The sequence below is a fragment of the Pleurodeles waltl genome, chromosome 1_2 (assembly GCF_031143425.1).
Source record: "Pleurodeles waltl isolate 20211129_DDA chromosome 1_2, aPleWal1.hap1.20221129, whole genome shotgun sequence".
NCBI classification, from domain to species: Eukaryota; Metazoa; Chordata; class Amphibia; order Caudata; family Salamandridae; genus Pleurodeles; species Pleurodeles waltl.
Window position 1 is genome coordinate 888,628,313 of NC_090437.1, and position 288,358 is coordinate 888,916,670.

General features: G+C 46.2%; 1 protein-coding gene, 1 long non-coding RNA gene and 1 pseudogene across 5 annotated transcripts; 2 read left to right on the forward strand and 1 right to left on the reverse strand.

The window, feature by feature from the left end:
- Positions 1 to 10,004: 10,004 nt before the first annotated feature.
- Positions 10,005 to 232,574, reverse strand: LRP2BP (LRP2 binding protein). Of its 2 annotated transcripts, none has more exons than XM_069199666.1 (9): positions 232,439 to 232,574; positions 207,399 to 207,616; positions 177,995 to 178,107; positions 163,247 to 163,357; positions 134,416 to 134,558; positions 108,501 to 108,606; positions 94,969 to 95,192; positions 41,280 to 41,445; positions 10,005 to 10,488 (listed from the first exon to the last, which is right to left on the reverse strand). In XM_069199666.1, the coding sequence occupies exons 2-9, from the start codon at positions 207,565 to 207,567 to the stop codon at positions 10,423 to 10,425; spliced, it is 1,098 nt and encodes a 365-aa protein (XP_069055767.1). In that variant the 5' UTR covers positions 207,568 to 207,616; positions 232,439 to 232,574; the 3' UTR covers positions 10,005 to 10,422. The 2 variants fall into 2 exon arrangements, with proteins under 2 accessions (XP_069055767.1, XP_069055758.1); XM_069199657.1 differs by having other exon boundaries at positions 177,995 to 178,110.
- On the forward strand, positions 145,938 to 206,977 carry LOC138245779 (uncharacterized). Of its 3 annotated transcripts, none has more exons than XR_011194170.1 (3): positions 145,938 to 146,048; positions 155,483 to 155,642; positions 205,034 to 206,977. It is a non-coding gene; the product is annotated as an uncharacterized lncRNA (long non-coding RNA). The 3 variants fall into 3 exon arrangements; XR_011194167.1 differs by lacking the exon at positions 205,034 to 206,977 and adding an exon at positions 157,500 to 157,630; XR_011194168.1 differs by lacking the exon at positions 205,034 to 206,977 and adding an exon at positions 157,512 to 157,571.
- Positions 230,043 to 241,620, forward strand: LOC138255716 (WD repeat-containing protein 18 pseudogene; annotated as a pseudogene).
- The last annotated feature ends 46,738 nt before the right edge of the window (positions 241,621 to 288,358 follow it).

The window sequence follows — 288,358 nt, forward strand, 5'->3', positions numbered from 1 at the left end:
CTTCAGTGTGTGTAGTGGCAATCCTGTTTCCAAACAGCAAATATATACACGTCGGCACCACAATAATGTTGAAGTGAGAGATGTAGTGGGACACTCCAGCAGGTGTGTAAGTACATCCAAATTGTAATGATATCCAGTGCCAATGATGGCAACAGACAATACAGTAATCAGCTTGCAGACAGAGAAGTGACCTGAAGAGGGAAAATGGAATCAGGCACAATGTTGTAAGGCATGTGAACCACAGTCATGCATCCACAGCACTTGAACATATACAAAGGATGACTTGCCCAACAGCTATGACACCACATATGTAAGGGCCTGCCTAGGCACTCACATGTGTGAGACAGGAAAGATGTAATATAGGTAACATCCTCTATTGTTTACCTACCTAAGTAGTCAGGAACAGGTACTTGCCACACAGCAGCTGACAATCCAGCACGGCATGCCTATGCAGCAGGACAAAACTGATAAGTCCCCCTTACATTTACCCAAACAGGCAGACTAAGAACTCTAAACCTTTGGTAGAACTATAAGGCTGTACTGCAATGGCACCAGCATTCCACACGTCCTTACCAGCAGTGCATTTCCACTACCCCTCATGGTAAGTCAGCTACCTTTCAGGGTTGGAAACCAAGATGGAATGCTGTAATCCCCACACACACCTTGATGCATGCAAATACTGGCTACAGACTGGCTTCAACAATACTCTTCCATGTGCAGATGACATACAAATCACACATACCTGTACATCATTGAAAGTAATGATGAATCAGGTCAGTCCTGTTGTCATGTGCCTCATCCTTGGCTGCCTCCCCCTCGGCATCACAATCGCTGGCCCCAAAGACTGCTCCAGCATCAATGTCCCCCTCCTTCAACAGTGCGATGTGCCTTCTGCGGGCCAGATTATGAAGCATGCAACAGTGATCTTAGAGACTTTCCCTGGTGGGTACTGTAGGGCACCACCGGACACATGGAGGCAACGAAATCTCGTTTTCAAGAGACTGAAAGTCCGCTCAATCACTCACCTTGTTCGGCCATGTGCCTCATTGTACCTGTACTCCCCTCCTGTAGCTGGATGTCACAAAGGTGTCAGGAGCCAGGGCAGGGTGGGGTATCCGGAGTCACCTGTGTGGAAAAGCAAACATGACTATAGGTAACAATGCTAAGCAGAGTGCTGACTGTGTTTGGATGGGTACAATCGTCTGACATGGAGAGCAGTACACATACCTATAAGCCAGTCCCTTTCTCCCTGTAGCTGTGACATCTTTTCAGGGACACTGCTGTTCCTCAGGACGTAGGAATCATGTGCTGATCCTGGGAATTTTGCATTTACATGTGTTATGTACTCGTCTGCAAGACACACCACTTGTACATTGAGCTAATATGTACTCTTCCGATTTATGTAGACCTGGTCATTGGTCCTCGCAGGTCCTAAGGTGATATGAGTCTCATCAATTGGCCCAATTACATATGGGTCATTTGATATGTTGTAGAAGGCTGCTTTTACAGTGGGCAATTCAGGACGTTGTGGGAACCTATTGTACATGTGCACATGCTTGGGTAGAGCATCCAGCACATCCTGCAACACCTTACTAAATTGGGCTGTGCCACCCCTGCAGCCAGTCCCACTGTAACCTGAAAAGAGCCACTCGCCAGAAAATACAGGACTGACAACACCTGGACTGTTGGAGGAATGGCATGGGGATTTCTCAAACCCAGCAGGAGGTCTGGCTTCAACTAGGCAACCAGTTCCCTGATATTGGTTCAGTGGATAGGTCAGGATGATGTGGCGCTCTTCCATGGTATCAAGATCCATGAGTGGCCGGTAAACTGGTGCATTCCTCATCACTCCATTGTGGCGATATCTGGGCGGGGACACAAACAAAAATCTCGGAACCACACACAATGTAGTGCACCAAGTATGACATACAACAGTCACGAAGTTTAGTTCACGCAAGTTGGCTGTCATGTGGTGGGAAGACATATTACTCCACACTCCATTCCTAACCAGACAATGGCACATAATCCCTGTGACAATGGATGTATACAGGACATTTAAACATAAACCTTCCATGTGTTCCACTATATGGATCATATATACTGACAACTGTAGTGACAAGTGTGGTGATGTCACCAGACACTCACTACATATGTAATTATCCACAATGAGTGACCTAATGTATCAATTTGTGACGACATGCAGGTAATTAAGCAGTGTGAACCAAGGACAGTCATGTTATAGAGTAATATGGCATCTGCCTGTCCAGTATGCATTGGACAGCTGGAAATGACTTTGTTCCGCCGGTGGAAGTCGTTATGGCGAAAGGCTGTCTGAACCGCCGTGCAACTCCTCATTGGTTAACATTGACATCTATGGGAGACTGGGACCAATGACGATCACTGCCGGTGGTGACGGTCATGACCGCTACGGTCGAAACCGGTATTTTGTATGGGACAGCTCACTTGACTCCTGGCATTCAGGCAAGACAGACCTCCACTTCATGCGCTGCTGTGTCCTGTATCTTGGAGCAACTATGGCATGCATTGCAGGGGATAGGGCCCCAACCTTCACTACAGAGGAACTGGAGAAACTGATGGTAGGGGTCCTACCCTGGTATGGGCGGTTGTACAGTGGTCCAGGGCAACAGGTCAGTACAACGTCCTTTGTCCCACATGTTGGGTGGTGTTTGACAATGTATGTGTGGGCACATTGTTATGTCATAACTGATCAGGTGTTTTGCATGCCCATGATATGTGTGGTATATTGGCAGTGTGCATGGTCCATGTTTGTTGTCTATTGCCAAAGGTTTCAGCAGAATTGGTATTAATTATATCATGTTCCCCATTTTCGGAATGTTTTGCATCCAAGTAAGTGCCCACCAGAAAAAAGGGTTATGGAGAGCCATCGCCAAGGAAGTGCGGACCTTAGGGGTCCAAAGCCAGTAGAGCAACCACTGCAGGGAGCGGTGGGAAGATCTGAGAAGCTGGGCCTTGGAGACCGCAGAGGCCCAGCTGGGGACAGCCTCCCAACGTGGGAGGGGTACCTGTCGGACCCTGACCCCCCTAATGGACCACATACTGGCTGTGGCCTACCCAGAGTTGGATGGGCACTTGAGGGCAGCACGGCAGCCACACAGGGATAAGTGTTGACTGTTAGGGTACTTCTGCATGGTTGTGTACTGTGACCCTCACTGAACGTGGGATTTAAGTGGTCAGATGAGATTTAGGGAATGTACAGTCCTGGTTGTCACACCAATCATGTAGCAGTGTGACACGTTAGCTATGTTGAGCCATGCAGGAAAAGAAGTGGTGGTACTGTGACACATGTTCACCTGTACGTACGGGTCGCTAAAGTATGTTATCATGTCACTGGCTGCATCCTCCATCTCTGCGTGTACTGTAGTAGTACAAAGTGATCATATTTGGTAATGACAGGCATGTTTCGTGAACATTGCAATTGCTTCACTCGCTAAATCAATGGACCTCTGTACCACATGTACTCTACACATTCCTGTCAGTTAGTTTGTGTGCTCAGTTCCTCTGAGCTCAGATTTGCCTCAACCCGTAATGCATGACTTGTGGTTAGGTATGTTCCTGGGCTGGATTGTTGGATTAGTCATTTAGCCAGTTGATAGGCATGTAGTGGTCTTCATTCAGGTGTATAGGCTGCAGGGTTGAGGTGATCGCTGATGAGTTTGGGTATCGCTTGCATGACTTAATTGTAATTGATTGCAAAATGGACTCTTGTTTACCCGGCAGCGGCTGAATTATGTATTGTTTGTATGTGAAGTAGATGTGTGTGTTATCACCATTTCCTCCTTTTCTGTTTCTCCCACCCTCCTTCTCTCTCCACCTCTGTCTATGTGGGCAATAGCAGCTCATGGGACCCAGGAGGCTGGCCCCAGCGAGGCCGAGGGGACCAGTGGGACAGAGGGTGAGGAGAGCACCACAGGGAGACTGGAGCAACCACCACATCTGATACAGATTCCTCCTCTGATGGCGGCTCCCTGGTGGTGGCGGAACCATTTGGGACCACCCCAGCACCATCCTTGTCCACCACCCCCCTTACCAGCACCAACCAGGAGGGTGGGCATCTCCTTCGCTGCAGGCACCTCTGCGCCTGCCCCAGTCAGCCCTGCTGCCCTCAATGAGGAGGCTATTGACCTCCTGAGGTCCATCTCTGTGGGGCAGACAACCATCGTGAATGCCATTCAGGGACAGGCATCCCAGATGCAGCAGTCCAATGCGTTCCTGGAAGGCATTCACAGTGCCTTGTCTGGACTACAGAGATCGTTTCAGGCTCTGGCCTTCTCGTTGACGACAGCCAGTGTCCCTTCATCTTCCATCCCCCCTCCAACTACCTGTTCACAATACACAACCCCTCTCCCTACATCTGTCCAGCATACACCCACTACAGCAGACAAGGTGTGCAAAGACAGACATTTGCATCACAAACATTCCCACAGGCATGCACACACACAACACACATCTGCAGACACTTCCCCCTCCACCTCCTCCCTTACAGTCACCTCTCCACTCACACCTGCCAGCACTGCATCATCACATACTGGTCCTGGTATCATTCCTGTCATACCCTCATCACCACAACAGCAGACTCACAGACACACACCACATCCGCACTCACCACGACTACCGTCTCTGCCACCTGCAGCACATCCACTTCACTTGCACACACCACCGCAACATCTCCCATTCCCTCCCCCAGCATCTCTACCCCTCCTCCCAATGAATGCACACGCACCCACTCACCCACCCAACATTCACCCACCACACACAACATTCACCCACCACACACATCAGCATCCACGTACAGCACACCAACACGTCAGATGAGTACTCCCTCTACCTCCACTCCCAACCCTCAATCATGTGACCGCACCGTGTACCTAAGAAAGTTTTCCTTGCCGCACTTGACCTTGTCCCTACTCCTCTCCCACCCTGTGTTCCCCGTAAACGTTGTGTCCTCCTGCCCCTCCCAGGCCCTTCCACCTCCCATTCATTTTGGCACATATTGTATTTAGTTTATTTTTATATTTTGTTGTACAATACAACTGCTCACATCGCTGTGGTTGGCAAGTTGAGATGCTTGTCATGGTTTCCTTCTACATGGTGGTGTGACATCTGTGTGCAATGGTGTGTGTGATCTATGTATGGGTTGTGTCTGTGTTGATGCATGCGCTGGGCATGTTATAATGTATCTGACTGCTTGCCTGTGGGATTGTATGGGGTGTAGCATGTGTCCGTGTGTCCATGTGTGGATATCCTTGTATGTTGGTTGTACGGGATGTCACGTTTCATTGTTTAGATGGGTTCACTGTTATTTTGTCATTGCTACATACAGTTCATGGTATGTGTGATGTTGTTGCAACATGCCTATCTATGCCTGCGTTGAGGTATGTGTGGTCTAGTTGTCGTGTGGTTATGGGGTATGTTGGTGGTTTTGGTGTGCGTTGTGCTGCATGTTTGGCACGTATCTGCTTGGCTTTGTGTGTGTATTGGGTACTTGGCATTGACGTATTGTGTGTGTGGCCTTCGCTGTCTGTGTGAGGAATGTCTTATCTGTGGGAGTGTATCACTGCCATTTTCTCCACTCTGTACTAGGCGTACTTACAGTTGTTGTCTTCGTCGTTGTCGGTGGCCCTGAAGGTGTATGGCGAGATACAACCCTGGGAAGACTAGCAGTTCGTCTGCCATTGCAGCTGTGTCTCTGTGCCTGGCGGGGAGTGTCTCCTTGTGTACTTTTTGTGTCCGCCAGGTTTTTCGTCGCAGCCAGCCCGCCCTGGATATCGTGGTGGTGTGATGACTCGGAATATGGTGGGCGGGACAATGGCTTCTGCCAACCTGAAGTTGGCTTCCGCCACCGGATGCTGCTCGTTGGTGGTGGCAGTGAGTTGTCTGTGTTGCGTTGGGTTCACCGCCGTACTCATTATATGGTGGTGTGGCAGTCAGGTTACCGCCAAACTCAGAGTGCCTCAGTCTGTGATGTAAAATCCCAGTTTTTCCATCAAACACGGTTGACAATGCCTTAAATGAATGGACAAGCATATGTCCTGGACCCAGACACACAACTAGAATATCAATCCTGAAAACCTTATGCTGAAGCCTCGGTCACTGAGTTGTTGCCAATCCTCACTTCACACTAGTTCACACCAGAGTAGTTTGAAGTGCATTCTAACAAATGTGCTCAAAATCACAGGGCACAAGTCTACGCTTGTTGTCACTATTAAAACTGTAACCTGACTAAGGATCATGTTTGGTCCAGGAGCTGAAGAAAATGAGAGATGTTTTTGTATTTGAATTTTAATTCTATATTTGTTAATTTGAGGTCTACAAATAAAATGTTCCCATTATCAAAACCCATTGCATTCATGCAAAGATTGCATCTCCAAATAATTCTTGAATTCTAAAACCTCCATAACCGTCAACATCGGATGGCGGGCATGGATAAAATCTATAGCAGCCTTAGTCAACACATTTTATTTACAAAATATAGGGCCAAATATACAAGGCCCTAGCGCCACCGGAGTATCACTTTTTGTGACGCTCTGGTGGCGCTGTGCAGTGCACCACATTTACAATGCACCCGTTAAGCCAAGTTTTGTGGCTTAACCCCACCTTGTAAACACAGGCCACTCTGATGCAGTTTTCTTCATCAGAGGGGCATGCAATGGGTGATCAGCATGCCCACAACAGTGCTTTGCGTCCCCATGGGTGACAAGCCTTGCTCTACAAGTGACTGATGGGTGTTGCTGTGGCCGTTCCACAGTAACACCCATAGCTTTTGATGCTGCCCCAGATTTACAAGAAGGCATAAATCTCTGGCAGCACCAAAAACTAACACCACACCAGGGGTGGTGTTAGCATGGCACAAAAAAGATGAATACTTTTATTTCCTCCTCTGCAGCACACATATAAAGAGCAAAAGGCCATTAATTAATATTTATGTGCAGGAAGGTGTCCCTTCCTGCACATAAACAATCATTAAAAATTATGATTTGATACTTCTATGTGTGCTGCATTCTGCAGCACACATAGAAGTGCCAAATCGCCATTGTAGATTACGTGCAGGAAGGGACACCATCTTGCACATAAACAATCAATCGCCTCAACGCAGACACCCTTGCACTATAGTGCAAGGATGCCTGCATTGGCACTGGCAGCTAGATTTAGTGCCAACGCAGGGGGAAACACAGGAGTGCGGTGTATTTTAGTAAATACGGCACATCCCTTAGTTTCTAAGGTGACACAGCGCAGCGCTGCAAATTTTGTCGCGCCACCGCGCTGCGCCACTCTTTAGTAAATCTGGCCCTTAGTTCTTAGGAATCTCCTAGGTGTGATTGCCAACGCTAGGCAGAACAATAGCACGTGAAGATCTCGAATGCCACCACTATATAACAGGCATTGCATTCATCTTTACAAAACCCTTCCTGTTTTCCATTTGAGTTACCACTCCTTGAGTATAGACAAAATATCTGCAGCCTGTGTCCAATACGATGTTCAAAATGAGGTTGTATTTTATCACGTTACTATGCTGCAATTGTCATTAAAATGTGATTAATGCAGGCATTAAGGCCCATATTTATATTTTTTTAGCACCGCATTTGCATCATTTTCTGATGCAAAAGCAGTGCAAACTTACAAAATACAATAGTATTTTGCGTTAAAAAGCGGCACAAATGTGGCGCTAAAAAAGTATAACTATGGGCCTAAGTTTTATTCAACATGGAATTTAAAAAATGCCCAGTAGAGGGAATGTTATAGAACGAGACCCCCCCAAATAACTCATAGTAGGCAGGGGTGATGGCATCTGGCCCAATGCCCACAGCTACGTAGAAAACTGAAAGAGTGAAGCTCAGGGTTGTGAATTATGGTAGTCTTGGCCATGTGCTCACATGGATAAGCCTTTCTAACCAGGGATGGGAAAATGCCCCGTTTTCCCATCTGCAGTAAGCAGATGCAAAACTGCAGTCAATTTTGCGGGTTTATGCATCAGCCTGTAGCAGATTAGACAAGCATTGGCAAAGCCAATAGGTCTCTGACACCAATTCACTTTCCCAATTGCTTGTCGCCGTACTGCACAGCATCCATGATGTGGGTTCTCGTCTTCTGGTATATTGCCAATGTCTCTAAGTGAGGGTGCTGAAACCTCCAGTAATACAAAGTGCCTGATGCCAGGTCTTAGCAAGGCACGGCTGTTGTGTTGGATGCCTGCAGAGTGTTGTCAGTAACAATCCATAGGAGACACCACAAGTAATAGTAGGCAGAGCAGCAGGGAAAGTCCTGCCATCTGCTTCCTATCAATGCAACGTAGCATCAGCAGATCAGGGCATGATCCAGAGACTAGGGAGCACACAATGGAGCGATGGATGATGTAGAAGGACGCAAAGAGGTTTAAAAGCATCAGGTCCCCCTACTCTGTGCCACTGCACTCTGTACACCATGGCAAACCAGACCACTGCACTCTACTCTGTACTACTCTGCTCCACTCTATGCCTGTGCAACTTTACTGCATTCAGTGCCACTATATTCTGCAACTCTCAACGCCAGTGGTTCCCAACCTTTTGACTTCTGTGGACCCCCACTTTATCAATACTGGAACCTGCAGACCCCCAATTAATCATTATTGGAATCTGGGGACCCCCAACTGAGTCATTACTGAAAGCTGGGGACCTAATCTGTTAATATTATTGAATTTTCTAAGCAGTCGTGGACCCCCTGAGGAGACTTCATGGACTCCCAGGGGTCCCTGGATCACAGGTTGGGAACCACTGCTCTGCTCAAATTCCCTCTACGGCACTATGCTCTGCACCACTCTATGCTGCTCCACTCTGCACCACTCTACGCCACTTCACTCTATTCTACTCTGCACTACTCTACTCTGTGCCCCTCTACTCTCTTCTGCTCTGTGCCACACTACTCTCTTCTACTCTGTGCCACTCTACTCTCTCCTACTCTGTGCCACACTTGCTCTATGCCACATTTGCTCTCCGCCACACTTGTTCTGCGCCACTTTGCTCTATGCCACTAAGCTCTACTATGCACCACTCTAATCTATGCCACTGCTTTCTACACCGCTGTATTCAATGCCACTGCACTCAGTGCAACTATACTCTGAAACATTCTATGCCAATGCACTCTACAGCAGTCCACTCTACTGCCATGCCAGTGTATGCCACTCTATGCAACTCCACACTGCCACTCCAATACACAACACTCTGCCACTCTTTGCCATTCCACTTTGCAACACTCCATGCCATTCTCCTCTACGCCACTAACTTTCAGTCATGCCGACATCAGCCACATGGGTGTACAACATGGCGAAAACACATTGGCGCAGTCAATAGCTCTTGCATAGGCGAGACCTACTGGCTTTGCCAATGCTTGTTATAACTTGAAATAGTGGAGCAGGCTAGCCAGTCACAAGCAAGCCCAACAGACAATTCTGGAAACTGTAATGCGTAAGCTAGAACCCTTTCTTCATAAGACATTTAGATAACAGCAATGGTCATTTGCGAAGAAACAAATTCAAAACATAGTGCATATAAGGAAATGTTTTTGCAGCAGGAATGTTCTAATTTTACTGAAGCCTAAAATGCGAAAATCAACCAACAGATATTTTATGGTAGTCTTCTTGGCCTAGCGTTTCGCCAATAAGGTCACTGATTGGTTCCTAGTGTGTTCTGCAAGTTTTACATTTCAAACGGCACAACCGTGTCCCAAGAAAGCCACAAGTTTACAGTCATTGCTTTGAAGGAATACACGGTGAGTTATATCCCTCGATGGCATTTTTTCAAAATAAAAAACGTTTCACTCCAGTATTTGCTGCGAAGGATCCCACAAGGCCCTCTCTAGCCTCTTCAATCTTTCCTTACGGCATAGACAGAACTCGTAGAATTTCGGTGTTTTATAATAGTGTCTGAATGTGTACCTGCAGCGATTTAAAAGTCAAAACAGGATTTTCATTAAAGATGATTGATACAAAGTACGAATTGATGTTTTTATTCTCACAAAGGGATATTTTGAGATACACAGGCATGTTTGCAAAACAAAATCCCTATATGTATTGCAAATAAATAACCTAACAAGAAGGTGCAGTAGTTAATCCACGTTGTCCTGCAATTACTGAGAGGGCTCTCATGTATAAAGCTTTACATGATATTCGTTGGGAATCTGGGTAAGACTCGTTGACTTTGGCTGAACAAACATCACCAAAAGCAATCCGAAATAAAAGAGCCTGGAGAATAATAACGAAACATTTTGATATTAACGCCAAATCCCATGGTTTATGAAGACATGATTAACATTGAAAAGGTGATCGGTGAAACGATCAAAAGCATCCAAAGCGACGTCACTGTGGAATGTTCACTACACGAGATGGAAAGTCGAGGCGGCTCCTACATCCTAAATTGTTCCATAGATGACTTCAAAGTGTAGATCCGCTGCTACATCTGCATCTAGGTGATAGGCCTTAAAACAAACACAGTGAGGTTAGGTCTTAGATGAAGACATGGTTTTAAAAGGTATCTTAATACACTCCGTGGGTACTTGTGATGGAGGAGATTAACTGGCAAAGGCACGTTTTCTCAAAACAAATACTCAATCTCAAACTTCCTCAAAAAAAAGACTAACTTAGAAAGGAAATACAAAGCTTAAGATTCAATGTAAGTACATATTTGCAGTAATACCATTAGTGCGTTGTAATCATATCCTGCTTGTTTTTTCCCGAACTGTAGCAATAGACGGCAGTGAATATGGTGGTATCCACATATTTTGTATCCTAACAAAGGAGGCCAACAATGTGTTTCTCTAACAGACAGCAGAGGATACATTTGTGTCTTCAACCAATACCTCCTGCGGTACGTACTTCTTCCCACAAACAGTTGTGGACTTTTCACTGTCTGGAAGGGTTGCCACCACAAGTTCCCCTGTATATTTCTAGAAAACCTCAATACATTTAAACAGTCGGCTGGATGACACCTCTGAAGAAAAGAAAGCCAAAATCCCGAACCTCGTATTTATGCTATACCCTAGTGAAAACTGTTGATCTGATCTAACAGCCAATAAACAATGGGGCTAGATGCTCTTTTGGCCTTTAGCCTATACAAGGTTTCAAATGTTGCTTAGAAAGCTCGAATGAAATTCGGAGCTCCTTTGCAATGTAATCATATGATCAGCACGTGAGAGGGATTCATCAGACATTAGGCCAGTCTTTATTACCCTGATCACTCTCACCACCATTGCACCAGGGTCAAAAAGGGGCCAGCATGATGAATCCAGTCACCTATAGAAGGAAACCGGCAAAGGCACCAAAGACTGAGCTTGGTGAACTAAAATCTGGTGCATAGGACACACATTACTGAGTTACTCTGATCCATGAAATCCTGTGGTGCTGAGAATGGAAACAGGAGCGTTGACATAAAAAAAGACCACTGAGACACAACAAGCACCCTTCTGAGAAGCATTGGACCACATGGACTTCCAGAGAATGAGGCAGGGTCTTTCCTTGGCACCTTCCAGTGGAGAAGCCCTCATGCACTTTTGTTTGCAGTTCTGGAAAACCTGAAGTTGGATAAAGGGCTAGAAGAATCACCGTTCTGGGCTAGCAGAGCTGTTTCGCCATGACAGCAGTGAATCTCACCCTCAAACAAAGCCTGTAACTTGAAAGATACTATTCAGGAGAAATAAAGTACAAGCATCTACATTGCCCATCTAGACTGTCATTTTGCCATCAGACTAACTGCAACATTTGAAAGTCATGTTGCTTAACGAAGGACAAAAACAAATCGTAACAATATAAAAAAAAGTCAACATAAATTCAGATAGCTGTGGAGTCTTTCCTATAATAATAGTTTCTATATTGCAGGTAGATGCTGGTCAGTGTTCAGGCACTAGGCACATTGTTCAAGCAGTACCCTTACCAACTGCTAGTAAGTGTCCATGAACAACATGCATACCTTCTTTTCCTAGGAAACGGGCCTTTTTAATCAGGGGTTTGGCTAAAACAGCAATAAGTAACGTGGGCACATGGTCTCAAACTCTTCACAACAACATTTCTATTCCTATTTTTACTAATTTCTTTCTTTCTTCCCCTATTTGAACCTTTTCTATTTTTCACACTTTATATATCATCCTTGTCCTACCCCCTTTCTCACTCTACTCCTGCAACCTTCTCTCTATTGTCTTTTTGCTTTTGCTCCTCATACTGTTAATCTACGTCATTTTACTGTTCCTTAATACTGTTTCTACATCCTCCTTTCAACACCTTTTCCTTATGTCGAATTCTCCCTTCTCAAACCTTTCTTTTCACATTTCTACTCCTTTTTTTTACTAATTTCTATCGTTCTTCCTGTTATATATGATATACTTAGTGGTCTTAACCCAGATCTTTGGCCTTTCACGTCCTATTTTGTTGTTATATCTTGTTGTTTTCCTTACGACGCTGAGCACTTTACCACCGTTAACCAGTGCTAAAGTGAATGTGCTTCTCCACTAAGCATGGTAACATTGGTGTATCCACAGCTGGCATGTTTAATTTACATGCAAGTCCTTTGTAAAGTGGTATACCATATAACCAGGCCAGGGCGTGTAAATTAAACACTACTAGTGGGCCTGCAGCACTGACTGAGCCACCCCCTTAAGTAGCCCTGTAAACATGTCTCAGGCCTGCCACTGCAGAGCCTGTGTGTGCAGTTTCACTGCCACTTCGACTTGGCATTCAAAACCTCTTTCCAAGACTTAAATTCCCTTTTCTTACATATATGTAACCTCTAAGGTAGGCCCTAGGTAGCCCATAGGGCAGGGCATCGTATAAGTAAAAGGCAGAACATGTACTTTTAATATTTACAAGTCCTACTAATAAAAAAACTCCCAAAGACGTTTTTCATTACTGTGAAGCCTGCCCCCCCTCATAAGCTGCAGTATGTTTGGTATCTTTGGAATGGTAAGGATAAATCCTCTTTACTGGTAAAGTCAGATTTATTATTGTGAGCATTTATTTGCTCTCACTGCCCTGTGTGCCCACAGCCTGTCCCCAATACACACCTGGCCTGGGCTAGGTGACAGTTACCTTGTGCATTCCCTTCAGACACCAATAACAAAGGATACTCAACTGCATCTGCAATCATCTGCATACTAATAGGTCTTCCTGGGGAGGAGGCTGGGAAGGGCTCAAACTTACACTTCAAAGGGTAATGGTCTGAGCCCACACAAAGGGGCAGATTACCTCCCACCGATAGTCTGGAGTGGGGGCTGGGCTGAAAGGGGGACCTTGGCAATTCAGAGAAACATTTTGAAGTCATCCCCCACATCAAAGGCACTTTTTGGTATACGTATTAGGTCTCTGACCCCCTAAAATCAGTACACTTCTGGACTTAAACAGAACCCTGCTGGAGTCAAGGTTGCTGTGCTGCAGGATTGCCACTTTGCTGTGCCTGACTTTTTCAAGGAACTGCTGTCCTGCTTTGCTAAGCTACCCTCTTGACCTCTGCCCTGCAACACGGAACCGAGAACTAGCCCCAGAGTGACTCCAATGGCTTGCTGACTTGCCTTCATTCTGCTAGGGATCGCCAGGACTTCAAAGACCTTGTCACCCAGTAAGTCAGCATCTGGGCTTCACACCGCTAAGACACTGTGCTCAATGCTCCCACTGTAATACCTGTAAGTGTGAGCCTGACTTGGGGCCGTGTGTTGGGCTTAAGTGTTCCAGTTTCACATAGACCAGAAAGAGGTGTCTATCCCCGGGGCAGGCATGCTGCACCAACGCTGTGAGGGTCGCTTCCGATTGCCTAAATAGGGCTGAGCACACACTTGCCGGGTTCTTTCCCTGGAACTGAGGGACTGCCTGATTAGCCTAATATGGGAGCACATTTCTTTACCTCTAAACAGCGTGGGACTCCGCAAAAAAGCTTTTCCATGTGCTGGTGGCGGTAACTTGGATCTTAGGGGATTAATCGCTGCTCTGCTATCTTGAGAAGTTTACAGAGATGAACTCAGTCTAATACTGCTTTTGAACTAATTTCTTAACAATTGCATAACTCTTTATTGATTTCCTTTTTTGTGGTTTTGGTCTTGTTTTACTTAGTAAATATTCTCTATTTTTCTAACCTGGTGTGAAGTCTTTTTGTGGTGTCTTTCACTGTGGTACAGTAATTAAGTATTGCACAAATACTTTACACATTGCCTCTTAAGTTAAGCCTGACTGCTTTGTGCCAAGCTACCAGAGGGTGAGCACAGATTAATTTAGGGAGTGTAACTGACTTACCCTGACTAGGATTGTATACACCTGCCGACTACAGGCCCAATTTCTACCACTTTCTCACTTTGCACCTTCTCTCTATTCTTCACACGTTCTCTATAGATCATCCTTGTTTTCCTCCCCCTTTCTCACTCCACTTTCGCACCTTCTCTCTACTGTCTTTCTCCTTTTCCTCCTCATGCTGTTATTCTCCCTGTCATTTTACTCTCCCTTAATACTGTTTTTACATCCTCCTTCCAACACCTGTTCCTCATATGTCAAACTCTCGCTTTTCAAATCTTTCTTTTGACATCTGATTTTATTCTTCATTCTGCTCACTCATCCTTTCTCCCAGTTCTTCTCCTCCTTGCTCCTCCTTTTTCTACTCCCATGTTCTCACTAGAATTTCCCCTCTCATTCTCACTTCCACCTTTTACTTTACCTCTCCTCTCTTTCTTCCCTCCCCAGCTAATCGCCTCAGGTTGTTCACTTAATTTTACACGTTTTTTACCCTCTAATATACCCTTCTATCTCTTACTTCTTTCTCTTCTTTTTTCTTCCTGTTATTGGCACAAGCAAATGGAAATTAGAAACTGTATTTCTGTGCAGAAGGATGAAGCTGGAGACCATATAGAGTTTTAGGATAATGAAAACACTAAAAAGGGTACATTCAATGGCCCACATGACTCGGGTAAAAATAGTACCTGGAAAAAGGCAACGTTATGGCTGAAAATGAACAATTGTAGCAAACAGCGGGGCTGGATGGGGCGTGCAGTCCACATCTGCTACTATGTTTCTATTGACTGATTCCTGACCCTTTGTTATATGCTGATTATGTAGAAAGAGCTATGTAGTGTCTATGCTATATTGTGATTTGGACAATGGTTTAATGACTGTCAATCATATGCCTGAATACGGGAAACAGCATTTTCAATGGAGGCTAAACCCTGCATGGCTTTACTACGCAGGCTTAACCACGCATGCACGCTTTTCTTTACAATGAATATGCCTTTACCATGCATACCATTACAAAAAATTTCGTTGTATAGGAATAGATGGTAAAGGCATATTCATTGTAAAGGTTTTACAAGTGAGTATTAAGTATTTTAGGTAGTTATAGTTAGGACTATGTTTCCATAGAAAAAACGTTTTTGACTTGCCTATATCTTTGGCAAAGGTAGACAAATCTTCAAGTAATTTTCCCAAAAAGTGCCCCGGTAAATAAAGTTGCGCACAGAAAGTTGTGGGGTGGGGGGGGGGGGTGGAGGTCCATCAAACGGGAACTGAGAAAAAGTGGGGGTGGTGGGCAAAAGAATTGTGTTTCCCATGCTAATTCCCATAGGACTTTTGAACATGACTACAGCCCGAAACAGTGGACGGAATTACAACAAATTTGGCAGAAAGTTAGCTTTCAGTACACAGATTGTAAATACGGTCAGTAGCTATGCGATATTAAAAGGAACATAAATCTGTATATCTCTAGCTGCAACAACTTCATTAAAAAAAGCGAGCTCATGCAGGGAAATGCAGAGCTCTGCAACACTTAAAACCAGAAAGTGTTGGCAGCCATCTTGGGACTCGGCTTCAGCTGAGTCACACAAAAGAATATAAAAATAAACAAAAAAACACAACGGGCCAGGGTAGAGTAACCCTGACCCCTTAGCCCTGGAGGACCCCCACCCCCCTTTTCGCCGCAATTCGCAGCAGATTCGGTGAATTAAAAAAAAAAAACGAAGAGCAGGCTTCCAAGCTTCGTCATTCTCAAGCCCCCTGGTAGGCCAAGTCCCGGGAGCATTGCTAATTTAATTGAGGTAATAATACCTATAACAGGTGAATTTCTATGGTTTTGTACATTTAAAATGTGAGCCTATCTATAATGTCCCTGTAATATTTGTTTTTTTCAGTGAATCTATATATACACACACACACACACACACACACACACACATAAACACATATATACACACATACACACACACATTGGGAAAAGGTTTTTTTAGGGTAATTTTAGAGTTTAGGGTGAGTAAGGGATTTTGTGTGGTAAGGGTATATGGGTAAGTATAGGGCTTTGGGTGGTACGTGTTTTATTAGGGTTTAGGTGGGTATGGGTTTATCGCTGGTAAGTGTTTTTTTAGGGTTCAGGGTGGGTATGGGTTTGTGGGTGATAAGGGTGTTTTTAGGTTTTAGGGTAGGTATGGGTTTTTGGGTGGTAAGGGTATTTTTAGGTTTTAGGGTGGGTATGGGTTTTGGAGTGGTAAGTTTGTTTTAGGGTGGGTGTGGGTTTTTGGGTGGCAATGGTATTTTTACGGTTTAGGGTGGGTATGGGTTTTTGGGTGGCATGGGTATTATGGTATTTTTTAGAGTTTAGGGTGAGTGTGGGTTTTTGGGTGCCAAGGGTATTTTTAGGGTTTAGAGTGGGTATGGGTTTTTGGGTGGCAAGGGTATTTTTAGGGTTTAGAATGGGTGTGGATTTTTTGGTGGCAAGGGTATTTTTAGGGTTTAGGCTGGGTGTGAATTTTTTGGTGGCAAGGGTATTTTTATGATGGGTATGGGTTTTTGGATGGTAAGACGTTTTTAGGGTAGGTTTGGTTTTTGGGTGGTAAGTGTTTTTTTAGGTTTTAGGGTGGGTATGGGTTTTAGGATGGTAAGGGTTTTTAGGGTTTAGGGTGGGTATGTGTTTTTGTGTGGGAAGTGTTTTTTGGGGTTTAGGTTGATATATGAATAATATATATGTATATATAAAAATACATTTTATTCATGTATCTGTGTAGAAATATATATATATATGTATACACGTGTGTACACTGTCCTTGCGCTAAAAGTTTTACCACACATACACCTTTACCAAAGGGCGTGGCTTGACACAAATGAGGTAGCACGTGAATCACAACTCTCCCGGCGGACCGACACAGTTTTCTGTAAATCCTGCCTTCCTTTTTTTTTTGTAAACTTATTTTATTATTGAAAAGCTGTAATGACAAATACATACAGCAGCCAGCAGATTAGACCATCATTTCTCACTTCGCATCTCAATAGTATCAACAACAGTGATTTTCTACTTTACATAGCAATAAACATAGTTGGCAACATTACCCTTGTTCAAGGGTCATAACTACCATCTACCTCAGGAGATTACATTAGGCTTAGTATCTCTACAGCCGGTGTAATAGTCAGGCTGGCGATGCACTTGCCTGATGTGTAAATGTACGTGTACTAGCGAGGTCGAGATGTGTTTGATAATTGAGACTGTGCTTACCTATTGAAAGTGTATATTGCTCAACCTATATGAAACTTATCCCCTCCCTCCCCTCTCAGCTTGTGCCCTGTGGTGTCTACATATCCTGTCTGGTCGTGCCTGGTCCTGCCCGGCCGTGTTAGCTACGCGGAGTGTCCTGATTGCCTAGCTCATGGAACCGCTCTGTTTGTGTTTAGTGCTGTGCAATAGACCTTAGTAAGGGTATCAATCTACAGGTGTGTCAGCCTGTGTGGGGGCATCCCCACCCGGGTCCGAGTGCTCCCTCTGCACTGCCATGACAATCTGATCCCAAGCCTCCTTCATCTCAGGGGATCCCAGACCCCTTCTTAGCTCTGTGTATAGCGCTGTTCCCTCACTTTCTGTCCATTTTCTTAGCTCTCTTTGCCAGACTTGGAGCTGCGGACCCCCCAAGGTCTTCCAGTTCCTCGTCAGCTCTCTCTTGGCTAATATGAACGCAAGGTCTTGAAATCTACTAGTGGCCTTCTTGGGTGTATGAGTGAACCAATGAAGTATGCATCTAGCAGGCGTGCCGGCCATCTCCATCTCGGTGATGTTAGCCACCTCCGCAACCACTGTGTCCCAGTAAGATTCTAGTCGGGGACAGGACCACAGCATGTGGAGGAAATCCGCCGCCCTCATATTGCAGCGGGGGCATTTCGCATCTTTTATTCCAAGGTGATCTCGTAATCTAAGTGGGGTGAGGTAAGCTCTGTGGAGTACATAAAACTGTATGAGCTGGAACCTAGCATTTCTGGACACCTTGAGCATTCTTTCTAGGATGCGTTCCCAGTCTGTGTCTGGTATCTGCATCCCCAGATCTTGCTCCCATTTCTGCTTCAGTCCTAACAGGGGAATCCCCTCCTCTCCCCCAATCACCCTGTAGAGTCTGGTGATTGCTTTATGTGTGCACCCTGTAGTCAGCAAATAATTGCGGAGGGTATGTTGAGGAGGTTCGGTAGCCCCCATCCCCCAATGTCGCCCAACTGACTGGGTGAGAGCCTAGTGTAGGAGGAAATGGCCCTGCGGGAGGTCATGTTCTTGCCGAAAGTCCTCGAAGGGTAGTAAATTGCCCCCCGTATAACTCCCCTATCCTTGTGACCCCTGCCTCAATCCATGTAAGCAGGCCCCTTCTCTCTCCCACCCCAGGCAGCCAGCGAAGCCAAGACCATGGCACATCAGTAGAATATGGCATGTTCAGTCCCGCTTTGCGAAGGCATCGCTTCCAGGACTTACAGATAACGGCGGGTTCAATAGGCATCGTCGGTCCTCTCCCTGTGGCATTAAAGAGTATTCCGGCCAGCTCAGCAGCAGGGGGAACCACCAGGCCCTCTACATTCTCTCCAGCACCGCCGTCCCCCATCCACCTCGCCAACCATTGCAACTGTGCAGCAAGGTAGTAAGCTTTGAAATCGGGCACTGCCAGGCCACCCCCGCACGGGGTTTCTTCAGTGTCTCCAATGCCACTCTGCGTCTACGACCTCTCCAGATAAACGCGGTGATCACCGTGTCCAGCTCTCTGAACAAGGTGCGCAGCACCCAGAGAGGCAACGCTGCAAAACCATACAGCAGCCGGGGTTAGCACCACCATCTTGAGGAGGGAAACCTGTCAGGCCACCGATACAGGGAGCGAACCCCAAAGACAGAAGTTCGACCTAAGGGCCCCCACCGCCCTTCTGATGTTGCCATCTAGAATGTCTGATTGGGAGTGAAATATCCTCACCCCTAGGTACGTGATGCAATGCGAGTTCCATGTCACTCCACCCAGCTCCGTTGGTGGCACAGCGCCCGCCGCCATTGGGGATAAAACCGATTTTTGCCAGTTAACTTGCAATCCCGACAACTGTCCGAAGTGTGCCAGTAGAGCCTGTGCTCACTCCTTTTCCGGGCCAGTATTTTGTAGGAATAATAGGAGGTCGTCCACATACAGCGCGATCACTTGTCACCAACGCGCCTGACCAATCCTTGGTACCAGGCAGCTGTCCTGGCGTGAGCAGCCCCATCGCCGGAGCGAACAGCAGTGGGGACAACGGACACCCCTGTCTGGTGCCCCTGCCAACTGAGTACTGCGCCCAAATGAATGTGCCCGTTCTAACCCTTGCCTTGGGGTCTGCGTCGGGCAGCCTTGTCCAACTAATAAAGCCTTCCCGAGGCCCATGTGAACGAGGACCTTGTATAAGTAATCCCACTCCAGGCTGTCAAATGCCTTCTCTATGTCTATGGCAAGGACCGCAGATCCCAGATCAGCAGAGGACGCCGGCTCCATAAGGGATAGTAGCCAGCATACATTCTGGGCAGTGCCCCTGGTTGAGATGCATCCCGCTTGGTCCAGGTGAACCAGCTGCGTCATGTACAGCAGTAATCTCGCTGCTAGTACCCGACTCAATATTTTATAGTCCGAGTTAAGCAAGGGGAGGGGCCTATATGCTCCCCCATCATCAGGAGGTTTGCCTGGCTTGAGCAATGGAACAATTAAGGCCTCACCCATCGAAGCCGGGAGACAGCCGGACGCTCGTGCCTCATTGTACAGCTTCGCCAGCTTGGGGGTGAGTGTCAGTGCATACGTTTGATAGAACTCAATGGGCAGTCCATCCGTGGCAGGGGTCTTTCCATGAGCCAGGCCCGCTATAGCAGACCCGACCTCCGATATCCCTGCCCAGGGTTTCACGCTCCTCCTCTGTCAGAGCCCGGGGCGGCAGCACCGACAGATAGTCTTGCAGCTCCTCTCCCGTCCCATGGGACGAGCTAGTGTAAAGGGCAGGGTAATAGTCGTAAATATACAAGTTTATATCGGCTTAGTGATAAAGATTTTCACCCAGTGGGGTGGTGATCTCCATTATAGGGGTCCCTCTTTTGGCGGGGTTAGCCAGCCATGCCAGCAGCGCCCCCGCTTTATCCCTTTCAGAGTGGACCCTTGCGGTGTACTGCTTATAGTCAAAACATCTTAGCGTCTCAGTGTTCTCCGCCACTTTTTCCCTGGCCTCGCGCTTTCCTCCCCACCTCTCCAGATGATCAGGTGAAAGTTTTTCCAGTGACCTAAGGTCTTTCTCTGCGTTCATGATATCTCACAATAAGGACCCTCTAATCCCGATGAAAGCCACCATGCAACAACCGTGCACCACTACCTTAAATGCCTCCCAGAGTGTCTGTGGTGAAGGAGCGGTTGGCTCGTTGTCCTCAAGGTAGTGGGTTATATGGCCCCTGATCTGCTCTCGGAAAGCTGGGTTCGTCAGCGATTCGGGCTTAAGCCTCCAGGAAGGTATGCACGTGGCAGCTCGCACCCATGATAAGTGCAATAGGAGCGGGTTATGATCAGAAATGGTTTTCCCCAGAGATTCTACCCCTCGCGCCTGTGTGCACCTCTGGTGTGCTCAGTAAAGCGTCAAGCCGCATGTGAAGATCATGGGCAGCAGAGTAATGGGAATATTCCCTAGCCACAGGGTTAAGAGTTCTCCATATGTCTACCAGATGCCACTCTGCCTGCCAATCTGTGAACCTCCTAGCGAGCGTATTGATTGGGGATTCCCGTGGCGGTGGGTGGGATCAGTCTAAGCTACGGTTAGCCACGCAATTAAAGTCCCCCCCCAATCAGTACAGAGTGCAGCATGTGAGGTGCTAGTATGGTTGATAATTTGTTGAGAAATGCTCCCTGGTCAATGTTAGGAGAATACACATTAATCAGTGTTATATCTTGTCCGCCCAGGCGGCCAGTGACCAATACATATCATCCACTAGGGTCCATTAATGTGTTAGTGACCTGGAACGGGACCCCTGCCCTGATCCATTTCAAGGTACCCCTTGCATATGCTGAGTAAGTAGTGTATAATAGTTGGCCCCTCCACCTCCTTTGCAGTGCTGTGCCCTCAGCGGCCATCAGATGAGTCTCCTGCAACATTGATATGTGTGCCCCTCTTCTGCGTAAATAGGAATATACCTTGCACCGCTTGGTCATATTGTGAATCCCTCTTATGTTCCAGGAGGTTACCTTATATCCCTGCAGGTCACTTATTGCAGAAGCCCTCTGACCACCTCCCTCCGCGCAACCGCCACGCGACCAGGTGACCTAGACCAGTGCTTTTTGTAGGTGCTGCCACATCACAGGTAAAGCTGAAAACATTTCCCTCTATAAACAACCAGAACACCCTTAACTCCCCTTCCCCAGGACAGGAGGCGGAACAGTTCCCCATCCAAACTGTGTCAAACATGAATTGATTCTAGGTGGGCACGTAGGTAAGATCTCTCGAGCCCTCCGAGGAATCAAGCCCGTGGCCCGGTGCTAGTTTAAATGTTTTGCTGCCAGCCTCGCGAGTCGCGGGAGCCGCGGGTCTGATGACCGACGAAAGTTCAGATATCAAATGCCAATTGTCAGGATAAGCCATCATATGATGCAGTCCGAGGTGCCTGGTGTCACTGCGGGTAGTTCCAAGCTTGTCGCAGCCGATCCTGCCAACTCCGCCTCAGAGTACGAACCTTCGGTTCCCCTTGTCGTGTCAGACGAGCATGGGCTGCCACTCCCCCAGCTAAACGAGGCCACCGCCACTGTGGCTCGGTGTAGGAAGTTGGTTCTGTATATACTATTTCGAAGTAAGAAATAGTGTGCACAGAGTCTAAGGGTTCCCCTTAGAGGTAAGATAGTGGCGAAAAGAGATAATTCTAATGCTCTATTTTGTGGTAGTGTGGTCGAGCAGTAGGCTTATCAGAGGGTAGTGTTAAGCATTTGTTGTACACACACAGGCAATAAATGAGGAACACACTCAAAGACTTACTCCAGGCCAATAGGTTTTTATATAGAAAAATATATTTTCTTAGTTTATTTTAAGAACCACAGGTTCAAGATTTACAATTAATACTTCAAATGAAAGGTATTTCACTCAGGTATCTTAGGAACTTTGAATAATCACAATAGCATGTACAGTTTTGGCAAAATGTCAATAAGCTATTTTAAAAGTGGACACAGTGCAAAAATCAACAGTTCCTGGGGGAGGTAAGTAATTGTTAAGTTCACAGGTAAGTAAAACACTTACAGGGTTCAAAGTTGGGTCCAAAGTAGCCCACTGTTGGGGGTTCAAGGCAACCCCAAAGGTACCACACCAGCAGCTCAGGGCCGGTCAGGTGCAGAGGTCAAAGAGGTGCCCAAAAGACATAGGCTTCAATGGAGAACATGGGTGCCCTGGTTCCAGTCTGCCAGCAGGTAAGCACCTGTGTCCTCGGGGGGCAGACCAGGGTGGTTTTGTAGGGCCCCGGGGGGGACACAAGCAGGCACAGAAAGTACACCCTCAGCGACACAGAGGCGGCTGGGTGCAGAGTGCAAACAGGCGTCAGGTTTTGTATTGAAAGCAATGGGGAGACCCGGGGGTCTCTTCAATGATGCAGGCAGGCACAGGGGGGGCTCCTCGGGGTAGCCACCACCTGGGCAAGGCAGAGGCTCGCCTGGGGGTCGCTCCTGCACTGGAGTTCGGTTCCTTCCAGTCCTGGGAGCTGCGGGTGCAGTGTTGGTTCCAGGCGTCGGGTACCTGGTTCCAGGCAGTCGCGCTCAGGGGGAGCCTCTGGATTTCCTCGGCAGGCGTCGCTGTGGGAGCTCAGGGGGGTCGTCTGTGGCTACTCACGGGCTCGCAGTCACCGGTGAGTCCTCCCTGTAGTGTTGGTTTTCTGCAGGTCGAGCCAGGGGTGTTGGGGGCAGAGTGGAAAGTCTCACGCTTCCGGTGGGAAACGTGAAGTCCATAGAGTTGCTTCTTTGTTGCAAGAAAGTTGCAGATTGTTGAACAGGGCCGCTGTTCACAGGAGTTTCTTGGCCCTTGGTTGCAGGGCAGTCCTCTGAGGCTTCAGAGGTCGCTGGTCCCTGTTGGATGCGTTGCTGTTGCAGTTTTCTTCGAAGTTGGGAGACAGGCCGGTAGGGCTGGGGCCAAAGCAGTTGTCGTCTCCGTCTTCACTGCAGGTCTTCAGGTCAGCAGTCCTTCTTCTTGTTAAGGTTGCAGGAATCTAGTTTCCTAGGTTCTGGGGGCCCCTAAATACTGAATTTAGGGGTGTGTTTAGGTCTGGGAGGGCAGTACCCAATGGCTACTGTCCTTGAGGGTGGCTACACCCTCTTTGTGCCTCCTCCCTGTGGAGAGGGGGGCACATCCCTAATCCTACTGGGGGAATCGTCCTTCTACAAGATGGAGGATTTCTAAAAGTAAGGGTCACCTCAGCTCAGGACACCTTAGGGGCTGTCCTGACTGGTGGGTGACTCCTCCTTGTTTTTCTCATTATCTCCTCCAGCCTTGCCGCCAAAAGTGGGGGCAGTGGCCAGAGGGGCGGGCATCTCCACTAGCTGGGATGCCCTGTCATCTCCACTAGCTGGGATGCCCTGTCATCTCCACTAGCTGGGATGCCCTGTGGCACTGTAACAAAGGGGGTGAGCTTTTGATATTTAGATGCCTTGATAGAGAGGCCTTCTGCTTGCAGGGCCTGCAAAACCTTCTTCAGGTGGACCAGGTGATCCTGCCAGTTGGAGCTTAAGACAGCAATATCATCAAGATAAGCTGCACTAAAGGACTCCAAGCCAGCAAGGACTTGATTCACCAACCTTTGGAAGGGGGCAGGGGCATTCTTTAAGCCAAAGTGCATCACAGTAAACTGGTAGTGCCCATCAGGTGTAAAGAATGCTATTTTCTCTTTTGCTCCTGGTGCCATTCTGATTTGCCAGTACCCTGCTGTCAAGTCAAAGGTACTTACGTATTTGGCAGCACCCAATTTGTCTATTAAGTCATCTGCCCTTGGGATGGGCATCTGTCTTGGTGACAGAATTAAGTCCTCTGTAGTCCACACAGAACCTCATCTCTCTCTTGCCATCTTTTGTGTGAGGTTTGGGGACTAAGACCACTGGGCTAGCCCAGGGGCTGTCAGAGTGCTCAATCACTCCCAATTCCAGCATCTTGTGGACTTCCACTTTGATGCTTTCCTTAACTTGATCAGACTGTCTAAAAATTGTGTTTTTGACAGGCATGCTGTCTCCTGTGTCCACATCATGGGTACACAGGTGTGTCTGACCAGGGGTTAGGGAAAAGAGCTCAGCAAACTGCTCGAGGACTTGCCTGCAGTCAGCTTACTGATGGCCAGAGAGGGTGTCTGGGTAGATCACTCCATCTACTGTGCCATCTTTAGGGTCAGTGGAGAGGAGATCAGGGAGAGGTTCACTCTCTGCTTCCTGGTCCTCATATGTAACCATCAACAGGTTCACATCTGCCCTGCAATGGAAGAGTTTCAGGCAATTAACATGGATCACCCTCTTGGGGGTCCTCCTAGTGCCTAGGTCCACCAGGTAGGTGACCTCACTCTTCCTCTCTAGTACTGGGTAAGGGCCACTCCATCTGTCCTGAAGGACCCTGGGAGCCACAGGCTCCAGAACCCAGACTTTCTGCCCTGGCTGAAATTCAACCATAGCAGCCTTTTAGTCATACCACATCTTCTGGAGCTGTTGACTGGCCTCAAGGTTTTTGCTTACCTTTTCGATGTACTCTGCCATCCTGGAACATAAGCCTAGTACATAGTCCACTATATCTTGCTTAGGCTCACGAAGAGGTCTCTCCCAGCCTTCCTTCACAAGAGCTAGTGGTCCGCTTACAGGATGGCCAAACAGAAGTTCAAAGGGGGAAAACCCTACTCCCTTCTGAGGCACCTCTCTGTAGGCGAAAAGCAGACATGGCAAGAGGACATCCCATCTCCTTTTGAGCTTTCCAGGGACCCCATGATCATGCCCTTCAATGTCTTGTTGAATCTTTCCACAAGACCATCGGTTTGTGGATGGTATGGTGTGGTGAATTTGTAAGTCACCCCACAATCATTCCACATATGTTTCAGGTAAGCTGACATGAAGTTGGTACCTCTGTCAGAAACCACCTCCTTAGGAAATCCCACTCTGGTAAAGATACCAATGAGTGCTTTGGCTACTGCAGGGGCAGTAGTGGACCTAAGGGGAATTGCTTCAGGGTACCTAGTAGCATGATCCACTACTACTAGGATATACTGATTCCCTGAGGCTTTGGGAGGTTCAAGTGGACCCACTATATCCACTCCCACTCTTTCAAAGGGGACCCCACCACTGGAAGTGGAATGAGGGGGGCCTTTGGGTGGGCACCTGTGTTACCACTGGCTTTACAGGTGGCACAGGAGGCACAAAACTCCTTTACTTTCTGGGACATGTTGGGCCAATAGAAATGGTTGACTAACCTCTCCCAAGTCTTGGTTTGTCCCAAATGCCCAGCAAGCGGAATGTCATGGGCTAAGGTCAGAATGAACTCCCTAAACTCAGTGTAAAGGAGTCCATCTTCCCAATAGACCCTTTGGGTTCCACAGACATTTCCTTTTGTTTCCTCAGCAGCTTGCTGCCCAAGGCCTTCAAGAGAGAGACATGTTTCTTGCCCCTTGCACAGTTGTTCCCTTGTGGGTCCCCCTGGGCCCAAGAGGTCAACCTGATAAAGTTCAAACTCTATAGGCTCAGTTCCCTCAGGGGAGAGAACTTCTTCCTGAGAAGAGAGGTTTTTTTTCTTTTGGGCTGAAGCTGGTTCCCCAGTCTTCTTTCCTTTTCTCTTGGAGGGTTGGGCCATTATTCCAGATTCCAACACTTCTTTTTCACCCTGAACCTTGCACTGTGCTCTTGTCTTGACACACACCCGTTCAGGGATACCCAGCATGGCTGCATGGGTTTTGAATTCTACCTCAGCCCATGCTGAGGACTCCAGATCATTTCCAAGCAGACATTCAACTGGTACAGCAGAAGAGATTACCACCTGTTTCAGGCCAGTGACCCCTCCCCATTCTAAAGTTACAATAGCCATGGGATGTACTTTAGTCTGATTGTCAGCGTTGGTGACTGGATAAGTTTGTCCAGTCAGGTATTGTCCTGGGGAAACCAGTTTGTCTGTCACCATTGTGACACTGACACCTGTATCCCTCAGGGATTCTACACTAGTCCCATTAATAAAGAGCTGCTGCCTGTATTTTTTCATGTTAGGAGGCCAGGCAGCTAGTGTGGCTAGGTCCACCCCACCCTCAGAGACTAATGTAGCTTCAGTGTGGACTCTGATTTGCTCTGGGCACACTGTTGATCCCACCTGGAGACTGGCTATTCCAGTGCTAACTGGAGTAGTAGTAGAAGTGGAACCTTTCTTGGGACAGGCCTTGTCTCCAGTTTGGTGTCCCTGCTGATTACAGCTACGACACCATGCCGTTTTTACCCTTGTACCCAAATGAGGATTGTGAAGAGGCTTTGGACCCTCCCTCCTGAGCAGGTTTTTGGGGCCCTGTAGAAGACTCTTTACTTTTTCCCTTGGATGTCTCAACACTCTTCCCTTGGGGAGTCTTTGTGACCCCTTTCTTTTGGTCACCCCCTGTGGAAGTCTTGGTCACCCTAGTCTTGACCCAATCGTCTGCCTTCTTTCCCAATTCTTGGGGAGAAATTGGACCTAGGTCTACTAGATGCTGATGCAGTTTATCATTGAAACAATTACTTTAAAAGTGTTCCTTCATAAACAAATTATACAGCCCTTCATAATCATTTACACCACTGCCATTAATCCAGCCATCCAGTGTTTTGACTCAGAAGTCAACAAAATCAACCCAGGTCTGGCTTGAGGATTTTTGAGCCCCCCTGATCCTAATCCTGTACTCCTCAGTTGAGAATCCAAAGCCCTCAATCAGGGTAGCCTTCATGAGGTCATAGGATTCTGCATCTTTTCCAGAGAGTGTGAGGGGTCTAGCCCTATACTTTCCAGTGAACATTTCCCAAAGGAGAGCACCCCAGTGAGATGTGTTTACTTTTCTGGTTGCACAAGCCCTCTCAAAAGCTGTGAACCACTTGGTGATATCATCACCATCTTCATATTTTCTTACAATCCCTTTGGGGATTTTTAGCATGTCAGTAGTTTCTCTGACCCTATTTAAGTTGCTGCCACCATTGATGGGAGCTAAGCCCATCTCTTGTCTTTCCCTTTCTATGGCTAGGAGCTGTTTCTCCAAAGCCAATCTTTTGGCCATCCTAGCTAGCAGGAGGTCATCTTCATTGAGGCTGCCCTCAATGCTTACAGAGCTGTTGGACTCCCCTGTGGGAGAAGCAGCATCTCTGACTATCACTTGTGGAGTCAGAGTTTGAGAAACCCTGGTCTCCCTAACTAGGACAGGAGGGGGGAAATGATCCTCCTGGTCACTAGCTTCCCCCTCTGTAAGGTTGTCTTCAGAGGGGTTGTCTCTAGCAAACTCTGCCAAAAGCTCCTGGAGCTGTACTTTGGTAGGGTTTGAGCCAGTTTGTATCTTTTTAATTTTACAGAGAGTCTTTAACTCTGACATCCTAAAATGCAGGTAAGGGGTGAGGTTGAGCTCCACCACCATCTCTTCTGTATTAGACATTATTTCTCTAAAAGTTGGGATGCTTTTTAAGAATCTAAAACTATCTCTAGAACTTTATCCAAACTTTTTCAAAACTTTTAAACTCTAAAAGAAATGCTAACAGGGACTAACACAAGGCCGTAGCAGGACTTTTAAAAATTTAGAAAAATTGCTCAAATTTAAAAAATCAGTTTCTAATGACAATTTATGGAATTTAGTCGTGTGATCAGGTATTGGCTGAGTAGTCCAGCAAATGCAAAGTCTTGTACCCCACCGCTAATCCACCAATGTAGGAAGTTGGCTCTGTATGTACTATTTCAAAGTAAGAGATAGTGTGCACAGAGTCCAAGAGTTCCCCTTAGAGGTAAGATATTGGCAAAAAGAGATCATTCTAATGCTCTATTTTGTGGTAGTGTGGTCGGGCAGTAGGCTTATCAGAGGGTAGTGTTAAGCATTTGTTGTACACGCACAGGCAATAAATGAGGAACACAAATTCAAAGACTTACTCCAGGCCAATAGGTTTTTATAGAGAAAAATATATTTTCCTAGTTTATTTTAAGAACCACAGGTTCAAGATTTACAAGTAATACTTCAAATGAAAGGTATTTCACTCAGGTATCTTAGGAACTTGGAATAATCATAATAGCATGTACAGTTTTGGCACAAATGGCAATAAGCTATTTTAAAAGTGGACACTGCAAAAATCAACAGTTCCTGGGGGAGGTAAGTAATTAAGTTCACAGGTAAGTAAAACACTTACAGGGTTCAAAGTTGGGTCCAAGGTAGCCCACCGTTGGGGGTTCAAGGCAACCCCAAAGTTACCACACCAGCAGCTCAGGGCCGGTCAGATGCAGAGGTCAAAGAGGTGCCCAAAACACATAGGCTTCAATGGTGAACAGGGGTGCCACGGTTCCAGTCTGCCAGCAAGTAAGTATCCGCGTCCTCGGGGGTGGACCAGGGGGGTTCTGTAGGGCACCAGGCGGGACACAAGCAGGCACAGAAAGTACACCCTCAGCGGCACAGGGGCGGCCGGGTGTAGAGTGCAAACAGGCGTCGGGTTTTGTATTGAAAGCAATGGGGAGACCCGGGGGTCTCTTCAACGATGCAGGGAGGCACAGTGGGGGCTCCTCGGGGTAGCCACTACCTGGGCTAGGCAGAGGGTGGCCTGGGGGTCGCTCCTGCACTGGAGTTCGGTTGCTTCTGGTCCTGGGGGCTGCGGGTGCAGTGTTGGTTCCAGGTGTCGGGTCCCTTGTTACAGGCAGTCGTGGTCAGGGGGAGCCTCTGGAGTTCCTCTGCAGGCGTCGCTGTGGGGGCTCAGAGGGGTCGTCTCTGGCTATTCACGGGCTCGCAGTCACCGGGGAGTCCTCCCTGTAGCGTTGGTTTTCCGCAGGTCGAGCTGGGGGCGTTGGGTGCAGAGTGGAAAGCCTCACGCTTCCGGCGGGAAACGTGAAGTCCTTAGAGTTGCTTCTTTGTTGCAAGAAAGTTGCAGATTGTTGAACAGGGCCACTGTTCACGGGAGTTTCTCGGTCCTTGGTTGCAGGGCAGTCCTCTGAGGTTTCAGAGGTCGCTGGTCCCTGTTGGATGCGTCGCTGTTGCAGTTTTCTTCGAAGTTGGGAGACAGGCCGGTAGGGCTGGGGCCAAAGCAGTTGTCGTCTTCGTCTTCACTGCAGGGCTTCAGGTCAGCAGTCTTTCTTCTTGTTAAGGTTGCAGGAATCTAGTTCCCTAGGTTCTGGGGGGCCCTAAATACTGAATTTAGGGGTGTGTTTAGGTCTGGGTCGGCAGTAGCCAATGGCTACTGTCCTTGAGGGTGGCTACACCCTCTTTGTGCCTCCTCACTGTGGGGAGGGGGGCACATCCCTAATTCTATTGGGGGAATCCTCCTTCTACAAGATGGAGGATTTCTAAAAGTAAGGGTCACCTCAGCTCAGGACACCTTAGGGGCTGTCCTGACTGGTGGGTGATTCCTTCTTTGTTTTTCTCATTATCTCCTCCAGCCTTGCCGCCAAAAGTGGGGGCAGTGGCCGGAGGGGCGGGCATCTCCACTAGCTGGGATGCCCTGTGGCGCTGTAACAAAGGGGGTGAGCCTTTGAGGCTCACCGCCAGGTGTTACAGTTCCTGCAGGGGGAGGTGAGAAGCAGTACAGGCTTTGTTCCTGGCCACAGAGTGACAAAGGCACTCTCCCCATGTGGCCAGCAACATGTCTGGTGTGTGGCAGGCTGGCAGAAACTAGTCAGCCCACACTGGAAGTCAGGTATGTTTTCAGGGGGCATCTCTAAGATGCCCTCTGCGTGTATTTTACAATAAATTGCACACTGGCATCAGTGTGCATTTATTGTGCTGAGAAGTTTGATACCAAACTTCCCAGTTTTCAGTGTAGCCATTATGGAACTGTGGAGTTCGTGTTTGACACACTCCAAGACCATATACTCTTATGGCTACCCTGCACTTACAATGTCTAAGGTTTTGCTTAGTCACTGTAGGGGCATAGTGCTCATGCACATATTCTCTCACGTGTGGTATAGTGCTGTAAGGCCTGCTAGAGGGGTGACTTACCTATGCCACAGGCAGTGTGAGGTTGGCATGGCACTCTGAGGGGAGTGCCATGTCGACTTAGTCATTTTCTCCCCTCCAGCACACACAAGCTGTGAAGCAGTGTGCATGTGCTGAGTGAGGGGTCCGCAGGGTGGCATAAGACATGCTGCAGCCCTTAGAGACCTTCCCTGGCATCAGGGCCCTTGGTACCAGGGGTACCAGTTACAAGGGACTTACCTGAGTGCCAGGGTTGTGCCAATTGTGGAGACAAAGGTACAGTTTAAGGAAAGACCAGTGGTGCTGGGGCCTGGTTACCAGGGACCCAGCACACTTTCAAATCATAACTTAGCATCAGCAAAGGCAAAAAGTCAGGGGGTAACCATGCCAAGGAGGCATTTCCTTACACTCGGCTTCTCTCCGCTTTTGCTTCCTCCTGCGTGGGGGCTACGGTTCTCCGCATATGTCCTTTCGCATCTCGGTGTCTGCTGCGGGGTCTGGGCTCTCGGGTGCCCCTCCTACGTTGGGTCACCCTGCTCCTCCAGCCAGTCTCTCACCTCTTGTGGTGTGCAAAAGAATCACGCCCCCCTGCCATCTGCCACCCTCAGCGTAGCTGGGAACAACATTGCATAGGAGATGTTCAGTTGCTGGAGGCGCTTCTTAATTTCCGAGTACGTTGCTCTTTGCCTCTGCACCTCTCTGGAAAAGTCAGGAAAGATACAGACCAGGCAATTTTCAAACTTTATTTCTCCAGCCTTTCTGGCCTGGGTCAGAATGTGATCCCGGTCCCTGTAGTGCAGTAGGCGAGCTATCACCTGTTGAGGCGCAGTCCCCTGGAAGAGGGGCCCTCGCAGGGACCCTGTGCGCCCTCTCAAGGGCGAAAAAGTGCAAAAGGCCCTCTGGCGCGACAGCCTCAGTGAGCCATCGCTCCAAGAACTCAGGGAGGTTACGCTGACCGATTTGTTCAGGGAGGCCTATTATGCGGATGTTATTTCTTCTGGACCTGAATCCCGCATCTTCTGCTCCGGCCATGAGAACTTCTGTTTGCTTCTCCAGCTTAGTGATTCGGACCCCCGCCTCCATCAGCCCGGGACTTATGGCGCCCAGCGTCTGCTCCGTCGCTGTTACTCTCTCCGCAAGGCGACGTTGGTCCTCCCTGAGCAGGCCTAGGTCAACCGCCAGTGAGTCGATCTTTGTTTCAAGGCTCTCCCTGGTAAATGTGATGGCTTGTATAATATCACTTAGCGAGAGGCCCCCCAGATAGGTCCTCGTCCGCGCCAGTCCGCGGTGTCTCAGCAGGGAAGGACGGGGCACAGGCCCGTTGTACATTTGCCTTGCCCGCCGCTTCCCTGTCTTGCCCATCCTGTGTGAGAGAGGGGGCCGCTATGTTTAAGTTTGTGTCGCAGGCCTCCCAATCTAGTGTTGTCTGGCTTGACTGCGCTGCTCACCTCTCTGCGCCACTTTCGGGTGAAGCAATTCAGGCCGCTCAGCCCGGTCAGATGTCCGCTCCGGCCCCGTCCCTCCCAGGGCCGCAGATAGGCATCCAAATTCCTCCAGCCCGCACAGCTCTCCTCCCGATGATTATGGGGAGAGGACGTTTCTCCCAAGGGCCCCACAATCCCCAGGCTGTTCACCCTTCGCTCCCCCACAGCCAAAGCGACTCCCAGGACCCTCTGGGGTCGCAGTAGACAGTCAGCGCCAGCCCACTGGTCCTGATATGCGCTGCATGATCGAAATCGGCCCCAGCCGCTCCTCGCCGAATAAACCAGGCCTCTCACCTAGCTGTTGGTGCTCGGCGTGGCCGCCATTTTAGGGACAGGTGGACTTCAGCCTTCAGCGCCTCCGTTCCTCTGCAGCGCTTCTCCTTGCTCGGGAGCCGCCCCGGCCTCGGCGGTTTTAATAACAGCTTCTCCGTTCACCGGGCATCCGTGTGACGCGGGACTGTCCAGGGGGGCAGAGTTCTTTTTGTAAGAGCGCGGCCACCATTTAGGGGTCAGGCAGTGTGCTTTCGGCTCGATCGACGATCTCCGGTTCCCATTCTTTCACCCCCAGAGCTGGAACCCTCTTGGTACTCAGGCCCCGGTCCTACAAGCCTCTCCTGGCGGGAATTGCTGCTGGTGCTTCAGGCAGCGCAGTCAGGATGGGTTTTTAGCGGAGGTCCCGGGCCGGAGCTCTTCCTCGTGCGCCAAGCCTGTAAATCCTGCCTTCCTGCCCGGCAACGAAGATACCTGCGGGCTGGAGAAGTGTAGCCTGGGGAGTTGACAAAGTTGCAGCGCGGATCCGGCCCCAGATAGCAAGTACCCCAGGCTTAAAAGTGCGGTGCAGCCAGAGGCCTCTGACATAAAATGGTGCACCCGACTTTGGGCCCCCCCCCAGCAGACCGCTGGTCGGCGGGGAGCCAATAGCGAGAAAAGTGAGTAGTCCGCGAGAGCTGCAATATGGAAACTGAGGTGGGGGAGAATGTAGTATGTGCACAGTGGCAGACAGGCAACCCGGAGCTGGTGATTGGGGGCGGGCCTGGCGCCTAGAATTTGCCTCCTCAGAGCTCCATCCTGGCACTGTTTGGAGGGAGCATTGGGGTCTGCAGAAGTAGCAGGCTGCCAGGGGGAGGCCAAGGAGAGCCTGGGGAAACCCCCTGACTACAGCAGTGTAAACAGGAGGTGAGCCGGACCTGAAATCAGAGGGGGAGGTGCAGGGTCCAACTGATTTGATGATCCGCAGCGGGGGATGAAGGCAGAAGACATGGACCTTGCTGTGGCCCTGCGAGGTGGTTTGGCTCTGTAGGGGGAGCAGATGGACCCCAACTGAAGGACGAATCGTGCACAGGTTGCAGGGCATCAGTGGGTTCTGCGCCTTGAAGGCCCTGGGGGCTGCGCCTCCCCAAACCTAAACTGGGAGCAGGACGGAAAGCGACCCTAGTGGAGTAGTGCCAGCTGGGAAGTGTTAAGTGCGTAACAACATTGAAATATGACATAACTGCTGCACGGCGGCCCCATTTAACGCTGCTCAAGAAGATTACTTCAAATCTGTTACTGCTGCCATACTGATTGACATTGGGGAGACCCACCGTTCTGAGCTGGAGTTGGGGGTGGGTGCCGCAGAGAGTTGTCGTGTAGGCTCTCATTATCCTAATGAGACTACTGGATTTTTGGGCGGCAAGATCGTTCGCAGTGTGGGGGACTAAGCCTGACCCACGGTGATGGACCCTTGTCACCCCAAATCCGGGTTATACTCCAGCTAACTAGCAGTGCCTTATCTCTCCCGAAGGGAAGAGACAATTGGGCAGCCGAGCGCATGACATCTTAGTACTTCCCAGGGAAGTCGTGGTCACTCAGGTCACAACCGTTGCTCTCATACACAGTACGGTCTCATATAAAAATTACAAAGGCAGTTTAAGTTTTAAAGATTGGTTTAATAAAATGACTGCATTTTATTTAGTAAGGCGTGAGCTGCAATAACCAGAACGAAACAACACAGTAGGATTAAAATAGTAACGATGAGAGTGAAGCACAAGAATAAGGCTATCATAGAGCAACTATATTAAGTTCTCTCTAAGTTATATTATGAGCACAGCATGGGAAGCTCTAAGCCTGCCTTTCAGGGTCCCCCGGGAGGACATCAACCCTCATGCCTGAGCAAAGGGCTGTAAGCTGCATCAGCATCTGCAACGGGGCAGTCAGCATCTAGTTGTAGGTTCCTGGTCGGAATCTCCCTCTGACCTGTAATAGGACTAGAAAGTGATTTTATAACTAACATGTAGATGTTCTAAGAAAATGTCCCTACGTAAGGATGTGTATCGTCTACGAACACTAGAGACTTAGGGCCATATTTATACTTTTTGACGCAAAACTGCGCTAACGCCATTCTGAAGCACCATGCAGGTGCCGTATTTATTCAATGACGTTAGTCGGCGTTAGCCGCCGGCGCTGCCTGGTGTGCGTGAAAAAAATGACGTACACCAGGCAGCGCCGGCGTAGGGGAATATGGAGCTTGGGCGCCAAAAAATGGGGCAAGTCAGGCTGAGGCAAATTTTTCACCTCAACCCGATTTGCAACATTTTTTTCGACTCCCAACCCCCATTGAAATGACTCCTGTCTTAGCAAAGACAGGAGTCATGCCCTCTTGCCATAGGCCATGCCCAGGGGACTTCTGTCCCCTGGGCATGGTCATTGGGCATAGTGGCATGTAGGGGGGCACAAATCAGGCCCCCCTATGCCACAAAAAAAAATATACTTACCTGAACTTACCTCAACTTCCCTGGGATGGGTCCCTCCATCCTTGGGTGTCCTCCTGGGGTGGGCAAGGGTGGCAGGGGGTGTCCCTGGGGGCATGGGAGGACACCTCTGGGCTCCTTCATAGCCCACAGGTCCCTTAACGCCTGCCTTGTCCAGGCGCTAAAAAACGGCGCAAAAGCGGCTGGACGTCATTTTTTTTGACCCGCCCACTCCCGGGCGTGAATTTTGCCCGGGAGTGTAAATACGACGCACATGCCTCAGAGTCACTTTTTTAGACGGGAACGCCTACCTTGCATATCATTAACGCAAAGTAGGTGTCCACGCTAAAAAATGACGCAAACTCCATGGATTTTGGCGCTAGACGCGTCTAACGCCAAAGTATAAATATGGAGTTAGTTTTGTGTCGGAATTGCGTCAAAAAAAAACAACGCAATTCCGGCTCAAACAGAGTAGAAATATGCCCCTAAACTTCTACCACGTGTACCGGCAATGTATCAGACTGTAGCCTTGACTGAAGCACAGGGTGAGAAAGAATGCAGTGTTTGCGAACACAGTGCTGAACTAAGCTAAACAGTGTGATAGAAAGAATAAAACAAGACCGTAAAACTGGTTATTGTAAAATAACAGTGCGAGGCGAAATAAAACGTGTCTAGGGCAAAGTGCACAGAGGCCTAATATGTGAACCTAACGTGCATAAAGCTATACTAAAAATGGCTACGCTACAGAGTGAATGAGCTCAGGATATGAGATATAGAATTCTATAGCACCTATTGAAGATTGCTAACCTGCCGTACCTAATTCAGAGGAGCGCTGCAACACCGTACCACTCCTCCATAATGGGCAAAGCGTTGAAGAAAAAGAAGGCACAGAGCAGGGGGGTTCAAAAGGACTGTGCTCGCCGGGCTCTACAGATGCAGTACCCACCTCGTACGCTTACCCTGGTCAGCTGCCAGAAACGACTTTGGACACGATTTTGCAGGCCATGGCAGCCTCCAGGGAGGCATTGGAACATAAAATTGATATGATAGCAACGGATTTGAGGATTTTAAAGGATGATCACAGAAAACTATCGGACAGAGTCTCCTCCACAGATCGCACCCTGGAAAACATACCGTTGGACGTCCACCAACTTAGGGAACGCATGAGCACATTGGAGGGCAAAGTGAAATCGCTGGAAGCCCGAGCAGAAGACTCAGAAAACAGATCTAGGAGAAGTAATATTAGAATAATAGGCCTAACTGAAAGAATTGAGGGGTCGAGAACAGATATGACAGACTTTTTGGAGCAGTGGCTCTGCGACAATGTTACCCCAGAGGGTTTTTCCCCCTACTACACACTCCAGCATGCCCACAGAGTACCACCCGACCGCACTTACCCAGCCGGTCATAGCCAAACTCTTGTACTTTAAGGGCCAAGACTATATTTTATCCCAAGCACAACAGAAAACTGAAATCCTGGTGGAAAATAACCATGTAATGATATTTCCAGACTTTACCAAGGAAGTCCAGAAACGGAGAGCTTTCTACACAGAGACAAAAAATAGGCTGAGGTCATTGGGAATCTCATATGCTTTATTTCCAGCAAAAATTTGAGTTACGCATAATGGCAAGACACTATTTTGTACACTGCCTCACAACTCTGGCAATGGCTGGACTCAACTCCCATGAGAGCCTACCTAGAACCAGATAAACCAGACCGAAAGCACAAAAAGAAAGCATGGAGAGCTGCAAGAGAAAAGAGTAATGTGGCTCCAACACAGAGCCAAGTCTTGCCAGAGGATGAGCAATGCATCAGACAACGATTCAGATTTGGAAAGCACCTTGATCTTCTCTAATGACTCTGAGGACCAGCTGCTGGTGTTGACCCCCAGAACGTCAGACAAACTTGTTTAAGGAGCTGGTGCTCCACTGTCAATGTAATTAATTGGGAGACACAGACAAGTGAAAATATAAACTGTAAATATGGTACTCTAAAATACTAACTTTCCACTTGCCACCGGTGTACAGATTGCACCCTCCTCTGAATAACTCCCCAGTAACACAAGCAGTCAAATCATTCAGAGACTGGCAAAATAATTGGGGCTTGGTGGACTCTTGGAGACAAATGCACCCTGGGGAGAGGGATTGCTCCTTTTACTCAGGGCTACATGACCTTCATGTTAGGCTTGATACATTCCTGACTTCACCTGCTGTCAACAGTACTGCACAGTCATCGAAGTATTTATGCAGGACACTGTCTGATCACAACCCTCTACTGTTATCATTAACATGGCACAGAAAGCGCCCTCGTATACCAACCTGGTGACAAAGAGTAGAAAACCTAGATGATATAGTGTTTGGCCACACTATCGGAGAGGCCATAAGGGGATGCCTTTCGGAGAACGCAGCGTCCAACTGCACCCAGACAACAGAATAGGAAGCCTTTAAAACAGTAATCAAAGGCAGGTGCATAGCAGAAGTGGTGTGGGTTAGGCGTACTCCGGTAAAGGAAATTGAGAACAAGGAAAAGACACTTCATACGTCGGAATGTTAGAGGCCAGCAGACCCTGCACTGGTGCTGCGATTGTTAGAAGCAAAAGAGGAGGTCACAGCTTCAATAGAGAAGCTGCAATGTTTTGATTATAAATCTTACAGGACAGGATCGCACGCTGAAACTGACAAGGCTGGAACTCTATTAGCAAGGTTGGGGAACCCGGCCGCCATAACTCCCTAATATTAGAACTAGACGCCGCAAATGGCAAACGGTTGTGTCATCAAACTGATATTAATAATAGATTTGCCAAGTATTACACCTCCCCATATGCAGGACCTTGGGCAGACCTTCCTCCCACCTGCAGCTCCTAGAGATAGGAAACCTTCCACGCGTCCAAGAGTAAGACGTGCAGGACCTAAGGGGGCTGATAACCATCACCGAGGTCAGAGCAGCTGTTGAAACTATGGCTAGAGGTAAGGTGCCTGGTGCAGATGGCCTCCCAGTGGAGTTCTATGCCATATATTATACTGAATTAGCTCCTTAATTGGTAGAGCTTTATATTGAGGCACTGGAGAGAGGTTATCTACTCCCTACGATGAGGGAGGCCTTGGTAGTACCAACAATGAAACCGGGCAAACCAGCTACAGAGGTGCAGTCATATCGCCCCCTATCCATGCTAAACATGGATTACAAAATCCTAAGAAGGATCCTGGCTACATGCCTTCTCCCACACATGCATAAAGGGATCCACCCGGATCAGATTGGCTTCATCCCAAACCGTAATACAGCCACCAACATTCAACGCCTTGCCTCCCTCCTGAGCCCTTTGCATCCAGAGACAGAAGAGGCCGTGCTAATAGCAATTGACATAGAAAAGGCGTTTGATAGCCCGAGATGGGACTATTTATATAGGGCTGTGGAGAGGATGGTATTGGGACAGGGATTAGTCAGATGGACCAAACTACAGCACACTCAGCCCACAGCCCGTGTTAGGATGAGTAGAACAATTTCAGAATCATATATAGTGGGTCCGGGTACGCGACAGGGTTGCCTCCTCTCCCCCCCTTCTATTTGCACTAGCGGTGGAACCGTTAGCACGTGCAGCCAAATTGGGAAATCAGTATGATAGGTTAATAGTACATGGGCAACCGCATAAAATAGTGCTATATGCGTATGATATGATCCTTTTCCTCTGTAATGCAGACTTGGACCTGCGGGTGCTAGCTCGCTACTCAAATGCTTTGAGATATTATCAGGCCTCAGCATAAACTGTCAAAAGTCTCATCTTCCAATTGCACTATCACACACCCCCACCACGCGACTTACAGGGTTTAAAATGGGAGGAGTACACATTTTGTTATCTTGACATGCAAATTTATCATGACCCAGGTGACTTGCAGGAGGGAAATGTGGGCGCCACGATCAGGAAACTTCGAGGAAATTTGACATTCTGGAAGACACTCCCACTGTCAGTGGCAGCCCGCATTGCAGTAGCTAAAATGGTAGCTTTACTAAGGCTGGTTTATTTCTTTACTGCACTACCAATTTTTCTTCCACAATCCCTCTTCTGGGAATTAAACAAAATGCTATTTGAACACATTTGGGGGAAGAGTAGACGCAGGGTAGCTTTGAGCAAGTTGCAGCGCCCTATAGAAGAAGGGGGGGAGCTGCCCCGGACATGGAACTGTATTACCTGGCGGGTCAACTCCAATGGTTTGCACAATGGCTCAATGCGTGGCAGCAGATGGATGGAGTAGTACCCCACAATGCCCCTCTCTATCTCGCACTACTTTGCATCCTGATAGCATCCAAACTACCTCGCCCCAGCGACACAGCAGAATTACAAGTAATAAGGCGCTGCGAGATATGCAGTGTACTCGGACAACATCTCCTTACGCACCTGACCTCCTGCTGAGCTGCTTGGTAACCCTGCCGTGTGGACAAAATCTGAGGGGGGTGTTGAGATGGGAGGAACACGGTATCTCCATCCCAGGAGACCTTTAGAGAGATGGACAGCTTATGCCCTTTGATGTCCTGACAGACAATTATGGATTACCGCAAGGACAATTCCTACTACATAGAATACTAGCCACTAAAATTAGGCGGCATTGGGGAAAGGGGCCTTTAGAAACCAAACTTCATTTTTGCTGCCAGACATTGTGTACAATAAGTGGCAGGGTTAAAGCAGTCACGCAACTGCACAATGCATTACGGGCGGACACACTACTCCCATTAGATGCTCTGCGCCTTAAATGGGAAGGTGGTATTGGCATCTCAAAAGATGAAATGCTATGGTCCTCCATCTTATCACACACAGACACAATATCTAGGAATGCCCATTTTAAATTAATAATGTCTTTATACTGCATCGAGCTTATCTCACTCCTGGTACAATAGCACGAGTGTTACTTACAGAAGATACTTGTTGCCCTCGCTGCTCAGAACCAAAAGCTGATTTTGTTCATGTGATGTGGTCTTGCCTGCAGATTGAGAGCTTTTGGGAGGGAGTATTTCACTGTATAGCTGAGGTAACGGAGAAACCGATTACGGCCACACCTATGAATGGCCTACTGGGGGTTTTCCCACACCCACACTCCCTAACACTGGGTACAAAATGTATAGACTTTGTTCTCGTTCTAGCTAAAGGATACATAACAATGCATTGGAAGGCTACCAGAGGTCTGTGTATAGATCGATGGCAAAAAGTCTTGTTGATATGGGCGGAAATAGAAGGGCGAGTATTATATATAGAAGCGGCGAGAGGACATTATACTCCTGAAAAAGCCAGAGACTGGGATCATATAGTTGACTGTTTAAGGGCTCCGGATTTGTCCACCCCTGACACTTCCATGTCCCCTGCACAACATGAGGATGATAAAGAAGAAGGGACCACATGAGTAATATTACATTACTATAAACCATCTCATTGAATGGGACACGTAGCTAGGGTGGTTTCATTCGTTTTAGGGGCAGAAGATGTAACATGGTGTGCAAGCTGAAAATGTTAGATTGTTTCACCTGGGGGATTGCTAATATCACCTAAAGTACACTATTTTACGCTGATAATGATTACTGTATAACATATGTATTCAACCTACTATGAAGTGTGTTTTATGTGAAATGACAATAAAATTCTGTTAAAAAAAAACATACAACAAAATTTTTGCTGTAGAGGCATGCATGGTAAAGGCATATTTGTGGTCAAAATTATCGTTGTTAAGGAATGCGTGGTAGTGTCCTGGTCGTTGTAATGACCGCGGAGTAAGTGCATGCGTAGTAATAGCATGTGTCGATTGGTCACACAACCCCTGAGTATCATTTGTACTTTTTTCCCCACTATTACTTTTTTGTGTTTTATTATTATTAAAGACCATTTTTTGATACAAGTTGATTGGGCTTGTTATATGGGCATGATGACATTCCCATATTATTGTTTAGATTATCGTTGTTGAGAGACTGTTCTTCCTTGTAATTATTATGTTTCAGTTGTTCACAAAGAAATATTTCTATATCTTAGCCTAGCTCTCACACCTCTTAGTGATGTTCTTGGAATCAACACCACACCATCCAAATAACCTCTTGTGTGTTCATTCCTTGTTATCTGATCATCATGTTAAAGGTCTTGTGATGTAACTTAATGTGATGTTATCGTTATTCAAATTAAAGATGTTAGAAATGTGAAAAATGTTGCCAAATATACTTTAGCCTCATAGTGGGCTGCATCATGGTGCCACGTGGTGTGCTACATGGGAATCAAGGTCAGATCAAGAAAAGGAGGTATCTTGAAGGGTACGGGGGAGACAGTGCTGAGATAAAAAAAAGTGCCTATCATTTGTAGTCTTTCTTTTACCATTTCTAAAATTTTAATGTAAAATACAATGGGCGTGAATTGCCTGAAAATGGATCAGAAACTTAAAGTTGTTGGAAACAGGGCCCCCAAATTATGTTTGCCCCGGGCCTTGAAAATTCTTAAGATGTCTTTGCTCAACAGACTGCCACTTTTTTCCACATTAACCGTTTGCTCACATACTTATTTGACCTTTGTAGTTAATTTATCTTCATGGCTGACAGAGGCTTAGTAAATCTACATATAACATATGTGCTTTTCCATGCGCTTCTCGGGACGTGATCCCTGCAGTACCTTAGATAACATACAGTGCACCATAAGGCTTACCTTGGAGTAATACTTGCGGGCGGCTATTCTATCTTCTCGTACACCCAGGCCTAGCTGAAGACATCTTGCCAAGTAAAAGGTTGCTATGGCAACTCCTTTTGCTGTGTACAAAGGAAGGCAATCTGTCATCTTCGCTAACATTTCAATATTATCGAAATCTGCAATCCTGTAATAAAATATGCAAAATTAAGTTCCACAACATTAAAAGGGTTAAAACAATAAACAACAATTTTTACTAAGTTAAATTAAAAAGTAGTGTTAATAAATAAAACTGCCTAGAGTCTAGACGGTACTGCTAGATTTCGGCTCTCCATTAGTTGGAATTTCATGGAAATCTGGGACCACCCTCCTCGATCAGGAACTACTTCTTCCCAAACGTAGGTATCTCTCAGCACATACTGATGTCTACAAAAAAAAAAAAACAGTGCAAGTTGTTGCTTTGCGTCAAGGGGGCATACCAGTGCTACCACCCATGGGTTCTGATGCAAACCCTATCTACTAACAAAAGGAGACATGGGTTTGCCCCAAAAATTAACACCACTGTAAAGAAAGCATTTAAAAGAGAATCACTTTAATTTCTCTTTTCTTTTCCGACGTTGCATGTGAGTTGCACTGTACAGCACACATACAAAGTAGGGAAAGTTGTAAAGTGAGTCTAAGCATGGTATTTTGTATGGGTACCCGTCCAGTAGAAATCCTATGCCCGACACACGCAGACGCCTTTACACTATGGGGCACAGGTGTGTGCGTGGTGCCTGGCTGCATAACTCTGCGCCAGGGCTAGGCAGAGAAGAGGACAGTGCCATATCTCTGTAGATACAACGCTGCCGTTCACTCTCTCTTTAATGCAACACAGCGCACCAAATTTGGGTGCTGCACTACGTTTCCTCAGAGTTTGGTAAAGCTGGGCCCACAAGTTGTCTTGTGCAGGAAATTTTCGGGACGGGCTTGATGAACTATTCAAATGCTAAGCTCCGATATCTATGAAAATCTTGTATTTTTGTATGCATGCCTAAAGTGACTGTTATTATTTTGACAGGAAATCCAACAATTAACTGATGAGGTCAAGGTTGAAATGCAAACTGTTTTTCAAAGTGGGGAAATCCCTTCTATATCCACGAAAACTTGAAGGTAATAGGGAGTTCACAACTCAATTTGCCCACCAGCTCCACCATTTTTGCCAGTAGGGCCATCAATACAGTTACTTGTGTTCTCTGATGATACTATTAAGTACAGTTACCGGGCCCACTGGGATGACGATAACTGCAGCAGCATGGCTAACCTGCAAACTTTCACCCCGGCACACTGGATAACTAAAGCAGTAATCTCTGTGTGAAAATTGGGACAGGAATGAGGAATAACCAGGGCAACTGAATGTGTTTAATCCGATTCCCTCCTTTATTACCCATTCCTAAGTGGAAACAGATAGTCCTGCTTGGATTTAGCCAGTATTTCCAGCAACTGGGGCTACCATCCAGGCGTAACATATCATTGGGGACGAGAATCACATGACCCATTTACGGCAACTTGTAATGAGGCTCTACATCAGATGTACAAACTTAGGCCCATATTTATGAAACGTTAGCGTCATTATTTGTGCATACTTATATTTTGACACTAGACACCAGTCTAGCCTTAGTGCTATAATTAGCTCCCTACGCTAAAACAGCGCGCACCTAGGAAGCAGACCTAATAAATAACGCCGAGGCCAATTAGCGTCAAATTTTAATGCCTGGTCAGATCAGGCGTTAAAGTGATGTTAAACACATTTCCCAAGGGAAACACCATGTAGTCCACCATGGTGTCACTATTTTTGGGGTCCTAGATGCCCACCCCAACCATCACCACCACCCACACCACAGGGACACTACAGGAGAGGGAAGCCCATCCCAGGTAAGTTGACGTGCTTAACTGTTGTGTGCCACTAGGGTCCCCTTACATGGGGCCCTCTGGCTGGCACTGGTTCTGCTGCTGTTGTTAAGGGAACACTGGTCCCCTGGCGTGGACATTGTGTTTGTAGTAATGTCTCCTGTCCCTACTCGGACAGGCATAATTTTTTGGCTCCTTGTACAACCAAAAAATGACACTAGGTTGACTAGTGCCAGATTTTATGCCACTAATCAGTCTGGCGTAATTTTGGCCCACTAGCACTATCCTTCCTAACGCCTCCCAGCAGCGGCCAGCATCTGCCATGACGCTAACCATTTCTTAGTGCCATTGTGCGTCATTTTGTGAATATGGCGCACAGATGGCGATAGGGAATGGCGTTAGCTAGCGGTAATTTTTCTGACGCACAACTGTGCTAGCACGGTTGTGCGTCATTTTCCATAAATATGGGCCTTGGTGTGAGAAACTAATTGGAATATTGGTGGAACCCAAAATGCTATGACTTGGTGGATCTTCACCACTCCGGTTTCCAAATGACCACTCCGTTCGCATCCCAAGGGAACACCTATGAGAAAACTCATAACTCTAAACTTAGAACTGCCCAAAATCATGCCTACCTGCAGACTTTCCATTGCCATAAGTTCCTTCTGTGGGTATATTGTAAGTATCTGCCATTTGCCCTTGCCGACATTTTGATGCATGTGTATATGAAACTCAGGTGTGCCAGGGTGTTTTAATCTGGCCCTATAAAGCCACCAGATGTACATCCAGTTGTTTAATTACCCTAGCTCTTAAGAAGAAAATCCTAGAGAGTTCCAAGGAGGAGTAAGAATTGGAGCATCGGCTAAAGATTCCAACGACTAGTGAAAATCTGGCAGCAGAATTCTTAATTTATGCCAGCTTGTACTGCAAAAAATACCCAGAGAACAGCACTGCCCTATTTAAGTATACAGATGTTAAAAGGTATACTATTTGGGGGACTTACCTAGGTACCATACAACCAAGAACTCAGAGCCAAGCTGTGGGAAGAGGTGTAGGGGTGGTTTCAACAGGGAGAAGTCAGGAATTTGTGTCAGGAGTGCACTGGGGGATATAACAGAGGTTTCTGTAATAGGGAGCACTGTGGCTTTAGACACCAGAGTTCAAAATGCGCACTTAAGCATCCCAGGGCTTACAGTGGAGTTTCTGCAAATTTTCCGCAAGGAAGGTGGGGAGGTCAAGGACAGGCATAGCCTCCCAGGGGAGGATCAGCTGGCTAACGAGGAGTGCTCTCAGGCCACTGGGAAAAGGCACATATTTCTATTAAGTTGGGGCATTTGTTAATTTGCTTGAAATGGTATGGAGGCAGACTGGATGCTGACATGTTGTGGGATGGCTTTTCATTTGCTTTTAAGTTGTGGAATGGAGATCCGCAGGTGTGGAGTTGGGCAGAGAATCTTCAGTCAGAAAAAGTGCTGCCAGAGGTGGCGTGGGAAATATTGATGAAAGAGGTAAGAGACGGGAGGATGAAAGGAATGTTAGCAGATTAGTCTTTGGAGAATTTGATTAAATTTCCCATTGATGTGGTAACCAAAAAAGCATTTACCTTGGCCAGAAGGTATCTCAGTATACGACTTCATTTAAGAGGAAGTAATATCAGTATTGTATGCTTCAGCTGATGTGGCTTTTTAATATTTGAGAAAGGCAGGTGGGGGAGGGGGTCTACATGGCAAAGTGTGACATTGAGTCTGCTTACGTGCTACTGACTGTGCACCCAATGGATTATAAACTACCAAGAATGTGTTTAGCGGTTGGTATTTCATGGTCAAATGCCTGCCAAGGAGTTGTTCAGTCTTGTGTGCATTGTTAGAGAAGTCCAGGACTTTTTTACAGTGGGATTTTGAGTTGCAATCTGGAGCTCATACAGTCACTTATTACTTGTACGACTTTCTGTTGGTAGGGTTGGCGTACCCCACAGAATATGCAGTAATATTGGATGTTTTCCAGGAAGTGATGCAAGACACTGGAGTTTCTGTGGTGCCGGAGAAAAAGTGGGACCAGATAGAGTGCTGTTGTACTTGGAAAGAGAAATTGATCCTGAGAAAATGAAGGCCTGGTTGCCGGAGGAGTAGTGAGTGGTTTTGTTGCTAATACTGCATGAAATGTTCCAGTGGGAGAAGGCAGTGTTGCAAGGGATTCAGATCCTGTTGCAGCACTTCAATTTTGGGCAGCGAAGGCAGGGTAAAGCTTTGCAGAAGATCGGGTTGGCCATGGTGGGACACGCTATGCCACACAATAAGGTTTGTCTCGCTGCAAGGGTGAAAGTGGTTTGAGGGCATGGAAAGTGTTTTTGGAAAGATTTATGGCATACCTTCGAAGGAGCTAGGGCGGAAGCCGAATGGTCCATACACATCTTTCCAGATGCTGTAGGACGTGGCGGCTGGGGGTTGTTATGGCAGGGGAAATGGTATGTGGAGATGAATGGACATAGTTGGACATAGCCTTGGTGCTGTGGGGAAGCAATTTCAGGAATAAGAAGGTATTTTAATGTTGACAATATGATAATTTTGAACATTGTAAACAGACGGCACAAGATTTGATAGTACTACAACTGCTGCAAATGGATGCTTGGACAAAATATCGAGTTCAAAATATCTGACTGAAAAATTATCAGGAAAAAATATTGTAACACCAAAGAATCATACCATAGAATAGTGTTGTCAACAATATTGATTATTTGGTAGTAATGTTGTTTTTAAGTATATTGCTCTTCTAAATATTTTTTTCAGTAATACAGTTACAATGATATTGGTGTTTTGACCACTGACTCCATGTTACACTTAGCCTAGCAGCACACCATCACATTGGTGGCCACCAGCTTCATTTTGCCTATTGACTTTATTTTAGCATTAGCCACTGCCACCTTAGAGGTGCAGATGTTAGAAGTGCAGAAGCTGCAAGTATTTTTCCGTGCCCATGTTATGCAATATGTTTTCACTCATGTTTTTATTCTATGTGTCTGTGTTCTTTCTCACCAAGGGCTTAGAGAGATAAGTATGTGCTAGGATGATGTTTATGGTACAGCAGGGAACAGTTTGGTTTTGAGAGAGCACCTTGGGATCCTGGCCAGTTCCAACATCTGGAGAGAAGGAGGAGGATGTTGTCCACATATAGGAGGGCCCTCACTTCGAGGGGACCTACGGTGATCCCCTTCATCTCATTGGATATGTGCACGGCAGCTGAGAGGAGTTCCATTGTGAGGAAGAACAGTAGTGGGAAGAGAGGGCAACCGTGGCGTGTACCTCTGTAGATCGAAAAGGGTCAAGACACAAAGACCCTACATTGAACTTCTGCGCCCGAGGTGTCGTAGAGGAGCCAGGCTTTCGAGATGAAGTTGTCTCTAAGACCCATCCTTGCCATTATTCTGAAGAGATATGGCCATTCCACCCAGTCAAACGCCTTTTCAGCATCAAAGGAAAGTGCTATTATCTCATCCAAATCAGCTTTTACATGTTATAGGACATGTGTGAGGGTTTGGAGATGTTCACACAATGTACATCCAGGGACAAAACCAACCTCAGAGGGGTGAATCAGCTGTTGAATCACATTCCATAGCCCACTGGCCAGAATTGTGGTGCGAATCTTGGGATTAACATTAATAAGGGAAATGGGGCAGTAGCTGCCACTCTATTGTTGATCTTTACAAATGATGGTGGCTGTGTTGGAGATATGGCCCAAGGAGCATACATCAGCGGCTTCTTTATAGGCACAAGCCTGAAGTGGCATCTGAAGCGATTTACCTATTTTGTAAAACCCGCTGGGGAACCCATCTTCCCCTGGTAATTTGCAAGTGGAGAGAAGCAAGATGGCCTCCTCTACTACTTCTTCTGTGATGTCCCCATCTAAGAGGACACTGCCCTCATCTGTAAGGGAGGGTAAGTGTAGAGGCTGTAGGAAGGCATCTATTTCTTCAGTAGAGGGAGAACCTCGGAGTGGTATAGTCTAGAATAAAAGTTGTTACACCTCTCTAACATTTCTCGAGGGCGTGTCAGAAGTGCTCCGGCACCATATCAGAGAACTGGAACAATAAGCTTAGTCTCCTGCTAGCACAACTGGGATGCGAGGAGGCACCCGGCCTTCTCACTTTGATCATATTTTCACTATTGGAGTTTCACCAATGCCTTTTGCGCTAAGACTGTGAAAAGTGCATTAAGACAAGTGTTGGCAAGTTTGAGGGCTCTACAGTGAGTGGCATTAGGGGACTCAGTACGCTGTTAGGGTAGCTACATCCCTCCCCATGTATTGCAGGGTGTCTCAGGCCCTAAGTTAGCTTTAGCTGAGTCCCTCATCATAGCGCCTATCAGTGCGGCCTTCCCAGTGGCCCACACCACTTGATTCAAGGCTACAGATCCCTTGATGTCTTGGATATAGGTGCAGATGTGTGTTCAGAGAGCACCCGCATGAGAAGGGGGCAGGTGAGCCCCAGATCTAGGTCCAAGCAGACCATACTATGGTCTGTGACTGCTGCCTCGAGGATGGTGCAGCATATGATGTAGGGGAGGAGCGGGCTTTGAAGGAGGAAATATTCTATGGAGAACTGTGTGCGTGTGGGCAGGAGATAAACATGTATTCCCTGTCTAAAGCATGCAGAAGACACCATTTATCGGGCACCCGGTCATCCTGTCCGGCCTAGGAGTCTCAGGTCAGATTCCAGTCGCAGCCCAATAGTAAAAGAGTCTGACCAAAGGCAAGGAGTCTGCGAGAAAGATCAGCTAGGAAGCGGGTCTTGTCTGTGTTGGGCGCATAAATTGAGCCCAAAAAATGCCTCTGTTCAGGGAATCGCAACTTGGGGAATGCCCACTTGCCATCATCAGTCCAGGACTTGAGGAGCTTGCAGGGGAGATTCCGCCTGATCAGGAAGGCTACTCTGCCTTTCTTGGGTTATGTGCGGGAAGAGGGGGAGGAAGTTGTCTGTTGTAAGGGTGGGGCTGCTGCTGCTGATGATAGTGCCCACCCGGTCTTGTTTGTGCTTTAGGGATTTAGTGGGTTCAGGTGAGTTTCTTGAAGGAGGGCCACCCATTTTGTGTGTAGATAGTGGGGATCTTTCTTCTGTTTAATGAAGTGGGAGAGGCCAATGGTATTCAATGAGGAAATCGTAAGGGACGGGGACATCCACCTGGAGGAGCGGGGTTGGAACTCGGGGGATAAGGATGCAGTAAGCAGGGTTGGGGAGGCGGGACCTTCAAGAGTACAAGGAAGAGAAGGGGGTGTCTAGGGGTGGTGGTGACAATGAGGAAGAGCATACAAGATGATGGGGGGGAGAACATTCTGTAGTGTCTGGAGCCTAAACCTGCTGTGCTCCCCTGGGACCTTGGTGCATTCACTGTAGGTGTGGGGGTTGGATACTGTGGAGGAGGGAAAGGGACAGAATAAGTGTCAACAGCAGCAGTCACCCATGGAGGCAGGTGGGATAGCGTTCCATGGTGTGATGTATGGGTTGCAGGGAACATGGAAAGAAGAGAGCCCTGGGGGTAAGATGGGTAAAGCATGTGGAGTGGAGAGGGGCATCACTTTCTGGGGTGAGGCTCCACAGGGAAGGCTGCCCGGGCTGTTGGTTGAGGTTGGAGAAGTGGTGGGGAGGTGGCTGCATGAGATGGATGTGTGCTTGAAGGGGGGCAAGCTGGGGAGATCTGCCCACTGGCCAGAGCAAGGGGACAAACAGGACAAGGAGGGAATCAGACTATTCATAGAAACCAATAAGGGCAAGTCTGTTCAGGTGACAGAATATTATCTGATTCCCAGCGTCAAGGGGCTGGAGGATATGGTGCCTCTGGCACTCGAGGAGATGACACCAGCAGTCATCGGGCAGCGGGGTTCCTGCTGGGGCATCTTGCTGCATTCTTGTGTCCATGGAGACGTCCTCAAAGAGTCCAGAAAGGTGTCCAGCTCTCCAGGGTCATGGAATGTCCAGATATTTCCATCTCAGGTGACTTTCATTTATGCCATGTCCAGGAGGCTGTATTTGAGGGCCCAGTGGCAGAGCCAGGGCTGAAACACAAGAAATTTCTTGCAATTGATATTGGTGACCTGTGAGGAGTCTGTGGCAAAGGAGATGCAGTGTCCCTGAACAAGCAGCAGTGTCATAATTTGCTTGTCTGCCCAGATGATGGTCCCTGCATGCTGGTGGCACAGAAGGTAGGCTATTATCAGGTGGAGAGGTTTATCACATGCATAGAGCGAGAAAAGACCCTATGCGCTTTTTGAAACTCTAGAAGTTCAGAAAAGCATACATCAGTAGCTTGGATATAAAGTCCCCCAGGAAGGTCAGAATGTGGTCTCCCTCCCTCTGCTCTCTCCAGGACCCCAAAGATGCAGATATTGTCTCTGCAGAAGCTGTCCTCCATATCCGTGACTTTCTGGAAGAGAAAGTCAATGTCCCTTCCCCAGTCTGGTAGGGCACTGTACTGAGTGTCCACCTGGTCCACCCATGCATCCAGGGTGTCTAGGTGGGTGTGAAAGGCAGATATCTCAGTCCAGAGGTGTTTAACTTCTGTGGAAAGGTCCGTTATTTTGTTGTTCAAGGTAGAGAGAGTGGGTCCGATGGTGGAGATCTCTTTGAGCAGGGCGTCCATCTCCTCAGGTGTTTTTTTTCGGAGGTGTGACAATGGTGGCTTGGGATATGGAGCGCGCTACTACATCTGTGAAAAGCAGTTGATGGACTGCCAGTTTGAGGTGCTGCATGGACTCTGGAAGGGGTAGCGCGGCCATGTGCCAGGAGCAGGTGTCAGCTGGGTTGCGTGTATTGGGGACACCAACTGTGACCTACAGTGGATCCAGAGGCCCGGTTCCAGCACCCAGAAGAGCTGACAAATGTCCAAGCACCTCCTCCTTTGGCAGGGGTGGCTGTAGGCAATAAGCACAGGCCAGGCCGTGTTGTGTGTTCACGTTACAGGCCTGTGGTTTCATGCAATGCAGTGCACACTTCTGTGCCCCCTTATCATCTGTAGCAGATGGAAAACTGGGCAGACACTGGCCGGAGGTGGTCACTAGTCAAGGATCGGCGCTATGTGTGGGCTTAGCCGGATTGCTACCAGCCACAGCAGATCAGAGTCTAGGCACTCACCGCAGGTCTCTTCAAGAGACTATCTGCACTTGAGCCTTGAAAGGGGGTGTCATCCTAGATTCGTACCAGACCTAATGTGGTAAGTGAGCACTCATGGTCTCTGGGCCGGAGTGGGGTCCTCTGCCGCTACTGGGAGGTAGACAGCAGGAGTATCCATGGGGGTTGGATGTGCTAAATAGGTTGATGTGGCTGAAGTACAGCAGCAGATGCGGATTGCAATGCGAGCGGCAGCTTGAGGGTGCAGCGAGTAGGAGCAAGACTCCCGATGTAAGCTGGCACGCCCAGGATGGAACCTAGCTGGGCCCCAGAGGAGGGCGGGGTCAGTCCGCTACCAGTTTGTGGTGGGTAGTAGGCTGTTAAACCTCAGTTCAGGTCCACTCACTGATTGCGCTAGGGAAGCTGCAGACCCCTGTCGATGCATGGCTGGGCCAGTGCCATGATGCTTGTGGTAGCAAAGTAGTGGTGGTCCTGTGGTCGTGAGCTGGGATCAATGTGACAGCTGCAGTAGTCGGGGGAGTCAGCTGGGCGGGGTGCAACCTTAGCCACTGATTCTGAAGATGGAGTGGCCCTGAGATGAAAGAGCTGAGGGCCTTGGGGTACAGCACCAGGCTGGAGTTCAGCAGGGTGTGGCCATCTTGGTTGGCACTAAGCTTTGTCTCCAGAAATATTGTTTTGAAATTATGTTAACAAAGTTTAGTTATTATATTAATTTTAGTTGTTAGCATTGTGGCAACAAATGTTGTTATATTTTTTTAAAAACTACTTTGTAATTGTAAGTGATTTTTCTTTATATTTATAATGTTATCAGTGATTTATAGTGTCACAGCAGGTTGTTAGGTTTGTAGGGGGACAGGTTGGAAAGGTATTTAAATCATAAATATGTTTAATTTACTGTTGATTTATTTTCAGTGATAATTACTTTTTAATGTTACTTTTAATATTATTAGTTATAATAAGTTATGTTTTAGTAGTGGGTTGCTGTGATTGTAAGGGTATAGCATTGAAGTAACCAAGTTCTAAAAAATGAAAATGTATTGATAATTCGTTATTATTTGCTAATTAAATATATAATTTATTGTCATTTATGTGACTTATTTATTACCTACTTATTTAAGTTAAACAGTAGTGGGTTTTGGGTTTGTTGGGTATACCGTGGGAATTGTATTAATTTTTAAAAAATTAGAAATTATGTACCAGCCTTCTTTATCAATGGTAGTTCTTGAAACAGGACACCAGGATGGACTGGACCCATATCATGGCTCCTCTGGAGTACGCAGAGTGTGTTGTGGCGTAGATTATTTTGGCATAGATTATTTTTAGTTATTTAATTGATTGTTACCTATGTAAATAGTTCAATACAGATTTATTTAAGTTATATTTTAGTTGTGGGTTGCTAGGTTTGTAGAAGAATATGGTGAGCAGTTACATTTTATTTTAATTTAACGTTATTTTTGAAACAAAATGTTTTTATTTGATTATTACTTAACTATATTTAATATTATTGTGTATCTGTTGTAATACTTTATTTATTTAAATACGTATGTTTTATTTGTTTATTAAACATGTATTTTGTAATACTGTGTTATTTTATCGGATAAGTAGGTAAGAAAATAAAAATATACACATTTTTATATAAATTATACATGTATGTAATTTATTATCTGAAAATTATTTATGTATTATGTTTTTATATGTATTATTAAAAAAAACATTTATTTAATGGTGCCTGTTAGAATGAGTTTCTGAGATGGTATTTGTTATTTAAAATTCGTTATTTATTATTTTAAATTAAAAAGATAAATTATGATTTTTTTTTTATAGTTAGAGAAGTTTATATTATTATGTGCAATTTATTTTAAGCTATATGTTATAAAAATGTATAAATATATTTATTTGGTGCAATCTAATTTAATAATGCTTTGTGGTAAGTGTTACATTTCTTTTACTAATTTAAAAGGATTTGTATTCATGTATGCAATACTTTTTATGTCAAACACGTTCCCTGCTATTATTTAGATGGGAGTCCAACTCCTATGCCATTGTTGCGCTGACTGGAGTAGGAATAGTAAACCTCTAACCCCTTTGAAGTCTAATACTTTCCCTACTGTTGCTCAGACTGGAGGGGGAATAATGTTTAGAGTATTTATTTAGTAAATGTGTTTTGGTATTGACTTGTTTTATGGTTGTTTTTGTGTATGTATGTATGTTTGTGTGTGTGTGTATATATATATATTATTATTAAATATATATATAGTCACAGAAAAAAAAACAAAGGTTAAAAAAATATACTTAGGTGAATTTGTCACTGACAACGTTTTGAACTGAAAAACACTCATAAAAATTCACCAGTTATAGTTAGCGCTAAGTATGACTTGGACCCCCACCATGCACAGATTATCACCTAACATGACATCACCGATGATGTGTTCTATGACATCATCTATGAGATCATTGATGACACCTCTGATGACATCATCCAATGCGTTTGCTTTATAGTTTACATAGTGGTGGATGACTACGATATTACTTTTCTACGTAATTTTGGAAAGCTAGGGTCCAGCTAATGGGTATGTTTACATTACGCATGTGCACCTAAAGCACCATAGGTGTGTATAGGTATTGAACATGTTATAAATGTTCGCATTCAAGAGTAACCCTGTGTGCAACTGACAGTTGACTTGTATTCATTATGTTCCATGCAACTTTTTGGTTCTGCAAAATAAGTTTCCAACAAGAGAAAACTTCTACATAGTAGATACCAACGTTTGAAAGCAGCCTTGAGTTATTAGAGAGAATTGTGTCTGCATGATAAATTATACTTAACAAAGAAGAGTGTGTGCCCCAGCTACTAAACTATGTATGAGTGCTTATTTAATGCTTCAAGATGATGGGCTGTCTGTAAAGTTATTACTATAGTATCAATGATGCAGGTATCAAGACCTTTTGTTTTTTGGTTAAAATATTTTTATTAAACTTTTCATCTGCAATTACAGACAAGCAAAGTGAAGGCACATAGGAAGCTATTAACGTAGCTCCAGGACCCAGATGAACTTCAGTATGAGTTCCATGCACACCAGATGGGGAGCACAGAGGTTTCTAGTATGATCACACAAGTTCCTTATAATATCTAAAGTTAAATGATGGTATTGAATTCCTTAGAGAGCAACAACAAACTAAGTAGGGAAAGTTGAAGTTAAACTCGGAATGAGTAGGTGTTAAGGGAGTGTGGGGGAAGCCATAGTCAGCAGGGTAGGAGGGGGATGCAGCTTGTTTGGTGAACAGTTAGTATAGGAATCGAGTAGGTTCGTGGTAACGAGTCGTGGGGTCCCAGTTAAGACGCAAGTGGGGCAGACTGGGCCGCTGAGGTTACTCCTGAGAAAAGCAGGGTGTAGTAGCGTGAGCAGTCACCTGAGAGAAGTGTGCAAGCAGAATGGCCCATTGGAGTGAAATTGGGCATTTGGGAAGATGGTGTACCTCCTCATATCAGAGGGCATCCTCCTCCGCCGTCACCCATTTGCGTACAGCGCCATACCAAGCTGATATCGGAGGGGTAGTGGGTGAGCGCAGGTGCATCATTAGGGTGTGCTTTGCAAAGAGGAGCGCTAATGATACAAATTGGGTCTGCACTTGTTGTTTAGAGTGTTGGAATATACCTAGGGAGCAGGCTTCCCATGTATGGAGGTCTGTAAGCAGTGACCTAGATGCCAGTAGCTTTGGAGGGATGGGAAGAACCAGAACATGAGGAGGAATCTGTCCTTTTGGGCCAGGCAGCTTCAATGGTACATTTGCAAACAGCAGTGTATGCACGCTGGGGCAAGATATGCCCAGTGCAGTATAAAGAGCTGTATGCTTTTGACGCATACATGAGATAATGAGAGTTACATGAGATAATCTTGGAGTACTGCAGCGCTGTTGACCATTCTTTATCTTGGAGTGCACTTCCAAAGTCGTGCTCCCATTGTTGTCGGAGCGCGGTCAGAGTTGTGTGCATAAGTTCACTAGTAGCTCTGTGGATTCATATGATTAGGTGACAACCTTCCCCCATCAACATGATGTAGCGTAGTACCGGGATAGGTCCCAGTGTGATTGACATGCGCGGACCAGTCTAGTATGGAGCAGAAATTGTCCTGCTGGAAGGCCATTCTCCTCCGCCAACTGTGTAAACGGGAGGAGATGACCTCCTTGGAAAAGACTGCCTACCCTACGGATCGATTTGTCTGACCAGTTGCTTTTTTACTTTGAGAAAAGAGGTGCTTTGGTGCTGCCCCACACATGTATAATCAGGGAAAAGCATAATGGTTGCGCTATCGACTCGCGGGGGTGCCCGTCTAGGCATCCGTAGGATGGCGGCCCCCGTCCTTGAAGTGCAGTACTTTGGGTACTATGGGGTGGGGGGGTGACCCAGGTGGTGGGCATCAGGCCGGCACTCTGTGTGCCCGCTCCAGGTAGTAAAAGGGTGAGACTTCTCTGGCTGGGGTGAATGATTTGAACCAGGTTTCTAAGTATTCGAGAGGGGCTGTGCCCTCTCACCCCTTCTGGAGTCAAAGGATGCATGTGTTACTCCTGCTGGACCTACATTCTATGTTGTCAGTTCTATCCTCCAGTTATGCTACTCTGCCCTTTAGGTCGCGGATTGCGGCCTGGTGACCTGGTCAGGGGCTGTAAAGTGGCAAGTGTCTTTTCGCTGGTCATTACTTTGTCTATTAGTTTGCGGTGGTGGCCTCTCAAAAAGCCCAACTCCATCATCAGTGAGGCAAATATGGCTTCCATAGAGGCGTGGAATTGTTCAATGGCCTCTAGCACCTTGTCTAGTTTGTCGAAGGTGGAGAGGGGAAAGGCACTGTTAGTGGAAGGAATGCTACTTGGACCTTTGAACATCTGTCCTGTCGTTGATGGGAGTTGCGATGTGGAGTTAGACCGTAACCTTACCATCATTGACTGATCCTGCACTGACCGGTCAGGAAGGGATTGGCGAGTAGGAGATGAGCAGAATATCTGGGGGTCCCATGGTGGCAACAACTGGCGGATAAAGTTGGGGGCCTTGCAAGATTGAGTGCCCCAAGTGGTGCAGATCAGGACAGTTCTCCGTGGGTTTCCCTCTGACCAATGCTTTGAAGCTAGGAATGGTAGAGAGCAGAGTGGTTGCTTGGTGGAGGGAGGGGGCGTTGCGCTCCAATGGTCCAAGGGTGACACGTAAGATGAAGCTGCATCAGTCACCGCATCATGCCTCGATTGTGGTGCTGATGTGGGGCTCTCTCTCAGCCGGCATTGTAAGCCAGCACCCACAAGCACCCCACTGGGTACGTTCTGGGGCCTGGGCCGATGACTGGTCCAGCAAGGAGGACCAAAGGGAGAGCTGGGACCCCAATGGGGTGGAGAAGGTGCTCGCCGGGGGCAGTGGCTATCACATGGCGATCACTGAGAGGGGGGCCTAGGCACCAGTGTTCCATAGGGCCCTAGTTTTTCATTCCAACACTGTTGCTAGTGGCCTGTGAGCCCAGTTAGGCCTCTCGTTCCTCTGTGTGCTCAACCTGCACCTGATCTGAGTGCAGAGGAGGACCTGGGTACTTTCCACTGAGGAGATGCCCGGGAGGAGGAGAAGGCCCCGGATGCCATCACCGATCTCAGGAATTGGACAGGACAATCTGTGGAGTTGGTCTCAATGGGGCCTCCAGTAGTCTTATTAGAACTATTCCGGGTGCATTCAGAGTGATCACGTTGAGTACGGGCCACTTGCGGTGTGTGCGCACCAGCAGGGGGCGTCCGATCCACGTCGTCTGGGTCTCCAGCACATCAGCCCAGCGGTACCTACCACATCAAGGTCATCCAGGCAAGGTTTTGGTGATCCACGTCCCCCGCTTGCGCTGATGTGAGTGTCGAAATAGGGGGATGCTATGAGGGTAATAAACGGCGGTCGGCTGCTGGGTGATCAATAAAGCATCTACCGCCACCAGTGGCCAGAGACGTAAGCGGGGTTATGTGGTGCCGGGGGCAGCGGCACCCGGCATCCAGCAAAAAGGAGCAAGGGTGCGAGTAGTCTGACCCTCTGAAAGTGATAAGGGGCCTACAGGCCCAATAATCAGCTGCATGCTTGAATACGGCTCCCAGGGGTGAAAACAGCTCACCAGCAACGATAAGGCATTGTAGTTGTGAGGCAAAGGCGTTAGTTTACTGGCCCCGAAGGCTTGAGGCCTTGCTGAGTGACAGTGGGCGGCCAGGGAGATGGAGCGTGTCTGTATTCTTAGCCGTCTTGGCCATGCCCCCTAGTTATTATGACCTTTATCACCTTCAGATCTTGTTTATTTTTGGCAAAGTGTCTTTTTTGACAACTTTTGCATAGAATGTACACTGTTATTAGTAGATTATTTTGAATACTCAGCGGTGTATTTCTCACGAGTTTCACTGTTTGCAAACAGTGTGGTATAGAATGAACTCTCTCCATAGAGTAAACAGTGTTTACAGTACTTAGTTCTCTACAGAGTAGGGCATTTGTTGTCAAATTGGCATTCACTTTTTTGGCTTTCTCTGAACATTTGTACACAGATTAAATACCATACTTAATGAGGGTTTCCCATATATCAGTGGTTGATTAGGTGAACTATGCTACCTTTAAAGTGTATGCTATAAGGTCAATGTTTCACATAATGCTTGTGTTTAACACCAATGGGAGTTGTTTCTGTATTGGTAGTAATGAAGCCTGAGCTGCTAGTTCAAAACTTTAATGTGGTCACAGACAAATTCACCTAACTATAACATTACTTTAACATTTGCCTTGTTCTGTGAATTTCTAAGATTTAAAAAATATATATATATAATCCTTTTATCACACCTAACTGTAACGGTCCTTTAACCTCTGTTTAATTTCAGTAAATTTCTATGTTTTTTTTGCCTAAAGCAATATTTTATTATCATACGAAATTGCAACCCCCCATACAGCCAACCCCACACTGCACACAACCTTTGGCTATAAGGCCCGATCCTGGGGACCCCATCCCTCAGGGTGTTTTTTATTTATTTATTATTTAAGAGGGATGGGGGCAGCCCACCCCTATCAGCTTTGGGGACCCCATCCCCCAAGGCCACTTATTTAAATAAAGGGGAGGGGGCCTATGAGCCCCTTTCTCAAGCCTCACAGGAACCCATTCCCATGGCCATTCATTTAAATAAAGTGGAGGGGACATGTGTGCCCCCTCCCCAGGCAAATTTCGGCCCAAGGACCCCATCCCATTGGGCCCTGCATAATGTTTATGGGGAGAGGGCACGAGGCCCCCCCTTCCGGGCCAATTTTGGCCTCAGGGACCCCATTCCCCAGGGCCCGCTGAAATTTTTATGGGGAGGGGGGCATGTGGCTCCCCTCCTCTGGCTGAATTTGGACCTAAGGACCCAACCCCCGGGGCTCTGAGGTATTTGTAGGGGGAGTGAGGTCCACATGCCCCATTCTCTGGGGCCTGCTGCAATTTTTATGGGGAGAGGGGCATGTGCCTACCCTCCCTGGGACGATTTTGGCACTCAGACCCCATCCCCTGAGGCCCGGCACCATTTTCAAGTGGGAGGGGGCACATGGACCACACCCAGGCCAATTTCGGCCCCAGGGGCCTGTCCCCAGCACATCAAAAAGTGTGTACCCTGTTACCCACCCAGTGCACCCACCATAGTATCATTGGGGGCTGGTGGGGGGAGCCCCAAGGCCCCTGCAGCCCCAGCCCGCTCCCCGCATCCAGTGGGAGCCAGCATTGCTCCTGTCTGCAGAGAGCAGCATCATTAGCTTATTTATATCCGTTGCCCTGCCTGCATCACTGTGGGCAGAGAAAAACACCTAAAGTCTGCTCCTAGTGGGCAGGATCCTTTTTTGAAGCTCCAGCCAACTGAGAATGTACTTGATGTTTGCTTCCAATTGGTGGGAGATTTAAAAATACTCCAGCTACTTGGGCAAAGACAGGTTTCTCTGGCCACACTGATGCAGGCAGGGAGACCGCTATGTCCTGGGGATGGGCTCTTCGGGACATAGCTTGCGAGCCGGCCCTGGGGTATGGGGTCTCTGGGGCAATTAATGGCTCAGGGTTGGGGGACAGTGTGCTTCCCCCCCCCCATAAAGCAATCGGGGTGGGCTTCCAGAGGCATTTTCAGGCTCAGGGAGGGGAGCCGTGCGGCCCCTCCTCCTCATTTAATGAAGTTTTGGCCCCAGGGGGGCTCTGAGGTTCCAAGGGGCCTTTTGAGGCTTGAGCGGGGGGCACAGCCCCCTCACATTTATAAACGCAGCCCCAGGAGTTGGCTCCCCTGGGCATAATATAATTAAATGCGGACCAGCTACCTTTTTTCTTTTTCGAAACCGAGAGTCTTGCGGGATCGTGGCATTTTTTGCAGGTTCTTTTTTTTGGGGGGGGGGGCTGGGGATATCCCTATCCTGCCCCTTATACTATTTATTTTAATGTCTTCAGGACAGTGGATTAAGGGCCAGATGTAGCAAACGTTTTGCGACTCGCACACGGCAACATTTGCCGTTTGCGAGTCGCAAAACGCGTATCCCAATGCAGAAATGCATTTTGCGAGTCGTTACTGACTCGCAAAATGCATTTCAGACTCGCAAATAGGAAGGGGTGTTCCCTTCCTATTTGCGAGTCGCATTGGGATGCAATACCATTTGCGACCGCATATGCGGTCGCAAATGGCATCGCAGTTACCATCCACTTCAAGTGGATGGTAACCCAATCGCAGGCCTCCATGTTAGCGAGTGCCTATACTCGCAATGGGGCCGCAATTTGCGACCCACCTCATGAATATTCATGAGGTGGGTCATTGCGACCCCATTGCGAGTTGCAGTCGGTGTCTGAGACACCGTACTGCATAGCAATTTGCGACTTGCAAATTGCGAGTCGCAGGGACTCGCAATTTGCAAGTCGCAAATTGCTTTTTTCCTACATCTGGCCCTAAGTCCCTGAGCCCTGTAATGGCTGCCAGCAAATTTTTTCTCATGTTACTGACAGCTAATCAGAGCGGACTCCCATGGCAGCGAGATGGCCCAAGCTTCCTGAGCCAATCAGAGCGCTCTGTTTTGTAAACTGGCGCTCCTGTGAGAATCACTGAGACCACCTGCCAAAATATACAATTATTTTTGACTAATAATATCTCAAAATCGAATGAACCGATTTACACCAAATCACAAAAAGCACAATCAGCGGACCAAGATCTAGACTACTGCCGAATTTGATGTTGAAGTTTTTACCGCAGTCCGTCTTAAAGAAGTCTAAGGAAAAGGCATGGAGACAGATGGATCACCACAAAACTTGACGTGCACAAACTAGTCAAAAGTAGCATATTTTTGTAAAGTTTCATGGAGATTCGTCAAACAGTGCAAAAGGTATTAACAATAGAAAAAATACTCTTCCTATGAAAATGCAGACCTAACTATAAATACTTAGTGGTGACCACTTCTAGATAATATACACGGTTTTATAGTAACAATGTAAAATGTTAAAAAGTATAATGTAAAATAAATATTTGTATTTCATATATATAAATATATGTATCTCCTCAGTCCTTGCATGCCCAGATTCGTCCATCATTAAGGGTTGGTGCAAGCAGCGGTTGCAAGAATACATTGCTTTTTGGACTAGATACAATGACGATCCTTTTGTTATCTGGGATGGTCCACGTGATCTGTTGCAAGAGGTTTTGAGACATTTCTAGAAGTGATTGTAATTTGTCTTTCACATATAAGATTCATGACACTGAAATGGAGTTTCTAGGTATTCTTATTCATATTAAGGATGGCTCTGTACAACCTTCCCTTTTTCATAGAAACTGCAGGGAATAGTATTTTACACGGCCGCAGCCAGGATCCAAGAAATCTGAAATGGAACATCCCATTTGGGGGATTTTTGAGAGCTAAGCGTAATGGCAGTACACTGCTTTTTTATCAACAGGAGGAAAAAAAGATGGTTAACAGATTCAGAACAAGGGGGTACCCTGCTCCGGTTCTTAAAGCAGCCAGTGAGAAGGCAAGATCTAGGGATAGTTTACTAGTGACAGGCCCTAGGACAAATAAGGAGTCTGGTAGCGTATGCCTCATTACAACAGATAATTCAGAGTCTACTAAGATCAAACACATTTTTTTTAAAAAAACTGCCATTTAGTCAAAGCACACCCTGTAATAGGTCAGATGGTCCCACTCCATCCCTTAGTTACATATTGAAAACCCAGATCTGCGAAAGACATTCTTGTACACAGTTATTCGAAAATACAAGGTGAGAAGGCAGGTTATTTGAGGGAACAACAAGGTTTCTATAAATGTGGGAATGTAAAGCCTACAAGAACAGTAAGCACAAGAAAATGTACACTCTACCTACTGGGAGAATGCGCCGGATAAACAAATGTATCACATGTACAAGTGATTATTGTGTTTATGTTTTGGTTTCCCCGTGTGGGATTCGATATGTGGGCAGCACTATCTTCCCAGTGAAGAAAAGGCCTTTAGACCATATCAGGGCAATGAAACATTGTGACTCTGGCTACCCAGTTGCTAGATATTGGTCCAAGAAGCATAATCAGGTTTCTGAGAGCCTTGATAGGGTGATTTTGACATCACGAGGAGGCGACAGAGAAACAAAGATTGAGAATTTTGGAATCTGAATATATAATTCAACTCAACAGCAAGGCCCCTTTTGGACTTAACCAGGATGAAGAACACTTTGTTCATAAGTGCTTGGGGAGGAGTTGGTTTCAGGTGGGTGGGAACCAGCTGAGAGGACCCTTGTCTCACTAGGGGACAGTGAGATGGTCCAGAGAACCCTGGTGCCTGAAAACACTAAGAAGTACAGGCAGTGAGTGACCATTAATGGACAGAGGGTGGAGGCTCTGAGAGACACAGGAGCCAGTGTGACTACAGTGATGAGTCAGCTGGTGTCTGAAGAGCAGATAGATCCCTGGATACTTCACCAAGTAGTTTCAGTGGACAACTCAGAGCGGATGTGCAGAGTGTCGCAGGTTCCCTTTAAATGGGGGGAGGCAGGGGGGTCTCAGGTTCCTTGAAGGTAGCTGTGAGTCCAACCATGCCTGTTGATTGTTTGCTAGGCAATGACCTGGAGGATTCCCCTTGGAAGGAGGTGGAACACAGGTCTCACTTGGAAATGTTGGGTCTGCCTGGGTGGGTTTGCGTATTCACCCGGTCAATGGCAGCCCGCCAGGGTAATCAAGAGCCCCTGGAGCCTGAAACAATGGCCCAGAGGACCGCCAAGAATAGGAAGGGCAGGGGGCGTGGGAAACCGGCCCCAGAAGTTCCCACGGTCTGGGAGGAGGCGGAGCCTGAGTGTGACGCCCCAGAACCTACAGGGGAACAATAGGGGGCTGAACTGGGGGAGGTCCCTGAGCTGTTGCAGTGGCAGCAGGAAGGGGGGCCCACCAGGGAAGCATTCTGTGCATCACAGAAGTCATGCCCTAATTTGGAGAGTTTGCGTCAGCAGGCTGCAGACCAGGTGGCTGGCAAGGAGCCAGGATCACACCTGATTTATTGGGAGGATGACCTCCTGTATAGCGAACCTAAGGTTCCTGAGCCTGGGTCAGCCCGTGTGCTGGTGGTACCCCAGTGCTTCAGGGCCTTCCTACTGGGGTTGACTCATGATGTGCCTTTAGCTGGACATTTGAGGCAGGACAAGACCTTTGAGAGGCTTGTCACTCTCTTTTACCGGCCCCTAAAGCGCAGGCACTCAGATGCACATTGCAGGTCTTGTCAGACTTGTCAGGCAAGTGGCAAGAGTGGGAGGAAATGTAAGGCTCCCCTCCAGCCTTTGCCTGTTGTCAGTACTCCCTTTGAGAGGGTAGGCATTGACATTGTGGGGCCTCTGGATCCCAAGACGAAGCCATGGGCAACAGGTTCATCCTGGTCTTGGTGGACCATGCAACACGGTACCGGGAAGCCATTCCTCTGAGGTCAGTCACTTCCCCTGTGGTGGGTCGTGCTTTGATGGGGGTTTTTACCTGCATGGAGTTCCCCTAGGAAGTGGTATCTGATAGGGGTACCAACTTCATATCCACGTATATGAAGTCTCTGTGGAAGGAGTGTGGGGTAACCTACAAGTTCACCACCCCTTACCACCCCCAAAGTAATGGTTTGGTTGAGAGATTCAACTGCACCTTGAAAGGCATGATCATGGGCCTGTCAGAGCCCTTGAGGCAGAAGTGGGACGTCCTCTTGCCATGCCTTCTGTTCGCTTACAGGGAGGTGCCTCAAAAGGGACTTGGGTTTAGTCCCTTTGAGCTGATCTATGGCCACCCTGTGAGGGACCTTTGAGCCTGGTTAAGGAAGCTTTGGAGAAAGCTCCTAGTACCCCCCAGGATGTATTCAGTTACATGCTGGCTTTGAGAAGCTAGGCTGCCAGCTTCAGGAGTCTCGCTCAGGAGAACCTGGAAGCAAGCCAGGAGGACATGAAATGCTGGTATAACCAGAATGCCACTCAGGTCGAGTTTCAACCTGGACAAAAAGTGTGGGTGATGGCACAAGTGGAGCCTAGGGCGCTCCAGGATAAGTGGACTGGGTCATTTGAGGTGGTAAGGCGCAAGAGTGAAATCACCTACCTGGTGGACTTGCGGTCTCCAAGGAACCCTTTAAGGGTCATGCATGTCAACCGCCTCAAGCCTCACTTTGAGCGGACTGAACTGTCAATGCTCCTTGCAACAGATGATGGGTTAGAGGAGGAGAGCGAGCCTCTTCCTGACCTCCTATCTGCAGAAGAAAAAGATGGATCAGTGGAGGGAGTGATCCTCTCCCCCTCCCTGACTGAGGAGCAGCAAGGTGACTGTTGCCACGTGTTGGGACAGTTTTCCTCCCTGTTTTCCCTGATCCCAGGAGTCACACACGTGTGCACACATGGTGTGGACACTGGGATCAGTACACCGATTCAACAGAAGGTTTGCAGGGTGACTGACAGGGTCATGGCATGCATTAAGGATTAGGTATCCAAAATGCTTGCCCTAAGGGTCATTGAGCACTCCAGCAGTCCTTGGGCCAGCCCAGTGGTATTGGTCCCAAAGGCTGCTGCACCAGGTGTCACTCCAGAACTCCGGTTCTGTTTGGACTACCGGGGACTCAATGCGGTCAGCAAGACTGATGCACACCCCATCCCCCGAGCTGATGAGCTCATCGACTGGTTGGGAGCTGCCAAGTACCTCAGTACGTTTGATTTAACATCTGGGTACTGGCAGATTGTCTTAACTGAGGGGGCCAAGGAGAGATCAGCATTCTCTACCCCAGATGGGCACTTTCAATTTGAAGTGATGCCATTTGGGATGAAGAATGCCCCTGCCACCTTTCAGAGGTTGGTCAACCAGGTGTTGGCTGGGCTGGATAAGTTCAGTGCCGCCTACCTGGATGACATAGCTGTGTTTAGGTCCACATGGGAGTAACACCTGCAACACCTCTGAAGAGTGTTAGAGGCCCTGCAGCAGGCAGGCCTCACTATTAAGGCGAGCAAGTGCCAAATAGGGTAGGGTTCTGTGGTGTACTTAGGACACCAGGTGGGGAGTGGCCAGGTGGCACCCCTACAGCCTAAGATTTACACAATTCTGGCTTGGGAGCCCCCCAAGACCCAGACTGAAGTGAGAGCCTTTTTTGGTCTCACAGGATATTACAGGAGGTTTGTTAAGGGATATGTTACCATTGTTACCCCCTTAAGTGAGTTGACTTCTAAGAAGCAACCCAGGAAAGTGATCTGGACAGAGGCTTGCCAGAACGCTTTTGATGCCCTGAAGGCTGCCATGTGCACAACACCTGTGCTGAAGGCACCTGACTACTCCAAGGAGTTTGTGGTGCAGACAGACGCCTCAGAGCATGGTATTGGAACAGTACTCACAGCTTAATGAAGAGGGCCTAGATCAACCCGTAGCCTTCATTAGCAGGAGGTTACTACCCAGGGAATGTAGGTGGAGGGCCATAGAACGCGAAGCATTTGCTGTGGTCTGGGCACTGAAGAAGCTAAGACCCTGCTTGTTTGGGACTCACTTCCGAGTTCAGACCGACCACAGGCCCCTCAGATGGTTAATGCAGATGAGGGGTGAGAATCCAAAACTGTTGAGGTGGCCCATTTCCCTATAGGGGATGGACTTTATGGTGGAACACCGTCCTGGCACAGAACACGCCAGTGCTGATGGTCTGTCCAGGCTCTTCCGCCTTAGTGATGAGAACTCCCATGAGGTTGGGTAGCTGCTCCCCAGTTTCAGCTGGGGGTGACACGTGTTGGACTTTTCATCCTTGGTGTGGTCTCCCTTAACTTTTTGCCTCTGTTCCCCAGGTTGTTGATGTGTGCTGGACTCTGATTTTGCTGTTTTTGTTAATCTGGGCACTTTACCACTGCTAACCAGTACTAAAGTGCAAGTGCTCCTTTACAAAATGTGTATGTAATTGGCCTATCCATGATTGGCATATTTGGTTTACTAGTAAGTCCCTAGTAAATTGTACTAGAGGTGCCAGGGCCTGTAAATCAAATGCTACTAGTGGGCCTGCAGCACTGGTTGTGCCACCCACATAAGTAGCTCTATAATCATTTCTCAGACCTGCCATTGCAGTGTCTGTGTGTGCAATTTTAACTATAAATTCGACTTGGCAAGTATACCCACTTGCCAAGCCTAAACCTTCCCTTTTCTTACATGTCAGACACCCCTAAGGTAGGCCCTAGGTAGCCGCAAGGGCAGGGTGCAGTGTATGGTTAAGGTAGGACATATAGTAATGTGGTTTATATGTCCTGACAGTGAAATATTGCTAAATTAGTTTTTCACTGTGGCAAAGTATGTCCCTCTCATAGGTTAACCTGGGGGCTACCTTTAAATCTGATTAAAGTGTAGATTCCTTTTGGGAGCGTATGGACATGTGGAGTATGGGGTCTCTGAGCTCACAATTTAAAAATACATCTTTTAGTAAAGTTGATTTTAAGATTGTGTGTTTGAAAATGCCACTTTTAGAAAGTGAGCATTTTCTTGCTTATACCATTTCTGTGACTCTGCCTGTTTGTGGATTCCCTGTCTGGGTCAGTTTGACAGTTGGGCTGGTTGCACCTCACACTAGACAGTGACACAAAGGGAGCAGGGGTGTAGCCTGCATATCCTGACGAGCCATCTGTGCTAGGAGGGAGGGGAGGAGTGGTCACTTACACCTGAAAGGGCTGTGCCTGCCCTCACACAATGCAGTCTCCAACCCCCTGGTGAGTGTCTGGGGCCTGGCCAGGGCAAGGCAGGATTTCACATTCAAAAGAGACTTTACTTTGAAGTAGGCCTACTTCAAAGGAGAAATTGAGTATAAGAAGGGCACCCAAAACCACAGACTTAAGAAACACTTCTGGAAACAAGAGGAACCTTTGCCTGGAGAAGAGCTGAAGAGCTGAGGAAGAAGAGCTGTCCTGCCTGTGACTGAGCTCTCCTGCAGTTGCTGCTTCTGCCAGAGTAAGAGGGCAAAGACTGGACTTTGTGTGCCTTCCATCTTGAGAAGAAATCTCCAAGGGCTTGATTTAGAGCTTGCCTCTTGTTGTTTGAAGTGTCAGGGACAGCAAAGACTTCTCTCTGCCAGTACCTGGAGTCTCTGGAGAGACTCCTACTCTGCCCTGTGGTGCCCATCCAGTTCCTGGGACCCTGGAAGGAGAAGTTGGCAGCCTAAAGACAAGGAAATCCACGCACAGAGCACTGTGCGGGGAAAAGACTGATGCAACTCCGATCTGCGGCTGAAGAAATGACACATTGACGGAGGCTGGGAGATCACAATCCACGCTGCGGGTTTTCGGATCATCGTGCGGCTGGATTTCTGACTCAAGTACCGCTGGGTGTGGAAAAACAACGCAACGCCTGCCCGGACCCGAGAGTGCCGACCGGATCGACGCATCGCTCTCCTGCGGAGAGAAGAAACGACGCGCCCCAACCCTGCGAAATGAGAAATGACGCAAGGTCCCGCTCGTGAGTGGAATCAACGCATCGCAAGCCCTTTTTGACACGCATTCACCCGTATGGGGTTATTTTTGACGCACCGAGATACTTTTTCACGCTAACAGCGTTAGTATGTGTTTAAAACTACTTAAAGACTCTTTTTGCATTTTTATTGATAACTTGACTTGTGTACTGTGGATTTTTGTTGTTTTGGTCTTGTTTTGTTTAGATAAATATTCCCTATTTTTCTAAACCTGTGTTGTGTCATTTTGTAGTGTTTTCATTAAGTTACTGTGCGTGTTGGTACAAATACTTTACACCTAGCACTCCGAAGTCAAGTCTACTGTTCTGCCAAGCTACCAAGGGGGTAAAAGCAGGGGTTAGCTGAGGGTGATTCATTTTCACCCTGACTAGAGTGAGGGTCCTTGCTTGAACAGGGGGTAACCTGACTGTCCTCGTCACTAGGTAGTTATAATTAGGCCCTAGTTTCTATAGAAGAAGTGATTATTGTACTTGCCTTTATCTTTGGCGGCAGTTGACGAATCGCCACAAAATCTTCCAAAGAAATACGCTGCTCACATCAGCTGCTGTCTGGAAATTTCGGGGTGATCTGTCACGCTGAGGCCCAGAAAAAAGGGGTCCCAAAATGTGTTTTCTCCATGTTAATTTCCATAGGATTTTGAACAGGAATAGAAGCCAAATCACTGGATGGAATTACACCAAATTTGGCAGAAAGCTAGTTCTTGGTCCAGAAAGAGTCCTTTTTCTTATTAAAGGGTTTAAATCCGTTCAGTAGCTTTTTAAATATTTTTAAGAAAAAACTAATTTGTATATATAGGGTTGCGAAGGCTCTGTGAAAGCTCCCAATCTCGTGCTGAGATCTGACTGGCTGCCAACACTTAAACAAAGAAGTGTTGGCAGCCATTTTGGGACTCTGCTTCAGAGGGACTCCGCAGTGCAAAAAAGAGTACTTTAACAACAAAAACAAAATCACAGCGAATTCACGACAGTCACAAATTAACAGTAATTTTTTTTTTTTTTAAAGTGAAGTCTCCTCTGCTTGTTTAAAGAAAGCCCCCGGGTGGGCCAGGTCCTGGGGGCATGTAAAAAATAAAGGAGGAATCATATGGGGCCCCCCTCCTGGGTTTATTTATGCCCCGGGACTGCCACCTCCCCGGGGCTATTCATGTATATTAAAGGGGGTGCACGGTCCCCTGCAGTCCTGGGGATAACCACCTCCCCGGGGCTATTAATATAAATTAAGAGGGGGGCTGTACGACCCACCCGCAGCCCTGGGGACTGCCATCTCCCCAAGGCTGAATTTAAGGAATAAAGGGGTCCGTAGCAGACCCCTGGCCCTGGGGACTACCACCTCCCCAGGGCAAATACAACATTGGAGGGCTCCCGCATGGCCATCCTTGAGGAGCCATAGATGGCCCTGGGATTGCCATTTCAACCTGGCAAAGTAAACCTTTTTCCACGCTCAAACCTTCCTTTTTAATACATATAACTCACTCTAAGGTAGGCCCTAGGCAGCCGCAGTGGCTGGGTGCAGTGTATTTAAAAAGTGGTCATGTACTTTTAGGTTTACATATCCTGGTGATGAAAAACTCTTAAATTCGTTTTTCACCACTGCAAGGCCTATTTCTCCCATAGGTTAACATTGTGATTACTTTATTACATCTTATAAGTGTAATTCACAATCTGGAAGAGACAAACTTTGCGAGTTTGGTGTCCCTGAAATTACAATTTAAAATCCTAATGTATGACAAAGTCGGTTTTTAAATTGCAATTCTGAAAATACCACTTTTAGAAAGCTGGCATCTTCTTACTTTAGCCATTTAGTGCCTACGGCCTGTCCTTGATCACGTCTGGGGTGGGGAGAGAGCTAGGCTTTGTGTATTCCTCCTAGAAAGCTACACACAATGGGAGGGAGCTGCTCAGCACACTTGAATAGGCTGTGTCCTATCCACACACAAAAGGCTGCATAACCCCCTTCAGTGAATCCAGAGCCAAGACAGGAAGAGCAGATACTCTGTGCACTTCAAAGGAATGTCTGTGAAGTCTCACTTCAAAGACCCATCAGGGTATAAGTGCTGGTCCTTTGACACCACCACTTTAGTACACTTCTGGACCTGTGGATACTCTGCCAGGAAGAAGGGCTGCTGTGCTGCTGAACTGGTGGACTGGTGTTTGCTGGACTACTGCTTTGATCTGCTGACCTGTGCCTGCTGCCCTCTTGTATGGGAGTGAGAAGGACTGGACCTGAATCCCTCCAATCCAGAGTGACTCAGAGGGCTAGTAAGCTGGCCTACTGATCTGAAGTTTCAGGGAGATAACAGACTACCAACCACTCGGCACTTGGACTCTGCCATCTGTGAGTGTGTCCTGCCAAGTGGTGCCACCCCAGTCCTAGACCCTTGGAAGTGATCCTAAGGTGCTTGCTCCAGCGGAACCAACACATCCTCTGCTGCAAGAGCAGAATCGATGCATCGCTGCTGATGCATGAAGAAAATCAACTCATCCCCTCTCCTGCATGGGTTAGAACAGACGAAACCAGACTCACATCGCCGTTGTACCTTGCATCTTGAAACCAGCATATCGCTTTCAGAACAAACACTGCAGTATTTTTGTCAGCGCAAGGGCCTTGCATCCCCGTCGATGGCATCCTCGACAACAACACTGAAACTCCACATCGCAGCTTCTGTGCTCATCATAACCAACTCATCTCCTCCACTGCCCAATGCATCTCCGCTGCTGCATGGAGAAAAGCGACCCAGCCCCTGTACTGCATGGTTTGGAACCGTCCCATCCTCTGCAACACAGATTTAAGGTATATTGATTCCGCAGGCTAAACTGGGTCCGACAGCCAGCTCGCACTTCAGCGGGGTCGACGTGAACTTCTGTCTTTGTTCTGGTCCGGCGCGACCAGATTTCCCTGGTCAGTACTTTTGGTTTTTAATGCTATTTTACAGTTTATTATTTAAAAATGTATAGCTAAAGTTCTACATATTGGATTTTTATTGTTTTGGTTTTGTTTTATTTATTAAATTATGTTCTATGTTTCTAACCTGATGTGGGATTATTTCTGTGTGGTGTTTTCAGTGTATTACTGTTTGAAGTGTAGCACAAATACTTTACACATTGCCTTAATGTTAAGCCTGACTGCTTATAAAGATATTTAAAAAAAGCCTGACTGCTCTGCGCCAAGCTACCAGAGGGTGAGCACAGGTTAATACGGGGCTTGCTTGTGCTTTACCTGATTGTCATTGTTGCTGCTTGACCAGAGCTCACACCTTAATCAACAAAGCAATTTCTCACAGTGAACTTATTGGGAAATGTGTTGCAGGTTCTGGATAGTGTGTGTCGGAGATGAGATTGATTTGTTTTCACTGACAATGGTGTGGTTGTTCCTTTTCAGCTTTTGCATTTCAGAACTGCTGGAGGGAAGTGTAGGGGTTGAAGTGCGTTGAGACGAAGTATGGGTGCATGACAATGGAATAGACATATGGGTCAAGAAAGGTAAAACGGATGAGAGAGGACAGGGTAAGAAGGTAGTATTGAGGAGGTTAGTGGTGGGGGTTTGTCCAGTTGCATCGTGGCAAAAGTGCGAAGGCACTTGGATGGAGCACGTGGATGGAGCAAAACTGTGGGGTTGCCAAATGAGGAAGACATTAGGGTGGTCATTCTGACCTCGGCGGTAAAAGGCGCCTACCGCCGGTCAGAAATCCTCCATAATCCCGCCGCGGTCGCGGAAACCCGCCACGGTCATTCTGACCCGCAGAAGGCAAACCTCCGAAAATCCGACCGCCACAACAGACCGCCAGACCAGCGGTCGGCGGAAAGGTGGAGGTGACCAAACCTCCACCGCCACGCCAACAGAAATACGCCCATCCCATTACGACCCACGAATCCACGCGGCGGTCATTCAAACGCGGTATTCCATTGGCGGGACACACCGCCGCGGTCAGAATACACACAAACGAACAAAACTCAGCCACATTGGACGATTTGAATCCCACACACCTGATACACATACACACACCACTCCCACACACACAATACAATATAAAACACACACCCACATCACCCACAAACCCCTACGCTAAAAAATTCGTAAAGAAGGCAAGAGCGAGACACCAGCATCCAAAAAATAACAGCCACAGCCACTCAACACCATCACCCACACACTATCCACACACAAAACAACACACACCACCACACTCAACTCACTTAAATACACATACTCCACCCCACACATCATACACACCACCCCATGGCACCCCAAAGACAACCCCGCTTCACAGACGAAGAACTCAGGGTCATGGTGGAGGAAATCGTTCGGGTAGAGCCCCAGCTGTTCGGCACACAGATACAATACACCAGCATTGCCCGGAGGACGGAGCTATGGCAGAGGATTGTCGACAGGGTCAACGCAGTGGGACAGCACCCCAGAAATCGGGAAGACATCAGGAAGCGATGGAACGACCTACGGGGGAAGGTGCGTTCCATGGTATCCAGGCACAACATCGCCGTGCAGAAGACTGGCGGAGGACCCCCACCTCAACCCCCACAATTCACATCATGGGAGGAGGAAGTCTTGAACATCCTGCATCCTGACGGCCTCGCAGGAGTCGGCGGAGGAATGGATACTGGTAAGTTGAAGCTTCAATACTGCTTCCCCCCCACCTGCATGCCAAATCAGACCCCAACCCTCACCCCCATCGTCGAACCCCACCCCCATCGTCGAACCCCACCCTCACCCCCACCCCCATCCTCACCCCCACCCTCACCCCCACCACCATCCTCACCCCCACCAACATCCTCACCCCCACCACCATCCTCACCCCCACCCCCAGCACACCTATTCCCCGCCAATGTCTCACCATCACAACCCACACATCCCAAAACCTAGGCCTGCATGCGTCCACTAAGCATGGACACCCATCACCAAAGCATGCCCAATGCATATACACATCCCCCCCACAAGCCACCCTCACCAAAGCCCCCACACACGAATGCCAGCACTTGGGGACACGAGAACCCACAGATACACCCATATGCCACACATTGAAACTATAACCATACCTCTATACCCCTGCAGGACCCGACCGTCAACACACCGCGGCGGAGGGGCCAGAATTCTCCACACCCCCCACCCAAGAGGCCGTCAGCGATGACAGCAGCTCTGTCGACCTGGACACCGATGACCAGCCCGGACCATCGGGGACCTCTGGACAGTCGGTTCCCCTCACACAGGCCCAGGCCACTACAGACCCAAACCCCTCTGGGAACACCAGCACAGCTCCCACCCAGCGGGCCCATGCCTCTGTCTCCAGGGCGCGTCAATCTGCGGTGTGTCTACCACTACAGGGCACCCAGGATAACCCACCACCCCAACAACAACAGGGACCTGGGGGCAGTGGTAGTGGGCACACCGGCCAGGGGGCAGAGGCCCAGGGAAACAGGGGAACTCGGAGGGCAGCTGTGCGACAGGGGGGGGAGGAGAGGCCCAGGGAACCCACTCTCCACGAGGTCCTCACCACCATCATGGGAGCATACAACCGCTCCCAGGAGACGATGGCGACGGTACTGGCCCGGTTCCAGGAGATCCAGGTACTGCAGGAGGAACACTATCGGGGGTACAGGGAGGACATCAGAGCCATCAACACCACCCTGGTTACCATGGTAGGGCTGCTGCAGGACCTCGTCAACAACAGGGCGGACACTCAACAACACCCAAGGGCCCCTGCCACTAGCCTGGACCAAGAACAGCCAACCACCTCCGCCGGCGCTAGTGGACAGGAGGCCCCCGCACAGCAGCAGCCCACCAGACCCCCACCTCCTGCAGGAGAAGAACCACCCCGCAAGAGGGCCCTGAGATCTCGCAAGAAGACAGAGTAGGATGTCAAGACCCCCGCCAGCAATGGATACCACCTGATGTCATCCCACTGTCCCACATTGTCACCCTGTCCATCCTTGAACTGCCCATGCTCCATCTCTCCACAGGCCTCTGGACAATGCACCTGTGTGACTGTGACTCTGGACTCTGCCATGGACATTCCTTCACCATAGCCCCCACCCACTTGAAACCACCCATCCCATTTTGAGCACTTCAATAAACACCTATTTTGCACCAAAATATCTGGAGTCTGGCTGTGATTTCAATATATTGTAATTGACATGACAGTGCAAATATGTCCTTGTACATGGTGAAGTCAACAAACAGCTGCCACAAAGCTGTAGTCCATGGGGAAACGAAGCACAGGACTCGTAGTGGGGACCCCAGATCTGAAATAGGGAGGGAAAAGCCAAAACTCAGTCATCATACACTGGGGCAAATAGACAGGCAGCAGAGATGCTGGAGAGTAGTTAACATTTACTAAATTATCTTTGAAATGTTACCTGTGTCCTATTGGAAGTACTGTTCAATGATTCTGTCCCTGTTGTCTGTTTCAGCCCCGTCGTCTTCCTCCTCGTCACTCTCCTCAGGTTCCACCGCTGCCACAACACCACCGTCTCGACCATCCTCCTGCAGGAAAGGCACCTGGCGGCGCAAAGCCAGGTTGTGAAGCATGCAGCAGGCCACGATGATGTGACACACCTTCTTAGGTGAGTACATTAGGGATCCACCTGTCATATGCAGGCACCGAAACCTGGCCTTTAGGAGGCCAAAGGTGCGTTCGATCACCCTCCTAGTACGCCCATGGGCCTCATTGTACCGTTCCTCTGCCCTGGTCCGGGGATTCCTTACTGGGGTCAGTAGCCACGACAGGTTGGGGTACCCAGAGTCCCCCACTAGCCATACACGGTGTCTCTGTAGCTGTTCCATCACGTAAGGGATGCTGCTATTCCTGAGGATGTAGGCGTCATGCACTGACCCTGGGAATTTGGCATTTACATGCGAGATGTACTGGTCAGCCAAACACACCACCTGGATGTTCATTGAATGGTAATTTTTTCTGTTCCTGTACACCTGCTCCCTGTCTCTTGGGGGAACCAAAGCCACATGGGTCCCATCAATGGCACCAATTACGTTGGGAATATGTCCAAGGGCGTAGAAATCACCCTTCACTGTAGCCAATTCGCCCACCTCAGGGAAAATGATGTAGTTCCTCACGGATTTCATCAGGGCAGACAACACTCTGGATAACACCTTCGAAAACATGGGCTGAGACATCCCAGAAGCAATTCCCACGGTTGTCTGAAATGACCCACTTGCCAAGAAATGGAGTACTGACATGACCTGCACCAGAGGGGGAATCCCTGTGGGTTGGCGGATGGGGGACATCAGGTCGGGCTCCAGCTGGGCACACAGTTCATGGATAGTGGCACGGTTAAGACGGTAGGTCAGGATAATGTGGCGTTCTTCCATTGTCGACAGGTCCACCAGCGGTCGGTACACGGGAGGATTCATCCGTCTCCTCGCCCAACCCAGCGGACGGTGCCTAGGAAGGACAACATGGAGCACACAGTCAAGCAACCCACAGGTACGTACTCACAGCTAGCACAGTATACGATTCTCTATGCAGTGAATGGCGTGTCTGAGTGGCTATGCAAGGCCTAGGCCTGTGTGACGCAGTTGAAATTGAGCCATGTGGGCCCTGGAAATGGCGGCTGCCTGACCTGTGAAGTGTGACAATGGGATGTGAGGTCAATGCGCTGGCGTGGCACACCGCGGCGGGCGGCGGGCGGCGGGCGAAGACCGCGGCGCGAAGCCGCATTGGTTAACATTGAAGCCTATGGGTTTCAGGAGCCAATGGCGAAGGGCGCCGGCGGTGGCGGGACGCACCGCCGCGGTACGCACCGCCGCGGACGTGACCGCCATTTTCTATCTACTTATCCACTTGCGACTTGAACTTTCACAGGAGAGGACCTATACTGCAAGTGTTGCTGTGACCTCGGTCTGGAAGGGACAATGGCTGCTGCGCCTGGGGAAAGGGCCCCTGCCTTCACTGGAGAGGAGTTGGAGAAACTTGTGGATGGGGTCCTCCCCCAGTATGCGCTACTCTACGGTCCTCCAGACCAACAAGTGAGTTTAATTCAATATGGATTTGGGGCCACTGGCTGGCTTGGGGGCCTGGTGGGGGGCCTGGCGGGGATGGGGGGCATGTTGGGCCTGGCGGGGGGCCTGGCGGGGATGGGGGGCATGTTGGGCCTGGCGGGGGGCCTGGCGGGGGGCCTGGCGGGGATGGGGGGCATGTTGGGCCTGGCGGGGGGCATGGCGGGGGGCCTGGCGGGGATGGGGGGCATGTTGGGCCTGGCGGGGGGCATGGCGGGGGGCCTGGCGGGGATGGGGGGCATGTTGGGCCTGGCGGGGGGCCTGGCGGGGATGGGGGGCATGTTGGGCCTGGCGGGGGCCTGGCGGGGATGGGGGGCATGTTGGGCCTGGCGGGGGGCATGGCGGGGGGCCTGGCGGGGATGGGGGGCATGTTGGGCCTGGCGGGGGGCCTGGCGGGGGGCCTGGCATGTTGGGCCTGGCGGGGGGCATGGCGGGGGGCCTGGCGGGGATGGGAGGCATTGGGCCACTGGAAAGGAAAATGCTGAGAAACTTGAACGTGGTATTTCTCCCTCCCTGTACGTGTCACATAGGTCCGCGCCCATGAGAAGATCGGGAATTGGCGTGCCATCGCCAAGGAAGTCCGGGCCCTGGGGGTCCACCATCGACGGGGCACCCACTGCCGCAAGAGGTGGGAGGACATCCGCCGCGGGACCAAGAAGACCGCCGAGTCTCTGCTGGGGATGGCCTCCCAACGTAGGCGGGGTGCCTGCCGTCAACTGAGCCCCCTGATGTTCCGGATCCTGGCGGTGGCCTACCCTGAATTGGATGGGCGCGTGAGGGCAGCACAGCAGACACAAGGGGGTGAGTACAAGCATTATCTACTCTGTTGTCGCGCAGTGGAGGTGTCTGGGTGGGGGAGGAGGGCTGGGGGTCCCCCTAGGCCAGGGCGATATCTGTAGGCTGGGCACCCCCGTAAGCCCCTGTGTCCCCAGCCACCACCCTCAGTAGTTTGTCAGTACAGCCATCCCTGGGCCGTGTCATCCATGGGTGCAGTTGTCAACTCTAGGCGTGTAGGGCATGTTCCACGGAATGCGTAGCGTACCCCAAGTGCGCAACTTAGTGCAGGGGGCATCTGTGTCTGTCATGTCCGCTAACTGTACCGGAGATCCATGTACTCAATATCCCTTTATTTCTCTCTCCCCCCCCCTTTTTGTTTGTCTTTCTGTGCTTGTGTGCATCAGCATCATCAGGCGGAGGAGAAGTGGCATCGGGGCAGGAGGGAGCTGCATCTCACATGGCCCAGGAGGGCCATGCCACAGAGTCAGACTGGACCAGTGAGACGGAGGGCGAGGGGAGCTCCACGACGGGGACGACTGGACCCTGCAGCGACACGGACACGTCCTCGGAAGGGGGCTCCCTTGCGGGGGTGGCACCATCCGTGCCCCCCGCCATTACAGGTACAGCCGCCACCCAGCGCACCATCTCCGCCCTCCCAGCAGCCCCTCAGCGTTCGCCCCGTGCCCGCTCTGCCAGGAAGCCGGGCATCTCCTTCGCCCCAGGCACCTCAGGCCCTGCCCCTGTTACCCCCGCTGCCCTCAGTGAGGAGGTCATTGACCTCCTCCGAACGCTCATTGTTGGGCAGACTACCCTTTTGAATGCCATCCAGGGGGTGGAGAGGGAGGTTCATCGCAGCAATGCGTACCTGGAGGGCATTCATTCGGGTCAGGCTGCCCATCAGCGATCGTTCCAGGCTCTGGCCTCAGCACTGACGGCAGCCATTGTCCCTGTCTCCTGCCTGCCTCTACTAACTCCCTCCTCCCAGTCTCCTGTTCCTCTGCCTGTCCCACCCACACCATCAGACCAGCCTGCACACACCTCAACACCCAAGAGAAGCTCATCCAAACATAAGCACCACAGATCACGCAGACATTCACACACGCAACATTCCGATGCAGACATGCCAACAGTCACTACCACCTCTGTGACCCCCACCTCCTCGTCTCCCTCCTCCCTCCCTGTGACGTCTACACTCACACCTCCATTCACCTCACCATCAGCCAGTGTTTCCATCACCAGCACACCCTCCACTCCAGTCCGCACACGTGCAGTCACCACCCCCACTGCCATTTACACGTCCCCTGTGTCCTCTCCCACTGTGTCTGTCACCCCCTCTTCCACACCACACAAACGCAGCCACCCACCCACCCATCCACCTCACGACAGCCTATCCCTCCTGCACCTGCACCCAAAGACAGCAAACGTGACTCACCTACAACCACATCCTCTCCCTCCACTCCCATTCCCACTGTACCTACCACTCTCCATTGTCCCAAGAAGCTCTTCCTCGCCACTACTAACTTCTTTCCTGACCCTGAGCCCCCCCCTCCTTCTCGTCGGGGTAAGAAGAGCACCTCAGCCACCACCAGCCCTGCAGCCCCCTTGAAAAGGGTGCAGGGGTATTGGAGCCCGCCAGCCCGCATGTCTGGATCTTCGCCCAGCAGCAAGGGGACAGCCAGCCCACCCCCTGGGAAGAGGAGCAGAAGGCGGAAGGGTCGCCGCAGGAGCCCGCCTTCTACATCCCCCCCGGACACCACCCAGAGACAGTCACCAGCCACAGCTCCAAAGGGAGGAAAGGGCCACAGGCCCACGACTAAGGAGGGCAAGGGCAGCAAGTCGGAGAGGTCAGGCAGCAGGCCTGCTGCCCAGGAGGAGCCCACAACCCCCATAGCCGCTGCCCCGGGAGGAACCGGCACAGCTGCCCCGGGAGAGCCCACCACCCCCATAGCCGCTGCCCAGGGAGGACCCAGCCCAGCTGGCCAGGAGGGCCCCACCACCCACAGCCCAGGTGGGCAGTGAAGGAGCACCATCCCCGCTGCCCAGGAGGGCACCACCAGGCAATTAGCAGTTGGCCATAGACCAGCCGCCGTCTCAAGAACCGCTGAACTGGGCCCTTCAGGGCAAGGACCGCTGAACTGGGCCCCGCCGTCTCAAGAACCGCTGAACTGGGCCCCGCCGTCTCAAGAACCGCTGAACTGGGCCCTTCAGGGCAAGGACCGCTGAACTGGGCCCCGCCGTCTCAAGAACCGCTGAACTGGGCCCCGCCGTCTCAAGAACCGCTGAACTGGGCCCCGCCGTCTCAAGAACCGCTGAACTGGGCCCTTCAGGGCAAGGACCGCTGAACTGGGCCCTGCCGTCTCAAGAACCGCTGAACTGGGCCCCGCCGTCTCAAGAACCGCTGAACTGGGCCCCGCCGTCTCAAGAACCGCTGAACTGGGCCCCGCCGTCTCAAGAACCGCTGAACTGGGCCCTTCAGGGCAAGGACCGCTGAACTGGGCCCCGCCGTCTCAAGAACTGCTGAACTGGGCCCCGCCGTCTCAAGAACCGCTGAACTGGGCCCTTCAGGGCAAGGACCGCTGAACTGGGCCCCGCCGTCTCAAGAACCGCTGAACTGGGCCCCGCCGTCTCAAGAACCGCTGAACTGGGCCCTTCAGGGCAAGGACCGCTGAACTGGGCCCCGCCGTCTCAAGAACCGCTGAACTGGGCCCCGCCGTCTCAAGAACCGCTGAACTGGGCCCCGCCGTCTCAAGAACCGCTGAACTGGGCCCTTCAGGGCAAGGACCGCTGAACTGGGCCCTGCCGTCTCAAGAACCGCTGAACTGGGCCCCGCCGTCTCAAGAACCGCTGAACTGGGCCCCGCCGTCTCAAGAACCGCTGAACTGGGCCCCGCCGTCTCAAGAACCGCTGAACTGGGCCCTTCAGGGCAAGGACCGCTGAACTGGGCCCCGCCGTCTCAAGAACTGCTGAACTGGGCCCCGCCGTCTCAAGAACCGCTGAACTGGGCCCTTCAGGGCAAGGACCGCTGAACTGGGCCCCGCCGTCTCAAGAACCGCTGAACTGGGCCCCGCCGTCTCAAGCACCGCTGAACTGGGCCCTTCAGGGCAAGGACCGCTGAACTGGGCCCCGCAGTCTCAAGCACCGCTCCGCTGGGCCCCGCCGTCTCAAGAACCGCTCCGCTGGGCCCCGCCGTCTCAAGAACCGCTGAACTGGGCCCTTCAGGGCAAGGACCGCTGAACTGGGCCCCGCCGTCTCAAGAACCGCTGAACTGGGCCCTTCAGGGCAAGGACCGCTGAACTGGGCCCCGCAGTCTCAAGCACCGCTCCGCTGGGCCCCGCCGTCTCAAGAACCGCTGAACTGGGCCCTTCAGGGCAAGGACCGCTGAACTGGGCCCCGCCGTCTCAAGAACCGCTGAACTGGGCCCTTCAGGGCAAGGACCGCTGAACTGGGCCCCGCAGTCTCAAGCACCGCTCCGCTGGGCCCCGCCGTCTCAAGCACCGCTCCGCTGGGCCCCGCCGTCTCAAGAACCGCTGAACTGGGCCCTTCAAGGCAAGAACCGCTGGCCCTTTGGCAGACGTGGCAGGGCAGGATCTATCTCGGGCAGGGCTGCAGGATGTCCTCTGGCCAACTTGCCTCCTCCAGTGGCAGTGGGGTCTGTTATGGACTGTATGGACTGTGGCTTTGCTCTCCCCAGGATGGCCCAGAGGGCAGGCCACCCACTGTATGGACTGTATGGACTGTGGCTTTGCTCTCCCCAGGATGGCCCAGTGGGCAGGCCACCCACTGTATGGACTGTATGGACTGTGGCTTTGCTCTCCCCAGGATGGCCCAGTGGGCAGGCCACCCACTGTATGGACTGTATGGACTGTGGCTTTGCTCTCCCCAGGATGGCCCAGTGGGCAGGCCACCCACTGTATGGACTGAATGGACTGTGGCTTTGCTCTCCCCAGGATGGCCCAGTGGGCAGGCCACCCACTGTATGGACTGTTTGGACTGTGGCTTTGCTCTCCCCAGGATGGCCCAGTGGGCAGGCCACCCACTGTATGGACTGTTTGGACTGTGGCTTTGCTCTCCCCAGGATGGCCCAGTGGGCAGGCCACCCACTGTATGGACTGTATGGACTGTGGCTTTGCTCTCCCCAGGATGGCCCAGTGGGCAGGCCACCCACTGTATGGACTGTTTGGACTGTGGCTTTGCTCTCCCCAGGATGGGCCAGTGGTCATGGAGTCCCCTCGTGGATCTGGCGTCGTGTACTCAAGTGGCTGAGGTGCCCCCCCTTCCCTTCCCCCTGAGGTGCCTGTCCTATTTTCTTTCTGATGCCCCTGCAGTGTTCTCTCCGTGGAGTTCTTGTCGTGGGACTGGGCCTTGCCCCTTTGCACAGGACCCCTGTGATCCACGGACAGTGGTTGGACTACATTTAGTAGCTGTATATATTTTGTACATAGTTTATTTATTTATTGGGATTACTGGTGTACATATTTCAATATATCTGCCCGTTTATGATCTCTTCTTTTGGTCTTTGCATTATTTCGGAGGGGGGTGGTTTGTGGGTTGTGACAGTGATCTGTGGGAATGCATTGATGTGTGTGTTGTAGTGGGTGTGGGTGGGTGAGTGTGTGCCGGTAATCTTTTCCCTCCCCTGTGTCGTAGGTGCAGTACTCACCGATGTCTTCCGTGCCGCCGGGCGTGCTCCTGGTATATGAGCAGGAATAGGAGTGCGGGGATGACCTGCAACTCTGGTTCCATACTGCCGGAATCTCGCGTGGAGTGCGTAGAGGTGAGCGTTTTCCCGTTCGTAGTCTGTTTCCGCCGTGTTCTTATCGGCGGTGCTCCCGCCCCGGAAAAGGTGGCAGATTGGTGGGTCGTAATAGGGTGGGCGGTACATTGTCTGCTGCCTGGCTGTTGGCGGGAACCGCCGCGCTGTTTGTTTGTACCGCCGTGGCGGTCGGAGTGTTAAGTTGGCGGGCTGTGTTGGCGGTTCCCGCCAGGGTCAGAATTGCATATTTTAGACCGCCGGCCTGTTGGCGGCTTGGCCGCCGCTTTATCACCGACCGCCAGGGTCAGAATGAGGGCCTAGGTCTTTTGGGCTGAGTGGCTGAGTTTGGGATGCATTGTTTTAGAGTTGGGGGACTACAAAGGCAGACAGGAGACAATGCTGGGAAGGGCTGATTAGAAATTTGGGGGGTGGAGGTTGAACTGTTTGAGGAGATACATGTGCTCCCACTCTGTGGTGCAAATGGGTTTCTCTTTGGTAACTATTCTGCTGGTTGCTTTCAAGATGCGTGGGTGGGCCACAGCGGGTTTCATTTCAGTTTGGATATGAGGGCATTCCTTTGTGGAATGGGAGGCAATGCCAGGCAATGAGAGGCTCTTTTGGCGCCAGCTGGACTTTGATTACTTTGAAAACTGAAGTTGTTTGGCAAAGGGTGAAATGTGATGGGGTGGACTATTGTCAACATTGTCCAACCAGCAAAAATGTCAGGGGTGTATGAATATGCTGATGGCGCATTTAGGGGGGGATTGGTCTCAGGAAAGTGAAAGGTTTGGCATTACTGAAAGAAATAAAGAAGTATTTAAAGGAGATGAGATACTTCTGGTAGGAAATATCCATAGTTTGGACAGAGCTGATGCCCAGGAGAAAGTAGCATGGAGTCAAGAAGACTGAGGCCTTACAGCTTGCATGAAGGTCAACAGGGGTGTGTGACATTTGTGCAGAGAAGGGAGGATCCAAAGAATTGTTCATGAGGACATACAGTATGGGGACAATCAATTTCTTAGAAACAATGGTTTCCGTTTGTCTGTATTAGGGATTAAATTATATTTGTTGCAGACAAGAGAGTACATGGTATGGTTGTTGGGGGAAAAGGTGTGGGATGTGGTGGGGAGGGGAATTCTTTAAAGATAATCTGGATGGCAGGTAAGGACAAAAAGAAGCTTGGTTAAGCTGCTGTGTGGGCAGATCAGGGGGGTGACTGGTGCTTATAGAATTCAGAGCTGTTTGCAGGTAAAGTGGGGCAAAAGATGTTGGTTCCAGAAAGGAAAAAGGTTTGGTTAGGGAGTATAGGTGACAAAATCAAAGAGGATTGTGTTTAAAGGAGTAGGGGGTGACAGGCTGACGATCAGTTAAAAACAATGTATTAGTGAGACTTTGAATTATAGGTTGTATGGCGCTTACCAAGGTTTTATGTGATGTGGTGCACACCTGTCTCCTTAATGCAGCTATTTCACACAGTCATGTTTTAGTAGTTTTTGGTGTGCACCATCTAGCCTGATATCCAAATGTGGAGACGCAAAGAATGTGTGGTGTCCATTTTGGAGTATAATCTGATGTACCATATAGTCTGAAAAGGCCCATGGAAGTACCTTGACAACCTAAAAAACACAAGGAGACAGTCCTACGTTAAGGAGCAAGAGACCCCAGTAAAGCTGAGGGAATTCAATAATATTTATGCCACCATGCAAGGGGGCGGAAAGTGTCAGAGAGTTAGATGCTTAGTCCTGAAACCTGGCACTACCTTGTGATACAGACTTTATACAATGGAGCAGGAGAACCTAAGAGACTGACGGACATTCTGACTTCTGAGAGGTTCAACCAACAGCTACACTTAAGATGGTAAAGTTCTTTATGAAAGTAGTGATGGATGCATGAGGATACAGTGGTTACAAATCACTAGTAGGGTAAAATATTTTAATGTATACAGCAGCAGCTGTATGGGAGGGTTGAACTTGAAGAAGCGGTGCAAAACACAATAGGATTTTGAAGAGGTGGGCAGTTCAGGAAGGGAAAAGGGGTTACTTGAGGTTTATGTCCATTTCAGGGCCACAAACAGTGCCCGAGTAATTCAGTCTGAAGGGGTCCTATCTCATGTATGCAGCTACAGGTTTCAATAAAAAGAAAGAACATATGCTAGGGAATGTCAAAAAACATCAAAAGTGCCAACACAACATAGAAGAGGTGTGCAAAGTTAAGATACCCCTTGTTCTTGGGATCCCAAACCAGTAATCATACTGAGATGCTCAGGTCTCACCTCCTAAATTACGACTACCATAATATTATGTAGTCAAAACATAAATTTAGTGACAATGTCATATTTTCAGAAACAGTGGGCTAAGAAATTACCCACTGACTATTACCAGGCACCATGTTCGCTTCATTAAAATATGCAAAGCCAGACTGGATCCGCTTTTCAAAATAGCAGTTTTCCAAACATAGTTGTATACTGTCTGTTTAAATCTGATAAGAGTAGAAGCCCACAAGCTCATTCACCAACAGTGACATTTCCGATAGTACGGTAAGCTTCTTTGCAAATTTTATAGTAATGACTGAAACAAATGATGACAATTTAATCAGAGGTTACAAGCTCTCAAATTTGTAAAACACACAAATGTTATGAACATCTTATTCTGGGAATCACTACAGTTGCCCTCACAAATGCCTCAGTATAACTTCAACGTCTTCATAAAATGCCCAGTCTCCTTCCCGTTGCCCATCTACCCTTCCCACCTGATGCTGACTACAGACAAAAAGAAAGGGGCCCTTATCTGTCACTCCAAAAGTCAACAACACATCTGCTGGATCAAATGTCCGCTCTCAACGCCTTGTCCAGGACTGGTAGTTCAGTGGACAAAAGCATCCACTCCAGGGACCTGTGTTTGACCTAACGTTGACAATTTAAAATTCCCACAAGTTTACTCAGCCTTTCATCCTTCTGAAGCCCAAAAATGTATTCTATCTTTTATTCATAGCCAAGATGCCCCAGGGGATGGACATATACTTTACAAATACACGTTCTGTTAGCAGAAAGCCCTAACCTACCCATATTGGCGGTGGACCATAAAAGGGCCACCTCTGCAACACAGACTTCTAACCAATCCACACAAATTATGACCAGAACCATATCCCACCAGCATCATGGGCCTCCGAATACCACAGTACTGCATTTCCACCCATACACACATACAATTCCATAACCACAGCAGGTAGCTGTGTATCCTAATCAGTGGTCTGGTCATAAGTTCAAACAACCTACCATCTGTTAACCTAGGAACTGAAAAATGACCTGGTCCTTTCTCAAATGCACACTCTGCTGGCCCAACAGATAACCCCTGTCGAATTGATTTTCACACTGAGAGAGTACACAGCCTTGAAAGTGTGAGATAGTCAAAGACTGGTACTTCACATTCTACTATCAATTATCTTATGACTCCAGAATAAACAGGGCAAACATGGAACCAACCTTGGTCTGTACACCATCACAAAATCACTACCAAAGTCAATTAATCCTTGACATAGTCGCCAATAAACCATACTCTCCAGTCAAGAAGACGAACCCCTACCTAAAATACAGCCAACGCGGGATGGCACAAGAGGTCGAACATAAAGGGAAGAATGTGAAATTTGAAGGGACCACTTGCCTTCTACAATCAATCTGATACCTAATCACTCCTGAATTCAACACAGATTAACCAAAACGTCTAGTGAGTACACCATTCCAGCAACATGGTCGAAATCACTCTCCTCTACTAAAATACAGCACAGCACCAAAAGTGAGCTAGCTGTTTCACAAATGCATGTCTAGAAATGAAAGCTGCAGCACTTTGCTAACAGGCCAACCCAAGTACAGAGTGGCCCGGTTAAAAACTGCACAAGGTGTGATTACATTTCTCCAAAGCGGTTTAACCTTTGCTGCCTTACATTTGGAAAAAAAACAAAAAAGTAATGGATGAAATGCTTTTCTTAACCTCAGCTAATCAGAGCTGAATTTGAGTTCATTGTTTTTTTGGCTCACTGCTCCACTACAGATGAGGACCAACTAAATGTAAATCAGTTATGGCCCTGCCCCAAGAGAGACAATCCAGCCTGAATCACTATGCTACATCTCTGCAAGGTAACATAACAAATACAGTGGCTAACACAAAGTAATTGGGCCCCCTGGATAATGTGAAGAGGGGCCTATGAGTCTCCCATATCTCACAGATATTCGTTAGCCATGGGCTCATTGGGTGTAGGGGAGACCTGTGTTACGCACCTGAGCAAACACGGACATACATCGGCGCTGCTGAGCCTAATCAATGTGTTGCAACTCACTGATTAAACCCCACTAGTGAGCTATGGGATCCACGTCTGAACATATTCATCACACCTACAGCGTCTCATTGAGAAAGACGAAAAGGAAATGTTTGTAGCAGGCATTTACAGTTATTCTGGGCCTCATTCCTATCCATATTTTATTGCTAACTGTGCTACTACAGAAACGGACCAACTATATGTAAATCAGCCGTGACAGACCCAAAAAGCGGACAGTCCAACCCGAACTGCTATGCCGCCACGTCACCTCCGAGACGAAGCAGCCTGTTTCAGCTTGAATCCTATGGCTTAGGGGCCTATTGGGAGCCATGTCTGGACATACACGTTGCACTAGGTGCATCTTTATTAATAGAAAAAAAAATCAGGATACAGTTCAAGACCTCCATTATTGATAAAAGGGTCTCCTCTCAAAACAATGATCTCATTTAGCCGAAGAACAATGCATAGTAAAAGCCACAACCTTATATACTTAACCAAAACCTAACTGGGACCCTTGAGATTATTACACTATTTAGTAAGACATTGCAGGACAAGCAAAAATGCCATCTCTGCTGGGTTGTGGGGACCAATATAACATGATTGTATAAAGCTTTAGAATAAAAATAAATATTTAATGATGTGATCTTAAAAGCAAAATGCAGCAGTGAACTAATTGGTCGCCAATTCTAAAAATATAATAATTAGGGTGCAAGCACAACTAAAATATTACAGAAAAGATATACAAGGTAAGGTAGCACTTTCAGAGAATGTAAACAAGGGCCAAATCCCTGCTGCTTGCCCAGCCCCAACAGATTCACCAGCTGCAAAGTGATATACATATGGTCTCAGCCTGTAGAACAAGTCAATTAAGGAACAGGTATTTAATACTGCTAGAAGGACACAGGCAATGTATGTGGGGCCTGTCTCAGTTGTGGAACAGCAGAAGGGGCAGTGTGTGGCTCCATAGCCTGTGCTGCAATGGGATATGGGCCTTCAGATGAGTTGGTGGAGGCTAATGTACTATGTTCTAAATATGTTGGGTTGGGTGTACCAGTCAAATACTGTTGTTTTTCTCTTTTTTCACCATTACCTGCACCTTAGTGGCTTAACACATGGGGATTTCCACTTAGTTTGTTTTTCAACACAGCTAGGAGGCGAGGTAGTTCCCCAAACCTCAGCCAGGGGGTTGGAAAGTTCCACAGTCAGAAATACAAAGGACAGACACACACGTCCAGGTCAGAATAATGGAATGTTCAGGATGGCAGCGGTGTGGATCATGAAGGATCGACAGACTTTTGTATTTCTCTAATTCCACTTTCATGTTAATGCTACATTTGCAGGGGGGCGTGCTTATGCCCAATGGGAATGGACACCTAGAGCTGGAGTGCCGAGCTCAAGCGGCTTTTGACCATGGCATACGTTTGCCTACTTCAACGTGCCAGAACGAAGGACAGCTTGGTGTCCTAGATGCGGTAATCGGCACGCGTGTGGAGGCGATCGGCAGCCCTGTCTCCCTGACTGCTGGATCAGATGCAGAGGCCGGATACAAAACTAAGATGGCGCACCTATGACCTGCGGAGGTCCACTCTGTTTGATGTCGCCCGGAAGATTCTGCTATAAATAATGCTGTATGTAACATGTGCGGCCTGCATGCTGTGTGTTTTGCTCCCCCCGCCAGCCAGGCCTCACTGTATTGAGGCATTTATGAATACGGACCTGGTCAGAAGATCACAGTTTTGTCCAACTTAAGTGCTACTTGCTTGCTTTTGGAAGTCTCATTACACGTGAGGAATAGCTCCATACCACATGGGCTGTTGTAGAAAACAATGGGCAGGTCTCAGAAGTCTCTCTCCTGCTGCCTTAAATAGTATTATAAACTACTCACTTAAGTGACACTACAGGACGCCTTTTGTACCTTTTTTTCAGTCACATAAACAGATATTTTAGGATTTAAAAGGACAGCTCTATGAGATATTCGGTGGGGGGGGTGTTGTTTGCAGGAGACCCCCGGCTTCGCTACCCATTATCCAGGCAGCAAACAGAATCAGGGTAGGCTACTCTCAACCTTATCAGGGTCGTGCAATAATCAGGTGTCAAAGAGATATGGATAGTGCACCACTGCGCAAAGTCAGTAAAGTCCAGTAACACAACGTTGTCTTTTAAAAATCTTCATTTTTTATTATTGCTTTTTCTTGAACAAACGAGCAATCAGCCAACGCGTTTCGTCCTACACAAAAGGACTTCTTCAGGGCTTATATTTGCATGGTCTTTAAATTGATTGTCTTTCCATATTATTGGAATTAAATGTCCAACCTATTATTACTAAAAAGAATGACAACACTATGTAATATCCCACGGATTGAGAAACGAGTAACAACCAAAATTATCGACTACCCACACATAAATTTAATATTTTCAAAATGTTCAAAAGATGGAGAATTTAAAGAGAGGTCAACAAACTCCATAAACAAATAGCCCTACATAAATGGCCAAAAATGCCACAAAGAAAGACTACCAAAAGAGCCCATAATATAATTTGAAAAAAAACACAAGAAATTGCACTCTAAAGATAATAACCAAAGGCTTTAAGAATAGATATATAAATATAGCTATTTCTATTTTACAAAAAACCACAGCTCATAAACCAAAGCCCCACAAACCTAGAAGTGCTTAGACAAAAACATATATTTATAAATTCTAACACGACACATGTACTAATATGCCATCAATTTGTGTTATTACTACAAAACAATCCCAGTGGGAGAGGAAATTAATAGGCATACTACAAAACAGTGTAGGCATTTGCGGTATATTTACATTTAGATGCCTAGTCATCGATAATACTGCCTGAAAGGTCCGTGAAGCACGTGAAATTGCAATCAATTAGTAACCGCTAACCCCATAACATAAGGGATCAGCCATGTCCGTCCCGGTCGGCAAAGAAAGTAAACTGAGCCCAGCTTGACATCCGCTTTTAAACCCTGGGCAATCTAGATAACGAGATTATTTGACACAGGTGGCATACTCATTGCTTTGGGAACCGTTCTGGAATAAGAATAGTCGCCATCTTAGGTAAACATTTTTTAATGGTGTCATCCATTCTATAAACAGATGTATAGGATCCATCTAGCATTATACGGGCTTAAAAGGAGTTTTGATAAAGCCCTAAAAAGTAAAAAGAAACTGATACTCTATACGAAACAGGACCCAAGATGCATATAAATTGCTATAGCGACTATTATACGATAAAATTACTCTTCATATTGCATAAATACGTCGGCCATTTTGAACTGGTGTCAACTATACTGAGAACCAATGGAGCCTAAGACATTCTTATAATAAAGCCCTAAAGTATAAAGCTTACAGACTATGCCATGTTATATTAACATGACATAGGAAGAGCCACGAAAACCTGATCATTTTAAAATGGGGAGTCAGCCATCTTAGAAGGATGTAATCAATAACGTAGATGGTGGCAAAACAAGGAGGAATATTGATAAGACATTGTTGGGGCTTGAAAACGATTTTAATAAAGCCCTACAAGATAAGAAGAGAAAGGTAATCTGTGATGAATAACACACAGGAAACATACCCGTTGCTATTGCAACCATAGTACCATTGAAATATTCGCCATAATGGATTAAGGCGTCGGCCATTTTGAACTGGTGTCAATTATACTAAATGTATCTAGATTATATGACAATTATGGCCCATCATCTATTGGGGGTGAGTATCCAATTCAGAAAACCCTAAAAATTATTAAATTCGAAAAAGAAATTAGCCAACACCCCACCGGGGAAGCATCAGTTTCCGTTATTGTGCAGAACTAGGCAATATCAGTCCTCCTCACTCTCCCCGTGTGGAGCATATAACCCTCCCCTCACTTCCCCCACACCCGCTGTTTCCCGGCCCATAGCTGGGTCAGATCATTTTTTCCGCTGTTCTGGGTGTGATTTGCGGGAGGGAAGTGTCTGTTGCCTCTGATAGATTGGACGCCACATCCTAGTCGGAGTCTACCATGTCATCAGTTCCTTTTTCCAATGGGGTGGGTGATCTCGACCCGCTGATGGCTGCCACTTCCATCACCACTCACTGGTGCTCCGCACAGCCGGGAGGGGACCACTCTTGTCTGGTTTTGTCTTTGTTTTCCGCCATTTACGGGAACGGTGCTGTGAGTTCAAGGGGAGGCCCCCCCCACCACTTGGGGAGGGAGCTGCTTGATCCACTTCCAGACCTGGGGAGGGGAAGTGAAGAAGTGAGACAAATCGTTGTGGGTGACTGTTAGGCGGGCAGGGATCAACATTGCATAGGGAAGGCCTAGTTTTCTAAGTTGGGCCTTGGCTTCTGTAAATTAAGCTCTTTGCTGCTGCACTACCTTAGTAAAGTCGGAAAAGAGGATGACTTTATTATTGTCTACGATGATGTCTTCTTTCAGACAGGCTTGTGCCAAAATATAGTCTCTGTCTTTGATGTCTAGGGCCCATTCCAGGTGGCGGGTGCCTAGAAGGAACTCTATGGGCTCTTTCGAGTGCGAAAAACTGTGACAGGCCTTCAGGTGCTATTTAGTATGGAGCCAGTTCTCTAAGAATTTAGTCTTGTCGGCTCCAGTGCCCTCCACTGGTTCAGGCAGTCTAATAATTATTCCTTCTGGCTCTGTTCTAGGCATCTTCTACTTTTAACTACAGGATTTTTACTCTGTTTTCCATGCCCGTTAGCCGGGTGGTCAGTGAAGTCACCTCTGGGTGTATGGCCTCCAGCACTCGTTCCGACATTGTGACCCTCTCTGTTAGTCGTTTATGGTAATCCATGAGGAGTCCCAGATCCGTGACCATGGTATCAATTTTAGGTTTTAGGGCTTCACGGGATGCTGCTATGGCCGGAAGGATAGTATTCAATGTGGCACCATGTCTTTCCTCTTTGTCCGAACTCTGTTTCCTCCATGGTCTCAGACGTGTTGGTCAGGGCACCCCATTCCACTTCAGAATCTCTGTTGTCTTGATTTTTTTAACACTTTCCCATCCTCGAGAAGTCACAAAGTGGTACTATAGTGAGGAATGTTCTACTCCCCATGGGTCATCCCCACGGTGTCACCCTGGGTCCGTCCCGGCCTGGGATTCGTAGGGTGCACAGTGACCAGTGGCATAAGGAAGCTGTGGTAGGAAGGGCAGCATCAAGTTGGGTCCAGTTTGAGGGCACAGGTATAGTGTGGGTGTCTCGGGTGGGGTTGGGGGGGCCCAAGGTGACGCCTGTTAGGCCAAATTCTCTTCTGTAGTAGATATGAACCCTTTTGACTTGGGGGGGTTACTTGGGCGACAGTGGAGTGTAAGGACACATTTTCTGCTATAGTGTGCCCCTTCCCAATGGCTAAAGAGGGTTTTCGGGTTCACCCAATTTTAGGCAGTCTCCCTCCATTCCCTCCACCCGAATTCCCCCCCCATCAGAATTTAATGAAAGTCTTACAAGACTCAGCTCTGTCATCTAGGGCCCCAGACAACAGCCCGCCCGATGGTAATCGTGCTCCACGCATGCAGGAGGTTGCAGAAAAATGTGGATTTCCCTAGCCACTAACTGGGCAATTGCCAATGAGTCAGAGGATGTGGGGATTATCAAGCTAGCAACTGCTCGCACTTCTCTTCAGCGTCACCGCCTGCAGCTCAGAAGGGTTGCATGTCTCATGCTGTTGGCAACTGGGAGGAGGCTCAATCGCTCCTAGCGGTGCTCCAGGGCCAGGTACCCTCACTGCGTCTGTTCAAGCCTCCGGGGCAAGATGGAAGGCTGTGTGTGTGAGGGCTAGAGGCCGCCACATCTGCAGTCGTCATCCGGGGGAATCACACTTGCCCGGACGGCTCCGGATCCTGGCCAAATCTCTGCCCCCAACAGGTGCCAGTTTCTGGTGAGCAGGAAGGAAGAGCTGGCTGATAAAGTACCACCGGCCGCCAGCCCCAAACACCTGAGCAAGCAAGGGCCAGACAGGCAGCTCCCGAGCCTCCACCATCCACGCAAGGCCCCCGGAGTTCATTTCTTCTGGGCTGCTCCCCTCTGAGCGCCAGGTCAAAGGTGGGGGAATTCAATCCTCCCAAGCTAAGGCTAGTAGTCAGCTCTGCTCGCAAGGACCATCCACACCTTCCGACTCAATCGCGGGGTCAGCACCTCCGCAGGCCGAGCCATTGACGGGCGCCATCTTGTTACTTGTGGTCTGCCCTCAAACTTTCTGCTGCGGTTCTGCTATATATGATGGTGGTGACTGCGTGCAGTGGGGGAGAGAGTTCGAAAGTGCCTTCATGGAATGCTAAAAATCGAGACCAGCCGCAGTCTTGACTAATGGGCCTGGATCGAGGAGTTTAGCCAGGAGCTCGGCGGGTTTGCTTCCTATTGCATTGGCACCAAGCTGCACCCCCAAGCATTGGATAACACTTGATGCAGAGGCTAGTAAACACAAGCTGGAGATATGCAAACAACACAGTTTTTAGCCTCCCACCACTATGAGGGTAGAGCCTTGGGTGCCACTCCCAGTCCAACAAGACCACAATCTGTGAGACAGGCCTATGTGATGGAGCACACATGTGTTTCATGTTCACCCATGACAAACAAACATTGCCAAAGCCTGAAGGTCTCAACTATCCAATAGCTGTTGGCTTTGGCAATGTGCTTTACCCATGTTGTGCACCAGTGTGGATGCTGTTCACCATGGCTAAAAGTCAGTGTTGTAGAGTGGCATGGCATGGAGTGCAGTAAATTAGAGTGGAGTGAATTAGAGTGGATTGGAGTGTATTAGATTAGAGTAGAGTGGATTAAAGTGGAGCAGGTTACAGTGGAGTGAATTACAATGGAGTGCTTGGGTTGGATTACCTTAGAGTGAATTGTAGTGGATTAAATTAAAGTGGAGTGGACTGGAATGGGTAACAGTGGATTGGAGTGGATTAAAGTTGATTGGAGTGGGTTACAGTGAACTGGACTGCAGTGGATTACAGTATATTACAGTGGAGTGCATTGGCACGGATTACAGTGGAGTGGACTGGATTACAGTGGTGTGGACTGGATTACACTGGAGTAGAGTGGAGCAGATTACAGTGGCATGGATTACAGTGGAGTGGATTCAAGCAGAGTGTGTTACAGTGGATTGGAGAGAGTTACAGTGGATTACTGCGGAGAGTGATTGGAGTCCATTACAGAGGAGTAGATTACAGTGGATTGAAGTGGATTACAGTACAGTGCACTGGAGCAGATTACAGTGGTCTGGATTGGATTACAGTAGATTACATTGAAGTGGATTACAGTGGGATGGGTTACAATGAATTATATTGGAGTGGGTTAAAGAGGAGTGATTACAGTGGATTACAATGGAGTGGATTATAGTGGATTGAAGTGGATTGCAGTTGACTGGAACAGACTGGTGTGGATTAAAGTAGATTGGAGGATATTGGATTGGAGTGGATTACAGTGGATTGGATTACAGTGGATTAGAGTAGAATGCGTTACAGTGGAATGGAGTGGATTACAGTGGAGTGAAATTCACAGTGGATTAGAGTCTGTATCACTGCATGGAATAAAATCACTCTCCAACTATATATGTTATCCTTTGTAATTGTGTGAAATGAATAACAACATCCCGTTCATTCTACTATACAACGTACAATAAAGAACACCCAAGACATGTCTGCCATTGCGTGGAGTAAATGATATCTCTTGTTCTAACAATATGTCATAAAGAACACCCAAAACGCACTTTCTTATCTCGCTTTATTTCTGCTTGCAGTAAAAAGCTCAACTTATCTGTTTTAGGTTACAGCACCACTGTATGCGATCACTCTGACTACATACAATAAAAAAGAATACCCTAACCGTGCAAACCCTGCTAGTTCAGGTAATCTGCATGGAATAAGTGGCAGAGGGTGTGGCTAATGGTCGGAGCCACCGACTTTGGAACTGGGGAATCTAGTTTGAGTCTAAGCGTCGGCTCAACATCCAGCGATTGTGGGCAAATCATCTAATCTCCCTGCACCTTTAAAAATAAAAAAAGAGCCCTTTTTTGTGTTGCAATGAGTGTGTTCGTACAAAAACAATATAAATCTAAACTTTTATAAACACTTCAGTACTGATTTAGAGATGACTAATGCAATCCCAGCCTTTTCCTTCAGCGAAAGCAGGCTAACTTTCATCTAAAAAAATCCTGAAAAGAGACTGCCCAAGCCGCGGGCTCCTACTGTAAAACAGTCCGTCTTGGTACTCAAGCCACCTACACTGCCTTTATTTCTAGTTTAGAAAAAAGCAAAATACAAACATGATCGGGGTGCAGTAGAAAACACCAAATAAAAGTAAACAATTAAAATGCAGGGTGATAAGAAAAGAAACCCATCACACGCTGCCTGCATAAAGGAATGTAGCCAAGCTGCACTCAGTAACAGTTGCAGAAACAAAAGAAAAAAAGTAGCTCCCTCAAACAAAGCTGTGGAAGGGCACAGTAATCGGGCTTTGCTCCCAGAGTTCAAAAGACGAAAAGGAGGGCAATCTAGCATGCACTGACCACCGTAGAGCAAACATTCAAAAGTAACATCGAACACAACAAATGAAAAGCTATGAGAGTGCTGTAAGCTCACAGGCTGTAAATGAAATGTATCGAAAAGACAGCGCATGCGCTGTCTAGGCGACGTAAAAATCGCCATTAGGGATCCAGACAACAGTACAGCTGGGCAGTCAGGGCAGGGGTACACGTCTTTAATCATGCAGAGTACTTTTCCGTCACAATGTCTGTATTTATGTTTTTCACCATATCTTCAACCAAATGATTCATGTAGCTGCCCTGGCCTATTTTACTACAATAATTTCAGGCCTTTCATTTTAGGAGGAAAAACATGGCTCTGGAAGGTAAGACTGCCAAAGCTTGGCATGTCAATATTTTGGTGTAGGAACTTATGTAGATCAGAAACTTTTTTTTTTTAATCTAAGCCTTTCTCTTGAAGTTTCTAACATTATATCCACATCTCCACAGTGATCAATTATATGCTCAATTGGTTCCCCTGGATTCAACTTTACACATGATAAATCTGTTGAATATCAAATTGAAATTAATCTTGGATTACCCCAAACTTGAGATAAGAATTTTTCACAACAAATGACTATCTGATCATCTTCCCAACCGTCTCTTATTTCACAGTAGAAGACAGAAATTCTCCTTGGGCACAAACTAAGATCATCAGCTCTATCCATAAGCTTCAATAATCTTAGTAGTTGACAAGTGAACGGACATGTCTCAAGCATAATTATGGAACTGTCTGTATTGTTGTGCATTGACATAGCTCCACCTTCTACTCTGAACACCATCCCCTGCTGATTGACAGGTTTATCTCATTTATCACAAAAATGTCATTGGTCTGGACTTCCTAGGGAAGTTTTTCTTAACCTTTGGTTTTCTGTCACTTAATTAATGGAATTCGAGGATCCCCACTGAATCATTATTGGAATTCAAGGACCCCCACTGAGTCTTTACTAGTAGCTGGGGACACTGACTTAAGCAATTTCAATTATTAGAACCACAAAGCAATACAAGTACCGAAACACGTATCCGTCAAATAAACACACAAATGGAGAAACCTTTTATTTAATTCTCAAACAAATATATTAAAAAACAAAAAAGGGAAGGTTGGAACTTTTCTAAATTCAATTGAGGCCACCTATATTGTATTCTGTTTCATGCACTGGCCCTGCTACTACAAATCTGAGAATACCAACATGCTTTTTAGCTAAATTCGTTCATGTTTACAAACATTTTAAAAAAATCAGTTTTACATTTTACCTATTTATTTATATACACTTTATAATTCTGTTAATATTATTTATTTTTCTAAGCTGTCACAAATCCTCTTATTAGGCATCGCGGAACTCGCAGGAGTCTCGGTTCACAGGATAAGAACGCTGACCTAACACATAATTTGTAAAGCATCAGTGTAACGAATTCCAGAGCCTTCCTAATTCAGTATACCACGTTAGCTTTTAAACTACTGTAAATTCTTAAACTATAATATTCCTTATTCCCTCTGGCATTAGAAGGAGCACCACACCTCTAAGACGATCAACACATAGTCTGGTTATCCTTACCCCTCTCATAAAGGCTGCTTTTCAGGCAAAGTAATAGGAGATGGGCACCAGCGTCTACCATCTGCTCTCAAAAGTGATGAGTTCTAGCCCTGCACATATACTGGAATGGAGAATGCTCCAGATAGATGCACTGGGAGTTCACAAAGCAAAAGAGCACACGATAGTGAATGTGGAGGAGCCCAAAAGCTCCACTGCATACACAAAACAAGGGAGCACACGAATGTGAATGTGGAGGCAGTCCAAAAGCACCACTGCACACACAAAACAAGGGAGCACACGAATGTGAATGTGGAGGCAGTCCAAAAGCACCACTGCACACAGAAAACAAAGGAGCACCCGAAAGTGAATGTGGAGGCAGTCCAAAAGCACCACTGCACACAGAAAACAAAGGAGCACCCGAAAGTGAATGTGGAGGCAGTCCAAAAGCACCACTGCACACAGAAAACAAAGGAGCACCCGAAAGTGAATGTGGAGGCAGTCCAAAAGCACCACTGCACACAGAAAACAAAGGAGCACCCGAAAGTGAATGTGGAGGCAGTCCAAAAGCATAATTGCATTCGGGATCGCTGAGCATGCAAGAACAGGAGTTCAGGATGCTTTGTGCACCCAGCACAAGATACATAAAAGGGTCATTTCACTTTAACCCTATGAAACTGTTAACACCAGCACCGGTGGTAACTTTCCATAATGCTCGAATTACACAATTGAAAACATTTCCGTTGGGATTGCTAACTTTCTTCAAAATAAAAAAGCATGATGCACATCACACGACGTAAAACGAAAGACAAAGGCATCTACTCACAGTTTGGCAAGTTCGGCAGCTTTTCGGTACATCTTTTTACTGTAGTAAAATTTCACAAGGTATCCCTGAGCGTAAACATTTCCTCGCTCTGCTGCTTCTTTTAGGCACTCAATGGCAGATGTTAAATCCTTCTTGATACCTTGCCCGTGTAGGTACATGACGCCAAGCGCTGCCTGGGACTCTAGGTTTCCATTGCCACATGCTTCGGAATGCCAAAAGAAGGCCTGCAGGAGAGAGCAGGCTCTTTAGCATCACGTGACCACATTAACCTGTACAATAATGCATAGAGAACTTTCCCCCCGCTGCGAGCTCACAGATTGTTTAATGCATTGTCTTCAATTAATATCGCTCCCATTTGATAACTACACAAATGCACATCTGGAAAGCGAATCACATCATTAAGAGGCCGCTGATGCGCTCACCAGCAAGAGGTGGGCTGGGCCACAACGCGCTTCCGGAGGCTGGAATTAAGAGGCACGACTTGCGGAAAAATATTTTTCTTATAGCGCTCCATCCACCTCTTTCAAACGTTGAAACACCGAGAAAAACACTTATCTGACATAAAGAGTACAATCGTTGTTACACATACGTAACACTCACACCAGGAAAATATATAGACACGTGTTAACCAAAAGACGCTGCACTTTGTGTACACCTAACAATCATTTCGCACAAGGTGTAAACATCTCTAATTTCTGAAATATGTTAGTAGTTAAAGGTTTTAGTTGTTTCACTGTTCACATTATTTTCAGATGGAATATATTTGCTTGACGGTGAGGACATTGCACAATGAAACAAACTAGGCCGCTATTTTATTGTCAGGTGGTTCTGCTATTTGGTTTTAATGAAGGTATAGGAGAGCGCTGTGAGTTTTTGTTTTTGCACTATTGTGGAGTTATCAACTGATGACAAGGAGGGTTATCATAGTATTACTGACTGTCACAGAGGGCTGTACACACACCTACACTTATCCGAGGCTGGGCTCGGTGAGTGACCCTTGATAAGTCAATGACATCTGAGGTGAGTGTTGACATCTTGTTGCAGAGGAGCCGAGGCCCTGCCGCTGCCACGGCTGCAGTGCGATGGTGGGAGGCAACAGCACCATTTCGGTGCTCTATGGGGATTGTAGGTGGTGTCTCAGGGGGTGATGATGGGCCTGGAGCGATGTGGCAGAAGGCGCAGCTTGGGGGGTGGTTTGGGGTGTTTCACCCCCTCCCCCAAAAAGTATATTTTCTAGTAAATAGTTGGGTGGATGTGCTTTCCGTCGCGTATGGTGAGATGTCTGTTCGATTTCACCAATAATTTTTACATGCACACAGACAAAAACGCATATACACCGTCTTCTGCTCTGTTTCGAAAGTCTTCAGAAATGTTGGTTATTATGCAAATTATTGTATTTTCTCTCATTACTCCTACCAATCCGCATCGTCTCCCTTTCCACTGCCTCTTAAGCCCTTCTTGTGCACCCTGCTTGTTGTATAATGTATTTTAACATTACATGCCAGCGTGATTGTTGGGAAATCTGAAGCTTAACACCCCCTCTCCCCCAAACCCCGACTCTTACTGACCAAGCTACGCCCCTGGTAAATGGGGCATCGCATCACACACCCTCAGAGCACATAATACCTTCCATTCCCACTATACTCTTCAACGGAGCAGAGGAAGTGTTATAAAACCTAGCTGAGCGAGGTAAGGCTTCAAGATGGAGAGCTCTTCATCCAGGAGCTGAACCGGAGGTCAGCATCGCTAGTAATAATAAATAACACAACAGAGAGCAATTGAGCTGAGTGTAGAATAAATAGGGGTGTCAGATCGTGGATGAAATCGCAGGCAGCAGTAAGTTGCTGGCATATTTCACTACTAGGCAGGTTGGTAACACTGTACTCACATGTTTTTATGCCTCCCTTTGTTACAGCCTGACAAAATAAACATGCACCCTAATAGCTCAGTTTCTATAAAACAGGCTTCTCCAATGAGTAGCTGCCAGCTCCCAGTAGTTCTTCACCTACCTGTAAGTAGTTCTCTGGTGTGCAGTCCAGTCTGCTAAATTAGAAGCTTTGGCTTGGCTGAATTAATATATGCATACCAAAATCGAGTGTGTGTGTTTTGGATGAAAATGTGTGTATTTTCAGACCTCATAACCTGATGTTTTGAGAGAAATGGCTCAATTTCCAAAGTATATTTAAAGCTGATATTTGAGTAATACATCATGTGGTATTAGGGAGACATATTGCTAATATCATAACCGTGGTGCTAGGGTCATTGCACCTATCAGTATTATTTATTAACCAGAAAGAGGGAATTGAAATTGATAAAGCCTGTTTTCACTGCTGGCAACTCTGCCTGATGCCCTCAAGTGGTCACTGCTAGCAGATTGCATGGCGTAGCCTCTAATGTAATCTTGTCTGATGTGGTCACCACTACAACTCTAACAATAGTAGCAGCTCAGAATGAGTTTCATTTCACCTAAGTACCCCTTATTACAGAAAAGGTTGGAGATGCCTGGTAAACAACCATGACGCTGTCTCAGCTACAATAGTGTGCAGGAGTCTGCAGGATCTTCCTTGTGTGGTAAAAATCCCTGGGAATCAGCTCTGCTGCCCTTTTCTGGGGTCGAACTGGGGTAGAAAATAGTTTGGGGCACCAAATTAAATGCAACCTCATAAGCAAATCAGAGAGTGAAAAAAGTGACCCACAAGTGAAAATATGGCAATTCTGAACTTGTAAAACATGTTGTATCAGTGTTCTGCAAATTATGGGACACTGCACGTATTTATGCTTGCTACAAGCAATGTTTGTGGTAATAACAGGGAAATCAACAGTAAAAAACACCCACCAGACAATAAAAGAGGCTCACAAACTTCCAAAAAAATGTCCCACACACTGACCTGGTTGCCCTACAGGCCAGTCTGGCCCTGCCCTATTTAGGTTGCAGCCTACCAGACAGCACAGCTGTCTGGTTAGCGAGAGACATCTTGTTGAGTTTCAGAAAGTTGACCTGGGGATGCATTCTGCCCGTCGCTTGTCATTGGCTCTGTAGTTTGTAACTCACGTTTTCTTGCTTCCCAGTTGCTGGCTTTATTTGCTTTGGGCTGTCCAGGTTCAGCTCTTCTCACCCGATGAGAAAGGTGTGTTCACTGAATACTTCCACAAACTTTTCTGTCGACAGGCCTTTAAATCTTGTTATTATCTGTCATGTTTGTTGGGCATTCAAGCACCAAGGTCAAATGTCAAGCTGTGTTTTCATGGGTGCCTGGTTATTTTGTTTTGCTTACTGCTGACTTCAAAGTGACAGCTTTTATAGGATAGAGGAATGCAGCCTTGATCCATGATGCCTGCTTGTGTCCTTAAATTTTTTATTTTAGACATAGCCATCTCAAAAGATATCTTGTTCGTCATCTGCACAAAACATTTACAAGATTTTTGCAAAATTCTTCATCCTTGAGTCCATTTAATTTGTGAAACTGACTTTTTAGAAACAAAGTACAAAACCACATTGCAGATTCTGCGCCCCCCTAACATTTAGTGATCTTGGGGAATTTACACTGTTTGTGGTCCATTCACTGTCAAGCAGAGGATAAGATCTTTTCACAGAAAAGAGCCGGAACATTGTAACAATTTAACAAAGCTTGTTTTTCACTTGGATGTGTAAAGTATATAATTTATTTATGATATCTGTGGCAACTCATTTTGGTGAGTTGGATAAGTTTAAAGGCACTTTTTATGAAAGCTTTTGTTATTGTTTACCTACAAAATAATTATGTATTCCATCTGCAACTGTGCCTTTTTCGGGACACATACAATACTGGATATAAACAATTTCTTCATGTTACCTTGCAGGAACTAGGGTCATGATTTGGATGGCACAGCAGGGGCAGCGGCACAGGGGCCAGAAGCTCTAGGAAAACTTTAGAACACAGATTATTGTTATTTGTTGCCACTAAGCAAGCGGTCACAAGCGCAGTTACCTTGCAGGCACTAGGGTCATGATTTGTATGGTGCAGCAGGTGCAGTTACACAGGGGCCAAAACCTCTAGGAAACTCACTGAGCACCGATTACTGCTATATTTTACCATAGGGCAAGCAGTGACAAGCGCAGTTACTTTGCAGGCACTAGAGCCATGATTTGGATAGTGCCGCAGGTGCAGTGGCACAGGGACCAAAAGCTCTAGAACACCCACGAGCACTGATTATTGCTACATGTTACCAAAAGACAAGCAGTCACAAGCGCAGTTATCTTGCAGGCACTATGATGTTGCAGCAGGTAAAGTGGCACAGGGGCCAAAAGCTCTAGGAAACCCACGGAAAACATATTATTGCTATATATTACCACTGAACAAGTCATAGACGCATTTAGCTTGCAGGCACTAGGGCCATGATTTGGATGGTGCAGCAGGCACAATTGCATAGGGGCCAAAAGCTCTAAGAAACCTACTGAAAACCCATAATTGCTATAAATTGCCACGGAACAAGTCACAAGCACAGTTACCTTGCATGTACTAAGGCCATGATTTGGATAGTGCAGCAGGCGCAGTGACAAAGGGGCCAAAAGCTCTAGGAAACCCACAGAACACCGATTGTTGCTATATGTTGCCACTGAACAAGCAGTCATAAGCGCTGTTACCTTGCAGGCACTAGGACCATGATTTGGATGGTACAGCAAGCATGGTGGCACAGGCATCAAAAGCTCTAGAATACCTAACGAGCATCCATTTTGATATATGTTACCACAAGCCAAGTGGTCACAAGTGCAGTTACTTTGCAAGCACTAGGGCCATTTGGATGGTGCAGCAGGTGCAGTGGCACAGGGGCCCAAAAAAACTAGGAAAACCACTGAGCACTGATTATTGCTACATTTTGCCAGTAAACGAGCATTCACAACCACAGTTACCTTGCAGGTACTATAGCCTTGATTTGGATGGTGCAGTGGCACAGGGACCAAAAGCTCTAGGAAACCCACAGAGCACCGATTATTGCTATATGTTACCACTGAACAAGTGGTCACAAGCACAGTTACTTTTCATGTACTAGTGCCATGATCTGGATGTTGCAGCAGGTGCAGTGACACAGGTGCCAAAAAGCTCAAGGATCCCTTAGAGCACTGATTTTTGCTATATGTTACCACTGAACAAGAAGTCGCAAGCGCAGTTAGCTTGCAGGCACTAGGGCCATGATTTGGATGGTGCAGCAGGTGCAGTGGCACAGGGGCCAAAAGCTCAAAGAAACCCACTGAAAACCCATTATTGTTATATATTGCCACTGAACAGGTCACAAGCACAGTTACCTTGCATGTACTAAGGCCATGATTTGGATGGTGCAGCAGGCGCAGAGACACAGGGGTCAAAAGCTCTAGGAAACCCACAGAACACCGATTGTTGCTATATGTTGCCACTGAACAAGCAGTCATAAGCGCTGTTACCTTGCAGGCACTAGGACCATGATTTGGATGGTACAGCAAGCATGGTGGCACAGGCGCCAAAAGCTCTGGAATACCTAACAAGCATCAATTTGGATATATGTTACCACAAGCCAAGTGGTCACAAGTGCAGTTACCTTGCAAGCACCAGGGCCAAGATTTGGATGGTGCAGCAGGTGCAGTGGCACAGGGGCCAAAAAAAAACAAGGAAAACCACTGAGCACTGATTATTGCTACATGTTGCCAGTAAACAAGCGGTCACAACCACAGTTACCTTGCAGGTACTGAGCCTTGATTTGGATGGTTAAGTGGCACAGGGACCAAAAGCTCTAGGAAACCCACAGAGCACTGATTATTGCTATATGTTGCCAGTAAACAAGCGGTCACAAGTGCAGTTACCTTTCAGGTTCTAGTGCCATGATCTGGATGGTGCAGCAGGTGCAGTGGCACAGGGGCCAAAAGTTCTAGGAAACCCACTGAGCACAGACTATTGCTATATGTTACCACTGAACAAGTGGTCGCAAGCACAGTTACCTTGCAGGCACTAGGGCCATGAATTGGATGGTGCAGCAGGTGCAGTGGCACAGGGGCCAAAAGCTCTAGGAAACCCACAAAGCATTGATTATTGCTATATTTTACTACTGAACAAGCAGTCACAAGCGCACTTACCTTTTAGGGAATAGTGCTAGATTTGGATGGTGCAGCAGGTGCAGCAGGTGCAGCGGCACAGGGGCCAAAAATTCTAGGAAACCCACTGAGCACGGATTATTGCTATATGTTATCACTAAATAAGCAGTCACAAGTGCACTTACTTTGCAGGCTCTAGGGCCATGATTTGAATGGTGCAGCAGGTGCAGTGGCAAAGGGGCCAAAAGCTCTAAGAAACCCACAGAACACTGAGTATTGCTATATTTTACTACTGAATAAGCAGTCACAAACGCAGTTTAATTGCAGGGACTAGCGCCACAATCTGAATGGTGCAGCAAGTGCAGTGGCACAGGGGCCAAAAGCTCTAGTTAATCCACTGAACACTGATTATTGCTATATTTTACTACGAAACAAGCAGTCAGGGGTCGTTTGTAACCACTGCACCCAAAGTAACACATAGCCTGAAGCATCACTGTAAGAGAAGCTGTAATCTATTGGACGTTTATGTCTAACTACAATTTATGTTACACTCAGCTCATTTATATGGCCCAGTTTCACAGTTTTGTATGGTCCTAAAATACTTCTCAATCTGGACACAGTACCACCTTGGCAGAGTTTTTCGCCGTTTTATAACATTAGCCCTTCAGCCGTTGTAAACAGGATATAAATACTTAGAACTTATGGTATGGCATTCCACACCAAGCATTGGCAAAGCCAGTAGGTCTCGGCTATGCGAGATCTCTTGGCTTTGTCAAATTTGTTTAGCCATATTATACAGCAGCATTAGCTTAATTGCAGCATAACTGAAAATAAAAAAGCGGTATAAAGCAGACAACACTGGCTGTGTTATACAGCTTTTTTACATTACTTTTTTACATTTCAACATACCTACAAACATTAGGAAAACCAATAAGCAAGACTTACTGACTTCACTAATGGCTGTCTTATCTCAGTGCCAACCTTCTCTCTCCTCCTGTCACATCCGCCTCATCCATGGCTGCAGGCCAGTAAGTGCTTCAGAAGAATGTCTTATTTGGAAAGGTGCCCTGATTCCTCGGCTTGTCCTCGAAGCAACATTGTGGAGACAGATTTAATTTGGTGACACGTAGGGCTAGTGGTATGAAGTCCTTGACGATGCAGTTTGATTCTGCTTTCTCTGACATCACTTTATTTTATCACAGAGCTCCTAATAAACGTGTGTTTAAAGTGTCTGGTCGTGTTTAACTGCTGATCTTAGATGCTGGATGCAAATAAACATGAGTGCGCTGGAATCCTGATTTAGAACTGTGAACAAGCTTTCCAAGATTTTTCTGTCCTCTGTTGTTTCTATCTTTGTACCTCTGTGAGATTGGTAGTTTTCCTTTGATCCAGTTTTTCTGTATCAAACAACAAGAAATGCAGAAAGGGCTGACAAATATCCTTTAACTGTCACAACTGCACTACTTTGTTGCATCAGGGAAAGCACAAAATATCAGACAAATGGGCTTTTAAAGGGTTGATTTAATTCTCTTCACACCACTTAACAAACCTAGCCCATCTACCAGCATAAGCTGACTTGGCGGAGTGTTGTCTGGCCGATAAAATAACATCCACCATGTCAGGGGTAGGTGCAGACTCTGGCGGTAAGGGTGTAGAACTGGCCCCTGCAACAGAGAGGCAGTATTTGCTGTGAGTAAGATGGAAAGGAGAGCACAGTGAGAGGTGAAGAAGGTCTGTGTACCACACCCTTTAAGTCCAATCCGGCTTAATGTGACTTGGACCCGATCTTGGCAAATCTTCCTCAGAACTTGAGGGATCAAGGGCATGGGGAGGAGGAGGGAGCAGCTGGGAGCCTCAGTTCAATTGAAACACGTCCCCCAATGCCCACTGCATCCGATACTGGAGGCTGCAGAATGATGGGCAGTGTGCGTTCTCGTGAGCGGCAAACAAGTATATTTGAGGGTTCACCCATAACAAGAAGATGTGAAGCACCACCTTCGGATGGAGATGATCACTGAAAAATGCCAGCTGGGACTGTTCGCATCTACGTTCAGAACACCGGCCAAGTGATTTGCTATGACGCTAATTCGATGGTCCAGAGCCCAGGACCAGAGTCGTAGAGCCTCTCTGCAGAGAAAATATAACCCTACACCAGGCAAGGCTCCTCCGCTAGAGCGGAGGAACGTCGTCCCTCTTCCCCCCCCCACCAGCAGCAGCAGCTGCAAAACATTTGCTACAAAACAATAATAATAAACTGTGTTTATCGTTTTGTGGTAAAAGGGGCGGGACCACAGGCTGCGACTAGCATTGAGGTGAGCGCACTGTGCACTCTCCTCAATGTGCATGTATGTTTGGCCGGCCAGCCAGCTCAGCACTGTGTTGCTGGGCTGGAGAGAGCAGGCACAGGCTCTGGGTCTGTCTCAGAGTACCCTGGCAGGGCACTTCCAGCCAATCCTAATGTTGCTGTCAGGATTGGCCACACGGCAGGCTTGGAGCCTGTGCCTGCAGGAGAGGATCCAGAGGAGTGGCTCAGTGGCAGCGGCAATCCAGGTAAGTGTTTTAAAAAAAATAATTTTCCCTCTCCTCCCTCCCCTAGAAAGAACCGCAAGCCGCTCCTGCCCTACACCTCCGTGTTTGTTGACATACCACATTGTGGCAGTATTGTTGTCAAGACCTGCACTGACTGACTGCAAATAGAGGGGAGGGATGCCTTGAGAGCCAGATGTATCACCTGCAACTCCAACAGCTTGATATGCAACAACTGTTTCTCTGGAGACCAATCTCCTTTGATCTCCAGATCCCCCAGATGTGCTCCCCATCCTAGAGTGGTGGCATCTGTGAATTCTGTGGCCACTGAAAGTGGAGGACAAAACGGCTTCCATTGAGACTGACTGCCGTTTACACTTCACCATCGAAGATCCACTGCAGTGTCTCTAGAGATTTTGACCGACTCTGAGATCTCTGTTGTCTGGAAACCACTGCCATGGAGGCTTCACTCCTGTGAAGGTGCCTCATGTGTCAGTGTGCATAGGTGACCAACAGAATGCAGGAGGTTATCAGACCGAATGTCACGAATCCTCTGAAGAGGAGAGTAGACACAACTCATTGTAGTGTCCAGTGCGACCCCTGTCAACAGGGTGTGCTGAGAGGGCTCCAGGTGAGACTTGGGCACGTTTATGGAAAAGTCCAGGTTGTACAACTGAATTGTCAACCGCAAATGATGCAACACCAACTCTAGAGACTTGGCTTTGAGCCCTCAATCGTGAGGTAAGTAAATACCAGTACTCCCCCCTCCTGAGATCTGCTGCAAGCACTGCCATCATCTTCATGAAGAATCGAGGCACAGAAGTAAATCCAAATGGAAGGACCACAAACTGATAGTGCTAAGACCCCACACTTCCTGTGCGACTGCAGAAGGGGAATATGAAAATACTCATCCTGCAAATCAATCGAACCCACCCCAGGATCAGCATTTTTTATTTTTCCTGTTTGAGGAACCAATTCAAAATCCTGAGGTCTAGGATTGTACTGATGTCAGAAAATACTGAGAATATCATCCCTGACCCCATTCCTACACTGGAACCAACTCTACTCCGTCCTTTAGGAGTAGGGATTGGACCTCCTGTTAAAGCAGCCAAAGATGTTCTTTGGAACAAAAACTGTGTTGGGGAAAGAAAAGTGGGAGAAACTCCCAGAAGGGTAAGGCATATTCCTTTTCTACAATACCCGGCACCCACACGTCTGATGTGATTGACCTCTAATGAGGTGGAAAATGGAACAATCTTCCTTCCACTTATAAAGCATGCTCCAATGATGGTGAAACTAGGGCTGATTTCCAGAAATGCTGGCTGGAGAAGAAGAGGAGGAAGAAGATTGATGGGTGACTCCATGCTGCTTTCCACAGCCTCCCCTGTAACCACTGTGGACAGGAATAGACAATTGGTGCTGTTGCTGATGTTGCTGTCGTCCTCTGAAGGAAAAAAAACTCCTTCCAAAATCTCTGAACCTTCTAAACTGTCTATAATCCTTGGGTTATGTTTGAAGTCCCAGAGATCTTGCTGTTGTTAAGTCCCCTTAAACCTTTTCAAGGCAGAGTCAGCCTTAGCATAAAAAATGAAGCCCTATCAAATGGTAGATCTAATAAGGTTGTCTGTACATCAGGAGAAAAAACAGATCCCCTTAAACAAGCATGTCTCCTGGATGCAACTGATGTTACCATTGCTCATGTCACAGAGTCTACTGTATCCAACCTTGACTGGATGACTTGACGTGCAGCAGCTTGCCTATCATTTAGAAGTTCAGAAAAATGGCATGGAACATCTTCCAGCAATTCTAGTACAACAGTTTTAGCAGAGTCCATCAGAGCATGAATGTAACATCCTAATAAACATGTTGCATTAGTAGATTTTGAGGCCATGCTACATATAGAGAACACCTTCTTTGCTGACTGTTCCATTTGTTTTGCCTCTCTATCTGCTGGGGGATTAGGGATCGACCCAGGAGTAAATTTAGAACATGAGGTCTTCACAACTAAACTTTCAGGTGTAGGTTGGTATGCCAGAAACTAAGGGTCTCCTGGAGCTGGCTTGTACCTCCTTGCTACTGGGTGAGACACTGCAGCAGAAGTCATGGCCTTCTGCCAGATCTCCAACATTGGCTCCCCCAAAGCGTCATTGATGGGTAGCTATGGCTCAGTAGACTATGAAGAATGTAAAACTTCTGCCAACAAATTTGACTTAAGTTCAGTTGTCGGCACGGGCTGATCTAACATCTCAGCAGCCTTACTTATCACAGAGTGATACAACATGACCTCAGGGGGAGGGATACCCTTTGGAAATAACAGCTCCCATTCTGAAGAAGTGTCCAGTCCACTTGCCCCATCTAACCCCTCAAAATCAGAGTTAAATTGAATTATTTTCCCTTCTTCAACACCGCATTTTTCCAAGGTATACTTCTCTTCTTCCAGAAACCTCTGAGCATCTTTTCTAGACCTCTGCCTTGACTTCATCATCAGCGTCTGTAACATTGATGATGGCGCTGCTAATTCTGGCAGCAGCGTCAACAAATTTGTCAACAGAGCCAGAGACTTTGAAACTTGGGCTGAAGGAGCAGAAGGTGCGGGAGTCGAATGACGTGATGTAACAACAGATACAGCTGACACCTGACAAGGCATAACCGGTGCTGATGTCTCTTGTTCATCTGGGGAAGTCATCCTCAGTGCTGGATGAGGCCTGGAAACCTGCGGCATGGGCACAAATGGTAATAATGGGCCTTGTTGATATGTTGTCGGGAATCCCACTAGCGAATACGACAGTGGAGCCTTGGGGCCCACAGATGCAACAGATAGAGTCAACACCCTTGCACAACTGACATACGTAGCATTTAAGAAATTAGAGTGATCGTCCCAGGAGCCAGAGAAGCCAGATGACTTTGCTCCTGGCTCGGAGGAGTAGGTTGCAAAGAAAGCTCAGGTTGTACTTCAGGCTCCGAATCAGGACAAGGGTGAAGTTAGAGGTGGAGCAGGGCTCGAGGCAACATTGGAGTGGCCATCGGAGATGGAGTTGGAGACACCTCATCTCTAACTTCTCTTCTTCACTTCGGAGACCCTAACTTTAGAGAGGCATCCCTTGAAGAATGATGTTGATAGCTGTGACGTCGCTTCTTTTTGTGTTTTCTCTTCGATGATTTTAACAAATGGCATGTTAGCAACTTCAACCGAGATCGAGATTTCCAAAGACCTCTTTTTTCTTGTTTGGTCTTGGCCATAACCAGCTTCGCTTCCCTCTCTCTCAACACCTTGGAGTTCATTTTTTGACATGACGTGCAGGTCTCCACATCATATTCCGACCTCAAACACCGTTTCTCCCAGCAAAGAATTTGCAAACCGGGAATAAAAATATCAAAGGAAATCTAAAATGTAACCAAGAGCTAGAAACAAAACGTTACACGTCGAAGTTGTAGAAAAAAGGGACCTGGCAGCATGCCGACGAGGGCTTTTTATGGCTCCAATGACATCAGACGGAGTAGCGTGCGGAGCTGTGGCATTTTGAAGTCCATGTCGACGTGGAGGGCTGTGGAGAAAGGTTTCTGTGGAATGCTGGAATTTTGGGGATATTCAAAAGATGAGGAATCTACAGGTAGATATATCCATCAGAATCATCCCCTGTAGAGAAGGTTTTAGCCATTGTATTTATTTTGAAGACACTTCTTTCTGTCTTCATTGTCAGTCTCTGAGGGTTTGGCAAACTGTGAATTGTGCAGTATGTATGTATTTGGTCATGGCAAAGGCAATAAATGCATTTCCTATGAGGGTCAACTGAGAACACCCTAATTTTCCCTCAAGAGTAACATGTTTTAACAAGGCTCTTTGCAGACGATTTTTCCATTGTAAACTTCAGTACTTCAGTAACATTACCTAATACAAAGGCAGTAGTAAAATATCTCAATACACATCACTAACGTTTTACTGTTCTGATTTCTTGTAGGCAACCAGTGTTTTATACTGCTATTGAAAAGGTATTGCAAGATTCCCACTTGGACGATGGAGAATTATTCAAGTATATGACTCTACGAAAGATCCAACGCTGGAGAAATATTTTTTTATGTTATATTCAAAGGTCTGATACATATACCATGCAGTATGGAGAAGTGGAAGTAAAGTTGTTCAGTAATAAATGGAGGGTTCTATTACCCATGATGGGCTTCATCCATTGGGCTATTTCTGAATTAAGTTCAGACGTCTACTGTTCTGTTGAGATCTGGGAAGAGGAGCATGATATCCATGCATGTAGGATAGCAGTCTGGAGATAGAATTTTTACACCTGACTAGAACCAGTGAACCGAGTCAACTTTGACAATGCACACAGTAATGGTCATTGCTTGCATTTCCATACTCTTTTCTGGTGCTGGTCAGTGATGATTCTCTCCAGTTCTGATCTCATAATGTATGTGTGCCACAAGTTGCATTACCCACGAAAGCAGGCAGGTGTGAATGGATAAAGTCCCCAAAAAAAGAGTACATGTTACATGAAGTTCTGTACAGAACGCACAATGTCAGCCTTGAAGACAACATTGCAAAGCCTTTGGTTTGAGGACTACTCAAAGAAAGTTTTAGATTAGGAACGGTAGAAAATATACTTGCAATCAGCAGCAAAGAAAGCCCTATGAGTCAGGGAAGCATGTGCTGGAAGATATTAAAATTTAGTCTGAGGTAGTCTTTCATGCATCAGTTTGCCTGATCTCAAATAAGAGGGCAGAGCGCCTGAGGATCTAATACATCATTCCTAACTCACAGGGTAGGGAAGTTCTCAAATCTGTGACATTCTAATGGAGGAGAAAAGCGACAGAAAATTACAAAATGTATTTTTTTGTGCTAGATCTATTATTTCATATGAGAGAATTACTAAAAAGCACCACAAACACAAGAGAGGCCCAATTCATATGTTGCAGGAATTCCAATTTTAATTCTGCTAGATAAAACCAAACTGACCTTTCTCAAATTCTTGGTAGTAGGCCTAGAATACAACATTCCTAGAGCACACTGTGCCTTCACACTCGCCCTAGGATTCCCATCATCTGCAGCAACAGTCCACCACCTAGAAACAAACAAACAAAAAAATAATCTGCATGAGTGGCAGACAATCATGGCGACTAAAGTTATAGATTTCAAGTAACAGATTTCAACGTGCATAAATTGTCACAGAGTTGGAACAGGAATATTGAGAGATGTTGATGGTCATTTAATGTTATGGGTTTCTATTGTGTTTATTTATGTATTTCCCAGTATCAAGAAACAAAAAACATTTGTCAAAAATGCAAGTCATATGAGCAGAGAAGCTGAATATCAAATTCCCTCACATATCACAGTGTAGCTTAACTGTGGGAATCCCCATTTGAAAATCACTTGTGACTATAGTAAAACCAAACTACCTTTCCTTGGTCTATCACTGTACCCACCTTGGAAGGAAGTAAGAGTAGCAATACAGCTATACAGGAAACACACAGACCATAGTTCTTTATTATCCCATGAACGCGTTCACCCAAAGGCACTAAGAGATAATGTCCCAATAGGCCAATTTAAATTTGACAAAATTGCTCCAAAATATCTGACTATAAAACTAATGCAAATTAAGGGGCATATTCTAGAGTCCCTAACGCATTCCAACACCACATTAGCATCATTTTCTTTAACGCTAATTTGGCATTAGAAGGCCAAAAACGCTGCACAATATTTACAAAGTGACGCAATGCATGCATTGCGCAACTTTGTAACCCTTTGCGCTTATCATGCCTGCACCAGGCATAATGTATGCAAAGGGAGCGTTCTTCCATTTGGAGGGCTGAAAAAAAATGGCCCAAGAAAATCTAAGCGATTTCCTTGAGCCATTTTTTCTGGCACTTTTAACGCCTGCTCAGAGAAGGCGTTAAAAGGAGGATTTCATTGCTTAAAATGGGCCTCTGGATGCTTTGCAGGATTAGCGCCGGACTAGAGTAAAAAATTCTGACGCTGGTCCACCAACTACCACCATGGTGCGCTGTATTTTAAATACAGCGCACACATGGTGGCATTAGGGGGGGTGCTGAAGGACGCATTAAAAGTGAGCCTGCTCTGTGTGCAGTGCCACTTTTCTTAAATATGCCCCTAAATGAGCAACCAATTGACACAAAGACACTTCCTCTGACTCTGGTACGGAAGGCACCTAAATGAGCCAGAAATTAACAACCATGCAGCCTTACTAGAAACATATCCATGTCCCATTACAGGGAAATTGGTATGTGTCAGCACTTTTTGCAACTTGTCAACAATCATCAAGAAGGTGATAAGTAAAAACTGCCGTATCCTGAATACTCACAACCTAAACTTACAAAAACATGTGTTTGCCTTCAGGCATAGAAACAACTTGACGGATATTCTGGTTCACACTAGACCTAAATGATCCACCCCTACTCAAGATACTCTTTGGGCACTACCCAAAATAAAGGGACATTTTCGAGGCGGTGTGTGCCTTCTGACATCCCTAATAGCAACAGTTTTAAATATTGTGCCTTTTTGTGCACACAATTGCGAAGCCTTGCGATTTTGTGCATAATCCCGGCTGAAGATGATACCTAGTAAGCCGCAGAGATGCATACTTTAAAATAAATCTCTTCCCTTAAAGCATCTTAATATACGGACCACTGCCATTACCCAAACTGAAAGGATAACAGAAGCATGATTCTTTTACTGCTGTACAAGCAGTATTATTTGTAAACTACAAAACATTGAATTTTCGAGTACAAACCCTCCTGCCCACATTTTTCATAAAATCCTTTCTAAAAAAAAGTTTCTTTGGTGGTTTTAAACGTATGTGGTAACACTGAAACACGACAACATGTCAGTCATTCATGTTTTCAGGTTGGGACAACTATACTTGTGGGAGACATACAACGATGTCTTTATCATCAACAACCAGGGAGACATCTGAAATTGTGTATGTTTTGTTTTCACAACACCTCAGATAACAATAGGACATATACATCTATATACTGTTATACTAACAACTAATTTTTTTTGGGAGGGGAGGGCTGCTTAATTGTATCAGATATATATTCTGAGGGATATTTAGTTAACCTACTGGAGGCGCAGGCGATGTTCAATCTAGGCGCAGGTCAGTGTCCACGTTATGCTAAAGTGGCAGCCACAGCATGGCAACTATGACCCTCATTCCCGGATTCACCCAAACCCACACTAATAATGATGCTGGTGATTCCAGGGGGACATCAGCATATAACTCACATGTATTGAGTGTTGGGCTGAGACTGACCACTAAAGCCACTGCGCATGGAGGACACATGGAAACAACTTGACGACGACCTCATTGCCCCGTGTGACTGGGCTAAGATACACGCAGGGGTCTGGGGGTGTCAGTGAGCCCTAGGTTTAAGCAGATACAATACAACATAATTCACATGACATACCTCTCCCCAAAGCGACTACACTCCATATACCCCACTGGGGAGCAACAATGCCCTAAGTGTCGAGCCGAGATGGCGGATTACATGCATATGGTCTGTTACTGTCCAGGGGTGGGTGCCTATTACCTCGAAATTTTGGCACAGCTTAAGAAGACAACGGGGTACGATGTCCCACATATGATGTGGAAATGCTAATTAGTGCTCTCCCCGGAGAACCCGAAAAGGAAGCTTAGTAGGCGCTATGCAATATTAGGCTTCACAGTAGCTAAACAGTGCACAGCAATTCAGTGGTTGAGCCCACGTCCCCCAACGAGAGAAGCTTGGGAGAAGGATTTGGTGGGATGGGCGGGGGTAAAGGAGGCACATTTGAGGAGAACGAGGAAGGATGAGAAAGCACAGGATGTCCTGATGGCATGGACTGCAATGACACAGGCACTAATGAAACATACAGATCAAACCCAGTGGGCACAGAACTGGAGCAAGAAGAAGGGGAGTGCATGATATAAAGGCTGGGAGTATTCATATATCAATACATGGAGCATGGGTATCAAGGACTTCTATGATCCTGAATGAATCAGCTAACGAGAACATATCCGGAGTGGTGCACTGAACAATCCATGTACGCTATGTGGGTGGGAGAGGTAGGGAAGAGGGTGTGTTAAGACTCGTTTTGTTTGTGACATATATAGGACACATGGAAGTGTATAATTCACTAATGTACTTGATTGGGATTGAAAGCGAATTGTTAGACTGATGCCCGTCGATGTTAAATCACATGTCAATAAACAAATATATAAAAACAAAAACTCTAAATGATCTCTTAGTCGCAGCTCTGTTCATCCTTGCCCGACAGCCTCAAGTTGAGGCCCATTCCAAATTTTTTGAGGGAAAGTGCATGTATTATTTTACACTTGCACATACTTTTCACCATTGTTTACAGTGATCACATAAGGGCATGACATTGCACGGGCTACATGAATTGCTGGTTACGGATCAGTATTATATTATTCTGTCTCTAGATGACTGTCCTTACCTTTTCAGGTTTAGAGAAAGGTGGATCCGTCCTCCAGTTACGGACCATTAGTTGTATTACACTTCCCTTTTTCAGAAACTGTTTCCATGATTTGCAGAGTGACTTTGCAACGGGTCTTGATGGAAGGCTAGCCACCTATTTAAGGTAAGCTAAGAAGCTGAAACATGTTGGCCTATCGAGCCCACTTGAGTTGAAGATTTTCCCCATTTCTGTTTTAACTCTATCCCTTGGGGACATAATAAAGTTGGTTGTAGTTCCTTCAAGAGGTAGTTTCAATTTGCACTACCTTGTTCTTGCACTCTGCACCACCACCTAGAAAGATTGTCCATATAGGGAGTACCCATTCAAAGAGTTCCTCTCCTGTGGGGGAGTAGTAGCCCTCATTATAGATTTTGTCCATTATGTGAGGAGGAACCTTATTAAGAAACATGTGACTCAGGGTGCATGAGGGATTTCACCCTTGCCAAAATTGCTTTCAGTTTGGCAAAGACAGTCACACTATAAAAGTTAGTACAATGGTGCCACTTGGTTTTTAGACCTAGAACCTTTATTTGTTTTGTTTAATGGTAGCATTCGTAATAAGTACTCATGGGTCTTTAAAAGCTCCCTGACCTCATTCTGTGTTGTAGTTGGATCTATATCCATTGTTGTTTTGGGATAAATGGAATTCTTCCCATATTGTCCAAAGGATTTAAACTTTGCTTGTTGCTGGTCTAAAGTAGAAGACCCAACCTTTGCCACTTGTTTTACTGTATTGGTCCGCCCCCCAGTGCAGATATTAGCATTGTCTCAAATGCGCGCTGAAGTGCATAATCTGGCACTGGCTTGCAGAAGTTTATGTTCGTGCATCCAGTTCCATACCAGGGCATGCACCATGCGGTTCAATGTCCGTGCAGGAGGGGCTTTATGTTTGTTCTGTATTCAAGGGCAAGGCTCACTGTGTGCGAGACTACATTCAGTAAGGACCCACGGAGGGGAGATGATTACCACCTCTTAGAGCTGAACAAATATTCCCATTCAATCCAGTTGATTGTCTTCTCTGCCTCGAGGGACAAGGTGAAGGCATCACTTCAGGAGTCTTGGACAGCCAACGTAGGTGAGTCAGAGTCCTCAAATAGTTGTGTGAGGCTCTTTAGACAGAAAGCCTACCTCCTTAGGATGAATTAGTGTTCAGACAGGCTCGTATCTCGGCCAGAATTTTAATGTCTACATTGAGGAGGGGTATCGGGGGGGGGGGGGGGGATGCACTACAATTGCTCTTTTCTGGGTTGCAGGATTGCGATCAGAGCTCTATTGGAAAAGGGGGAATACTGTACCAGATTGCTCTGTCTTCTTAAAGGCATCATAAAGTAAATAAAGACCATCTCTACTTTTGACCATCAAAAGAATTCCCCTGGGTAGCTGTCTTCCCCGGGGTCCTGTTATTTGTGAGATCAGAGGTAGTCTGTGTAATTTCTTCTTTGGTAATCTCTCCTTCTAGGAGTGCCCTGCCTTCAGTATTGAGGCCAGGGAATGTAAGATTCTCGAACAATCTGTCCACCTGATCCCCATCCTATGTCAGCTCTGAGCTATGGAGTTTCCTATGATAATGTGCAAATGTCACTGTGATCTCTGTGGACCCCGGAACATGCCATCCGTGTCAGCTCATATTGCAGAAATTGCCATCACTGCCTTCCTTTGAACCAGTTGTGCCGCCAGTATGCGACCCTTCTTTTCTCTGTTTGTAATGATGGGCTTTAAGTCTATACAATATTTATTCAGCTTTAGCAGTAAACAGGTCGTTCAAATCTATTTTTGTTTTTTCCAATTTGTGGCGCTGTCGGGATCCGGGTGTACTCTCAGCTAAGGGACTTAATGTCACTTTCGAGGGCCGTTTGTTATTCCATCTGTCTCTTGTTGGTTAATGTGGAGCCACACATAATTTGTCCCCAAGAAGTGGTTTTGGCTGCCGCCAATTGGACGTGGAATGACGTGACCAGCCCTTTATTGTCTTTTCACTATTCAGTTAAGTGTGATGTTAGCATTTTGTTGCCTGGTATATTAAGGCACCGCCGTTTTCTCACTGTACACTCAGATTCCAGTCTATAGTCAATTTGATAGGTGCATGGACTGAAAGGGAACGTTCTAAAATGGTACGTCCAGAATTAGTGGGGTGGTTGACTGCAATATCAGGAAGAAGTCCAGCCTTGATTGAGAGCCATGTGCAGCTGAGAAGAAAGAGTACTCCTTTTCTAAAGGGTGCAAAAAATGCCATATGTTAATGAGGACTGGGTCCTCCATCACGTCTCTTATGAGTGCCCTGTCCTTGTTGTTAGCTGTATCTGAAAGTTCTGTTCGGTTCAGTATTGCATCTGGAGTCAAGTGTCAGCCTCCCACAAGAATTGTGTGTTGCTGAGTTTGGCTATGGTGCTGCTTAGGCGAAGGAAATAGGACGTCTTGACTCGGTTTGGATCAGATATGGAATGTAAGCTGGCTACTCTTGTACCCACTCTGTTTGATTAATGCATTCCTCTCTTCTTCATCTGCCCATGTTTGTGCACTGTACATGGAAAGGATTTCCTTATCAAGATTGCTATTCCGCACTTCTTCCAGCCTGTTTGGGATAAATGGGTGTTGGGGTCCGAGTGTATGGCTTTTTAGCTAAAAATGACCTTCCCTACCCAGTCCCACTCATATTTCTCTATTTCAAATCTGGTGCAGTGTGTCTCCTGCACGACAGCAATGTCAGTGTGTTTAGAGGTTCGGCATGTCAGTATTGTCTTTCTTTTTACATAGTAATTTGGCTGTTCACATTTAAGGACACGATATTCAATGGTAACGTCATCATGATTACTCCTGAATAGGAAGAAGGGAATTCCCTGGGGTCTAGTGTGTGCTGTGTCTGTAGGGTGCGGGTTTTGTGCACTCATGGAATTGAGTTATGTTGTATGTGGCCAAGAAGGGGGATGAGGAAGGTGGGGTGGTGATGAGGTGGATTGTGTAAAAATGGTGTGGGTGGATAGTCTAGGGAAACTGTGAATGTGGTGCATTGAAGACATCAACCAAGCAACGAGCGGTATACAAACTTGTTCTCTAACAACTTTCAACTGAGGTTCCTACTTCTCAATGCCTGCCAATGGCCCATCAGAGAACCACCCCAGCTTCTGTGAAGGTCATTGGTGGCGTTTAACAACAATCACTCAGTATGTTAAGACTAGTGTAATGTCACAAGTAGCAGCAATGAAGGAATAGTTTCTTACATGTAACTTCAGTTCTCTCATAGGGGAATTTTCATTATAGTCATAAGCACTGAATAGTCCTGCCCACGTGGAGGGACCCCGGAGCACTTCTTCATAATATATCTTCTTAAGAGGAGATGTTCGCCTTTCTTCAGGAAGGCCTGCAGAGTCACTTAAGAGAAAAACATATTATGCAACCTATAGGGATAGGCTACAATGGCCTCAAATCTTCATCTTAAATTAAAAAAAGGGGCTAAGAGATTACATCTATATATCATTTTATGTTGTTTTAGTAAAAACAGCATAAATGTCTTTCACAAACCCTTCTTGTTTTTTGGAGTAACAGATACATTAAGCAACCTAGGACAGTGTAACCCCCCCCCCCCCCCAGGCTGCCATTATAAGGGTGAAAATAGAGCCTGTGTCTTTAAGAAGCTAGAGACCACCAGTATCTCAACATGCTGAGCAGGTGACAGTTGCTTCAGTTCTTTTTTATGGTGATATGTGTGTGATGACTCTTTTAGAGTAATGATGAACTTTGTCCAATCCACTGGGAAGGAGGGAGGGTTGCTTATGACTATAATGGAAATTCCCCTCTGAGAGAACTGGAGTTACAGGTAAGAAACTATTCCTTCTCTCATAGGGGATTTCCATTTATAGTCATAAGCACTGAATTGAGTAGCAAGCCCATCCCTGCCTGAGGCGGTGGAGAGGACAAGAAAAATGCTCTTTCGTGCAAACAGTTTCCTAAGGGAGGCATGTCCTAATTGAGCAACTGCTTTGGCATCTGAATCCAAGCAGCAGTGCTTGGTGAATGTGTGGGCAGATCACCAGGCGGCTGCTTTGCAAATCTCCAGAATAGGGGTATTTTTTAATAAGGCAGTTGAAGCTGCTTTACCTGGAGTAGAGTGTGTTTTAGGCTTAGCTGATAGTGTTTTATTGGCCTTTAGATAACATAGGAGGATGCAAGGAACAATCCAACGGGAGATGGACTTTGTAGAAGAGGTCAAACCTGTACGAACTGGACCATAGTTGTTAAACAGCTGGTTTGATCTACAAATGTATTGTGTCTTGTCTAGGTAGAATTCTTACATCCAGGGAATGGAGAGATTGTTCCGCTGGAGTAGATGGGATTCTGGAAAATAGTTGAAAAAGATATGGTCTGATTAATGTGAAAATCTGAAACAGCCTTGGGAACACATTTTGGATGAGTTCTCATAACCACTTTTTTGGAGTGGATGAATGTACATGGTTTGTGAGAACAGAGAGCCTGGATTTTGCTGATCCTGCGATCCGATGTTATTGCTACAAGGAAAGCTGTTTTCCAGGAGAGGTGTTGCAGGGATGCTTTGTGAATAGATTCAAAAGGATGATACACGAGACGAGAGTACAATTTTAAGATCCCAGAGAGGTAAAGGACACCTAATGGGAGGAAAAACCTTTTTCAAACCTTATAGAAAATTCTTGACGACTGGGATTTTGAAAAAAGAGGTTTGTGAAGGACATTTTCTGCAGGTAGTAAGGGCTGCCAGGTGAACCTTTACAGAGGAAAAGTGCAAGCCAGATTTTTCCAGATGAAGCAAATATGGCAGTATGACATCCTCCTGGCAAGGTGTGAGGTCCACGTTCTTGGAGGAATACCAAATGCAGAATCTCTTCCACTTGAAGGCATATGCAGAATAGGTAGATGGCCGCTTAGCCTCTTTGAGGATGTCCATGCATTCCTTCGTCAATTCAGGTGTCCATACTGTAATATCTCAGGAGCCATGCCCCCAAATTCAAGGAGGAGAGACTGGGGTGTAGTATCTGTCCTTGAACCTTTGCCAGGAGGTCTGTCCTGCAATGGCAGCCTGAGATGTGGACAGATGGACCTATGAAGGAGGTCCTTGAACCACCATTGATGTGGCCACTCTGGAGCTATTAGGATAATTTTGGCTCTTGAGTAGAACAGCTTTATGAGAACTGCTGGTATTAGGGGAATCAGTGGAAAAGCATGAAGAAATTTGCTGGACCCGTCGAACCATAGGGCATCCTCCAGTGTCCCCGGTTGCTAATACCTCGAGGCGAAGCTACGGTATTTTTTGTTTTCCGAGGTGGTGAATAGGTCGATGGGAGGTGTGCCCCACAGATTAAATGGGTCGTGAATGACGGTGTTGTGCATAACCCACTTGTGATTTTCTTGCAGAATCCTGCTGAGAGAGTCTGCCTGAGCATTCTGCATACCTGGAAGATACATAACAATGATTGTTAGATTCCTGATAGTACATGGTAGTCGTACTGTCCGTTTGTACAAGAAGGGAGTTGATTTTGAAGGATGGATGAAATGCTTTAAATGTTAGATGGCCTGTGTGTAGCTCTAGAAGGCTGATGTGGTGTGTGGACTCTCTCTCTGACCATGTGCCCTGGATCTGGAGGTTGTTCATGTGAGCCCCTCAGCCGAGAAGTGAGGCGTTTGTGTAGGAACCTCTTGATGAAATGGCATCCCCCAAAGCAGGTTCTTTGGGGAGCACCACCACTTCAGGGACAGCTTTGCATGATCAGATATTATCCTGTCCTCCCAGCTGCCCGTCAGCTGGTCCCCACTGCTCCTCAAGACTTTCCTGCAAAGGTCACATGGAAACGAGCATTCGCTGTGAGGAATATGCAGGATGCCATTGAGCATAGGAGGGAGGATATTGATCTCACTGTTGGATGGCAAGCTGTCATGAGAGAGTGACATTTCCAAAGGATCGATAAACACCCCTCCTCTGAAGGATACACTCCTGAGGTTTACTTGTAGGCCTAATCTTTTGAGGAGACTGCAAGTAAAGTGGTAGTGAAGCTGAGCTACTTGAGACGTGGACGCCTTGATTAGCCAATCTTCTAGGGAGGGAGAGACAAATATTTAGTTTTCTTCCGATGGACAGCCACCACTGCCATGCACTTCAAGAATGTTCTGGGTGCCTACTTGAGACCAAACGGAAGGACTTTGTAGTGATAGTGGTCTCAACCTACTACAAATCTCGAAGGTCGATGGAACACAGCCAATCCCCTTGGTGTAACTGGGGATAAATTTGGTGCAAGGACAGCATCCGGAACGTATCTCGACAATTCTACTTGTTGGCTGCTTTGAGGTCGAGAATGGGTCTGAATTTGTTCTTTTCTTTCTTTTTTGACAAGAAAATACCTGGAATAGATTCCAGTTCCTTGTTGAAGAGGGGGAACGGGCTCCACCGCCTGCTTCTGTAAGAGGAGGTTTTCCTCAGTTTGTAATTGTGAGATTTGGAATTTGGATGGCTTCTGAGGAATGGACAGTGGAGGGGCTGGTGAATCTGAGACAGTATCCATTGCGAACAATATTCAGAACCCAGGTGACTTGAATGATTTTTTGCCACTCTGTCAGGTAATGTTGGATGCTTCCCCCTACCGGAATGGGTAACAGAAGAGAGGGAAGTAAAGATTCAGGGTTCTGACCCGGATGGATGTTTGCCTTCTTGAGAAGGGTGCAGGGAAGATCTCCCTCTACAATGCTTTCTCTGGTATGACTGATGGAGTCATTGATGCTGTTGTTGTGCACCGCTTTGTTGACGCCCTTGATATCAGTTAGAGGTTTGAACCCTCTGGGAGTAGGTACGATGTTGGTAGGGTCAGAAAGATTTGCTTTGTTCCCTGGGCCTCTCTAAGCCAACTGCCTTTAGAGTGTCCATCTCCGTCTTCATTCTAGCCATTTCGTCATCCACATGGCTTCCAAATAGTGTGGTGCCAGAGAAAAGGAGATTTATTATTCTCTGTTGTGCTTCTGATTTGAGAGTAGTAAGATAGAGCCAAGAATGTCTGTGGAGAACAACCCTGTGGCAATACTCTGGTGTCGCTAAAATGGATGAGTCTGCTGCAGCACTAATAACTTGATTGGATACCATCAAACCTTCATTTAGGATTTACATAAAATCTTCTCTCTTATCCCTGGGGAGATGCTCGGCAAACTGTTGCATGGATTCCCACAGTGGCCCATCATATCTGCCTAGAATGGCAGCAGCATTGCCTGCTTTCATGGAGATTGCTGCAGAACTGCACACTTTACAACCTACGAAGACCAACTTGCAACTCTCCTTATCTGGTGGTACTGTAGAGGTGGGAGTAGTGGCATGTTGTTTCTTCGCCACTACTATAATCACCAAATCTGGTGTAGAATCTGTCCGGAGGAAAGCAGGATCTTGCTCTGGAGGGTGATACTTCTTTTGAAGTCTAGATGGGGCCTATTTAACTGTGGCCAGAGTCAGGAAAAGATCCATGGCTGGATCAAGGAGACCTGGCACCAGTGGAAGTAGCATTCGAGATGCTGCTCTGTGCTGAAGATTCTTTAAAATAACTGAGGTTGTAGTGGTCGTAGTTGACATGGGCATATTTCGTTTTGCAGCTCCCCTCACCAACACCTCTGGAAAAGCTGTGATGTCATCCACCAGTGAAATTCGAGCTGGTGGAGAGTCAGACAGTGTCGGTGAATATCTTCCAGTTGAAGTGGAGGATGTGCCAGTGGTCCTATGGTAAGATTGGGAATGCGAGTGTCGAGAATTATGACCATGGTGGTTAGCTGATGAGTGCCTTGAACTATGTTAGTCCCTAATTGAGTGATGGCGCGATCTGGACCTTCATCTGGGAGTGTCCTGTGGTTGCAGGAGTGGTGCCGGTGAAGGAGGCACATTCAGAGTTGGCTTAGGAGGTATTGGTGGCGGCGGCAGAGGTGTAGGAGGAGGAGATGAGGCTGGAGGAGAACAAGGCTCAACCCTTGAGGAAGGGGAGTATGTCCTGCAATATTCTGAATCAGGGGAGGAATAAATGAGTCTCCTCTTTTTACTTGCCTCCTGTAATGTTACAGATGGAGAAAGACTTCTCGACGTCGATATTCTATGCCTCAATGGCGATCTCCTCTTATGCCTCAACGGCTATCTACTCATTGACAGTGATCAACAGCGACGTCTCGACATCGATGTTGCCCTCGAAAGTGATCTATGATGGCGTGTCAACATCGATGGGGACCTTGACGGCAAGTGATAACGATGTTGTTCTATAGATGGATTTCTGGATTTCGAACGAGGCCTGTGTGTCGACGTTGACTCATCATGTGTCGGCATTGTTGTTCGCCGCTTCCTCAACAACAAGCTTGCTGATGAAGGCAAACAGGTAGGTGCTGTACCTCTAACGTCGACTGGGACTGGTGTCTTTTCTGTGCTGTTGTTTTCTTTCTGGAAGTAAGAAAGACAGCTGGCAGAGCCCTGGTAGAGGATTGACCCTCTCCTCACCCTGGAGTCCAACCTTCAGATGACGCTTGCCTTCTTCGCTGCTCCTCGTGCCAAATTTTCTCCCTGTCTCTCAGGGTTCGTCTTGAAAAAGACTTGCAGTGTTGGCAAGACTCAGGAACATGACTTGAAGGAAGGCAAATTATACAGACTTTGTGGGGGTCTGTTTTGGCCTTCTTTCTCCCACCTGTCAAACAAGGATGGCATTTTGTTTGACTAACAGTTTCACTTTTCAGTCTGAAAAATGAAGAAACTGCTAGGAAGAAATAAAAACCATCGAGCAAAACAGTTGTCAACAAAATCTGTGAGGATTTTGTGGAGAAAAAAACGTTGAAAGAGGTCAAGCTCAGTGCTCCAGGATCCTGTCAGAAGGAGCCGGAAAACAGAACTGAAGCAACTGTCACCTACTCAGCGTGATGGGATTCTGGTGGTCTCTAGCTTCTTAAAGACACTGGCTCTATTTTTACTCATATAATGGGAGCCTATTGGGCTACACTGTCCTAGGTTGTTTCATATCTGTTGCTCCAGAAAATAAAAGGGGGATTTGTGAATTACATTTATGCTGTTTTACTAAAACAACATCAAATTATATATAGATATAATCTCTTGGCCCCTTTTTTGAATTAAAGATGAAGATTTGAGCCATTGTAGCCTATTCCTATAGGCTGCATAATAATTTTCTCTCTTAAGTGACCCTTTACGAAAAAAGGCGAACATCTCCAATTAAGAAAATATATTACGAAGAAGTGCTCCGGGATTCCCGCATGTAGGTGGGACAATTCAGTGCTTATAACTACAAATGGAAGTCCCCTACGAGAGAAATGTAAGTTATAAAGAGCAATATTATAGGAGATAAAGAAAAGAAAAGAGGAGAGGGGACGAGAGAGTGGAGGGAGAAAGAGGAAGGGGAAAGGGCATGAGAGAGGAAGATAGAGAAAGTTACAGAGAAAGAACCAGAGCGGGAGTGAAAGGGGTTAGGGAGGGGAGTGAAGCAAGGGCATACAGAAGGAAAGGATATCACTGTGTGTTTCCAGCACAGTTCTGTGTTAGTGATGCTCTCTTGGCCAAATCAGCAAAGATTAGAGGACTGTGGCACTGGTTCCTCCTCCACTGGCGCTACAGGTTTCCGTGGTGATCTAGACTTGTCATGTGTAAGTTATTTTACACTTTTGAGTACCCTTTCTCTTTGCCTGCTTTTCAGAATGGTAGATTTTGTGGTCTGCCACATCATTGGGAAGCTCCTTCAATTCAATACGGGAGTATGTTAACATTAGGGGATGTTGGAGCAGTGTCCAGATTCAGATCCTTAAGCCCTTCCAGAAATTGTGTTCGGACGTCAGGTTCATTGAAATCTTCGGACTTGAGTCCATCGTTATCCACATAATAGCAGGTTCGAGAAGACCATATTTGATGCCCTATTTGTTGAGTGTTGTTCAGAGAGCTAAGAAAGTCTTTCAACAGGTATTCGTGTCTGCTGAAAAATCTGTGGCTTTTGCAGCCCTTTAGCTCAAACGGTTTATGTTTGCATGACACTAGGAGTACTAATTGTATTTGTTAATGGTGCAGGAAACAAGCAATGATTGTGTCATTCCAAGTTTCCGGTGGGGGGAAGAGGGGAAGAGGGTATTCTAGCCCTTATTATGTGTACCCTCTGAAGTTCCAATGGTTGTAAAAAGGTCAGGCCCATAAGGCGGGGGAAACATTCTATCAGAAATCTCACATCATAGTTTAAGGATCCCATAATATCTAATCTGTTGTGCCTTGCTCAACCTTTCAAACCATCCAACTTCCCTTTGAGATGCCAATGTCAGACCCCCAAGTGTCCAATCTTTCAAACTGGCCTTCCAGAGTGGCCACATTATGTTCTAGCCCTGCTCCTCTTTTATGGAAGGATCCTTGTCTGCCAGCATCATTCTTATTTCAAACACCAGATAGGCCATTGTGGCATCCATGGATCACAATCCAGTTCCCACCACCGTGACTGATTTGAGTATAGCCTCCATGGAGGCCTCTGATTTTGTAGGTCTAGGAATTGTCATTTGGTCTCCCCCATCATTTCCATGATTAATAGTTGTGTGGAGTTCTTGCCGGATGCCATGGCAAGATCAATGTGTGATGACCAATAGCAGTGTACACCAGACGAGAGTCGGCTAATGAGGCATCAGGGAAATAAATTCTCAGTAAATGGCAGCCACCTCTAGGAGATAGGCCTCAATCCACAGAGCAGGAGAACGGATCAAAGTCTGGTGTATCAGAACCCTGCAGTAGGTACAGTAAGTCCTCTGTGGGCAGTTTGGTTCTTCATAGAATAAGGACCTACTATCCTCCTTCTGCATCTGCTGACTCAAATACGACCCACAGGTTTAGGCCATACCAGTTTGGGTGCCAAAGTCATCTTATTGGGTCTGTTCAGAGGCAGTGCTGATAACCTGTAGTAGGGTACAGGTGGAGTGCGTGGTGAAGGGGAACAGAGGCCCAATGAGTGGTGGTGGTAGAGGAGGAGGATCATAATAAGAGAGGCCATTGGCTCTTCAACACAGTAGCCTACATGCCTGAGGGTAGTGGGGCTCATCTCAGTGCATGTAATGTATGGGAAATTATTTTGTTGTATTGGCAGCTATCAGCAGTGAGACCTACCTCCCATTAAATGGCATTTCAGATTTTGTGAGAGTACTATGGTGGATATCAGTCACAGCTGTGACACAGATAAGAGTAATCCAGTGCATAGTGGGTCACTTGATGTTGATGCAGCGCTTTAAGGCCTCCTGCTTAAGGGCCCTTGTCATCTGCTGCTTCTGAAGGGCTGGAGAGTGTATGGCAATATGTACCAAGAGAAATCAGGAGGAGAAAGAGGAGTCTTCTCACCCATCTCCTCTGTGGTTTTCTGGCAGAGCTCCTCAACTGTCTCCTGCCCGTCGGGCAGTCTTCATCGTGGGCTCAAAAAAGGTGGGGGAAGGGCATCTCCTACACTCTATTATGTGGCTGCAGTGCTTAGCTCCCCCAGGGAGGGTATTGATATTTTAGGACTCTAAAGGGGTGTCTGCTTCATGTCCCCACCATAACTGCGGTGTGTTGTGCTTGGTGAGTGCCAATTTTGCTGGGAGCTCCCTGGTGTGCCACTGGAGCCTCACTCAAAAGTGCCCATTTTGTTCCGTTACAGAACTTCACACATGAATGTTATGTTAAATAGCTTTTCTAGCACCGATACCTAAACCAGATTCACTGAGCTACAAAGAGATGGAAAGCACAAATACAAATAAATATGTAAGGACATGATATGGAAAACAGACGCATCACAGCTGAAATAGCAAACAGTTTTTTCTTTTTTTACACAATATTTTAATGCAAAGGCTGGATTACTAACTTCTGCAGCAGCATTACGTCTTTATTTACGTTTCAACATGCGAACTGTAAATTTCTCTGAATCACTGTCCGCACAATGACACCTTGGGCCTAAGTGACAAAACTCTTACAGACTATAAGCGTAATTTATGGCCCTTATTAATAGTTAGATTTTGGGCCAGAATTCAAAATCCTGATTCAAAGAGCTAGGATTTGAGGTATTTTCCAACTTTCATCTTACCGACGACTGCAAAAAGTCCTGAACAATGGCAGATTTTCCACTCTATAAGGTTAGGGATGGGTACAAGCCTGTTCGTATGCGAGGGGCAATTGGGAGGCCATTCAGAATGTAGCTCACACCCAGTAAGTCACAAATTTCTGGTCATTCACAAACATTACCAATGGCTTTTCTCGGTCATGTTGCATGCTTGACATTAGTGCTAACAAAATGCTGGAGTGTGTGGAAACTGGGTGTGAAATCTGCGCAGATGGAAAATCTTTTTTTTATGTAGAGAAAAAGTCAAACAAAAAAAAGGTAAAATGTAAATGTGGGTATGCCTTCCTCAGGGCATGAGAGCAGTTGAAAACCACCTGCAATTTAGATGTGGTTTAAAGACCTGGGGCCAGATGTATCATTTTTATTGATATAATTATCTGCGAATGGCAATTACATAAATCGCTATTTGAATGTATGAAAATCCAGGAGTTTCATTTCGCAATTCCCAATGGTTTGCAAATCGACCTACCTCATTAATATTCATGAGGTAGGTCGCAATTTGCGACCCATTGTGTATGGCTATAATCACAGAGATGGTGGCCTGCTGGGCTCAGCAGACCACTGTGTCTGTGATTGCTTTTAAATAAAGCAATTGTTTTTTTAATGCAGCAAACAGGATGAATTGAAAAAAGAAAAATGAAAAGTTTTCTTTTCATTTTTGAAGAGTAGGCAGTCTCTGCTCTTAAAAATTGTTTTCGCATGCATTCACAAAGGGCAAGGGGTCCCCTTTGTGCACCCCTTCCCGTTTGCAAATGGGTTAAAGGCGACTGTTTTGCGACCGCATTTGGGTCACAAAACATCCCTACATACCGCTGCGCTTCAGTATTAGTAAGGGACGTCTTTGACATGTCCCTTCCTAATACCAAATCGGTATGTAGTCGCAATTCCAATGTGCAATTCGGTAACAAGTTACCGAATCGCAAATTGGAATTCAGACATACCAAAATGCATTTTTGCAAACTGCCTGTTAGCTCGTTTGCAGTCGCAAAAATGCATGATACATATGTCCCCTGGTCTTTTCTATCCGAATCAGACAATGTGGTTGTAGTCACGGTGATGTGAAAGCTTTTGCACATTCTTTAAGCAGCTGTTCATCACAGACGTCAAAGGGCTTGTCAAGAAAAGTGATCAAATTGGACTACCAACAGACCCTGCTACAGCGAAAATCTTTAAAATCGTTCTTTTAATGTGTTTGGCCCATAGCAATCATTAGTGTATAGTACTTAAAATACACTTTAATTCCTGCCGGATCTAATAATCTACCCTCTGACCAAGAATATGGGTTCATCGAGGCAGAGGCATGTGAACAACCATACTAGGCATTTGGAACGCCCTGGGGTGACAAGAATCGTGAGGCTGCATTGTGTTTGTACGTTTCCACGACCTTCAACATCATACAACATCAGACACTTTTTCATAGACTTGGCATATGAGGAAAGTCAATGAAATACATACTCTCCGATTAGCCTGGAAACTATGCCTCACATCCCAACTTAAAAAGTAATGAAACCACAAGGCTCAGCAATCTCCTCGCTTTGATCTACCTCACCCACGTACTGTATCTGATCAGATAATTCAATCTAACCTGCTTATAATTGCACAGATCTTCACAAAAGTGGGAAAACTCTTCAACATAAATACATCCAGACTCGATAAGTCTCTCCTTCCTACTGACAAATGGATGATGATCAACCATCATAAGATAAGTTCAGCTCTGTAAATACAATATCCTGAACAGAACAGCCACAAGCCAAAATAAATCAAGGGATTGGATCCCCACCCAGCAACATCAATTAAAGTGAGAAATCTTACAATGACCATAGACTCAAACCTATTCCTGAATGTGCATGTTAATGAAATTATTAAAACACGTTCTACAACACAATAAAAATCGTTAATCCTAAAATAAACCTTTTCCTTCCAGCCTCGAAAAAAAAGGAACTAGCTCCTAAGAAAAAACGAAGCAAGATGTTAAATGTGAGGCCTTTTCCAGAAGTCTTGGGTGAATTTGTATTTCTTGTATAGTATCATTAATGTATGCTGTTGTTTACTACTGGGATGACCGGGCCTTCGGTAACACTGCACCCCAACTGCACAACCTTTTGTACTCCTGACTCCCACTGGTAGCTGGGTTGAGCAGGCAAGGCTCAATGCAGGACCTGGTAGCAGATTTAAAACTAAGTTACAATGCTACGCAATAGTCACTGATGAAATGACACACAACCACACCACTGTTAAGCCGAAGCTATTATCTATACAAAGAATAGGTCTTTCTATACATGTAGGACATGTATGGTAGTTCGAAACAATCGTGACAATGAAAAATCTAAGGGTCTTACCCCTCTCTGAGGCCACGATACCACTGCAATGCAATCATTACTGGAGGATTTCAAAGGCATAGTTGATGGATAGGAGGTTTATGCTATGCATAAAGTTGTCCTTAGCAGTTACGTTCTGTGTCCTCTGATAATTAAAGAGACAACGCTTAGGTATACCAGTTAGAGCCCACTCAGGGAACTCCCACTAAGTAATCTAGTTGCTATTAAATACAACTGGATTACTGATATCCATGGGGCTCACTACTTATCGGTAGAAAGGACGTTCATGGTACAAGTTAAGTATGCAGAGCAGGTCATCTGAAGTCTCTGATACATTCTAGACCCTTGTGTGATATTGATGTCTCAGAAATGGGTCAGGCTACCTGACTGCAGGTCCTGTAGTGCTTGGGCATTTTCTCTCCTACAGCTTGTCTTCACATAGCTTTCAGTCAGTGTCTGGCCTTTGAGGTCTGTAGACGTTTAGTTTCAATTATCTTCCAAAAAAAGATACATCAGTAGATCCAGACCTTCTTTCACCCTACTGGTAAACCACACCTTTAAATCAAGGTCCAGATACACCACTGCCTTTCAGCTTGTGCTGTAGAATGTTTTCTGATTCAAGACTAATACAAAGTACATTCAGAGGAGCTCCATATCTATTGCAAACTGCAAGCACTTGCAGGACTATAGGACCAAGGAAAAAGTTGTGACACCTTCAAACTTCATAAACCCAGACAACCAAAACATGAGGCTTGACAATTTCACAGTCATCCCCACTAAAGACTTGGGGAAGCACCATATGGTCACTTGAATGTGTCTGAGATTTGACAAGCCAGATATACCAAGGGGGGATGTTTCTTTAGGCCTCTATAATGTCTATAATGTTTGTACACAATTTCTCTAATGTCTCTAAAGTCTCTAGATTCCCCTAGAAGTTTTTTACCTTTTATCTGCTCAATTCCCAATACGTTGCTGAAGTATGTGCATATCCTACCCCAGAATCTGCTTAGTCTAGGGCACAGCTGCACTGTGTGCAGCAGAGTCCCTGTTTGCCCGCATTTCCAGGGGTACACATCTGATTTTGCCTTCCCCATTTCCAGTACTCTAGTTCTGGTGTAATACACTCTATGAAGCAGCTTAAGTTGCACTGATCAATGCCCTGTTCTGATCGTTACAATCTGTGGTTGTTGCATGGCTTCCTCCCATTCCGTGCCACCCATTTCTCCTACACCCGTCTCTCATCCTGATATCAACTCAGAGAGAATATCTGGAGTGTTGGGATTAGGATTTTATATATTCCCAGTACTGCTTTATGGGAATTGATCCAATCAATATACTATGCCCCAATGAGCCACAGTATACAATCTGACTCACCTCAGAAAAATGAAACTGCAATGCAAGCGTGAATTGAATATACATAAATATTTCCATTTCTTCTAGATTGTACTCCTCTTGCAAACTGCTCCGATAATTTAAAATCTTCTTTATGCCACTCCTCACTTGGGTAGAGATCCCTACTGTGTTCAAACATCTGAATCCCTGTAGTTCTCAGTTCTCTTGTAATCCCTGACTCAGCCACAATGGGGTTTTCTCTGTGAGGGTCTTGTCCCACTTCAGCTTTTTGAATTCTACTTTCCACAATCTAACTGCTGTCTCTGTTTGTCACCACAAGTTCTTAATCAGTGTGACATCTTATAGCATCACCTGGCATCCTTTAGTCCTCAGTGCCTGCCTAGCAATTTGATAGCTCTCACCTGGGTGTGAACCCCCATTCACTTACCATCGATTGCTATGCTGCCCAATAGTATTTAGGTAGATCCAAAGAAACAATGGCCTTATCATGTACTTCTTAGTTCAGTGCTGGCTGTGCTAAGCTCACTGTCTCCCTGTCCTCAATAATGTTCTCAATGTTGCATCACTTTTATGGTATAATCCTTCCAGTACCCAGCATGACATATTTTGTAATAGGTGTCGGTATTTCGATATGATAATCATTTTATAGAGTGCTGCCCTCTGCAAAAAGGAGAGTGGCATGGATTTCCAGTGTTTCATATTGCATTGGAAGTTTGTCAGCACTCAATATACTTTACATCTATGAAATTACCCCTCATCTCTAGCTACATAAACTCACAGATATTTGAAATTATCTGTCATAACCTTAGAGAGTAGATGAGCGAAGTAGTACTTTACCATTTGTATATGTTTTTGCTTAAGTCAACATATTGTCCAAATATTCCTTTCATATGTACCATCCTGACTATAGAGGTTTCTGCATCCAACCCATTTAGAAAGATATAGGCCCTCATTCTGACCCTGGCGGTCGGCGGAGAGACGGCGGTCGGACCGCGAACAGACCGGCGGTATTAAAAATGGCATTCTGACCGCGGCGGTCCCCGCCGCGACCGACCGCTACTTCTCCACTCCGACCGCCACGGCGGTCATGACCGCGGGGCTGGAGTTTGCGCACTCCGGCCCGGCGGTCGTCCCAAGACCGCCAAGGGTATTATGACCCTGCCTACCGCCGCGGTTTCTTGCGGGCGGGAACCGCCGTGCGAACCATGGCGGTAAGCACTATCGGGGCCAGGGAATTCCTTCCCTGGCACTGATAGGGGTCTCCCCCACCCCCCACTACCCACCCGAGTCCTCCCCCCACACCCTCCACCCCCCTGCCACCCCCCAGAGGTGGTACGAACCCCCTCCCCACCCCCACCCCGACATGCACATACATGTACCCCGACATGCACACACCCCCAACATGCACATATACACACCCCCTACACACACATACACAACGGGGACACATACCCGCACACATACATGCCGACATGCGCACCTGCCGAACAGCACACATTACCCATAGACACAGCAGCACCCCCCGCCCGCATACACGCACTCACACACCCCCTCTACACACTCACACGCACACCCCCATGCACGCCCACATCACACAACACCCCCCCACCCCCTCCTCTCACGGACGATCAACTTACCTTGTGCGTTGGTCCTCCGGGAGGCGACGGGAGCCATAGGGACGTGACCGCCAACAGAAGACCGCCAACAGAAGACCGCCACACAGAAATGTGGGTCGTAATTCTGTGGGCGGTGTTCTGCTGGCGTGGCGGTGGAGGTTGACCAGTCTCCACTTTCCCGCCGACCGCCAGTGTGGCTGCTGGCGGTTTTCCGGCGGAACGCTCCCAGCGGTCAGAATGCGCACAGCGGCACACCGCCGCGGTCGGCGGTCTTCACCGCGGCGGTAACTCAGCGGTCTTGCGAAAAGACCGCCAAGGTCAGAATGAGGGCCATAATCTGCAAATGATAAGCTTTATTTCCACTGTGCATTCCATCGTCCCCTAATTTGGGAATCTCTCTTCTCCCATCAAGCATGTGGCTCTAGGGCCAATGGAAAGTACATCAGGAGGAAAAGATACTTTGTCATATGGTCTTTTTCAACAAAAATGACGATGACATAACCCCACCTCTGTTGAGCCTAGGGGTCAGAGAGCCTGCCAGATGGCTGACAGCCAGCCAGAGTCCTCGCGTTCTCGCCCAAGCACAGAGCTTCAGCACTTCCTAACAGAGAAGGTGAAACCCTAATCCTCCCTGCTTGTTGGCGTACTACATTGCAGTCATGTTGTCGGTCAAGATCTGAATGCACCGGCCGTGAAGAGATAGGAGGAAGACTTTCAAGGACAGGCAAAGTCTACAGTTCGAGTAGGCTGATGTGTAGAACCTGCTCTTTTGGAGACCCGGGGCCTCTGATCTCCGTTTCTTTCAGATACGCATCCCACCCTACAGTGGATGTGTTCATTACTACTGTGGCCACTGCTGAGGGAGGGTAAGCGGACACCCTTTGTGAAAGGTGCTCCTCTACTGATCACCAGCTCAGGTCTGATGCAGTGTCGCAAGAGATCATAATGTAACCTGGCAGAGTTCCCCTGTGCTGGAACCACTGTAGCTGAAGGCACTATTTGATAGCCCTTAATGTTCCAGTGTGCCTACATGACCAGTATGACGGGTGAAGGTAGCAGACCCAGCAGGAGAAGAATCATAAAGGCTGGAACATGAGCTTCCTCCCAAAATATCGGGATCATATCCCAAATGTTCTGGATCATCTCAGGAGGAAAGTCTCTCAAAGATGTTTTCCCTATGAACAAGGGGTGCTAAGAGGGCTTTAGGTAAAATTTGGGGACGTTGATAGAAAACTCAATCTGAACAAAAGGGACGCTGTTGCCTGCAGGTGGTCTGACACCAGCTGCCTTCAGCCCGTCTTGAGCTGCCAATTATCAAAGTACAGGAACAATCAGACCCGACCTTTGCAGGTGTGCTGCAACACCACCACCATCACCTTGGTGAAGGGTGTGGGTGCCAATGTTAGCTCAGAAACTGCATGTACCTCCTGCCATTTGCAACAGCTGTATGTAGAAATATGTGCCTTGCTAGCCGAAGGACGGCATCCAGTTTTCTGCTTCCAAGGCTCGGAGCATCTGAGCCAGGGACAGCCTCTTGAACCTTTCCTTGTGTCAAGAGCATGAGGTCTACGTTTGAATGAAAACCTTCATTTTTCATGGGAACCAAGAAGTTGCAAGAGTAGCATCCCTGTCGATGTTTCTGTTCTGAGATCAAGTCTCTCACTCCTTTCTGCAGTAGGCCTACCACCTTCTGCTGCAGGATCCGAAGGTATTCCTTTGACTGAAGGTACAGAGAATGGGAATTTGAGGGGCCTGTTGTAATGGTACATGTAAGACCCAATTGTTCGAAGTTATGACCTTCCAGGCCTGAAGAAACCAGGAGGAGGAGGTGGGCTGCTAGGCATCACAATCCTTTGTTTTGCGTCTGCCTCTGTAGTGGCCTTTCACTTCGTGCAGCTGATGAACTAGGAGAGAGGGCTGCAACTACCAAAGGGAAAGCCCTTTGAAAAGCCCCCAAACTTCCAGAACGGTCAATAGTCTCAGGCCAGATATTGGAGATCAAGTGAACAGGCGGTGGCCCTTCCTGCGTTGAACTTCTCTAAGGCAGAGTAAGCCTTGTCCACAAACAGGTGAGCCCCATCAAACGGCATATCTAGGAGTCTTGTATGCAAATCTCCAGTGTTGAGGTCTGGTCCTATAATTTGACATAATCCATCATGGCCGTCCCTCACCACTTCAGCAAAGTCGTCATTAAGGTGGTCAGGAAGATTTGGAACCACCAAGCTCACCAACTCCTATAAAGCATTTGTGTATCCTGCGAACAGCTAGGTTGCATTCACAGATCTAAAGATCAAGCTGTTGGATAAGAAGGCGTTCTTGCTGATTGCCTCCACCTTTTTGTACTCCCTATTCGGTGGGGCCATTGGGAACACACCTGCATTTTCCTTTGAACAGGACCACCACCAGACTTTTGGACAGGAGGCACAGTCCCCTGAGCAGGCCTGCAGGTAACAGAAGTGCCATTGTTGCTGATGTGGGCTGTAAGGCCTTAATCAGTATATGTGACCTGTCTTCCACTGCAGGCAGAAATAGTTATAAGAACTCTGCTACCTTCTTCAGAACTTCATGGAAAGATGGCACTTCGAAAGTAGCAGGGCCTGCTGGGAAATCGACCTCTGTCTCAGGAAATGTATCTAGCCCACTACTAGTCAGGAGAGCAAAGTAGTCTACTGTGCCTGAGGACTACAGGGGCAGCAAATGTGCTGCCTCACTGCTGTAATTAATGTATGACTGGGTCCAGCATATAGATGTGGCACGAATCTGAAATAAAGAAATCCTTCGTAGTTTGCCAACAGCATTGCTTGGTACCTGCTTGGGCTGTGAAATTTCTCTGTGCCTGACCTTCTCTAACACACTCTAGGCCTCCCTTATGAACCTGTGGGGGACATCTTTAGTCGTAAGATGCTCCTGTGGTGGAAATGGTGCCAGAGGTGGAAACTTGGGGTCAAACAGCGGTGAGAGCAGACCCTCTGACAGAATCCAAAACAGAGCCCCAAATAGACCCACATGGTAAAAGGCACAGCAGAGGAGAACACAGCCTGCCTAAATAGTGCCATTATGATGATGAGGAATTGGACCAGGTTGGCTCCTAGCGCCCAAAACTTTGGATATGTTAGTATCAGAGTAGCATACGGGAAAGGCAGCAGGGAGCCCAGAGGGGGACCGGAGACAGGCGCTGGAGCAGATGGAAGTGGTTTCTCAGGTGGAATGAGGTCTACAATCTCTATCCCCAAGGAAGATTCTGCTGGAGGTAGAGTGCGCTGCCGTGACCTACCTCTTGACTTTGATCAGTGTTGAGGGGAGTCGTCATTGTGTTTCCTATTCTTCTTGTGCTTCCTCTTCTCTTTAGAACATTTTGTCGAAAAAGAGTTACTCTAATTCGAGGGAGACCTCAAGCAGCATCAAGCCTGTTGCTCATCACAGGACGTAGGAAATTTGGCCTTGCACTGCTGGGTGCATTGGTCCCTTCCATGTGGACAAAGGTTGAAACCTGATTTCTTTGGCTGTGACATCCCTATGCACTACATTAAAGAAAGTTGGCAAAGGTGGAATACCCATATTTATACTTTTTTTGCGCCGCATTTGCGCCGCTTTTTGACGCAAAAACGGCGCAAACTTACAAAATACAATTGGCCCATATTTATACTTTTTGACGCAAAACTGCATTAACGCAGTTTTGCGTCAAAAAAATTAGCGCCGGCTAACGCCATTCTGAAGCGCCATGCGGGCGCAGTATTTATTGAATGACGTTAGCCGGCGTTAGCCTCCGGCGCCGTCTGGTGTGCGTTAAAAAAAACGACGTACACCAGGCAGCGCCGGCGTAGGGGGATATGGGGCTTGGGCGTCAAGAAATGGGGCAAGTCAGGTTGAGGCAATTTTTTCGCCTCAACCCGATTTGCGCCATTTTTTTTCACTCCCATCCCCCATAGAAATGACTCCTGTCTTAGCAAAGACAGGAGTCATGCCCCCTTGCCCAATGGCCATGCCCAGGGGACTTCTGTCCCCTGGGCATGGTCATTGGGCATAGTGGCATGTAGGGGGGCACAAATCAGGCCCCCCTATGCCACAAAAAAAAAAAAAAAAAAAAACACTTACCTGAACTTACCTTAATGTCCCTGGGATGGGTCCCTCCAGCCTTGGGTGTCCTCCTGGGGTGGGCATGGGTGACAGGGGGTGTCCCTGGGGGTATGGGGGGGCACCTCTGGGCTCCTTCAGAGTCCACAGGTCCCTTAACGCCTGCCTTTTGCAGGCGCTAAAAAACTGCACAAAAGCGGCTGTACGTCATTTTTTTTGACCCGCCCACTCCCGGGCGTGAATTTTGCCCGGGAGTATAAATCCGACGCACATGCCTCGGAGTCGATTTTTTAGACGGGAACGCCTACCTTGCATATAATTAACGCAAAGTAGGTGTCCACGCTAAAAAATGACGCTAACTTCATGGACTTTGGCGCTAGACGCGTCTAACGCCAAAGTATAAATATGGAGTTAGTTTTGCGTCAAAATTGCGTAAAAAAAAACGACGCAATTCCGGCGCAAACGGAGTATAAATATGCCCCAATTGTATTTTGCAAGTTTGCGCCGTTTTTGCGTCACAAAATGACGCAAATGCGGCCCTAAAAAAAGTATAAATATGGGCCTAAATACATGGAAAAAAACATACAGAGGAGCTCCAGATCTGCATGAAAGTGCATAGAAAAAAAATGGTGCTGATGGACCAGGTGGCGCCATATGTCTCCAGTGACGTCACATCTGTGCCACTTCCAGTCCCAAGATGGAGCCAGCACCACTTCCTGGCGAAGAAAGCTATTAAATATTCATTGATTCAATCTCCTGGTTATAAATCTGCCAGTAGAAATAGCCATCAGAATGATTTCACCATCTGTATCATTTTAAGACATACCAACCGTTCTACATGCTTTTAAAATCATTACATGTCTGAAAAACGATAAAGCAAACAAAATACATTTATTTTTCTGATGGAAACTGAGAGTTGAGTCCTTTACGGCAAGACGATTACCTTTCAGCCTCTTTATCTGAATGTGCAGCACCATATCCTTCAAAGTAGGCTCTGCCAAGGTTGTATGCTGCAGCAAATCGTAAGTGCCTGGCTCTGGGGCTGTCCGAGTTCACGATTGTCTTCATATATTCTATTCCCTTTGCCTATCAATAAGAAATATGCGAAAACTCATTGCAGTGTTTTGGAATGATCAGCTGTAAATGCTAAATGGAATCTAATGACATCCACATTGAATGACGTGCCATCACCACATAGCAGGGCGTCCACACACTGACGCGGGCCTGCATGGAGCAGAACAAACATGTCTGCAGACACTTTCCCTTTCCACTTTTTTAATGGCAGGTTCGGAGGCTTTTACAATGCTTTCTATTTTCACACTCAGCAACTTGACACTACAACTCCCATTTCATGATAACTTCAAAAACGTACACCACATTATGCTCAGAAACCTGGGCTCGTCAAAAGCAAACTCATCAATCACCCAATGATGGTTAAACAAGGAGAAGGGCTGCACTGAGCCGAGATGGCTGCAGAGCCACCGTTCATGCAGTGCTGAGAAGCCATGAAAACTGAAGACTCCCGCATTTCTTTTTCCTTCTCATGGATGAGCAAATAGATGATTACTGCTGGCCTGGAGACGGGACCCCAGTAACCTTTGGCCTCTAGCTTCTCACTCGGACTCATCATCATCCAAACGCTTGCTCGGGTGCAGCGCTCTGAAGGGCAATATGCAGCACTTTGTGAAACGTCAAAGAAAATACATACATGCTAGAGTGAATAAAAGACTCAAAACCAGTGCTTAGTTTGAACTGTGGCTGAGGTGAGTGGGGACCACCAGCACTCGCTTGTGGGTACCGGCATTTGTTTTTCCTCAACAAAGTCTGAGCCACAGCAAGAGAGAGAAAAACACAAAAGGAGAAAAGAAGGCGGAGAGAAAAACGGAAAAAATTGGCAAAAGGATAAAGCAGAGATGAAAAACTTCGAAAGTGAGATAAAAAGGTAGAGAGCATGTGGTGGTGGCTTCAAGACTAACCAGCCTTTGTATTCGGCACCCCGACCTTCAATAGCACTGGCCTCAGATCTCTGAAAAAACTTTGGGCCCCACCCTTATTCTTTCACAAATTAAGCACATCTCAAAGCCAGCGATAACGCACCAATGAACGCCAAGGAACGCCTATGAGAAAACTCTAGCTTGCAAGCCTCGTATCTGCTGATGCAGCAACGAGGTAAAAATCCAGGCAAGCTAAAAATTGTCACTAGCTTCAAGACAAATGGGTCACAACATCCAGGACCAGACTCTGCTGGAGCCTGGAGAAGCGGCAACTAACCGAGAGAACGACACGACATCATTCCAACTGCAGCGCTGCAGCGAAGACACGGGGCTTCGACTGCAAAGCACACCAGGGCAGCAGAAAGCACTACAGCAATAAAAGCAACAAGAATATTCTCCACCGTGTCGTTAAGAGATCCAACATTTCACTTTATGATAGCTGGGAAAATACTATGCACTTATCCGACATGATAAATACCACGGAGCTGATACAAATAGAGGGACCTGATTACAAGTTACTTCGGGCCATATGTACAAACACATTTTTCCATAGAGACAGAATGGGTAAAACCCTTTGCTACATCTGGCCCCTCATCTCTCCGAGTCCAGGCCACACTTGCCACCGTCCTAACCATGAGGACAGAGTCCTCACCCGCGAGACAGGGTGTGCTGTTGCCCACGCACCGCAGGGCAGAACGAAAAAGATACGGACTGGGGAGAGCGCTGCCAACCACCCTGGAATTGGACCAAAGGCACAAGTAGATTCCGAGGAGCAGCAAAAGCACCACTACGAAGGGGTGAGCAAACACCATAGGAGCTGGCACTGCACATCAGAAGGAGCAATCAGAGAAGGCCTCAGGAACAGCGGCAAGGGCCAGTCAGACTCTACTGTCAATAGGTACTACAAAGCCAATCACGCAGTGAACCCTGCCCCAAAGAAAACCAGCAGGGCCTGAAAGATGCAAAGCCCAAACCACAGGATCAGGAAGGGTAAACACGGAGCTGCAAACATCAGGACAGAGAGGAGGACTAGTGGAGGACCCCCAGTGGACATGCCCTGTAGGAGAGCCAACAAAGAGAGGAACGTTGCAAAACCACAGCCAGGGATCCAGGCAAAGTGCATGGTGCCCAAGCAGTGACCTAACTCCCTGGTACGTAGCAGGCAGACCACAACACCCACTAGAAAGAGCTGGACAATGTGAGACGACCCAGGGACAAAGAGCAGCCCAACACACAACCCTTTGAATGTAGGCCCCATAAAGATGCTCACTTAGAAAACTGCATCCAAGGGTGGGTTGAGGAACCATGGCTGAAGGTGCCCACTCTGCAGGGCACGAACTGCCACCCCATGGACCAACCCAGCTGCTGGAAAGCGATCTACCCAGAGTCCAGAATGACCAGAGAAAGATCAAAACGAGTGCAACTGATTGCTAACCAAAGAGCAGTGCAAGCTCCAGCCACAAGGCAAAAAGAAATGAGCAAACAATTCTCAGAAAAATTGAATTAAGCCAAAGACCATGGAAGAATGTGCCAGACCGTCTAATTATCTGAGCACCACCCTCACCTCAGGCAAGAGAAGAGGACCATAAGTGTGCCAGGCACCGAGACAACCAGGTGGCTACCATGAAAACACAGTGGCAGGAGCATCTATCAGCCAATTCAAAAAGCCATTGTGCAGGCAAACACCATTCTCCAGAATCAAAATATCTGAGACACACCAAGGCACAAATCCAAAGGAAAACCCAGAGGTACGGGACCAGAGTAGAGAGTCCACCCCTCAGAGCAAGGCCAACCTTCCCCCGCCACCCCCCTCACATACACAAGCAAACGAGGTCCCCAAAAGACCAACAGTCCGAGGGCAGGATCCCACGAGCAGTAATATACAGACTGTGGACACAACTAACCTGCAGAAGGAGAGGCCCCAAAGGGCTAACCAACGAACACAAAATTAGAAACGACAAGTCTACATAGTACACTACTGGTCAAATGAGTAAACAACTGAACTAGGAAGAAATATGTGTCACCAGCGGAACCTGAAGCCACAAAGCACTGCTGAAGTACGATTAACTATTGTAATGCAGTAACACAACACAGAGCATGGATGGAACAAACCGGCTTCTCCGGCAACCAAAGGAAGGGCACGTCTGACACCGAGGAAGGCTTAGAGGACCTAAACCAGGATATAAACTTGTGACCTGCAGAGTAAAGAAACTTCAAGTGACTAGCAGAAACACATCAAGCTACCACGGAATCCCAAACTGGGTCAGTCAAAGCCAGACTACAGCAACAGCCCCAAGAAGAACAGTTAAGGGAACAACCCAAAATGGGCAGCCATGGGCACCCCTTTGGAATACCGGAGCCTAGACCCAACCCTGCAAATAGAGCGCCGCAGAAAATGGGAAAGTACTGCATTGGCAAGTGCGAGAGGCCACTATCCCGAAACCGTCCAGCCCTCTCTCAGTGCTGTGGCTGCAGAGATGTGGCGCAATATCAGAGCACTCAAGTAAACACTTACAGCAGTGTTTTTCAACCACTGTTCCGCGGCACACTAGTGTGCCGCGAGATGTTGCCTGGTGTGCCGTGGGAAAAATTCGAAAGATTTTTTTTTTTTTTTTTTTTAAATGTCAAATTTTCGCCCACATGTGATTGTGCACTGACACCGACTTGAGACTCGACGTCTGAGTGTGTACTGATATCCCGGTACACTATAATGGTACAAAGGTTGCCCGCTCACTGACGGCCCGTGGCAGAATGGCAGCTGAGAAAACTCTGACACGTTCGCATGGTAGCACCAGTGCACGGGCACTTTTTCACTTACGCGTTGTGCATGGATGATGGCACAGGACATCTGATTGTGCGCTGACACCTCCTGCGTAAAGGCAGCTCAGTGCATGATGGAACAGCAGTGGTTTCTTGTGTGGTTCGTCTATTGAGAGTGGTCCCAGAGTGAACAAGCAGAATGCACAGGTGCACTTATGGACAGACACGTTTACGGGCCCTGGGGCGGCTGAATGGGCGTGATCACAGAGATGTATTTCTTCTCTGACACTTGTATTTATTTGTGAAGGGTTTTGTAAGGCGCTGCGGGTTACCTGTTGTACTTCGGGGCGCTAATTGCTGCACATGGCACACGCCCATCTCATTTACTATTGGCACGGCTTGCACTGCACAGAGGGATGTAATTTTACTGCTTGGCGGAGGCTGAGTGTGCCGGATGCTGACAGTTACAGCAGAGCGTGCAAGCGCCGTGACTGCACGGGGTTGGTCAGTGTGGACAAACACTGGGTCCTAAGTGCGTGCACAGATGACAGTGGACTTACAGTTGGCACGTACTATCCGGTACAGGGACAATCGAAGCTGACTGTGCACAGACCCTCTACACATGGGCACTGTGACTGGCGATCGTGCACTCAGACCTTCTCCATGTCACTATCGGAATGTGCACTTTTAGAGCTGATGACGCACTGGCCTGACAGCGTCACTTTTACTGAACATGTAGTTGTGTGCTTGTTGGTATAATTAAGCATCACTTCTGCATAGGACTGTGCCCTGGTTTACTTAATGCCCTGTACAGTTTTTACGTCCGCTTTCGCGGAGCAGCAAATATCAGGGCAAGCGTGTTTTCATTTTACGGATTTGACTAAACCTCAGTTTACTCTAGATTTGTTCCTCGTGAAGAAACCATCAGATTGGCCTCTAGGGGTGTTCCCTTGTAGGAGTAGTAAGATTGTGCTCCTGATAGCCATTGTGAGGCCTGAAAACCTCAAGTAATTTATAATATATAATACCATTGTAGCTTCCTTATGACGAAAGGCGAGTCGGTCACTGTCTGATATAGTTTCTTTTTAGGTTTATATCTGTCAAAGGCAGCGAGTTTGAGCTCCACTAAGGGAGCCGCTGTTGTGTGTCTTACGGAACATTGTGACACCTCAGCTTTTCTGCTCCAGTCAATAAAAAACGTCTTAAATTGTAAACACAAAAGCATATTTTTAGTATATATAGTTACATCACTTAATATAAGGGACGGTTCTTTCTCTACGCGCTTCCACGTTCTGGCCGGTCATTTAACCGGGGAAGTGTGAGCTATAGTTATTTGTCCACAATCACACGTTGCGTTCGTTAACGCGGAGAAGCTGGGATCGTAAAGCAGGGCAGCTGGTTCCAGAGCCTACAGTGTAGACTGGATCACATTACTGTACAGAAAAAAAGATTATTTGCAGTGCATGTTAGCTCAGATTGTCGTTTTTCAACCCAAACCACGGACGGCCTCTGCCAGTGAAGGAACGTTGTCCGGCCTCATGAAAAAAACAGATTTCATATAATAGCAAGAAGAAAAAAAAACCAGGCCCGGCGCTGTGGAGTTGGCCCGCGGCCTGGAGAGTTGGGGATTTCTTTGCACAGATGTTCAGCTCTTGCCTGGACTGTGGGGTGACGTGCCTCCACCGGGGCTGCAGGGGGCAGTGTAGGTTTTCATGGGTGTGTCTCTCTCCCACTGCGTGTGAACCAGATGTTGAAGGGTCCGTTAGCTGCAGGGACCGGGCCAGAGGGTCTTTGCTTCTAGGCGCCTCCCTCAGTCGAACAAAGGGATGTCCTATTCCAGCTGCGGGGCCAGCGCTGGCCTGGGCTGTTCATCTGAAGGGGGGCCCCACTCCCACGGGACTGGACCCCTCAAGGCTCTGAGGAGACAGACAGTTGTTGTCCTCAGCCCCGACAAGCGGGCGGCGCCTAAAGGCGGGCCTCGAAGCACTAAACCAAGGGGACGCGTCTGTTTAAGTAACTTGTTATTTGCAGTTTCATCTCATTTTCAGAACTGACGCCTTTGAAATTCTAGTCATGGTGGGAAAGCTACGGAGAAGGGAAGCGCGTTGGCTCGAAATTCTTTAGGACTAAATGAATACCACTTTTCCGGATAACTTTAGAACGGGTCTAGAGGGGAGCTGCTCAAACATGTAATCTTCCCCTTTTTTGATTTCCTTTAGCGGCTCAGGGTTAATTTAATTCTCTATTTTGGTTTTCGTAATGCATCGCGTGTGCTCATGGCAGCCTCTTTCCTGCATTCAGATGTCCTGAGGAAAATAAAGTTTGGCGACGCTTTGGCCTGGGGCATCTGATGTCCATGGGATGACACTGACGTCATCTGTCTCGCGCTCCTTGGTAGACATCCCGTGCTTGTCCCTTCTAAAAAACACCCTCTGAACAGTTCTGTTTGGAAAAGTGTCTCGCGACGCATCTAGAACGTTCCAGATGTTGGGTTCCTCAGCACTTATGCAGGTTTTTTTTAACCGATGGAGCTGCAGCCATGGTCGGTGCAACTCTGGCATCGACACGTGGAAAGTGGCAATCTTGAAATGTTCACACTCACCAAGCAATGGCAAGGTGTTCACCCTGCTGCACTGTGTGAGATAATAGTTAAACATTTAAAAACTCTCGAGGAGAAGTTGTCATTTTATTTCTCTTCAGTCTCCACTGAATGCCTTGACTGGGTTAGGGACCCTTAAAGCTTAGCATCAGTTGGTGGAAAGGACATGACTTTACAGGAGCAGGAGGAACTAACTGAACTGAGACAAAATCGTGGTTTCAAGCTAAGATTTGCTGATCTACCTTTGGACAGTTTTTGGTTGGATACTGCCAAGGAGTTCCCCCTTCTGGCAAACAAAGCTATTTTGACATTGCTCCCATTTTCCACTACATATCTGTGTGAGATGGGCTTTTCAAGCATGATTGCTATAAAAACTAAATACAGAGAGAGACTGAGAGCTGTTGACGAAGAGCTACGTGTGTGTCTTTCTTCGATTCCAGCCAGAATATCAGCTTTGTGTTCAGCCAAACAGGCCCAGGTTGCGCACTGAATAAAGTATTTTATAATTTTTCATATTTCTGTTTACTTACTATTTCATAATAAAGTAATTATAAAATACTTTCTTTGTGTTTATTTGATTCCTATTCAAGAGAATTACTTTATATATAGTCAATATAGGCACAGACTTAAATTTTTTAACATTTTCTAATGGTGGTGTGCCTCGTGATTTTTTTCATGAAACAAGTGTGCCTTTGCCCAAAAAAGGTTGAAAAACACTGACTTACAGTAATGCATGAACAAAAACAGGTGCAGAAGCTGATCCTACAAAACAAAGTCAGGAGCCACGCGCAGTGCAACAAAGTGTATTTAGCGGCTGCTCGTAAATAGGTCATCTGCCAGCCAGGCCATCGATCACCGAACACCATGGTAGCCTCTCTGAACCCGGACCGCGAGTAGCCTGACAAACCACCCCTCAGTTTAAAAACGACAAACAGATAGATCCATGAAGCGCCCAGGCACCAGAATGGAAGAAAAGAGTTTGTCCAAAGGTGCTCATGGAAGATCGCAGCCACCCAGAACAATGGGCCTCGCCTCGTCTCCCATTCACCCAAAGCGAACCTGTTGTCTTCATTAGAACCAGCCAGCTTACATGGCCAGGCCACTAGATGGCACCAGATGCCATGTCTTCTCTTTTTCTTTTTCTAGACTACATTTATTTTAATATCTAAAAAGTGCTTAGTATACCTGCCAAAAACAAAAGAAGCGTCAAGGGAGCCCCGCATTAAGGTTTTGCCCATGACCTTGCAAAAACACCTGACAAGCCTTCTGGTGGACCAGCCTGTGTTATGTGCATGTGTAAATCTTTAGTATTATTCGTCTGTGTCTGTAATACATGAAAAGCAGAGCTTATCTGTTTGCTGCCAAAGAAACTAGAGAAATGTAGAATATTACAAAAGGGGATGCTAACCATTTCTACAGTGGTTAGGGGGAGGGGACTGAAATAAAGTGTACCAAAAAAAACGACGCCTAGTATAGCTTTTTATTTTCTAAAAAAAAAATCTATACTACACATTTTTTACTTTACCATGATTCCCAGGATGGTCTTTTCAAAACATACACACTAGGAAAACGCTATCACTCTTGGACACACCCTAAAAAGATGTAGCTACCTCCTTGGCTCTTGTGCTCCTGGATATTCCACTACACCCAGTTAAATCCTTAAAAGGGGGAAACACACACTGGAAACCACTGTCCCTATGACCATTACAAGGCAACAGGACAGACTCGCTCGTTCAAGGACAGTAACACTGTAATACTTGTAAATCTTTTTCAGGGATCTTTAAGTTATTTTATGCAGGCTTAGCGCACAAGTATGTCTTCTCTTTTTTCCATTCCAGCATTTTTACAGCTTTTAAAATATGTAAATAGTGCATCTATGCCCTAGGGATTTTCTCGATGCCTATTTAGGCCACCCTATATCAAAAAGCCACAAGGCCCAACCGTGAGACTCAAACTGTTAGGTGTATGATTTGGGACTGGTTGAGACTACCCACATCATGTGAAGTTCCTGTGGCCTATTCCACCAACATGCCGCAATCACACATTTCCAGACCCTCAAGGATTTCTCAGTTGGCAGTCATGTAAAAAGCCTGCACGTTTTTACAAAACTGCCCGCGACGTTGGAAGAATGCGATCTCATCCTTGTGTTGGGCCAATAAAAAGAGTGTCAGCAGGCGGGTCTTTGTTTACTCCTCACCTGCCTGCCTACTGTTTTCCATTTTTCAATAGCACTCCTGGTGGTGGGCCGCCGATCTGCTGTTGGGGGCCTTCCTAACACTTCTGCCCAGACTGAAGGAGAGAGAGAGAAGAATGCTTGGAGACCGTGGCGCCGGCCTGCCCGTGCCCCTTCCATTTCCTCACCCAGGGCACCTTAGTTAAAAAAAAAAAAAAAAAAAAATCCCAATGAGTAAATGGAAGTGAATGGACCTAAACAAAGGCTTCCACTGCCTGTGGGGCATGTGGAAGGAAGGTGGGGGCAACACATTTTTTTAAAACCAGGACCGCAGCGCATGGAGCGTGCGGCGGGCCCAACTGGGGCACAAAAAAATAGTGCAGGTGGGCGCTGCTACCAAAGGAGCACGCGACGGGCCCTGGGAAGGCATAAACAATAGTGCAGATCAGGCCCACCGACGATGGGGCTGTGGTGGGCGCGGAGGGGGGCAAAAATATTGCAGATCGGGCCCCCTGCCATGTAGGCAATTTTTTCAAGCACCAAAATAGGAATTAAATACAGCCCACCCCCGCAAAAATGCTGCAAAATGTCCACATCTGTGCCACAAATTTTGCTCAATTGTGCCCCAATATCCTGGGGGGTCTGCATTTCAAATAGGCACAAACTGAACACAACCGGACACTAGCACAGAAACTAAATAAGAAAAAAAAGCTAGAAAAATGGGGGATCTCTTCCCAAATTAAACGTTTACATCGTCGAAGGATTACATGGAAACTTGAGGATATGAGGCAGGAATTGATCCCAGCGTTCCCGGATGAGCCAACAGAGTGGGAGCTGCTGTCTCCCTTGCTATCTAGTCCCTGCTCGAAAAGGCCAGTTACAAGAATGTACAATAATCTACTGAATGGGTTAAAGGGAAGGGGATACACAGACCAGACCACAATGGGCTCAGGATTTAGGCATTAAGATTACATACAAACAATGGTCCTGCTGCTGCCACCAAATCAAATAAGTTTCCTGCTATGGTAAATTGATGTTAATTAATAAATTCATTATACATTCCTACAGAGAATATATTATATCCCTGCCACTATGGTAAAAATATGGTGTGACGCAAAGCTTGAGATGCATAAAATGCTCAGGTCATGATGCAGATGTCGCGCACCTCGCTTGGAGCTGTCTGTGGGTGGCCACGTTCTGGTGACAGGTGGTGGGGGCAATTGGGATAATGACGGGGTGGGGGGTCATAATGATCACCCCAATGGTAGCCTTGTTGGGTTATGTTAAGGAAGCACCAAATATTTATCACAAGTTTCTAGCAATGGCAAATCCTGATAGGTAACCATGGAACTGCAAATACATAAAGTGGAAGTCGAACACCGTGATTTAAAGACGGGCTTAAAGACTTGGAAATGTGCAGAGAGATGGCTAAAACCTGCAACCCACTCTACCAACTATGTCCCGTCTAAGAGACTTTTGGGCACACTTTAGAATCTATATGGCTAATTTAGACATTTATGAAGGATAATGGTCACAGCCAGAAGGTGCTCAGTCATATCCCCTAGCAGGACCAACTCTATTGTCATTACGATGTTATACAGATTAATTAATGTTGCCAGTTGCAGCTTCGGAAGTAATCTGTTAATGGAAGAATTGATGATAGCTGTGTAGAAGGTATCAAGATGATTCTGAAAAATTATATTACATTGTAACTCACTCAATGTGATAAGAATGTATATGCTATGACTGTGTTGGAAACTATAACAAAAAAACGTATTTTAAAAAAGTGTACAGATATACACCACATTCCAACTGCCTGTCTTTAAGAGCAATAGTCCATACTTTAGGACCTTTCGTGTGCAATTCTAAGTGCATCGTTTCATCATGTATGTGTATATACGTATATATATATATATATATATATATATATATATATGTATATATATATATATATATACATACATACTATATATATATACATACACACGAATATGTACAGATATGTTTGTGTGATAAGTATATATATATTCACTAATGTCACTAAAACAGTTAAAAACTGAGTTATGTTTCTAGCTTAAATTGATAAACCAATGAAATTCGCCAGCTGTGAGCACCGAAGCAACGTTTGTTGTAAACGAAACACAACAAAACCGACTGACCACTTTTTGAGAGAAGGTCACACTACCAATGACAAAGTGGTTCACTGTAGAGCAACTCTACGACATAACTGCTGCTTGAGAAAGAGTAACTTTGGATATACCGACTTTCCACACACTGAACAGGTCTCAATGAGAATATCCCGTGAAACAGCTTACAACTATGAATAGTGCCACCCTCCTATACTCAGTCACAGCTAAGGGTTGCTGAGACCCACAGGAACATATGTAAAGGCATCTGTCCTCTCTGGACCCTATACATGGTTTGACCCCATCATGCTGTAGGTTTTCCCTGATGTTGGTCCCATCATTTCAGAAGCTAATGTTGGCACAACAACCAGTCACTAGTTCAATAACCGGCCTAATTACATTTAGTGCTAATGAGGCTTCTGTTAGGAACAATTACCAATGTCTGAGATATTATTTGTACGTATGGCCCGTGAAATTTAGTGCATGTAGATACCTTGACCACATTATGGTTATTCTGAATTCTGAGTTTTTGTCCCTACAAGTGGAATCACAATTGTTATAATTTTTGCTGAAGTCTTTATAAACATTAGATACAGAACTAGATGCCAGTTTTTCGATCTTTCCTTTTTGTGCTCGGATGACCTTTATTTATTTATTTTATTTATTTTTAGATTTTGGTCTGACTCGGTCTCCTGGTTTTGAAGATTCAGAGTCTTTCTTCCAGTCTGGTGGTCTTCAGGAGACGGCTCGTTCCCATTTCCCTTGGCAACGAGGAAGGCAGTGAGACCACGTCACACTCGGGGTGGACCTGCTTTGGCCGTGACGTGACATGGCCATGCCCCGGGACACGCAGCATTGGTCCGCCGACTAGTTAGTCGGTAATGGCGGCTTACTCCAAATATTTACGGAGCTCCAGGGAACCAAGTAGGTGTAGATGCGGGCACTCACAGTGAGTGGGGGAAGGGGGGCCAGCACCAGCATTCTGTCACAACACTTTAACAAGATGTATGAAAGTGTTTCTGTTATTACAGCTTTTTTCCAGTGTGTGACTCTCGAGGCTAAATGAGGCAATAGAGTATCGTCTGAGAAGTATGTAACGTTTGGATATATTACACATGATTTCACATCTATCTACACGTGCTGGATTGGTCTTGACCACACAACACGATGGCTACTTATAGCCCTAGAAATATAGTGCATGTAGAAATGTTTGTGCCACTTAAAGTTTTTTTGGTTGGCCAATATGGTGGACTGTTGAAGGGTATCCGGATAATGACCTGTTATCTGGAAGCACACTTATAGATGTTTTGGGATATGGTTACATAACTTTGGAATTCCACAGCGTATGACTTGTATAATTATTTAGTACTGGTAGTATTACTGTATCTACCACAGTAGGGAATGATGCCCTCTATTCTCTCTCTATATTTTTTCAGACACTTATATGGAGTGAATGCACAAACAAACCCGTAAGTGACGGATTGTGAAATTTTCGCATGCCTTAGTGTGCATATGTTTTTGGTCCCGAAGAAAGCCATGCTGACCTTTTTAGGGCAGCTAGGATGAATTGGATGAAACATGTCGAACTACACTAGAGATGTGAGAGTTCTCATTGGTCCTTATAGCACATCCATCACTGTTTTTAATCTTATCTAAGGGTACCAGCATTTAAGTACACAATATTGGTGGGTAACCTGAAGACAATTTTAACTCACTTTTTCTATTTTGGAATCTGCTCAAAAAGAAACCTGCTCTGCTGTAATCAGTCATCAAACGCACACCCTTAATGCGCTAGGTATCTAGGATGGGACCCGTATGATGAAGCATGCCACCAACTAGGTTGGTAGGTGATGGGGGTCTTTTAAATAACAACAAAGGTTTTCTAGCTACTGCGAAAGGAGCATAGGAATAAAAATATCTAGGAATGTGTTAGCATGTTCGCTTTTTTTGATTACTTCAGTGGTTGGGCACAGGGCCAATGCCAGGTCCTCTGCCCAACCTGCCAAGGGTGCTGAACGTCCACAGTGTACGAGGTTTGGTTCTGCACAGAAAGCATTGGAAGCAGGGCCTGGCTTTCAGACAGGGGCTGCAACCAACCCATTGTGGCTGAACATCCTGTGCTGCGCATAACATCAGCCAGACGATCCAGGGGTTGGGTGCCCACCCACTCTTTTGTTTGGTGACCCAACCCAGGCTGTGCACAGTCTTTGGCCATATGCAACTGGGGCTGGCAGCCCAACACCTGCTGCTCACACCCTTCAGTAGAATGCTGGTGGGAATGCACACAGGTTGGACAAAGGGCCTGGCCCGGGGCCAGGACCTGCGTCCTACTTCCAGCCTTCTAAGCAAAGTCAGACATGCACTTTCATGTTTAGCTTTTCTCACTTTTTCACATTGCCTGAAACTCATGGAGTCAGAATGGCATCTAAATGGCCACTCAGGAGCTTGTCTGTCGTCTCCTACTAACATGTTGTTTTTGGCACTTTTTTTCTCAGAAGTACTTTCTTTTCCCACTTATCTGGGTACCCCTGATATCAGCCCTGGGGTAGGTCACCTCAGGGGTGGGGATGCACCCCAATGACAGTGGATTTCTTTTTCTACAGTGAGAGACTTGTGATTCAGAGTAGATTTGCGAGTTTCAAGATAGATAAAAACATGCAGTCCTAATCCAGCCAATCACATGTTGTATACACTTTAAAACGTTATTGACATGATTTGTGAGTCATGCCTCGTGAATTAAAATGGCAGAGATATACAAAAAATAAACTAATGAACAGAGTTACACCAACCATGAAAAGTACACTCTCTGATTAAAGTATTAATTTTATGCCAAGTTTGGTGTAATTCTGTTCCACGTTTTTTGCCATCTTTTTCAGCAAACTTACCTATGGCATACATATTTATTTATGCCACAGTAGTGAAAACAATGTGGCCTAATAACTCCTGTTATTTACAGAAACTGTACTGATAAACATACATTATCTCATCTCCATCCTCCTCATGCCAGTCCTTACTTGTGAGCCGACTCCACCTCCAACAGAGGTTTTGTATGCCAAGGATCTCTGGTACTTACAGCTTTAAGCTGTCTTCTATTTCTATTTGAAAGAATAGAAACTCCTACCCCGTGCCCATCTTCCTGTATTCTTCTTTGTCCTTGCGGACGAGAGGTAAGCCGCACCATAAGTTTTTTCAACTCATTACTGATTATTTATTTTGTTATTTATTCATTATTACTGGTTACATGGTCTCTTTGTCGCAGGGCGCAACAAATGTTCATGCACTGTTTTTTGGCGCGCTCCCAGGGGAACTTTTCGAATGCTGGCACTCAGGCCGGTGAAGAGCCATGTTAGGTGGTGTCTGAAACTGGAACCACCAGCTCCATGCACACATGGCCTCGGGAGGCAGCACTGTCTTGTGGAGCAGCAAGATCTCGCAAGAACGGGATCTTGTAGCTCAGCAACAATATAAAAGCAGGAAGAATGCGGCTTTAGCGCGTTCAACCGTCCTGACTACTATGGAGGGTACAAAGGCTACTCACAAGCAGCTTCACATTGAGCAGCCTCCAGCTGAGGAGGAGGAGGTGCTCCAGCTTTCTTGTTCAAAGCTACGAGAGCTAATTAAGGAGGCCGTGGATTATACACTGGTGGAGTCCTCATCCAGAAACCGAAAATGGACTATATTTTTGCCCTGGGTTAAGATTCAGCAGGCTCTTTTTTTATTCAGGGTTCATAATTGAGAGACCTTCTTAAACACATTAAGGAGGTCTTGACCTTTGAGGAGAAACCCCAAAAGGAAGAGAGTTTTATTCTCAGTATACCTCAGTGGGCTGTAATGACCTACTGCTGCATGTATTGATAAAATCAGTCTTGTGCAAAGAGTGAAAGGATCCAGATAAGTTGACGATTCCTCGTTTTCTGACTAAGCGTTATGTGCTTCAGCATTTAGATGAACTGTTCCCCCAAGCACCAAAGATGCACACTATGTTAGCCACAATGGCATCCTCATCAAATCTAGCATCTGAGGACTCTACTTTGTCTGGTACTGTGGATAAAAAGGTTGAGGCATCCTTTTGGAGGTCCTATGCTGCACCTAATTTTTCCATAAGGGCAAGTACTTATGCAGCCTACACATCACAGGCTTTACTCAAAGACTTTCAGACCCTTTCTGATGCCCTTCAGAATGATGAAGATCATACTCTGATTCTCGCCCGTATGGAGTTGCTAGCCCAATTTCTTTCAGACATTACTTTAGTTTATGGGCAGCCTCGTCTTCATCAGGTACCTCAGTGGCTGGCCGTAGGCTGTTGTGGATGAAGTCCTGGAAGTTGGGCTCTAGTCAGCGGTCTCTCATTATGAAACTTCCAGCCACCGGTCAGAAGCTGCATGGGCTGGAGCTAGATCAGATGGTGCAGAAAGCAGGTGAAGAGAAAAAGATTTTGAAACCTTTTCAGCTTTCATTTGGTGGCAAATCTTCTGTCATGAAGAAACCAGCTCAACCACTGTGTGAAAAATTTCCCTTTTAGGGCTGGGCCCATGATCAGTGCCCACGTTTGCCAGTGAAAAACTGATCAAATTTTCTATCTGGCAAAGAATAGCCCAATAAATGACTATCAAAGGGTTGGGGCACACTTGAGTCAGTTTCTAACACTGATAATGGACACTAGGGTCCTGCAGGGTATTGAACATGGTTATCAGATTCCTTTTCCGAGTCTGCCTCCCCAGGGACACTTCCTTTCTACCCCATTACCAAATGACAACCAAAAACTGCAGGGCACTTTTCAAGGGGCCCAAGCTTTTTTGGACAAAAGGGTGATAATCCCAGTATCTTCCTCTCGGGTGAAGATAGGATTTTATTCCCAACTATTCTTGGATCCCAGGCACAATGGTCATCTTTGCCCAGTTCTCGAACCTCAAGGCTCTGAACAAAGATCTAGTGGTGGAACATTTCAAGATGATTTCAGTCCAGCCAATTCTGCCTTCGTTGGCTCAAAACGACTATATAGTCACACTGGATCTACAAGACACTTATTTCCATGTCCCTATCCATCAGAAGAGTCAGAAATATATACGATTTGCTGTTGGAGGTCGGCACTTTTAGTTCCTGGTCTTGCCCTTTGGAATGGCAACTTCTCCAACAGTCTTCATGAAGTTACTTGCCCCAGTGGTGGCTCTTTTTCACTAGAAACATATTTCTATATTTGCATTAACATTTAGCTCGTATCTGCTCCTTCTCTCTTAAAGGCTCAAGACGTTGTTCAGCCGATTATCAACACTTCAATGTTTGGGGTTTCTCAGTAACCTTCTGAAGTCTCATCCCACTCAGTCCAAACTGTTCACTGATGTCCCGTTCAACACAATGCTAGGTTGGCTCTTCTACCAGGCAAAAGAGGAACTGCTATTTAGGAGGCTGTGGCTCATCTTCTGTGTCATCTCACCATGTACCAAAAGCTTGGCTATGGGTCCTGGGTCTGATGGGAGTTTCTACAGCAGTCGTTCTCTGGGTAAGATTTCATCTCAAGCCCCTGGTAAATCAAGACCTTCAACACTCGCGGCCGAGTTCTCACTCCTACGACCATCAAATCCCAGCCACTCCTCAGACCAAGAAGAAATCAATATGGTGGCCGTCAAAGAGCAACTAAACAAGAGGCATTCCATTTCACGATCCCTCGTCTGTGCATCTCACAACAGATGACAGTCTGTGGGGCTGGGGGCAATAATCAGGGATCACAACGGAAGGGTCCCTGGTCAGTTTGGGAAGCAAGTCAGTCCTCAAATTGGAGGGAGTTGTCGGTGGTTGGGCAGGAGGTGGTGCAAGCATTTTCTCTTCAGATGGAAGGAAAGAATGTAGTGGTTCGCATGGACAACAAATTCGCTCTGTGCTATTTACAGCATCAAGGTGGGACCAGGAGTACAAATCTGAATCTCATTGCATCTCACATTTTTGCATGGGCAGACGCCCACATTCTTGCCCTCAAAGCTGTGTATATCCAGGAGTCTCTAAATGTACAAGCCAACAGTGTTAGTTGGAACAAGCCATCATCGGTGATGCATCACATATTGGTTAGGGAGTTCAGTGGAGGGTAAGACTTGAAAGTCTTCTGTGTTGTCGTGTAGTGGCTTTGGATATTCAAGCCTCTGAAAAACCATCCACCTTAAAGTCCTATAAAAAACACTGGGGTTCTTTAAAAAAGCGGTCTTTCATAGGGGTTGGAAACATTGGAAAAAAAAGAGAGAGAGACAAAGTTATTAGCAAAACAAAAAATGCATTTTCTATGGAAACGCTGACCTAACTATAACTACACAGTGGCAAAACTGTCTCTCGATATATATATATATATATATATCAGCCTTTCACATAAGAATAACACTGTTTTACTAATCTCCAACCTTTCTCAGCTTCCCTCTTGGGTTAACATGAGATATTTTAGCCACGTTTTAAATAAACAAAGATATTTGAAATAGACCATCCACCTTCAAGTTTAAAAATATAGGCACAACCAGTTTACACCTTGAGAGATATCTGAAAAACACATGCTATGAAAAATGACACTATGACGTTTTGCTTTAAATATAACTGTATTTATCTACTTTACATCTGGTCAGTCCTAGTCCTTTGTACACAATGAACTAGCTATTTTATTTAACAAGCACTGGCAAATACAACAAGTACTGGCAAAGCCAACTGGCCTGAGTTTAATGTGTTGACACATGAAAACACAGGCACCCATATATATGCACAGATTGCCTGTTCTGTGTTTCTCGTTGCGACCTATCTCCTACCCCTCATATTGGCTCTGTTGTGTTAGCAGCTCAAGTTTGGAGAATAAAAAATAGGGCATTAGACATACAAGGTGCAAAGAGGCAAACCCCACAGAGACACTGCAGTAAAAGTGTGTGTCTGTGTGCATTAGTCCAAGCCTACGCTGTGTTTTCAAGTATATTATGGTTTACAAGCACCTGCTGCTGTTCTTTACCTCCAGCAAGTTTCAAGCATAAATACAAATGTCACGATAACTCCAGTGATTAATGTTCTTCCTGAAGTGGATCGGAGTTTAGTCTAGTGGAGTTTCGTCTCAGCCTAAGGTAGCGCAGAGGGATAATATGCCTGCTGCAAAGAACATGTACCGTGCAGTTCACAAAGTGCAAATAATGTAATAGGTCAGTGGATTACTGCTTTTGTCAGAGAGATCTTTTTATTGCTTGCTGTTTATAAGTTAAAATCCTAATATAGAACAGTGAGCTATTAACTGTCATCAAAGAGCTGCATGCCAACTGTAAGGTATAGATTAGAGGGATATGATTTTTTCCCACAATTCTTATTACTAAAGAGAATCCCCAACCATGGTGTTACGTTTTAAATTCTGAGTTTGTGCTTCTCCAGACCAAGCCCTCAAACTATACTGCCTACCAGTATGGATGACATGTGACCCCTACACCTTGTAGTCCTCTGTCTTATATAACATATCTTTTACACTGATTTACACACATATGTTTGATTTCCACTGTGTAATGTGTGTGATATAAAGTGTTCTGACACCGTACGCTGGTTTGAGTGGCACTATAACACTAATTAAATGCATCTGGGAAAGATCAGTTATGGAGACTTGAGGGGCACTGTTAAAGGGAGGGAGTGAGGGAATTGTGGCAGATGTGGTCTTTGGGTACGCCAACAAACACTGCCGCACTGGGCACCACCAGCGCTAAAGCCAGCCCTGAGTGGAGGAAGGTACTGCACATATGCCAGGCGATTAAGCCTTCGCCCTGAAGGCACAATGCAGTGGCGTGATGTTAGAGTTGTGGGCACGGCTGATTTGAGTGCCACTGGATATGTTTGTCTGTGGGTGCTATCTGCTATCACCCATGGTGGGGGTAAGCAGAATGCCAAAGTGCTGGGTAGTTAAAAGGTCATGAGCAGAGCTGGGCAATGAGAAGAATTTAAGAGTGGGTGAATTGATTGGCAGCAACCGAAGTGCAGGTTCCCATTCCACCAACTGCTAGTTTGTTTTTGGTTGGAGGAGCGGAGTTGATGAAGAGTCTGGTAGCCTCCTGTTCCAGGTTATGAAGGATCTAGACTAGCACATGTTTGAAACTTTGCATGTGTTCAAGTGTCTCTATTATTTTTATCTCTCCTTCCTCACCATTTATTGATCTCTCCCTTGTACTCATCCCGACCTCCCCGTGCCATCTCTTCCATCCCACTCCTTTCATTTACACATCCTCAGTACCTGTTATCTTTTTTTCTCCCTTCCTATTTCTCTATCATTTGTTTCCCCTCCTCCTTGTTTCTCCATCCCCACTTTCTTTCTCCACCAAACTCATCACCCCTCCCAACCTCTCTCCCATCTACCACTCTTCATCAGACAGGATTTGTGAAGTGCGACTAATCACCCTCAAGGGTATCCAGGCGCTTGCATTTGCTTTCATTTGAATAGGCAGGTTGTTAGGGCTCCACGGAATTCCGGATGAGAAGTGATGGTCCAGAGATGCATGGGGAGGCTGTTCCAGGTTTTTGCTGGTATGTGAGAGAAGGCACGGCCTCCACTTCTGCTTTGGTGGATGCCTGGAGTGTGGGCAAGTGATAGGGAGGCGGAGCGTAGTCTTCTTTATGGTTGGTGGCAATTGAGGTGGTGGTTAATGTAGGCGGGTCCTTGGTTGTGTAGAGCTTTGTGTATGTGGGTCAGCAGCTTGAATACGCACCTGTTCTGCATGCGGAGCCAGTGGAGTTGCCCGAGGTGTGGTGTGATGTGGTATCTTTGGGGAAGGTCGAGGATGGGTCTGGCTGGGGTGTTCTGTATGGTCTGAAGTCTTTATAGGGGTTGCAAGGCGATTCCTACATAGCGGGCGTTGCTGTAGTTTAGTCTACTGGTGATGAGGGCCTGTGACATGGTGCATCTCATGTGTGGGGATAGCCACTTGAAGATCTTATGTAGCATGCTCAGAGTGAAGAAGCAGGCAGAGGCGAGGGTGTTAATCTGTGATTCGTTGGTTAATCTGTGGCCTTCATATTTCCACCTCTCAACGCTTTTTTTCACCCTCTATGACAACCTTCTATCCCCTTATCAGCATTTTCCATGTTCTGCAGCTAATTTTGACCCTCGATGAAAGGGAGATACAGGTGCGTAGGAAGAGAGAGGAAAACTGGCTTACATGTAAGAAAAGAGGCACTGAAAGCGGGGAAATGCCGAGAAATTAGAAAATGACAGGGATGTTAAAGGGAAAAAGAGGTGGAGGAGAAGAGGAAAAGGTGAAGACATGATGAGAGTCTGGGAGAGACCAGCAAAGAGCAGACTGGGAGGAAAAAGTGGACTCAGAGAAAATGCCGAGAAAATTAGATGAGACTGGAAGGGTGTGATTTAGAAAGAAATGAGAGGAGACAACTGAAAATCGGGTGAGTTGTAATAAAATGGTTGACGCATCTTGCCCCTCTGTGCCCAGCTGTCAGTCAGTACTCTACCCGTCTGGCTCCCAGTCTTCCCAGACTGGGAGTGACTAGGTGGTCAGCCACACCACAGCCCGTAGACAGAATGAATCAGTCCAGATGGCCAGAACTAGGACCATGATAGCTGCACTGCTTGCGTGCCCCAAGAAAAGATTAGTCAGTCAGGTATGAAGTTTGAAAAAAGGAGGACTTATTGTTACACTGACTGTATGGTACACAGTTTATCAGTGCATATTTCTGTTCAGGAAAATCGTTTAATTATTTTAACACACCGGTAACTATTACATAAAGGTAATGTGCTAAAAGGAGAAAACATTATTTTTCGAACACAAGTTGAGTTGCCTTCACGGTGTGCAGACACCTTTTTTCTTTGTTAATTCAATGTGAACATCCATCTAAAAGTTATTTTGAGAACGCCCTCTGCTTTCATCTAATATTCTGGATGTGCAGCAACTTAACCTGAATGCATAGGGTAGACTTTACAAGTAGGACACACACGGTGTGCTAGTTAGGGTAAGTCTGGGCTTGACTTGGGGGCTCTAGGGCCTTTTGGAAAAATGCAAAATGGGTATCACGCCTAAGGAATGTTTGACTGTAAAATGCACCTTTTGAACCCCGTATCTTTACCTCTGTATTAGGTTTCTGCTGCAACATGCACCATTTGAACTATTTTTTAAAAACTTTCTTGAGGGTGGATAAGCCTACCCAACTCTGCACAAACCACTGCACCCTTCGCCCTCTGGTTTGCGCTCGTCACTGCGCTCGTTTACGTGTTTCACTGAATCGCTCTTTCTGTACCATCACTTCTAGGATCCAGAACCACCACTGGCCGCAAGCAACAAAAACCACCAGCATTGTTTTGAAGTGTAAATTTGACAATATACCTTCAATAGACCTTATGTTTTTTTTTTCTAAATCAGCTACACCAGAAGATATTACACCTGAAAACAAATCAGTTCTAGCAGATGAAAGCAACTGACACACCTTCAAGTCCGAGGATTAAAACAACTTCCAGTACGTGGAAACACTCATTTCTAACTGGGAATCCTGCAAGCAAAACGTTTGTATCCTGCTGTAAAGGTGAGGGTGGATAACAAAGAAGTACTTGGGAAGGAGAGATAGCGACTAGGACAATCACTAGATTGGACAGTGAAAAATAATGCCCATGAAGCATCTTAGTACATGAAGCTGGTTGGCAACTGTACCCACGCCATGCAGTCATTTTACGTGACTCTGTGGCATGGGGTGATTGCAGTCAGCTAATTGCTTTGTGTGTACCAAGGTTTCTTATGCGGTGGTGTTACTGAGGCCAGGATAATATCCACCAAATTCATGGCCGACACCAGCATATTCTTTAAACACCCTGTGTTTCCTCTGGGGCTGTTTTCCTTATTCCCTTTGCTTCGTTGTTCTGGAGTTATTAACTGCTCATTACCCCACACCATTTCAATAACAATTTTTGGACGTCACTTCTCACCCTTATGAACTCTAATTAACCAGAGACTGACTCAGATAGGGGGTTGCGCGGGAATGAAATCATGCACATAACTGTCAGTGCATTCACATGAAATGTTCAGCAGTTTATGTTAATGGTTCCTTACTGAGAAAAGTAGACCCGTTTCTGTGGTTCGTTTTTTAGGGTTTGGCTATAGACAATTATTGATGTGATTCAGGACCCCAGTGTCACCACTACTCACAACAACACAACACACACTATACAACATGCTAAAGGGCATATTGATGGGGACTGTCATGCAGGGCAGCGCAGCATGTCACTTTGCGGCACCGTGCGACAGGGAAAGGGCAGGACTGTCCCGTATTTAAAAGAATACGCATATTCCGGCTTTTTCCCCTGCGCTGGCGCCGTTATGTCAGCCTAGCACCAACGCAGGCACCCCTGCACCATAGTGCAGGGCTTCTTCCGTTGCATGCAGGACTGTTTTTGTTTTTGTGCAGGAAGGGGCACCTTCCTGCACAAAAACAATACCCTGAGGCCTTTTCCTCTTTCTTTGTATGCTACAGAATGCAGCACACAGAGAAAGAGGTAGAAACTAGGAGAAATTAAAATATTTCTCCTTGTTACACCTCTCCTGGGAAGGCATATCTTTTTGACATATTCCCAGGCTTTCCAGTTCTGGTAAATCTAGGAATGCGTCAAAAACCATGGGAGTTGCGTGGGAACACCAGCGCAACGCCCACAGAACGCCTTCCTAGCGCAGAGTAAGGCAATGCAGTGATTTGCGCTGCGTTGCTTTACTCCAGATTTATGGAGCCACTAAGTGGCCTTCCGTGGGTTCCTGAATCTCACTTAAGGTTTGTGTCACGCATGTACCACATTGCGTGTTGCAAACATGATGTAAACTGGGTCATAAATATGGCCATAAATATCACACAATATACAGAAAGGGGCTTGGACATCATTTCGCAGTTGGTTACACTTTTCAAGTAGTTATGTTTTACATATTTTGCATTTGCATTCTATATTTTTGTAAGCTTAAGTAGGTGTTGTATAATTCTTCAGTTTTTTCTGCGTCTGCTTGTTTTGTATGTGCATTTCTTACTGTACGTATTTGAGTATTTCCTGGAAAAGAACAGCTGCAGGGATATTCAGTACAATAATTCAGGGAGCCGCTTCTTTCATATCTGCAGCATGACTATGGGCCTGATTTAAAGTTTGGCGGAGGGGATTACTCTGTCACAAATGTGACGGATATCTCGTCGGCCATATTACAATTCCATTATAGCCTATGGAACTTGTAATATGGCGATCGGGATATCTGTCACTTTTGTGATGGAGTAACCCCTCCGCCAAACTCTAAATCAGGTCGTATACCTTTTTGTGAACTTTAAAACTGTGCAGTAATACTGCAAGCGTGGTTGTTTAGATGTTTAAAAGACTAATAAACTTAATTTCTATAGTTTTGTCCTTTTCGTGAGCCATTTTCCCAGCAGGGGCTGCTTGAAAGGATCAGCTGAGCAGAAGGACAGTAGGCACATTATCAAAGCTGGGCTCTTCTTTGAGCCGATGGTCTTCCCAGGAGATGCTGCTTTTTCTTGTACTTCTAATAAAGGACGAGGTGACTCAATGCAGAAAAGAGTGCCAATTGTTTTGTTTTTCTCTTCTTCTGGTTATGTTACCCCAGGATGATCACGAGGGCATCCACTCCACAAAAGAAAAGTTTCACTTTCAATCTTATCTTTAACACCGAAAGCATGTGGGCATAACTAGGGACAGTCCCAGTAGGGAAGGCACACCCAGGGGCGGTTCCTTCTCAAGGGTGGAGGAGCATCTCCCCGCCTCCTGCGGGTGTAGCAGGCAAACACAAGTAAATAAAATGGCATCGTAATGCCATTTTAATTCGTCAGAGTGAGGGCTAGGGTTGAATCCTGCAACAGCAGGATGACTGCTGGGTCTACAATGCGCATGTCGACATGCCCACTGTACACCCAGAAATTCCAGGGTTGTGAAACACCAGGGGGATTGCTGGCACTGGCCCCCAGCCTCAAAATGAGTGCTGAGTTAGCCTGCTCCAACCAATCCTGGATCTGCTGTCATGGTGAAAACAGCATGAGAGCAGCTCCAGGATAGGTTTGATTCGTGTTCCACTGAGCAGGAAGGAAGTCCTTCCCTTTCCTGCTTGTAGATGCCAGTATCGGGGAGAGAAGTGCCGCACTGGGCAGGAGCAGGAGCAGAATAAATGGTGAGTTGTGTGAAATCGCACCCTACCATATTTTCGGAGTGCAAGCCGCTACTCAAGTTAGTGCCTCAACCACCTACACCACAGCACACTAGCTTTGTCAACGACATTTATCCTGCCCCAGGTTTAAGTGCTCATAAGTCTAACATTAGCTGCACTTTAATTAATGCACGTTCACTGGTTAAATATATGGTACAATTAAATTACCAGATAAGTACCGAAGAGCTTGATCTACTTTTAATCACATTGTCTTGGACAAATAAGTAGTCCAATCTGGATCTTGCCTGTTCCTGTAAGGGGTTTAAAGCTTCACGTCTCCCATATTCCTTACGAAGATGACACATGGTAGCAATCATTTATAGTAAAAGCCTGACTTTCAAAGTTCTTAACCTACCTGCTTTTCATCAGGCTGAGCTTTTGGGTCTTTCCACACAATCTATGCTCTTGGTATCAATAGCTGCTTTCATTTGCTAATGCCCCTGAGGTCCACTCTCTAATTTCATAGAGTTGATCACGGAGCTTACATCACTGCGTATCCTCTTTTACTCTACCATTTTTTGTTTGGAGATTTTAATATCGTGGTAGACTGTTGACCCAATCCCCCTGCTTCAGACCTGACTGATTCTACAGAAGCAATAGGTCTAGTTCAATCAGTTTCAGGTCCCACACATACAGTGGCCATACTGTAAATCTCATATTTGAACCCATATCACAGTGAGCAGAATTTTACTCGGGTTTGGACAGACCATTTTCTAATCCATTTCTGCATTATATTATTAGAATATGCTTCCACTATTGGCACAGCTTGAAAGAAAGTTATTTTGGGCTGTCCCTGGGCCAAACTATCTTATGTTGCATTAGCTGAGACCCTTGATGCTACTAGTTATTCTGATGAGAATCTTTTTAGTGGATAAAGAATTCACTTTCTATCAAAATGGATTAAACAGACTCTAGTCAGTATACTTTCTGCACGCCCTTTATTTAGCACCATTGTACAACAAATCTCAGAGCATCAAAATTGGAATTTAAGTTTTTTGAAAATGCTCAAAAACTTAAATCAGCACTAAAAGTCTATAAGGAACATATTTTCTAGGCTAAAACTCAGTATTATGGCAAGATAATTGCTCAGTCGCCTAATGCAACACAAATTGCTCCATCACACCATCCTTGGCCAATCCAACTTGCGCCTCTCAATCCTCAGTTCAATCGCAACATCTTTGGGATGATCTTTCTCAATATTTTGATGAAACAGTCCAACGTATCCTTACTATTCTTGGATATGCCAGTTCTTCCCAATCTCAATCAGGTAAATATTAGGAATTAGCAAAAACAACAAGTGATGGACGGAATGCTGAACATTGTCAAACACTCACCCCCAGTCATAGGTCTGGGTTTAATCCATCGTTCTTTTGCTCACCATGCCACCCCAGTTTGGACCCAGCCATATGCGAATCAGTCTTGACCCTGTTCCGCATGGGAACAGTCCAGACCGAACTGCCAAGCCAGGTCCTCACTGGACCGGAAACAAGCATCCTGGGACCGGTTTCGGGGTTTCACCCCTCATCAGCCAGACTAGCTTGAATCCAGTGGCATGGGAAGCACGGGACCCACGTCTGGGCATACCCTTCCCACTTAGGGCGACAAAGCAAAAACAACAAGTGATGGACGGAATGATGAACATTGTCAAACACTCACCCCCAGTCATAGATCTGGGTTTAATCCATCGTTCTTTTGCTCACCATGCCACCCCAGTTTGGACCCAGCCATATGCAAATCAGTCTTGACCCTGTTCCGCATGGGAACAGTCCAGACCGAACTGCCAAGCCAGGTCCTCACTGGACCGGAAACAAGCATCCTGGGACCGGTTTCGGGGTTTCACCCCTCATCAGCCAGACTAGCTTGAATCCAGTGGCATGGGAAGCACGGGACCCACGTCTGGGCATACCCTTCCCACTTAGGGCGACAAAGCAAAAACAATAAGTGATGGACGGAATGCTGAACATTGTCAAACACTCACCCCCAGTCATAGATCTGGGTTTAATCCATTATTAGGAATTAACCTCTAAGAATCTTTTAAATTGCTCTGACAATTGAAATCTCTTACAGATTTTAGACACTTTGGGTAAGATAAATCAAGATTCTTTCTGGACAATTACTAATTCAATTCATTGCCCCTAAGCCCCTTGTGGTCAGGAAGAAGCCTCAGACATTTTAGCAGCCCCCCTTCATTCCTCATGTAATCATCACTACGCACAGGCAAGGTAGCTCCTGACTGGAAAAAGGTATGGTGATGTTATTATTGAAGAAAAACACTTCTTTTTAACTTTTCTACTAAAAATAGTTGAGAAATATGTTAATACTCATATCTGATTTCCTGGAAGACCACGATTTATTAGATCTGGCTCAATCTGGGTCCAAGGTAGCTCACGGCAGTAAGTCGCAATGGGTTGCTGTGCTGAACATTCTTAGAATGGTAGCAAATTAAGGCCAATTTGTGTTTCTTATATAACTCTATTTATCCGCCGCCTTTGATACAGTAGACTATAAAATCGTGTACTCTAGGTTATAGGACACTGGAATTTATGACACTATTCCCAACTGGTTTGGTTATTGTTTGGAAAATAAAAGACAAGTACTCTATCTTCCATCTTCCACCTTCCTAGACCAAAGCCAGAACTGTGAGGCAAGGGGTCCCTCATGGCTTCTCTTTAAGTACAAGGCTGTTTAACATCTATTTGAGGGCTCCTTCACAGTTGATATGTAGTCATGGAATTAATTTCATGAACTACGCAGGCAATACACAAATTTAGTTGTCAGTGAATTGAGCCACCCCGCTGCCTCTAGAAGTTTTTCATAGCTGCCTGTGGGACATCACTTCATGGCTACTCTTTAAAAGTTAACAGTGAGAAAACAGATATTCTGCTACTCCAGAGGCAACCCATTTACTTCTTTACCATCCAATGTTTGCCATGTTCATGTAATCTAGCTCTCCTTTAATTGTTTTGCATTAATGCGGCTTCTCACTTCCACCTTTTAATAATCTAATCTTCTATTTTGAGTCGTTTGGGTTATTGCAATTCTTTGTTTATAGGCCCCCAGATGATTTAACTCAATGGCTCTACTGTTTTCAAACTGCTGCTGCTAAGTTAGCATTGTCTTGGCCTAGTCATTCTTCAGCCTTTGAGGCTCCCAACACCTTGCACCGACTACCATTGCCTTAAAGGGGTGAAGTTTAAATCCTTCTGCATAGTGCACAAATCCATACATCAGGTGCAGCCACACTTTCTCCAGAGACAATTTTCACTCTATATGCCCAACTGCCTGTTGTGGTCCGCCAGTTCCAATCTTATCAATGCTCATAAATTAAGAAGGATGGGGGTTGGCAGCCGTGCCTTTTTGGTTCAAGTAGCCCATTGTGGCACTCTCTTCCCCTGACTAGGCAGTCCACTGATGTTCTACTGGCCTTTAGGAAAGTTCTTAAAACCTGGCTGTATACCCTCTATGTCTTAGTCTTTTTACCTTCTTTCTCTCTCCTTCTGGGCGGTATTTCTAGTTTCCATCAGATAAGTTCTCACAGCGCCAGGACACCTGCAATGGTGGCATTGTGCTTTATAAGTCAAAATAATAATAATGATAATATTAATGGTGCCAAAATAAAACAAGCCTCGGCAAAGCCAATGAATTTGGTTGCCACCCACTGGCTCCTCTTACCTTTTCGGTTACTAGCCAGACCTCTTGCCTTTGCTAATTCCTATTTCTGAGGAGTTAAGGGTATATTTTTAGAGTGCTTTGCCAGACGGCATGCTTTAATGCACTCCCTAAGGCACTACAATGAGGCACTCCACATGTCGACAGATGTCTTTAAACTTCAGTTGTCCACATCTGGGTGCTGACAATTATTTACATTGGGCAAAGGAAGCGATTTGTAGTCAACACTCTGAAATAGCGCACAGCACAAAGCTGAACAGATGTTAACTGTTCATCAAGAGCAGTGCATGATGCTGTATAAAACATGTTTTCTTTCACCATTAGATTTTTTAACATAACAATCCCTGTTCTTATAGCTCACTTTAAACTGGGGTCAGCCTCCGAGCTCATTAAGAATCATCACTTTGAGGTAACAACAGCACACATTGATCTAGCGCCTGATAACCATTCAGTCTAACAGGTACACTATAAACATGGTCTCTTGCAATACACCATAACACCAGTGATGGCTGCTAACTTGCAGATGTGGTACACTCAATTCCACCCATCCACAGATGCACATACATCCATTCACAAACACATATGCTCACACATACTCTCAACTACTCATCCACAAGCACACAGGCGCACATACTCACACCCACTCATTAACAAGCGGATATGCATGCTTATACTCACACCCACACATTCACGAGCACATAATGCACACATTTGCACTCACCCATTCACATCACTGATGCGCAAATACACATACATTCATATACGCACACACACACACCCAAACATTCTATACAGTACTTAAAGGCTGTGGTGATGATTACAGGACCAGCTGGTGGTGGGAAAGAGAAATACAACAGTCCATGAGGACTGGTGCACTGGGTAGCAAGGGTGTAGGGACTAAACCCTGCGGACTATAATTAATTGTGTACAAAGAGGGACAAGGGGCATAAAGGTTAAAGGTAAGAGGAGCCAAGGGGTGGCTCAACATGGGTCAGGCAGGTGCTTTATAAAGAGATAAGTCTATAATGATTCTTCAATTATACGAATAACTGTGACAGTTTGACAGAAGGTGAAATGTTGTTCCCGATCACTGGTGTGTAGAGGAATTAGTGCATCTAAATAACTACATATATTTGGACATCACTGGCACCCAAATGATAACTGTAACTGCTAAAAATGCACTCCACTTAATTTGTAAATGCATGAAGAAATTGATAAATAAACGTGCTACTTTGAAATAATACATCATCACTAATGTCACATAAAATCATTACTTACGGGGTTCTCTGCAATCCCAAGCCCATCATAGTACATTACTCCTGCCTGATACAAAGCTTGGAAGTCATTCTTGTTCTTTTCAAACTGCAACAAGGCATCTTCATACCATCCCTGTCAAAACAAGATGCAAAAATTATGTTATTCGTTCAAAAGGCTGCCTCTTGCTGCTCTGTTCAAGGCAGCTATTCAGGCACATATCCGGGAGCCACTGATGGCATTCTTGAACTACTGTCTTCTATTTATATAATGAAGTAATGTGTGTGTGTATATATATATATATATATATATATATATATATATATATAGTTGCCAGTAGGTAGTTCTAGTTAGGGCCATGTGTCCATAGGAAAAGCATTTTTTGACTTGCCTATATCTTTGGCATTGTTTGATGGATCATCACGAAAACACCATTTGTAGCTGTTCAATAGGGGCTCCCTGGCAGGTCTCACACACAGAATGTAAGCATGGGACACTTCAATACCTTCTAAGTTTTTATTAATGGAGAAAAGAGCATAACTCATTGACAGTCTTCTTGGACGTGTTAACGGGAAATTAGATAGACCCTTTGATTTACCGCACAACTGACAGCCTCAGCACACACTCTATTACTAAACTAACTCAGAAATAACTTTAGAAACGCACCAGCTGTTATGTCAACAAATACAGTGATGCATGCAGAGGATTCTGGGAGTGCGTGTGCAAATCTTTGGCTAGTATGTGTATTTCTTCAGGAGTTCACCCGTTCTTTCATTTGTACCTTCCTTTGATTACAACCCTTTGGAAAGAGCTACAATCCCAATGTGCTGACATGCGACTGCGCTGATGAAGCATCCTGTAGTCATTCTTTGCGATTATACTCTATTTACTTTATGGAAGGTGCATGCTCTCTAATAACAAAAGTACCAGAGTACAGCCAACGCCCTGACCAATGAGAAACAAGGAAATGACAGTGACCATGAAGTTAACAAGTGGTAATTAATATGGGTGTAAAGGCCCCTTTGTAGAGTTTATTTTTTGATAAACAAAAGGTCGTCACAAGCGACAGCGCGCATGTGCTGTGCTAGGCGAGACCTAAAAATTAGTCATTGGTTTTACTGAGCTGAAAAAACAAGTTGCCCTTCAGTTTAACAAGACAAATGGACACTGATTATGAATTGCTGAGTGTGATACCTGGTGTGGAAACCGGTCTTGCCATTTCGGTGTGGTCCAGTGTTTCCGAACAGAGGAATACATCAGGGGCAGATGAGCACAGCCAGGCCCCTGCAGCACCACTGGGGAATAGACAATGCTCCCACCAGCTTAGCTCTGCCCTGCAGGCTTCCCACTACCTCCAGCCTGCAGCACTTCCCCTGCTGCAATTTACACCTGCTCAAGGCAGATGGTGAATGGCAGCGGAAAGGGGCCCATTCAGTGTGGAAGGGGGAATTTTATGGGTCGAATAACTTGGTATGCCCTTTATTTAGTGCAAGGATACTGTCAGGAATGGGAAATTCTGCCCCCAGTGTCCACGCACCAGATAATGAGCAACTCTAAATGAAGCCCAGAAAACTACTCCTGCAAAAAACGAGCTGCATATTTGCATTGAAGCTGCCGCCTTCTATTTACAGACATACAGAAGATCGTTTTCTCTTGCAAACAGAATGTAAATAAAAAAAGAACACTAGTGGCTCCAATATGCCACATAAATAACACCGATGCAACTTTAAGAAGCTTCCAGGAACAGTCTGGAAAACAGAAGCAGTTTCGGCACCACGAATTCAGACAAGTCCTAATTGACTAGGTGTAACGGGGGTTCTTTACCTTCCCCAGAGAAGTCTTGTTGGCTACCTCTAAAGAATTTTTTATGAAAAAAACAGAAGATACGCAGTACAAGGAAAAGCAAATGTTTTTAATTTGGAATATAAAAGTCAGCCTTCTCATCACACACAAGAAATAACAAGCATTTACAATGCACTACGGTCTCGCATTTCTCCGAGTTACAGCTATTAGCAGTTGTAAACGCCCAACCGGATTTTTCTTTCCACATTGAAAGAAAAAAAACAGCACTCGTAATGAAACCTACAGGCAAAAGTGCAATTAGCTACGTCACCGGCAAAAGTGCAATTAACTATGTTACATCGCCGATGTTATGCAAAGCACTTGACTTCTGCCAAGCAAGATCGCGCTGTGAACAAAAGATAAAAAGTAGTCCACAAACCAGATGGGAAACAGCGAGCCTCGCATGTTTTCTGTACTTGGTCACTGCACTCGAGGAGGGCTAACCACCGGAAAAAGCATGACGTATGCGTGCCTTCCACTAATGAAAGCAAGCAGATTTTAACAGGCAAGCCCATGAACCAATGAAAGACAACTGACTCCTAAAGTGTCTCGCAAGATGCAAGCTCGACCCTAAAAATAAAAGATCATCCCTTAAGCTCAGTACTACGAAAAGCAAGTCACCAAAATTAAGGGCCTGGTTTAGAACTTGGTGGAGGGGAATACTGCGTCATAAATGTGACGGATATTCCGTCTGCTGTATCACGATCAAATTATATCCTAAAGGGATCATAATATGCTGGACGGGATATCCGGCATGTTTGTGACGGAGTTTTCCATCTGCCAAGTTCCAAATCAGAAAAAAACAAAACCAAAGTGTCATTAATTTAAAACTGAGCTCCAATATGATTCCTTCCACCACTCTCTTCTGGGACAAGAACGCAGGTTTCGGTCGTTCTGGAGAAGAGGTGCAGTTCCCCTCAACTTGCACAGTTAATCTCGCCTGAAACAAACAAACACTCCTCCAAGGGACAGTAACCCTTTTTAACTGCATGAGGTGAGGCATGGTCCTCAAATTATCATGGTTTTAGTCTGCGAAGATGTGCAGCCTTGAAACATATCAATCCATGTTTCTCGTGTTTTTTGCTGCAGTCCTGGTTACCGATTTAGGCAGGCTGACAGTGCCCAACACAGCTCGTCTCTGATACCTTGTTTGAGGGAACAACATAGGAAGTCTGGAGACTTAGACAACATCAAGTGGCGACAATAAAGTACACTCAAAAAAACACTATCTGAAGGAACCGTTACACCCCTGGCCCCACTCACAATATAAAGACAAATGCTCTCAAATCCTAACATTTAAGGATTTGACAACATTCTCTAGTATTCAACCTTGCACTTGATGTCCTAGCCTGGTTCCTGTATCCTTCAGTCGACTTTTCCAGTGTTGCTGGTCATCAATCCAGGTTCCCAACAGTATTCTCTGTTTTGGTGATAATCCCCCTTCCATCCAGATCACCTTTATTTTCATAGTGCCCCAGGTTCTTCAGAGACACCTGACCAGGTATTGCGTCAAAAGGTTTTACTGAGTCTACTTGCGTGGGCCACACAATTCCTTAGGCAGAGCAACACAGTCCAAAGGAGTGAGCTGTGCCAGAACACTGAAGACCTAGGGCCATGTTGGAACTCAACAAGCCCAGCCCCTAGCACCTCTTTTCAAATAGTTTGGCTAAAAGCCATGAGTTTTGCTGGTAGTTCTGAAGGGGATAAAATGAGCTATACCAATATTTCATAACCTACTTCAATAGAGTGAATCGAGGTCTCTCTGTAGAAATGTGTAGCAAAAAAAATGGTGCGCCTGGTACCAAGCACTGCCTGCATACCAATCAGTAAAATATTGGTGCCAAACACAAGTAATTCATTTCTGATTTAGTAGCTGCACTAGAAAATTATTTTCAGTGAAAAATCTCATGGCATGAGAAATGACATTGTTTTTAAATACTAACCAGAACACAATACCTGTAACTGTTGCAGTGGCAATCAACAGCCCGATAAATGGCACTGTTTTTAACCAGTTGCATGCTACTAGATGCAACGACACATGAAAGAACATATCTGAGAGTGGCCAAACATGCCAGTCTGTCAGAAGTTCCATTAGGGTGCTGCTGAATAAATTGCAGATGAATATGCTAGCCTATATTCAACTATAACAATGGTAGCAAAGGTGATCAAAGTTGCACGTTCGTAACAAGTGTTAATGTATAAAGAAAGCAGTAATGTAGTAACACCGACAGGAGCAGACGTCCTACTAGACAAATGCTTAATACAGCTATGGGAAAACTGCAAGAGTAAGGTGAGTACGAGTGAGTTGAAATAGCAAGTATTCTAATTAAGAAGATGTTTTATGTCTTGTCTTTTACAGTGAATATTGTAGGAAACTAATGAAGTACGTTTGTGGACGAATGTGAAGAACAATTCTGTACCAACCAGCATTCCAATAAACTTTTCCTGAAACAAAAAATATAAATAATTGGGCTCAAAACTGAAAATATAGGCATAATAAAAAGTGAAGCAAATGGCAGAAGAAAATATTTAGCTGTAGTAAATAGGAGCAAACAGGGGTGGATGTTCGGTCTCTAATAAGCTAAAGAGCTCATGGTTGTAACAAGGTTGGTAGTAATAAAAAGTTATCATTTGGATTTAAAACAAATAAGCAGTAAAGCGTAACTACTAAAGTTTTTAACTGAGACACACTAGCTGTACCTAATCAGAAATCATCTTAAGTTAAGAAATAATAACAGACAAATATGTGATGGTATACAACTTAGGCAGCTTTGGGGCATCAGACAAATGATTCCGGAACAAGACTTCAAAACAGTGGTGCAGTCTCTCGTTCTAGACTAGAACATGGAATTGCCCCTCTCCCAGGCATCCCCAAAGTTCACCTAGGCCCACTGAGAGCAAGACTACATGCTGCAGCACACTTCGTCCTAGGTCTCAAGAAATCTGACCACATTTCCCCTGACCTGCTTACCCTCCAATGGCTCCCCATTGTAGCGTGGGCCTAATCCAAAATTGCTTGCATCACCCACAGAGCGCTGAACTCCTCACCCTCCTATCTAAATGAGAAACTGAAAATCTTCAGAGCAAATAGGTGTTCTAGAAATGCCTAGTTCCTGCTCCTGGAGCTAAGAGATGAGAACGATACATGAATCAGTCCTTCTCTGGCAGAGCCACTAGAATCTAATACTCTCTGCCTCCCTCACTCCATCTAACCACCTGCCTAGCAACCTTCAAAAAGGACCTCAAGCTCCTCCTATCTGACAGACATCTTGGTTAATTCACCCTCGACCAGGCTTATTTTCTTTCTCCAATGCACCCTGATCTGCCTTGTTTAACTGTTCATGTCCTCTGTCCTATTGTTGTAACTGTCTCTTGTGGTAACTCCTGTATACATACACTGATGTAAACGACTGACTTCAACTACTACTAATGTAACCCGTTGTAATCCTGTATTGTGTGTGTTGTAAAGCGCTCTGAAGCCTTCGGGCCATGTCCTCACTATATAAAATTGCAAAAATAAATCAATAATACTGGGAAAGAACCGTACAGAATTATATCGGTAAAAAATGTCCTCACTATGGTTTTATGGGGAACAAATGAATGCATCCGGTATAATCCCTTGTTAAAACAATTAGTGACAGCAAGAATTAAAAGGGTCAATCTTTATCAGGCAAAGGACCCTAGCAATCACTGCAATTAAACATAATGACACAAGGGCATTGCTTTCCTTTCCTAGTGTTACTAGTCAAACTTGGCCCTCCAGAATTTTATCTGAATGGAAATATAACAGGGTGGGATTGCTATTCCATGTGCAGTTTTAAAAGCATGTTATAATACTGTTGGGAGAAATATTTCCAAGACATATGATTTTAAGACCGCACAGAGGGTGAACACAACCATGATTGAAGTGCACTCAAGATTCTTCCAGAAAAGGTATCTTTTAATCGGAAATCATTGTGTCCTCCATTAATATATTAGCAATGGACACGGAGGAATGTAAGAGGACCAAGCCCTGGCAAGTGCAGTTGGAGGCTGGACATTTTGTTCCACGTCCCCAGTAGGCAAACTGCTGCAGAATCAGCTCCTGTCTCCTCTTACCTGGGGTTGGGGTCAAGCCCAAAGTTCCTGTGGAGGGGTTATACTGTTTATTTTTTTCAGAATTGACCTGTGCTAAAGCTCTACTAACTCTCATAGTAGATCTAATATATACATTCTACACTAGTACAGTGTGTTTAATAAATGAATATAACTACTGTCAGTCCTCAGTGTGCGTGCACTGATTTGAAGGGGCAGGGAGGGGGGGCAACAAATTGAGAATGGACCCTATATCTAATTGCTGGCAATATGTCCCTGCCAGGTGTGTTGTTTCTTTCCACATTCATGCCCAATGAGGATAGCCACTCAGAGAATCTGTGAGACGCCTGTCCATTTTCCAGATCCATAAGGTCATAGTAATACTCATGACGGCTATGGAAAATATCTCTGGTGTATTCCAAAAATATTGATGTATGCAATAAGACGAGAGGTTTATTTCACCTAAGCAACCTGCATCAAATAGGACACCCGATCCAAATGGCTTAGGTCCTTTTCCTATTCCAGAAAGGAATTATGGCCATGCTTCAGAGGACTGAAAGGAGCATGTCCAAAATAGAATCCAACAGGATAAAATCAATAGTGCTCTGCACAAGCTCAACACAAGGGTAAGTCAATCTCGGGAAGTCCAACAAATGCAGACAGAAGCGATAAAAGGACTGAAACAACTACATCAGTTATTGATAGAACAGAATTGTCTTTCGGAAAATCAAAGTTGAGTCCCTAAGGAAATTCAGGAGGGGCACACCCTACAAGCAGTTGTTCTTCTTGGACATAGAATGTGTAAACGAATGGGTTCACTGTAGGCTGGCTTCAGAAACCTTTGTACGTGACCTGAATGAAGGAGGAAGGCTCAAAGAAAAGAGCGGGTCATACTGGGACAACATGATAATTAATTTACAGGGTCCTGAGGGACGAAAAGAAAGAGGCTACAGCAATTGGGTCCGCCACATTTACAAAAGTCCTGGGTTCACCTTTTCTCATATGTCAACTGGCAGAAAGTACAGAGTTGCAAGAAGATAGATTAATTGTAGTTTGAATTCCTTCATAGGTGCTTTGGCAAATTTGATGACTTTAGTAAAGTTGAGGGTGGTCAAAGACAAGATGGTAAAGTGCTGCTAGAGTGCTGGTGGTCACCAGAGGAGTTGAATTTGGTGAGGAATGCACAGGTGGTAGATAAACAGACAACACTGAACTAGCATAACAGGCAATGAAGATTACCCCTAAAGGATTACCTAGGGGTGTCTTGGATCATATGGCTAGGTGTATGGAATGAGAGGTTGAAGTTGTGTCTACTAATAATGCATTTTTGAACTTGAAGGTTAGTGACTTTGGGTTGTTCTTATATTCATTAGACAGCTTTTTCTCAGACCTCCAGTGCAAAATAGGCCACATCCCATTGAGGGACTGGAGGATTATACCATTAGCTAATGTAGAATCCACACATTTTTAGGGTCGAGCCTGTGTCGCATGCGCTTGCGCATGGGTTTCGCTTGCGAGACGCTTTAGTAGTTAGAAAAGGGCTCGGAGCCCTGTCCATGTCATGTCAGTGTCTTTCATTGGTTTGTGGGCTTGCCTGTTAAGATCTGCTTGCTTTCATTACTGGAAGGCATGCATACGTCGTCATGCCTTTTCCGTGGTTAGCCGAGGCTCGCTGTTTTCCGTCCGGTTTGTGGACTACTTTTTCTCTTTTTTATGGCAGCACGATCTCGCTTGGCAGAAGCCGAGCACTTTGCATGACATCGACCCTGTTACATAGTTAATTGCACTTTTGCCGGTTACGTAGATAATTGCACTTTTGCCAATAGGTTTCACTATGAGTGAACTGTAGCAGTGCGTCGCGCTCTTGTTTTCCATTTTTTTCTGGTCTGGACTCACCGTAGACTTTGCAGAGGAGCTTGTGTGTGTGTATCAGCTGGCCCAATATTTTTGTTTGAGTTTCCTGTAATATGTATGGCAAGTCTGTTGAGGGAGGGCTTGAGCGCTAATCATTTCCAGTGGGCTGCCGTGCAGACAGTCTTCCATAAACTCCTATGCCCTTCTGTCCAGAAACCCCTAGGAAAATAATTGGCCCTCTAGATCTCAGTACAGTTGTGGGCACCATTGCACGAAAGGTTTGACTTGTGACATTGTGGGAAGTGGGCGGTGGCAGCCTTCTCACTCCCGGGCACCCTCTTTGGAGTGCAGCTTTTGTCATGGAAAAAGGTGGTGATTTCAAACTCACTCCCCTTCTTCTCAACCCAAGGCCCGTCGATTTGCTCTCAACTGCTACCCTCTCTTTCTTCAACTCTCCCCGCCGCACCATTTGCTTGCAATCATAAGCTAAGCGTGTTTATCTCCGTCTGGTGATTTATTATTTTTTAAGAGGTTGACAACTTTGAAAGAAGTTGGTATGTTTACTAAGTTACATTACATTTAGCGCGATTTTGCAAATGTATCTTTAAATTTAACAAGTGAGGCATTTTAAAATGTTCTGCGTTTAAAATACGTGTGCCAATATGTGATTGTCAATTATGTTTCTTAGATGCAAAATTCAGATTGTTGAACTGGTTAATTTTACACTGATGTCCACGTAGAAAAAGAATCGGGAGAATGCTGCATACGTGAACACCGCAGAGCTCACAAAAGTGCCCTTCTGTTGACAATCAATGTACCACGCCACAACAAATGGTAGACTGAACACACACCCAGCACGCCACAGCTAAAGGGATACACTGGGCCTTAACAGAGCACCACAGTCTCAATTACCTCTTACAACAGCAGACATTACAGCGCACCTCTGAACATAAACCTAAGAAAACATGTATATACAATTAACTTTTAGGCACTTGTTATATCATTATTTCCTGGTGTGTTTTCCATGAACCAAGACTACAGCTCCCAGACTGCAACATGTTCTTGTTAAAAGCAAGCCAAACAAAGGAAGATGGTACTGGTGACTTGATGACATAAGCTTTTGGCTCTCCTCCTATGCATCCTCGTCCCAAAACGCTAGGATTCTCCTCTATGGTGATAGGTAGCGCTTACAAAACTAAACTGATCCTTCTTATTCAGATAGTTTGTAGGTGTTCAGCAGGACCTGCTTTCTACAGTTGCTCAGACTTATGTCCACGGTTTATGTTAATGGTGCAGCTCAAACGCAAATGCCGTGCACGGTGCAACGCTGTCACAAAACATGCAAAAATCTGGCAAGCAGCGGCATGCTTGATTTGTTTATGTTTGTTAGATGTCACAGACACGCAGCCCCTTCCTGCGGTCTTCAGCTTGTTTTATCCGTATGGATTCTTAGGAGACCTGAGTACAGAGTCTTTCTTTCCTCTCTTCCCTTGTCTTTTCCAGCTCTCTCATAAGGAAGTGTGTGGTCTGAGAACTATTAACTTGTTTGCCTATAAATAAAGAAGGAATGTACAGTGTCCTACCTTCAGACACACCTAGGATTTGCATTACCAACTTTATCACACTTCTAAGAATTTGGCCGGGACTATGCAAATGTTTCTAGAGAAAAGGCTCCTGATAGCTTAACGTTCACTTCTGCTGCATTGAAACATCATGTAAATCAAAAATTACACTCTGGTTTGAGGCTCTCTCTTTAAATCACCTGCTCAACAATATGGTGTGCGTTTTAGCTGGCTCACACGACAGCCGTGAAACTTATTCACAGAATAAAAATACATTTCCGGGGAACATTCACACTGCCTAGTGAGAATTCTCTCACTTATGTTTTCAGAAAACCAAACTATTTTCATAGCTACACGCAGTGGTCTAAGTGCATCAAAAAAGTGCGGGGAACCGTGAACCTAAGTATTACTGGGTCACAGTCATTGAGTATTGGACGAGGTCTAAGATATGGCTATTGTCCCTGCTTGGGGCAGTTTTGTTACCGCCTTGGCCATCTACCCTGTTACATGGATAATTGCACATTTGCCAATACGTTTGACTGCCAGCGAACTTCTTTTTCCTTTTGTGTCTCTCCTTCACACTCACGGCGGCCTTGACGCTTTGAATTGGCTCACTTATGTCAAGTGTTTGCTTTTCATTTTCAATTTATGTGGCAAGAAAAGTCCAGTTACGAATTTCAATCAATCAATCAATCAAAGAGACTTATATAGCGCGCTACTCACCCGTGAGGGTCTCAAGGCGCTGGGGGGAGGGGAGAGAGGGTGCGGGAGATCACTGTTCGAAAAGCCAGGTTTTAAGGCCCTTCCTGAAGAGTAGGAGGTCCTGGGTCTTGCGGAGGTGGGTGGGGAGGGAGTCCCAGGCTTTGGCGGCCAGATAGGAGAAAGATCTGCCTCCATTGGTGGTGTGTTTGATGCGGGGGACTGTGGCAAGAGAGAGGTCGGCGGAGTGGAGGTGGTGTGTGGGAGTGTGGAAGGTCACTCTTTCATTAAGGTTGGTTGGGCCGGTGTTGTGGAGGGATTTGTGTGCGTGGATGAGGATCTTAAAGGTGATCCTTTTGTCTATGGGTAGCCAGTGGAGGGATTTGAGGTGTGGTGAGATGTGTTCATGGCGGGGGAGGTCGAGGATGAGTCGTGCTGCTGCGTTCTGGATTCGCTGTAGTTTGCGCTTGAGTTTGAGTGTGGTGCCGGCGTAGAGTGCGTTGCCGTAGTCTAGCCTGCTGCTGATGAGTGCGTGGGTGACTGTCTTTCTGGTCTCTGTGGGGATCCATTTGAATGTTTTTTTCAGTGTGCGGAGTGTGTTAAAACATGAGGAGGTGATGGCGTTGATTTGTTGGGCCATTGAGGGGAAGGGATCCAGGATGATGCCGAGGTTGTGTGCGTGGTTTGCGGGGGTGGGTGCGGGGCCTAACGTGGTGGGCCACCAGGAGGAGTCCCAAGCATTTTTGTGTGGCCCAAAAATGATTATCTCGGTTTTGTTGGAGTTGAGTTTGAGGTGGTTGGCTGTCATCCAGGCAACGGTGTGAAGGAGTGCAGCGTGTAGGTTGGTTTTGGCAGTGGTGGCGTTGCGGGTGAGAGAGAAGATGAGTTGTGTGTCATCAGCTTATGAGAGGATGGTGATACCATGAGGTTTGAGGGTGTTGGCTAGTGGGGCCAAGTAGATGTTGAAGAGTGTGGGGCTGAGGGAGGAGCCTTGTGGGACTCTGCAGGTGATTTTGGTGGCGGAGGATTGGAAGGGTGGGAGACGGACTTTTTGGGTTCTGTCGGTGAGGAAGGAGGTGAGCCAGTCAAGGGCTTTGTGGCGGATCCCAGCATTGTGAAGGCGTGTGCGGAGTGTGTGGTGGCAGACAGTGTCAAAGGCTGCGGAGAGGTCCAGGTGTATGAGTGCAACGGTCTCGCCCATGTCGACTCTGGATCTGATTTCGTCGGTGCATGCGATGAGGGCGGTTTCCGTGCTGTGGTTCTTGCAGAACCCAGATTGGGAGGGGTCGAGTGTGTGGTTAGCCTCGAGGAAGTGGGATAGGCGGGAGTTGACTAGTTTTTCCGTGACCTTGGTTGGGAAAGGGAGGAGGGAGGTGGGGCGGTAGTTGGAGAGGACGTCAGGGTCGGCTTTTTTTTTTTTTTTAGGAGAGCAGTGACTTCCGCGTGTTTCCAGGGGTCTGGGAAGGTGGCGGTTTCGAATGAGCTGTTGATTATGGCTCGGAGTTTGGGGGCAATGGTGGGGCTGGCTTTGTTATATATTCAATGGGGGCAGGGGTCGGAGGGGGAGCCAGAGTGAATGGAGTTCATTGTTTTTTCAGTTTCTTCGTCGGTGGTGGGGGTCCAGGTGGTGAGTAGGTTGGGGGATGTGTGTGGTGGGATTGTGTTGGGCAGGTGGAGGTTGTGTGTGGAGGGTGTGTGTGGTATGAAGCTGTTGGGTATGTCCTGGATTTTGCGGTGGAAATGATTTGAGAGGGAGTTGCAGAGGGTTTGTGTGTGTGGGGTCTAGGTTGCTGGCTTTGGGTTTGGAGAGCTCTTTGATGATGGTAAAGAGTTATTTGCTGTTTTGGGAGTTGTTGTCAATACGTTCCTTGTAGTGTGCTCTTTTGGTGGTGCGTATGAGTTGGTGGTGGTTGCGTGTGGTGGTTTTGAGGGCGGAGAAGTTTGTGGTGGAGGGTTCTTGTCTCCACGTTTTCTCTGCTTTGCGGCATTTGCGTTTGGACTCTTGGAGTTCAGTGGTGAACCATGGGGCGTTCTTGATGTTGCGGGTGGTGATGTTTTTTCTGAGGGGGGCAAGAAAGTCTGCACAGGTGGTGATCCATTTGTTGAGGTTGTGTGCGGTGGTGTTGGGGCCGGTGGTGTTGGGGGGGGAGGGTTGTGACAGTTGGGAGTTCAAGCGCTCTGTGGGGATCTTGTCCCACATGCGGTGGGGGATGGAGTGTTGGTGGTGGTGTGTAGGTGGTTTGTTGTAGGAGAAGTGGACGCAGTGGTGGTCCGTCCATTGGAGTTTGGTGGTTTGGGTGTAGGTGACGTGTTTGCTTGAGGTGAAAATTGCGTTGAGTGTGTGTCCAGCCGAGTGGGTGGGGGCTGTGACCAGTTGTTTGAGTCCAAGGTTGGTGAGGTTGTCTAGGAGGGAGGAGGAGTTGTGGTCGTGAGGGTTTTCCAGGTGAAAGTTGAAGTGACCGAGGAGTATGTAGTCTGTGGAGATGAGAGCGTGTGTGCTGATGGTGTCAGTGATGGTGTCGCAGAAGGGGGGGCGTAGTTCTGGGGGCCTGTATACGAGTGTGCCTCTGAGGGTGGTGGTGTTGTTGATGTGGATAAGGAAGTGCATGTGTTCTGCGTTGTTGAGGGTGTCGAGGGTGTTGGTGGTGACCTTGATGGTGTCTCTGTTAATGATGGCGATGCCGCCTCCTGGTTTGTTAAGGCGGTCTTTGCGCTGGAGTTTGTAGCCCTCCGGGGTGGCTGTGGCTATATCTGGCTCAGATGAGAGGTTTGTCCAGGTTTCTGTGAGGAAGACGATGTCCGGTGAGTGTGATGTGATGAGGTCCCAGATTTCAATGGCATGTTTGTGTAGTGACCGGGTGTTTAGTAGCAGGCAGCTGAGATGGTTGCAAGTGGTGTGGTTGTTGGGATGTGTGATTGTGTTGGCGGGGGTGCTTGTGGTGTTGCTGTGGTTTGAGGTGGTATTGGCGTGGGGCGTGTGCAGGTTGTGTTTTTTTTTTGGTGGGTGCGGATGTTGTTGTGTGGGGGCTGTTGCGTAAGGTGTTGGTGTGGGGTGCGTGGGAGGTGGAGCAGGAGAATAGGCAGGTGCGGCAGGAGAAGGGGCCTTGTGTGTGTGTGGGGCTGGTTTGAATGCAGGTGGTGCAGGCTCCGGGGTTGAGGGAGTGGGGCTGGTAGTGTTGTCTGGGGGGAGTTTGGCTAGGAGAGTCAGGGGGACTGGCGCTGGGCGCGGTCCAGGCGCGGACGGGCGCAAACGGGCTTGCCTCTGGTGCGCCGGAGTGGCCACGCAGCGACCGCCATTAAGAGGGGGAGGTGGGAGGGAGGAGCAGCAGGGAGGCGGGTGGCAGGCGGGAACGGGATAGCGAATGGGGGCGGGAGGGGGGTGGGGCCGCAGGGACGCAGCGGCGGGGAAAAAGAAGTCGGGGAATGCACAAGGGTCGAAATGGCCCAAAAAACGGCAAAACAGAAGGAAATGGCTACGGTGAACAAAAACAAAACAGTGAGAGGCGCATAAACACAATACGATGCACGGCACAGACAGATGGGAAAAGCTACGGTGAACAAAAACAAAACAGTGGAAGACGCATAATAAACACAGTACAATGCAGAGCCTAGTGGCGCTTACCAGTGTCCACTAGACACCAGGGATGAGGCGCAGACGGGTGTCTGCGGGTGGAGGAGGGCCTCGAACACGCGATCCGCCGCGGGGGTCGTGGGAAGCGGCACAGCAAGGTGGTGCTGCCATCGCAGGGGAGCGAGCTCCGGCCAAAAAGGTCAGGGGTCTTTCACCTACATCGCGCAGCGACCGCCATTAAGAGGGGGAGGTGGGAGGGAGGAGCAGCTGGGAGGCGGGCGGGAACGGGAGAGCGAATGGGGGCGGGAGGGGGGTGGGGCCGCAGGGACGCAGCGGCGGGGAAAAAGAAGTCGGGGGAGCGCACAAGGGTCGAAATGGCCCAAAAAACGGCAAAACAGAAGGAAATGGCTACGGTGAACAAAAACAAAACAGTGAAAGGCGCATAAACCCAATACGATGCACGGCACAGACAGATGGGAAAAGCTAAGGTGAACAAAAGCAAAACAGTGAGAGGCGCATAAACACAATACGATGCACGGCACAGACAGATGGGAAAAGCTACGGTGAGCAAAAACAAAACAGTGGAAGACGCATAATAAACATAGTACAATGCAGAGCCTAGTGGCGCTTACCAGTGTCCACTAGACACCAGGGATGAGGCGCAGACGAGTGTCTGCAGGTGGAAGAGGGCCTCGAACACGCGATCGGCCGCGTGGGCGGGGGTCGTGGGAAGCGGCACAGCAAGGTGGTGCTGCCGGCACAGGGGAGTGAGCTCCGGCCAAAAAGGTCAGGGGTCTCTCCTCCAATTTACAATGCTAATAGTGCTAACTTGAGCAAATGAGAGACCCATTGCACTGGGGTTCATTAATGACATCTGAAAAGAGGAGTAGAAGCGTCCAGAGGAATGCTTAAGGATCTAACATCAAAGAAACATTTTTAGTTTGGTTCTAAACATTGCACAAAAATGAGATCAACAACTGTAAAAACAATTTGGATGTTAGGACCCTGACCCCTTCTTCCTGTTATGGTTTACGAATGTCACATTACTGAGGAAATGCCCTTTAAAATGAACCCCTTTTCTAATTGTAATATGAATTTCCTCTGTTTCTCTTGCGTCATAACTTTTTCATTTTTGCCTTTGAAACCTTAAGGATAACGGAAATAACTTACCTCTTCGAAGTACAGTTGCCCCAGTAGAAATGGTGCTTGTTGGTCACCCTGTTGAATTCTTTCCTTTAGAAATTGTTCAGCCCTTTTCACCAGATCGTCATGGGTAGGTTCTGCTGCTGTCAAATTATATAAACATTAGAACTACAATGTTGAGTGAGTTAAAGAACTCAATTTGTCTCAAGCAAAAAATATGACTAGGCTCTTCTTTCAGTGCTAATGTGCATTATGGTCAGTCCTGCTCCTTCCACTGTATAGACTAACCCAAAAATTCTTAAGACTCATTGCATAGAGGGGCAAAGGTACCAGCACTGCATGTGGTATTTGGCAATTACTGCGGACCACAAACAAGCACATTACGCAAGGGGGAAATAACACCATCCGTTAAAATTCTTGATACTTGCCTTAGTATATAAATCACAAATAAGGTACAGACGGTCTCCAAAAAAACATCACTTGAGATCATTCTCCAAGGAAGGATTTTCCTTTGCTGTGGTCAATCCCCTTAATTCACGACTATAAGCCTCGCCTACCCTTAGGTGGCATGCTTCACCATCTAGTTCCTGGAGCAGACTGCAACTCCCTTAGAAAAGCGAGGAACTCTTTGAAGGGTTTTTATTCTAATGGAAGCCCTATGAGAGTCAAAGGTAGAGTTGGGGAGAGCAGAGTGCAAACATAAATGTAGGGTGGAATAAAACTACCTCCTGGTGGACTGAACAACTTTTACTCTAATGCCACCAAGGGATAGATTAAAAACTCAGACTGGAGTGAACCTCAATCTAATTGTCTTTCAATTTGGCTTTATATTGCGTTTTGGGAGTGGTACAGTATTGGTCTATTTTAACCCCTTAACTGAGGGTATCGGCTAATGGATGACATCCGCACTACTTCCCCAGTGCATGTGTCAGTCACTGGCTGACACTGGGGGTTATTTTAAAGCAGCAAGAGCCTTTTACTTTATTTTACACTTGGGCTGCTCTGGAAGTGTCAATTTCAGAAATACGTAGGTTTCCTCAAAACCAATTTTTCATTGTACATATTTCACCATATGAATTGGTATATAGTATGCTAACCAATAGTGGTGTAATGGTATATTGCTTTTGCAAACCAGCCATTGTGATAAAAAGCTACAGACGAAAATGTCACAAATGTCTGCTTTCTACTCATTTTCAATATTAATTTTAATAGTTAGTTTCTTTGGAAAAACCTTGAGGGATCTACTCATATGGCTCTTAATTCAGAATTAATGTTGATTACTTTTCAGAAGTTGATAGCTTTCCCATGGGTTTCACACTGGTTTCCACCACAAACTGGAAGTGGGTTGAAGGCACAAAATATACGAAAAATGGGCTACCTCTTTGAAAAATGCCAAACCTGTGGCAAATGATTAGGTTTTTTGATTCAGCTCTGCATGTTCCTCAAAGCTAGGAAGACAGTGACTTTAGCACAGCAAACCGTTTGTGGATGCAATTATTAGAGGAAAAAGCAGTAGTTTTATTCAGAGCACTTTTTTTCCCTGTTTTTCTCCCAAAACTCAAAATGTAGCTATTTTTTGACTATTTCCTTGATCCCCTCCAGTGGAATCCAAGAACCCTGGATGGCTTTCAAATCCCCAGGATGTTGGAAAAATAGGATGCAAATTTCGCATGGATACCTTAAGTGAAAAAAAAGTTTAGGGAGTCTTAAGCATGAACTACCCTAAAAAGCCCAAAAAGGGCTCAGCACATGGTGGGGTGTATTTGACAGGGGGAAGAGGGAGCAATGGTGGAAGCCCCAGCAGTCAAGGGGTAATACTCCCTTTAGGCTCTCTTTTTGATCCATACTTGCATTACTGCCAGCATTACTTGTATTGCCACCAGCAAATCTCATTACAGAAAAACACTACCCACAACACATGGAATTTACTCCCCAAAAATCAGGGTACAACCCCTAACCAACTTCTGCAGCCTGAAGCTTTGTTTAAATATGATTTAGAAACATTAAAGCAATAACCAACTTACGCAACTTGACGTTTTGTTTAAATATAGTTTCAAAACATTTAAGCAATCACATAAGAGTGTTTTGTCCTGCAAGGGTCCTAACCCTGTCCTGACACTGAAATATGTATTTTGAATGGCGGCATTGTAACAATCTGGCAGTAAAATTGACCCCAACAGTATTTGTTAAGCCACTAAATGTAGTGAATGAATTACTCCTGCCAGTAATTGTTTATGTTGTGGCAATTAGTTCCAATGTTACCTAATCCCAGCTTTATTTTCATAATGCTGGGCATGATCCATAATTTCTATTATACGAGGTAAGTACTTTACCACTGGCGGTAATTTCACAAATAGATTTGTAAAGCCCATGTTCACTATGAAGGACGGCTTGGTGCTGAAATAACAGGTATTTATTATTACCCAACTCACTGGCACTTGTTTTATCCACTTACGAATGATGAAAGGCTGAGCAGATACACAGGGATTTGAAACCTGGGACCATGAGGTTACATTTTTGGCCCTAACACAAACAATTTGTACCCTAAACCCATTGATGACAGCTCACCTTTTGCTGCATAGCATAATTAATACAGAAATACCTATTTTCTGGGTACTGTGTAGAAATTGTTAACAGTGCCAGATCCCTTGCAAAGCATATGCTGGAAACCAAAGATTTGGATGTTGCACCACCTTACAAAAAAATGACTGAGGATGGAGGTTCACCCTACCTCTGACGTATTTCATTTGTGACCAGTTCACTCTATGAGCTGAGGATGAATGGGATAAGTATTTAAAGAGTCATTTTATGCAGCAATAATTGACATTCCTTTGCTGTCACCTTTTGTATTATTGACATCTTGTTATATGGTTCCTACGAGTTTAGTTAGACTGCATATTCTGTCAACAAAAACTTCACATTATAGAGACTTAGGGCCTCATTACGAGTGTGGCGGTCTGAGGACTGCCACACATGTGGCAACAGTTGGACGGCCACACTCCAGGAGGTCCGACCGCCACATTACGACCCTGGTGGGCGGACCCGCCTAAAGACTGCCGTCCCACAGGAACATCGTTCCCGACATGGGGACGGCACTGCCAGGCTGATTACAACCCCACTTACCACCAGCCTTTCCATGTCGTCTGCACTGCCATAGAAAGGCTGGCAGTAAGCTAGTGCTGGGGGCCACACGGGGGCCCTGCACTGCCCATGCTGGAGTGCTACGGTATTGGCCTCCGATGCCAATATCATAGCACTGTTCCTGCCAGTCAGCCCTGCAGGAACATTGTTAGACACTTGAAGGGCGGTGGCGGGAACGCCACCCCCATGGCAGTCTCCCTGCGAGTTTGGCAGTCCCGCGGTGGGACCGGCAAACTCATAATTAGTAAATGTTGGCTTATTAGGATAGCTCGCAGTACCACATGTAATGCCCTAACCTTTCAGCATAAAGGATATTATTGTTAACCTGAAACATGAACTCTCTGATTCCCAAGGAACTTGTGGAAACAGATCTAACCCTTTTGCTCATTAGTTTGGCATGCCCACGGTATCAATAAGAAAAGATACGAAAATAAATTTTCCAACATTTATTGAATAGATCTTAGTCTTGTAATAAAACCATCAGCTGTGATTATTAAGCAAAGGAGACACATTGTTGTTATAAACATTATTACAATGGTGAAAAATACAAGCAATTCAATCATGTTAATTGTTACTAATGATACTCCTATTTGTTGCTAATACTTATACACTAAAGAGAGCCTAGGGGGTGTACCCTCTGCCAGACCTGTTGGGATGGTCTAACCCCTATACCTTGGTATTATGAGTCAGAAAGCCGGTCTCAATTTATTCATGAATGCACCAGTCCAAATGTACAGGCTATTTCCCTTCTCAGGATGAAGGTCAAAGTCAGCAACGGTGCATCTCAGTCACAGCGTATAGCGGTTCCATAATAACCTCAGCATGAAGTGCTCCTCTCACCAAGTATAGCATGGATGCTATTTTTATAATAAAACACTATCCTTATTGCAATGTGCCAGAGGTGCAGAATAGCTTCTTTAGATTGTCTAGAGTGAAAGAGGTGTCTGCTACAAGGACAGAGGAATAGAACAAGGGCATTGCATTCTAATTATACAACCCTGGAACTAAATGTGCAGATTACAGGGTGACTACGCCTACCAAGAATAAGTGCCTGTGTGTTTCATGTTAAAGAAAGATATGTATGTCACGCAGTGCTTAATTTGTAAATAAAAACGTGCCAGTGCCCAAAGCCCTCCTCTTAAACATGCAGCTGCTGCAATTAAATGTGCGAACACGGAATACTGAGGCAGCGAAATCCTGAAGCCATATCGGGCCTCTTCAATCCATTTACAGCCACTCCCCGTCCCTTCAGCTCACTCTTGCAGCTTTCTGCTTTTTCCCATTGTGACGCTTTTTCATTTTTCCTCTTCCTCCATCTTTCCCATATGTGTCTTTTGCTTGTAGTAAATGCTTGAGGCGTAAAAATAAGCACTGGCCCTCAAAAATAAGTGCCGGTGCTCCGCACCGGAAACAACAAGCACATATTAAGCACTGATGTCACTACTAGAAAACGATGTCAAGTTAAAAAGAAACTCCAAAGTGGAGACTAAGTGTGGGCCCTACAACAATCTGGTTCCTTTTCAATAGTTTGCACCTGAACAATTATAACTCTCTCTAGACCTCGAATCAGGACTCCCGTTTTTTAACACATGAATTATATAGATCCCAAAACACTTGCTGGTTGTGGGTCCTGTGTTGAAAATAATCTCATGCTTGCTTCACGTCTTTTCTAGCATAGAGACTCTGTTATGGTACTCACACCTCAGTCAAGAAATATCCTATAGTGGCAAAGCCACCCTTTCTACATGGTCACACAAGGTTTTTCACCCTTTAATGGACCCCATTTTTGCTGGCTTTAGGACTTCTATTCATTCCCAGGACCCACCCCGACAGCTTTTGTCTAGTCACAGTAGGAAGAAAAACCAGTTCTAAAACCTAGCACAACTCCAGAGCTGGAATACATGCCATTGGCTGAGAGAGTTAACAAAACTGGCTCAGAGGACATTGGCTCACATCGGGGTCCAGGAAAGGCCATTGGTTGTTAACTGCTGGCCATTTAGCAGGGATTAGCAACTGGAGAGTAGACCAAACAGTTCGTAGAAAAAATGGTACATTTAGCATTACCTTTAATTAGCATTTAGCCAGGTAGGGAATCTCCTACTCATCCACACAACCTCCTAGACAGTCAGGCTCAATTCAAAGTAGGAGGTAAAACCAGTTTTGACTCTGTCAGGTAGGGGAGTGGTCAAAAAGTTGAAAGCAGGCCTGAATGCCAAATTGAAACAGAGCTCCATGGGTAATTTTACAGTTAAGTCAAAGAGGAAGTGGTGCAAAAGGAAGTGCGGAATTGCGAGAAAATAGTTAGGATTGAGTGGTAGACTCTCACTGGTAAGGGCACAGGATAAATCTGGAACCTCAAACACCACCATCTCAGAACATTCCTGGACCTGGAAAGACTCAACCTGAAGACAAAAGTCCTGATGGAAGAAGAATCCTGATTTCTGACTACTGCTGAAAGAACAAGACACACACAAGGACTACTGGTGGCACAATCAAGGATTGTCAGAGATAGGGATATGTTATGGAACAGGAGAGAAAAGACCTTTCTGCTTCATGTTCGGTACAAGATACTTGACCCAGAGATGCCCAGTGTTCATATCAAAGCAAATAATCTTACGGGTGATGACACTATGAGCAAAACTGGAACAAAGCTTGAAGTTTTAACTGCTGAACCTTTGAAGTTTCTAAAAGGATTTTCTGAGGCAGAAGAAGAATGTGACTTTAAAGATGTAAAAAAATATCTTGTGCATGTGTGGAAAACGAGTTCTGACTGTCACACATTTGACATTGTTTAGTACAGGGAGTTCAAGAGATCAGGCCCGCTAAGTGACCTTCCACCAACGTCATATTCTGTGCATGGACACATTAGAAAAGTGTACTACTTAATCAGAAGATGTGTAAATGTTTTAAATCATGCATATGTAGAGAAAGATCTGTGTGAATTTGGTTGGGAAGATATTGATAGGGTGTGAAAACCTACAAAATTTCTAAAGCCTGTGCCCACTGAACTTACACGTACATGTATTTGCAAAACATGTGCTACAAAAAGATGTCATTGTTGATATGCTTTTCTCAAATGTTCAACATTCTGCAAATGTACCACAAACATTTGCCAAAACAAATAAAGTGAACTATGAAAATGTGTCTAAAACAGAAGTGTTAAATGTTATTTTTTTATATTTAGATGATAAACATTGTTTGGTGTATACATAATAGGATTAAAAACCATTATTATTAGTTTCATTTCTGTACATATGTCTCTTCTTCCTCTTTTATAGCCGCCATTTTGGAAAATGGTGGAAGGGTTGCCCTGAGGAGTTATTTCCTGTCTCTATAAGATTACTTGACCCCCAAAACCTATATTTGGACACCAAAATGAGGTATTTAAGTCTCATGGTTCCTGAAATATTACATCATAATTTCAGCACATCAGTCATTTTTAAAAATGTTGTCCAGAAAAAAATCAGCCCGGATTAACAATGTCTACCCAAGCTAAATTTCTTATGATACAAAAACACAAATCAAAAATGAAAATCTCTGGCCAACAGTTTCTATGGAGGTTTATCAAGGGGCCAGGACTATACTATTACACTTCAATGGTCAAAGTAAATTACATGCTTGTCTGGTGTGTAGTGGCAGTACTTATATTTGTCCATAAGGTCTGCTATGGCACTGAGCCATGTTTCTGCACAACCACCTGTATTAAACCAGCTTTGGTCCTCAGGTACCCTGCTACCTGGGTTACTTTTGCTATAGCTCCACCTAAAGCATTCCATTTTCACCATTTTTATTGTGTCCTGTATCATATAGTATTTACAATGACTCCTTCCTGTTGTCTGCTCCAAATTATTGATCTGTCTAGTCGCTTGCTTGATCAAATATATTTTGCCATGCTTTAATCATAAATTGTTTTTTTGAAAATATCTTGACTTTTGAGCAGACTTCAAAAAAGCACTAAAGGACAGAGAAAAAAGCCTTTTTTGCTGAAATCATTTCAATTTCTTCAAAGTTTATGGGACGCCATGGCCTGATGCAAGATGTAAAAAGACAGTTTCTGAGGCTGCTCCTGTGGAGCCTTTGCCAAAATCGCCAATCTACTAAACACAAGGTCGGCCGTAATCACGTAACTTTCTTTAGTGTTCATAGATCCCTCCTGGGATTAGAAGTACTGAGACTGGTGGGCAGAGAAAGTGTTGCGGCTTGTTCTGACCACTAAGATGGTGCAAAGCGACTGAGTGAAGCAGCATTCTCTGCTATGGGCACTGATAAGCAGCTGTGCTGCTTGCAGCATATGGGCACCACAAAGTGATCTATCAGCACTTCTGCAGCGGTGTTTACAGGCTGTCTGATGGTGCTTCAGCAGGCCATGGCGGAGATTTGTGTGGCTGGAGATGGAATCAAGAACGGCCCTCGTGGAAGCCGACCACTGTAAGAGGAGTACTGTGTTGACCCAAGGATTGCGGGCTACCCAGCAGCGGCAAATCTCATGGGGAAGGGCGGGTGGGCATTGGGGGGAGAGGGGAAATGAGGAGAGGAACGAAAAAGAAAAAGAAAAACAAAAAAAAACAACAACAAAAAACTTACCTTCATGCTCACCGGGCTCCTCTTCTCTTCTGGTGTCCCAGCATTCACTGGGACACCAGCACAGGCTCCCCAGCAATCCTGGCACTGCTTTAATGCTTAACCTAGTATGAAAGCAGCATCAGGATTGGTCTGAGCGGCTTTGACTGCAGCTCAGACACAACCCTAGGGTTTGTGCAGGTTCTCGCGCTTGGCTGTTCAACACAGCCAGGTTGGAGGAACCTAAATGCGCATATGTGTTTGGCTGGCTTAAGACGGCCGAGCAAACACACATGCACACTTAGGTGCACTCTCTCCTCCTTCCCCTCTTCTCTCCCCCCTCCCGTGGCCCTGCCCCGCCCCTCCCTACACGTGCTGCTGGCAAAGCAGTAGCTGTAAAATAAAACGATAATTAAATATTATTTTATTTTACATCTCCTGGCTCTTAGCCAGGAGGGTGACGCTCCTTCGCCATTGCGAAGGAGCCGTCCCTGCGAGTCCCCGTGAGTCGCCAGCGGTAGGCGCATCAGTCCTCAACAATAGGTCAGAGCTGCGAGTGCTTGCTTCTGAAAGTTGTCTAAGAGGGCACCTGAGATGAGCAGCTGCAAGGTCACAATGAGGCCCAGGAATTGAAGGACTGTAATAAAGGGTTTCAAGATATTTGAAATGTGTTAATTGAAATTATGACCTCATAAACCATTGTGAAGGTGTCTAACATCAAAAAGATATATGAAAAATAACACATATCTGAACTGGAACAGGACAGGGTTGGGAATAGGTCTTGCAACTTTGATAGGTTGTTAGTTTCCCTCTAGGCATCAATGGTCGACCAACACACATAACACGCCCGCTGTTGATCTGACTGAATGCGGCAGTAGCACATAGGAGGCTCTACAGACAAGTAATGACTGTGTTTGAAAGCAGGGACGCAAGCATCAGAAGGTGCTGCCAATGATCTCATGTATCATTATTTGTGGGTACTCTGAGGGGCCTCTGAAGAACTGTTGGCACACTGTGTGGATGTCCCATTGGCTATGATCCTGGACCGGGGAGTAGGGGCGCTTGTTGAGACACTGTTGCATGGTCTGGGCTCTGGCTGTGGATGTCAGTGGCTCACTGCCCTTGATGGCAGCCTGGGCCTAGCTCGCTCCCACACCCCATAGAGGTCACAATTGATATGACACCTACCTGCCTGAACTTTAAGGCTAGTCCTGGTCTTTTCTGGAGGGTGTCTATTTGGAAAATTAAGACTGGTGCTTAGGACGATGGTCAAGCAGAAAGTGCCCAAGGGGCTGCCAGTCAAAGATATGCATCCCTACACTCAAACACAGACAAAGATGACGGACTGTCTGTTCGGTGTCAAAGCCACAGTGGGGGGACATAACAATAAAATTGATCAAATATTACAAGCAACATTCAACATGAAAACATCTATGGAACATAAGATTGACTGAGTAGGCACAGAAGTTAACTTATTGGGAGCAGATTGAAAAAAAAGCACGTTGAGTCCGCACTGGGTTCTTTGAGGCCAATGGTATTCGACTTACAATCTCAAGAAAAATAACTGAAAACAACAGTTACTCGCCTCCAGTACTGAGCTGGGGATGCTGAGAGATGCTCTAGGCAGAATAAAATCAGTTTGGTTGGCATTCTGGTATACGATCCGAGGGTCAAAATGCAGAAACATTTTTGGAACAATAGCTACTTAAAAAGCAATTCAACAAAGTCTCCATAGTTTTTTTTGCAGTGGAAAGGCCAAGAGCACATAGGGTGCGGGTCAGCCCCCTCCACTGGGTACGCCATCTAGGCCCTCAGTGGCGTGCCTACTGAACTACCAAGACAAAGATCACATATTACAGATCACACATGAAAAAGGCCCTCTTCAGTTTCAAGATGCAAAGCTCCGTATATTCCTGGATTGCAGAACTGCCACTCAGTGAGACGGATGCAGCTTCCATTAGATTAAACACTTGCTCTTCCTAAATAATATATAATATTCACTTTTACTGCAAAATTGAGGGTAATTACTGATGGAAATTAGTGCTTCATAACAACGGCGGAGGCCCTAGAATGGATGAAGCCATCTGGAATCAACACAACTCTGGACACTAATAGCACCAACAGGTGCAGAGGACAGCAGAGAAGGGAGGAGCCACCAGACTGTACACAGCAGACCCATGGAGGAGCAGGCAGCTTTGGAGAGGACAAGGCTAGTGGTTGCTCTGGTTAGCCAAAGTGAGCCACAGGAAAAGGGATCAACCGCGCCAAGAAATTTCTCAAAGAACATGAGTCGATCATTGGCACTTCAAATGATGATCACAGTTGTTGCCCGGATGTCCTATCAATGACCACCGACTTTACAGCTTGAGGGATTGCCTTTTGAGGGAGAGTACTCATTAACTATTACACGTATAGTAACGTACAGCAACGCAGCACTGTATTTTCTATACCTCCTTGGGTTGTTCTACACAGTGATGACGGTGGATTGGGGGCCCTTCAGACTGCCCCTCTGTCATTGTGATGTTTAGTGATATGGTTAACACTCCACACACAGTCCAGGTTTTGACGCTCACATTTTTTTCAGTTGTTGAGTTTGGGGACAGGGCAGTTCTAGGATCAGTCACAAATTACACACACGACGGAACCAACGGATAGACATACAGACAAGCTGCTTGGGGGCTTCATATGGAAGGCAATAAGTTATGACCTTGGAGAGGCTGGATGGTCTGGACTGTGGTAGTTTGGGCCACTTCTGCATCATGGTTCGCTGGAACCAACATGCCTATGTCTAACACTTTTAAATGTATAACATGAATCATGAGGGGCCCAGCCGGGGATATAAAGTTTACATCCTCTAGAAATTAAGACATGTGCTCTTCACCTTCCTTCAAGAAACTCACCTCAGCCAAGCGTAAGTAAAAAAAAAACTGAAGGTGGAGGGGACAATTGGTCTGTACTACATATTCTGCATTTATTAGGGCCACATCCTAATTATCTCTACCAGTGTTCAGGTTGATGCCGAACAGTGTTTCACTGTGGGAACCCTGAATTGACAGGACTTGTACTTGATTTGCTTTTATGCTTCCAACACTAATTGGGGCCCCTTTTAAGACACATTGACCTCAAAACTACTCAAGAAATGGGATTCCCCGTCGATCAGGGGAAGACTATAACTCTGGCATGGATGTTGACTTAGATAGGTCAATTCCTTCTTTGCCTGGGACTCCTAGCAGACTCATTGCACAAAAACTAGCTGTGTGCTCTCGCAGCTTGCAACTAATAGAGGTATGGTGTGAAACTCATCCATAACAGCATATTCTTTCTCCTTGCCTGTACATGGCACTGGTACCAAACTGGACATGCTTTTATGGGGGTTGACAGAGCAGATACTTTTACAGACATCGAGTACCTTGATCATACTGAGTCGGACCGGCATCCGTTGCTGAAGTCATTAAATGAGGCACCGCACTTTCTGCAATATCCACTGGCAACTTACATCCAAAACATTTATGCATGCCCATAGTGGGTGGCAATATTGATCATTATTTCAATGAGAATGAGAGCTCAGCTGAAGACCTCACTAGAGAGTGGGAAGCTTTTAAAGTGGTCATCGGGATCATCTGCCTGAAAGCTAATTATGGACTTCAACTAACTATTCAGAGAAAGATTTTGCTGAACAGAACATACAAGGACTACACGCACAAGCAAAGACAGTTGTACCTAAAACTCAGGCCCAAGTTAAAGCCAAATAACATTATTATACCCTTTACTGATAGGATATTGGGAATAAGTCACATGAAATGAGTAGCTAGACATCATGACGAAGGAGACTGGGCTAGGCAGATGCCGGTCTAATATGAACTGACAATGAGAGGAACCTAATTCGTGGGTTTCGTAGCCCCACAGGACTAATTACATATTCTCAGCAAGACAGCAGTCAAACATTTGCCAGATACTATGAGCCCTTATATGCTACGGCAAATCCAAGATTAATAGTAATGCCAGAGAATACCTGGAGATGATGTCCCCGTCTTACTTGAATGTCGAATAAAATAAGAGAACAAGATGCGTTGTTAACCCTGCTGGAAGTGAAAGTAGCAATGGACAAACTGGCCAACGGCAAAACACCAGTGAAATCTGAGGCATCTTGGAAGAGTGCCAAATGGGTGGACCGGGGGTGTGGTCTTATAAGGTCACCAGTTGTGGATAATGAATGCTATCTGTGCTCTTTTCAAATAACACAACTTGAAAGTCAAAATTGTTTGTTTTTCCACTCTCAGGAACTGGTAGGTGAGGAAAACCATAGGCGTCTGATGTTATAAGGAGAAACTGAACCCTGAACTAGACAATCCATGTTAGAGAGCAATAACTAAAGGTAGGCCATCAAGTAATCTTAGCAAGAATGCTGTAAAAAGAAAACCTTTCAGCGCTTGGGTCAGCAGAAAATGATAAGCAGCTAAGTACAACATTACATTATCCTGGAGTTGTTGTTGAAGGTCACACTTGTGTTTCTTTCTTTTTTATGAAGCTCTCCGTGAAGAGTGAGCTTAAAGAGTGGCTAACGATCAAACTGTTAATTACTGTACGACCGTGAGAATTATCCCGTGATTGTGCACGTTTTGAGGAGTTTCCGGAAGGAAGGCAGCTATTATGCTGACAACACCAAAGGAAGTCAATTACTAACTCGAACGGAAGTCATGGCTGTGTGGACCCGAGCCAACAGCCCCAGCACAGATTATCTGAAATGGAAATACCTTTGCAGATAGTGGTACACTTATCAAAAGTTTCTGTCCAAGATGTAGTCTCATGTTGGATTATCAAAAGGACTTAATACGATTTCCATATGGGTCCTGGGAACTAGACTGTAGACTTAAACCTGAGTACGTTGATTTAGAGGTAACCAGTGGAAATGAACAAGAACACATGACATCTATTGACAATTATCAAATATTTATGGCTACATCCGTGTAAAAGGCTGAAGATGCTGCAACTGAGGAAACATGCACTGGGTAACCCCAAGACTAGGCCATTACAATGTATACACAGATCAATCTTAATAAATTGTGATACTATCCCCCAGATACTGCCGTAGGACAGGGAGGAAAAGCAAAGTTCATCACATAATGTGAAGCTAAAAATGGCAAGGTTTAACAACTACCAGCATCGATGGAACCAAGGACCTATCTGCATCAATGTGGCAGGCTAGATTTCTCACCACAAGTGACAGTGTCTAAAAGAGGGCCAGGAAGTAAAACCACAACTCCTTAGTCCAGCTGAGTTTGTTTCCACAGATGAGAATCTGCTGTTCTCCATGAACCATTTTTGACATGTAATCATAAAGGATCGAGTTTCCTTATTGTAGTACTTTGATTTAGATCAACCCTGTTAGTGATTGCAGGTAGTAGGGATATTTGCATACTCCTTTTATCAATTACAACACTTTTCAACATTTCTGATCTCAAATTATTTAAAAAAAACTCGATTCCCACCTAATCTCTCATTTGTCATATTGAGCAAAAATGTGAAGTAAGTTTTTCAATGGATCGTGATTTCTTGAAATTATGCATCTATTTAATTCTTTTGAACTAGAAAATGTTTGCATTTCTTGTATATATTGGACAAATCTCAAGCTCTAAAGTTATCTAAATGTTACAATATCAGTCATTTCATTTTTAAATCATTTTATCTTTCTGTCTCTCATGCAAACGTCTAAGATCAAATGCAAGATACACTAAACTCTATTGCCATTAGAACACTATGATCCACCTGCAATGTGAAGTCAGCTACCACTGACTGAATAGGTACAACGGACAGCTGAAAATATTTGCTCTACTTCTCTCTCGAAGAAAAAGTATTTTGAAAAACTAGAGGGATTCTGCAATTCGTTAAAGACTGCAATACTCAGGTGTTAGGGGACTTGTTTAGCAAATGTTCCAGGAGTTATAGATGCTAGTGGTAAATGCTCTCTGGTGGGGTAATAGCAATACCATCTACTGTTCCTCGATCGCCATAAACCAACATCACTATATTTTACAGGGGATTACATGTGACAAGAAGGTTGCTAACGGAGCTAAAGAACGTCAACCATGTCTTTAAGGTATTCCTGCGCCTTCATTCAGGGAAGGACATAGAACAGTATAGCTCAAAGCAGCACGCATTGTACAGACGGCCTACCATGGTCTAGTCCTGCAGTTTATGAGAGACAAAATTAGCCCATATGTACCTCCAGGAGCCGTAAAATCAAAATAGAGTGCCACCTGCTGGTTCCTCCGTTTAAAAAGATTATTTTCAGTACAAGTAGGGAAAAATGAAAAAAAAAAACATATACCCCTTGAAATCTTCAAACTCAGAAACACAGCCAGTTCAGAATATCTTTGAAAACTCAATTTTTTTACAATATATGGTAACCCCTCTCAAAGTATAGTTTCAGATTTAGTTACAATTTAATGGCTGTTTTTTTCAGTGACAGCATACTGTGGGGCGAACCAGGGGTTTAGACAAAAAATAAATAATAGAACAACTTCGGTTTCAGACATAGTTCAAATATTCCCATATAAGATTTACAACTACTGTGGTAGAACAGCCTCTTACCGAAAGCTGGTTAGACTCATGAACTTTAACCTAGTGACTACACTGGGGAGTGGTATTATCGAAAACATTTACAATAACCCCACTCAGGGTTAGCTCTTGCTCAGGTGGGGCCCAGAGCGAAATTAAATTTGGATTCCTCGCTGCTGCTGGTCAATGTGGTGAGGCAGCAGGGGGACCATTTTGAGTTTACGGGTCTGTCGATGGTTGGTTGCTGGTGCGTGGGAGCAAATGGCAGGTAGATGTGGACACAGCTGACCATAGGCACATGCGACCACTGGCAGTTTGTGGAGTTGGTGAAGTACTGAGGGCGTCAATTGTGGCAGGTGAAAAAGACATGATTGAAAGAGGTTTAGTCTGAATAATTGGAGCCGAGTCGGAGGGATGCTGCAGACAAAACCCTGTGCTCCCCTGAAGAATGTCTCTCTGGGTCTGGCCCACCACGCCCATGCCAAAAGCAGGCTCTACCCCCACTGTTCTAGCCAACTACAGATATACCTACGTTATATATTTGGTTCTTGTATTAACTACTGCTCTACAGCAGCCACACAACTTCAGGATATAGGCAGTAAAATATTTCCATTAGGCACGCAGAGGTCGAAGAGGCGGCAAATGTAGGCAGGTCACATGCCTGTAGGCATCATTTAGCAAACTTCTACCCTGCTAAATGCTTAAACCAGCGACATGTTCAATGTAATCTGTCCCTTACAAACCAGGCATAAACAACGGTAAAGCATAAAGTTCTATTCCTGGTTTCCTCTAAGGTTGAGTCTGCTTCTTCTCTAACAGAACATATGCTGTGACATGCAAACGTATATTTGTGTACAGCTCCTTTGCAACTAGATAAAAACCCACAACAAATATTTATCTGAGTGAAAGTTGGAAGAACAAATATTTTCTTTGCAGCCATCTTGTCTGTGCCGATATTTGAAAAAGTGTTTTCTAGTTGGCCCTGGTCCATATAATGAAGGGCGATGTGCAAATGCCCTGCCCGTGTGCCAAAGGCAAGCCCAGTAGTATTCGGATGGTGCCAAGGGCTAGGAACCCTGTCCAATTTTTATCTCAGCACTGTTGCTATGGGTTAGACATGCTCCATTCCTTAGGGACACCTCTTCAGGGGCGTAGCTTCAGGGGACGGGGATGTTTGGGATGTGACTCCCCCAAATAAATGCATTCTTGGCTTGGGTGTTGGGTCTGGGGGCCTGAGTTGGGTCCAACACTCATTCTTGGCTCAGCGTCGGTTTTTATCATCATGGGCCAATAATGGCTGTCAAAACAGTGACCTCTGAGGCGAATGAGAGGGAGAGAGACAGACAAAGATAATGTGAAACCAGATAAGCTAGAATCAATACTGGATTACTTGCTCTCCCAAATTGTGTGATCCTAGGAATATATTTGATTTTACAGAGCCTTTTTTTCTTTATTATCACATATGAGCGCACTTTTGAATTGCTGAGATCAGCATGTGCACTGGACAAGCACCTCTTATTTTCCATTCAGATGACCTTCATTTTTTCCATGTATAATAAGAATCAAGGCCACATTTAGCATTTACCTGGCTACTGACTTGCCTCTTAGTTCACTAAAGATATTGTAGTCGGGGCACAAGTCATAATGTTTCTAATAAATATCCCTGTTAATAACTGTCTATGTACGCAGTGATATAATCTGATGTATTAAAGTGAAACACTTATGCATGTTAAAAAATAGACTTTTTTGAATTTTGAAGCAATTGCAATTGCAAACATTATGTTTGCTGCATGATTTACCTGCCAAACGTTTTCATGGCTCGGCTGATGCACAGATTCTTGGTGCCAAGCCAGACCCATGGCTCGCTTCACACTAGTAATTTGCTTGTGCGCCCTCCTCTATTTGCAACTTGGGCTTAGTACTTGGAGCTATTAGTCACTTGATTAAATGATTTGACAACTCTACCATCAAGGTTTCTTGTAGCAGAGATGAAGAGTGCGTGCAGAGAAAATACATTTAAAATAGGTGGTCCCAGGACAGGGACTCCAGGCCATTGTGTTGTATGGATCTGCAGTGAAGAAGAACTAGCAGGCCAAGGCTGGACTGGTAGGGGTTTAGCTGCAGCAGAGGTGTTTGGGGTGTGACACCCCTCTAATGCATTCTTGGTTAGGTTGTTGGGTCTGGTGGTTGCTATATCTCTGTAAGGTTTTCTTGCCATTCTCATTTCACTAGGAGGTTTTAACATGGTCTTTTTTGGAATAGAAACTTAAAAATATATAATGATAAGGTTACCAAAAAATGTGTACATTTGCACCCATAGAAGTACTCCTTGAATGAGTGCAAATTTACAACTTTTGAAATTCACAAACATTGGCAGTAGTAAGTTTGGAAAGCTGCACCAGTATGAAGTTTCCAGCCACACTACTGGCAATCAAACATCCCAAAGGTGATAGCATGAATTCTTGCAAATAGTTTTTATCCAGAGGCAATCACTCGGCGTAGCATTCCAAACCATCGTTTTTCACCCACTAAATCATTCTAGACAGAGGCCCCCTAATGCAAATCCGTACTGACCCTGTTCCTCACGGAAACAGTCCATCCTACACCTTGGCCATTTCATCTCTCCACCCTCCAGCCCAATACTTTTTAGTTGCAAAATTTGAGATTCACACCCCTCCTCCTGCCGAATTTCACTACACTACTATGCCCTTTTTGTATCCATAAAGTAATCTAATGTTTTTCACCTTAGTATGTGCAGCAAGTGCTCCCTTGAGCCAATGAGCTGACGAGCTCTGGTTGAGCACTTGCTTACCTACTAAGGTAAAAAACTACAGTTTACTTTATGAATAAAAAACGAACTTTGACTGCATTTACCATGATGCATTGAGGCTGACTGCATGCTGGAGTGTGAGGCAGGGTGCTCCCTTTCTGGTTTTCTTGGGGAATGGTACAATGGAAGCAGCCCAAGCTTGGGAGGGCTTCGTGGATGGTCTGAAGGCCCCGGAACTTAACTCGCCACCTGACACACAAGTGGACATTCCATCACAAGAACTATAGTAATCCTAGACATCTGATTGCGTGAGGAGAAGCTCCTCCTTCCACCCGAGCATTCCCTCTTGGAAGACGGTGGCGGAATACGCTAACTATTCCCATTTACCTGCTGGCACTGGGCCCTTTATGGTCTGGTATTAAGGACTGAATGGACACACAACTCGGGGGGGGGGGGGGGGGGGGCGAAGACATACTTATGGTTATGTTGGGGGGGGGGCAAGGACATACTTATGGTTTGAAAGTGAAAGTGAAGATCATAGATAATTTATGATTCACTGCACCTTTAGGCTTATCAAAAGCTAAAACCAAGCTCCTGGCTTATTTAAAAGTAGTGTTGGCACTATATGCATGCACTAGAGCCAGCTCTGGGATGAGGCAGACACGGAGCTGAACTGTGCCTTCAGTCTGCACTGGACTCGGTAAATGCTGCTGGTTCAAGTGCAACACTGACTACCATCTTGAACTATGAAGACAACTTACCTAGTGTGACAACGGTGGGCTACATGTACACTTTCTACATTAGTGCTAATGTAATGAACAGAAATGTCATGACAGTCATAATTTTAGCCTCAAAGCATAAAAATCCTCCTTGGAAGGAGGTTATAAATCAACATGACTGAAGAGGAGAGATCAGAAGGGCAGCACGAGACAGCACAGAACAGGACTGATCTGAAATCTACCAAAAGACTAGAGCAGAATTGATTGCAAGGAAGCTCTTCAAAGGAAGACTTCTGAAGCTGAGAGAAAAGGGAAAAAAATAGAAAAGACAGGGAGGCAAACCCACTGACAAAAGTACTCCAACTCCACTACAATGCTTAGAGGAGAAGGCGGGGCTTCCTTATATAAGGATGAACAGGAAGCAGGAACAAGAAGCTTCAGGCAGTAAATAAGGTAGCCATCTTGAATTGGTCTCTTTCAGACATGTAGTATTCAAAGATCGCCATCACAGGATGGTCTTCAGGGAGAATTGATCATTTAGCATCTGAACTCAAAAATGTAATTTTAGCATTTTGCAAAGCATGCAAGCAAATGCTTTGACTCATGCTACTTCCTAACCACTGTGTCTCAAAGGAGCCACTCTGCTGATGTGCACTGGTGGTAAGAAGAAAAGAAACTGCAATTCTGCCCAAAATACAGGAAAAGAACAAGACGTTGCACACCCACAGAACTGAGTAACCGCCATCTGCAGTTTCCGAACACGAGATACAGAACGTTACCTTCCTGCAAAACAGGAGAGTCAGGAGGGTGCCACAAGCTCTCATAGAACTGGCAACCTGTGCACAGGCACAACACTTATCCTTCTTTAATGACCTTAACTATTTGTTTTCACCAGGCTCCAATGATAAAGTAACTAAAAGATGAATGAGACACAGAAGATGAACTGCGAGGACAAAGTTTTTTCAAGCTATTTGTTAGCACGCTTGTCTACAGGGAAATTAAAAGTATGTTTGCAAATTCTATATTAGGACTGGAGGCTCAGATTATGCTTCTAAAATATTTACTGCAACAAGCAGCAGCCAATCCATATGCTTATTAAAACTGTATTTGCCATGGAAATGAGTCATCAGCAAAGCACCACCAGGCAGCATCCTCCTCAAATAGTATTGGCACCATTTTACTTCCCCTTTTCTTTGCTGCTCACAGCAGTCAGCTAAGTGTCTCTTTGTTTGGCGTTTTGGGTTTCGATGCAATGTTATCTGTTTCTGGAATGCTTTATTTTTTAACTGGTTGCTTCCCACTGAGTTTGAACTGCCAACCCTTCTCCGATATGGCGTTTCATTAAGCGGTATAACACATTTGCTGAGTAATTTTTCTTTTCGATTTACTAATCATAGGCCACTGTTTAAATGTGAAGATTGCCCTTATTGGAAAAGCTGAAGCCATTAAGCGGTTATGGTCTGTGGAGCATGAGCCCCTATTTGTTGTGCCTGATTTCAATCTCATGTCTGCACACTCCCTTCTTCTGAACCAGCAAACTCAGACAGCGTTTCTCAGATGCAATAATTAGAGTGGGGTGAAGAGTGCCTCACGACCCTTTGTTAACATCTGTGGAATTTTGCATAGTTTGATAGAAGCACTTGAGACCAGTGACGCTCTATCCACAAGGAGGTGGTATGGTGTAAAATTTGAATAAGGAGTGTCTCTGAGGGGCAAGGCTGGCTCCCTCCACATCGGAACAATATTCACTAACCAGAGACTGGTGATAATAATTGTGGGTGTGCTTCCACTATTCCCACTTTGGGTAGCAATCTTGGGTCTGATTATATCATGACCAGCAGAGGCTCTTTTGCTAAGGTGGAGGAGCGTTGTTCCACTGCTTTGTGGAGTCCAGAAAAAGGAAAAATAAAATTATAATAACGCAATGTTATTAAAGTTTTAATTTTCTTCGGGAGCCAGGTTAGGGCAGGGCTAGAGGAGGAGTAAAGTGCACCGTAAGTGCGCATGACTGCTTGGCCGGCCGTGTTGGGCCTGCCAAACGGTCATGCGCACTTAGCATTTCTCTACCCGGCTGTATTACACAGCCAGGAGGAGAAAGTGCACAGGCTTTCACTCCCTGTCTGAGTGCCAAACCAGGCCACTCAGACCAATCCCAACACTGCTGTCATGCTGGTGACAGCAGCATTGTGATTGGCTTAGGGGAGTCTGGGAGCCTGTGTGCTTCCGTGTTGCCGGGAGTCGTGGAATAGAAGACAAAGGAGAGATGAAACCACCTCACCCGACGGAAAAGGTGTCTTTTTTCTTTTTTTTTATACCACCCACCCTGAGAAGCAGCTGGTACTGATAATGGCAGTCTCTCAGCAATCTGGAGGAATATCATGAGTATTATGAATGGGAGTCCACCACAAATTATCTGGAATCGAGTCTAGTGGAAACCCTGGTCAGTTCAGTTCAACAGTCAGTCAACAGAGCACTCGCAGTACTCCTAAAGTCCAAAACCAATTCATACGCTATGCGCAGAGGCATAGGGTAATTGCACGGCAGGCTCATCAGACCCATCTAAGAAAGCCACAGAGCTGAAACAGCCCAAAAAACAGTCTAAGTTGAGCTGGCATCACTCTGGGGCGATGGAGAAGCTTTCACAGGTGTATATGGGGATCATGAGTACAGTGCCCTTCGCCTCAATAGTGCATCCAGATCCCAGACGTGGAGCAAAACTACAACTAAAAATACTGACTCTGATGAAAACACACATTCCAATTCATCGCAAAGGCCTTCCATCTCACACAAGTGCAAGAGGAAGTCGCTGGTATCAAACACAGCTTTGTTGTCCCAACCTCAGTCGGGGGGATTTTGTCCTTTGAAACTGAATGGGTTCCTACACCTTAGGTGGCAGTCTACGTAAAAGCGAAATTATGAACAAAAGGCCAGATGTAGCAAAATGCGATTTTGCGAATCGGAAACTGCGAGTTGGTGCGACTTGCAATTTCCGATTTGCAAAACCGTATGCAGAATGGTGTCTCAGACACCTTCTACGAATCTCAAGGGGGTCGCAAAGACCCACCTCATAAATATTAATGAGGTGGGTCTCAATTTGCGACCCCCTTGAGATTCCCTGCACTGACAGGGATGGTGGCCTGCCGGAGACAGCAGACCTCTATGTCTGTGACTGCTGTTTCAATAAAGCAGTTTTTTTTTTTTGTATTGCAGCCCGTTTTCCTTAAAGGAAAACGAGTTGCAATACAAAAAAAAAATAAACCATTTGGTTTCGTTTTTTCAGAGTAGGCAGTGGTCCATTGGATCACTGCCTGCTCTGAAAAAACATTTATAGCGACATTCACAAAGGGGAAGGGGTCCCGTAGGGACCCCTTCCCTTTTTCGAATGAGTTAGCACCCACTTCAAGTGGGTGCTAAATGCGAATTGCTTTGCGACCGCTTTCACAGTCACAAAGCAATTCTGCATCGCGGTGCGAGTCGCAAATAGGAAGGGAACACCCCTTGCTATTTGCGAGTCGCATTCCCATTTTGCAAGTCGGTACCGACTCACAAAATGGGAATGTGCATCGCAATGGCCGTTTTGCATGGCGCAAAGTGCGATTTTCGCAGTTTGCGCCATGCAAAACGGTTACTACATCTGGCCCAAAATTTTGATAAGGAAGTGCGAAACTGCCTTCAAGCATAATGTCCATGACCAACATTACAGGAAAAGTTGGCGGAGATGCCAGGCCTGGATCCCTACATGCCTACATTTATATGTACATTTCCTAAAGATCCTAAGAAAGGAATCGGCCACGCATGGAAGGCATGCCAGGACAAGCTCCTGGGTTATGTCAGGTCTTTTAGCTAAAATCCTTGAGCTTCCCAACCAGGCAAAGGCATCCAGAAGTCCTACTTATCTCAATACTTTGAGTGACTGGGCACAGAAAGTTGCTTGTCAGCTCAGGACCGCAAACTAAGGCATATCCGCAGAGAAGAAAATCGATTTTATTCTTTATTGATTTAAAAGCAGTAGAACTGGTTTCAGTGGAAGCAGGTCTGATTGTGAATGGGATGATATTCAGAGATCCTTTTGTTAAGACCTAAATAACACTCAAGTGTTGCTTAAAAAAGCTTTTCAGCCTGGTGTTTTTGGCCGGGCCTGGCGTTAAAGATGCTGATTGTCTTTACAGAGGATGTTCGTCAAACAGACGAGGAGGATGTTATGACAATGCAAGAGGTGGTACCTTATTCCCCTCACAATCAAGAGCAGGGTGTGGTTGATACCACAGAGTTGGTCACAGAGGGTCACCATCAGGAGGAGCTTGCGCCAGATATTCAGGTATTGGTGATTCCAAGGTCAAATATTGTTCGTTGCCTATGCCTAGGCCACCTTGTTCGAGCAGTAAATGCGTATCTGCTAGTTCTACTCGCCGTCGGCCACCACCCCATATCAAGTCAGTCATGAGGCTCTTCATTGATATAAAAAAAATCACGGGGGATTAATAACGGTAATGCAGAGAAGTGGTATGACAATCTTGGTAGTATAATCATCTTAGCCATCGCCACCCTTCCCAAAGGTGATACCGGGAGCGATCGCCAGAAAGGCAAGGAACCTCTGATCGATCAGACCTGATGATCAGGAAGTGTGCTTCCTAAATTGCCCTCCCTTAGGTCAGCAGCACTATGGCATATTTGTATGCCTAAGTATTTAAAGGTATTATACGACCACAGGAGTGCGTGTGTCGAGGTATTGGAGCAGAGTCCCTCCGGCGTCGGTATCAGTGGAAACAGGCAGGACTTGGACCAATTTACCCATAGGCCCGATAGATCTCCAAATAAGCCTAGTAACTGTAGTAAGCCCAGAAGCGCAGGTGTGCAATTGCGCAAATATATCAGCGCATCGTCCGCATATAGGGAGACAATCTGGTGACTATCCCCATCCAGTATTCCCCATTCTTGAACCCTCCCTCGTAACTGCGTCGCTAATGGTTCAATCGCCAAGGCAAACGAGAACGGCGACAATGGGCATCCCTGTCTCGTGCACCTTCCAATAGGAAACCCTTCTGATATTATCCCGCCCATTTTAACCCGGGCAATAGGGTCGGTATACAAGATGTTAATCCATCTGGTGAATATTTTCCCAAACCCTATTCGGTTCAAAGTCTCCATTAAGAAGGGCCAGCCCAAAGTGTCAAACGCATTCTCTATGTCAAGAGACACTGCTACTCGTTCATATTTTAGCTCTGGGGCGTCCGTCATGAGCCGCAGCAGACGTCTGATATTTATAAAAGTATTGCGACTAGGAATAAAACCCAACTGATCGTCATGAACCAGCAGTGGTATCAGCGGGAGTAAGCGATTCGCCAAGATCTTACCTATAAACTTTCAATCCAGATTAAACAAAGAGGGGGGTCGGTATGAACGAACATCTAGTGGATCTCGAACCGGCTTCGGGAGAACCACCATCACCGCCTCCCGCTGCGATTCCGGGAGCTTTCCCTTCGCGAGCGCTTTGTGTAGCATTTCTATATATGGTTTAGTTATCTGCACTAGGTATGTGTGGTAGTATTCTGCTCGGAGTCCATCGCTACCCGGTGCTTTGTTACGAGCCAGTTGTTGTTATGCCAGCTGAACCTCTTCCGCATCTATGGGTTTGTCTAGTTCCCTCTGCTGGGCTATACAGAGGTGAGCTAAGGTGCGTGGAAGAAGTCTGTTAACTGCTCTACTGGTGGGGGGGCTTCGCTGCATACAGGGTGCTATAATATTGCTTAAATGTGTTGTTTGTTTCTACCTGGGTGTTAACCACTGCGCCCAAGTGCAATCTTATAGCCCCTATTGGGCCGCGTTGTTGTTCACCATGTACCAGCCAGGCCAGCAGTCTGCCCGAGCGATCCCCTTCTGAGTGCGCCCTGGCGGTATAATGACGGTAGTCAAATTTTCTTAAGCGCGAGTCGACCTCGCTCATATGCGAACGTAGTGCGCGTAAAGCCTCTGGGGCCACAGTGCCCAACGCCATCCCTCGCAGAGCTTTGTTTCTACCTGCAATACGTCGTTTGTCAATGTGCGGCGTGCTCCTCCTGCCACCGATAAACAAAGGCCCCTTACCACCACCTTATGGGCATCCCATTCCATCGCACGCGATGACGCAGTCCTGTCATTTAGTTTGAAATAAGCAGAGATGTGCTCTGCCAATTCGTGACGGAACGGAGGATAACTCAGTATGTTTAAGAAGTACAAACAGTTCAAGGGTTCCAGCTGAAATTTTATTGTAGCCCCATATAAAGCAGGCAACCCAGACAGTTATATTTCCCTTACAGGAGCAAGTTTTCATATAGTTAGAAGTAAAAGATTTGTTGGCCAAAGAGACAATTTATGTGACCAAATCCCATTCTGGGGTTTTGTCAGCAACATATTTCTGGTGCTGAAAAAAGGAGGCGTCACAGATTAGTTTTGAACCTGAAGGAGTTCAATAATGAGTCCTGTACAGACATTTCAAAATTGAAGGCATCCATCTTTTGCAGGATTTGTTGAGACCTCTCAATCAGATAGTGAGGCTACATCTGATAGAATCCTACCTCACCATTCAACTTTTTGCCCCCCACGGATGACTTCTAGTTTCAGTTGGTCCTGCACTGGTATGAGTTTCAGGTTCCACCATTTGGTTTTTCATTGGCCTTGTGGCGTTTCACGAAGTTGCCGAAACTGGCAGCCGAGAACCCTCGGATGAAAAGGATGAGACTAACACTATATTTCAGCTATCTCATTATCATAGCCCAGGATCAGGTGAGACGTCATCTATACTGGACGATACAGTTACTTCAAGATTTGGGCTTTGCGGGTGAACACAAAGAAATCAGTGATCACACTCTGGCAATAGAGTTGCTGGGTTTTCAGGTGGAATCTTAGAAAATGCAATTGCTGTTACCTACTCAGAAAGAGAGGCCCATTAAGAAATAATTGAGGCCAACAATGACTTCTCTAACTAAATCACTGTGATTGGTGGCCGGGATTGCGAGCTTCTAATTGCTTCGATCTAAGTCATTTTTCTAGCACCCTTTTATTACAGGCCCTTCAGCGCTTCAAAATTCAACATCTCGGCCTGTCCTACACTGATCAGCTACAACAATATGAGAAAGCCCTATGGAACTAATCTGGTGGTTGGAGCACATGGAACTGTGGAATGGCAGGGATGAATTTGGCACACAGCCGGATACCATACCATAGAATCAGATGCTAGCATGTGGGGCTGGGAAGCCCACAGCAGCCAGTCTCCTCTGGAGTCAGATGTTTGAGCCCGGAGCTGAAGTTGCCTGAACTCCTGGCAGGTACATTTGCCATTCAAGCCCTCCCTTCCTAAAGGCCAGCTGTTGCATTCTGTTGCAGATTGACAATATGTCCACAGTATAATACATCAACAAACTGAGGAGCACAGGATCTCAATTACTGGCTAACATAGCAAAAAACATCTGGCACTTATGCCTATAACATCATATTTTGGTAACAGCAGAATATATTCCTGATCAACAGAATAAAGTGGCAGACTGGAATTCCAGGTATCTGATGGACAACAGCGATTGGAGGCTGCATCCACCACTGCTTCAGTTTCTGAAACAGTTATGGGGTCTGTGCAATCTAGGCTTGTTTGCCTCCAGGTTGAAAACTAAACTTGAGTGATTCTTCAGTTGGAAGCAGGACCATGAGCGCAAGCTACAGTCTCTTTTCTTCAAGATTGCCCAGGGGACCTGCATTATGCCTTTTGTCTATTCCTGCTGACCCCAAAAGTTATAGCTCAGGTGGTGAGAAAAAGGTTGGAGGTGATTCTGGTGACTCTGCTATGGAAAGGTCAGCTGTGGTTCCCAGTCCTTCTGGTAATGTCTTCCAACCTACCAGTGTTGCTACCAGTGAGGCAGGATCTTCTCAGAGATCAACTGGTCACTCACACCCTCTTGTTTGCTCAGGAAATCTATATACTCGATGGTGCATGGCGAATTCTGGGAGTCTCTGGCAACCGCCTGGACTTTGGTGACAAGCTAGTTTCTATCAAGCAGGCATTGAAAGGCAGCACACACAGATGTTTCTTTGGCATGGAACAGATGGCTTTGGTGGTGCGATGAATGGAGTGTGGCCCTAGTGGCAGCAGGATTGCTTTTGGTCCTGAATTTGAAGTCAGAATTGGCAGGTAAAGTTTGGGCCTACAGGTCAGTTAATAATTTCTACTCAGCCATCTCTTAATGTCAGGCTCTCATTGGCGGTAAACCCAAAGAGAACACCCGATAGTGAATAAAATGATGAGAGAAGTTAATTTTTCCAATACTCCTAAACCCAGACATGTAAGTCTATGGGATGTGAATGTAGTGTTATGATTTCTAAATCACTAGCCAGTCTCGGACTCAGCTCAACACCCTATGATTCTAGGCAATTTACTTTACTTCCCAGTGCCTACAAAAAAACTGAATGTGTCTATGTGTAATGTAACTGGTGCTTATGTAAAGCGCTCCAATAACTTCAACACAAGTTTGCCCTATATAAAACTGCAAAAAAACAAAAAAAACAAAGATAATGAAGGCCTAATGAGGAAGCCTTTTTTCAGCATAATTGACTATGCTGTTATGCTTAATTTCTTGTAGACTGGTGCCAGTTGTCAAAGCCCCAGATTTAAGAGATATTTATTTTTTACTGGAGGGAGTCTTATTTCACATTTCTAAATTAATTTAGTCTCATCCTAAGATTATTTCCTACACAGCTTTTGTTAACAATAAGAAATGATGTATTGTTCAATGCTGAGGGTTTATTAGGAGGAGACCAAATTACTACATTGAATGGTACAGGTCAGTAGTTAATCTTTCTTCAAAAGCCCTTTAAACTGGTGGCTTTCGCTTCTCTGCTGAAACGGGCTTGATGGTTAATCTCTGGGGCTAGACTTGATGTTTCTGTGTTTAGGGTTCCTTCAGTGTGGGCAGCCATGGCTTCTCTCAGTTCCTGCTTGGAGGATATAATGAAGGCTACTGACTAATCATCTGTATCTATGTCTAAGACCTTTTATTATAAGCTTACTGTGAATTTTGCTTCTATTGTTGAGGGACAGCTTTCAACAAGCATAATCTGAGCCTCCACTCCTAGTATAGAATAAGACATTTTCTAGCTTGCATCAAGAATTTTCAATTCTATTTAGGAAACGGAGGTAAGGATTATCCCACCCATAATATCATAAAACATGGATATTTTATTGACTGATATGAACTAAGTTTGTATGTGTTTTGAGTGCCCACCCTGATGTATATCATTGTTTGTGTGAACTTTTGAGTTTATGGCAGCAATAATGTTTTGATTTCCTTTCAGACGCAGAACAGAAGCAAAAATTAGCAGGCATACTGGAAGGCATTCACGATTGACATGTTGATGATTCCTGTTATTTCATTAGCAAGGGCAGTCTGATCTGGTCGAGACTCGTTCATGTTCGATGGAAGAGAGGTGTTGCTCCACAGCTGGTTTTGCAACTTTGAGAATGTGTTTTATGATCTGGTGCCGATTAGCGGAGAAAAGAAAAAAGAAAAGAGGCAGTAAAATTGTGTCATTACTCTTTGATGGGAATGCTGCCTGGTGATTGGTGCTTTGTTGATGACTCATTTTAAAAAAAATCATGTTCATTGGAAACATAGTTGTATTAAATGTTTGTATTTGTTGCTGTATGATGCAGTAAATAATTGAGAAGAATAATATTCACCTCCGTACCCTTAATACAACTGAAAATTCTTGATGTGTAAGCTAGAATTTTTTTTTGTCTTATTTAAAGCTGCTTATCAAGCAGAAAGGTCTGAGGGCAGTTTGGAGATGCCAAAACAAATTTAGATTTAGCGGGATCCAGGGGTTGCTGAGGTAAAAAAGGACAACCATGTTCCATTATCTGATTACGCACAGTTTTACTGCTAAGTTGAAGAATGGGCTGCAGACAAGGTGACAGGAAGGGTTGGTGAGGTCAGTGGAGTTGCTGACTGCATCACAAGGACAATGCATTTGAGAGGATCAACATCATGCAAAAAACAACATATTTTCTGTTTTGTTTCATGAATACTACCTGAAATAGTTTTGTGAATGAAATCATTTCATAAGTAATTACTCAAGGTTTTTATTCCCCTGCTGCACAACACTGTTCCGCTCACTTTCTCCCCCTATTTGCTTCTGTTGATGTTTTACCCTTACCGCTGAGCAACTGTTTCTGCATCAGTTTCCTACTGTCATGGTATTGCTGTGCCATCCTCAGCCAGTTTGTCTTGGTTCTGACCCATTTGGCGCCACCTTCTCCTCAACCAACTCCACCTCAGATCTTCTGTCGCTATTCAACTAATGCTTCCTTGGTCATCACTGACTTTTGCCCTCCTACATCACCCCCAATTTTCTTAAGAAGCTAAACATTTCAGAATACATATGTATGCTGCTCTACATTGGTTCCTAGATGTGCACTTAGGTTGTAAAATGTTTAGATATTTACTTCCAAAACTTCTTTTTTTCAATAAGATGGCCAAATACAATGTAACTATTAAGTAGAATCATGTTTAAGTGTTACTACTTGATGGTGCTGTTTAAATATAATTATTCAGGAGAAATTATATTGCTACTGTTGTGATTACTGAGAATACTAACCACGCATTGCAGACAAGCTCCAATCCAAGCGGGGCAACTAATCCATTCATCCTTCAAAGGTTAATAAATTGAGGTCCATTGACTAGGCATGCATAACAGTTACTTTAAACGCTTTGTAATGGAACACTGCAATTGATTAAACAAGCATTGGCATAGCCAATAAACTTTGTTTAAAGCTGCTAACTCATCCGTGAGTAGGTGGGAGGCAGACTAGGAGCAGACAGGAACATCCAACATTGCCATGCACCGAGCAGGGAGGTAAGGAGACGGAGCAAATTAATAGCCTCAGGGGTGAACTATTCGTAAAAGGAGTTGAGGTGGAGATGGGGGGGGCGGACCACCCCACGGTGGAGTTCCGCTGTACCGCTTACCCCCTGCTAGCACTAACTTACTCCCTAGACCACCATCATATATATAGTTTGGTTAGAATGAGAGATAGGCTATTTTGCAGTTAAGAAGGTGACAACACAGTGCGTGACAGAGGAAAGGATCTGTGGAGTACCTAAACTGGAAATGAACCGAAAAAGTTCAGGAACCAAAATTGGCTCTGAATAAGTGTCCCATAAATGAAGAATGGATGCTTGTACATGGATACTACTGCTGATGATATATTTGGTTTAGATGTGAATAAGTTACTGTCACAAATTGAGTTGATACTGTATAAAAGCAAAATGTTAATAAAAACAATTAAAAAAAATAATAAAATAAAGCTGCTAACTCATTTGTGCATGTCTGTGTTTGCCCGCGGAAGTACAAAAAAGCTAGACCAATTGGCTTTTCCAATTCTTATTTCTAAATACATTGACATTAAAAAAATCAAATACACAAAAAACGGGGACAACATTTGTAACGTATATATTATATACAGTCATATGTAACAAGTACTTATTTAAAAGTTATAGAAAAACAACAGAAGTTATAAATATAATTAAAAACATCTACAAAAAACAGGAATCATGTAAAACCTAAACGTGCCTTGTGGAAGACGACAACAACATATCTTTGCTAAACACTGTACAACATGGGATTCTAGCAGCAGGATCTTATAGGTTTCTCAGTGTACCTGGTGGAACTAATAACTTGCTGTCTTCTCCTCCATCATCCTGCTGCTGTTCATGTGTGTCAAGCTTCTTCTCCGCGAAGCAGCCACATACCTGGGAGACGGTGTGGAGAATGGGTGCGATATCAGAGTCCACCTTGCAGGGCAGGGGCTCTGAGTTCAACTTCTTCATCTCGATGTCGCCTCCTGCGGCATTTGCTACACGACTCTACCATGAATGCCTTAAAAAATATAACATGTATATCTATTATCAGTACCTGTGATCAGAAACTAAGATTAAAAAATATAACATGTATATCTATTATCAGTACCTGTGATCAGAAACTAAGATCTGCACACAGTAGTAATTTACCTTACATTGTGAAAATGCTGTCTTTTTTAAAATTCTGATCAGAGGAACACTAGACATGGACACGTAGGGGAAGCAAAGGTGAGAAAATGTGAAATTATGTAAAACAAAATCTGGACAAATGACAAGCAAACATAGAAAGTACAGGAAGAAGTGCAAGACTTTGAGGGCGACCAAAAGGGAAAAATAACTTGCAGTTACCATTACTGATGACTTCTAAAAGTCTAATTCTGAGTTGGGCATTAAGTGAAAAATCAGACAGCTGCAAATAACACCAGTTTTGCATTTGCTTTTATGCAAAACTCGGAGTGAGGACTAAAGCGTACAATCAATGAAGTAAGGGCCATATGTACGAACACATTTTCCCATTGACACAGAATGGGAAAAACCCTTTGCTACATCTGGCCCTAAGTGAGCAGAAATAGCAAGTAGGATGCTTAAGTCATTACCAGTAGTATTATGCATCCTGGAAGCCCATCAATCAATCTGAACGAGTTTTCATTTGAAAGTGTCGTTTTTTGGTGTTCGGTGCTGTTTGCTTGGTAGAGATGCAATGTTATGTTGCAATATATTTTGTGTGTGTTAGTGTGATGGTAAAATTAGTTACATCCAGGAAGATCATTGTAGTCTTTTATGTGTACAGGTGGATGTGCCAAAGGGCTTTCCTTGCTTCTACTCTAAGGTATAGTGAGTGTTTCTACAGTTCATGCTCATGAACCTTCTGCATTTAACTGAAGTGCTGCAATTAAACTCCAAACCAGTTACAAGTGTTCTTTGAAGGATACTGATTGTGTATTATCTAAAAGTGACTTAAATCATCTATCATGGTCTTGTTCATGTCCCTCTTGGACACTGAGCACTCCTGACTAAGTAGTTCTCAATCATTAATCTCACCAAATGCACAGAAACCAAAAAGGCCATAGCTCTGAGTACCATGGCTCCCTTTGTAAGGGAATCTGGGGGTAGGATTCCTTCTGAACATTCTCCCGATATCCCCAAGCAACCTACGTTGTAGTCCTGGCTGAAGATTTTAGAGTCCAAATAAAGTCACACTGCTTGCCATGCAAATTTTAGAGACTTGCTCTCTTAACCAATATTTCTGATAAAGACATTCATCAAATATTTCTTGTACAACTCTTTGGATTCAAAGCTTAAAGACATATATATTTAAATTTGTAGAAAGTACATTTGAACAGCAAAACAAGTGAGTCCTATAAAGTTATGGAGTGATTCTGTGACTCTACTGTTTCTTGGGGAAACACCAACATAGGACGATAAAGAAACACAATCCTATCTACAGAGAAGAGAAGTTGTCTATAAATCTGATAGACAAATGCAGTCAGGTACCTCAAGGGCATTGTTCAAGTGCATAGAAACACCACCAACTCCTTTTCGCTAGTCAATTGAAATTGACTGAGTGGTTACTCTGTCACAACGGTGATGGATATTCCCTCCGCCGAAAAGTAAAACCCATTATAGCCTATGGGATTTAGATTTCAGCAGATGGGATATACGTCACAGGTAACCTCTCCCCCAGTATCTAAATCAGGCCCTTAATTCCTGGTGCATATTTAACAGTTGATTAAGATGACATATACATTCATATTTTCCTTAATCCATCAAAAGACATGTTATACTTTTAATACTGAAACGGGTAACTGTAGTTTTGTCGCTGGGGGTGTGGCCTAACCAAGATGGCTGGTGAGACGCACTCCTAAGAGGCTCCCGACTGACCCCGGCAAAATCCTACAATATCCTGGCCATTGTTGGCTGAATTTCACCAGATTCATCCGTCGGGGTGGGGGGCAGGGGGGGACGTCCTTCTCTGGATCAGCGGGTGGCGGTGGCCTGTGTGTGATATGAACAAAGGTGAGACTGCCTGCCTCCGCATGGGTGCGGTGAGCGGATCTGGGCCCGGTGGGGGCTGCTGCGCTCCAGGACGCCTCAACAGGGGCCTGGAAATTGGGGGGAATAAGAGTGGGGATTAATGGGCATCCCTGCTGTCTTCCTGCCTGGTTGGACCAGTTGGGGCAGCAGACTGACCAGGCTGCTCTGGGCCTGGGTGTGGCACAGCCCCGTGGGGTGCTGCGGCCAGGCTGGAGTGGCCCGAGGCCTGAAGCGAGGCGGGGCCTGCCCCCTTGATGAAACTCCTGCAAGCAAGAATTAAATCCTGAAAGCAGTGTACCGCTGCGGGTCTGTGGGCGGCCTCTGTGGAGTTCGGGCTGCACCATAAGGACCGCAGTGGGGGAGTGTGGGCCCCATCGAAGGGATACAGCAGTGGGGGCCCAGGCCGGAGAAGCCGGCGTAAGGAGTGTGGGCCTTCCTGTTGGACAAGAGCCTAGGGATACGACTGGGCTGAAAGAATTTGCTGTGATCCTGCTGTGGGGCTTCCTCATGAAACTGCCCCGTGCCGTACGTACTGAAGCCCAGTGGACAGAGTAGATGCCTGCGAGTGCTGGAGGTGAGCGTGGGGATATCGGACGGAGCACTTGAGCGGCAATATTGCATTATGCTGGGGATCCTGGAGGGCCAAGGAGGCCGCACTTTTTGTTTGTGTGGAGGCTTTATTGAGGGTAATTTGGTCCCCTTCAATTGTGACATAGTACTCTGGACAGCTTCCAGGCACCAGTAACTCAAACATCTGGATTGTTTGGTTGAGGAGTGACAACAATAATGGGAAAGCATAGACAGGCCAGGACATCCCAGGGAAACACCATAGATTACTATGCGACAGCGACAACCCCGTCACAGAGCGCTTCAAGGAACATATCGGACAATAAAGCTGGTGAGCCTGAGGGGGAACCTTCAAGGGAAGAGCTGCTGGCTGCTATACAAGGTTCTAGGGAAGCATTGGAAGGAAAGATTGAGTCAGTGGAAATAGAGGTGAACCTTCTGCACGCCGATCTACATAAGATCTCCAACAAAGTGTGAGTCACAGAGGGATACATAGCGGAACTTCAGTAGGAGATGGCCACTCTTTGAAGGCCGGTAGAGGTGGTCACGTCCAAAAATGGAGCTCTTGAGGTGTGAATCGAAGATGCAGAGGGTAGATCCTGTCGAAATAATGTCCATCTTTGTGGTTTTCCAGAGAGGGCGGAGGGGGGTGTCCACTGAGCAATTTGTAGGAAACTGGATCCGATCCGCCATGAAGCCGAAGAGCCTCTCATCTATGTTCACCATCGAGAGAGCACATCATGCGCTTGTGGCGGCACCTAAGCCAGGAGCTCCTCTTCATGCTATTATTGCACGCATCTTGAATTATAAAGGTCATGGCTGTGTTTTACAGGCTGCCAGGGAAACTAACTCTACTTGCCTCGGAAACCACAACATTTCTATTTACCCTGATTATAACAGCAAAATGCAAAATTCCAAGAGTTTCCTGGAAGTCAAGGCCAAACTGAGGCCCATGGGTATAAGATATATGCTGTTATACCCCGCCAGGCTTTGTGTGTTATCTGGGAGCAAATCGCACTTTTTCGATATGCCACAAGATGCCTGGCAGTGGCTCGAGATCCGGGACAAGGTACCCAGGAAGAGAAACAGTCCTGGGAGTTCCAGGTCCTCCGAAATGATGGGAATGCAGGGATCCACCCGGAGATGACACTATGGAGGTGGATGGCCCTCTCCTGATGAAGGATGAGCTGTGGAGGGTGGTTATTCAAAATGATGGCTCAATGGCCGTTGCCTCCTCTGGGCGGATGGCGTCTGTGGAGAGAAGTTCACGCACTCCTGATCAGAAGGTGGTGACTGGGCCTCAGTCCCCTTAACTTTCTCTGGCTGGTTCACTTTGCAGACTCAGGGAGGTTGCGTTTATGTTTGATTTCTTCCAAAAAGAAAAAGGGGCTGTGCTAATCCAGACCAGCCACCTTCACCATACCAAATGTATATCCTTTAAAAACATTCTTTGTCGCAAGAAGCTCCAAAATTAAACTGCACTAAAAAGACTCATTAGTTGAAAGTCCAACAGACAGCCCTGAAGCCACATTGAGCCCAAGGCTTTATAAAAGGAGTATTCCTCTGAAGAGCAACTCTGCACCTCTGAGAAAGTACATATTTAGTGAACAACAGGAAATGCTTGATTACATTAATGGCATACTGCAGATCAATGAAGACACAATAGAGTGAGGGGATTATTTGTTTTCACAAAGTGATTCTTATCCAGTCAATTAGTTGATCAAAGTGTACCGATGCTTCATAAGTTAATGCTCAATTTACAGGTGCAGCTATGGAAGTATACACTGCACTACGCAAACAGGCAGCAACAATAATATTCCTCTGTAGTCAATAATATGTGGCCAAAATATGTTTCATTGTTAATAACAATCTTTATCCACTGCAAGGCTTTGTCTGTGTCACTTATATACAAATGTCCTGCTATTGTGTAATCACTGCTTCCTTCCGTCAAGTACTGTTGGCTCAGGAAAGCTTGTTTCCTGACTATGCATTTATTATATGCACAGAGAAGTATTATTAACAATGAAACATAGTAAAACAGGTGTGGTCCCTGCCTTAGCGCCTGTAGGAAAGTACCATCTTGCCTGGCATGTTACCCCCATTTTTCACTGTATATATGTTGTTTTAGTTGTATGTGTCACTGGGACCCTGCTAGTCAGGGCCCCAGTGCTCATAAGTGTGCCTGAATGTGTTACCTGTGTTATGACTAACTGTCTCACTGAGGCTCTGCTAATCAGAACCTCAGTGGTTATGCTCTCTCATTTCTTTCAAATTGTCACTAACAGGCTAGTGACCAATTTTACCAATTTACATTGGCTTACTGGAACACCCTTATAATTCCCTAGTATATGGTACTAAGGTACCCAGGGTATTGGGGTTCCAGGAGATCCCTATGGGCTGCAGCATTTCTTTTGCCACCCATAGGGAGCTCTGACAATTCTTACACAGGCCTGCCACTGCAGCCTGAGTGAAATAACGTCCACGTTATTTCATAGCCATTTTACACTGCACTTAAGTAACTTATAAGTCACCTATATGTCTAACCTTTACCTGGTAAAGGTTGGGTGCTAAGTTACTTAGTGTGAGGGCACCCTGGCACTAGCCAAGGTGCCCCCACATTGTTCAGGGCCAATTCCCCGGACTTTGTGAGTGCGGGGACACCATTACACGCGTGCACTACATATAGGTCACTACCTATATGTAGCTTCACAATGGTAACTCCGAATATGGCTATGTAATATGTCTATGATCATGGAATTGCCCCCTCTATGCCATCCTGGCATAGTTGGCACAATCCCATGATCCCAGTGGTCTGTAGCACAGACCCTGGTACTGCCAAACTGCCTTTCCCGGGGTTTCACTGCAGCTGCTGCTGCTGCCAACCCCTCAGACAGGCTTCTGCCCTCCTGGGGTCCAGCCAGGCCTGGCCCAGGATGGCAGAACAAAGGACTTCCTCTGAGAGAGGGTGTTACACCCTCTCCCTTTGGAAAATGGTGTGAAGGCAGGGGAGGAGTAGCCTCCCCCAGCCTCTGGAAATGCTTTCATGGGCACACATGGTGCCCATTTCTGCATAAGCCAGTCTACACCGGTTCAGGGACCCCTTAGCCCTGCTCTGTTGTGAAACTGGACAAAGGAAAGGGGAGTGACCACTCCCCTGACCTGTACCTCCCCTGGGAGGTGCCCAGAGCTCCTCCAGTGTGCTCCAGACCTCTGCCATCTTGGAAACAGAGGTGCTGCTGGCACACTGGACTGCTCTGAGTGGCCAGTGCCATCAGGTGACGTCAGAGACTCCTTCTGATAGGCTCCTTCAGGTGTTGCTAGCCTATCCTCTCTCCTAGGTAGCCAAACCCTCTTTTCTGGCTATTTAGGGTCTCTGTCTCTTGGGATTCCTTAGATAACGAATGCAAGAGCTCATCCGAGTTCCTCTGCATCTCTCTCTTCACCTTCTGCCAAGGAATCGACTGCTGACCGCGCTGGAAGCCTGCAAAACTGCAACATAGTAGCGAAGACGACTACTGCAACTCTGTAACGCTGATCCTGCCGCCTTCTCAACTGTTTTCCTGGTGGTGCATGCTGTGGGGGTAGTCTGCCTCCTCTCTGCACTAGAAGCTCCGAAGAAATCTCCCGTGGGTTGACGGAATCGTCCCCCTGCAACCGCAGGCACCAAAGAACTGCATCACCGGTACCTTGGGTCTCCTCTCAGCACGACGAGCGAGGTCCCTTGAATCCAGCAACTCTGTCCAAGTGACTCCCACAGTCCAGTGACTCTTCAGTCCAAGTTTGGTGGAGGTAAGTCCTTGCCTCCCCACGCCAGACTGCATTGCTGGGAACCGCGACTTTTGCAGCTACTCCGGCCTCCGTGCACTTCCGGCAGAAATCCTTTGTGCACAGTCCAGCCTGGGTCCACGGCACTCTAACCTGCATTGCACGACCTTCTAAGTTGTTCTCCGGCGACGTGGGACTCATTTGTGCGACTTCGGGTGAGCACCGTTTCACGCATCCTCGTAGTGCCTGTTTCTGGCACTTCTGCGGGTGCTGCCTGCTGCTGAGAGGGCTCCTTGTCTTGCTCGACGCCCCCTCTGTCCCCTGACGCAATTGGCGACATCCTGGTCCCTCCTGGGCCACAGCAGCATCCAAAAACCCTAACCGCACGATTTGCAGCTAGCAAGGCTTGTTGGCGGTCTTTCGGCAGGAAAACACTTCTGCACGACTCTCCACGGCGTGAGGGATCCGTCCTCCAAAGGGGAAGTCTCTAGCCCTTGTCGTTCTTGCAGAAACCTACGCTTCTACTGTCCAGTAGCAGCATCTTTGCACCCACAGCTGGCATTTCCTGGGCATCTGCCCATCTCCGACTTGCTTGTGACTTTTGGACTTGGTCCCCTTGTTCCACAGGTACCCTTGACTGGAAATCCATCGTTGTTGCATTGTTGGTTTGTGTCTTTCCTGCAGAATTCCCCTATCACGACTTCTATGTCCTTTGGGGAACTTTAGTGCACTTTGCACTCACTTTTCAGGGTCTTGGGGTGGGCTATTTTTCTAACCCTTACTATTTTCTAATAGTCCCAGCGACCCTCTACAAGGTCACATAGGTTTGGGGTCCATTCGTGGTTCGCATTCCACTTTTGGAGTATATGGTTTGTGTTGCCCCTATCCCTATGTGTCTCCATTGCATCCTATTGTAACTATACATTGTTTGCACTGTTTTCTAATACTATTACTGCATATTTTGGTATTGTGTACATATATCTTGTGTATATTTGCTATCCTCATACTGAGGGTACTCACTGAGATACTTTTGGCATATTGTCATAAAAATAAAGTACCTTTATTTTTAGTATATCTTTGTATTGTGTTTTCTTATGATATTGTGCATATGACACTAGTGGTACTGTAGGAGCTTCACTCGTCTCCTAGTTCAGCCTAAGCTGCTCTGCTAAGCTACCATTATCTATCAGCCTATGCTGCTAGACACCCTATACACTAATAAGGGATAACTGGGCCTGGTGCAAGGTGCAAGTACCCCTAGGTACTCACTACAAGCCAGTCCAGCCTCCTACAGCGCCTGTGTGTATCTGTTATTTTGACTTTTATTTTTGGCACTGGTTAATCTACGTGTTGCAGAGGTCTGTGCCTATCCCTGGCTATGAGAGATGCTGCACTTTTTCTAGACCTAGAGCAGCACACCAAAGTGCTCTCATTTTCAACAGAGGGCTACCTACCATCCCTGTCAGTGGGTTTAATATACAGAGTGGTGGTAGCAGAACACCATGTTTGGAAGATCAGTAGTGTGAACAGACCTTTATATCTGGTTCACTAGAGTGGAAGCCTACTGCTGACTCATGTAAGTTCTGCTTATATCCGCTTGCCCAGTGCTTTCCCCGTACATCCAATATACATGTTAAGCATATTGGTGTGAATAGCCTGTGTAGTACATGCATGGTGTGGAAGATAGCCAAAGTACTGGAGGCCAGTGAGATCCATTTTGGATGGCCTTGGACTGTGGAGGGGACATAGATTTAGAACAGAATGGCGCAGACGACTGAGAAGAGTGGGACTAGGAAGATGACCCTGGGGTAGTGATGAGGAGCCACACGAAAGACAGTAAAATGTCTGATGAGTAGGTGTCCAACCATGCACCCTGTGCACTATATAAACTGTGTAGCCCAGAACACATTACAAACCATATCACCTCCCCCATGCCCGGACACAGACATTTCTCCCCTAGATGCCACAGGACATACATACATTGCCAACACCTGCCAAAACACACCTCTCAAGACATGCCACCTACCGCCAGAGACCTGAATCCCCCGAGACACTTTAGTTATACAATTTTTTCTTTCATTTTTTTCAATTTTAGATTTTTTATGTTTCGTTAGGCAATTTCCACAGTTAAGGGTATTCATTTATTCTGTCTTCGCACAGTGTCCCCCTCTCCCCTCCTTTGGCCCTGACCCAGAGTCATTTAGGACTCCCGATAAAGGAACCCTTCTTGGAAAGCTTGTAGACTAGACTCATACAAACCTGGTGACAGTGACCAAGTAGTTGGGTTGTCACAGATGGGTGGCAACACCAGATTGAAAACTGCAACAGAGATTGAAATTATTGGAAATATACACTGAACAAATATGTGCTTGTATGTACAATATCTACTGTCATGTAACCACAGTATATCCTTATACTCTCAGCAGATTGCTAACATACGGAGTTGACCTGCTCTGTGGTGTATTTTGTTTCTACAAATAACCAAATGGCAATAAAAATAATACATGTTTGAAAAACTGGATGCAGTTGGACTGATCCTACACAAGATGGGGTGTGAGGCCTGTGCTCCCAGACAGTGGAAGTGTATTGCTCACATTCCTGCAGCTGAAAGGAGGAAATGTATACAATGAACTGAAGGGACTGGAGGCAGAGCTTTAGATATTCTATAAGGCCTTTTGGTTAGCAAGGAGCTGCTAATTAATCATGCTGAACACTGCAATTTAGAGGATGGTAGGGGTGAAGGGTGGGACTACAGACACTGTTGTGAAAGGTGAGGAAGCCTTCAACTGAGACCTGCCCTTTTGTTTTTTCCTGACTACTGAGTTGGGCTGATGACAGCCAGGTGCAGAAACTTCACACCTCTTTATGTCTGTCTTGTGGGTGCTTCAGAATAGAGACAATTCTGCTGCGAGAAGCATCACTCTACACAAAGACTATTTCTGGAGAACATCTTGGAAAGCACACTTAAAAGAAGAACCAGTTGAGACTGGTTCTACAGTTTTATACCATTGATCCATATCCCCCATTGCCAGTGATGTAAACAAGATGGGATCCCAACTATCCCTCTCCATTGCAGTTCCAAGTCCTTTATGCCCCAGGAAAATTGTGCTCTACAGAGTACTAAGAGGACTGCTACGCAACCAGGGCTGGTGTCTGTAGGACACCCAGTACTCAAGAGGTGGGACAAGTCTGGATCACTTGTTGGAAGAGCTGTGCATCTGTCCTAAAATGCCTAAAAGCTTTCCTGCCTGCTGAGAAAAGGTAGACATCTGCCTACCATGCAGGAGAAGAGATTTTCCAAGAAGGTCCAGCACATCCCTAGTCGTTGTGGTGCACTCAGAAGAAGCAGATTTGTACAGAATTATCTGAAAGAACTGTGGGGCATATTTATACTCCGTTTGCGCCAAATTTGCGTCGTTTTTTTCGACGCAAATTCGGCGCAAAATTAACGCCATATTTATACTTTGGCGTTAGACGCGTCTAGCGCCAAAGTAGGAGTAAAGAGCGTCATTTTTTTGCATTAACGCCTTCCTTGCGTTAATGAGATGCAAGGTAGGCGTTCCCGTCCCAAAAAATTACTGCGACGCAAATGCGTCGTATTTATACTCCCGGGCAAAAATCACGCCCGGGAGTGGGCGGGTCAAAAAAACCCGCATTTGCACTGCTTTTTAACGCCTGGGTCAGGGCAGGCGTTAAGGGACCTGTGGGCTCAAAATGAGCCCACAGCTGCCCTCCCATGCCCCCAGGGACCCCTCCTGCCACCCTTGCCCACCCCAGGAGGACACCCAAGGATGGAGGGACCCACCCCAGGGACATTCAGGTAAGTTCAGGTAAGTATAAAAAAAATTATTTTTATATATTTTTTTTGGCATAGTGGGGCCTGATTTGTGCCCCCCTACATGCCACAATGCCCAATGACCATGCCCAGGGGACAGAAGTCCCCTGGGCATGGCCATTGGGCAAGGGGGCATGACTCCTGTCTTTACTAAGACAGGAGTCATGTAAATGGCGTCTGGGTGTCGTTAAAAATGGCGCAAATCGGGTGGAGGCGATTTTTTAGCGTCAACCTGACTTGCACCATTTTTAAGACGCTCTAACGCCATTTTTCCCTACGCCGGCGCTGCCTGGTGTACGTGGTTTTTTTCCACGCACACCAGGCAGCGCCGGTCTGCTTGCGCCGGCTAACGCCATTCAATAAATACGGCGCCCGCATGGTGCTTCAGAATGGCGTTAGCCGGCGCAAACATTTTTGACGCTAAACTGCGTTAGCGCAGTTTAGCGTCAAAAAGTATAAATACGGGCCTGTGTTGTCAGAGGACCCACACCAGACTTTCCTGTTGGTTCCAGGTGGCAACCCCAAATCCATGACAGTGTGACTGCCAAAGCCCCAGTCAGGGCTATGATTGCATATTGCTGAACATTTTGCTAAACAGCCCATGGGGGCTGCATCCGCCAAACTGTTGCACAGCCCATGCAGGGTTGCACATACCAACTTGCTGAAAGGTCCATGACGGCTGTAACTCGCAAGTTGCTGTACAGCTTGTGCGGGCCTGTACCTGTGAAACTGCTGAACAGCCCCAATGATATTGCATTTGCCAAGGTACCAGAATTGTGGGGTTAGTTCTACCAAAGTGCTTGTTTGCGGATACACCTGATGCCAAGTCAACCCCGTTGTGGGCTATAAATGCTGATAAAGAGGACTCCATGGGACTGCACTTACCAATGGTTCAACTGTGACTGTGTCACGTCTGGAAGGCTGATCTTCGGGTAACCTTGAAGTGAAGGCTGAGGGGCAGGCCACTGAATGCAGCTCTGTGCCCTCCAACACCCCCAACCTCCATCCAACCACCACTACCGACCACCTGCTCAACACCTGGAAACAACTCTGCAACACAGGCACAACCACCCTTATGAGCTCTATCCACTCCAGAGCACCCACCGACCCTTGCCCCCACCGACTCTTCAACCTCAGAGGGAACGAGATCAGCCACCAACTCACCACAAGACCCAACTCATTGCTTCCCTTCCCTGCCAAAGTCCTAGAAAAGGCCGTCAACCTCCAACTCACCAAATACCTGCAAAGAAACAACCTACTAGTCCCATCTCAATCAGGTTTGAGAAGCAACCACAGCACTGAGACAGCTCTGATCACTGTCACAGATGACATCCGAGCCATACTCGACAAAGAAGAATCCACTGCCCTTATCCTGCCTGACCTATCAGCCGCCTTCGAAATTGTCTCCCACCACACACTCGCCCACCGCCTACGCGGATCGGAATCACCGATGTCACGCTCAATTGGATGGCATCCTTCCTCCCAGGACGCACCCAGAATGTCTGCCTCCTCCCTTTCACATTGCAAGCCAGGCATAACAACCGCAGTGTTGCCCAGGGCTCGTCCCTCAGCACCACACTCTTCAACATCTACAGGACTCCACTCGTAGATGTAGTCAAATCGCACAACATCAACATCATCTCCTACGCTGACGACACTCAGCTCGTTCTATCACTCTCCGTCGACTCCAACACTACCAAGACAAATTTCCACAACTGCATGAAGAACATTGCAGCATGGATGAAGGACAACTGTTTAAAGCTGAACACAGACAAGATGAAAGTTATAATCTTTGGCAAAAACACCGCCCTCTGGAACAATTCCTGGTGGCTGTCAGAACTCGGCCCTACCCCTATGCTGAAAGACCACACCCCCAACCTCAACATCATCCTAGACAGCGAGCTCTCCATGAGACGTCAGGTCAACTTCGTCACCTCAGCCTGCTTCCACACACTATGCATACGCTAGAAAGTTTTTGATTGGCTCCCCATCAACACAAGAAAGACAGTCACTCATGCCCTCATCACCAGCCTTCTTGACTACGGCGACGCACTTCATGCAGGCACCACCACCGAACTCATGCAATGACTCCAATCAATACAGATCGCGACCGCCAGACTGATTCTCAACCTGCCCAAGAGAACCCACATCTCTCAGCACCTGAAAGACCTCCACTAGCTTCCGGCCCAGCAGTGATGCCACTTCAAGCTCCTCACCCATGCCTACAAAGCCCTCCATGACCAGGGACCCACCAGCCTACCTGAACCAAAGTCTGAATTATCACCACGCTCACAGGAACATCTGCTTCGCTCACAGATCCCCGCACTCCCTGCTGCCATGCCAGGGGGTGCTCCTTTTTCCCACCTCACCTCCAAGGCTTGGAACGGCCTACCCCTCCACCTCTTCCCTATGCTGACCAGTTTCAGGAAAGGGCTCAAGACCTGGCTTTTCGAGTGAAAATCTGCTCTAGCACTTGATACCCACACAGATGATAAGCCACTGTAAAGAAATGGCTCCCTGTTGCAGTTACCCCCCACTTTTTGCCTGATACTGATGCTGACTTGACTGAGAAGTGTGCTGGGACCCTGCTAACCAGGCCCCAGCACCAGTGTTCTTTCACCTAAAATGTACCATTGTTTCCACAATTGGCACAACCCTGGCACCTAGGTAAGTCCCTTGTAACTGGTACCCCTGGTACCAAGGGCCCTGATGCCAGGGAAGGTCTCTAAGGGCTGCAGCATGTCTTATGCCACCCTAGGGACCCGTCACTCAGCACAGACACACTGCTTGCCAGCTTGTGTGTGCTGATGGGGAGAAAATGATTAAGTCGACATGGCACTCCCCTCAGGGTGCCATGCCAACCTCCCACTGCCTGTGGCATAGGTAAGTCACCCCTCTAGTAGGCCTTACAGCCCTAAGGCAGGGTGCACTATACCACAGGTGAGGGCATATGTGCATGAGCACTATGCCCCTACAGTGTCTAAGCAAAACCTTAGACATTGTAAGTGCAGGGTAGCCATAAGAGTATATGGGCTGGGAGTCTGTCAAAAACGAACCCCACAGCTCCATAATGGCTACACTGAATACTGGGAAGTTTAGTATCAAACTTCTCAGAATAATAAACCCACACTGATGCCAGTGTTGGATTTATTAAAAAATGCACACAGAGGGCATCTTAGAGATACCCCCTGTATTTTACCCAATTGTTCAGTGCAGGACTGACTGGTCTGTGCCAGCCTGCTGCTGAGAGACGAGTGTCTGACCTCATGCGGTGAGAGCCTTTGTGCTCTCTGAGGACAGAAACAAAGCCTGCTCTGGGTGGAGGTGCTTCACACCTCCCCCCTGCAGGAACTGTAACACCTAGCAGTGAGCTTCAAAGGCTCAAGCTTCGTGTTACAATGCCCCAGGGCACTCCAGCTAGTGGAGATGCCCGCCTCCTGGACCCAGCCCCCACTTTTGGCGGCAAGTCCAGGAGAGATAATGAGAAAAACAAGGAGGAGTCACTGGCCAGTCAGGACAGCCCCTAAGGTGTCCTGAGCTGAAGTGACTCTAACTTTTAGAAATCCTCCATCTTGCAGATGGAGGATTCCCCCAATAGGATTAGGGATGTGACCCCCTCCCCTTGGGAGGAGGCACAAAGAGGGTGTACTCACCCTCAGGGCTAGTAGCCATTGGCTACTAACCCCCCAGACCTAAACACGCCCTTAAATTTAGTATTTAAGGGCTTCCCTGAACCTAAGAATTTAGATTCCTGCAACAACAAGAAGAAGGACTGCCTAGCTGAAAACCCCTGCAGAGGAAGACCAGAAGACAACAACTGCCTTGGCTCCAGAAACTCACCGGCCTGTCTCCTGCCTTCCAAAGAACTCTGCTCCAGCGACGCCTTCCAAAGGGACCAGCGACCTCTGAATCCTCTGAGGACTGCCCTGCTTCGACGACGACAAGAAACTCCCGAGGACAGCGGACCTGCTCCAAAAAGACTGCAACTTTATCCAAAGGAGCAGCCTTAAAGACCCCTGCAATCTCCCCGCAAGAAGCGTGAGACTTGCAACACTGCACCCGGCGACCCCGACTCGGCTGGTGGAGAACCAACACCTCAGGGAGGACCCCCGGACTACTCTACGACTGTGAGTACCAAAACCTGTCCCCCCTGAGCCCCCACAGCGCCGCCTGCAGAGGGAATCCCGAGGCTTCCCCTGACCGCGACTCTCTGAAACCTAAGTCCCGACGCCTGGAAAAGACCCTGCACCCGCAGCCCCCAGGACCTGAAGGACCGGACTTTCACTGCAGAAGTGACCCCCAGGAGTCTCTCTCCCTTGCCCAAGTGGAGGTTTCCCCGAGGAAGCCCCCCCTTGCCTGCCTGCAGCGCTGAAGAGATCCCTTGATCTCTCATTGACTTCCATTGCGAACCCGACGCTTGTTCTAACACTGCACCCGGCCGCCCCCGCGCCGCTGAGGGTGAAATTTCTGTGTGGGCTTGTGTCCCCCCCGGTGCCCTACAAAACCCCCCTGGTCTGCCCTCCGAAGACGTGGGTACTTACCTGCTGGCAGACTGGAACCGGGGCACCCCCTTCTCTCCATTGAAGCCTATGCGTTTTGGGCACCACTTTGAACTCTGCACCTGACCGGCCCTGAGCTGCTGGTGTGGTGACTTTGGGGTTGCTCTGAACCCCCAACGGTGGGCTACCTTGGACCAAGAACTGAACCCTGTAAGTGTCTTACTTACCTGGTAAAACTAACAAAAACTTACCTCCCCCAGGAACTGTGAAAATTGCACTAAGTGTCCACTTTTGAAATAGCTATTTGGGAATAACTTGAAAAGTATACATGCAATTGAAATGATTCAAAGTTCCTAATGTACTTACCTGCAATACCTTTCAAACAAGATATTACATGTTAAATTTGAACCTGTGGTTCTTAAAATAAACTAAGAAAAGATATTTTTCTATAACAAAACCTATTGGCTGGATTTGTCTCTGAGTGTGTGTACCTCATTTATTGTCTATGTGTATGTATAACAAATGCTTAACACTACTCCTTGGATAAGCCTACTGCTCGACCACACTACCACAAAATAGAGCATTAGTATTATCTCTTTTTACCACTATTTTACCTCTAAGGGGAACCCTTGGACTCTGTGCATGCTATTCCTTACTTTGAAATAGCACATACAGAGCCAACTTCCTACAGCCACGCTTTACATATACTTGATTGATTGCGCCCAACCTCCCTTTACTGGGTCTGTTGATTGATTGTTGAACACGAGCACTCCCACAACTCCCTGATAAGCCTGTGACTGCTCACCTTTGCTACATTGAGAGTCAAGCACTGAAAGGGTGGCACATCTATAGTACGTCAGGTCCAGAATCACCAGAGGCACACAACGTCAATCCCTACGGTGAGAAGCAGCTGCCTCTGCCTTCACCCTGTCCACCCAAACTGGTTCTGATACCATGTGAACAAAAACAAGGCCAGGCATATGACAAAACGTCTCAAAAACCAAAACATTTTAGAGGAACTGCAGACTATTTGACTAAACTTCTTTCTTTTCAACATTTTTTAACAGCTAAGTTAGCAGAGCCATTAATCCTTTGATAATAATGACCCCACTTAGGAAGAGTTAGGAGAACGATTCGACTTACATGCTGCACTCTCTCTCTCTCTCTCTCTCTGTTGAGAGAGAGAGAGAGAGAGAGAGAAAGGCTCAGATGTGACGTAGCTAGCAATTAATATAAAAAGTACTTGAGTCCATCAAAATTAGCTGACGGGAAGGCTAGAAGAGTGAAAAAAATATTTATGCATGGGCACACGTTTGCTTTTTACGTGGCGCGCTATGAAACAGGCGAAGCGGGGCACAGGAAAAGAAACCGCTAAAAAAGAAACGGAAAGGGACAATGGCCAGTGAGTGAGCTGTTCCAAGGGTCAAAATAAAATCTGGGATAAACAGGCAGAGAGATGAAGCCAAAAAGCCAAAGAGGAAAACTCATCCAGCACAGCAATTTGTAAAATGTTGTTCTTAAGGAGCAGATTCGTGCAACTGGGAGCAAATTAGATCGCACAAATTCTGGAGAAAGGCTGGTCAGTCAGTAAATGAACTATTCTATGGGTCAAGTTTGAAAATAAAATTTGGGATAAACGGGCACTGAGTGAAAGCTAAATTGGGAATTTCATAAAGCACATCAATTTGTAAAATCCCATTTGTAAAGAGCAGATTTCAGCAGCTGTGAGCAAACTGGATGACACTTTACAACATTGGTGGGCGGCACTGTAACCGCCGGGCGGCCGCCAATGCGGCCGCACTCCCGCAGTGCCCATTTGGACATCCCCGCTGGGCCGGCAAGGATGTGGGCCGCAACATGGGAGCCGGCTCCAAATGGAGCCGGCGGTGTTGCGGCCGTGCGACGGGTGCAGTTGCACCCGTCGCGCTTTTCACTGTCTGCTGTGCAGACAGTGAAAAGCCGGATGGGGCCCTGTCAGGGGGCCCCTGCACTGCCCATGCCAGTGGCATGGGCAGTGCAGGGGCCCCCAGGGGCCCACGACTCCCCGTACCGCCAGCCTCTTCCTGGCGGTGCAAACCGCCAGAAACAGGCTGGCGGTAAGGGAGTCATAATCCCAGCGTTGCCGGTAGGGGAGTCATAATCCCAGCGCTGCCCTGACGGATTATCACCGCCGGGGCTAAAATGGCGGTATACCGCCGGCCCCGGCGGTGCGACCGCGGCGCTACCGCCACGGTCCAAATACGTCGGGAGGCACCGCCAGCCTGTTGGCGGTGCTCCCATCGTTTTGGCCCTGGCGGTCAAAGACCGCCAGGGTCATAATGACCCCCTTTCTCTTTTAGAGAAATGAGTGGCTTAACAGGATCCCTTTTTTTTAAACGTGTTTTATTGGTTTTCAAGTTTACAATACAGTTAAACCCATCATCAGTACAATTACCCTAAGCCCCGCCTACAATAGCCATCAGTAGATAATACAATGCAAATAAGGAATTTGCAAACATCTGGGCGAGGAATAAAATCTGTGTCAACATTAATGATGTTAGCTTGGTTACTAGTATGGACAGCAAAAGAAGAACAGGGATGGACACAGCCAATGGGGCCAACCGGCAACAGTCAGCCTGAGCAGTCAAAACCAAAGCTAATGCAAATCTCAAGTGACTGGCTCCTTTTGAGAGGTAAAAATCAACCTTTTAACTAGTAATGTCACCACTGTGTAGGCCCTGTTGCTCCCAAAGCAAGGTGCAAGTATGTAAAAGTAGGACATGCAGCAATGTTATGCTAACATGTCCTACTGTACAGTGACTAGCACCCACAAGTTATTGTTCACTGCGGCAGGCCTCACTGTCCTATGAAGAAAACCAGAGAACAGATTACAATTCTAATACTGTACCTCAGGAATAGGACTAGCTACAAAAATAATTAAACTATAATATAATATATTTAAAATCCAATAGTATGGGGAAATCAGATTGTCTTGTGAGATTCTGTCTCTGGGTTCTACATATAGTACTTGGGGTGCACTTCAAAGGGTGAAACAGAATGCTAAGTCAATTCTTGTGCTCCACTGTCTGGTTTTTAGAAAACCCTGCTTTTTCCACCAGAGTTCAGTCTCTAAGTTTATTGTGGATGCAGTTGTTACCAGAAACAAGATTTTAGATTTAGATGTGAATTGATGCTAGGATTACTATAATACGCTCCAAACGTACCCACACAGCGATCAGAGCCCTCATGTATTGTGGCCAGAGTATTCTGCCATCTTCAAAAAGCACAAAGTGGACAGGGTTGGCCCCAGGAACATATACTCCATTGGTTAGGGTGTGGCCAGGAGTCTTTTCTAACAGCTAGCTCATGGTTGGCATAAAGGTGGCACAACTAATGACCCGCTCAAGGGGCTTTATAAGTGTACTCCTGTGGTGGAGTGGAATACAAAGGGCTCCAGTCAGAAGGTACCATCTTTGACCAGGACAGACGTGGTTGGTGTATTTAATCTGTGCTCCATTGTGGTCAGGTTCTAATTTCACTTAGGTCCAGATCAACAGCAAGCATCGACTCTTAATGATGCTTTGAGCTTTTTGGAGCTATTTCTACATAAAAGCTCAAAAAATTCACATCTTATGGTTTCTGATTAGTTCATTTGCATTTTAGGGTTTAGGAATGTCACTGAGAGCATTTTGTTTATTCTTCATTTTTTGCCCTACAACCCTTGTTTAGGGGGTCACTAACCTCATCATTTGCAAGTGAAGAACACAAGTCGAAAACTAACATTTGGTGTTGTGGAACCTTAACAACATTGATGATTCCCTGTTATCGTCATTCTATCTCATTGAACTTTCTTTTGCATATCAATTCTTGTAGCCTGGAGAAAGTCTTGCTGACGAAACACGTTGTCTGTTGTTTTTTGATTCATCGTGCCTTGGAAAGAATAAATCCCAACAAATCACAAGACATGTTCAGAACTTTTATTGATATACTCTTATACGATATGGACTTTGTGGACTATTTTGGTGTGTCTTGGTAATTCAGAATAAACCCTTGTAGTGTGGTGAATGAAGATGCAAGGTTCACTTTCACTTATTTTCTATTTACTTTGCAGAATGTAAACACAATAAATCATACTTGCAAACTATGATTACATGCCCGCTTTTGTCATTATTTAACTTTTTCCCTTCAGATCTATACATGTATCGGAGCCTGCGGCCCACAGACCACAAGTACTTTGTATGGGGTCAATGGAGAGTCCACAGGGCTGTCCCCCCCAGAAATATATTGTCTCCTTCGCCCCTGGGCACAAGTAGCTGTGATACTGAGAATATGTTGTACAAGAAACGCTAACGCCAACAGCTCTTGGTGTAGTATCCTAGTACGTGGATGATGCCCTATTCTACCTCAGGATGTCTCGGCTCTCCCTCCCGCAGTTACGGAACTTGTTGAAGCTACTTGCAGAAGTCTTGAGCTTTTGGGTCTACCATCACAAGAGCTTACTCTTTCCTCTGAGGGGACTGGAAGAATGCACAGGGGAGCAACTCCAGACAGCTTTAGAAATCTGGGTATCAAGACTGTGCAAACACCTTATAACCAATATACCTATAATATGGGACAAGTACTGGATGGGTAGGTCCTGCTTCCGTTATCTATTGTGGGTCAGGTGGAGTCTGCAACCACGGTCTCTCTACCACCATGTCTGCATCACCTGCAGAACACGATATGTCCCTTGGGGCCCGGTGTTTTTGAACAACTGAATAGTATCCTTCATCCCTAGTGTGGGCAGAGAGACAGAGCAGAGTGGTACTGGGGGTCTTGTTCTTGGACCAGGAGTCCAGTGGTTTGGGTTTCCCTCATTTGGAATTATGGGTCATATGTGCAAAAAATCCAGTTTGCGATTTCCTAATTGCAAATCTTTGTGATTCGTAATTAGGAAATCGCTAACTGCGATGTACTACAGTGTGTTTAATACTGTTTGCGATTCCCAAATGGGTCACAAGGGACCTGCCTCATCAATGTTCATGAGGCAGATCGCAATTTGCAACCAAATAGGAATGGCTGCACTCACAGGGATGGTGGCCTGCTGAGGTCAGAACACCATGCCTGTGACTGCTTTTTAAATGCAGAAGTTTTTTTGTAATGCAGCCTGTTTTCCGTAATAGAAAAGGGGATGCATTACAAAAAAGAAAACTAAAAAAAGTTTTCTTTTCATTTTTTAAGAGTAGGCAGTGGTCTTTTGGAACACTATCTGCTCTTAAACATGTTTTCACCCACATTCACAAAGGGGAAGAGTTCCCTTGGGGACCCCCTCCCATTTCCAAATGGGTTACCGCCTCCTCTACGGTGTCAGTAATTTGTAAAACATTTACATGCCAGTGCTATTCGGTATTCATACACTCCTTCCTAATACTGAATTGCAAAAGCAAAATGTGATTCGGTAACAAGTTTTGAGTCGTGTTTTGCCTTTTGTACATGGCAAAATGCATTTTACAAATCACAAACGGCCCAATGGTACGTTTGCGACCCGTAAAATGGTTTGTACATCCGGCCTTATATTACTACACAGCCCACATCCAATATGTAGCTAAGTGTTTGACTTTAGAGGACAATAGAGAAAGGTGTCCCCTGCAGGAAACGTATGGGTGGAGACTTTGCCTGTTCTGCTTATGGGCGCCCTACGTAGTGTGCCAGACTGCGATTATCGGAGGAAGGACTGTTTCAAGGGTGATCAGACTTTTGCTAGGGAATCGAGCATATGGGACTTGCAGCCCTTCCACCATATTAATGACACCATGGCAACTGTGCGGTGGCGAGAGGGAGAATTCCAGGTTCTTGTGACTTATACCCTCGGGAGACCTTCCTTACATTGCAGGAAGTGTAAGACGCCTTCAGGACACTTTTTGCAGTACGCTAAGCTGGCTGGCACAGTATGGGTGATTTGGACAGGATTCCCCAATACCCCACCCACATCGAACCTATTAGATAGCATTCTTCGCTATGGTGAGGGCTGACACTTGGGAACGCTGTTGTACAAAGCCATGAAACCTGATAAACTTAATCTGTATGTAAGGCTAAACGCAGCTGGGATGCTGATATGGATGTTCCGCTCACTGATAAAGAATTAGGAGGGTTTCAGAGAATGCTAGATTCAAATGAATTCACTTCAATTTTGTACATCGCACATATCTAGCACCAACATCGCTGAGTAAATCTAATCCATCTAGATCTGCAGCTTGCCCGTGATGTGGGGCAAACAGAGCCTCCTTTTTGCAAGTGACATAGAATAGCCCAGGAGCCATCACCCTCTGGATCAAGGTCTGCACGAAAATACATAGCGCAACGGGGATTCAGGTACCGCTCTCTCCCAAACACTCTCTATTGGGTCTCATTTACCCATGTGCAACAGAAGAAATGCAATGTAAGTTTGTACACCTGGCATTGTTGGTGGCCAAGCAGAAAAATGAAATAGGTTGGCTGAGTAGATGCCACCCCACTGTCCCACTGTGGATACGAGATACCAGAGTGATCCTTAGAAGAACATTCAGCAGAATGACTAGGAAAGATAACAGAGTGGTGGACGATCTGGAAATATGGGAAGTAATAATGCAGGATTTTCCTGGGGCAGCAGATGTTGAGTGTGCAGAAGTTGACCCAGACTTCATGTACCAATTGCATGGGCACTGTAAACTTAAATACAAGTGAGCTTGATAATATATTTGTGTGCCAGTGTACTTCTTGTTGCTTTTGCATGTTCATGCTCTTGTGCTGTACTGTTGGGGGTATGGTTGGAGGATGGGCGGCCAATGGAGCGCACGTCGTGCACACATGGGACAAGTCAATAGCATGCACACTGAGTTATATTGTTTATTTTGTTAGGAAAAAAAAATTAAAGAAGTTAAAAAACAGCTCCCTGTGCCAGTCACCTCAATGTTTGGTTAACCCAACTTATTATGGCTGGCTTTCCCCATTAATCTCAGTCATATGATTCATGGTCAGTGTTGGGAACGGAATGCCTAAAAGTATACAGGCGTGTTCCTAAGCCCTGAGAACCCAACTGGATCTATATTGGATTCCTGACTTTTATTATGGCCTAAGTATCACACTAATCTAGCGTGGCCAAGGCCTGCTCTTTTGTGAGGTTCTGGGCCTGTCTTGTGACCTAGAGAAGCACACTAAGCATGCCCCTATTTTAAAAAAGAAGAGATTAGTACTATGACCAGACCTTTTCATCTGTGTCACTAGGAGTGAAGCCTGCAGGCCCACTTCTGTAATGTTCTGCTATTATGTGTATGGCCAATCCCTTATGCTGGTATCTCATATATATGTTAAGAGTGTGTGCATGAGTAGTGCATGTAACAAATGTATGGTCCTGAACCGTGTGTGAGTGAGCATGAGTAATGGCTGCCTGCGGCATCCATTTTTTGATGCCCCTGATCTGGCACTGCACAAAATTAATGGTGAGGACTCTGCCTGTAATCATCGGAAGTGCAATGCCTGAATTCGAGTACTGGATGGAGGACACACTGAAATAAGGATGGAGACAGGGTAGCCTTTAAAAATTCCATGAGGCCTCTTGCTAGCGAGGAGCTGCTGATCAGTCTTCCTGGGCACTGCCATTTGGTGGATGGTAAGGGTGAAGGGTGGAACTTCAGTGAGCGCTCCACAGAGTACCCAAAGGACTGCTGTGCAACCAGGACTGGTGTCTGCCTGGCAGCCAATCTCCCAGAGGTGAGGGAACATCACCATAAGTCTGCAATTTCCGCTGGATGAGCTGTGGATCTGCCCTGAAGCACCGAGATGTCTTCCTGCGAGATAATAGAAGGCATCAGTCTGACTCTCCAGAAGGTGAGACTGCTGAGGAGAGAGGCCCAGCCTGTCCCCAGGGGCTGTGTGACATCCAGAGGGAGCGGACTTCACAACAGTGAATGTGTCAGGGGCTGTGTGACAAGTGGGCCCCCTGGTCTCTCATTCTGGTTCTCAGTGGAAACTGTAACTGTCATCATCACTGCATACCCAGTTGTGATCATCCCAGTCCAGATAGGGGTAGCAACTCCTGTGATCATCGTAGGCCCAGTTAGGGCCTCACCTACCTCTGGCCAATCAGGCCATAATTGTTGTGTCCACAGTTGGCCCAACCAGTGATGGGACTGTCCTTAACCCAGGCAGGGCTGCATCATCGCAACCATCAGAGACCTCCACGGCCAGGTCTGCACCTGGGCCAGCCAGTGCTTAATTTGTAAATAAAAATGTGCCGGTGCCCAAAGCCCTAATCTTAAACATGCGGCTTCCGCAATTAAATGTGCGTACTGAGGTGGCGTAATCCTGAAGCCATCTCCGGCCTCTTTAATCCATTTACAGCCACTCCCTGCCCCTTCAGCTCACTCTTGCAGCTTTCTACTTTCTCCCTTTGTGACGCTTTTTCGTTTTTTCCCTTCCTCTGTCTTTCTCATATGTGTCTTTTGCTCGCAGCAAATGCTTGAGGCAGAAGAATAAGCCCCGGCCCGCAAAAATAAGTGCCGGTGCTCAGCACCGGAAACAACAAGCAAAAATTAAGCACTGGTGCCAGCGCCACTGATTCAAAGGACTGCGGCTGGGCAGGCACGCAGGCAAACATGAACTGCAACCAGCTTTCCTTTGCTCTGCGGCCCAGCAAACTTGTTCCTCACCGTAGCCCCAGCAGCAGACGTACAGTATGGCTGATGGAGCCTGCAAGGGACAACAGAGGACTTGAATGTGCCATCTGAGTACCATAAGGGGGTAAAATTGAACAATATGTGCACATTTGACTATGAACAAGTAACAGCTTCACGGGCGCTTGCTTCATATTTTCTACTGACAACCCAGAGGGGTAGGGGAAGATCAAGCAGATGGTTGGCCACTCCTGTAAGGATTAGTATAGAGGGACGGGGAGAGAGTAGCGCCACAAAGACGAGGCACAACCACAAACACCAAATTGATTGACGCATTGCACCTGTAGAATTTAGTACAACTGTGTGACTAAAAACACTTTCTTTCTTTGAAAGATGATCCCTGGGCTGAACGTTGGAGTTATTATCTTTGCTGGCTGATTGTTAAATGCTGAGTTCAAGCACCCTGAACGGCCATAAACCCCACGGCTAGAGTCCACTAGACACTGCCTGCCCTTTGGCCTGCCTGAACGGGGTCTTACAGTCAGTCATCTGTGCTCTTTTGTTTCGCTATCAGTCATCAGTGACATGACAGATGCTGAACACTATGGTGATATTGAGGGGTGGGGAGAAATGGTATCACTGAGATCAGAGGTGATGGCTTTGCTCACATTATGAGTGAAGGTATTACCTACATCCTACGACATGAAATCACTGATAATTACGTCATCAATGCAACAGGCACAAGCACTGCAGCTGTTAATGGCGGTATTGATATTAAATGATCGTCTCACTGGTATGAAAGATGTTTAAGTGAAGGGTAGTGGGTGGCCCTCGAGTGGCCACATATCAAGGCTATTAGTTACTGAGTCTTTGCGCCAAACCATTCTTTTACAGATACTGTATGGTTTGTAATGTGGGGCCCTAGGCCCTCATGCTAGTAAAGGAAGGGACGCAGACACGGTGGTAGGGTGGTCATAAACTGGCCCCAGGCACGTGCGCCCGGCCCCTTTTATTGGCAGGGTCACCTGACTGGTGACGCCGTGTTGGGTGGGTGTAGGCTATACAAGCAAGACCAGCCCTCAGCAGAGTGGCTGGCAGAAACACTAGAATGAGTCCAGCTGGACTCTACATGGTTCACGACTGTAGAGTTACATTTCGTTACTTAAAATGATTATTTCAGCGCTACTAATCCGGAAAACAAGAACGCTTCCTTTAACACACTTGGTACTCCGAAGTTTGCAGTTTTGGATTTATCTTAACGTCACCACATGTAGAGAGAGGGTCGTCACAGCTCACAAGCTGCAGGTGAGACCGCTTGGGGCCCATATTGTACCTGTGTGTGATGACGCTGGGCTCTCTGCCGCTGCGACCACTCGGCCTGCTGTTTAGGAAGTTAAGGTAACCAGGCAGACTCAGCAAAACATGGAGTGTGTAGCTTGTTATGCGCAGAAACGCGTCACTTCTTGCTTCAATACCGCTCAACATCCGCACCCGTACCCCTATCCGCCCAAACAGTACTTTTAGGTAATTACCAGTGCTGCGGCCGCCGGTCCGGACGTTTCCCACCCGAGGGACCGCTCGGCAGGCCCCCACTGCACCGTCTCAGCCGCCGGCCTCTCGCTCTCCCTGACCCGTTGCCGGGTGACCGCTGAACAACTATTACATCGATCTGACAGAGAATAATGGAGTGGAGCGCCATCTAGCGGCCAAGGCAGCGGGAGTTTAAAGAAACCAAAAAGCAGCTTTTCACCACAGCACAGGCAGTTTTTGTAAAAACATCATTTCACCACTTGGCTGCTATGCATTTCTCGCATGGTACTAAGCCCTTTTTTGGAAGTTTGAGGTAGTTTGTGCTTCCACTTTCATAACTATTTTCCACAAAAGGTATCCGCACCAATTGTTTGCGTCTGAGGATTCTAAAGGTACTTAGGGTTTGCAGGTTTACCTGGAGGGAACTGCAAAAATAGCCAAAATACAGCTACATTTAAGTTAAACGCATGTGTTTTTCCTAAAAATGGCATAAATGAAAGCTTTGCTGTACTAGGATCACCATCTTCCCAGGTTTTAGGAACAAGCAGAGATGTACCAATTACAATTTCGTCACCATAGACTTATCTTTCTAAGAGGTATTCCAATTTTAGGTATCGCCGGAGACAGGCCATGCGCTGCCATCTGCAAAACCATTTTGTTAGCTTAAGGGGGCTTAGAGCCAGTCCATTAAATAACATTGGTTGGCTTCATCGTCACTCTCATTTTTTGCTTCTCATTGGTAAGCACATACTGGCTTCTTTTCCTTTCCATGTGTTTTTTTTTTCTATCAATCCTGGTCTCTGGTGAGACTTGCTACGGATTTCCCACGTAGGACTGCTCAAAATCTGTGTCTCGCAGGTTGATTTGAGGAAGGGAATTCAGCTGTTGCCAAAAGGTTTTACTGTAATAGGAGCATCACTGCTGTAAACAAGTGCTAAAGCCATCTGCTGTGCACAAACAAGAGAGGTCCCCAACCTCCTTAGAAGTCTGTCTTGATTTCCAGGTTACACTTTAGGCCTTATTAGAAAATCCAACAAATCTGCACAATTCACAGACGTTTATTCACAGACTCTGTTCTTTTTATGCTCTTCGTGTGTCCCAGGGATTTTGCATGTTGCAAGGATTATGTGTTTCAGCTGACTCAGTGTTCTTGTGAGATTTATGACCACAAGTTGAGGAAGGAAGTGTATTTACTAACTGACTGGGTTTTGACCAGGCACAGCTGACACTTGACCTGGTAAACTTTTCTGTATCTGGAAACCAAGAGTACATTTTATTAAGCTAGTGTTGGATAGAGGTATCTTCGCAACCAAGGCTACACTTTGTTGAACTAGCGCTGGGCCGAGGAGCATCATTTGATTTTGCTGTTACAGCAGTTGACAGTCAAGATAGACATGCTACATTGAAAATAGAAATTGGTACAACATCTGTATTGCACATGCTCGAGTCTATATTCTCCTTCTATTCACACCTTCCCTGGAGCATGGACCAAGGACTGCTTCCTTTTGGTGCCCAGTGTCCTTCCACCATTTAAGCGTTTTTGGATGTTCTTTTTATGGTTTGGTTTGACAGTGCAGCTGTTGCCAGACAATTATGTGAGCATCATTAGAGAGGGGCTTGGCATCCACCCACATGTTGGGAGCCAGGAGTACATAATTCGATTGGGAAGAAGTTGTGGGCTTCCACAAAACAGTGCATGCCCTCCACACAGCTGTGGTCATTTTATTTATCCAGCTGCCTGAACTTGAACATTCGGGGTACAGACATGACATTGTAATGCTAGTAAGGTGTCCCAGATAATATATAGCATATTTTTCTTGGCAGCAGCACATTCAGATGGGAGGAGGACAATCATTAATCTACGTGGATGTTTAGGTCTGGTTTGATAGTGCAACTGTCACCTGACCTTTCATCTTTCACCAATATTATTCTACAGTTCTTAGTTTCCACAAAAATACATATCAATTCCTGTGCTATTTACTGGTAATGTTCCACATTTCCATACAACATTCCTTTCAAACTTTACTTAATGGCATTTCCAAAGCTTGTTTTAGTATTAGTTAAAGCACTCCATAAGAGTCCATGTGTTTGCAGGACATCTCTCAACCACCCCGGGCCCTCCCAACTCTTCTGACCTTTCACTGTTGTTTGCCCCTGTCCCTCCCACATTCCGTTGTTCCTTGAACCTGTCCCTGATCCCTTGGCTGTAATCCATTTGGTGTTGCTTGCCCTGTCCCTTCCGCACTCAGTTGTTGCTTGCCTCTGTACCTCCCACCCCCGCATTCTGTTGGTGTTGCTTGCCCTCCACCCTCCCACCCCTCCTCCATTCCGTTGTTTTACTTGCACTGTCCCTCTCAACCCCTCCTGCATTCCGCTTTTTCGTTTGCCCACTTCCCACTTCCTTCCCCTGTCATTAATTGCCCCATACCCCCTCCTCCATCATTGTTTGCCCCTGTAGGATCCTCCCCAGCCGGTGTACCACCAATGAATACGCCACACACAAGCTATGTATTACACTTCTTTAGTCTTCAGCGTGTATCCGCAAACTCAACATGCTAAACTTGCATTCACTGCACTAAGTTCAACATCTCCCCCTCTGTTAAATAAAAAATGACAATTTTTTTACAACATATACACAATCTAATTCTTCAATGAGTCTTCTTGGTGCTTTTATAACTTGTCCGGATGGTGGCTTGGAAAACTGGGAATTAAGAATCAGTGTGTCCAGGATTTGCTTTGGTGATTTAGGATGAATAGTGATCTGGGATTCGCCACAGGTTTTCTCTGATCCAGTCTCTACGTCTGACGAGCATTGAGTCACCTGTTTGAAGTGCGAGGAATCTCGCATAATAGATTTTCCTGGACATTGGGCAGTTATCATGTGCCCTTTACTGGTTATAACTTGAAATGGGTTGGCATCCAGTGGGGCATCAGATTTGCATTGTCGTGGCTGATGAACAAGCACTCAATCTCCTCGCTTGAAAACAATGTTCTTTGCATGTCACCTTTTGTCAGCATAGGCCTTCATTTTCTGCTTATGACTCAAGTCAGTTGTAAATGTCTCTGCATTAGTTTTGGATCTGATGGTGGTCCACTGAGGCAACTCCGGAACATCAGTGTTGCAAGGCTTTCACCTGTGGTAGAGTGAGGAGTTGAATGGTAAGCTCGTACAGTAGAATTCAAGACAGCCTTGAGCTTGAACTTCTCTAATGTAGCACACTGAACAGCTTTCTTTAGTGTATTCATGAAATGTTCAACAAGGCCTTTAGCCTGTGGCCAAAGAGGTGTGCTTTTCTGATGCTTCACATTAAGCAGGTTGATGAAGTCTCTGAATTCTTTGCTAATAAAAAGGTGGGCCATTGTCAGTTTTCAGAATTGTAGGAATGCCCCATATCGCAAAGATGCCATCTAATTTCTCAAGGACTCTTTCCTGAGTCATAAATGAGAGATCTTCAACTAATGGGAAGCGCGAGCATTCATACACAATCACCATTAGGTGATGTCCACTATGAAGTCGACGGAAAAAGTCAACAGCAATCCTTTCCCAGGCATGCTTGGGCATCTCTGACATGTTCAAAGGTTGTGGAGTAGTTTCCGGTGATAGGCATTTACATAGATGACCGGTTTATCATTCTTTTTCAACTCGTTCTTCAAGATGAGGAAACCAGACTTGAGCACGGAGAGCTCGTTAAGCTGTGGCAACAGTTCCACAATGTCCTTTATCAGCCACTTCAATCACTTGTTGTTGGGAACACTCCAGAATGACAATTCGTGAACCCCTCAGGATAATTCCTTTTTGTGCTAGTGGGAGTTCATCTTTGACATTTTTGTATTTCTCATACTTGCTGTCACTAGTAAGAGGTTGAGTATGTTTATTCCATGACTGATGTGTAATAATGTCTTTCAACGTCAACATGCCACTATCTTGACTCATGACAGTGACAATTTGTTCCAACAAAATTGCAGCTGATGTGTCCTATTTCACAATTTAATTTATGTAGGCTTCAGCAATCTTATCTGGGGTACCATGACATTGTATGTGCATTCTTGAGAAGTAGTCTGCAATGTTTTGGTCCTTCCCTGGCCGATGCACAATTGTGTAGTTGTACTCTTGCAATCGTAATCCCCATCATTCAATTCATGGAGGCATCTTGGCTTCTGGGTTACCAAATATAGTTAGTAGTGCTTGATGATCTGTCAACAGTATGAACTGTTTTCCTTACAAGAATACATGGAAATGTTCACAAGCCCACACCATGGCTATACTTTCTTTTTCTGGTTGTGAATAAGCACCTTCAGTCTGAGGCAAACTTTTACTTGCATAAGCCACAATATGTCTTCGAGCATTTGGCCGTCCACTGTGTTGTGCAAGGATAGCACCTAACCCAACTGGGCTAGTATCAGCAACAACTTCTGTACGTAGTTTTGGATTAAAATATGCCATTTCAGTAGCGTTTTCAATAGCTTGTTTAGTTCTCTTAAGACTCTGCCCAAATTCATGTTACCAGTGAAATTAAACATTCTTTTTTGTCAACTCTCTCAGTGGAGCACTCACAGTGGCAAAAGTCTTGTACATATCGTGAACACTAACTAGCCATGCCAAGGAATGAACAAAACATGTAAACATCTTCTGGGGGACTGGAAGTTGACAACAAAACAAAGCCCTCAACTGGATCTCATCCTTCCTCTCCGACAGAACCCAGAGAGTCCGACTCTCACCCTTCCGCTCCAAAGCCACCAACCTCATCTGCGGCGTCCCCCAATGCTCCTCTCTTAGCCCAACGTTGTTCAACGTCTACATGGCCCCCCTAGCACAACTGGCCCGTCATCACAACCTCAGCATCATCTCCTACGCCGACGACACCCAGCTCGTCCTCTCCCTGACCAAAGATCCGCTCACCGCCAAAACCAACCTCCACGAGGGACTAAAATCCATCGCCGAGTGAATGAACAACAGCCGCCTGAAGCTCAACTCCGACAAAACGGAAGTCCTCATCCTCGGACGCACCCCCTCGGCCTGGAACGACTCCTGGTGGCCCACCGCCCTCGGACCCCCACCCACCCCAGCCAGCCACGCACGAAACCTCGGCTTCGTCCTCGACTCTGCCCTCACCATGTCCAAACAGGTCAACGCCATCTCCTCTTCTTGTTTCAACACCCTCCGTATGCTCCGCAGGATCTTCAAGTGGATTCCAACAGGAACCAGGAAGACGGTAACTCAAGCCCTCGTCAGTAGCAGACTTGACTACGGCAACGCACTCTACACAGGCATCCCAACGAAAGACATCAAACGACTCCAACGCATACAGAACGCATCCGCCCGCCTGATCCTCGACATACCCCGCCGATGTCACATCTCCCCCCACCTGAAGGACCTCCACTGGCTCCCTGTGGATAAAAGGATCACCTTCAAACTCCTCACCCACGCACACAAGGCACTACACAACACCGGACCCACCTACCTAAACACCAGACTCAACTTCTACATCCCCACACGTCAACTCCGCTCCGCCAACCTCGTCCTCGCCATCGTCCCCCGAATCCAGCGCAAGACCTCTGGCGGCAGATCCTTCTCCTTCCTCGCCGCCAAGACCTGGAACTCTCTCCCCACCTCACTACGCCAGACCCAGGACCTCCTCACCTTCAGGAGACTCCTCAAGACATGGCTCTTCGAACGCTAGCAGCACCCCCCCCCCCAGCGCCTCGAAACCCTGTCGGGTACATAGCGCGCTTTATAAATTCACTGATTGATTGATTTATTGTAAATCAAATGCTACTAGTGGGCCTGCAGCACTGGTTGTGCCACCCACACGAGTAGCCATGTGAAAATGGCTCAGACCTGCCACTGCAGTGTCTGTGTGTGCAGTTTTAGCCTGGCAATTCGACCAGGCAAGTGTACCCACTTGCCAGGCCCAAACCTTCCCTTTTTATAGATGTAAGGCACACCTAAGGGTATGCCCTAGGTAGCCCCATGGGCAGGATGCACTGTATGTTAAGGATGGGACAGGTACTGATGTGTTTTACATGTCCTAACAGTGATATACTGTCAAATTCGTTTTTCACTGGTGCAAGGCCTTTCTCTCTCATAGGTTAACATGGGGCTGCCTTTAAATATCCTTAAAGTGTATTTTCCCTTTGAGAGCAGATAGAGATATGGAGCTTGGGGTCTCTGAACTCACAATTTACAAATACATCTTTTGGTACAGTTGGTTTTTAAATTGTCTGTTTGAAAATTTCACTTTTAGTGGGCATTTTCTTGCTTAAACCAGTCTGCGAGTCTATGACTCTGCCTGCTTGTGTATTCCCTGTCTGGGTCAGACTGACAGTTGGGCTGTTTGTGAATCCCCTCTAGACAGTGACACAAAGGGAGCTGGGGTGTAGCCTGCATATCCTGATGGGCCATCTGAGCTAGAGTGGAGGAAGGAGTGGTCACTTACAACTGAATGGGCTGTGCCTGCCGTCACACATTGCAGTCTCCAACCCCCTGGAGTGTGTCCGGGGCCTGGCCTGGGCAAGACAGGATCCTGTAAACAACAGAGACTTTCCTTTGAAGTTTGCCTACTTTAAAGGCAGAAAGGGGTATAAGTATTGGACCCAAAAACTCCAGATTTTTAGATTACTTCTGCAATTAAGAGGAACCTCTGCCAAGGAGAAGAGCTGAAGCGCTGGAGGAGGAGTACTGCCCATTTGCCTGTGACTGTGCTTTGCTTGGTTGGCCTCCAGTTGCTGCTTCTGCCTGAAAGAGGACAAAGATTGGACTTTGTGGTATATTCCTGCTTGTGAAGAATCTCTAAAGACGTGGATTGAGCTTGCCTCCTGTTTTGAAGTCTCTGGGCCATCAAAGTCTTCCTCTGCCAGCACCTGGACCCTCTGCTGAGACTCCTGCCCTGCCAAATGGTGCCCTTGAGAGGTGAAGTTGGCAGAAGAAAGACTGAAATCCACGCACAGAACACTGTGCAGAGAAAATTGTGATGCACCACCTGCAACGTGGCTAAAAAATGATGCACCACCTGCTTCGTGGCTAAAATCGATGCTCCACCTGCATCGCGGCTGGTAGATCGATGCATCGCAACTAGAGAAACGATGCAACACCCGCTTGTGCCTGCTGATAACAATGCAAATCCCACACAGCATGGTTTTCAAACACCGTGCGGCTGGATTTTTCATGCATCATCGCTGGGCATCAACAATCAACATAAGTCTGCATGGATCTGAGGTGCCTGTCTGAAAAGCGACGCATAACTCTCTTGTGGGGGGAGAAAAACAACTCATCGCCGACTCGACCGGAGAAGAAACGACGCACGGCCTCACTTGCGAATAAAAAATCAACGCATCGCTGACTTTTCTGACGCACGCACGCCCATGCTGCTTTATTTTTACACAAACCAGGTACTTTGTATAACAAAGTTTCCATTATTTTCTACGGAGTAAGGCTCTTTTTACTTTGAAAATTCATATCTTACCTTGTGTATGTTGGATTTTTGTCATTTTGGTCTTGTTTGATTTAGAGAAATATTCCTTTTTTTTCTAAACTGGTGTGGTGCCCATTTTGAAAGTGTTTTGACTGTATCACTGTGTGTGGGTTTGGTACAAATACTTTACACATTGCCTCTGGGTTAAGCTTTTCTGCTCGTGCCAACCTACCAAGGGGGCGAGCGAGGGTTAACCGGGTGTGTTTCTCCTTTGCCCTGACTAGAGTGAGGGTCCTTGTTTGGACATGCGGTAACCTGACTGCCAACCAAAGACCCCATTTCTAACCCTCAGATTTTAGCATTAGACCAGCATCAACAAGTAAACAATATACTTCCCTTGGTGCGTCTCTCCTCTGTGGTCTCTCGCCCCCCCCCCCTTTGCTTCCGGTGCCCCTCCCCCCCAGGCGCCAAGCCGGCACCCCCAGAGCTGGCCCTGTCCTCGGACTCCGGGCTCCCGCTCTCGGCCTGCGCGACCTGGGAGCTGCAGTCAGGCTCGGCCCTCGGCTCCTTCCACGGGGCGGGCCCCGGGCCCTGGCTCTGCTGGGCGGGGAACACCTGCTGGGGGCGCAGCCAGGCAAGAGCTGCATCAACGTGTGGGAGCTGTGGCGCCCAGACCAGTTGCAGCAGAAGATTGTCTGCCCAGGGCCCGTGAACTGCCTAGCAGCATCTCCGAATGGCCTCTACTCGGCAGCGGGAATGGCTGAGAGCATCTACTCTGGGAGGTCTCCTCCGGAGCGCTCCTGGCCATTCTGAGCAGACACTACCAGGGCCTCACTTGACTCTGTTTCACTGAAGACAGCAGCCACTTCTTGTCTGGGGCCAAAGACAACCTTTCACTAGTCTGAAGCCTCTACAGTGTCATGAATACTGAGCAGTCTCAGCTTGCAGAGCCACTTCATGTCTGGTCCCAGCACACCCTTCCCATCACAGACCTGCAGTGTGGTGCTGGTGGAGCCCTGGCGAGAGCAGCCACATCGTTCCTCGATCAGACGGCCAAGCTTTGGTCCATCCCCTCCGGGGACCTCTTGATGTCCATTTTGTTTGACGTGAGGATCATGGCAGTGACCCTTGACCCTACAGAGTACCACATGTTCTGTGGGGTCAGCAACGGCTCCATATTCCAGGTTGATCTCCGTGCTCGGCCGGTGCAGCGGGACAGAGCCTTTCAGACTGAGAAGGAGAGCAGCAGGATGTTCAGAGGGCACAGGAACCAGGTGATGTGCCTGTCCGTGTCCAAGAATGGTCAGCTGCTACTGTCCGGGTCTCACGATGAGACAGTCCAGCTGTGGGACATCCAGAGCAAGCAGTGTCTCCAGACTGTGGTGCACAAAGGTCCTGTGACGAATGCTGTCATCACCCCTGCTCCAGTCAGCATGTTCAGCACAGACAGTCGTCCCAGTATCCCCCTTCCACGCTTCAGCAAACACCTGCAGGGGGCCGAGAGCAATGACGAACAAGGGAGCGGCGGAGTGACCATACGACTTGGCCTTCACCAGCAGGGTTCGGCAGAGACTTACCTGCAGAAAGCAGACCGACTGCATGGCCTGATGTGCGACTCCCTGGATAAGAGTGACCTAGGTGACTCGGAGCAGCTGATGGTTCGAGTGACCGAGCTCAAGGACGAGGTCAGCACCTTAAGGAAGATTAACAAAGACCTGTTTAATTTCTCCGCCCGCATTATTACCAAGCCTTAAGTCCACGACTGCTCTCTACAGCCACTAATCCTCAAGTCACCGTACTTAGGGCTAGGGCTGCCATGTGGGACCTGCATCGGAAGCGTGTCGTGGACCTAATACGACTGATTGTGACTATTAACTCTTTCAGCTTTCGTTACCTCCAAGCAATGAACGAACAACTGTTTTGTGTGGCTAGTTCTACTCAGAGCTGGTATCTGCACCAGGCTGGAAGGCTACAAGTGTTACCTGCAGGCTGTAACAGTTTACACAACTACCCGTTATAAGCCTACACATGCCTGCTGCAGCTGGTGCAGCTCCGCACCCAGGCATCTGTGCATGTCTGCAAAAGCGCCTATGAATGTTACCAACCCAGGAAAGCATCAGCCTCCAAACACACCTATCTGAAGATCAACTACAAGCATCCTTTTGTATTAATATTATGTTATAAATAGTTTTCTCTGATATTTGTGTACTATCCCCCTGTGTGCACATGTCTGCACACACTGAGATGGTCTCCACTCACATGCTACATAGATATGTTTTCTTATAATCCAACTGGCAGCTCTAGCTTTTCAGTGGACCTTGAGAAGAAACCAACCAGTCAACGGCAACTGTTCCAGGGAGTACCTTGATTGGCACCATGTTCTTTTCTTTCTTGTGGTTTGTTTACCTTTTGTTACTAGCAAATGTTTAGTGCACTTGTTGGAACATTGATAGGTATATATATTTTTTTAAATAAAGGAAAACTGAAAAAATAATATATATATATATATATACTTCCCTTAAAGCTTTGCCATGTTCCTTCTGTGTAGCTCAGAAAACTACACATCATTGCTATAGTTAAAATAATTTACAACAGGTTGTATGATATGTCTAATGACATCTTGAAAAATCTCTGCAGCTGATAACACACCAAAACTTAGGGCCTGATTTAGATCCTAGCGGAGGGAAATACTCTGTCATAAACATCCGCCTTATTATGATCCCAGGATATCCTATGGAGATCATAATAAGGCAGACGGGGTATCTGTCACGTTTGTGATGGGGTATTACCTCTGCCAAGATCTAAATCAGGCCCTTAGGCCCTCATTACAACCCTGGCGGTCCGAGACCGCCAGGGCTGTTTTGGAGGAAGCACCGCCAACAGGCTGGCGGTGCTTCAGGGGTTTCCCGCCACAATGGCCCCGGCGGTAGTAATCCGCAAGGGCAGCGCTGCTAGCAGCGCTGCCCAGGGGATTACGAGTCCCCCTACCGCCAGCCTTTTCCTGGCGGTTTGAACCACCAGGAAAAGGCTGGCGGTACGGGGAGTCACGGGCCCCCTGACAGGGCCCCATGCAGCTTTTCACTTTCTGCATAGCATACAGTGAAAAGCGCGACAGGTGCAGGGGGCCCCCTGACAGGGCCCCATGCAGCTTTTCACTTTCTGCATAGCAGACAGTGAAAAGCGCGACAGGTGCAACTGCACCCGTCGCACGGCCGCAACACCGCTGGCTCCATTTGGAGCCGGCTCCCATGTTGCGGCCCACATCCCCGCCGGCCCAGTGGGGATGTCAAAATGGGCACTGCAGGAGTGTGGCCGCATTGGCGGCCGCACGACGGTTACAACTTGGCGGGGCGGCGATTGCCGCCCGCCAATGTTGTAATGAGGGCCTTAGTCTTTTGTACTGAAACAGACAAATATATGTAGAAAAGATTGTAATGTACTTGCAATTCTCCTTGAGTTCCAAATACTGATAATGTCTTTTGTTTAAATCAAGGTGAGAGAAGACCTTTGCACTGTTCAATTGTTTTATCATATCAACAATCTGTGGACCTGGATGTCGTTCTCTTTCAATCGCTTGACACATATCCACACAGATGCGTACAGCTCTTTGGCTGTCTTTGGCAAAGCATTGGACCAGTACAACGTTCAATGATATTATGCTAAAATAATGATTAGTTTTCCTTTTCAACAGCTTCTTGTAAATGCAATGCAGTTCTTTTGTGTCTCTGAGTAACAGGTCAAACATCTTCATTGATATGTAATTTTACTTTCATAGTCTTAAGTTTTCTTAGTCAATGAAATAATGACAGAAACTGACTATTCTGTGATGAGCATTCATTTTGTAATTCACCGATATAGGTCCCATATCAACAGCTGTGCTGAAACTGAGTAAACATGTACTTGATGCTGTACTTTGAAGTACGTGAATGGGTGCTTGCACTTTTGTCTTCTTGAGTTTCATCATTGGTAGAAATGAGCCTTTACTTTTCAGAGGCGTTGATGCAGCTCACGTGTACAATTTTGTTTTCAATGGGGTCAGTCATGGTAAAGAAGACAGTTTCTTGTATTTCACCTCAGGCTTAATATTTATCGTAGCACTGCTGTCAGTGATCAAAGGTATTGCACAACCATTTATTTTCAGTGTAATCTTTGGACAATGTTTGAATGGCTTGGGTGCTTTCTCATATCGAGTTTTCTTTGACTGGTATTTCTCCTCACATGCTGCCAGTCTAACATGTGCGCATTTCTCTGAGGTAAACATTGACATCATGCAATCATCTTCTTCACTTTCACTCAATAGTGATACTGACAAACGTTTTTGATGATGGTTTAGATGACGATCAACTTGGTTTGATGTCAATTTGTCTCAACCAGTGTGGTCGCTTGACCTTGTGGGTGTACGTCGAACATCACTTCTGAAACGTTCGGTTGGCCATTTTGTCTTCTTGCCGTGACGCACTTACTTTTTTCTTCGCCTTGCAGAGTGTTACAAGATGGTTGTCTTTACCACAGCCCTTGCATATCTGTCCGGTGGAGGGACATCTACCGTTGTGTGGAAGCGGCAATCCATATTTGAAACTCAACTTCTTTTCCCCTGTAGACATAACCGTGTGTCCTTCAGCTTTGTGTTTCTGCTTGCTTTTCATGTTCGTGACCGACTCACTTTGGGCATTTCTGGCCTCCATATTAGCAGCTTGTCGATCAGCATGCTCTTCAGCTCTGGCAGCCATGAGCACTCGCTCCAGACTAAGAGCCTCTCTCAGCATTTGTTGTCTGAATGAATCTGACAGGCATTCAATAATAATTCTGAAACGTATTGCTTATTCGTCATTAAATTAATCGAATCTGCAATGTTTTATGAGCGTTTCCAGTCTCTCAACAAATTCATCCATGGTTTCACCAACTCTTTGTCGTTCTTGACTGAAAACATACCTTTCGTAATCTACATTCAGCACTGGATTGAACTTGAGGTTCAAAGCTTCTTTGACTTGACAGTACGTACCTTCATCAGCTGTTTCATCATGCGTTTTCTGGCTTTCTTTATGACTTCTTTCACACCATCACCAGCAAGATTTTTTGGAGTACTTGATGATCTTTTTGTTGTTTCTTTCTTCTAAGGCATCAATGAAATCATCAAAGGTCTCTATCCTAGCAGTCCATCCAGTGCCAATATGTTCCATTTTGGATGTATCGAAAGGTGGTGGTGGTTTCAGGAAAACGGCAACATTGTTATTGTTCACAGGATTGGCTGACACTGCAACTAAAGCTGTCTCCGACTCCTCCTGTTGGTCTTGGTGAATTGGTTCGGACATACCACTTCTGAGGCCCCGTGACGTGCTGGCCTCTGGATCATCTTTGACAGATTGTGGAACAGTAGCTTCTTTCTTGTTCTCCATTGGAGCCCTTCACTTTCTGGAGACTTCTGGAGTTGTGCTTAGCCGCCACCCAGCAACTTTGGTGGTGTGTGAGCTCCTTAAGCATAGCCCCTGTGCTTCTTCTACTATATGCTTTGTTATCAATTTTTCTGTCAGCTAGCTCTCTTTTCTGTATCTGTTTGTAGTCGCCTTTAGCGTTAGCACTCCTTATACTGTGTAGCTCTATATTGCATTCTAGTGTGGTGCCTTTCTGTATGGCCTTGTTTGTAGTGTTATGACCAATGACGCGTAGACTTCTCAGTCAAGCTTTCTTTATCTTCAAATGCTTTACATCATCTGTAGTTGCGATTTGACTCCACATGTGCAAACCGTCGCTTTGGCACTTCGACGAAGGCAGACATGGCACGCACGAGCAGTTTGCTTGGACCACGGCAAACTCTCTGGGAGAGCACTGTTGATCTTCGAGTTTCCATCCCCTATCTCGTTGCCAGTTGTAGCATTCCTCCCCAGCCTGGGTACCCGCCAATGAATGTGCCACACACGAAGCTATGTATTACACATCTTTATTCTTCAGCATGTAACCGCAAACTTAACATTCTAAACTTGCATTCACTGCCCCACATTCTAACACTTACGTCATCATGTTATGGGGCCCTCCAGGATCCAAAAAGGTTCCATCATTCATACTCATAAGACACATTAGCCCTGTCCCCTATCCCTCCCCATCTTGTTTGCTCCTTCCCCCAGATCTCCTCCCCCATCATTGCCTGCCCCGTGCTCCCGCCCCTCCCCATGTCAAAGCTTCCCAGCCCCCTGACCCCATAACCTTTTTTTTGCCCCTTAACCCCCACCCCATCCAGCCAAAAAAAAAACACTCTGTGACAGCAGCCAGGGACTGGGCTAGTTATTGCATTGGGCAAGGTTAAGACATTAAAAAAAAAATTCAGCCTGCAAGTGTTTTCAGCTCCACATCGATTTTAAGAGCTCTGTGTCAATGTATTTGCTGGACACTGTTCAGGAACCCTCATTATGCATTCTCATTTCCAGTCCAAGGTGCTATAGCTGCAGCTAGGGTAGTTCTCAGAACAGCTCATCAGTGGGAACTGGGAATGGAATGTGCCAGTGAGAGGGCAAGTACCCTCTGGACATTTGAATGCCCTGATCAGTGTCATGTCTGAGCTTTGGAGGCAGAAGGGAGAACTCCACATGAATGTTTCAAGCATAAGTAATCACTAATGTTCTTGGATATGGACTGCAACATTTGAGAGGAGTTCTTTCCTGTTTAACTTCGCTTGTTGGTTTCAGGCGGCTGTGAATCAAGTGTTTATTTGCATAAAACATTCCACTATCAAACATGTAATAGCCACCTCTTCAAGGGAATGTCCAACTCGTTAAGAATATTATAACACTAAACAACAAATAAGCAGTGGTTGAGGACACAAGGAATATTTCAATGTTGGGGTTTTAGTGGGTGTTTGAAAGGACTCAAAACCTCCAGCTATTGATGTGAAAAGCAAATGCTGCTCGCTCGCACCAGTTGCACAAGGTGCACTCTGACATCACTGTCTTCTTTGCCTTGTAAGTTCAGCAAATTATTTTAACCAAAGTTTGAAGCCCTGGAATTTTCAAATTATTTGACTTCATTGAGCCCTGCTAAATGTTAAGGCGTTTGAGTGTCTTAGTTTAAGGGATAAGTGGACAACAAGCCAATAGGTCTAGCCTTGGCAAGCTGGTGGGATAGCCATTTTTTATTCCAAGCATATGCCCTAAAGAAAGAAAAAAATAAAGAAAACATGTTGGAACCTAAACATGATCATCAACATGCTTGCAATAAAAAAATTAAACTAAAAATCATTCATTTTACTGGTGCTGTTTTTTTAAAATATAAAGCTTATCAATTGTGATTTTTTTTTTTTAAGTATTATTGTTTTAGCAATCAGATAGCGGGTAACTAAAATGGTATAATGTCACTTCAGCATTCAGTAACTGCAACTTTAACAAGCATTGGAAAAGCCAATTGATCTTGCGGTTAGCATTGGCCATGGTATAGCACTTTTTTCAGTTTTTTTCTTGATGAGGCCTATTGGCTTTGCCAATGCCTGTTCCTAATGTATGTGGTTTCAACCTATTGGAAGTTTATGATAAAAACAGGTGTGATACCTGAAAGCTATACATTTAAAAAAATTAGACAGAGTTCTGAATTGAATTCAGTTAGGGGTCATTTGTGTAGATCCCTTAAGTTTTCCAAAAGTAGGGAATATTTGAAATAAAAAATAAAGAAAAGGAGAAGGAAACAGTCATCAGTGACGATGTTTTCATATCTAATCTCTTACCATTATGGCCGATTTACAAAAGCAGTATACCCTTACGTCCGATAGACCCTTATGGTTGCGGGCTATATAGGGTTTGTAGTGCCCCAAAACATGCAATAACCAGAGACAACAACTGAGCAGGAGCTCCTGAATATCTTCAGGGCAACTTTCTTGATGGCGTACTTGATGTTTGCCACCTTCAGCATGTGTCACTTTCACTAACTTTATGTAGAATCTAGCAAACAGCATCACCAGTTTATATTGCTCAACATTACGGCTGATGAGACAGAAGGCATCTTTGTTGTGGGAATGTTTGACTTTAGGATTGATTTCATTGTCTGTAGGCAAAGGAATAAAAATATGTCAGGGTAAGCAATGCTAAAGCACCTAGAGATGAAATTTCCATGAAAAACCTGCTTTTCATGCTGATCTTCATGACTTTCAGAGAACACAAGTCTAGTTCCCACCGCAGAGGCACAGTACTCAAACAACATGGTAATTAAATTGTTATGCAGCCTATGGTTTTCTCTTCTGGCTATAAGATCTTTTGTGATTGACTTTTAAAGAACGCTTCCTTTTTATATGGTACAGACACACCTATCTGCCTTGATGCTTTTCACTTTCCTTTTCTACAAGTATTTTGAAGGCACATAATCTTGGCTCCCTTGTGAGCTGTTTGTTCATGTTTAGCAAAAGCTGATGCCAACAGACTTCACCACATCCTGGATGATGTTTGCAGTAACTATTTGTTCGGTAGGGACTTAGTGGTTTCAAATCCTTTTATAAGAAAGGTGAAGCTGTTCAGTTTTTACATATGGGCCCTCATTATGACATTGGCGGTAAGTCCAGCTTATCCCCATGCAGACTGCTGCCAACATACCGCAACCGCGACGGTATACCGCTACCTATATTTTGACCCACACATAGCAATCCGTCACTATACAGACACACACACAAAGGTCAGTGATAAACTGGCGGTAGCAAAACCCACACCGTTACGCCAACAGAACTACGCCCACAATATTATGATCCACGAATCACCGCGGCGTACATTCATCCGCGGTAAACCAGTGGTGGTACATACCGCTGCGCTCAAAATACACACACACATACAAAACAACACCACTTTGGACAATTCAAACTACACACACCTGATACACACGACACCCACGCACCCACACACCCACACCACTATAAAACATACACCCACATTACCCACATCCCTTTACGACTAACAAAAATTGCCACTAGAGAGAGATACAGCAGGAGCACCCACAGAACCAGAGCCAGAGAACACCAACACCCATACACCATCCATTCACCTCACAGCACACACCCCAACACATCACCCCACACACCCTCACACACACCACTCACACGACACCCATGGCACCACATAGACACCCCAGGTTCTCCGAGGAGGAGCTAAGGATCATGCTGGAGGAAATCATCCAGGTAGAGCCACAGCTATTCGAATCATAGGTGCAGCAGACATCCATCACTAGGAAGATGGAGCTATGGCAGAGAATCGTGGACAGGGCCAACGCAGTGGGACAGCACCCATGAACAAGGGATGACATCAGGAAGGGTGGAACGACCTACGGGGGAAGGTGCGTTCCGTGGTAGCAAGACACCATATAGCAGTACAGAGGACTGGTGGTGGACCCACACCTCCTCCCCCACAACTAACAACATGAGAGGAGCAAGTCTTAGCAATACTGCATCCTGAGGGCCTGGCAGGAGTAGCAGGAGGACTGGACTCTGGTAAGTCAAATCTCTATTACTATCACCCCCCTACCTGCATGCCATCACATACCCCCACCCCTACCCTCACCCCATCACCCCACCACCTTACATACACCCCACCATCACAACCCACCCATCTCAGTACCCAGCACTGCATGCACCACCAATGCATGGACACCACTCACAGCCCTGTATAGACACCCGTCACCATAGCATGCACACTAGACAGAATGACCTAGCCCACAAAATAACTACTCACACAAGGCAAAGGTGACAGGGCACTCACAATCATAGAGGCCAACACACCCATGCACAAGATGTCACATGCAGAAACAATAACACTTCATTTACACCCCCACAGGTCCCCCACACAACATCATCAGAGAGGAGGTGCCAGCAACATAGAGACCCCCCCCCCCCAGAAGTGGCCCACAGTGATGACAGCAGCTCTGCTCGCCTGGATCAGGATGACCAACCTGGCCCATCACGGACCTCCGGACAGTCGGTTACCCAGGCACAGTCCCATACCACCACAGCACCCACCCAGCGGGCCCATACCTCTGTCCCCAGGACCTGTCAATCAGCAGTGTGTCCACCACTACAGCGACCCCAGGCCACACCACAAACACAGGACGATCAGGGACCTGGGTCAGTGGTAATGGGCACACGGTTCAGGGGACAGAGGCACAGGACAACAGGGAAGCTGGGAGGACTGCTGTGTGACAGGGGGAGGACAGGCCCAGGGAACCGACTCTCCACGAGGCACTCACCAACATCCTGGGAGCATACCACCATTCCCAGGATACAATGGGCCAGATACTGGACCCAGTGGCTGCAGGAGGGACAATACCTGGGGATCAGGGAGGACCTGAGGGACATCCACACCACCCTGGTCACCATTGCAGGGGTGGTGGCAGACATGGCCGACACCATGAGGGAGGCAGTGGCACACCACCGGGCCACTGACACTAGCCAAACCGATGATCAGCCCTCCACCTCCACTGACGTTAGTGGACAGGAGGCCCCGCCACAGGAACAACAGGCCACCAGCACCCCACCCCCTGCAAAAGGAGAACCACCCCGCAAACGGTCCCTGCAATCCAAGCAGAAGCCAGAGAACATTGCCAAGACCCCGTCAGGAAATAAGACTCTCTTGATTGTCACCCTTGTGTCCCACTCTGTCATCCTGTCCACCTTGAACTGCCATTGCTCCACTTCCTATGCCCCCTTGGACAATGCACCTGTGATACAAATAAACTGGACTTTATCCTGGACTCTCCTCCACCACCCCCTAGTCTATAGCAATACCCCACCCACTTATTAGCATATGAATAAACATCCTTGTAAAAAATACAAGTATTGAGTCTGTCAAGTGATTGAACTATGTATTTGTTTCACAATCTGTAGACGTTGCAATTCAACTGTACAGTAATGTATACTTAGGTATGACCTGTAGTTTGCTGAAGTCAATTCACCAGGAGCCAGAGTGGAGCACAGATATCTGTAAATAGACATGTCAAAGGGTACAGTAAGTGGCCATAGTAGTGGAAATATCAGCCTGCCAGTGAAAATGTACAATACAAAACTGCAATGGAAGGTGAAGTTACAGTGTCTTACCTGTGTGTCACTGGAAGTACTGTCGAATGATTGCTGTTTTGTTGTTCACATCCTCACCCTTTGCCTCATCTTCGTCACTGTCCACAGGGTCCACCGCTGCCACGCGCCCATCTCCAGCCTCATCCTCCTGTAGAAAAGGCACCTGGCGACGTAAGGCAAGGTTCTGCAACATGCAACATGCCACGATGATCTGGCACACCTTCTTGGGTGAGTAGCACAGGGAACCACCTGTTAGATGGAGGCACCGAAACCTGGCCTTCAGGAGGCCAAAGGTTCGCTCTATAATTCTTCTTGTTTACCCATGTGCCTCTGCCCTTGTCCTGGGATTCCTCACTGGGGTCAGTAGCCATGAGAGGTTGGGGTAACCATAGTCACCTGCAAATACCGAGGGATACCTGTTAGCCAGACACTAACCCTTAGGGCCAAACCCATACCCATACACCAACATATACTGGGTGGGGACCATGGGCTCACCTATTAGCCACACCCTGTGCCTCTGGAGTTGAGCCATCACATATGGGATGCTGCTATTCCTCAGGATAAAGGCATCATGCACAGACCCAGGATACTTTGCATTCACATGGGAGATGTACTGGCCCGCCAGGCACACTATCTGCACATTCATAGAGTGAAAGCACTTTTGATTTCTGAACACCTGTTCATTTCTCCTGGGTGGGGGGAAACAAACGCAATATGTGTACCATTAATTGCTCCAATATTGTTGGGGATATGTCCCATTGCATAGAAGTCAGCTTTCACTGTGGCCACGTCCTCCATCTGGGGGAAAACGATGTAGCTGCATATGTGTTTCATCAGGGCAGACAACACTCTGGTCAGCACTCTTGAGAACATTGGCTGAGACATTCCTGCTGCCAAGCCCACTGTCATTTTGAAGGAGCCAGTTGCCAAGAAATGGAGCACAGATAGGGCTTGCACAAGAGGGGGGATCCCAGTGGGGTGACGGATAGCAGAGATCAGATCTGGCTCCAATTGGGCACACAGCTCTTGGATTGTGACCCTGTCAAGTCTGTAGGTGAGGATAATGTACCTTTCCTCCATTGTTGCCAAGTCCACCAGGGGCCTGTAGCTGGGGGATGTCCATCTCCTATTCATCCTCAGCAATTGTAATCTAGGGGGCAAAACGATGAGCATCTGGTCAGTTTTCAACATTTCCTAAATGTACAGTGCATTGCATGTTGTGACAGAAACAGTATGTTGATGTATAGGCCCAAATGGTGCCTATGTGTGCTGTGACGCAGTTTGGTGCCATGCCCCTCCCCCAAAATGGTGGCCTCCTGTCCAGTGTGGTTGGACAGGTGGAAATCAGGTAATGCCGCTGACGTTGTGTGCCGTTGCGGGAGGCAGTCGAGGACCGCCGTGAAACTACTCATTGGTTAACATTGGGCCCTATGGGTTACAGTAGCCAATGGTGATGTACGCTGGCGGTGACGGTATGCACCGCCGCGGACGTGACCAACATTTTCTATCTGTTCACTCACTTGCTACCTGACCTTCAACAGGAGAGGACCTACACTGCAAGTGCTGCTGTGACCTGTGTCTGGAACCAACCATGGCTTGTGTCACTGGGGAAAGGGCCCCTGCCTTCACTGCTGCAGAGTTCGAGAGACTGGTGGATGGGGTCCTATGCTGTATGGGCCTCCGGACCAACAGGTGAGTACACTGTGAGCACACGATGCATGGGGCATGAATGCATGGAGTGCTGTATGTGAGGGCCTCGTGTAAGGGGGGAGGGTGAGGGGTGCTGGGTTGCGTGCTGCATGTATGGTGGGCAATATATGTGCATAAGGGGATGGGAGGGATATGGTGGGCCATTAGTGTAACAGGCCGGACAGTATGACTGATACACTTTTTCTATGTGTATTTCCTCTGCAGGTCAGCGCCAATCAGAAAAAGGGCATATAGCGTGCCATCGCCAAGGATGTGCGGACCCTGGGGGTCTACAGCAGGCGGAGCACCCACTGTCGCAAACGGTGGGAGGACCTGAGATGCTGGGCACAGAAGACAGCAGAGGCCCAGCTGGGGATGGCCTCCCAACGAGGAAGGGGTGCCCATCGAACCCTGACCCCCTGAAGTTCCTCATACCGGCGGTGGCCTATCCGGGGCTGGATGAGCGCTTTAGGGCATCACAGCAGCCACAAGGGGGTGAGTACAGTTCCCAATATACTACCTGTGCGTGGTGGGGTGGTCTCTGGGTGGGGGATGTGCGCCTATTGGTGCCCCAAGGCCAGGACAGACATTTCAGGGTAGGTTCCATGTGGGCAGGGGCTGATAAACTCCACCTCCAACCAAGCTAGTGGGCATCCACTACTGGGCAGGGCTCTTTGGGTCTCAGGTATGCTGCAACTGGCGTTAGGTATTACTGTCAATGGCATGGTGACTAGCATTGTGACTGGTAGTGTATTGCCTAGTGCGTAGGGCTGTTCACTGTGTGTTGTGTATGCCAATGGTGTTGTTGTTGCTGCTATTGACCAAGTTTATCCTCTGTCTCTTCCTCCCCTTTTTGTTTTGCCATCCTGTCCTTATGTGCATTAGCATCATCTGGCAGAGGAGCAGAGGCACCGGCGATGGAGGGAGCTGCATCCCACATAGCCCAGGAGGCCGAATCCACCGACAGTGAGGGCACCAGTGGGACAGGGGGCGAGGGGAGCTCCACGGCGGAGACAGGAGGGGACAGTTCAGACAGTGATACCTTCTCCGATGGAAGCTCCCTGGTGGTGGCGGGCACCTCTGTGGCCACCCCAACTACAGGTACAGCCGCCACCCCCGTACCAGCACCGCCCTCCCAGCAGCCCCTTAGTGAGTTTCCCGTGCCCGCTGACCCAGCAGGGTAGGCATCTCCTTTGCCCCAGGCACCTCAGGCCCTGTCCCAGTTATCCCTGCTGCCCTGAGTGAGGAGGCTATTGACCTCCTGCGATCCATCTCTGTTGGGCAGTCAACCATAGTGAATGCCATCCAGGGCCTGGCAGGGCATTTGCAACATACATATGCATTCCTGGAGGGCATTCACTCTGGCGTGGCGGCCCAGCAGAGATCATTTCAGGCTCTGGCCTCCTCCCTGATGGCAGCAATTGTTCCTATCTCTCGCGGTTTGCGGTTTGTACACAAGATAAACTTTGTTCCCCACATATGTCTCATATTTTCCAATACCTCACAAACAGGCAAAAGATTCTCTTTTTATTGTACGGTATCTTCGCTGAATATCACTAAGAGCTATTGATGCAAATAGTGTTCTCATATTTACCAACTCTCTGACACAAAAATGCCCCAATCCGAACACCACTGACATCCAAGGTGATAGTATACTGGTGTCCTGCTACAAACATTTTCAAAGCAGGAACCTTTGTCAAAATCACTTTGATATTATCAAAAACGTTTTGTTCTTTATCTGTCCAAACAACTTGTGTGTTCTTTCTCAACTTTCTTTTAAAGGTTCCACAATAGCGACATATCCCTGAACAAATCTAGAATAATCACTGAGCCCAATAATTTACTTGAGCAGATCCTTATCCTTTGGATGAGAGGTTTCTTTCAATGCTCTGATTAAATCCTCATTGGGTTTTATGCCATCAGAAGTGACTCTGTGACCTAAATAACCAACAGAGTCAGTGAAGAATTAAAACTTCTCTCTTTCTACTGTCATGCCATGCTCCTCCAGCATACCCAACACTTTGTTCAATATGCAATTATGGTTACACACATCATTGGCAAAAATTAGAATATTATCCTGCAATGCTTGCACTCCAGGAACGTCCTTCAAAAGAAAACATAAATTTTAGGAAGACACTAGCTGCAGAGGCAAGACCAAAGGGTAAGCTCAAGTACTTTTTATGCCCCAAATGGTGCTATAACCGTAGTCAGCAGTTGCACTTTTTTTTCAAGAGTCTTTAAGTCAATGGTGCTAAACTCATTTGCCCCTCCTACTAGTGTCAACAACTCTTTCATTTTGGGCAAACGGTGGCAATCTACCAGAATATTTTTTTTAGAGATCAAAGATCTGCACATAATTGGATCTGTCTACTTATCTTCTTTACAATCACAACATAATGACCAACTCGGATGCATTCACTAGTTTAACAATTTTGTTCCTGCACAAATCATCAAAGTGCTGTCTCAAGTCCTCTCTAATACTCACAAACATTATGTGTCACCGGAACAGCCCGTCTTTTAAATTAATTGTCATGCTCCAAACCCACAACAATGACAATACTCGTACAGAACACTTTTTTATAATTTTTCAGAATTTCAAATGTCATAATTCTTTTCAGAAATGAGCATTACAGGAGTATCATTACCAGGTCTTAAAACAATTCCTAACCTACCTTGGTTTACTCAACCCATGATATCGCTACTCTCAACTACAACACAACTTTTCATAGCAATTTCCCTGCTTTTAATCTTAATGACATCTTGGAAATGTCCCAACATTTAAATTTTATTATTTCCACACCCAACAGCTCAAACATCTGACTGACACAAACTCTTATTTCCCCATAGTTTTCTGAAAGTATCACCATCTATCATTGTTACAGGTGAACCTGAATCAGCCATGATACCACCTCATTATCTCCAATCCACGCTTCACAAAATAGACCTTTCCTCTTTGCTATAGTTTCCTCTTCATTTTCAACTCCACAGATAAAATGACGCAACATTTTCTCTGCCTCTTCATGAATTTCTGTATTCTGAACACTACTGACCACATTGCCTTTACACTTACCTACTCTCATAAAATGACCAAACTTCTTATACTTATCACATTTCTTTCTATTGCAGTTCATATTGTTGCCAATGTGATTACTGGAACCACAACTATAACGATTAGTGCCTTGGGCTTTGTCCTGATACTTGCTAAGAACATTTACACTCATGCATTCTCCATGATCTACTTCCCTGGATATTACACGTACAGATTCAGCTGAGTGTTCATAACCCTTAGCAATTTTGATAGTCTCAATGAGCGTAGGATTTGTGCAACATAACAAGTGCTCCTGTACTTTGTTGAATCACAATTCAAGACAATTTGATTTCTTATTTATTGGTCCGCCCAAATTTTGAAAATACAAGTGCTTGTAAGAATCCTCAAAGAAGCAACATATTGATCAGTGATTGCACTACTAGATTGTTTATATGAATACAAATTAAATCTTACAACAACTACACTCAATTTATCTGAAAAATGTAAAAGAAGCCTCTTCCGTGCTTCATAGAGTACCATTAATAGACTTCAGGTTCATCTGGTTGAGTTTCAGGTAAATTATCAAATATTTTTTGCCCTTCAGCTCCTGGACAATTTAATAAAAGTGCCAATTTCCAGGGCGGTCAGCTATTATATCCAGCATTGTCAAAAAGGTAGTTTTAAAATACTCTAATTCAATGAGGTCTACCCTGATTCTGCAAACAAACAGGAGGCTGTTGCACATGGCCTCCAGTAATTGAGAGGTTTACATTTAGATGTTTGCAGTAAATTACAGGGCCTTGCTCAAGGCCAACACCTTTCTTTGAAGGGTTCCACTGCTGTCCCCTAAAATCTGAAATTGTTTAGCTTAATTAATCAGTTAAGTCAGAACAAAGCAGTCCTCCAGCCACGTAATGTGTCAGGGGAAACTACTGGTGTGGGGGAATAGAACAACCCACAAGTTACAATATGCCTCCTATTCTGCCAGCTTCTAAACCACCCAATAAGTCTCCATCGCAAGAGCTGTCTGGCGTGGAAGGGAAGTTAATCTCTAGTATTATTGGAGCATAGTCTGAAATGACTACCTGGAGGACTTTTCATTGCTTAGCTTTTTTGATGCAATACATTGATTAATACCACATGTCTACAGGGCGTGATTCAGATCTAAAGGAAGGGGGGGAAAGAACAGAGGGTAAATTGCATAACATTTTTGACCCAGAATGTCATGGGAGGTGTACTTGCATCATGAAGTTCTTACAGAAAGGCCCTTTAGCCAGCAGTGGGAGTAAAACAGAGCCTGACTAGGCTAGGTGAATGAATACCACAGAGCAACATGGTCACTGATCAGGGCCAGGCTATAGCGTTCAGTGATGGGCTTTCCCAAAAAGGAAGCCCTACAACAGACCTAGAGCCAGATGCAGACACAAGTAATTCCCTGGGTTAAAAAGCACCGCCCCACTCCCTGCGATTGAATCTTGTATGGAATGTGCATCAAAATGTGCAGTGTCTCAAGACAGGGAGACAGAGATAATCCACTAAACATGGGAAGAACAGTGTTTATACTTACCAGCCCTCGGGGGCAGCCAGTGGGAGAAGCAGTTTCATTTAAAAGCAGTCCCACACCAGGTGAGGATGGGTATTACCTAAACATGGTGCTCTGCACAGCCAATATCTGGACTTCAGGACAAGGGGATAGTTCCCTTGTGAAAAATACAGGGTGAGGCAGATGCTGAAGAACTAGCAACCATGGGAGAGGCAATAATATCAGCAACCAGCCGTGGTCAGAGAGGCACGTCAGGATCAGAACATAACAAGCAAACTGGCAGCTATCCCATCCTACCGTTTCAAAAGCAATCCCCAGCACCAGACCATTACCCGTTATGTGGTTCACATATTCATCCTCCAATATTTGACTCTGTTAAGTGGTGGAAATACACAGCCCTCATATGCAAGGACAACCTTTAGTCGTCCAAGCCCCTCAGCTTACCACAAATGCTGTAAATTCCATCAGCGAGTCAGCAGCTTCAACTCGTGTATTTGGTCAAAGATTGAAGGCCAAGGTAATTCAGAGCAGCAGCGGGCACTAGTCCGCAGAAGAAGGTCTGAAAGACTTTCAGGTTCCAGTAGTGCACTGTGAAGGTCTGCAAAATCAGGCAGCAGCCATGTTGGGTGCTTGACAGACCACAGACCTACAGTCTAATGGTGTTTCAAAGACAGCTCATTTGTGTGTCCCTCAAGACTCATTATGGGCACTCTCCTGTTATTGATCTGTGCAAACTTTCTGGGTGCTATCAGCTCTTCCTTTGGTTTCTCTTATCATCCCCATGCGGGCAACATTCAAATATAGCTCTATTTTGCACCTTTGTCACCACTCCCCCAATCTTGCTTTTCTGAATGTTTCAGTGCAAACAGTGATGGATGGGTGTGCATTACCTCATTCTCAAGTTTGTAAAAACTGATAAAATGTTGTTACATGCCTAAATAGTATCTAGCTATTTGCCCAATCCCAGCTACTTGGCACTTAACACACAATCACAATCAATCTCTTTCAGAAACGCAGGATATTCTGTAAAATCAGTTTCAGGCTCATAAATGTCATCTTCTTCACAGCCGCTAGACAGATCTCAGTTACTAAATAATTGCAGGATTTGTCCTCACCTCCCATGTGACACTGCCACGTTGTAAATCAATGACCTAGAGATCAGTAAACTAGAGTATTGCGATAAACTTTTCGATGGCGAAATATAACACCCTTTCATGTATATTGACAGTGTCATTCATTCTGCATCTCAGACCATGCTTAATCTCCCCAGACTTACATCCGCAACAGTTATCAGCTTTAAGTTATTCGGCTAACTTCCAACTGGCTAGTGACAGTTTAATAGTAAATCGTGGTGCCTCTTCCATCAAGCTACACTCCTCAAAATCTGTGTTCTGCAAACTGAAATCCCCGCAACATCTCTAATATATCCCACGTCAAAGGCCCCTTCATCGGTGAGGTGGTGGGCCCCATGCGGACTCTTAATAAAAAACACGCCTGCACAAGTAGTTACCATAATCAACTGCCCACGCCTAGTGTGCAGCCAGACTATTTACTAATCCCTGCACGTAGGGATGCCAGACCATGCTAACATCTGCAGGCCCGTAGGGTATACTACAAACAACAGCTACTAACTCGCCTGCAGAGGTATGCACCAAATAGGTGTGCCCACACACCTCGGAACACTACATCCCTATCTTATTTAGGAGTAAAGACAACACATAAACATTTTTCAAAAACGTAACTGTCATTATACCTTAAGTAACAATTTAGTTTGCAGATATGATCCTGGAGGGTAGTCACTAGTCCGACACAAAGTCTCGGGCCGCTGAGATGGGGCAGGATTGGCTTCTGTTAAATTGGTAATGGGGTCCCCAAAAAGTGACTCTGCTTGTTAGTTAGAGACAAGCAGTCTTGCTGTCTTCCTGGTGACCCGGACCCAACAGAACTCCGTCCAGATTCCCTTGCACCCTCCTGAAGTGGGAAACATTTAGAGTGACAGTCTCAGTCTCTCTGCTGGCAGTGACCATGGCCCTCTTCACAGCAGTGACCACATAAGGGGATGGTACCAAGGTAAACAGAATTTTCCTGCTGGATGCCGATCTCGCACCAGCACTAGATCTCCCTTTTAGATGTGAAGTTGTCTTGCCTGCATCTTCCTTGAGGCATGTTCATTGTTGCTGGCTTGCTGAGTGTTTGATCGATTGGGGGGAGGGATTGGGGTGCTCGGCCCACACAGGGGTGAATCATGTTATTGATCGTGCATCCTAGGCATAGACTGCTGGGAGCTAACCCATCAGGTGAGTATGGAGTCACTCGATATTCCAGCAGAAACAAGTAGATGGCACACTCACCATTTTGACCTTCTGCTGTCATTATCTGGATGACTCTCGTTACTGTACGAATAAACCTTTCCAATTCTCCATTGGCCTGAGGCCATCTGGCGGTAATGCACCAGTGCTTTGTGTTGGGGAAATGCAGGTTTTCGGCCTGCTCGTGGCTGTAAAAGGTGTGCCCAATGTCTGTACAAAGTTCTTCCATCAGGCCATGGGTAGTTATTATCTTTTCCATCTTCAACATCACCTCGGATACAGATGTGGAGGCCACAATTTCCACAGCTAACAGGAGAAGTAATCTATCATGATGAGCATGTGCGTACCGTAGAGTAGGCTTCCAAAATCAGCACTCGCCTGCTGGCATCATGTCATTGGTCCTTCTTCCATGACTGGGGCAGGGGTTGTTTCAGGTGGATTGCTTGGTATGCAGCACAGCCTCTTACTGCCACTTCCGCACTCTGATCAGCCCCAGCAGCCAAACTTTTCTGCAAAGTCTGTTCTTCCTTTTCACCATCCCCTGGTGCACACCATGAGCCAACTGGACCGCTTGTCGTTGGAGGCTACTGGGTAGAACTAGCCATGGACAGTGCATCAAACAGCCTTCTGTGGTTAAAGAGAGTTCTTGCAGAACTTGGCAGAAGGCTTGTAACGTCAATCTGGCTTTCTCAGTTCTTTAGGCGGAGTGGTTGTGCAGTGCCTTCCAGTCACTGGTCTGCACTGCCGTGATTGCTAACTGAAGGCAGTCGCCCTGCTCCGTAGCTGCTACCACATCTGCCAGGGACATAGTAACAGCTTGAACCTCTCGACTACCAATTGGATGTACTCCTTGGTGTCTTGTGCTTCCTTAGCTTCTGCCTGGGTGGCCAGTCTGGCATGCTGTGATAGAAAGTCTGCTAGGTTTTGTGTACCCGGTCTGTACATTACTGTGACACTGAATTCTTGCAGCTACAAGATCCATTTTGCGAACCATGGGGTGGCTTGGACACCGACCCTTTGAAAAGCAGGATCAACGGCTTGTGGTCCTTATAGGCAAAAAACAGAAGTCCATAAAGGTAGACACAGAAATATGGGCACCCCCAGTGGACTGTGGTGGCCTCCCTCTCTATTTGTGAATACTGCTGCTCAGTGGGTGTCAGAATTTGGCTTGCACAGGCGACAGGGGCCCACTTCCCACAGCTCTGAAGCTGTGACAATACAGTCTCCAGTTCTGCTGGGCTCACATTCACTGCGAGTTCTGACTCCTTTTTTGGGTCGAGGTATGCCAGGGTCATGTTGGCAGACAGAGCATCCTTGTTGCTAGTTCTTGCTCTTCTCCCCACACTGCACACTTTTGTGAGTTTACGTAGGTCCTGGTGAGGTCTGACAGGTGCTGCATAGAACAGCACAATAAGTCACCATCCCCAAAAAACTCCGCTCCCCAGACACCGAAGTAGGGGCAGGCGCATCATGAATGTCTTGCACTTTGGCTGGGTCTGGCCCAATGCTGTTCCCTGGAAACTGACAGACAAATAAATGGATGCTTCATTGCAGGAAATTGCATTTTTTCTCTACGCAGGGTCAGGCCTTTGTCTTCGAGTCTCTGAAACACTGCGCTGAGGCGTGTGAGGTGGCTGTCGAGGGTCAGTGCATGCATCAATCTATCGTCACTCACATTTGGGACACCTGGTAGGCCAGCCAGCACGCCCCAAATAATGTTCTAGAAAACGTCAGCTGCTCTTGAGATGCCGAAATTCAATCTTTTGTACCGCTGGAGGCCAACATTGGTCGAGAAAGTCATTATGGCACAAGAGTCCAAGTGGAGACGAATCTGATGTTGTCCTGACCTCAGGTCCATCTTGGAAAACCACAAAGGTCCTGTCACTCCCCAATGATGTTGTCTATTGTGGGAGTGAGGTAGCGTTCTCGCTTGATGACCATATTCAACACCCTCATGTTTACGCAGATCCACACTGCATCTGGCTGCTTGAGCTTTTTGGCAGCCACAATAGAGGAGATCCATGGGGTGGGGCTGGTGACCCTCTTGTTAAATTCCGGAGTCTTCCAGGTGTCGCAGTTCATGTTCCACCTTTGGGCGGAGGTGGAATGCCACCTGTCGATGGCCACTGGCTCGATCGACTTGTCAATATCAAGTCTAATAGCAGTCACACTGTTGGGGAGATGACCCACCACACCATCTGCAGGGTCGGTTAGGTGGCCTGAGTGCGGGCAACTCAGACTTAGTGCTGCGAGTCTCCTTGGAAATGGTATTAACTGGCTCTATCTTGACAGAATGCTATAGAACTCTGTCCATGTGTGCTGCCCATGCCTTGGAAAGCTCTTTGGATCACCCTAAGGTAAAAAATGCCCTTCATCGACATGCTAGTCACTTGCAGGACCTACTCTTGCTGCTTTACTGAGAAACCCTAGTATGAATCGCACCCGGACTTCATCATCCTCATTGAGCAGGGTGCATGTACTGGCCAGTTTTCGCACCTGGGCATAGAAAACATCTACATATTCATCAGGTTTCTGGCATGCCTGCCGTAGGAGGAAACATTTGTAGTCCAGGTTTGCGAACAGTTCTAAATGGGCAGTGATAGCATCCTTGAGTGGTCAACCCATGCTTTCCACCTAGCAGCCTGAGTTGGTGGCAGGCCTGTCACTGAGAAAGACGCTAAATCTGGGATGGATACCATTGTCTACCCTTAATAGAGCCAGGAGTGGTTGGCATGCTGAAACAGCAAAGTAAGGCACTCAGTGTAGGCATTAGGACCAGGGCGGACAGTCTCAGGGCAGGGCAGCGCAGTCACAGATCATCTGGAGACACAGGAAGAGTGAAAGGCCATAGAGTCACTCACCAGACGTCTAAAGATGCTACTATGAAGTCCTCCACAGCAGAACCACAGGGAGCCACTCTAGACCCACACCCCAGTTAGAGAAGAGGGGCAGTCTGATGTGTGCATAACGGTGCAGAACTAGTCATGGCCAAGGCTCCTCTCTGTGCAGGCCTGCAGATCACACAGCTGGGCTGGTGGATGGAGCCGCTGTTGCAAAAGGCTGATGTGATATGTGTGGCTCCCATGTGGCCGACACACGTGTGACCACTATTGCGTGGCATGCAAATGGGGCTGCTGTGGGTGGTGGTGCTACTGTTGCTCAAGCTTCAGGGTGGGCCACTGGCAACTGCCATGGCTCTGAGGCAGGCCCACGAAGGCATTAGCCGGTCTGCCGAACTTGCACCGGTGCATGTCGAGGCTGCATTGGGAACAGAAGGTGTTGCAGAGGGCTGACTGATTCCGTGATAACTGGGAGAGATGGGGCGCAGAGTCCTGTGGAGATGTCCCAGTGAGGAGAGGGGCAGCAGAAAAGACACGCAGGGCACTCAGGGCCTTGTCGCCAATGCTGTGGCATGTCCTGGACTCTTAATAGAGAACACAAGGCACCAGTAGTTATTGTAGCCAACTGACTATGCTTAGAGTGCAGTCAGCCTAATCATTGATCCCCGCACATAGGGATGCTAATGTACCCTCTCATCAGGACAGGAGCAGGTGCCTCGGCTGGTGTTTCGACAACAGTATTGCATATATGCCAAAAGACCCAATACAAACATGAGATTCCTGATTTTTTTAATGGGTTTATTTTACTTGAAATTGCCTCTGCTTCAGCAGAAGTCAATGGGGAAAATACATTCCCCCATTAAAAAGAAAAAGAAATCTCCCAAATCCCTGTTCCAAAATGTTGGCATGCTTTGTATTGGCATGTACCACGCTTCACAGAGGAGGCAAAAGAGCAGCGGCGTTCTTGTTAGGTTCCCTGACCCTCTTTTGATATTAGGTAACAGGGGCAATGTGGGGTCAGTGAACAGGGCCTGCACTGAAGGTAAGTGGGCTGGGAGCTCACAGAGGCAATGGATGAAAACACCAGGCTGACGAGGAGTGCTCCCCCGCTCCACTGAAACAAGGGAGTACAGCTCCATCCCTTCAAGCAGGGAAGAGGCGTCGAGTGACAGGGATGAGGATTTCACCATGAATGGTGATGTTTCACCTGATGGATAACCAGTGAGAGGCAAAAAGAAAAGGTAGCGAGCACTCAGAGGAGGGACCCTTAGAGCCCATTAGAGCAGGTGCTAGGAGCAGCAGAAGGAGTAGTGTGAAGACAGGCTCTGGTGAGGCAACGAGATCAGCCCAGGATGGTAAGAATCCCCTTCCAGCCTGAATGTGGAAGAGTCAGTGCTGAAGGTCAGAACTTATGGAGTGAACTACTTATGTGTGAGGACCGTCAGTGGCCAACATGGTGCAGCTGGTGAACAGGAAGAAACAAGGTTGAAGGACATTGGTAGGCCATTACCTGGACATGGGGCAAACATGCAAAGGATGGCAGAGGACTCTGCAAAGGGGACAAGGCTCCGCAAAGAGGTAGGGATGGACAGCGAGGGTTACGATCCAAAGTAGTGGGGTTTCACACATCAGAAGACAGAGGGAGAAAGGAGTAGGGCCTCAGTGCGGCTATGCACCAGGCAGGAGAGGAGAAAAAAGGTTATGTTTGTGAAGCATAAATGGGGGGGCAACAAGGACAAGATGAGAGAGGTTAGTGAAGTGGGAGCAAGAAGCAAAGATGAGCTGACAACACATAGGGACGAACAAGAGAAGACAGCATGGATGTCACAGAGGGGGATAGAAAGAACAAGAGGGCCACCAGCACACAAGAGAAATAGGGTGAGCAGCCCACAGCGACAAGCAAAGACAGCACTGAGTGTCAAGTGCGAAGTGACAGCCGCCAAAGGGTGATGCAGAGGGAAATCAATGGAGTAACCAGAAATGTACCTGGAGAGGGCATCCAGGAAAGGGAGAGGATGACCCCTTGGAGAGTGAGTATAAGGATGAATGGCGAGAGGGGAATGGAATGCGGGCTGCACACTGAAGAGGAAGAAAGGAAGGGAGATTGAAGGGGATGCCTTATTGGAGTCTGGAGGTTGGTCTGGTTTCCATATTTGAATCCTGATAGAACTACCTAAAAGAAAGAGGGGACATACATACAGAAGGGAAGAAACAGACTGAAGAAGGTTGACAGGAAGGGGAAACGGAAACTGGGACAGACCAAGGAGAAGGAGGCCATGTGGAAGACTGGCAAGGTGAGGGGGGAAGAGAAAGATAAACAGGACAAGGAAAAATCAGATGAAGGAGACTGGGAAAAGATGTTACCATAGATAGGAGTAGAAGATGCTTTGAGCAGCCCCTTCCAGGAGAGAACAAAGGAAACAATATGGGCAAACGAATACATAAACTTGTTCAAGTTGTGTCACAGAAAGGCAGCATGCAAGGAGGAGTCAAACTGAGACAGGCAGGAGCTGGCAAACTGCCCATAAGTTCCACCTAACATCAATATGTGGACCGCTACGTTCACCATATATGCAAGCATTAGATGTGAGAGGCGGCTAGAAGAGAGTGAGATTGTGGAAGTACACAGACGTGATAAGGACAGCGCCTATCATTTTCAAAGACATGGTGTGGTTGAGGTATGAAGAACACTTCCAGTAAAGGGAGAGTAAAAGGAGACAGCAAGGGGCAGGAGTACAGGAATTGCTAGAAAAAGCAATTATGCCAATTAAGGCAGGTATACTGTGATGGTGACTGAGGCTATATCTAAACCACAGAGCTGTGAGTTACTTGGATTGGCAATCCAATGAGGGTTTCAGGATCCCATATATGGACCCAGAGGTAGCAAGATGGGTGAACAATTTAAGATCTTGTTAAGGAAAGGACTAAACAGATGACGTAAATTGAAGGGGGGAGGATTTCTGGTTCATTTACCAATCCCCCAGTGGAAGGCTTGATGATTTCACCAATAGGGCCAGTACCTCAGAGGACACAGGGGGAATACTGACTGATTCACCACTTATTATGGCCAGAAGGGTTATCAGTTAACGACCACATTGATCAAAGTGAATGCTCAGTGAAATACATGAGCTAAGCTATTGAAAACATATAAGGAGGTGTGCAGTCATTTGGGCATTCCCTTGATAGAAGAAGAAAACGAAGGCCCAGAAACATGCTTGATGTAATTAGGTATTGATTTAGACTTGGTGGCAAGGTAGTCCCACCTGACCCCAGACAAAGTGAGAACATTGTGAAACCTGCCGAACAATGAAATGAACGAAAGCAAGTTTGAAATGTGCTTTGTCCAGCAATTACTGCGGCATCTAAATATTGCATGAAGGGTAATCCCCACTTAGGGCAAGCGCTTAATGTTTGCTTTACAAGGAGTGTCAAAGCCCCTCCACCACATAAGGCTGGCTGACATGGTATGGAAAGGCTTGAAGATGGGGTAGTTATTTTTAGCTACAACAAGGTGGCAGTTTGGCAACAGGACGACCCATTGAAGGACTGTAGTAAAGGGGACCTTAGTTTGTACTGGGCAAGCAAGTGGTGCGTGGAGGCATGACAACACTCGTGGAAGATGAAACGGCACAGCATAGCATTCCTGGAAGTTGTTTCCAGTAGTAGTGTCAACATCATTATGGCGATGAACCCTGAAAAACAAGGAGACATTTAGAATAGACAACGAGGCATTGGTACATGTCATTAAACAGGCAGTACACAAGAGAACAGTGTTTGCTGAACTTAATAAGAGAATATGTGTTATTGTGTTTGTGCTGGAATATTATGTTCAGTGCTAGTCATATTACAGGATTGGATAAGGATGTCACTGACGTGCTTTCTTGTTCACAATGGAGGGGGTTCAGGAGTTCGCCTGCGGAGGCAAACAAGACAAAGCTGGAGGTACACCATGTGACGTGGGACATTGAGTAAGAGCAAAACAGCTGATGGAATGATCCTTGACTTATTCTATGAGGAGATCATATTGGGTGGTCTGGACAGAGTTCAGAACCTCACGGGCAGAGAAGAGGGGATACAGTAGATACAGGTCAGTGAACACGACTCATAACTCAAAAGGCTAACAGTACAAATAATAAATTAATTTCTATCCAAATACTTGCTTTTGTAAGAAAAAGTAGTTTTTTATTTTTAATTCTGCAAAAGCATACAACTTTCAGAATCAACAACATAATCCCCCTTGACGTCGGGGCTCTAGTAGTTATCAGGCAAATCCAGGTCCCACCCTCCTTTGTGTAACATGTGCAGGGTTATTCCCCATTCACTGGTGGCAGCATCATGGAATGCAAACTATTAGGTCATACTCAACAGCTCTCCCGTATGACCTTTTAGGAACTTAGTGCCTGATTTAGATCTTTGCGGATGGGTTACTCCGTCACTAATGTGATGGTTATTCAGCCCACCGTATTACAATTTCCATAGGATATAAAGGAATAGTAATATGGCGGACTGGATATCTGTCATGTTTGTGACACAGTAACCCCGTCTGCCAAGAGCTAAATCAGACTCTCACTCAGAAATATCTTTGATGGGGCAGGACCATTAGCAGCAAGTCCTCCAGGGCCCCAAAGGCCTGGTTTCAGTTTTACCCACTCCAGCAGTATGGCAGTGCTCAGCGGTGCAGCTAATGTCCTCTCCTCAGGCACCCCAAAGTCTAGATCCTGTATGGCAAAATTGGGCCGCTCACGATGGACCCAGCAGGACCCAGTGGAGACGGCTCTTTCTCTCGAGCAGCGCTGCAGTTGGTTTTCAATGATCCAAGCTGCTCCCGCTCAGTGGACACAAAAGGTAATTTGCTCTTCCCACTAGCAGAGGGAGAGTGGTACTGGTGTGATCCTTCGGCTCCCGAGTGGAGCTCTAATGAGGCTGTGATGTCGTCGATAGCATCTTAGTGAACCTTGAGGTTTTTGTCAGGAGCAGATCACAACATATAGCTTTGACCTGCTGGTCTGGCAACTGCCGGAACTCTAGCCCAAACTTGTACCGGCAGTCCCTCTTGGCATACAGGGTTGCCATGGGTCTCACGATCAGAGCGCAGACTCTCTTTAGGCAATCACCCTCTCTACGGTAGCCCCTCCTTGCATACAAGGTCACCGATCTTGGCAATCACAGGTCCTGCACATCCTGGCCCAAACTCAGTTCCTCAGTGACCCCTTCTGGCATAAGGAGTCAATGCAGCACAGCAGTGCAAATTGGTGCTTCCCATCCAGCACTTCTGATACAGCTCAGAACAAAGTGGTGCTCTTCTGACATACGAGGGTTGCAGAGACATTACTGCTCACAGGCAACAGTCCGATTAATGCATAGCCTCACACCTCACTCAGGGAATCCTTGTGCAAGGCTGCTCACTGGACCTCACTCCCTCAGTGCTCTCCTCTCCCTCACCGGGCACACTGGTCTTGGTTTGAAGGCAGGCAATGGTACTCCAAGCTACAGAGCAGGTGATCATGCTGTCCTCTGTGATATCCCCTCCCCCTGCAGGAAGACTAGCATCTGTTTGCCCCAGTCCTGGTCACTGGCAGAAGTCAGAACTTCCCCTTCTCACACAGCCCGTTTGGCTGCTTGGCAATGACAATTTTTGTGGACTCAACCTCCCCTTCTTATTGTCTTTTGCAGACACCAAATGTAATTTAGGGTTTGGGTCTTTGAAGTTTTATGTTAGGGTTCTGCTTCTTTTGAAGTGGGCACTTCTCTTTTTCATCTTCCTTCATGAAAGAGTTCTGCAACAGTGGGCTTAACTCCAAAGCCGAGTACACAACATAATCCATGGGAGTGACCAGAGTTTACATCTTGATGTCAGCCACAGTGATATGTGCATCAAAGGGTTAATCCCAGACCCCTTGTCCTACTCTTTATGATCCTCTTATCAGCCCCATCTTTCTTAATGAGATGTGTCCAGGCCCCTTCCTTGTGATCTATCACTGAATCAAAGAGCAGTTTTGAAATGCAAAGGGAGTCTGGGTCAGATTAAAGGGAAGAAGGCAGGACCCAGTGTTTGGGCCCATGGATGAGAGTTTACTGACAGCCCAGCAGGTGCTAGGTGTGCTCTGGCTCTGTTCATGAAAGCTAGGTTTTGATTGGGTGAATTTAGTACGTGTTACTTTTTCATAGGTGCGGGCATAAAGGGTTTTAAGAGAGAGTCTATGCTCAGAAGTCTGGGACTGGGGAAAACCAACTGCATATGGGTACATGTATGCCTGTGAAGCTTGTGCAAGACTGCTGAAGAACGTTATTTTAACTTAACATGTGTAGATCAGAGGAGAAGGGGGAAAAAAGAAGTATGGATCTGTGGCCACTCTGAGTGGCCCGAAGCGGAAGCTGGGAGGACTGTGCACAGCGGGTTCGGACATGGACAATGTGGAGATGCAACGGTTTGGACAAGGGGACATGCAGTGGGGGCAGCTAATGCCGCAGTTGTGGGAAGTAAGGGAAAATAGTCACAGCTAGAGGGCTTGTTAATCCATGCAGGGGAAATACCCTGGTGCAGATTACAGTATTAGAGATGATAAAATGATAAAACATGACCTGGGTACCATGAGGGACCTTTGGTCGGAAAAGGCAGTTTCATGGACACAGTGACTGTCCAGAGGTTTTGGCGAGGGGCTCAAAAATTGGCAGCCATCAACAGGGCCAGAAGGGAGGTTAACAAAGAGGTGCTGGGATACTGCAGAGCGAAGGAGATAGACATGGCCAAGCACTGAGACACTGTATGATTGCCCGCAGTTGCTTAGACGTGATGGAGTGCATTTATCACAGATGGGGAAGCGGACGTACATAGCACAGGTGAAGAAAGCACTATTGGCATGGGTGGAGAGGAGGGTGGGTCACAGGAGTGAGAAGAAGGGGATAGAAATACCACCTTAGGGGAGGGGCTCTTCTGGTGGAGGCTCGGGGTGCTAAGGACCAAATGGAGGTTAACAGGAAAGAAAACGGTGGAAAGTAAAGGCAGAAGGAGGGAAGGAAATGATGGCGGCCTTGGTCCACAGGCGGCCAAGCCACTTGAAAGGAAATCAGTGTGGGCAGGAGAAACGCAGAGCGGTCCGAGTGAGTAAGGCATACAATGGAAAGGGTCGAGTTAAAGTAAAGAGGTTAACGGGGGGGTGGAAACTGTTAAGTGGGGGGTTAAGGGTTAGTATATGACTGATATAGCAGAGTGAGGACATGTTAGCTTGCCGAGCAAGAAGCTGAAGGATGTTATTATGTGTGAGCCCTCTTGCTGCCGAATAAAGCTAAACAGATCAAAGCCTAAGGTGATTTCCCTCCCAATGAGAACTCTGATAGCTGCACTTTCAAGACGGTGCAAGGGGATGCTCGCTCCACAATAACGTGCTCTGTCTTAACAATTATTATGTGGTGCACTATCCTACGGTGCATCAAGCCTTTCACGTTGATCTGATCTGCATGCATCTCACCTAATGTACCATTACACTTCTCATTGTGAGTCTACCGTTTCTACATAACCTAGCAGTATGCCCTGCCAGTTCTTGTTCATTTGTACAACATTTCTGGAGAAATACTTTTCTGGCCCTAATAAAAAAAAAAAACATTGAAAGAACAATACTGTGAACTCCTTCCTCCCAGAGTACTCTGGGATCACCTGATTACTGGACATTCCAATGCGGCTTTTGCAGCAATCTCAAAACCAAATCTAAGTAGCACAGGACATAAAGCTGCATCTGAAATGCAGAAGTGAGAAACTTCAAAAACAAGGTGCGCATTGTGGCAGTCCCGTGGTTTGACATAAGTTCCAGTGAGTCGAAGAGCAGATAACGAAATAGACAGTGCCAAAGCCGATAGAGCCACTGTTTTCATCCAGGATCATGGGACCAGCAGTGGGAGGAGTGAACGTGAAGAATTATCCCAATGGAGTTAAAACCTAATGTGTGCTGTGGTGCGAGACGTGGTATTGCCAACTTTGCAATTAGTTTAGATGCCAGTTTTTTGCTTCAGAAGTGCATTTTTCTTCGCTGTTGTATTCTTTCACAAGCATTTGCTATCTTCCTTGGTTTGGCGAAGTGGAAAAGAATGTTGCTTTTCACTGAAATCTTTCCAGCCAGGCTGGGCGTTCCTAGGCAACAGAGGTCATTCTACTAGCCTTTGGTATCATTCACGTGTCCCATTAGAGTGGTTTAGTGCAGGGTGCCCTTTGTGTCCTTAGTGAGGTTGTGAAAATGGCGCATGTCTAGGAACGAGGGGTAAATTAGAATACTTCAGAATGTTACTTAGACAAATTTTCGTTCAACAAATGAGACCGTGGATAGGTCGGGGAACATTTAAAGCACGAAAAAAGTCACATCGTCTTAAAATATGAAATGTCTGCTTTGAGCTAAAATAAAAATATGTTAATTTTTCATAAAAAGCATTTTTTTATTCTATTTTCTTAACTGCCGGGTAGCGCATGTCAGTAGAATGCCCTCAGACGGTTATGTGTTATAGGCAATAAACGCCTGCATTCTGGGGCTTTTCGACATAATCCACCACTGCATGTATGTCAGATATATTATCAGCATCTGCATAGTGCCTTTTGCCAGCACCTACCCCCTTTTTTTTTTAAACTGGGGACTGTTTGCGTAGGGTTCACTTCTATAGTTGTGTGTGGATGTTTGGTTTTATTTAGTTAGAGATTCAGAGGTTTGATAAATGTCCAGTTTAGTAAAGGTTCAAGTTGGATTTTGCGAAAGTAAAGGAGTTTTATCGTGCTAAATACTTTCCAGTGTATTATGCGTATAGATGGGGGTTCCAAAGGATTCTACCATTTGTTGAGCTGGGTTAGTTGTCCGTTGCCCGACTTTTGCAAAACTTTCTAGACAGTATGGCTAGCCAGGTAAATAGCTGTAATGTAATGTTTCCACATGATGGCGTTGTATGCTTAAGTTAACGTTATCTAGGATGAATGTTAGCGCGGAGTCTGGGGAGTGCTGTTGAATTGGCCGTGCTTTGCAACTATGTGGATTGGGTGCTGTGTGAAGTGCAGAAGAATGTCAGGGGTTCAATAAATACTGTTTTGTTTGAAAAAGGCAAATTATATGTGTAAAGTGAGGGTGTTGTCTAATAAGTACTCTTGGGTGGATGGTACTGTTGGGAATCCGATGGTAGCCAATTATGGCAATTATCTCGAGAGTGATGGGTGCACGCGGTGAGGTCTATCACTTGGGTACTGTGGCTGTGTTTGTAGCACAGTGATAGCTTGCTAGATGCCATATCTTAGGCATCTGGTTGGTAGGACAGGAATGAAGGATAGACATGTTAGTGATAGGATGGTGGCTTAGGAGAGAGAACAGGATAGGCATGTGGATTCATGGTGTTTGTGAGAGTTGCTATGTGTGTGTGTCATGAGTGAAAGAGTGCATGTCTGTCTGGCGATGGAAATTCGGCCTGCCAGAGGACTAAAAATTAATTGTAGTCAGTTATAGAAATAATAGGCCCAAGAGAATTACATAAAGAAGCTGACAACTCCTTCCACTCCAACAGTGTTTGCACTCAACCCAGCTAATTTCCATGATCAATACATTTATTTGTGAGTCCATAAGCTGAACAGTGAGTGGGCGGGAATTTGAACCGAGCCTGACAGATACACCCCTTTCATTTCTCTAAGTGCTCTTGGTTTCTGGGAGGGCAGAGTTGCGAGGGTTTCATGACTTGGGCCATGCCCTGGCTCTAACCTAGCTTTAGGTGGCCTAGGTTAGCCCATCAGAGTGTAGGACCTTATCTTAGGTTTCATATATGGTAGCTCAAGCATCTACATTTTTCGCCTGAATTTGTGACTTTCAACTGTTCTCTCACAACAGAATAACTGTGTTTACCTTAAATATTTAAAACTGTATATCTCCAGTTTTACTGATTGGATTTTGTTGTCTTGAAGTCAAATAATCCATTACATTTTACTTTATTTTTCTAAATCGGTGTGGAATTTTGCTTGTGTCGTGTTTTCATTGGGTAACTATTGTGTGCTGCATAAACACTTTACACATGTTTGTGACAAGCTGCCAGAAGGTCAAGCACAGGTTAATTTATTGACTTTTGTAGTTCACCCTGACAAAGATTGTGACTGTTGCTTGAGAAAGGCTCACATCCCCTTCAACCAACAACCCAATTTCTCACAGCGACATAATAAGTAGCTCCAACATGGCCTCTGCTGCAGTCTCGGCCAAGGACTGAAATTTAGCCAGAGGACTGGCATCCTTGGGGGGAGGGGGTGGGGGCAATTTCACATTATTCAGTAAAATGCATAATGTTGTTTTTGCATTTGAAGAAAATGACGAAAGTGGTGCCTGGGCAGCTCCTCTCCTTCCTCTAAATCAGAAACTTATGATGTGTGGAGAACTGGTGGTGGTTATTTTTTCTCTGAAGAATGTATTGAGGGAGTCACACAACTCCTGAATGGCCTCTAACTCCCAAATGGCCCTTTTGGCATTTGATTATTTATGTTTATGGCTCTGTCAATGTAGGCGCTGTAAAAGGTTGTTTTGACCCTGAGCAGAATTGCTTTGTACATTCTCATTTCTTCTTTAAAAAATCTTTTTATTTCCTGGGCTTTCTTTCTGCTTTGTCAGTGTCAAAATAGAGCACACCTGCTCGCCAACTAGTCTCTACTGGCACCAGCTACTCTCCTGCCTGTACAGCAATAGCAGAAGCATTTGCCACCCCAACCACTCCAAAACTCACCTCCTGGTTCCGACAAATATCTCCTTCTTTTATCCTCACAAATCCTTTAGCGTTGTTAAACCAATTATAGCGCACCTCTAAACTCCTGGCTTATATCCTCCTTTTTACATCTGCTTCAAGTATACAGCTTGTAAGTTTAACCTCTCGCTGAAAGGGTTCTTTGCCACGGAGCATCATTCTGCTAACTGAGAACCCCAAGCCTCTAGGTAGGCACCCTCATCTTGGGCTTCCTCTCTCACATGCTGGATTCCCACACTGATTGCCTATAATTCTCAGTCACCAAAATATATATATTTTTAAAATAGTTCATGTCAAAATAGATTCACTAGATTCTCTAATCAGACTTGCTCTCAACTGTACTTGTGATTTATTGATATTGTAAATAGATTCCAAATCCAACTTGTCTATTAAAATCTAAAGGATTGTGTGACATCAATGCCAAGGCCCTTTCAGGCAAGATTAATAAAACTCACACCTCTGTTCCTGTAGCCAGTACTAATATAGTCTGTCAGGCTTTAAGCTCATAACTGACCCCACTGCTTTCCATTACAAAACATGTGTATTTGTAAAGTGCATGTTCACTCTTAGAGCATTCACGCACCCAATGACAGGTGTTTACTGTTACACAAATCAATGGTACTCAATCTAACAAACTCGGAAGGTAAAAAGGCTGAGTGGACCCACCTGGATTTGAGCCTGTGCTTTCAACAACTCAAAAGAGCTGATGCTCTTAATGAATAAGCTCATCTTGAGCTCTCCTGAGAATCAGTATAGTGGCCTTCAGCCCTAGTTGTTGCTCCACCTCTTAGGATTATGCTTATCCCTCCCTCGTACGCAGGGGCCATAAAAGAGGGGGCGGCCAGGCCTCTATACAACTTTGACCCTAATGATTCAATTAACTTCAGACCTATTTTACTTTTACCTGAGATGGGAAAGTTCAGAGAAAACATTGTGTGTCACTAGCTATTTGGTTATCTCGAATCATTAGAGTTGCTAGTCCCCATCAGGCTGGATTCTGACTCTCTTGAGGCACTAAGGCAGCCCCTGTTGTTGTTTTAGATAAACTCCAGCTGCTTCAGTATTTTGGTTATGCAGCTGATTTTGGCCCTTCTGGACATCTCCATTGCGTTCTATTGGTCGATCATTCGATTCTGATTGACTAACTAGTCTTTGATTCTGATTGACTATATAGTCTCTGCTGAGACCTTAGAGACAACCTTTGGATGGTTCTGCTTTCCTAGAGAATCGGTCCCTGTTTTTTTATCCTCATCCTTCACACTTGCGTCCATGCCCCATCATGAAAAATGTTTCCAAGGCCACCTCTCTTTCTCCCATTTTGTTTGTTGTTTATTCTGAGCTTTTGTCATCTCTTTGTTAGGGTGTTTGTTTTCAACATGTTCTCTTGTACCCATGACACGCTCTCAGTATGGTCATCTCTTTTTTAGGGGGTTTGTTTTCAAATTTTTCTCTTGCACCCATGACACCCTTTCGGTATGGTAAATGCCAGTTGGGAATTCATCACTAGATGTAACATCCACAAATTTAGCATAGACAAGACCATGTCAAGTGAGATTTGCATGTTTGGACATCATCTTTGGGCACTCCTCCCTTTCTGGTCACCCGCGTTAAAAATATGTGTAACAACTGAACACATTTAGTGGAAAATGCGTTGATAGTAGATTATTCTGCTCAAAAATTTAGTGACCAGCCTTCAGGGTCTGAGCAATACTTTGTTTTATACACAATTGAGACCAGATGACAATCATGTTCTGCATTCAATGTAGTCACCACTGCATACAAGTTTTCCCCATCCCAATCAGACATTTGCATGGATCTACAAAGGGATCTACAAAGGTTACAACTAGCATACCTGCATTGGATAACCCCAGCATAACAGGATTAACAGGTTGCTCCATTCGCAGAATGATTCGAGTGAAAATCATATTTTCAAGAATCTCACTGTACATAGTAGTCTTCGAAAGTGGCATGTATTAGCCACATGCCCTGAGATCGTTGTTGAGTTCAAGGAGCAGTGTTACTTTTGCTTCCTTTATTCTTCTGCAGTGGCGTAGTGCTGATCTGAAGAAAGTAGAGGATACAAAATCAGCAGACAAATAAAAATTAGCAGTGCTGTGCCCAGCTTTCTCTGTATTGCAGCATAGTGTAGGAGGTTTATCTTAAACAGGACTGAAATTCTAAGAGGGCTAACAAGAGCCAATATTGAATTGCCATGGTCTGAATGGCGTGATAGGGTTTCCCAATGATCAAATATGTTCTACTACTAAATGTAGAACTTAAGTACCCTCGCCAGTGCCAGGTTCGTAATCAAGGTTTGGTTTAATTTTGATGATTTATGAATGTGCACTGTAGCTTAGTAGGGGCATTTCCTATCAGCAGAGTAGCATCACTTGACCACTGTGTGTGTGTATGTATGTCTGCTGCTTTTTGTTGTATTAAGGCATGTGTGGTTCTTGTAACCCTAGGCCATACTCTGTCCTTGGTAAATGATTTGTCAAATTGATCACTTACGTTAAGCAGTGACCTTCTTAACATTTCTTAAAGCATCTCTCCCTCATTTCTGGGGAGAATGAAGGGTTCACCAACAGTGGAGTGTATAATGTGGAGAATGGGAGCAGTCTCTCAATTTTGTCAGTGCATCCCACATGTCTAGCAAAACTTTGTCAAAGGGTAGATATGAAGCAATTCTGGCTTATGTGATTTGTGTGCCTGATCAATAATGCAATGTGGTGTTTGCTATTGTGCGATCAAAAAAGCACAATTGCATGGTCGTCTTGTGCTTGCTTTACTGACCATTGAACTAGATTCTTCAATTGTAATATGTAATAATAGTGGGAGAACTTAGGCACAACCACCTGCTCTCATTTTAGGTAAGATCATTGGTTTAAAGCTTATCCCTAGTTTCGTATTATTACAAATAAAAAGTAGTACTCCTAATTGTCAAGACTGAAGTTTGTCCTAGGGGACCCAAACCAGAAGTGCCTTGGAAAAATTGAAGCAATGTAATTTGGAAAGAGGCCATTTTCCCAAATAACATGATTCTGTTAGCCAGTATGAAGTGCCTTAAAAATGGACAGATAATTTGCTTAGTCTAGTCCTTCAGAACATGAGAGGGACAGTTGCCAAGATGTCTCAGTAGATTAAATGCGCATGCTGATGATATACCATGTGAGTGTTATACCAAATGATGATATTGCTTTCACTATGTTGGCCTTGCCATCAAACAGAAGGTGTGTAGAGGTGCAGTAAGAATAGTAATGATATACCTACCACTCAAGGTAAGTGTAGGTAAGAATAGTAATTATATTCTTACCTTGTGATGTAGTAGGATGCAATGCAGTGGATGCAATATTAACGTAGGTCACTATTATCTGAGCTCTCACTGACATATATGGTGAATAAGATCCATCCTTCAAAATTCAGTGAATTGAACACCAGTAAATTGAGTTCAAGTAAACCTGTCATTTACTGGCCCTAGAGACGTGTGGCATTACATGCAACTTACTATTATTCTTTTTATTATTACTATTGGATTCCAGGGTATTTAATAGTGTTTCCCCACCTAAAGTGAAACCTTGATTGCACGCCCGTCTAAGTTAAGTTCGCAGTCATAAAGTTTAATATCTCAAGGGGAAACATCCTTGTCACATTTCTTCAAAAACCCTTCCCATCAGGAACAGACTGAAAACTGCATGATTCGGACGGCCCTCTACATAAGGGTATTTACTTTTTTTTAACACCTGCAAGGAATTCTCAAAGGGATTCCTGGCAGGTGTAAGTCTATTGACATTTGAGGAACTCAGGCTGGCATACATCCCTTTGAGGGTGAGAAAAAGAATGGATTACCCCCATAGTCGGTGGTGGTGTAGGAGACGTGGTTTATACATTGGGAAAAACATTGTCCCCATGAATAAAAATAAATATGCTTTTCCACAGGGAACTTATTTCCCCTCAGCGGTACTCTCCACTATGGAGCCCTTAGTACAGATGGACATTGCAATCTTATTTAAAAGTCATCTGTCCTTCACTGTAATATTTCTGATGTCCTGCTCCTTGAACAGCTATCCAGGCACACTGCTAGTAATATTTGTGAAAAGGGAAAGTTAGTTAATCTGCACCCGCACATAGATGTAAACTTATAGGTGCATATTTAATATTCTTTTCATGAACAGGCCCCTGAGGTTTTCCCCAACCTGGAAGAATCAGTATTTAGTGCAGAGAGGTAATATGAGGTATTATACATTTACTGTGAAATATATGACACAAGAAGACACAGTAAGCTATTTACTGCAGACAATATTTACTCATGCAATATTTAACTTGCATGTGCAGAACAAGGCAAAATTGAATTTTCTGTTAAAACAAGACCCTGCTGATGTTAACTGTAAAGGAGCCACACAGAGCATTTTGGTACCCAGAGCAACTTTTCAGCTAACCCCAATAGCTGTGATTACTCACAACACAACACATGTTGTTTTTGCATTTGTCGCCCTAAGTGGGAAGGGTATGCCCAGACGTGGGTCCTGTGCTTCCCATGCCACTGGATTCAAGCTAGCCTGGCTGATGAGGGGTGAAACCCCAAAACCGGTCCCAGGATGCTTGTTTCCAGTCCAGGGAAGACCTGGCCTAGCAGTTCGGGCTGGACTGTTCCCATGGGGAACAGGGTCAAGACTGATTTGCATATGGCTGGGTCCAAACTGGAATGGCATGGGCAGCAAAAAAACGATGGATTAAACCCAGATCTGTGACTGGGGGTGAATGTTTGACAATGTTCAGAATTCCGTCCATCACTTGTTGTTTTTGTACTCACAACACATCCCCTACAGTCAAGGAGGTTGCCAATGTGATCACAGCACGCTGTACTGAGACTACCAGATAGGATCCAGGACCATCCTCTCATACTTTGCTGCTTCACCACTTGCACACCATCCAGTTTGCACTAAGATGCTGCCAGTAGACAACGGAAATATAAGTTCAGCAATTCAAAACAGGTGGTGACTAATTACCTCCATTCAATTCGACACTTTCCGACAAAGGTACCACCACCAAGCACAAGCCTGTGACAGTAAATTTTGGAGATTCATCATACCCACATGGCGCTGAAGACATTACACAACGCTTGGAGAAAGGTGCGGGACACAGCAGCCTGTCATTGGTAAGAGTCCAGCCATGGTTTGGGGTGGAGCCCCACACCAGATGTCTCTTAAAACATGGTACAAGGGGGTTGGTATACTTGACCTGCCTAGAAATGGGGGCCTCAGTGGAGGCGTAAAGTGTGAAGGCTCCCTTGAACAACCAGGAATGTGCACAGTAGTGCACAGCAAAGCAGGCTGTGAGAACTTTTTAAGGAGTCCCGGTGCAGTACTGGACTACTGGGCTCAGTTTGAGTGAATCAGAGGTGTTTTCTACCATATCTTGGTGCTTAACTTTACTACTGAACCTAAAACTGATTTCTAAGTACAGCTCTTTAGCCCCTGACTCTCGGGGTGGTGTTGGCGCGGAGACTCAGAACTCAACTAACAGCAGATCACACTCAATATATCACTGTACTGCCGATACTTACGTTTATGAAAAAAGAAAATTACTTTGATGACACTGAACTTTAATTATACTTTCCATACAAGGTGAAATAGTATACACAATCAACACAGGGCATTTATCTCTAGCATGAATGAGGCACTATCAAATGTAATTTTGGGACAGACATTAACGGTCATGTAGATTGTCCCTTGCCCTTTGAGTGGGTTCTAAGAATCTGCAAGAGGAAAGCAACTTGCAGCGCACTGTTACCTACGAGATATCACTCAAATTCTCCATCCAAAGCAGGTATGCACTCACCCCACTCTTGTCCAGGGTACTGTGCCACAGAACAAGAGTATGTACAGCCATTCCAAAGGCAGCGGCTGTCACTGGTTGGAAGCAATAGGACTGCTCCAGGTGCTGTGCATCCTGCAAGGCCACAGAGTGTGCAGCTGTCCTTACCTTTTCCAACATTTCACATTTGGACGCCAGCACCTCAGGGCACTGAAGGCTGTGCCAACACCAGTCAGAAAGAAGAGTTCCAGGGGTCAGTGTTCATGGTATTGGAGATCTTGCAGTGTGGAACTTAAGCAGGTACAATCACAAAAACACACATCAAACAAACAGTTTCCCATCCTCTTATGATGTCGATCTTCTCTTGACACTTGGAGTTTCCTTTCAGGCTGATCGTGGATGAGGATCACAGAGTTCCTAATGCTTGTGACAGTTCTTGGTGCTAGATGACATAGCAGAACTTGTGGCTTGATAAAGCTCTGTGTCACCCTCAGTCTCTAGTGTTGATGCTGCCTTTAATGAGACACGCTTATGACCTCAGACCTCACTTGTAGCACAGTGATGTCGGTCTCGGCCTATGTTGCAGAAGCAGTATAATTTTCCAACCCATGCTCCTTCGCAGCCCTCTCTTCTTCTGAGTGGTGTCTTTTCTTGCAAGGGCAAGTTAAATGTTCTTCTAGATCATCCAGCTCTCTTCCTTACAGCAGGGTACAGGCACCTAATAGTAGTACGCTAGTCGGGTTTTCACCAAGTTACTGTTCTTGAACCTGGCAAGGGGAGTTGGCAGTCAGTATCTCGACCCTAGAGCTCAAAATAATCTCCAGACAGCCACCAGTTTAGGATCCCAGGCTTCTATTCAGAAGATCTTGGCACACTAACTAGAGTTTTTCTAGAAGTCTCCTCTCAGGAGCAACTCAAAACAAGAACACAAAGGAAAGGAAGGCTGCCTGTCTTAACTACCTGGTAAATTGCAGGGAGTAGTATTGTAGAGAGCAAACATCCAGGAAGGGACATGGGGTGTCCCTAACATTAAAGGGTCAGTCTTGTGCCTTCCTTAACGCTTCTCAGTCTGACCCACTACAAAGGATCTCTGGAATATTCTGGGTGAATTCCACCAGTCTACATCTACTGCCTGACTCCCTCTCCAAGCCTTCATCTTGGATACTATTAAAATATGTCTGATGCACAACAGAAGCTAGTGTGGCTGCAACCACACGTGTCATCTACTCTCCACATGCATCTTCTACACACACAAGCAGCATACACGCAATTGCCATGTCCCACATGGATGGCAAATGTGCTGGTTGCAGAGGATTGACAGGACAATTTAAAACATAGGAGAGGCCGGTAGACTGTTCTCGCTGCCAGACGACAGGCAAAAAGTCCTGTCCTGCTACAATAACGATTTCACTGCCACCACTATTAGTCTTTACAGCCAAATGATGTGGCAGTAGTCATACTCATCAAAAGTAGGGTGCACTTGGTGCGCACTTCTGAATGCAGAGCCGCTCTCTGTGTCTCACTCCACTTCTTGGATAGGCCTCAGTGCTCGTCCATAATTATCATGTGGGTTGAAGCATGAGCCGCTAGCTATGAGGAAATTTGAGGCAGAGGCACATGCTGTCCAGAAGCATGCAGGGGGACTTTCTCCATTCTAACACAGGCTAGGTTCAGTGTTACTGCATGTGGGGCAGTGCAATTAATATGTGGTGATGTGTGAAGGTTGCCTGGTTGTGGCTTGTATGAACAGGACAGTACTTGGGAGTACATACACCTTGCACCACTACTTTTGTGCTGCAGCCACCAACTGGCAAAAAAACACAATCTGTAAAAAAGGGAGAAAACAAACATTGGGGATCTACGAGCAGCGATCAATGGATATCTGATGGTGCCAGTACAAACACATGTAGTTTTGCATACAGGGATCACATTATTTGGAGAAGGACAGTATGGAAAGAGACTTTGCGAATGACCAAATGAATGTGCATATGCAAATTGTCAGAGATCGAAGTGCGAAGGATGGAGCGGGACTACAGTGTTTTAAACAATACTTGTTAGTATGTACTTGCTGACTTAGCTGTTAGGTAGTTGAAAGTCATGTTGTCATGACAATACAACTTCTGATCAAAATGTAATGGTGGTCTGGTACCAATATAATAATGTAAGGCTGATATTGATATTAGAGGTGATTGAAGACCCACCACCAAGCAACTGCACTGTGGTATTGCCACAGTCTTCCATATTAACCATTCAGCAAGAGTTTGTAAACTACACGCATACGTATAGTACTCAGAGGTAAGAATATTCATGTATATTCATATGTATGTGCTTAAAGGGCCAATCCTAGTGAGTGTCATCAGTTTAGGATGCGATATCTGACATGTGAACTTAATGTGTGATCATCTGCCAAACACATCCACACTTAAACACTCCATTGATAAAGAATCAGATGAAGATGAGCACCCATCCATGTCTGCATTGGCCACAGCCCTAACCACAGTACTGATCACATCCACATCAGTATCCATCACTGCTACCCCAACATGTGCTACTACAGCATCATGCAGTGCTACCAAAACCACATCTAATAGAGTTGCAAGAAAATACCTAGTAGTGCTACGAAATACACCCAGCAGCACTGGAAACAAATCTGCACTTTGCTGCCTGGCCAAAGCAATCTGCTCCCAGCAGTGAAACCATGTAAGCTTTAAAATTAGCAGGTATGCCAGCTACCATCTCAGTAGCTGCATTCACTGCATCTGCACCAGCTTGTACAGCAGCACTGACAGCAGTACCAACCAAAACACTAGCATTATCAAGTGCTAGTAAAACGAGGTCACGTGGAGCTCCCGTCATACTCCGTGACTGAGAGCCCCACGAAGCGGCAAAATGGTGGGCAGATTGCGTTGCCAGATGCGGATCCATTAAAAAAATGACAGAGGCTTGGAGGCTTGGTGTTGCGAGGCGTTAACGAGGCGTTAGCGAGCGAGACGAGGCGAGGTGAAGATCCCGAAGATTGCGGCCGACGTGAGGACAGGATGGCTGAACGCGCTTCGCTACGGAAAGTACAGGCCAAGGAGCGTGCAAGTGCGCAAGGAGGGAAATACGAACTGCGGTTGGCACTCCACCGGGGGCAAGGACGGCTATACGCGCTGGCAGACACGGACAGACGCAGACAGACACTGGCAGACGTGCAGCCTCTATGCTGAGGTAGGCGGCCCCTAGCTCGGAAAGGGCTGTAAATCAAGTGAATTCTTCTGGGGAGAGAGCCTGAGGCGGTAAAAAGGGGGAGAAGGAGAATAACAAAAAAAAAATCATTAACAATAATACAGTGTTTTGTAACAGAAGGGCTGTTCAATGGAGGTTGGAAACAGGCTGGAACATATTCTTTTTCAGTGATCATATTAACTAGGACAAGCAGCCCAGGAACAAATACAAGGAGGAAGACAATTAAGTCAACAGTATCTATGCAGTACTTCCCCCCTTACAAAAAGCAAAAAGAGGTATGCACTGCATCCTTCGAGCTGCAGCCAGCCGCACAGCATTGTACTACCAGTGCCGTTCTAGAAGCAGTATTCTGTCTTTGACTCTGCATATATATATATACTAACCTCATCGATGTCAACAGTACCAGAGCAATAGTAGGGAGGGGAGAGAGGAGGAGGCGGAAACGTGAGAAGATGCGAAAGGGGAAGAAAAGAGGATAACCCCCACAACTCTCAACATGTAAGTTCCACTATCTGGAGTGGAAGGAGCGAACAATTCAATCTCGTGCAAATAGGGTAAAGGGGAAATAGAACCAGACTCTAACTTGTTAATGGAGCCAGAATAACCCACTACGGTAGCATTAGGCAGCATAGTAGGGGTCAATTGTGGAGCTAAGGGTGCAACGGAAGTGGTTTGTGCTATCACGGATGCGGCTTGCTGCCCCCTTAGCCCCTTCCAGTGACTTCTTGATGACAGCATCCTCCATAAATCTGCTTGGCTTTGCGGATTCTGCAAGCACCGCCACTTCGTTTCGCCTCATAATGAAGCGCATGGCCCGTGATGCAGGGTCTAACACAGGGATAGCTGGAACATTTCCTAAAGGATCCGAATCTAAATCGATGATACCTCCAGTAAGAAGACAAAGGCATGGCTCAGGCCTTAGGTGGGTTTCCAAGAGACTTAAAAGACTCAAGAGGCCCAAGGGATTCTACAGGGCTGGAGGATTCGTTAGCTACCCCTCCAAGTACTCCAAGCCCTCCCAGCATCTCTGGCGTCTAGCCTATTAGAGAATCAAGATCAAGAATCAGTCACATGGCCACCAATACAGACCATCGATTCTTCATCACAACCTTCCACTCCCGTGATGAGCAACCAGATTTGCGATTCACAGATGACCTTGGCCTGTCCGGTAGCACCTACTACTCTCTCCCTCGCTGCACTGCTCAGCAGCTCAAAGATAAGCCTGCATACCCTCTGTTTTCTACTATTGTCGGCATGGCCAAGGGGACATCAAAGGAAACCGCAAAGGAGAAAATAAAAGAGAAAAGGCAATTAAAAGAAGCTTTTCTGTCTAAAGAAGTACTACCTGGAAGTAAATTACCCCTCACTATGGCATCAAACGCTTATCAGAAGACTCCTGCTGTACAGCTGCAGACTCTGTATCTTTTAATGAAAACAATATCCCACAAACTCTCTGCTCTTCCCCACACACTCACATGTCGATCAACTCTTTGGGCAGGGCGATTGTTGTCTCCTCAATGGAGGGTATGATGGGTCAGATCTTAGAAGAACTCCAGGCAATAAAACTATCCCAGGAGGAAGCGCATAGGGAAACTAAGGATCAATTCAGTCAGCTAAATGCACATCTAACTCTTCTCTCTGCACAGGTAGCGCAAGCTGAACAGATGATCTGGAGGATGGTAAAAAACAACAGGAATCTGCAATCTCCCAGGTCCAGTCAGAATTGGAGGAACTTCAATTCAAGCTCGATGAGATGGAGAACAGATCTTAGCGCTCAAATTTGAGGTTTATTGGGGTCCCTGAAGAGATCTAATCATCTAAATCCGTGACCAAGATAGTCACAGACCTCATCTATAGATGTATTTTACCAGAAATAACCATGACTAAAGAGGATCTCTCAATTATGCAGGTGCATAGAGTTCCTTCGAAGTGCGCCTCAAATTCAAAATTCTCACGTACCATATTGGTCAATTTTGGGGATTACAGGATTAAGGAGCAAATTGTGTCTCAGGCTATAAGAACAAGAAACATTAATTCTGGTGATAATTTTAGCTTTCGCGTGTTTTCAGATATGTCTATTGCAACTGCGCATCGGTGGCGTGAATTTGTGGGTCTCATAGACGATTTCAAGAGATTGGGGGCCTGCTGGCATTGTGCAATTAGATAAACTGAAGGTACTGCTTAAAGGACAGACCCATATATTGACAAAATGTGCTAGTAGGGAGAGATATGCCTATCTCCCTTGATGTTTTTTATCCCTTTTTTTCTTCATGTTTTGCCTTGCTGTCTTGCTGTCTTCTTTTCTAATTGAGGCTCTACGAGTGCCATGTTGGGTTTTGGGGAGAGGGAATTGTGGGCAGGGGGCCGTTCACAGTTGGTGGGGCCATGACGGGTGGGCCCCTTGGGGGCAGAAGAGGGAGCTATCGCTCCTCTGCTGGGGGGGGGTCATTCTCTAAGTGGGGAAAAAGAGCAAATAGCAAGAAAAAAATTCAGAGAACTGTGCTGGGGGCTTGACTATTACTTTCTTACATGATCATGTCGTCTGTTGGGGGGGATGGGAAGCAACTAAAGGTTATATCTTGTAAAATAAATGGGGCCAACAATCATGTTAAGTTTATTGCTATTCTTAACTGGTTTAGGGCTTCGCAATCACAGATCTTTCTTTTGCAGGAGACGCACTTAAAAAGCCAAGGCAACCAGCCTAACCTCCCTAGTTTTATTGCACATGCTTACTATGCATTGGCTAATCGAGGGGTGGCCATAATGGTGTCTCTGGAATTTTCTGGGAAAATCTTTCAAATTCATAGGGACCCACAGGCATGATGGGTGATGGTCAGTACACTTATTTCGAATAAACATATCCATTTTGCAAGCTTCTACGGTCCAATAGAAGATGATCCAAGCCCCCTACATGGTCTCGACAAGGTGCTGAGTTCACTGCCTGGCCATTTTATTATCAGTGGAGACTTTAATGTTATTCCTGATACCCAAATGGACACTTCTCGTAAGAACAAAGTGCAGAATAAACCTAAGGTCTCTCGGTGTCTAGGTAAGATTATGTCTGATTTAGCACTAGTGGACGGATGGAGGGTCGACCACCTTCAATATTATGAATACACCTGCTTCTCAAAAAAATGTAATACAGCTTCTAGAATCGATTTTATACTATACTATACTTTATTTCGTTCTTTCTTACCAGGAGTGGCACCAATATTTATGCTAATCCTTTTTCAGATGATGCGGCACCTCAGGCTAGTATTGTTTTGCCTGCTGAGATTTGTGCTCGCCCACGTTGGTGTCTTGACAGATCCCTTTTAATAGATGAAGGATTAGTACCGACCCTTAAAACCTCTGTTACTGACTTTTTAGAAACTAATAAAGATTCTGCTTCCATATTCTCCATTTGGGAAGCTCTTAAGGCTCACATAAGAGGAGAAACAATATCCCATAAAGCTTATATGGTTAAGGCTACTAAACAAAAGGTTGAAGAGCTTCAGCAGGTATGTAATCAAGCACAAAGAGCCCTGCAGACCTCCTACAAATCCAAGGCCCCCATAAAATTGAGAGCGGCTCAGATTAATCTAAAGAACTATTTTCTATCTCACGAGATAGTCAATCAACATATAAGCTTTCAGAGATGTTATGAAGAAAATGAACATGTGGGTAAATTTCTTGCCGGCACAGTGAAAAAGATAAAATCCACTACAGAGACTATCAAAAGCATATTCACTATAGGACAAGGTATTCTCGTCAGTCACTCTGAAGATACTGATTAGTATGCAAATATCTACACATCCTCTCTTCCAACCAATATTCAGCAGACTACTTGATATCTTGATGCATTGCATCTTCCTGAACTACATGAGACATCGAGGGAAAACCTTGTCTCTCCTGTTACCTTTATTGAAGTTAAGGAGGCATATATGGCCTCAGCAAATGGGAAGGCACGTGGGGAAGATGGCCTTCCAGCGGAAGTCTACAAAATTCTGGTTGATCAATTAGCTGGGCGCTTGGTTTCTCTTTTTAATAATATTTTTAATAATATTCTTCAGGGGGGAGAGATACCTGCATCCTTTACAAGGGCCACTGTTATTAGCTTTCTTAAAAAAGATAGGCCACCCCGACAACCTGACTCATATCGTCCGATTAGCCTACTTAATTCTGACTATAAACTTCTAGCAAAGATTTTGGCACAAAGACTGGCCAAAGTAGCACAACACCTAATTCACGAAGACCAATGTGGCTTTATGCCTGGTAGGCTGTTAGCAGCAAACACTAACTTTCTTTCAATTGATTATTATTCCCACAATACTATACCGGCTGCCATTATAATGTTGGATGCAGAGAAAGCCTTTGATTTAGTTCAATGGGAGGTGCTTTTCAGGATCTTAGCAAGTAGTCCGAAATTTTTATTCGAAGGCCCAAGCCAATATTCTCGTTAATACACGTATTGCTGGAACTTTATAAATTCATTGTGGTACGCGTCAAGGATGCCCTCTCTCTCCGGTCCTATTTGCGCTGTTTATTGAACCGCTGACTGCAGCAATACGTCAAGATAATTCTATTCTCCCTCCCGTTCCGCTCGCACCCAAATTGAAATTGTTTGCAGATGATATGATCTTATTTCTTTCAGCAGAGACTGCAAATATTGATAGGGCCTTGGAAAAAATTAAGATATTCTTAGACCTGGGGGAATATAGGATCAATCATGCTAAGTCGGAAACTCTGCTATTTAATACCTCTGATAATATTCTACCTTTGGATATGCGGGCTCAGTTTCATCTTTCGCACCCCATTTGATATTTAGGCATATACGTTTCGCATAAGTTCTCAGATCTTTTCAATTTAAATTATGTCTCTACTTTTAAGAAAGCTCAACAGCTACTACAGAAATGGAAAGCTTCATCATTGTCAATTATTGGATGTGTAGCATTGGTCAAGATGATGATCCTTCCCCCTCTTTCTATTCGTTTTCTCCAGTGTGATTTTGAAAATTCCTCAAACGTTTTATAAGGATCTTGATATGATAATTCGGCAGTTTATATGGGCTAATAAGAAACCAAGGGCGATACTTGAAGTTCTCTCTCTTTCCGTCGAAGAGGGAGGGTTATCTCTACCTTATTTCAAGATGTATTATGAAGCTGCACTTATTGACTCGGATAGTAGAGCATCTTCCTCTCCTAATCTCAACTTCTACCTGAAAGCTATGCTAACAGTACATAGTTGCCAGCTTGCACCGTTTCTTAAATTTCCACGACAGCCCAAACTTACCAGATACAAAGTCCCTATTTCCATCTGTGCTAGGCTTCTGCAATTTTTTCAGAACTACCAAGTCCCCATGTTTCATCCAGCAATATCGCTTGTCCATTCAGGGATGATGGGGCTAAAATTGATTCCATGCCTTGTTAGGCAATGGGCAGAACTGGGGTTTACCAGATTTTCTGATTTTCTAATTGGGCAACAAATTAAGACTTGGACACAATGTCAGGGTGAAGTACCAATTCCAGACATTCTTAGATTTTCCTACTTTCAAATTGTACATTTCCTGCTTCCCCGTGTTGCACTACTTGACCTATCTTCCTACACAATATCTCAGGCATTTTATGGGAACCAGAAGGGGATAAGCAATTGGTATCGGATTTGAGTTCCCAGGGAGCATCCCGAGTAGTCACTTGTTTTCCGACAAAAATCGAAAACACCACTGGGTGTAAAATAGATCTACAAACATGGAGGAAGTACAATAGTATTTTGTATAAAGCTATAAGGGGGCAAATTTCAAGAGAATGGCTTTCTTTTCAAAATGGATGCTGTATCTCCCTCCAAAGTAGATCAAAAAAAGTCTATCCAGATACTTCAGGTTTTTGTTCAGGATGCAACAATATTCAGGGGGACCGGCTTGTTATGGGCTTTTCATGCCCCAAGCTTATACAGTTTTGGGATAGAATCTTTCAGTGGATCAGTGCAGAGGTACGAGTGGTACTTGCCCCTGATGCTATGGGAGCCCTGTTTGGTACCTCTTGCCACTGTGAGCTAACCATGCGGGCCAAACAAATTTTATTTATAGCATCACTGATTGCCAAATCTTTAATTCTGCAAGCATGGAAATCACCTATTCCCCCGATCTATAGGGTTTGGGAGACAAAAATGAAAGTTTTTTTACCTTCAAAGAAAAACTTTATGCGCAACGAATAGGGGCACTCCGCAAGTTCAAGGGCCTGTGGGGTTCGACTTTCAAAATAAAATAATCAGATGTGGTAATATAGGATGTTTTAAAGATCACTGTTGTATCA

What these genes read in the sequence shown, in the direction of transcription:
- LRP2BP (XM_069199657.1), bottom strand. Translation starts at nt 207,567, where the DNA reads ATGAAGAAGTTGAACTCAGAGCCCCTGCCCTGCAAGGTGGACTCTGAT. An exon ending in TTGGGATTGCAGAGAACCCC is followed by an intron (nt 134,559 to 163,246) that starts GTAAGTAATGAT and finishes TCTTATTGATAG; the next exon opens with GCAAAGGGAATAGAATATAT. An exon ending in GCTGCCGAACTTGCCAAACT is followed by an intron (nt 41,446 to 94,968) that starts GTGAGTAGATGC and finishes ATTTTATTACAG; the next exon opens with GATTGCAGATTTCGATAATA.